The sequence below is a fragment of the Perca flavescens genome, chromosome 7 (assembly GCF_004354835.1).
Source record: "Perca flavescens isolate YP-PL-M2 chromosome 7, PFLA_1.0, whole genome shotgun sequence".
Lineage (NCBI taxonomy): Eukaryota > Metazoa > Chordata > Actinopteri > Perciformes > Percidae > Perca > Perca flavescens.
This window is the reverse complement of record NC_041337.1, coordinates 32,275,344-32,563,701: the sequence shown is the minus strand read 5'-3', so window position 1 is coordinate 32,563,701 and position 288,358 is coordinate 32,275,344. Positions and strand designations below refer to the sequence as shown.

Genomic DNA, 288,358 nt, shown 5'->3' with positions numbered 1-288,358 from the left:
CCAACAACAAATCACAGATTTTGTGGTCTGGGTCGCCCCGACATGTAGTTCATTTTTGGTGAGGTGCATATCAGGCTACCGGCATAGGGTCCGTGTCATTCAATGTAGAACCATAAATCAGGCTTACCCCTCTCTCAACCTCCCCCACATCTTCCTTCAGCCTCCATCACTGACCAGAGCAGAAGTGTAGATAACAGACAGGGGTTAGAAAGATGTAGAAATGTAGTACACGAACAGCAACATGACAAGATGGCTCGAAAGTGTTTACCAGTGGAGATACAGACTGATGGAGATAGGGAAGGGTTGGGTTGATGGAGAGAAGGATTGACAGTTAAAATGACAGAGTAGTAGATGGAGGAGTTATTGGTGTGGGGGGTGGAATGTGGAGTCAGTGATGGAGTGGTGAGATGAGATGGCTGCTGTTGATTTCTGTCAGCGTCTGGAGCGCCGCTGGTGGCCGACATTTGCAAAGAGAGGGGGGGTGGAAACACATGTCATATGGCGACTATAGGCTTCTTCCCAAACACAACATTTATAGAAAGACAGATTTATGACACCATTGTGGCGTTGATGGCCTATTTTGTCATACGTACCTGGAGGAACCGGTATGACTTGGATCATCATGATCTACTACTCTTGAGGAGTTTCCTAAATCCCCAAAGCAAAGTGTAGAAACCTGCAAAATGGATTCATGACACTATTTTTCACACCCATGCTTCCTGGAGTTACATAAGCACATACAGCGCTACGCGGCACTATAGACTCCTGCATCTGTGTTAAATTGGACGGCTAGAGGAGTGGATTGAAAACTGATTCTGCTGTGTGTCTGTAACATCTCCCTCTTATCTCAGACTAATTATCAACTCCTATTTCACTTCATGGACAAAATTAGAAATTTGTTTTTCGATCTTGTCTCGGCCCATCACAGTGTTGTGTTCTTTTGGGTGTTTTTCTGTACCATCAAGGATCCCAATCTCATTTTCTGCTCTGAATTATTGTCTAATGAATGTAAGGTTTTGGATTTGGAGACAGGCAGACTAGCTAATGGGTTTGTTAGTTTGTTGAGTAGCATGCCACACTCATTATTGCTTTCAGTGCTGTGATTAACTTGATTTGCAGGGCAAATCCATCAGAGGGAAGATGATGTGCTCACATATAGAAATCCACGCATGCCCTTAATGTAATAATCCGATTTAATAAGTTATTAATACAGTTTGGTGCTCAGTTGGAAGTAGAAAAGTGGACGGCTGAAAACACTATGGCAACTGATGATCATGTTGTGATTGATTTAATTTCATTTAGTAAGGGAACATGATGTTACGACAGTGACTAACAGGATGCGAAAGTCACTCAGGGGCACCTCTGGTAAAAGACATAGTTACATTATTGCCTCACTCCTCCTTTTTAAAAGCCCCCATACGATTTCCCATTATTTTTTAAAAGATTATTTTTACGGCATTTCTGCTTTACTAGGCTGCTTATAAATGAGGAAGACATGAAATGATGAAGAAAGAATGATTTTGCACAGGATTCCAGCTCACATAGCCTACTGGCCCTCAAGGACAATCGCATACTGCATCATTATTTTACAGTAGGACACTATTTTTTTTTCCAGAGTGCTGAAAGTGAGAGTGACGCATAACAAAACCTCTTGAGAGTCCTTTACTGTAAAGCATGCATCCATAGTAAGTATATTCTGGCATGGTGCTTTTTATGGGAGAAACATCTGAAATAAGGAAGATGTGAGTAAAAGAGAGGATGAAGTCACTGAAGAATGTACTGCCGAGAAAGCGATAGCACAGTGTGACAGTCACATGTGTTAGTCAGTGTCTTGTCGGGAAAAGACAGTGATGCTACTGTAACCGTCCCACTGTCAGTGACCACAATGGAGGCAAGCATCGCAGTGACAGCTAGCTGCCGAGATGAAACGACGATGTGGGTTTTCACTCATCTCTTTCATCTTCAGATATATGTCTGAGGGAGGTCCCCAAATGTCTCCTTAATGGTGTCACCGTGGCGATTATCAAGCGTCCCTGCTTCTTCTTCAAGCTCGAGGCTGTCACTAGAAATGTCAGAAGCTTCCCGTGTTACTAGTCATCAGGAGAGTTACGGCAGAGAGGACAGCTGTAGAGTGCTGTCTTTAAGGTTAGCCATCTGGACACCGAGTCACCGTGCCTGCTCATGCATTAATGTGTGTGTGTGTGTGTGTGTGTGTCTTACCAGCATAACCAGATGAGATCAACTGACAGATGAGCGTCATTCACATGTCAAATACAGTACGCCTAAACTTCCCGCATCTGGATTGTCCATTTGAAAATGTAACTTTACTGTATCTAAGTCTTGTTCATCTACACAAGGGATCCTTAAACATTTTCAGCTGGGAAAGCCAAAGAAAAATAACATCTCTTGGTTTTCACCCTGGGCATTTAAGTTTCTTCCACTGAGTTCTCTTGCCTTGTTTAGCCTGCCAGAAATTCACTGTGACGCATTTTTGGGTCCAAACATTTCTGATATTTCCCCAAAGACCGTGGTTTCTACTATTTTATTAGGAAAGACTAGTAATACATATAGAGGATAGATTGTATAAAACATTAAGATATAGAGACTACTCTGACAGTTTTTTACCTCAAAAAGAGATGACTACATGTAAACTCGGTTGGGCTCCATTGAATTAGTGAACAAAGCACATGGCACATACTACCACTATGTACTAGAAACACAGCCAACGCGGCAACAGCGTGTGTGTGTGCGTGTGTGTGTGTGTGCTGAGTTACCTGCAGCGAACGGAGCAATTTATGACGCCTAGACGTGCTGATAAATAACATCTCCTGTTGGCCACTCAACTCAGCCCCTACAGCCTGAACACCTGCCTGTCCGGAAGTACATGAAGGTCACAGGGAGCGTGTGTGCGTACTGTGCGTACAGTATCTTCCATGTAAGGATTTGGTTGTGATTCAGAAACGCACGCACACACACACACACACACACACACACACACACACACACACACAAACGAACAAACACACAAACACTCCCTAAACATGGAAGTTTCATGGATAATGTCTGGAGCGTGTCTTCTCACCTGTCACCTCTCATTAGACTGCGGCACGGCGACTGACCTTGTTCGTCTTTCCTTGAGCCGCTGTGCTGAGCGATGCTGTGTGTGTGTGTGTGTGTGTGTGTGTGTGTGTGTGTTCATTCAGGGGCCGGGGCCGCCTCACCTTAATGATGTGGCTGTGAAATCGGGCCAGAGCCCAGCGCCGTCTCTCATTACGCCTCTCCAAATTCATTTGCTACGTCGGTTCTGCCTGCTCATGCATGCGCCGCACGCTACTCTGCCCATGTGGCTTTACTTGTACCTGCTGTTAGTCTACATCTAATACATAAGCCAAAATGGTTAATCTGACACAGGAGGAACAGGAAATACTCATGTTAAATCACAATTGGATCTAATAACATTGAGCGTTATTTAAATCTGAAAGATTTTTTGTGTATGTATATTACTTGAACATAGATATTTGGACACCAAAGGCATTGCTTTGGGTATGCACGGTAGGGATACAAATGTAAAGGCCCTAGTGAATTGACCCATTACATACTGTACTGTAGGGTTAACACAGAGTTTCCAGGTCTATTCTATTCTATAAAGACTAACTCTTTGAACCAGACTATTGACCAGTGTGTTAATTAGTGAGCTATAGAGGTGCTGGTAGATGGATTTTGTAGCTTTGGTAGTTGTTTTCACCCAGTGGCGGAAGAAGTATTCAGATCCTTTACTTAAAGGTCCCATGGCATGAAAATGTCACTTTATGAGGTTGTTTAACATTAATATGAGTTCCCCCAGCCTGCCTATGGTCCCCCAGTGGCTAGAAATGGCGAAGGATGTAAACCGAGCCCTGGGTATCCTGCTTTGCCTTTGAGAAAATGAAAGCTCAGATGGGCCGATCTGGAATCTTCCCTTTATGACGTCATAAGGGGAAAGGTTACCTCCCCTTTCTCTGCTTTGCCCGCCGCCCACAGCTGCCCAGAGAATTTGGCCCACCCATGAGGAAATAGAGCTACAACTATGGCCGCAAGATGGTCAAGGCCACACCCCCACTCTCCACCTTGCCCCCCCTCTCTCCTCCTCAATAGCTACAAACACAGAAATGGCACATCCTAAGGAAAGATCATTGTGGGACTGGCTCTAGTGGCTGTAATTCTGCACCAAGGTTGAATTTCGGGAAAGAGACTTTAGATACAGTATTAGGGGACCACTAAGGTCTATATAAAAGAGACTTCAGATACAGTATTAGGGGACCACTAAGGTCTATATAAAAGAGACTTCAGATACAGTATTAGGGGACCACTAAGGTCTATATAAAAGAGACTTCAGATACAGTATTAGGGGACCACTAAGGTCTATATAAAAGAGACTTCAGATACAGTATTAGGGGACCACTAAGGTCTATATAAAAGAGACTTCAGAGACAGTATTAGGGGACCACTAAGGCCTATATAAAATAGACTTAAGATACAGTATTAGGGGACCACTAAGGCCTATATAAAAGAGACTTCAGATACAGTATTAGGGGACCACTAAGGTCTATATAAAAGAGACTTAAGATACAGTATTAGGGGACCACTAAGGTCTATATAAAAGCAACCAAAAAGCAGCATGTCATGGGACCTTTAAGTAAAAGTACTAATACAACACTGTAAAAAAATACTCTGTTACAAGTAAATGTCCTGCATTGACAATGTTACTTAAGTAAAAGTATGTAAGTATCATCACGATCAGGAAAATGTACTTAAAGTATTTAAAGTAAAAGTACTCAATGCAGAAAAATCCTCACATTTTAGAAACTGGAAGCGATCCAAAACGTTCTGTCAATCAACTAAGGGTTTAATCATCTAATTATTTTATCATTTTCATATTTTATAATTGTGTTTTGTGTGCAAAAATCTCAATTTGTGAAAGCCCCTAAAATGTAGACATTTGGAAACACTGCTACCCCCGTTTTGCTTGGAAAACTCCAGGGTGTCTTTGTAGTCTGGACGGGCATTATCGGTTCGGTAGTCTTACAGTACACACCTTTCAGTAACCGTTCCACTTCGCCGTCAGTCCAAGCAAATAAATCCCTGGTCTTACTTTTCGCCATTGTTGTTTTTTCTTCAAATTATTGTCTGTATTTTCAACTTCTACATCCATGATTTTTTTTTTTAACCGCAGAGTAACGTCAGACAATCAGCTTCCTGTTTACACCTGCATGCACATGCCCAATGTATGCGAATGCTAATGTGATATGCATTGTCAGGCGTGTTGATATCGACGGGGATAAGTTCTGCTACTGGAGCCAAAACTCTTGTGTGGACGGAGATCGTTTTTGTCTCAAAATGTGAAAATGTAGCAGTGTGGATGTAGCCTTAGCTGACTGGTTGTAGCCTTCATTCTCCTCTGTCTTATATAAATTGGATCTAGCCCAAGCTGGCCTCAACAGTAAATGACAAAGGTGTAAAAATTGTAGCGTGGGGAGGGGGGGGGAGGGCGGAGGCAGTGTCCTTGTCCAGATGGGGGATGGGATTGACTGACATCCGCATCAGGCATCAGGCATCTCCCCTCATGACCTTGGCGTGGTGTTTTAGTACGGCATACAGCATGGAGTCTTTGGACAGCAAAGGAAACTGCTCTGTCCTCTCACTGCACAGACAGAGACGGCAGGAGTCTGGACTAATTCTCCACTTGGATCTGATATTCCAAAGCTGTCTGTAGTGTGCCAACAGTCACCTTTACTCTTTACAATAAGCCTGTATTAAACATGCAGCAGGAATCTGACGGGTGTATGGCTTATATACAGTGCACTGTGCAAATGTCATAGGTTCTCTCCCTCTACGTTGTATCTGATCCACGGCTATCATGTGCATGTGCGCGTGTGTGCGTGCGTGCATGCGTGTGTGTGTGTGTGTACGTTGCGTCTGCCATTGCAGCAAACAGATGGTATCATAATGACATCATTGCACACTGGGGTTATGTTCTCCAAAGCTCAGAACAGGAGGAAGATATTAGGAGGAGGCATCAGATGAGTGTTTGTCAATTAATCTGAAAGAGACACACGCACACTCACCAAAAAGAAAAAAAAACAGAGAGCTTTTTAGCTCATAACATTTAGCTTCAGTTTGCCCTGCTAAACGCCACCCTGCTTTCCACCTCGCCTGTTCAGCTGTTACGAATATCAGTGCTTCCAGTTAACTGGACTTGAAATGATCTGAATGCCCCCCCCCACACACACACACTCTCTTTCTCTGCCTCTCTCTCTGTCATGTTCTCCTTCATTTGTTAAGGGTGCCCTGAGCACCTGAGTTTCTTTTTAAGAGCATCTCTTTTCCCCTCCTTTTTCCTCTCCTTCCTCTGTTCTCAAGCTCTCTCATGTTACTGAGCTGGGAAAAAACCTGTCACCACACAACATTAGTATGCTCTTTTCATATCTGTGCCTCTTTCCTCTTCTTTTTTTTTCCTTCCTCTTTTTCCTCTCCTTTCCTCCCCCTCCTTCTCTTCCCCTACACACATAAAAATAGTTTATGCCTCTGACAAGAAAAATGCCTCTAATCCTGAGGTTTGTTGGAGAGCAAACAGACGCAATTGGCCACTTATTATTCTGTGTAGAATTTTCTATGTGGGGTGTTTGTGGTATCCATGGCAACAAAGTAGGGTGCACATATCCCCCCCCTGTCACCGAGCAGAATGGGAGGGGAGAGGATGAAAAGAGGCAATGCAATAACACACTTAGTGAAAATGCACGGGGCAAGCTATAACCTGTTAGTTCAGTAGAGGGTGTGCTGAAGTGTGTTTGTGTGTGTGTTTCAGTGTGTGTGTGTGTGTGTGTGTGTGTGTGTGTGTGTGTGTGTGTGTTTCAGTGTGTGTGTGTGTCCAGAATATGATGGTATTTGTGCACCTGCATATAGCTGGTTGCTGTCACACACACATTCAGATTTGCAATTCTCTGATTACATACTTATGTGTGTGTGTGTGTGCGTGCGTGTGTGTGTGTGTGTGTGTGTGTGTGTGTGTGTGTGTGTGTGTGTGATAGGTGGCGCTTGTGAGAGCTGGAAATGATTACAGAAAGAGTGCAAGAAGAAGAGACACAGGTGTACATTTAGTGTCTTAATGCATGTGTATGCACATATGGATCCAGGTGCCGTTCTAGCAGAGGCCTCTCTTCAGCTGGGTTTCGTGGCGTGTGTCCCAGGGAGATAATCTCCGCCGTAACGAGTCTTTCACATGTGCACCTTCTTTTCATTGGCCCACACAGGCCCTGCCACTCCAGCTAACACCATGGAAATCAATGCGAGCCAGTCGGAAGTGGTGTGAAGATTGAGCTGCTGTCAAATTACTTTGCATGCTGAAAACTAAAGTGAGCGGTAGGAGGTGCGCGGGACGGGAAATTGTGATGTTGCTGGGGAGGATTTGCATCGTGATTTCATGTATGTCAATATAGTATGCCACTTTTCTTTCTGTGTGTGTGTGTGTGTGTGTGTGTGTGTGTGTGTGTGTGTGTGTGTGTGTGGGGGTGGGGGTGTGTGTGTGTGTGTGTGGGTGGGTGGGTGGGTGGGTGGGTGCGTGTGCGCGCGCGCAGATGTGAACTCATTCAGATACATATTTAACTGACTTTTTTGTTCCAATTTCCTGCCGCTGTTCTGCGCTTGATTTTTCTCATTTCACTTCTTTGCCTCGTTCTCTTCTTTTTTTCTTCTCTTCACATCTCTTTTCTTCTCTTCCCTTCTTCCTTCTCATCCTCCTCTCCTCTTTTCTCTAACTTTCTTCCATTGTCTTCTTTTTTTCTCTTCTGTTCACTTCTTTTCACTACACTACACATGTTTTCTCTTTTCTGCTCTTTTGTTCTCTTGTCTTGCCTTCTTTTTTCCTCTTCATTTGGCTTGCCTTCTTCTTTTCTCTTCACTTCTCTTTCCTTGTCTTCTTTTCTATTCACTTCTCTTTTCTTCTTTTCTCTTCTCTTAACTTCTCTTCCCTTCTTCTCTTCTCTTCCCTTCTCCTCTTCTCTTCTCTTTGTGGTTGATTTGTTCATTTCCATTTGAACTCAACCGTCCCCTTTGTTTTTTAATCACAGAGATTTGCTGTCAAGGGGAATAAAACAAGCAACAAACAAATACAGTTATTAATTAATTAATACAGTCTATTGTCTTCTCTTCCTCTTAACCTGTCTTTTCGGCACGTGCTTGATCAATAAACTGGTGACTGTTGAAGGGTCGGACCCTGGGGTGAGAGGTCCCAGAGTTCAGAGGTCATGGGGTGTGTGTGTGAGTGCTGAGTGTCCGGGCCGTGACCCCGTCCTGCTGGACGCTGACCTGGACGCACTACCTTCATTTAAAGCGTCCGCACACACACACACACACACACACACACACACACACACACACACTGAGTCTGTGTCAAGGGTTGGACGGTGTGTGTGTGGGTTCACCTAATCTGAGATTATACTACTAAGTAGGAACGAGTCTCAATTTCTGTTGGAATCGTTGTCATACATTTGTTCTCAGTCCAAACAGATAATTCTATAGCAGTGTTGTTTCATTGTATGTGGAATACCATTAGCTGCTTTTTTTTTTTCATGTTCTTTGAGTTGTCACACTTCCATCAAAGCACTTTAAAAAAAACAAAAAAACACGGGACTTTCACCCAGGAGAGCCGGGATCGCGTCCCGTGTGTGCCGTTTATCAACCGTATTTTTTAATTCTTTTTTTAAGCCTTCCCCAATGTTTCTTTCCTAAACCCAACCATTTATTGTTTTCCTAAGCGTGTGACATTGGTCACCGTCGTGTTTTTTTTCGTGTTACTAAAGCCTTTGCCAATGTTCTTTTCCTAAACCCAACCTTTTTTTTTATTATTTATTTATTTTTTAACACGCGCGTTCTCGCAATAAGAAACCACGTCCACATCCGCTGTATACAGCGTAGACATACACATGGATAGCTCAAAATGCGTACAGACAACACGCCATTTGGCTTCAGGAAAGTGGCGTGTATGTTTACGCAAAGTCGTGATGCCATGTTGAACGTGACATTGCACATCCTAAGGAGCAATGAACAAATGGAATTTGTATTTAAAATGCATGTCCAATAAAGTGCATCAAGTTTCAGAATTTCATTTTCAAAAATAAGTGGCACTAAGGATAAACTATTCCTTGTTCTGGTTTGTTTTCCATACGCCTCATGCCAGAAGGGAATAGACTGAAGTCAGTGAGGAGAGGCTGGTTCTTTTTTTGATGGATGTTACTGTAATAACCTAATCTGTTCATTTTAGCAGCAAACCAGCAGCACGCACACTCAGAAAACCTATAGGTAAAGTTGGATCAAATATGAGCCCCATATCAGAGATCTGAGAGCTTTGGCTCCTTTCTGATCTCAGCGCTGCGATTGGAGAACACATCACATAGCCTTTGAATCTGGAGTGCGACATTGGGAAAAAAATCAGAAGACAGTGTCGTGTCGATGTTCCCAGGTGATTTCCCCAGCTGTGACTTTTATCCTGGAGCTGCGCAGCATGTTCCATTCTGTTTCCCGCTCTTCTCTTTTATCTGTAATCCTCTCAGCATTGTAATTGAAGATAAAATACAACTACGATGTCTGCATTGAGTGAATAGTAAATGTAATATTCAGCGCTGACTTTTTGAGTCAAGCGCTTTAGTCCACTGTCCGTGTCAGCACACTGTAACCTGAGGTGAATGCAAAAACCTTAAAGGATACATCTTGTGATATTCTATATTTTTATTAACACTGCTGTATCTTATTCCTCTGTGTCATAGAGCTCAATTATTTCCCACAAACTACTACTACTACTGTAAAAGAAAAATACATCAATTCAGTTCAATTTATTGTTATTTCAAGACACTTTACAGATAGAGTAGGTCTAAACCACACTCTATAGTTTACAAAGACCCAACAATTCCAATAATTCCTCCAAGAGCAAGCATTTAGTGCAACAGTGGTGAGGAAAATTTCCTTCCTTCCTCTTGGTAGGTGGTGTCTGACGCTGCCAGTTGGGGGTACAGTGAACAGTGGCAAATATAGTAACAATAAAGATACTGGAACTATGACTAGAAAGAGTAGTTGTAGTAGTTCATGGCGTAGCAGGGCACTGCAGGGCATAGCAGGGTGTAGCAGGGCACTGCAGGGTGTAGTGGGGCGTAGCAGGGTGCCGAGCAGGACCACGGCGACAGCTGAAACCATGATTTAGGTGCCACCCTAATCCAAGGAAAACTGCGGGGCGAGCAATCAATGATCGATCAATGAGCCACACTGTGAGCATGCTCCTTATTTACCATGAACACACACACACACACTGATTCAATCCCAAATAGTCCTTTTGCCCCAAATACTCACTATTGTGTATTAGTCCGCGGTCAAAAATAGTCCCCAGCTTTCCTCCTGATTGAGAAACATTTGTTAGAAACTACAGTGCCCAGCGGTTTTAGCAAATTACTAAGAATTTACAAAAGAAAATAAACGATGTACAGTATTTGTGACTTTTAACAATATTTTCCTTTATGAGAGCAGCTGAAGAGAGACAGGATATGGCGGAGAAAGGGATTGGATGCAGCAAAGGGCTTGGCTCAGATTCGAACCCTGGCCGGTGTGAAGGACTCAGCTTTATGGGGCGCACGCTCTACGGTGTGAGCTAGATCGGACCCACGTGTGTGACTTTTAACGTTTTAAATCTTAACTACGAATGGGCTTGGAGCAGAGTGCCACAGACACGGTGTTAACAAATTGTCAGTTTTGCTCTCTTCACCTAACACCCACGTATGTCCTTGAACTTTGTTACATCACTTGCACTGAGCTATCCCTTTCCTCTGTGGCAAGTACTGTATGAGAAGAATAACAAGAAACATCTTGCCTTATCTTCTAACACTAAACATTTCTTTTCTGTTTTTCACCCACAAATAATCACTACCTTTACCTCTTGACCTATGTCCAGAGGAGGAAAGAGTACACATTTCTTTTTAAGTAAAAATACTATTACTTTGATGAACTTTTACTTAAGTACAACTAAAATTACAAGTATAACAATTTACTCAGAGTAAAAGTTACTTTTTACTATGTTTTAACAGCAGGGGGGACATATACTTTTTATGTGTATACTTATTTAAAGCTATAGTGCATAGTTTCTGTTGTCCCAATGAGGAATTCTAAGTAATGACAACAAAACTGTCGCCCCCACCCCTCCTCCACGCAGTTGCTAGTAGCCAAGGAGGACACGAAGGATTAAAAAAACATGATGGACTCTTCAGAAGAGGTCACTATCTTCACTCGAGTTTCTGCGCGGGAAAGTCACCGGAGGACACAATCTTGTGAACATAGCCATACTGAGAAATCCAGAGAGAGTTGTGTGGAGCTGATAGTCTTAATTAGCTTTCTAGCAACTCATTTGGCAATGGATTGAACGTAATCGACGTTCATTAACATCAAAAAGCTATGCACTAAAGCTTTAATATCTTATTTATACTTATTTAATTAAATCGCAGTGTTGTGATTTGATAAGGGCACATATCGCGCTTTCAATTTTAGTTGTTGACTGGTATTTTGCCAAAGCAATGGCGCAAAACAACGTTAGAGACCTTTTTTTTATTTACTTTTTATTTTACTCGGTAACGGATGTGATTTCAAATGTAAAAAAGCACAATACCTCAAACAAAACGTACTTAATTCATTTTTTTTGTTTGTGATTTTAAAAACTACTTAAAAATGTACACGTATACAAAAAAAACTACTCAATTACAGCAACGTGAGTAATTGTAATTACTTTCCTCCTCTGCCCATACAATGCACAGCCAGCAGTGTTCACTGTAGCATTTAAAAAACCATAAACAGAAGCGGGTGTAAATATAACACAGGGCTCAAAGACAACAATGCAAACTCATTTTGACCCACCTGCAAACACTGCATCTGGTGACCTCGTACCCTTATTTTCACCCCCCCCCTCCTCAGCCCAAAGCCACCCACTGATTAAAGCTGTGAAGTTTCCTGCAACACAGGACAGGAATCAATAAGTGAATTAGACTCCACTTTCAGCTTCCTCTCCGGCCAGCCGGTCCCCAAAACAGCTGCCTGGGATAATGGGCCTGGACATGGGGGAACGTGGGCGTAAGTGGAGGAGGCTCGGAGACAAAAGAGGCTTTACGGTAGTGTGATATACTGCTGTGACACACTAGTACATCCCACAGTATGTGACACCACGGCACTGTAGTTCATACATGCTTTTTTTTTTTTTAAAGTAGGGAAAGATACTATGGAGACACGCTTACCAGACTCAGCCATGTGCTGAAAACCACTTTGCGTTGATGTGGTCATCATTTTTTTAATCTCTTTACTTTTGTTTATTGTGGTGACACATTTGTCGTAAAGCGCTTAATACTGCAGATCTTCCGAGGAATTGTTCATCAAGCAGCGTCATGTTCACTGTAGTCTACATACAACGTTCCACTTTTGGGATTCATCAGTTGCCGTCGGAAGTTCCGCTGGATGGCCCTCATTTTCGGGCGGATGTTCTTTACCTTCCTCTTTCTTTGTGTTGACATTCTAAACTCTGGTGGATTTGTGAGGACTATGGTTAACTGCTCCTCAGATCTCTGCAGGGTAAATCCAGACAGCTAGCTAGACTATCTGTCCAATCTGAGTTTTCTGTTGCACGACTAAAACAACCTTTGAATGTACACATATTCACCAAAACAAGTTCCTTCCCGAGACTATTTTGCAGAGGCACCGTCATCGTGTCCGGCAGCTTAGTGCCGCCAAGACAATTGTGATTGGTTTACAGGTCCTATGACATGCTGCTTTTTGGATGCTTTTATATAGACCTTAGTGCTCCCCTAATACTGTATCTGAAGTCTCTTTTATATAGACCTTAGTGGTCACCTAATACTGTATCTGAAGTCTCTTTTATATAGACCTTAGTGGTCCCCTAATACTGTATCTGAAGTCTCTTTTATATAGACCTTAGTGGTCCCCTAATACTGTATCTGAAGTCTCTTTTATATAGGCCTTAGTGGTCCCCTAATACTGTATCTGAAGTCTCTTTTATATAGACCTTAGTGGTCCCCTAATACTGTATCTGAAGTCTCTTTCCCGAAATTCAGTCTTGGTGCAGAATTACAGCCACTAGAGCCAGTCCCACAATGAGCTTTCCTTAGTGTGTGCCATTTATGTGTCTGTAGCTTTAAATGCTATTGAGGAGGAGAGAGGGGAGGCAAGATGGAGGGTGGGGGTGTGGCCTTGACCAACTGCCACTTTGCTCGTTTGCAAGCCATGATGTCTCTCTCTCTCTCATGGGTGGGCCAAATTCTCTGGGCGGGCAAAGCAGAGAAAACTCCTTAAGCTCCTTATGACCTCATAAGGACCAAGATTCCAGATTGGCCCATCTGAGCTTTAATTTTCTCAAAGGCAGAACAGGATACCGAGGGCTCGGTTTACACCTATCACCATTTCTAGCCACTGGACCATGGGCAGGCTGGGGGAACTCATATTAATATAAAAAAAACTCATAAAGTGACATTTCCATGCCATGGGACCTTTAAAGAAATGCCAACAAACCAGAGCACACTTTTCTCCCATCCCGGAATGCTGTGTAGACTAGCCAGACCCTTCTTCGCAGCGCCGTGGAGGAAGGTCTGGCAATGCGAGACTGTTTACTGTGACATCACAGACGTTTTGGCTTGTCACAGTAGGAACGGCGCAGGTGTTTCTGTACTAATAACATCAACAATGCCTCCATTTTTAATTCATGTGTCCCAGTAAGCCATGACAGTGAGCCAGCACACACAATACCAGGATCCTGAAACTAAATTATTTTAATATTTACACCTGTGCTTCTCCTACTGGTAACACACTTATGGTGTTTAAAAGAGTTCCTTAAAGTGTTCATCCAGGAGATTCTATACGATTCCCTGCTAAGTTTCAATATCTATGTCGCGTAATGATTAAATAAGATGATACTTGTCTAAAAACGGCGACTTCATTACCATGTCAGATGACTCACTCTGACATGTTAAATAAACAAAACTGAGAAAAAGAAAATGCAAATGATGCAAAACTAGTTTCTATTTTGAATTTTGTATATTAGAGATCTAGTGGGCATCCAGCTAGTTCCTTTGTCTTTCTACTTAATCTCACACTTTTGCACACATTTAAATATCAGGAAATTAAACATTTGTTGAGACAATGACTCGTCTCGACAGAGAGATCCTGAATCCTGCCTTTTCTCGGCCCCTCTCATATCGCCAGGAACACTCATTACTCATTACACTCGTGTGTTTGTGCTGGTGCCATGTTTCTCCCTCTGTTTGGCAACGGACTGGTTGTGTTTGTGCCACACTCTTAGCGGGGGTGTGATGTCATATCACAGTGCCATGTTCTGCCGCCACAACGGTGCATCTGCTGTTGATCTTGGTTTAACTACAGAACGCCACCACCATGGCAGGCCTGAATTAACGGGATCATCACCATCAGTAGTCATGGGAATAGTACATTCGCTTGTTACTGTCTCATATCTCATATGTGTCATATTTGAACTCAACAGTGTGGTTCTGGAAGTAAAAATCCCATTCATTTTATCCATAAGGATTTTTATAATTAGATATAATGTCTGAACCCTCTAAGGTAGACTGACCAGGAGCTACGAGGTTGTGAAATGAAAGTTTCTTCTCCTGTAGAAGCTAGACGTCCGTATGAAATCAACCTACATTACCCACAATCCTAAGCGACGTATCTGATTGATGGAACTTGCTTTCACTAGGGGTGGGAATCACCACAGGCCTCACGATACGATATCATCACAATATGATATTATTGCGATTTTAAACATATTGCAATATTCTGCGATATATTGCAATGTATTACCTTTTTTCCAACTTCCAATTTTTCCCAATTTCAAATTATGTTCCAAAAAGGAAACTTTGTCAACATCTGATTTTTAGATTGTTCATCTCACTTCAGTTGTATTGCTGCAAAATGGGATTGTCAAGCAGACAAACTGACCAACACATGTATAATAATAGATCCATACTTGACGACTGTTTATCGATACAGTATTGCCACGGAAAATATTGCGATACTATGCTGAATTGATTTTTCCCCCACTCCTAGCTGTTACCATGGAAATCTTTACAGAACCCGCGAACAGCTAGAGCGAGCTTCTACCATTGAAGTCTATGATGGTTTCTATACACAGTCTTGTTCCTTTGCCTTTTCGGCCATTTCGTTTTTGCTGAATCAAATGTTTTATGGTCACAACTTATCTCAGAGCTCATTTGCTTGTTCCCAGGCTTAGAACTCTTTTATATAAGCATTTTGTTTTACTGTACACTTTGAATTTCAGAGCGCAGCAGGCTATGGAGAATGCATAGCACACTTTCACTTCTCTTGTCTTTCATCCTGTCAGCTAATTCAGTCAATTCCTCATTCAGTTTCGACTTGACAGTGATGAGATATAAAAGCTTCAGTGGGGCTGACATTTTGCAACATGCGAACGGCTGATGATATTCTTGTGATCTCTCAAGCAACAAATACAAAACGCGAAGCGGAGGCTGGGAAGAATGTCGATCAGCCTGCAGCTAGTAAACAGGTTACTCTGCAGTGTGCTGAGTGTTATATGTATGCAATTATGTATGAAGACTAATTCTTGAAGGTGAACACTCAGTAGAAAATAATCTTACATCTCTCCCATATCAGACGTGTCACACTTCACTTTAAAGTGCCCATATTATGAAATAAATCACTTTTTCTGGGATTTGGGGTGTTCTTTTGTCTCTCTGGTGCTTCCATGTGCATACAAACTTGGGGAAAAAAAACATCCATGCTGTTTTGAGTGAGATACGGGTTTCTGAATGTGTCCTGCCTTCAGTCTCCGGGTGAGCTGGTCAAAATCGGCAGGGCCGCCTACGTCATCGGCCCAAACATTTTAATATTCCCACCCACCGCCGCCTCCCATCAGATCATACATACATGTGTTATTCCTTCGCGCTCCCAAATCACCCACAATCCTATGCGCTGGTTAAAAAACAACAATAATGGTGGACCTAAGCGGAGTTGGAGCGGCATCGCAATAATCATTTAAAATGTAAGTATCTTTAGTGTTTGCCGTACATTTGTTATCACCATTAATGTGTTATATCAATGTAAAGCTTAATGCTTTAATGATTATACAAATTGCTATAATCATTAGGTAGATACCCCTCGAGCTAACGTTAGGTTAACTGTACGGTAAAGTTTAATGTTCGGTGGCATTTTCATCTCTTTTTATAAGCCGTTACTGTACATGCCTAACATTGGCAGAGATTTAGAAATTGGTGTGTTTATCAGTTGTAGCTGCAGGGTGGGAGGTAAATCTGTTAAATGAAAGCTAAAATGTATGAGTAGTTTCCCATGTAAAAAGTATAACATTCCGTTATAGCATTCATAACGGTAAATATCTCTTTCTTGTGTTTGCTGTCTTTTAACAGGGACTAAGGAACAAACGGAGGCTGCACTAAATTTCACCAGAAGCGAGAGATGAGGAGGAGGAGAGGGAAAGCCAAAGACAAGCAGGGAGACAGAGGCCAAAGAGAGATGTTGAATATATTATTTGCTATATTAGAGATTGGCATTAAAAAAAATAAATGCATTAAATTAACTGGTTTGTCTGTGTCTTTTAGTTTTTCAAGCTGACAGCTTGATTCAGTCTAAAATAACATTAACTCAAACTAAACACTGGGAAAAGCAGGCTACAGCTAAATTAAGACTTTACAGTAATAACAATAAAGACAAGTATTGATTGATTGTATTTTAAATCAGCACAAGTAAAGTAGAACTGATGTAACAGCTGTTATATATTTTAACGGTTCTTTTCAGGTTTTATTTTGAGGGTCTTTTAACGTGATTACATGCTGTCTCAGCTAGCGCTTAGCCGAATTAGCTGTTAGCTAAACTAACGTTTTAAAGGAACGGCGTTTGGCTTTCCTCCGTGGCTCCACGGAGCTCCCAGCGGAGGTCTGCCGAGATCCGCCAAATGACACGAAACTACGCGTTTTGCGTCATTCCACCGAGCACCGTTCATTTAAACACACAAAGATGACACAAAGATAAAATCTGCAAAATTTGGCGCTAAAGCTTGCAGCAAATTAGCATCCTCAGTGGTTGTTCAAGTAGACATCAAGCTAGATAGCCCTAGTATTATAGTACAGAATGATAAGGGGAAATTAATATCGGGCTGTTATTTATTTCTTACATAACGCTGAACTTCCAGTGTTTACTATAGAATACATATTTACTTGACAACTCAAAGCTTAGAAATACTTTGTTGCAGGTGGTGCAGTGAATGTGTTCAATATAGTTTGCTAATAACTCTTGGCCCTAAAGGCCACACCTTAACGGAGGGCAGGGCCTTTAAAAACACTTTGATGAGCCACACTGTGACATTGGAAGACATGTTCCTTCATTACCATGAACACACACTGCAGTTATTTTTGTCTCAATCCCACACACACAGTCCCGCTGCCCCAAATACTCAGACGAGCACTAAATGTCTATCATTGCGCCGCGAAAAAAAAAGTCCCGAACAAATGAACTATTTCCTTCTATTTGAGCAACGTTTATAGCTACAGTGACCAGCTGTTTGAGGAAATTACTGAACCTTTTTAAAAGTGAAAATATATACAGTATTTGTCACCAGTCTTTTTTTATTTTTAAGATATAAGTCTTCAGTAAGAATCAATGTGCTTGGGCATGGTAGGTAAGTCAGAAAGTATATAGAGAGGAACTAGTTCATTGTTGACTATAGGAAAAATATATAATATTGACGGTGTAGTGCTATGACAGTAGTAGGATCACGGAAAGCTGTTTGAGAAAACCAGACTGATGTTTACTGTGTTCTCTTTCTAAATGACTCATCGTAGGGAGGCCACAGATCAATTCACAGAGGCATCTATAGTTTGTAATGTACACACACACACACATACACACACACACCTAATTTTCTTGTTAAACTGATTTCCTTCACAAAGCCCTGTTGTGCCCTGCGTGGTTGTATAAATGTTGGCAAGCATTATATGCTTGGTCTTTATGTGTTTGCTTTGGATGCGTGCACACACAAGATTGTGAAAACATGTCAATTTAGTGTGCTCTTAGTACGTAATTATTTCTCAATCATTCTCTCACATATCTGTATTTGTGCATGCTAGTACTGTATGTACATCTGTGTATGCTTTGTGTGTGAAAGCTGTTTCCAGTAACAAGAGCTCCGGGTGTGATATTATTTATTTGGAACTCCCAGGGGTGTGTCAGTTTGTGTGCGTGTGTTTGTTTATGTGCACATTATGTATAAGTGACGGTCTGCATCTGCAATTTGTATCTGTCCATGCAATTGAAATGCATGTGTGCCTGTTATCTCTAAGTCCCCCCCTCTGTGTTCTTGTGATGTGTGTGTGTTTGCATGAATGTGTATGACCTGTACTATATATGTTTTTGTGTTTATATATGCACTGAACTCTTCATGCACACGTGTTCTAAAGAGCTGTGTGTGCGTGCCTAGATCCATATCTGTGTTCTGCGTGGTTATTTATCTTGCCAGTCTTGTTGATGGTTCAGAGGAGGATCCAGTGCAGCTGGCTGTTTCTCTGTCAGATCTTCCACATGCAACCACCATCCCTATTAACACTTCCATTAATACTAGATCACAGATGGAAACCATCCTCTCACCCCGCAGATGCTTTTAGATTTTGATGAGCGTTTTTATTCAGCTCCCAGGGAGCGGAGAGCAGCAGAACAACTCGTTTTATTGATGGCAGAGAGAAAATCGGCTGCTGCTTTCTTTCCAGTATTCCTATTCTCACTTTTTCCTCCGCACATATGTTGCAGTTTGCAGCGACGCTTCACTTTAAAACCTGCTCAGGAGTAGAATAGGGTTGAAGAGAAAGAAAGAGGGCTGAAGAAAAGGAATATGATGATGATTGGGTTGACAATGAAGAAAAGCTGAGGGGGGTTAAGAAGGCGAAAACAAGTACATTTGTCTCGTTTGCACGCAGGCCTTTCAGCTCCTCAAAGTTTCAATCTTTCCAGTTGCGATCCCTATGCGCGTACTTGACAGACAAGAGACAAGCCGCATGGAATACCAAGTGGCTCTGCATGTTCATTTTAGCACACAACGTATAACTGCATCTATGCGCACGCACACACACACACAAAACACTTACGTGCAATCACGCACTTACACGCACATACATCCTGATTCCATTACCCAACTGCTTGTCACTCACAAACACACATATTAACATTCATGCTCACACATACCTTCCCTCTCAGATAATCATTTGAATGCACAAACATACATACATTCACACATAAACAGATGCAAATTCCCCTTCAATCTCGCAAAGGCATACAGATATCACAAACATAAACTATTCAAACATGAGAAAAAAGCATTCTTATAGATACACAGAAATGCACATATTTAAGGGACACACACACACACAGAGCTGCTGACGCGTTACTGTACTGGATGTTCAAACACATCCACACAAACAGAGACACACATTGTGCTAAATGATTTGTTTCCTCTTGCTCTCGGATGCTTATGAATAATACAAGAATCTCAGGGGAACTTTTTGCTTCACATAAATAAGAATTTAGATAGAAATTGCATTATTAATCTGTGGCTTCTGGCTTGGCTTTTCCTGTAAAGAATTCATACAGTGTTGCAAGTTTGCATTCTCGTATAAATGGAGACCTAAAGGGTCAACGCGTTATGAGGCAGTGGATCTCCGTGTTTGGGAGAGGAGCCAGAGGTGGGTTGCATTCACTCATTTTAGAGAAACTGGCCATTTCAGCTACAAAAAATGGTATGGTGTTAACTTCTTGCTTTGACACAAGCTGAGGGGTTTCTGGGTTACACGCAGTAGACTCGGGCTAAAATGCACCGCAATCCGCCCGTCAAGGCGTAAAACTGCCACTGTCTCCCATTTGTAATGAGAACCCATCGATAATTGAGCAAATGTATTTTTTAAACTGTAAAATGTCTTGGTCACAACTCTTCAAAAAAATAATTTTCTTTTATATACTGTAGTATCAGAGGCGATTTCTTTAAGACAGCAAGGGAAGCTCGGCTTCCCCTAAAATGTCAAAAAGATTAATGGTGAAATATGTACTATTGTGTTAACATTTTATTGACTAAAAATGCGTTAGAACACGTTCATCTCCAAGACAAGATTGTTCAGAATCAGCTACATTTAGCAGGTCTACTGACTCGATTTCCTTCTCATACATTCCTGTAGCGTCACAGTGCATTTCCCTGTTGAAGCCTGGTGTCCATGGACTTCAGTGGGGCTGCTTTGATCAGTTTTTCTCAGTGCTTCGAAACTAGACGGTCATTGGATAAATGCTATTCGAGCTCAGTCCCATCGCGGATTTTGCAAGTGTTATCGAAAGACAAACTGCTGCAACCTATTTCTTGGTATTTGCTTGGCGAAATTGCTAGCCAATTTTCATCCTTCATTTCATACAATTATACACCACATTCCTTGTTTGAGTTTAACCTTTAACCAGTTTAATTCAGATCAGGACTTGCAGGGTAACAGGGGAAAGCTGTGTGATTACTTGGCGTTCCTTAAAGACATGGAGTTGGACAGTGCAATGCCTCAGCTTTACAAACTGTACAACAATTGGAGCTACATCTGCAGGTGTAGAAAGGAGCTTCTCCTGTTTAAAGCGGCTCAAGTCCTACACCCGTAACACAATGGGCCAAGGCCGTTTAAGCAGCCTAGCTCTGCTGGCCGTTGAGAGGACACTGGTCAAGTCACTGTCAAAGACGCCTAGTTGGTACGACAGGGTCTCAGAGCATTTTCTTGAAAAGGAACGTAGGACAGAATTTACGTATAAATAAATGGATAATTTTTATGATGTAGGCCGAAAATTATCTTCCCCTCTTTGAAAGACCAGCAGCTGCCACTGTGTAGTATAGTTCAACCAAAGACATTACGGTTATATTATAAAACTGGTAGCTCAAATCAAGGGATCTGATTGGTCCATATACATAGCCATGATCTAATAACCATATACAACGGCTATGGCATCTAATTCCTTTATACAATAAGTATCACTTCACGTCTGAGAAAAAAAGAGACTAACGAACTGATGGCTGGTGCCCGGAGGGAAGCCGTTCATCTGCACACACTGCCATGACACAGAGCTGGTTTAAAATCAGGCAAAGTATCCCTTTAAGTGTACGCTATATTTAGAATATTTTCACTGCTTTACTTTGCTGTCAGACAGCCCTTTCTGACGGGGAACTGAAGCCGTTATCTATCGTCTCTTGAAACCCACCAGACTCCTTTGACAAAAACAGTACTTTTACCTTGCAGAAAACGGGAGTTGCTGGTCTAGTTAGTTTGTGTTAATCTCTGTCTGTGGTGAATCTGAACTAACCCTTTAGTGTTTGCAAAAAAAGTAGCCTATGCTAACTGCTAGCGTAGGCTGACATTACCTACGTTTCATAGCAACCGCCTCAGTATGTGCAGGCAGCCAGCCCAGGACGGCCTATTTTATTGTAAATCTATTTTATTTGGAATGTAACTGACTCTCATATTGCCTGACTTCAGTCTGTTATATGTTGTGACAGCCTTTAGCTGTGATATAATCACAACAATCCACATCCTGTCAAGAGCTATTGCTTAAAGCTATAGTGTGTAGTTTCTGTCACCCCCATGAGGAATTCAAAGTAATGACAACAAAACTGTCTGGGCGTCCACATGGTACAAGCCTTCCGTGATCTCTTTTAGGTTTACCGGTATGTTTAATTACAGGCAGCGTACATATAATGAAACAGCCATTTTAGCCACATTTTAGATTATTTGGATTTTTGACATACAATATGTAGTGCTCCCATTTGGTTTATTTTGTCATTTCAACACTAGTGGCTGTTACAAAGTGTATCATTGAGTGAGGTCAGTGGCTCAGTTCTGTTGCAAATCAGTGTGTTCAATTCTGTTTTATTCACCTCTTTTACGGGACCATTTTAGTTAATTTTCTTTCTTTCTTATTTCCCCACACGCTTTCCTTTACTGTGAATCCCATCTTTTGTTTCACTCTGAATGAGCTCTGATGAAGAGAGCCTTTCCTCGTCTTGCTCCTCTCCAGGTACAGCAAATGTCTGCATGGCCTTGGCCCTCAGGGGCTGCTATAAAGAACTTGTCAGAGAAGGAGACCATCTCCATTTATATGTCTCACGTGTGTGCTGCCACACTTTTACGACTGACAGTCCCATTCAACCATAAAACTACAGTATACTGCCTTCATATCAGTTGAAACACACATACTCAAACACACTGAAAGAGACGCATGCTGGGTACACATATCAACGTGGGACTTCCTATAGCTGCATCTGACATACAATGAATGTAATAAAGTTCACAACACCATGAAGAATGAAAAGGAGCAGCGGAAAAGCATTTTTCTTTCTTTGCTGCATGTTTTGAGCAATTTATACACTTTGAGTTTTTCACCTTCATTTTGATGCGTTTTTGGAAACAAAAGCCTGATTTTGAGGATACGTGACAAACAAGAGTGGTTATCTTTCAGCATGCCATTTTGGTACAAAAGCTGGAATTTAACACTAAAACAAATGCGAGATAAAACTTCATCTGTCTAACTTAGATGGCTGAAGTCTCATATAACAGACTGATCTCATTAAGTGGCGTATGTATGACACGCCAATTCTTATGCCATTTTGTCACGTCCTGCATGTGGCGTTTATCAACCGTTTTTATTATTATGTTTTTTTAAATAAAGCCTTCCCTCAATGTTCTTTTCCTAAACTCAACCGTTTGTTTTCCTAAGCATGTGACGTTGGTCACCGTCGTGTTTTTTATGTTTTTTGTCGTTTTTTTGTGTTACTAAAGCCTTTCCCAATGTTCTTTTCCTAAACCCAACCATTTTCTTTTTTCTTTTTTTTTACACACGTTCTCGCGATAGCACAGCACGTTCTCGCAATACATGTTATATAATTTTACATCCGCTGTATACAGCATAGACATACACGTGGATAGCTCAAAATGCGCCATTCAATATATGAGATTTTGACTATTGATCTTTTTTTTTCTTATTAAACCTTTATTTAAACGTACAATATGTAACTTTCTGCCGCTAGGGGTCTCTCAACCAAAACAATGGACGGTAAAACTGGACTTTTGACAACGTTGTGAAGTTGCGTGGAATTATGGGAGTTTTTAGTGTTAAACACCCTCGCTGCCGGTTAGAATCAGAATGCATCAGTTCACGGACGAGTTTACCCATTCAAGTTTATTCACGTTACGTTTATTCATGTTATTGTAATAAAATAGCTGCAGTTTCCCCAACATAATGACGTTTTTCTTGATTAGATTTTTATTTGTAGCTGACCAGTTAGCTAGTGAGCCAGCAAGCTAACAGTAGCCAGCAGCTAAAACACAAAATATTTCACATATCAATGTCACCTTTTGGATGGTTTCAACACCGGGGCAGACGGGGTTTGTTGTAACGCTAGCTAGCTACTAAACGAGGCTGAGAGACGGGTGTGGGTGGGGATTGTCGGGGAAATCTCCGCGACGGCGATCCAGGACGTTTGATGCCTGTTGTGCAGCAGCAGAACATCTCCCAGCTGCCCGGAATTATCTCCCCTTCACTTTTCAGTAATCTTAACTTTTTGTTTTGGTGCTTAACCCACCTTTTGTCGGGTTAATTTAGCTAACCGTAAAGACAGCTAAGCGCGAAGGGGGGGATAAATTCGGCACATAGCTACACCGGTAGCGCTACGGAGATGTAGCTAGCTACCGCTATGGATGTTGCCACTGTTGTGACTCGGTGCTGGGTCTGATATAGTCTGTTTCCCGACGTTTAATTAAACTGCCGTTAGCGTCGTAAACACCAGGCACTGGAGATAAGTTCTGGCCGGGGGTTGCTGTGATGAAAGTAGCTGGCTGATAGCTGACTGGGGGCTAACGGTAACTAGCTAGCTATATGTCCCGGGGCTGTTGTCAGCTGTCATCCCGACTGAGTCTCTCTGCGCCGGGGGAGTGAGGCAGACAGACCGGGGTGTGCTACTTTGGCTAAATTAGCATTAGATTAATCGTCTATCTATACAGCTAACGTTAACGTTACTAGTGAAGTTATTCGTGGGTTAGCTCAGTCCTGTTAGCTGTGGTCGAACAGTCATATAAAAATAACTTTATTAGCGTGTTGAACGATGTTGTAACCTCATAATGTTACCCACAAAGCGTTAGCATCAACGTTAGCACATTGTAGTAACGTCAAGCCGGTATCGATACTGAACTTTCAAAATAGATAAGGTCTCTGTTGTATTACTGTGATAAAAAGTGGGATGTAATTAATCACAAAATTAGGCTGTATGGCAAAAAAAAGCAGTATTACGGTTACAAGTATTTTTTTTCTGTGACATTGTATGATTTACAATTACTCCTGAACTATCATCTTGGTGCCAGTGTTCTGACGGAAGTTAGAATAACTGGAGGGTGAAAGGTTATATGACGCCACTGACGGGCGACTAAAGGAAACGTGCCGTGTCTGAAAATAAAATAACAGATTTCTCTGGGTTTGACATTTGGTGGAAACATTTGGGATAGTGTAAGAACACAACTCATAAAAATATATAACATATAACATATGGTAATTTTTAGACATTTTAAAGCAGAAATGTTACATATTGTACCTTTAACAAGGAATATACTCTTACAAGAGTGGCCTGGCCAAGACAGGCAGCAGCACAGTTAATAGAGTTTCAGACATAAAATAATTCACAATGAAAATACAGGATCATAAAATACCAAAATATTCATCAGTGTTAGTCAGAAGTAATCTACAGTACATCAGGGATTAAACAGATCAATCAGTCAAAAACATTTACAGCCAGATGTGCCTGCCTCCATGTCCAAAATTACTTTAAAAGCATCTAGTGAAGCCAACTCACGAAGGTTCAGGTAAATTTGCAAATCGCTCCATGAGAAGCATATTTAAACGCACTTTTTTTCCCAATTTAGTGAGGACTTTAGGGACAGATAACAGGAATAATAGTGTGTCCCATTTACCTCGGAACTCGGAAACCGAAGCTGGGAATGACGTCACACCCGAGGTGAACGCGTTCCATTTACAAGTCGGATTTTCATTGTTTTCATTAACTCTAGTCAGGTTAGCCATTGTTATCAATACCAGTTGATAACAACGCATTACGCTGTTTTTGTGTGCATACAGAGTAACAACGTGTCCACGGATAGATTATGGACAGCGCTGCGTGTACAACTGATTTAGCGTGACACAAATCAGACAGAAGTGCTGATAACTGTATGATACTACAACTTTCACAACTGTTGAGCAGCCATGTTGGATTATTAGCTCGGGGTACTTGGTGGTTGTCCGAGTTCTGAGCTCGGAAATCCGAGGTCAGGGGTCGTGTTTTCCAACTTTGACCTTGGAAAATCCGAGTTCCGAGTACAAATGGAACGCACTATAAGCCCTGGGAACAAAGACAATAACTTCCTGTTTTTTCTCATGGATTTAGAGCTGTGGAAGCAGACCGAGAATATCTTTTAAAATAAAAATATGCCAAAGATTAAGTCTACGAGTGGACAGTGCAGACCAGCCAACCCGAGCATACAAGGAGCAGTGGTGAGTTTTAAGATTTTTAACAGACCTCAATGCTCCATGGTGAACAGGATGAAACGCGTGTGGACTTTGCGTGGAGGCATGCATGTGGAGGCATTCTCACACCGCTGTTTTTTTTGTTCTCAGTACTTTGAGTACTGTCCCTTTAACCCTTGTATTGTCTTCCCATCAACCGTGCAACTTTTTGTTTTTCTGGGTCAAAACGTAAAATTAAAACTTTTTTTTTTCAACGTTTTGTTCCTTTTTTTCAATGTTTTTTGTCACCTTTTTCCACGTTATATATGTCACTTTATGCATTTTTCCCGGTACCCGCCGGGCCGGGTTCGGACAGATATTTAGAAATGATGTTCGGGGTTCGGGTCGGGCTCGGTCACATCAGCGCAGATAAGGCATTGAACATTTTAAATTTAAAACAGCTTATTATGTAGGTGCTCATCTGTTTACATTTCCGAATGCCTTCCTACAGTGGCTTAATAAAAGCTTTCCACACAAACAAACGTACACGTGTCATTAGTATGAGAAAAAAAAACGAGATTTTAGCTGCGTCGGGCTTGGGTTTGGCTCGGACATAAATGAATGCCTGTCGGGCTCGGGCCGGGTTCGGTTACTGCTCTGTTGGACACGGGCCGGGCTCGGACAGAAAAATGCGGCCCGATCCGCACTCGCATATATACATGTCTGTATATATGTACTGCATGTTTTTATATATATTTTGTACATACAGTAGATACTTATTGGATACTCCGGTAGGTACATGTATATATGTATGTATGTTGAATATTTATATATATTCAACATACATACATATATTTATTTATATATATATATATATATATATATATATATATATATATATATATATATATATATATATTTATATATGTGTGTGTGTGTGTGTGTGTGTTTAAATATCTTCCTCTCAGTGTGTGTGTGTGTGTGTGTGTGTGTGTGTGTGTGTGTGTGTGTGTGTGTGTGTGGGGGGGGTTGTCTGTGCAATGTGCACTCACAGACAGTAGTGTGCCTTATTAAGAGACACAAAGCCTTTGGCAGGTGCTCCCTCCCTGGCTTTGTCACTCGTGCACTCTGCTGTTTATTTGTTCAACTCATAGAGAAGTCCCCTCTCTCTTAACCCTCGGGGGAAACAAAGAGCTGACGCACAAAGACAAGACTGCCCCTGCATCCTGGCAGCAACAAAGCCACGCTACACATAGCAGGGATGGCATGGCATGGAATGGCAGGTGTTCCATGGACGGGAAAAACTGGAAGCCAACTTTTCTGTCGTTTTTGTCTTCCTCTCTAAGTCGAAGGACCGAGGCAGTAAGCGCAGAGGTGTAACCATTAACTAGAACACCGAAAAGGCAAGAAAATTAAAGTGCAAGCCTGTGCAGATGCGTGCGTACAGCTATGGCTTTTGGCACTTGCCAGAGTGGCAGGAGAAACTTTTTTTATGAACTGGTACCTGCGCTTTCATTGTTAAATTGCTAAAACTGAAATTTTAGAGATAAGTGAAAGATAAAATTAAGATAAACATACTTAAAAAAAAATTTTTACAAACTTAAAGTCGGTGTACTCAACATCAGAACATTAATATAGCAGAAAACAAATTTTTGAGATATAGTGGAGTATAATGGCGTCTTGAGCAGAGAATGAAGTCACAGTCCCTCTGTGTGTGTTGTGATCTGAGCTTCTCTGTTCTTTGTTTTCCATCCGTGCGTGCATGTTAGTGCTTGTTAGTGTATGTTAGTTCATGTTAGTGGATGTTAGTGCATGTAAGTGCCTGTTAGTGTATGTTAGTTCATGTTAGTGGATGTTAGTGCATGTAAGTGCATGTGGTCATAGGCATTTCACATATTGGGGAGGAGTCTGTGAGAGCTGTTTGTTTTTTTTTCTCAGTATTTCGAGTACAGTCCCTTTAAAAATAAAATCTGTTCATCAAATTTCTTATAATTAAAAGTACTTTTAAATTTAAAAGAGCTCCAGAGATGTCTTACGTTGGTGAAGAGTATGGCTGCAGTAGAGAGACAGCAGTTAGTGGTTGTACAAAATATCATTGGTCATGATCAATAAGATAGCATCTTTCTTTCTTTCTTTTTTTCTTTCTTTCTGTCAAGAATAAACCTGGAATTGATTTTTTTCCTTTTTATATGATTTTCTTTTTCTGCCTCAGTTTGGTTTACTTTTGGTTTCAATTCCGTCCGAGTTCCCCCATCGAGTCCCTTGTTTGAGGATGTTTGTGCAGAATAATGTACAGTATGTACAGAGTTTTGACACTAGATACTTTTCCCCCATTCCTCTACCGAAGGGGAAAAGCTCCTCTGTATGTGGACGTACCAGCTGGATTTTTTGATTTCACAAATTATTTTAAATGGACAATATTTGCATATTCATAAATTGTTGATTTTTCATTGAAGGAGAGTAACTAGCTGTCATTTTAGGACTTTTTAGTAAGGTTGTTGAACTTTTTTGTGGAAAAAACAGACACAAATAGTGTCAGATATAGAGTAGTTGTATATACCACACATATGTCTGGAGGGAATATTTAATCTCTAGTCATTCATTATTAATAATTATAAGTATATACAATCTCATAGCTATACTGTATTAGATGATGCCACATGTGAATTGCTACTGGAGTTTAGAATTTCACACAGACAGCATGGCGTTTGTTAAAAATTAAAACTATGTTTAAACTAACTACAGCAAAACAAATTAGGTGTTTTTTTTGTTTTTTAAAGAATGAAAAATGGGGTACATCCTTGTCTCTGACTGGCTCTTGCTGCTCTGAGCAGACATGAGATTAACAATGTGATCATTTGAGATTATTCCTACACTTGTATATCTACATGAGTTTGCTTATTGTTCACTTTGAGCAAATTACTTTTACAATTACTGCAGATTGCAAATCTATTTAATCTTGTAACCATGACATAACCATAAAATATCAGTTTTACTAGGTGACCGGCGCTACTGTGACCTCGTTTGAACTTTAGAATTTGTTTTGTTACGAATACAACTCAGCTAATTAGAGAGTTTAACCGCATGTGGACCAGAATGATATTCCTGGCATTAGTGCCTTGGCAATATGGACCAATACACCCAGGATCAATACTTTGTCAATATTTGTTTTTCTGGCCCTGCATTTGTGTGTGTGTGTGTGTGTGTGTGTGTGTGTGTGTGTGTGTGTGTGTGTGTGTGTGTGTGTGTGTGTGTGTGTGTGTGTGTGCGTGCGTGCGTGTGCGTCTGTTTGTATGTGGAGAGAGGGCTGCTTGCCAGCTGTGCAATCTGTTCAGTAATCTCAGGTCTGGTCTGTACACACACACTCTACAATCTGCTCCGGTAAAACTGGCCCTACCCACCCGCACACACACACACACACACACACACACACACACACACACACACACACATTTGTCACATTTGTTTGTATGAGAACCATTGATTGAATACATTCATCACTGAAGGGTTTCAACCTTTACCTTAAATTCAAGTCTAAGCCTCAAAATGTACTTCTTGAAAAGATGAAGATTGGACCAATTGACCTTCACTTTCCAAAATGTCAGCCCTAGGTTTTGAAAGTAAAATCTTTGTTTTAGATTAGAGGTGAAAGAACATAAAAACACGCGTTTTAAATTTAAGTTCACTGCAACTATGCAGCCTCTTCCCCAAAAACCTGAAATCCATCAACATTATTTCTTTGCGGCCTCTCGTTGTGAGTGCTGTCTCTCTCTAAGTATACCTCAAGAATATTAAAATCACTGCTCGCCACGCACTGCTACTTCCCAGCAGCTAACCCACTCTCTTTCTGATTCACAATAACCCTTATCAGCCCAATTTCCCTTCTCTCTTCCTTTGCCCATTTTAACATGATGCCCTGTTTGTTGTTTAAATGGAAGGGAGAGAAAATTGGCCACTTTTGCCGTTCAGAAACTCCCGCAGCTGTCGGTAATCGCTGTGTGTGTGGATGTGTGTGCGTGTGCCGTGGTAATGTGCAGTTACCACAGTAGGGGTGTGTGGGGCGGGGGCTTGGAGAGAGGGGTCATGGCGTGCGGCGGAGAAAGCGCTATTAAGAGAAAATGATAGGCCTGTCCCTGAAACTCCATTATACACCAAACACTTGAAAGACTGGACCGGCTTCATTACAGGGCATCATGAATCATGCAGCTCTCTCTCTCTCTCTCTCTCTCTCTCTCTCTCTCTCTCTCTCTCTCTCTCTCTCTCTTGCTCTCTGTCTTTATCCCACTCTCTTTCCCAGCAGAGCCTTCTGTTTAAACTGGATGATCGCCAGGAAAGAGGGATGGAGATGGAGAGGGATGCAGAGTAAAGAGGAGCATAAGAGGCTTCAACGTTGCCTAGGGCCAAGCCTGTTTGCCTAAGGTCTGACAAACAGGTGGAGAGGAGAGGAAGTGGAGGGAGGAGAGGAGTAGAGAAGAGAGGAAAAGACAGGAGAGGAGTAAAGAACAGAGGAAATGAGAGGAGTAGAGAAGAGAGGTAAAGAGAGGAGCAGAGAAGAGAGGATAAGAGAGGACAGGAGCGGGGGGAGACAGGACGAGAGGAAGGGAAATAGGAGGAGAGAAAAGAGGAAGGAAATAGGAGAGAGGAGGTAAAGAGAGGGGAGAAGAGAGAAAATCAGGAGGGCAGTGACTTGCCGGGGCATGCTGTAGTCTGTGGAAGTGTGATTTCAAGTGATCTTGAAGTGTGTGTTCGTTTGTGTGTGTGTGTGTGTGTGTGTGTGTGCGTGCGCGCGCCCCAACCTACCCTTACGTCTGATTTTCTGTCTTTGTCCGTCTGTGTTACTGTACACACTTGTGTAAAGACAGCCTGTTAGCATTTGTGTACGTTGGTAATGAGCATTTGTGAAGTGCAAGTGTGTGTGTCTGTGAAGTGTGCATGTGTCCCTACGGGAGCATGTGTTTTTATTTGTGTGTGTGCGTGCGTGTGTTTGCGCACGCTCCAGAGCGTGTCGCAGCATGCTGCCAGAGGGCCGGGGCAGCAAACCAGACCCAGGGCACAGCATGACACTGCAGCCCCGATCTGTGTTGTGAGTGCCTCAATTACCCATCAGCCTGACAAAGAGAGGGAGAGATAGAATGTGTGTGTGTGTGTGTGTGTGTGTATGTGTGGGCGTGCATGCGTGCGTGCGTGCGTGTGTGCGTGCGTGCCTGTGTGTGTATAGCTTTAGACAGGGACAGATGATTCCTTATTTCTAGTGTCTTTTATCACATGCGAACCAATGTTTCCCAAATCTTCAAAACGTTTTTGAGTGTGCACTTGTGTTCTTATCTGCTATTTGACAGACTCTTAAATCCAAACTACCTATTACTGTCCTCCGTAAACCTTCTATCTCCAGTTTTCTTTTCATATTTTCAGTCACACTGAAACAAATCAACAGACATTCTGTTGATTCCTTAAAGCTTTTACACTTATGGGCCGGATCTAAATCTTCAATCTCAAAACAGACCAACCTGCTGTCAGGAAAACCTTTCCTGGGAATTTCCCAGGAGGGATTGAATGTTAATAAAAAAATAAAAACTTGATTTGGAAGAAGCAGGGGAAGAACTGGGTAGTTTGCATGTGCAGTGATCTCCTGTGGCCTGACAGGCAGAAAAAACAGCTACAAAGACACAGGTTTTCCCGAAAATAGAAAATATTTGGTAACACTTTATGGTGCGTTCCAGGCAACCCGTAACTCGTGTTTTCACAACCTTCTGCCCGTGAAAGTGCCCTGGAACGGCAGTCAAACGCGTAACTTACTACTCGTGTACCAGATGGTTCTACTCCCAGTTACAGTTTTTGACATCACACACACACACATAAACAACAATGGCGACCCCTGTTGATGCTGTACAGACACTGTTTATTAACAGTGATAAGTAGAAATGAATAGACATAAATAGGAAACGTAAAGTAACCTAGCTAGCTAACGTCAACGTTAGGTAGCTGCTAGCTAACGCTAGCTAGAGGGGTTTGTGATGACTTTGCCTGGAAAGCTGCCAAGTTGTGAGTTGTGACTTGAAGTCGTAACTTATGGGCTAAAAACTGTATCTGGAATGCAGCATTACTTAAGGTATCTACATAAGAGTGACATGACACTGTCATGAACACATGACACAGTCATGACACAGGAACCCTAACCCTAACCCTAACCCTAACTTGTCATGACAAAAACTGAAGTACACTTACTAAAAGAAGCGTAATGTCATACACATTTATGAATTGTTTATAATGTTTATGACACGTTCATGACAGTGTCATGCCACTCTTATGTACATACCTTCCAGTAAAGTGTAACCACATACTTTGACAATCGAGGAATTGTTTCAGTTGTTTTCAAGCTAAATTAGCAAAAATCCTCTGGTTCTCTGGCATATGTTTTATGAGGGAGGACATTTTCAGCACTTTCATTGGACCTCAAGGATACACACAATGTGTTTTGGTGAGTAACACAACATAACATCTGGTTCCTGCTTCTTAAATGTAAGAATTTGCTGCTTTTTGTTTTTAAATAATGGCCATTTTTCACAATTTTATGAGATTATATAGACAAAGCTATTTATCGATAATGAAAATAATCGTTAGTTGCAGCCCTAGCTGTGGGGTGGGCAATCAGATCTGATCAAACAACACAGTCCACACAGAGCACATTCACTTTTTGAGTCTTCGATTAGTCAAATGTTTAATATATTAGAGAATAATGGAAGTGTGAAGTTAGTATAATTAAAAACTACCTTTCTTACTGTTGAAACAGTGACAAGATTAAACTTGCCTCTAACACTTTTTGTTTGTAAGTTTTAACATCTACTCATACTGTAGATCTCAGTTAGACTTTGCAGAAGGCAGCCACATGTTCCAGTTATTGCTCCAGTTAGCGTGGCTCCTCACAAATCCCAAGACATGAGGCCAGAAAACTGTGACATGTGAAGTTATCGTTGGCTTAATTCGGTCTTACATGTTCCATGGCAAGTCTTCAAACTCTTATCCAAACAGTGCTGAGCTTTTCTCAGTCTAATGGGAAATGTTGTACCATAGTATAGTGAACCACTTTTTGTCCTCTTTTCTTTTTTTTACATTTAATTTTACTGCACATGCGCAGTAATTTACAAATGAACTTTGAAGCTGTGGGAGTAACCAAACATACTTTACACCAAAATACAATTATTTCAAAAAAGATAATAAATTAAATTAATTAGTAAAGTATAGTAATAGTATAGTAATATAGTATAGTCTTATGAATTTGTCATTTTCTGTGTGTGTGTGTGTGTGTGTGTGTGTGTGTATGTGTGACTTTCCATCAACAAGAACAACGCATAGAGAAAACATTTTGAAAGCTCACACAACACAAATAATTAGTCTCAGGTGTATGTGCACACTGTATGGCTTGCTATGTCCACAGTATGTCTGTTGTCTCCATCACTTTATATTCCCTTTTGCCTCTTTTCCTCCCGTCACCATGGACATACGAGGCGCTGCCATTAGGACGTGATGGTTTGAGACTGAAGTGCTACATACATCCATGCCTGCTACATACCACACAGTCACTTAGAAACAACTGAGGAGACGGCCATGCATGCATCATTCACAAGAGTGGAATGAACTACATTTTTTCAGGATGGACACAGCTCGCTGTGCAACACTTGGAGATTTTTCACCTTTTTTCTTCTTCTTTTTTTTAATCTCCCCATGGAACTGAAGTATCTCAATGAAGGATGTGATGTTTTATCACTCTTAAAACAGTCGTGTTTGCGTGTGTGTGAGCGAGTAAAACACGCGCAATGCATGAGGCTGGAGAAAAAGATAAAAGATGACAGCATCGGTGAGCCATCTTTGAGTTGGATTAGTTGGTTTCTATGGGTACCGTCAGCGTGATAACATACAGCTCTTGACACACACACACTCCTTTAGATTCCGACCTTCTTCAGTCCCTCCTTCACTACCATAACATCACTCACCCCCGGCCCTCTGCGAGCCTCCTCCCCAACAGCATAATGACATTTGCATACAGATGTCTCACTTGTGCTGATAATGCATGCAACGCGTGTGTGTGTGTGTGTGCGTGCGTGTGTAGGCTGTGACTGTAATCAGCTGACATCTGAGTACAGGTTAGGGCTTGAAGGCAAACCAGCACGTGCAACCTTGTGAAAAAGAAAATCCTTATTATGATCATTATCACCACCGTGATCCCAAGTACAAAAATTTCTTTGGCCTGGAAAAATAACACACACACACACACACACACACACACACACACACACACACACAGGCAGTATTGTGAGCACTCTGAAAAGTGAGAGAAGAAAGGATGGAATTGAGAAGAAAAAAAAAAAAAAGACTCCTTCTAGTTTGCTGGAACAACTGTGCCTGGCAGACAGAAGTAAAAAGGGGATTGAGTTGAACTCGTCAGGGCCCTGTTCCAAATCTGTGGCCCTGCCCCCACCCCTTCCTCTTTCACTTCTTCTTCTTCTTCTTCTTCTTCTTCTTCTTCTTCTTGTAGCATTTTCTTCTCTTGCCTCACGAAACAAGCCACCTACACTTTAGGACATCTGCTAAGCTGATTTTCTGGAGCTTAGCAGCACCACAGTGGTATCAAAGAGATTAGGTGAAACAACATCCAACTCTGGCTTTGTGCTGTGTTTCAATAATGCAGCGCTGTGCGGCTGTGTGCATGTGTTTGTGCCTCCAGTGCGTGCTTGCCTGGGCACAGGCTTGCTGTGTACGCGCGTGGGTGTGTGTATTATGTTCGGTGTTACAGTGCCATAAGTCATAGAGCCGGTGTAATACAGTTGGATCTGGAGTGTGAGCGCTTCTTTGCGTGCAAGGATTCAGAAAGCGTAACCAAAGAGCTGCTTCTGAGGATCTTTCAGTCGTTGTTTCCTGGCCAAGCCCCGTTATCACTGGAGAAAAATAATTTCCAGTCGTTTGGCGCTGCTGGAAATCCACTTAATGTTGGAGTTAGTTTTGCCATGTGAGGCCTAACAGTCATATATTTGCACTTAATGTGCATTTATTCCACACAAACACGTTTGTTTTTATTCTGCCATACATTTGGTAATGAAAGGGTGCTTTATGAAGCGCAGTGCCTATATCTGACTGCATTATGCATGCATGATGGCTAACGCTTAGTAACTATCCACACACTTAATTAAGTAGTGAAATGTAATAATGTAATTTATCCCTCTGGGTTTAGGGTTTGAATAATTGCTGCAGAGTCAGCCTACTGCGCATTATGTGTGTGTGTGTGTGTGTGTGTGTGTGTGTGTGCGTGACTGTGAATGCATGCTTGCTTTTTTCTGTGAGTGTGAGAAAGAGAGAGATCAAGAGAGGGAGTTCTCATTTAGTTTTTTTTTTCTTTCTTCCAACAGCTTTCACTTTTTTGTGCTCACTAACTAGAGAAAAAGGAGTGGAGAGAGAAGAGGGAGGGGGGGGGGGTTGAAAGAAGAAAAGAGAGCAAGCCAAAGAGCGTCGGGTGCTGTGTCAGTCTGATATTTTCCATAGTGACAGCTGGGCCCAGAAGCTCAGAACCTTTTCTTCTGGCACACAAAGCCCATTAAGTATGCCACTCGCTCAATGGCCCCCGCAGCCTCCAAATTGCTCCAAGCTCCTCCCTAAAGTGTGGCAGCCTTTGTCATTGTAATCAGGCCTTGTATGTGAAGTGCTGTCTGTATTTACCGCTGCTCAGGGTGCATATTTGCCCAGCCTGCTGCTGCCGGGTGAGCGCAGGAGGGAGAGAGACCTACAGAGAGAGGGCTGAAAGACGGGAAAAGATAGAGTTGGAGAACTGAAAAAAAAGAGAGGAGAGGAGATGGGAATAGTTGCCGGCATGAGCAACGAGAGACGATGAAAGGGTGGGTCATGTGTGAAGAGAAGGTGCAGCGACTCAGGATGGGAAAAGGGAAGTGAAGAAATCAGCAGAAGGGGGGGCTCAAAGAATTTGACTCAGTGACTTTAGGGGGTGACGGAGGGTCGGCCAGTCGCCCTCAGCAGGGGAGCAGAGTGTGGGACACGGGGAGGAGTGTGTGGGCGCTGTGATGCTAGTCTGGACCACGGGGGTAGACAAGGAGGGGTGTGACAGGACGGCTAATTTACAACTCCTTCAGATGGTGCATGGCTCGAGGCGTTGCCGAGCACATTTAGAGATTCACGCTTGACGATAAGTTAGAGAAGGGAAAAACAAAAAAAACTCCCACAGTAAGTGGAGATTAGTGTAAGTGACAGGCGAAGTGACAGAGAGGTACAGTGGACAGACAGAGGAGCAGACGACACAGAGGAGTGGAGCGATGTGATGCCTTTTGGCAGAGCTGACCCCATTCCACGTGTGCCCCCCCCCCCTCTTTGGGAGGCCCAAGCTGTGTATCGGGCTGGGTAGAGAGAGAGGTGGGGGGTGTGTCTCTGAGAGATGAGGGTCATCCAAAGTGGCATCCAGACCAAACTTTGTCTGTCTCTTGGCCTTTTCCTTTTACTAAGAAAGTGTGTGTGTGTGTGTGTGTGTGTGTGTGTGTGTGTGTGTGTGTGTGTGTGTGTGTGTGTGTGTGTGTGTGTGTGTGTGTGATTGTGTGCGTGTGCGTGCGTGCGCGCCTGTTACAAATTCTTAACTCCCACAAAAAGAGAGAGGAAGGAGAAGTGGCAGGCTAGAGGCAGGCTGTGTCACGTTAAAGCCACCAAAGTTGATTATGTTAAAGGATAGGTTCACAATTGTTTCAAGTGAAACAATATCAGTGCAAAAACACATACACAAGTTTACCCATAATATTCAATTCAATTCAATTTTATTTATAGTATCAATTCATAACAAGAGTTATCTTGAGACACTTTACAGATAGAGTACGTCTAGACCACACTCTATAATTTACAAAGACCCAACAATTCCAGTAATTCCCCCAAGAGCAAGCATTCAGAGCGACAGTGGCGAGGAAAAACTCCCTCTCAGGAAGAAACCTCGGACAGACCCAGGCTCTTGGTAGGTGGTGTCTGACGGTCCCGGTTGGGGGTGTGAGGCCTCATCAGTCTGAGTTTGCCAGATTAAGTAGAAATCTTCCAATCCTGTCCCTCTTTGTGTTGCTATCCCCCTTAAATAAATGCCAACCATTCGCTGCTTCCAGCTTATCATATGTCTTTGTAAACTACATATCTTTAGGTGTTGGACTTTTGATTTCTTGACAGTATGGACTAAAACTGGGTTATTGTACATTAGAGCGTGTGTTGTTTTAAGACATACTTGAAAGAATTTGAACCGATCCTTTAACAAACATATGTTCAATGGATGTTCAAGTGAACTACAAAGATTGATCTTTAAAAGCTCCCTTCCCCATAGAGTTGTAGGTGGCGTGCTTACTGTAGCTGTGGCTAATAGGAGCTGACAGATATGGGTATGATCATGCTGCATGGATGTTAGAGAGAAAGAGAGAGCGAGGTTGGGGGTGTGAAAGAGGGAGGGAGAGGGAGGGAGGGAGGGCAATAAAGCCATCGTGTTATGAACCTGATTGTTATCATGAGACTGGGAGCAGGACTCTGATGTCAAATGTCCGTCCGTGTTTCAGCCTGGGATGTGTAAGTGTGTGTCCATCTCTTTTTCTTCACACACACACACACACACACATATCCCCAGATCAAGAGTGTCTCCCCAAATTATACACATCCTCCTACTTTTTGTGTTACTTCAAACACAGATCCCGGATAGCTCAGTTGGTAGAGCGGGCGCCCATATATAAAGGTTTACTCCTCAACGCAGCGGGCCCGGGTTGGACTCCGACCTGCGGCCCATTGCTGCATTTCATTCCCCTCTCTCTCCCCTTTCACGTCTTCAGCTGTCCTATCAAACTGAAGGCATAAATGCCCAAAAGAAATTATCTTAACAAAAAATCTGCACATTTATCAAAGGGAAAAACGTTTCCCCTTCCAGCAAGGCGGTGACCCTTTTGTCTCTCTACCAGCTTGGTTGAAAGTTGTTTCTATCCGAGATGCTGAATAATGATAATGAAAGCGTAGGAGTGAACATTTAAGAGGACTTTAGAATAATGATGATGATGAAGACGCATTGAAATTTCCATTAATTAGCTCACATGGGTCATTTTCTCAACAAGGTCCTGTTTACAGCTCTTCAGTGTGTGCGTGCGTGCGCGCGCGTGTGCGTATTTGTTTAAACTTTATTGTCACCATCGTCTCCTGGACAGCTGGAGGCTATGTCAGAGTTCAGCTGCTTGTTATACACAGCAGAGAATAAGAGGAAAGGGGTGGGTGGGGGGGGATGTGTGTATTTGTGCGCACACATTAATTTCTGTGCGTTTGCATATGCCTGTGAACGTTCAGTGTGTGTATGTGTGTGTGGGGGTTGGTGCTTGGTCCTATCAGGGTAGTGGAACAGAAGGGAGGGGGTGAATAGTGAAGTTAATAGGCTAATGAGAGCACCGTGCTCAGTAGGAATACAAGAGGCTGTCTGGCACCCTCAGATAAAATACTCACTGTGGCATTAGTGGAGACCCAGCAGTCCTCCTTAACAGCAACACCTTCTTTCTCCACTAAATTTGGCCGATTTAATAAGCAGTAGATTTATTGTGTGTGTGTGTGTGTATGTGATTCTCTTTTGCTTTTTTTTGTGGTGATGGGTTGTGAAGGGACGTGGAGAGATGTGTTTACTTGGACAACTTGGATATTCATATTCTTAAGCAGTTTTATTTCATCACGGCTTGATTACTGCAACTCCATTTTCACTTGTCTTAGCAAGTCGTCCCAGGACCGTCTGCAACTAGAGCAGAATCCTGCTGCTAGGCTGTTGACCAGGTCCAGCAGAATGTCGCACGTCACTCCTGTCTTATCTGTGTTACACTCGCTTCCAATGAAGTTCAAGATCCGATTCAAAGTTCTTGTTCTTACATATAATGCATTGCATGGACCGGCGCCTGTCCATATCTCTGACCTGCTCCATCCGTACATCACTAACAGGTCCCTCAGGTCTTCTAACCAGGGACTACTGGTGGTCCAGGGACTACTGGTGGTCCCGCGCACTCGTTTAAAGACTAAAGGTGATCGTTCCTTTGAAGTGGTAGCTCCGACTCTGTGGAACGCCCTTCCCTATTAACTTGCGTTCTGCAGTCTCGGTTGACGCTTTTAGAAAGCAACTGAAAACATACTTGTTTCGACTGGCTTTTGTCTAATGTTTATAATTTGGGGTTTTATTCTTTCAATCCTCGTTGGAATTGCATTTGTTGATGCTTGTTTGTTTCCTGTTATGGATCCTATTGTATTTTAATCAAATGTCTTTTGTGTGAAGCACTTTGTGACACTGTCTGTGAAAGGTGCTGTATCAAATAAATTACTTGCTTACTTAAGAGCACTGTTTTAACAGCTTAATGTTCAGAATGAGGTCAGCAGTGTTCACTAGATAATAAGAATAATGTGTAGAAATAGTGGTATACGATATTTTAAATTAAAAAGTTTGTGTCAGTTGGAAGATCAGATCAGTCTTGTATAAAGTACTTGAAAGCAATACTTGAGTAAAAGTACAAGTATCTTACCAGAAAATGACTTTGGTAGAAGTTAAAGTCTCCTTTTAGAATATTACTTGAGTAAAAGTCTTAAAGCATCTGATATTAACAGTACTTAAGTATCCATAGCAATGTTCTGATATTAAATGTACTTACAGTAAGTATTAGAAGTAAAAGTGAAAGTTAAAAAAAAAACTTTGATTATGAAATTTATGGCCAAAGGTGAGTAATGTTATCTTCATCACCACTGTCGTCGGGGTGGTCATCGTCTGTTACCATGGCGGCAGAGCCTGCACCAGGTGCTTCCATGACATTATCAGTCATTATGCTTCCTTCTCTTCTTCTTTAGTTTTTGCCTGTTTGTTTTTGTTTTGTTTTTTGCCGCTTGGCCACAAACCCACACACATCACCAACTGGAATGGAGCGTGCATTATCTTGGCAATTTAGGAGCAATGATTCGCCAAACTTCCTTTTTTTCAGTGTAATAAATTTCTTCTGATTTTATTTTGAAGTATGAGTAACTAAGATGCTTAGGGGAAATGTAGAGGAGTAAAAGTATAAATTTTATTTTGGAAATGTAGTGGCGTAAAAGTAAAAGTTTCCAGAAATATAAATAACAAAGTAAAGTACAGATACGTAAAAATTCTACTTAAGTACAGTAGTGATGTATTTGTACTTTGTTACATTACAACACTGGTGTAGATGCTTAAAGCAGAGAGTCTTCTGGTTCCGTTTAGTTTAGTTTATAGCACACCATTTTTCAGCCATTCAACTTGAGGAAGAAAGTTGTTCCAGAAAGTTTAGTGTATAGCAACAATTTGAACTTATAATAGTGGGTCAATTTTTTTTAAAATGTAGATTAATTGTAACAATCAGGCTTAAATAAGTGGGTTGAGTTGATCTTGTTTATTTCTGTCCATTTAGTTTATTTAGTTCAACAATTTGGGCTCATAGTTACATTTAAGTCTGTTTCATTTAGTTAAGTTTATTAGCACACAGCTATTGGAGCTTATTATAAAGGATCAAGGATGTTGTGTTGAGGCAACTTAAATTGAGTTTAGAGAAATAAAGTGAGTTTAGTTTTGATTGTGACAATTCAGGCATGAATAAGTGGGTTCAGTGGCTTTTGTTTCTTTCAGTTTATTTAATTTCAGTTAAAATAATTTGTGCTTATGGTTTTGGGTCAACTGTTTAGTTTATTTCAGATCAGTTTTATGTTGTCTAGCGAGTGTATAATTTGAGCGTATGAAAGTGGTTTATTTTGTTGTTTCTTTCCTTAGTTTAGTAAAATATGTATTCAAGCTTACAATGAGGAACGAAGTGAGTTTAGTTCGGTTGGACGCAATTATTCCACTATTCATTCATACACAGGGTCAAGGAGGTTGAGTTGTGTTTAGCCTAGTTTAGTAGCTACAATTATGCCTCATAATACAGAGTTTAGTTGAGTTATCTTTATTTTAGTTTATAGTTTGGTTTAGTTTACTGTGACAATTCAGACTTGAAAAGGTAGATTTAAAAGAAAAAAATTGTTTCTTGAATTTAATTTAGTTATGTTTTAGTCATGTTGTAATTTACTTTAGTAGCACACTAATTCATCTTTTCAAGCATAAAATAAAGCATGGGAGAGTTGTGTTTTGTGTAGTTTAGTTCAGTTATATAACTCTAAGTTGAGTTTAGTTTAGTAGCACCCATTTATTCAGCTATGTAGGCCTATAATAATAGATCAGTGAAGTTTAGTTTAGTTAAGTTTAATAGTAACAGTTTGGGCTTATAATATGTCAGTGTGGGTAAAGTGAATTTTGTTTTGTTTATTTCAGTTTATTTTAGTAGCAGACTTTTTTTTTCAAGCTTATAGTGAGGGTTAAGTGATTTTAGTTTCAATTAACTTTGGTTTCCCTTAGTTTAGTTTATTGTTATTTAGTTTAGTTCATTTTAATAGCACACAATTAGTCAGTTATTTAAACGTATAGTAAATGTCAAGAAGGCTGAATTGGTTTGAGTCGAGTTAGTTTAAGTTTTATACCAGGTTTATAAATATACATGTTATAAATACAGCTTTCTTTGGTAATATGCAACTCCCTTGAACAGAGAGTAGAAACGAAATGAAGAAAAGCAGTAGAATGTGTTGAGGTTGCTTTACCCCCCATTAGATGTTGGAGAGATTTTTTGGGGGGGGGGTATTATAAGGGGAGCAAGCAATGGGAGAGCTCATTATCTGACAGACCATCTGCTATTGGGAGGGAGGAACTGTCTGTCTGACACAGACACTGTGAATAGGCCCGGAGTTAAGAGTTCCTCTAACTTACTTAAATTGGCTGTAGGCCTACATCTGCTATGTATTTGCTCACCTGTGTTCAAAACCTACAGCGGAGACACACATGCATCACATGATAAACATGTTGTTAACATCAGCAGAGATTTTAGAAATATTGTATAAATGAGTGTCGGGTGAAGATTAGGTTAGACTGGAAGAATAAAACACCCTAATAACAAAAAGTATTTAAGAAATATTACTATGCAGCGTCTTCATAATGTCCCATGTGGTCTTACATCTGTGAGTTTATGGACTTTGGTTTTGGTTTTGTTGTCATTTCTTTCTCTGCAACCCGTATATGTGTGTATTGTGATATTTGTGTCAATATTGTATACATTGTTCATATTTTCAGTATATCATGTTCAGGTTTGAGATGAATTTGTCCAGATCCCAAAAAATAGTGCACATGTGAATAAGCTGTAGGCCTTTGACGGAGTTGGGTGTTTGTATAGTTGAAATCAGATTGCCGGGGGAGCTTATGTGTGAGAAGTTGCCGGGCGCAGCAGATGCTCTTTGTTGCTGTTCAGGCTATTGTTGTTGAAAACTGCGACTGGGAAGCTGGGATTGGGTCCAGCTCCCGGCAGCAGGAGGACACGGCGCCTTCCTATTGGCTCTCCCGGGGTGTCAGTCAGCTCTGCTCGACCCGCCCAGCAGTCCTCCCCTCCCCAGCCGGGGAAGTTGAACTAAACTTTGAGCAACTTTGTTCGGCAGAAGTAAACTTGCCAGCAGCACTCGGCGGTCGCTGCGGGACTGAAGAAAGACACAGAGAGAAAGAGAGAGAGAGAGAGAGAGAGAGAGAGGAGGACCGCAAACATGAAGCTGTGTCGCACTTTTCTAGGTTCGTATCACTCACTTGTTTGGACTTTACTGCGGCAACTTAAAGAATGAGATCTCTGTTTTGGCATCTGCGCCTCTGTTCAGACTGACATAGTAACACAGTATGTCTAATCGCGCATTAGTCTTAACCTGCCTCTACTATCTAAGTATTTGTAGAATTGCACATCCTGTAGCCTAAATAAACACGACACAGAACTAAGTTATAGGCTACAAAGTGCCGTTTGCGGGACTCGATATTCAACACAAAAAAAGCCTTTTAAAGACATTGTAGCCGTCGCTGTGTGTGGATTAAAAGAGGCTTACAGGTCTGTCTGATCACACCAGCTGTAACTTTGTTAAACTTCTGTGCGATAGACTCCCGAGCACATGCTGCAGGCTTAACTTATCACACACCAACATATCTAAATAAACGTGTGAACCGCTCCCTAGCTTATAACTGCAACTAAACTTCGACCCCCGTGGTAAAAAAAAAAAAAAAAAAAAAAAAAAAGTGGCCAGACAAAGGACAGTTGGTCCCCTAGGGGACCGTGTGGCCCCGGTACCGTGGGGACAATGCCAAGCTGCGGGCTTATTAAAAACTTTTTTTTGTTGTTGTGTTAGTCTGTCGGCTTGTTCCATCTGTCGAGGGACTAGAGGGGCCTCCCCCGTCCCAACCTCAGCGCTCAGTCAGCTGCTGCCCCATGTAATATTTATACCGGCTGCCTGCACCGGCGACACAATATAGCCACCATACAATATAGTCTGGAGTGACGTGAGCATTTAAGTGCTGGAGGCCTCCGTGCCATCTGCATCTGCAGACCCACTTTGTTACAACAGAGGGAAAAAAGTTTTCCCAGCTGATGTACCGGCTGCTGCAACTACTGCGTTTGAGTAGTCCTTCAAAATAAACTTCATAAAAAAAGTATTCAGAAAGTTTTTTTTTCTTTTTGTTTGTTTTTTTTACAAATTCAAATTAGTTGTAAGTTAATTAATCCTACTTACTACAGCTTTTTGTAGTAAGTAAGTTTATTTTTTTTTTATTTAGTGTAGTAACAAACATGTATGCAAGTTTATCATGAGGTTTAGTTTAGATTCTTTTAGTTGGGTTTCAGTGAGTTTAGTTAAATGTTTTTAGTTTATTTAGTTTAATATCTTAACTTAACTCAGTTGTTCAAACTTAGAACAAAGGGTTAAGGGAGCAGGGTGGGTTTGATTGGACTTTAGTACCACAGGAAACACACTTTGTAACAACAGAGGAAAAGAAACTCCCAGCTGATGTACCAGCTTTAAATGAAGTATTTAGTTTCATCCAGTTTAGTTTCATTTAGTTTAGTTAAGTGGCGATTCAAGCCTGTACAAGAACATGTTGTCTTTTTTATTTCAATTTAGTTCAGTAACAGTACTTTAGATGATGTCTTATTCTTAAAAAAACACGCGAGAGTCTTGAAATAAAGTAATGGATTATTCAGATAAGTGGAGAATATAGATAAATACAGGAAGTAAGTAAACTAACTTTTCAAAAAGTTGCGACGAAAGCCTTTGTTTCCTCAACAATAGCTTCTGTGAGGTGTATTGTGCATCGGCCTCTGGAGCTGTCCAGAGTCCTGAACACACACACACACACACACACACACACACACACACGCACACACACACACACACACACACACACACACACACACACACACACACACACACACATTCGCGCGCACACACACACACACACACACACACACACACACACACACACACACACACGCCCTGTACCTAGGAGCTGTCCGTAGTCCTGAAATCTCACCATAGGCGTAATAATAGCGTGTTGGAGTATATTACGGTTTTGTGTCCAAACAGTCACTTTCTATCATCTCTCTAATCTTCAGATATACTGTATGTTTCACGTAGGCCTCCGTGCCCCACTGTGGGGCTCACACCCCCACCGACCTGTAGGCCCCGCTCCCCCCCATGGTCCCCGCTGCTGGACCAGGGCCCGGGATTTTTCATATTTTCTCTCTTTTGTTTATTCGATTGTTGACGCTGTTGTTGAGTGAATCCTCCTCTCCGCACCCACAGTCTGAAATCATACTGATGCGGCGTGCACGGCCGGTGATTGATTTCAGCTCCAATGCATAACAATGGGATTGCACAAAAAGAGCCTGCTGCAAAGAGATAAGAATTTAATAGAATTTCTGAAAGCTGAAGGTTGGGCTTTTTGAATATTCCCTGCGTGCGCGGCGTGGAGACAGCAGATAAAGGATGGCATTTGTGGCGACTATTCTCAAATGGCTTGTAATGAATGGTTGTCATTTCCACTAATGGTTTCAAAACAGCAAAGCAGAACCACGGTGTGAGCAACATTCGGGAGTGACTCCAAGTTGCACTATTAAGACTGACTGTTTGTTGTTTAGAGCGCCACTGACAGTTGGCATTACTCTCAGTGAGCCTAAAAAAAAATCTATCAAAAAAAAAATCTGTAGCTGACAGTGATCACTCTTAAAACTTCTGCAGGCGTCGAAACAATTTCTCTGTAGCATATAGATTTTTTTTAAAGCGATTATCCAAATTGATATCGCACTTCCATCCCCTTACCTCCCCAGAGCATGAATCATTTTTTTTCCTCCTAAAGCTCCCTTGGAGACTTGCCTCTCTGCCTATATGTCGTTAAGACCCGAAGGAGTTATCAGATGCTGTCAGTGCAACGCGCATATATATAACTCTGCATACAACTACTACAGCAATTCCCGGTCCGAGGAAAAAAAAAAAAATAGCCCTTGAATGAATTATTGGACGGTACCATTTTCCAGGATATGTAGGGGGGATGGGATAATGCATTTGTGAAACATGAAGACCTTAAAGAACGGGTGGAATGTATAAAACATGAGCTCGTTCTGGTGTGTAACGTTGTGTTGGCTGCGTCCTGTGTAGCCAAGATGCGCAAAGATGCTTTCTTCTGCTGACTGTATCAGACTGCTCGCGATGTAAGGAATGTTTGGAGAGGGAAGCAGAATGGGGGAACTTTATTGATCATAGAAAATAGAAAATCAAGTGCACTGCATGCGGAGACGATGCTGAAATGTAGTTTCTAGTTTGAAGTTTGTCGGGCTGAGAGAGAGGGAGGGAGGGAGAAAGTCAGAGAAAGTGTGCCTGTGTGTGTGTGTGTGTGTGTGTGTGTGTGTGTTGTGTGTATATACATATGCCCGTTGAGTTAGTGTGTAGTGATGGGGGGACCTCAAGCCCTGCCCATCTGATGCTGGAGGTTTTACTACAGCTTCCGTGATGTCATGGCAAAGGGCGGAGGGAGGAGATGGGGGTGTGGAGAAGGGGATGGATGGGTGGAGGGGGGGTACAACGGCTCATGAGGGAAAGGTAAGTCAATATTACGTTTTTTTTTTCTCGCTGACAAAGGCAAATGAAGCCATGTTTTTGCTTACAAACAAGTAACATCTTAACGCCTTGATCCGGAGCCGTGCGCCGTTGCGCTGTGCAGAGGAGAGGAGAGGAGAGGGCCGCCCCGGAAAAAAAAACAACCCCTCCGCTCGCTCTTATTTATTTATCACATCTGGACATTTGTAACGGGACAGACGATCGTTTTTTAAACCTTTACTCGGGATATCTTTTAAGGCAAACTTGACAGCGACCAAGAACTCTCAAAAACACAGCAAGGACGCAGCACCAAAAGCCCCCAAAGGAAATATTGTTGAATACAGGTAATCAGAAATCATGTTTATGTTTTGATGATAAGGTAGACATAGATATATAGGCTATATCGTTATAGATCTCGACATCCAAAGCGTTCTTCTTTTCTTTTCTTTTTTTGCATAACTTTGATATTTCTTATCACCCTTATAATATTTGATAGCAGCACCGGCACGGTGATTTTGTGGCGATTAGTGTTGTTTTCACGTTTTCGTATTTTACGATTCCTCGAGTAGGAATTAAAACTTACTCAAAGCTGCGGTCTAAAAACAGTTTAGCCTGTTTGTTTGTTTTTTCTTCTTAAAAGTGTATATTTGTATAGGCTACTCGATTTATGGACCTTTTCAAAACGCATCGTTGATGGATAGTACTGTGAGACATACAAGATGCTGTTTTTTTTCTGCCCCTCTCAAATGTTAGTCATTTTATTGATGCCTCGTAATAAGTGGGAACAAACCAAGCATGGCGCTTTCTCAGAACCTTAGTGATGCTTGTTTACCCACTTCTCTGTCACTCCGCGGCTTGGATAGTTCATCGGTGTGTGAGGCTGCGAAAACACACACACACACACACACACACACACACACACACACACACACACACTCTGTCTATACATGGACCGTATTATGTTCCTGTGAATATCTGCTCTCTCAGCGAACTGATTCATGCCTGAAGTGTATTTTCCACTCTGTCCTCTAGTTTCACCTTCCATATCTCCAGGAATATATGAGCCCGTTAATTGTACTCGCCACACCGCTGATTATACGCACACTATGCGAGCCGTTTCTCTGTTTCTGGGTTGTTACTGTAAAGTGTGATATCTATCTTGAGTTCTGCACCAAATTGTGTTATTACGATATGACAGTGGGCGTTGAGCAGGACTCCGTGTGTGTGTGTGTGTGTGTGTGTGTGTGTGTGTGTGTGTGTGTGTGTGTGTGGATGCATGGACAGATGGATGGATGGAAGGATGGAGTGAGTGTGTGTTTGAGAGAGAGAGCGAGAGAGGGAGGGGTTTGCCATTTGATCCTCTGCAGCAAAAAACAGAGATGCTCTCTTCAAATGTCAGCAGCCTTTAGTGTGCGCAGATAAAAAAAAAAAAAAAGAAAAAGTCCTCAGAAGCCGCTAGAAATAAAAAACCGGGCGTCTAGCGGGGAGGCAGGCTCGAAGCGGCGCATTTCGCCGGATTTTGAATCTTGATCTTGTCGGATTCACCCCGAGACTGTGTGCCGAGGTGCAGAATGTGAGCCTTGTGCGTTGTGTTCTTTTTCTTTCATTTCCTACTCTCCCCACCCACCCCCTTGCTTTTGCTTAGATGGCCACGTAATGTGCAGTGTATGTGTGTGTGTGTGTGTGTGTGTGTGTGTGTGTGTGCGCCTCACGGTCTGTCAAAGCACCTGCGTCCTAAGATGGAGGAAAGAGATGAGGGATGATGATACACAGAGTGTTATGTCACCCGCTCTCTAAGTTGCTCTCCATCCCCCGTTGTAGTAGCCTTTAAGTCTGCTCGATGCCTGCAGCGCTGCTCTCATGAGAAACTTCAGCTGTTACTTTAGATGTTAGAACATCTTTCAGGGTTGGAAGCAGGGAGGAGGTTAAGGTTAGAAAGAAGAAAAAACAAACACATAAATAACAGCTAAACTTACTTTACTTCCCCGTGTTGCTATTTGAAAAGCACCCATCTGTGGAAACCCTCTCAAATGATGTCAGTTTGTCTTCTTAAGGGAAATGGCTTTTCATTGATAAATAAACCCTAACCCTGGCTTTTATTAAGGGTAGAATATGTGATGATGTGTCACTGACTTTACCTGCTTTTAAAATGTAAAGGACAGCCTTCTACTAGTGTAAGGCTGTGTGTGCAGCTTCAAAATAGAGGATTTTCTTTAAAGCCTGTGGTTGTAGCTGTGTTTAAAGCTTAGAAGCTATTTAGTAAACAAAGCCCATAAAATGCACAGAAGGAGCCTTTACTCAGAGTATAGCTGCAAGTCTATTGTTAGGCTTACTGTAGAGTGTACACTGAGCTCAAGATTGAATGCATCATAGGCGGAAATGATAAAACACCTATTGTTTTTCTTCTGTTTACTTTTCCTGTGAAATTTAGCCTAGTTTCAGGGGATTACAGAATTAGGTTATTGGTGCCTTATGCTGTGGGTGGAGGCTATAACAGCAGAGTATGGCGCTGCATGCAGCACAGGCCCACGATATGAAGTTGTTTCTGTGTTTTTTTTAGTTACTGTGATAGGAGGAAACCTCTCTATTTATGAAGGGCTGAATAGCCCGTGGTGAGGACAGCAGGTGCCGGAGGAGGGAGCGCAATAAACATGTTGGAGGAGCAGCTGGGACCAAATTGCACCCTCGTCATTCAAAGCCTATCAGAAATCTAAGCAATACAAGCAAAGGTCAGGGTTGGCCAGGCTTTCAATGGAGACGAGGCATTTCAAATGAAAGTCTGGAAATAATGAATTCCATGCCCTGCAAAAAGGGAAATAGATACAAAAAAAAAAGGAGAATAAATGAGCCAAATGTGCGTCAATTCTCTGATGGGCAGAGAGTAATATGTGACATGCTGAAGTGCTGAGAACATCACAGACCTCTGCCTCAGATCCCTACTGTTAGCGTGATGTTTTCTAAGCGGCAGTGATACGGCCGTGTTGTTTCTCAGATGCTGAGGTCAGGGTGGCCCCTGAGGGGAGCTCCTCCAAAAGCTGGTTACCATGGCGACGCCTTCCCTTCCACACCCCCGCCCCTAAACTCCCATCCCATAACTGATAAAAAAAAAAGAAGAAAAAAAAACACCTCACAGAAAGTCTGCTTTGCTTTGGGGCCTTTTGTAGTTAACTCTGCGATGTGAAAATTGAAATGAGGTTTTTTTTTGGACAGAATGACTTACCTGAATTGTGTTTTTTCTATGTTATGTTATCTATGCATAAAAAAAAACAATTTCCACATCCGCCGTGATAATCTGGTTACTCAGTTGTTGTTTTTTAAGTCATGTGACTCAAAGAAACCAACGAGTAATACGAGACCCGTCCCGCTCCACAACTTTTGATTTCTCTGTCTCTTCTGCCCGGCTCGCTGTAATCACACTAAGTTGTCTCTAAATCCTGCTTAACAGGACCAGGGGTGTACAGCTGGCCCCGGCCCCTGTATGTACTCTAATACTGTTACAGACAGTTCACCCTGGTATTTAATCTAACTATGGATTTAGGCCTCTTTGGTCCATTGTCCCGGTACAGTAAGCCACCTGCCTATAATGGTATTACTCAAGCCTAAACTTTGTTTTCTGGTAAAAGGGTTTTTTGTATCAATTTAAAGACTACGTGTGTTGATTTATTATGGGCCTTTTTCTTCAGAAAGTAAGAAAGAATTTCATAACTTTGCCTCGCAGAAAAGCTTGGATCAAAAAACTCCTGGCAGTAAAATATGATATTTAATCCATTCATTCTGTATTCATATCTGAATCTATCACTATTCATACCTTCCCCCCCCTCACTTCTGATTAACCAAACCTCCCCGGTGAACGGCTAATTGTCTCGTACTCCTCCGGTTTTCACTGCAAAATAACGAGCCGCGAGTCTTTTAGGTGGGACTGAGCAGAATCTGATCAAAGCATAAGACAGTACTCATCCTGAGCAGACAAGGCTCAAATTAGTTAGTATGTTGGTGTTGTTTTTTTCATCCGCAAAGGATTCCAGATGTTCACATGCAACAACAGATGAAAGTAGAAAGGTCTATTTAGCCACCTTTTTTTCTGTGATTAATGACCTGATTTTATAAACCTGTGCGATCAAATATCCCACGCAGGTTCAACGTGTCCAGATGTGTTTCCTGTGTCTGTACTGTAGCAGGGACAGCGGCTCAGGACTGAACAAAAGTGAGCAGGGATGCTGACACGTGGCCCGAGGCAATGTGTCCTAATAGAGCGCTGTCGTATTTATTTGGCATTTAGGAAGGGCTCTCAGCTCTCTGGCCCCCAAACGAACAATACAGGACGGATGCTCACTTCCCTTCACTTTCAAAGAAGGAGAGAAAAAAAAAGAAGCAGAAAAGAAGCGAGACTTGTGTGCGGTGGAGACAGAGACAGCCGAGACAGAGAGAGAGAGACAGACGGGCAGTATTGCTGTTGTAATCACTTTTTTTTCCTGAGGGCGGAGTGAAAGTTGATAAACAAGCATTTTGCAAAGAGTGCTGGCGGGGGCTTTGCCGAGGTTTTGCACGTGATGGGCAAAGTAGGGATGGGCGTGGAGGGGTGAGCGGGGCATTTGATGGAGGGGGGTGGTGGGGGTGGGGTGCTGGTCTGCTTCGGGACCCCTCAGATACAGACATGCAGCCTTTTGTTGTCCCACCCACCGTATGCTTTTAGTGTGCACTTTGCATGCACTGTGGGTTCACGAACAGGACAGCATGTGCAGAGAAAAGAACCCTCGCTGTATCTTTAAAAGCAGCAGGAAGACGGATGAAAAGCTAGAGATAATAGGAGAACATGAGATGGACAAATCTCATCTTGCACTCCGTAAAGGCCAGGGATTTATACGCAAATTCAAATGTAAAGAGGTTTATGTTTTGATGCCTCCCAAGAACGCCGAAGGTTATTTCAAAGAGCTATATCACTGCGAGCATTTCAAATTTGAAACCCTTCATTCAGTTTTAGAATTCAAATTAGAGTAGAATATTTAGCCTTGAATTTCCACTTTGTTAATTGTGAGTTGTGAATGAGTGCACTTCCAGTAATATTGCTGCTTCAATTTACATTCAAGTGGATTCAGAGTGCGCTGACCCCTAACCTTGGTCTTTTTGAGTGTTATTTCCTCTGTTGTTGTTGAGCTTGTTGGCTCATACAGAAGAGGAAGTCACTATAAACTCAAGGGCGCTTTCTCTTTCATAACGCCGTGCTGCCTGCTGCAAAGACACACAATCTATATATAGGTGAAAGCTACAGGGTATACGGTAGATGCGTATATACAGTATATGCGAAAAAGAATCAGATTTCATTGTACCAGCTCGGCGGGAGAGCGAGAGACAGGGCGACATCCGCCTGTTTTTGGAGTCTCGCCGCTGAAGTGTCTTGCAGCTACAGTAGTTGAAAAGTTCAGCCTTGGGCATTCATAGAAAAACACTCTGCACTCTGCCTGAACTTAAAACGAGAGGGGGAAAAAACAAGATCGTTAGGACAACTCGGTGGTAACCCCTCCACCAGCAGCAGCTTCTCGGAGAGTAGGAAGAATGGCAAAAGGGATTTGTGATTGATTTAGTATGTTTCTCCTGGCTGCTCAGGAAGATGAAGGGATGAGCTATTACCTTGATGAAAAAAAAGGGGAGAGAGGGGGAGAAAAAAAGGGGGCTTGATTTATGTATGGTTTATTATTTACTGACCATTCTTCACCCCTCTCCCCACACATCGCCCATCCCCCTATTCGCTTATATATGCACCCTGAAAAGCTCGATAAAAATGCGCAAATTTGATTGATTCTAATAGCAGACTGACAGGGACCCCAGCTGGGGCACTTAACCATGCCTGTGCATGTGTGTGTGTGTGTGTGTGTGTGTGTGTGTGTATAAAGCATACACAGTGTTCCTTCAGTTAATAAAGGAGTGTCTGCAGCATGCTCGAGTGCCCCAACCTTCCCTCAAAGTAGCACCCCCATGCTCCCCTCCCTTCCTTTATTCAAACTGCTGCCCCATCCATTGGTGCCGATGCTGTTGATTTCTTATGACAACTCTCTCTCTCTCTCCCCCCCCTTTTCTTCCTTTCTTTTCCCCCAAAATCTTCCACTCCCATCGTCTTCTCCCTTCCCTTCCACCTCCTCGTCTCTTCTCTTTCTAGAAAATGAGTTCCGGGGCGAGCTGGTGAACCAGCGGTGGACACGAGGCGAGAGGACCAGCAGCCGCTGCCAGGCCTCCCAGAGACTGCAGAGCCGTCGACCAATCATGGTGAGTGACAGGGCCCTGCGGCCCCTCCCTCTCACCATCCTTCTTCACCACTCACCACAACCCCACACCCCTTCCAACCTGATTCTGCTTCCTGGGCATTTCCCCAATCCCTAACTCAGCGGGGAAAGTAAAAAAAAAAGGGTGGAAGCCGAGGTAGGGGAGGATGGAGGAAATAAAGGCCTGTGTGTGTGTGTGTTTGGGGGGGGTGATGGGCAAACTGGACAGAAAAAAACATGAATCAAACAGCACATCAAACCTCCCGCTTGGCCCTGCCCATCCTTTGCCTCAGCCCCGCTCAGCTTAGCTCAGTTTAGTTAAGCTCAGCATGGCACAGCTCAGCGTTTTCCCGCTGCTGAGTTCACTTCACAGGATTTTTCTTTTTTGTATTGAAACACAATAAAAAAAAAAAAAAGATCCTCAAAAGGATGTCCTTGAGCTGATCATACTTGTTTTGTCCATTATATTCCTCCATATCAGTAGAGTAGAAAAACGCTCTCTCTCTCTCTCTCTCTCTCTCTCTCTCTCTCTCTCTCTCTCTCTCTCTCTCTCTCTTTAACCCTCTCTGCTATCCTAAACCTATCTCCCCTCTTTCTTTTACTTCCATCTAAAACTTGCCACCATTTCAAGGTTATTTCTCCATTCTGAAAACATCTGGTCCTTTTCTCCCCCCCTGTGCATCACAACTGAGAGTGTGACACTCAACAAAGAGATGGAAGGATTGAGGGGAGATTGAAAGAGAGAGGAGTGGGGGTTGGGGTTGTTTTCCCCTGGGCCCAGTAAAAGTAGTTTTGCTTCCCCGTGATAGCTCGGGTTCATCTGAAGAGATGACTTTTATTGATTAGGTTTGATTCCTGCTGCAGAGAGAGGACTGGCACTTATGGTACCTGTCCCACATATTATCTTCTTAGACTTGCAGCAAACTGAGATGAGTGAAACTGACTTAGGATTATATATATATATATATATATATATATATATATATATATATATATATATAAAAAGATGTTTAGTCTTGAACACTGAAATCACGGTTGTTTTTTTCGCATATGAAGTGAGAAACCATGCGGCCTCCCCTCCTCCCTCCTCCCTCCTCTCCACTCCGCCCTGCCTTGTGTGAATTATTAAAGGTAAACTGTGGAAGGGGCCTCGCCGTGTGGTGATCCAAACACGGGGGCCGCGCCGCGCGGTCCGCCTGTCGAGGGGACGGCTGCGCGGCGCGCCCCTAATTGGCGGCTGCTGTCCGCAGGTAATTTTTTGAGATGTCAGTCTCCGTGGCCAGCGGTGAACGTTTCTCTCCGACTCCTCTCTCTCTCTCCACCTAACCCCCCCCCCCCCTTTCCTCATCTACTCTTGTAAACCTGAAAATGAATAAAAGAGTCATTTATGTGCACCAGGGGACGAAGGGTGACCTTCTCTCTGAAGTCATTGCCCCCAGCTAGCCATTTACATAGAGCTGTCAGAATGCAGAGCAGAGCTGGGGCCCTCCTGCACACAAAAGAAGTACATAATTGATAATGTACAACACAGCCGGTAGGGATTAGCCACGTCTTCCTCCTCCTCTTCCTCCCCCCTTCTTTTTTTCTCCTTCTTCTGCTGCTGCTCCACACAACATTTCACACTAGTTAAACCCCAAGTTAAACACACACACACACGCACGTGCTGCTGTGCGCACACCCGGACATGCCACCTCTTTCTCTTTTCTTTTTTCTCTCTCGGTTCTTTTCTTTCTTCTGTTCTGCATAAGACATCGCTGCCACCGTGTAGGCCCACCGACATACACTGTTCAAGGAGTCTTATTAAAAGACAACAAGGTAAAGGACAAGTTTTGAACTTACATTAAAGGAAGGCCCTTTGAAGGAGATTATGAAAATCAGGTGAACGCCTGCCTGGCTGCATCTAGATTCACTCGCTGGGACTTTGTGTTCATACCGATTTAATGAGCTGGAATTGAGAAAAGGGACAGGAAAGAGAGGGAGAACTCAGATGTGCTTACCTATTTAAATGTGCGTAGCTATGGTTACGCAAACATGAAAGCAATAGGGGCCCCTTTTCAGTCCAGATTTTGATTCATCTGATGACTATCAATACAAGGAGCAGGCGAAGGAAGGAGGGTGGAAAAGTACAGGAGTATAGTAGAGAATGGTATATCATCTTTTCATGAAGGAGGAATGTGTGCTTTAGTCTTGTTCTCACACACACACACACACACACACACACACACACACACACACACACACACATTGTCACCTTCCTAAAATAATGGCTTAAGTCATTTTTTTCAGGTTTTTCAGAAAACACAAAAAACTGAACGGCCTAAGTCACACGCTTGACATAGGCCATTATACTAAAGGAGTAGAATCACATGACCTGTTCAACGAAGGATGTAGGCAATTTTACCAGAGGTGGCCAGCACCATGAGGAGATGATTTAGGCAAAAAAATGACTTGGGCCATTATTTTAGGAAGGTGACAATATATAGATATATATTCATAACTCTCTCCTTTGCTCTCCTTTCCCTACCTAGTTACATTTAGTCATGCAAAGTGGTTCACCAACATATTTTGAATATTTTCTACGAATCCACCTATGTTAGCATTAGGCTTCTAGCCGTTCAATTTAGGCCAGGGTTCAGTTCATGAGCATTCAGCATTGTGACTGCAGTTTGCCACTTTTCAGTTTGTGCTTGAGCCCCAAATTCAAATGTAAAGAGGTTTATGTTTTGTTGCCTCCCAAGAACGCTGCAGGTTATTTCAAAGAGCTAAATCACTGCAATTGTTTTAAATTTGAAACCTTCATTCAGTTTTAAAATTCAAATTAGAGTAGAATATTTTGCCTTGAATTTCCACTACGTTACAGTAATTGTGAGTTGTGAATGAGTACTCTTCCACAATATTGTGTGTAATATGCAGATGAAAAGAGAGCCAACCTCCCCCCCCCCCCTCCACACACCCCACACTCCTTACTAGTGGTCAGAGAAGTAAGCAGATATTTAATAGTTTTTTTTTTTTTTAAATAATAAATTGATTAATCAGAATATTTATTGGGCAGCTATTTTGATAATCTGTTCATCATTTCAGTCCATTTTTAAGAAAAAACTCCAAACATTCCCTGGTACCAGCTTCTCGAAAGGGAGCATTTAGTTTTCTTTGTCAAACATGAAAACTACTAAACTGTAGTAGTAAACTGGGGGCTGAACTGATTAAAGATTAAAAAAAAAAGTCAACTTTGGAAACAGCTTTGGGAAATTGTAACGGGCATTATGCACCACTTTATGACATTTCACAGAGAAAATAATGAATCCAGCAAATAATCGGCAGATTCCGTCCATAATGGAAATAATTGTTAGTTGCAGCTCTAGTAGCAATACCACACAGCCCCTTTATCAACACCGCCATTTATTTCAACCATTTGTCTATTACCTTTAGCTTCAACTGCTTGTTTTCGCACATTTCTCAACACATTGTGTTCAGATGTTACAGCTGACTCAATGTGTGGGCTTTTGTTTATTCAAATTGGGATTTCTGCTTTAGTACGTGGGCTACTCAGCAGTCTCTCCACATACCCCCAGCTACCCCTGGGTTACTTGAGTATTTGTTATGCAGACACACTGGCCTTTTGACTGTTGTGTTATCATATAGCATATTATTTAATTATTATTGCACTAACCATAATGTCTGAGCAGCATTTAAATCAAAGTGAAGCTCATTTGTTGCTATACTTCATATGTTGGGCAGTTTAATCGTGCACGCAAAAAATGCATTATTCTAGAAAACTGATTGTACATTTTGCGTGTCAAATTACAATCTGTAATGTAACTAGAAAGTGTAGCTATGAAATAAATGTAGTTGAGTAAAATGTAGAATATTTCCCTCTGAAATGTAGTAGAGTAGAAGAATAAAGGTGGAAACATGTACACGAATTATGCGCAGGCACCTCAAACATGTACTTCATCACAAATACTGTATATTCCACCACTGCTTCGTTCAGACGTGCATACAAACAAGTACAAGTACAGATAGTGGAGTGTAGGGAAATGGACTTTGAACTATACGCAGGCACTTGAGGAAACACACACACACACACACACACACACACACACACACACACACACACACACACACACACACACACACACACTCTGACAGAAAACCCTTCACTGCACACTTATCTGGTCCTCTTCCCGCATAGCACTGTGAGTGGAGAACGGAAGGAGTCAACTACTCCCTTCAGGCAGGGCACAACGCTGTGGCTTGTTGCACGACTTCTACATTAACAGCGCTTGATTAAAAGAGTTGTGGCAGGAGTGGCTAGAGAGAAAGAGAGAGAGAGAGAGAGAGAGAGAGAGAGAGGAGAGAGGGAGAGAGAGGGAGAGGGGGGAGGGACTTGTGCCTGCACCTGTACCTCCGGCCAAACACTAGACACTAATGAATGAAGCGCACCCTCCTCAGAAAAAAAAGAGAAGCCCTTAACAACAACAACAACAGCGTGCTTCATCTTCCTCTCATCCCTCTTTCCCTCCTTCTTTTCATAAGTAGTCTATTAGCAGGAAAGGGGCATTGCCAAATAGAGAGAGGGAGAGGGAAAAAAAAAGAAAAGAAGGAGAAGAGAAACAGGGCCACTCGTGTTTGAATCCCACTGTGGCGGTGCCAACTTGACTATGAAGAAGCAACAAAGCCGCTAAGTGCCTGGGCAAAGAGAGGGGAGGTGTCGGCAACTGGGAGGATTGGGGGTGTACAGGAGGGAGGAAGTGGGAGACAGAAAGAGAGAAAGAGGGGCGACCTGCGATATAAAAAAACAGTCCAGTAATCAAAGCTAATGGCTCCATTGTGTCTAAAAAGCATCTGATAGCTTTAGAGTGCAGCGCCGAGCGCACAGAGGTAGTGCTGAGGAGGTGTGGCAGAGGGTCAGTGTGTGTGTGTGTGTGTGTGTGTGTGTGTGTGTGTGTGTGTGTGTGTGTGTGTGTGTGTGTTTGGGTGTTCGAGGCAGCGGGGTTAGCACCTGCTCCTTTGTGGCTTAAAAGCAGTGCCAGTAGTAAGCAGAAGGCACGACACACACACACACACACACACACACACACACACGGCTCCTCTTCTTAAAAGGGTTATTACAGTGGCTTTTTAGCAGCCCGTGTGTTTTTGCTGTATTATTATATTCAGCATAGTTAGGATTGTCAGGGCCGTGGCCCCTGTAAACGGAGGCACTGCTTGTTAGCTCTGCACAGTGTACAATCATGTGTACCATTTAGGTGCAGGAAATTACAGGGAGAGTGATGGGAGGTGTGTGTGGAGCGAGGGTAGGGAGGGGATTTGAAAAGTAGCTTGAACAACAGGGTTTGTTATACTTCCTATACCGCAAAGCCTTTATTTCTGTCTCTCTCCTGATGAAGTGAGCCTCAGTGTGTTCCTCTTTTTGGTGGTGAGAGATAACGATGAGTAAGGAGGGCCGAGGGAGCCAAGTTTTGCGAGAATTAAAGATATGATCGTGTCTTTGTGTCAGTGTTACCTTTGGTGTGTTTCAATGGGACCTGTCTGAGTCTGAGGCTTATTATAGCAGTTCTTTTGAAGCAGAGGGAGGACAATTACCTGTGGTTGTGTGCTGGGATATTGTGAGAAATAACCACTGATGGTCTCTTTTCTCTCTTCCCTTCTTTTCTCCTCTACACTTTGTCTTTCTCCGTTTCCTCCTTTGCTCACGTCCTCTCTCGCTTCCTCTCTGTTTCCTCTTCTCTCCATCCCAGATGAGTGTAGAGGGTGACGACAAGCGAACTCGCACTCGGTCCAAGGGAATCAGAGGTGAGTGTTTTCTGCTTTCTCTCGGTCATGTCAGGCCACACGCACGCACACACACACACACACACACACACACACACACACGCACACACACACACACACACACACACACACACACACACACATTAATATGATTATACTGGGGATATATGATAAACAAACACGTTGTTTGAATATGAACAGCTGATGTCGACTCCACAGATGCTGTCACAGGATTGCCACATTTTCCCACAAACATCACACTACTTCCTGTCCGAACTCACAGAAAATCATTGATAAGAAAAAAAAAAACACTCCAGATCTTAGCTCGTAATCATCACATTCAGGCTTTTCCTTCCGTATCAAAGTTATCCAGGTGATTGTTGTCTCTACAGTGTGAACAGAAAACTGCTAGCAGCCACAGCAACATGACTTTCCATGATTCAGGTTTACCCAAACGTTAACAAATAGGCTTCAAACTAGAAACATGGAGGTTTTAATATGCAAACATTATGCAAAGTTCATCCTGGGTAATGTTTTTATTCTTTTTTTTATCCGATTTGTAGGGCAGTGCAACATAAAGCTTCACTAATGCTACCCCTGTTAGCCTGGCAAGTTAGGGACCGTCTTGAAAGTGCACGCTCAATGGCCGAGAGAGCTTTGCATAGTTTTGTCAATAATGTTCAACTTTATTTACATGTGGACCTTTGATGATTATACAATGCGGCACAATGAGTTATTATTAAGAGCTTTTAATCATAGAGTAGACACTTCAACCCAACTTTATTTACTTCTGGACCTACTACAGATATCTTTTTAATGAAATAAACATAGTATGTCTGTTTGTGTCTGTGAGCATGCCATGGTTGTGTACACATGGACATGCATGTGCGTGTGTGCGGTTAAGAAAGTGTCTATCAGTGTGTGTTTATATGAACGTACATGTGTGAATGAATGAAGGAATTTGAGTGTGTTGTCTTCATAATATGTCTTTGTGTATATGTACATATTGAGTGTGTCTTTCTCCATGCGTTCGTATGTGTACAAGAGTGTGTTTGGGTGTTTGGTGTTTTCGAAGTGAGACAGCAGTGAAACAGTTCAGAGCGCAGGAAGGCGTCCAGTCATCCCAACTGCATGATGAAAGATGGAGAAACTGAGATGCCACACGCACACACACACACACACACACACACACACACACACACACACACACACACACACACACACACACACACACACACACACACACACACACACACACACACTTACCAACATTGTGTGTGTGTTAGTGTGTGCATTTTCTATGCTTTTAGTGTATCTTGATACCCGCGGCCATTCTGACATGTGATTAATGCATGTGATATCGGAGCCCAAACAGAATTCTCCAGGATCATATTGTTTTCTCCTTTGCTCCAAATGAAAACAGGATATTTCTCCAAACTCATTCTATCGCTCAACTCCCAATCGATGCCTATAGCCAGCTGAGAGCGATGTGTGTGTGTTGTTTGTGAGCAGAGCTTGATTTATGTTTTGAAGGCAATTACTATAAGTTGCTCCTGAAAGAAGTGCTGTTTTCTACTGATGATAGCAGTTTTCCTTTTAATATCATTTTGCCAATTATGATAACCAAAGTGCAACAATTAATCATGTTTTATTGCTGAAGTATGCATATAATTGTCACTTTTTTTCCTGAACAGCACGATGCAATTCGGCTGATTTAGTTGTTTTTTTTCTCCCTCCGTGTGTATGCTTTTGTGTTGGCCTTTATGAGTTATTCATATACTATGTTTGTGCAGGCCAGAGCTTACACTCCTGTTTGTTTTCTGCTCACCTTTGTGTAACATGTGTTTGTAAGTGTGTATGCTCGCATGTAGGTGTGTGTGTGTGTGTGTGTGTGTGTGTGTGTGTGTGTGTGTGTGCGCGTGTGTTTGTATGTGAGCTCAAGAGTGTGTAGGTGTCTTTTTTCCTCTCGTGATCATGCAGTCAGCAGTGTGTAAGCCTCTATGAGGAAGCCTCATGGGATTCGTATGCATTTGTGATTTATTGATCCGAGTTTCTTTTAGCAGCGCAGCTTTCTGAGCAGTCGTTCACCTTTGTTCTCCCTCCCTGTGTCTTTCTTCTCCTCCCCCCTCTTTTTCTCCTCCTCTCCCTCAGTTCCTATTGAGCTCGTAGGACAAGAGCTGAGGTAAGGAAACACCTTCATCTTTTTGAAAATCCCTTTCATAAAGGTCTTTTATGTGCACCGTAGAGCACCCGCCGGCACTTGTAGACTCACTATCAGTGCTTCTTTAGATGATGTAGTATATATCTATTTATTTATTTTTTATTTCTTATCATCAGCACTTCTCAGCTCTTGGTCATTGCCTCCAACAGGCTGCTATTGATTTCTCAAAGCCGTTTGCTATTTCCTGCTATGAACACACGCAGTAGATGCAATGAAAGGGGGCGTATGATCTTTTTGCAGTCCGATCGAAGGACAGAGGAGAGAGGATGGTGAAAGGCGATGATTTCATTTTTCTCTTGCTCTACCTTCCTAGTTCTTCTCTTCCCCCTTTCCTATTCAGGTGGCAGCTTTCAGGGCCTCACCGGTCATGAAACCCATTGTCCTCCTTCCTCTCCCCCCCTTTTTTAAATGATTTTTTTCATCCTCTCTCTCATTTTGTCACACTTCACCTTCGAGCATTGAACTGAGCTCAGCACTCCAAAAAAAAAAAAAAAAAAAAAAAACAGTAGGGAGGCCAGAGAGCACCTCATTTAGAATGCAAATGCAGCATTTTTTAATAAGTGAAATTAATAATAAGGATAATTGGAGAAAAGGGCAATTGCTGGGGGAAGTTAATGAGAATTGAAATGAGCCGTCCTGAGGGGTCATAGCAACCTGAGAGAGAGAGAGAGAGAGAGAGAGAGAGAGAGAGAGAGAGCTAGACCTGATGATGACTGGCGAGGAGAGCAGAGCAGGGGAAATTACAGCAGGTCTCGGCTGATCCTTATCGCTCATAGTAACAGGATATAGGCCAGGGTTGATGTACGACATACAATATTATGTTCTCCCCGGCTTGATGCCACCTGCATTCATGCATTATGTGTGTCTGCTTGACGGTTTGTGGGGTGAGCGGGTGGGGGATACATATCTTTGTGCATGTGCATTTGTGTGACATGTGTGCTCAGTTTGCATGTCTTTGCTTTGCTTGATTGACTACGTGTATTGCCTGTGGGTATCATTGCTTCTGCATAGGGACTAAAATGCGCCGAGTCTTAAACATATCTCTAACCTCCATCCATCCCATCCAGCTGCCCCACCCCTGGATGCAATGGCTCTGGCCATATCAGTGGGAGATACTCACGACACAGAAGGTAGGGCAGATTAAAACCCCACCCTCTGTCTGTCCTTCTTCTCTGTCTGTCTGTCCTCCTCGTCCTCTCTGCCCCACAGCACCTGTTTTTCAGAAAATACCACGTGATACCTTGATATTTTTAAAGGAATACTTCACCATTATATGAAACACACTTACTTGCTTTCCTGTTGAGCGTTAGATGATAGGATCAAGGCCACTCTCATGTCTGTACGCTAATTATGAAGCTACAGCCGGCAACCAGTTAGCATAGCTTAGCATAAAGACTGCTTTAGGCATGATATCTTTTCCTCCTTACTTTTAGCTTGATTAAATATGAAAATATCACCGCTGCCATGTAAAAAAAACTTGAGTTAGTTGAATCCAAGTCAAGAATGAGACCAAAGTAAAACTGATTTAACAAAAGAGTTATGTTTCCTTTGTTAAACTACCAATTAACTTCCCAAATAAGAGAAACTAATTTTACAAGACATAAAAAAAGGGCAAAGATTGGCGGGAAATCTTAAAATAAGCATAACTTTGTGTAGCGGAAACATTTTTTCTTCTTTTAATCATCTTAAAGTTTATCTTGTGCCCCGACCCCCAGCTTCGGGAATACTGTTTTAAACGAGCGTCACAATCTCTTTATTGACATTCCTTAGTTTCTTGAGCAAGAAAATAAACCAGACATATAAAATCAACATTTTTAGAGCTTTAGACTGTTAGATAATGGTTGTTTTTGAGACCAAAAACTCCCAGAGCCTCTAAATCTAAACCTAAGTGATAAAGTTTTCAGTAGACAGCAGTGAAATGTGATTTCTCCAGCTTGTATTCCGGCCTAATTCTCCTTCCCTCCCTCCCTCCCTCCTCGTCTGTGTCGCTCACCCTCGGGGACCTTGCGACACTCGGGGCAGGTCACTGGCTTGTGACTGCTCTTTATTGAATGGGCAGATATTAGCTATCTGTTTACATGTGTATTCGTTCAGCAGGCAATTTCAGATGCACTTTGTTTATAGATCGTCCCTCAATCTCCCTCGGCATCTCCCAGGTGAGAGTAAGAGGGAGTTTATTGGATTTTACCCTCCACTGCCTTGCCCGCCCGCCCAGCTCCCACCCGCCTCTCGATACAAGTTGTTCATTAAACGTTCCAGTCAATTGGTTGTGATTTCTGAGTGAGCCGGCATGGCGCCCCCCAGGCCACACGCGTTGACTCATACTCTCTGCCTGAAAGGACCACTCCATCCTTCTTCATGTCAAAACACATAAACACCCTCCATCATGCTGCTTAAAGTCACTCACGGTCACGAGGATGAGGTGCATGAAAGTTTATTAGATGTGTTAGAGTGTTTGTGATTCCCGATTACAACCCTGCTTGGTATTCATGGTCCTTTTTTCTCCCTCTCTGTCTTTCTTTCCCTCCATTAGCATTCTGGGTTGCCCCATAGCCAGAAAGCGCCGGCTAGAGGAAGCAGAGGCCGAGCAGGACGCAGAGCATCCTGCCTCCAAGAGGAGGTCCCACCCCCTGAAACTGGCCCTGGACGAGGGCTTCAGCGCGGGAAGCGACAGCGGCAGCGAAGCCGAGGGCGAGAAGGATGGAGAGAAAGCAGTAGAGACCAGGGAGGAGGAGGAGGAGGAGGAGGAAGAGAGGGAGGCAGCTGTAGAGGAGGAGAGACAGGAGATGACAGAAGACCTGACGCAGGATGGACAGACAAATGGACAGGAGGAGGAGACACAGATGGAGGAGGAAGAGGAGAGGGAAGAAGAAGAGACATATCAGAAGGAGGAGAACACATTCGCAGCTGATGAAGGTGAGCTTTTCCTGCTTTAAAACAAACCGGCTAATATTAACCACAGGCGTCTTTGCCTCTTCTTCGCAGGTGAGGAAAAGTCTACTGCAACTTTGTCTCGCATTGCCAGACTTATCTCCACAGCTCTGCGAAAAACGTGCTCTGGTTAATTTGCATATCTTTAAACCAATCACAATCGTCTTAGGCGGTGCAAAGCGCGGGACGGAGTGCCTTTGCAAAATAGCTTCGGGAAGTTTTGTTGGAACCTGTGTACGTTCAAAAGTAGTTTAAGTTGTGCGACGGAAAACTAGGATTTGACAGATAGTCTAGCTAGCTGTCTGGATTTACCCTACAGAGATCTGAGGAGCAGTTACCCATAGTCCTCATAAATCCACCGGAGTTTAGTGCCAACACAAAGTAGAAAATGAGGAACATCCGGCAGAACTTGTGGCGGCAGCGGAACAGTCCCGTAAATGAATCGTCGATATAGACTAACTGCAACTAAACTCTTAATGACTTAGAAATGGGTCGCTAAGAGTGACCCAGAAAGTCCTTGGACCACATCATTTGCGATGCAGATAGCATTTAGTGAGTGTGTAATAACACAGACAAGTGTTTGCTAGATGTATGGGTAGACAATAAATGATCATATGGAGAAGTGCAGCTGTCTATTTTAATCCACCTGACAGATAGACAACAAAACTAAAAAGTTACAAAAAGTCTCTCCGCGTGTCATTAATATTTAGTCTTGCATTGCCTGACTGTAGTATGGTCGGTCTACACCACCTCTCTGTTCTGGGATAGGGGAAAAATGCTCTGGCTTGTTTATTTCTTTAAACCAACCACAACCTTCCTGGGCGGTGCTGACCAGTGTAGTCAAGACCGCCTAAACCGAGATCAAGTCATCACCAAGACCAGAGTGTATCGAGACCAAGTCAAGACCAAGACTTTGAGGGGTTGAGACCGAGTCAAGACCCAGACCAGACCAGTGCCAGACAGCCAGAGCTTCTCCCGTCTCTCACATTCACTTTGTTTGGAGTGCGTGTTAAGGGGGGTGGGGAGAAGGGGTTAACGGTAACAAATTTCAAATTAGAAATGAGTCAAGTTATTGGTTGCATTTGAAGCAGGAACTTTTACATCCAATCCCAGTAATGATGTTAACACATACAAATATCCCTGCTGTTGTGGTCTTGATCCGTCTTGAAATAAAATCCAGAGACCTCTTCATTCAAGAGGAAAAAATTTCAAAAAGACCTTCAAAAAGTGGTCTTGAGATCGGTCTAAAGACCAAGACCGGTCTCGAGTACTACAACACTGGCGCTAACCCCCGACAGCGGACATAGCGAGAGGGAAGGGATGTCTGGTTTTGTCCCAGAAATGTACACCTGTTGAGCCAGACTACTAATATTACAGGAGCTGAGTTTCCATTCCTTCTAATGACCACTAGGGGACTATGTGAGTGAGTTTTTTTTTGCTTCTTCTAGCTTCTTTACATCTAGACACTCTGTCCCAGCCGGTGTTTTTATATCACAGAGAATGACTTAGCAGGCAGGAAGGTGATGCCAGTGGTGATAAAGATATTGCTAACAATAGCTTTTAGCTCACTGCATGACTCACCTTTTTGTCCGTGTCACAGCTCTGACTTCTTCATCTCTGTTCCCACAGAGGAGTGTGTGATCATCGAGCCTGAGCTCGGAGCAGCGCCGCCTGCACCCAAGAAGTGTCAGTCTCACTCCCAGTGCACCGAAGAGGTGGCCAACTCTCTCCTCCACCTCGGCCGAGTCTCCGACAGCAGTGCTCCAACTGTGGCCGTTCAGCAGCCTGTTGCTGTGGAGACGGAGGAGGATGTCGCCGTGGCAGCGGAGCGGGGTGAAGAAGTAAAGGACGAGCAGGAGGGGGACATGAATGAGGGGCAAGAGGAGGAGGAGGAGGAGGAGGAGGTGGCACGCAGAGTTCAAGTACTGGAAGAGTCATCTGTTCTGCAGAAGGAGGCAGCTGAAGTGGAGGAAGAGGAGTTGGAGGAGGAGGAGGAGGAGGAGGAGGAGGTAGAAGATGAAAAAGAGTGCCCAGAAAGGAGCAACCTTGTGATCCAGGAGAACCACCAATATCTGCCCGAAGATGTCCGCCATGAACAGAACAAGGAAGAAGAGGAAGAAGAGGAGGAGGAGGAGGAAGAGATGGCAGCGCCAGCACAGCAAAGGCTGGGCACTCCAGCAGAAGAAGAGGAGGATGAGGACGGAGATGAAGAGGACCACAGGGAGGTGAATCACATTCTGCCCATTTCTGACGCGCCAACTGCCATCCGCACCATCACCAGCACCAGCACCGCCGCAGCTCAGGGAACACACATCATGGCTGGAGACCACAGGGCCAGTCCTCTGGAGGACTACAACTCACACAGGGCCAGTCCCCTCGAGAACTACAACACCAACAGAGCCAGTCCGCTCAACAAATATGACTCTCATAAACCTAGCCCGCTTCAAAACTACAAGGCCAGCCCTCCTTTAAGCTACGGCTCTCACAGGGCCAGTCCGCTGGAGGAATACATAACCAGCCTCCGAGGCGAGAACTATAAAATCCACAAAGCCGCGTCCTCCGCCTCTCCTGACATCATCGAGGTGCGATCAGACAGGTCCGAGGAGAGGGACTTTGACGACGTGGACGGGGACGACGAGCGCGACGACGAAGACAGCCTGTCGCAGCGCTCCACGGTGACGGACGAGTCCGAGATGTTTGACATTACCCGAGGGAACCTGGGCCTGCTGGAGCAAGCCATCGCCCTGAAGGCAGAGCAGGTGAAGCCGGCCGGGCCCAGAGAGCTGCTCCGCGCCCCAGATATCCACCACCAGCGATACTTCACCATGGATGACAGGCCCAAGCACCTGGACGTCATCCGCAAGAGCTACTTCAGCAAAGGTAGGGCAGAGTGGAGCAACTAAAGAAAGGGGGTTAGTGCTACAACATGTACTGACTGAGACACGAAAGTTGCTTATGTAGGCAATACATCAGGAACATTTAGTCCTTTTATTTATGTCTTTTTTTTCAAGCTACGTTTGCATCATTTGATAGTGCTCTGCAAATTCAGGAGGACAAACCAGGAAGCAATACAAAAAAGAGTGAATTGGCTTTTTCATGCATCAAAGGCAGAAAATCTTCTTTATTTTGGGAAATATGCTTATTTGCTTTTATTTTTTTATTTATTTTTTAACCAAGAATTAGATGAGAGGATTGGTACCCGTCTCGTGTGCTAAATGTGAAGCTAGAGCTGTAAGACAATTAGCTTAGCTTAGCATAAAGACTGGAAGCAGAGGCAAACGGAGAAAGTTTCAATGTCATAGCAATGAGTGAGAGCATAGAGTATATTCACCTCTTTCCCTGCTCATTACTGCATTAGCATGTGATCACGACGTTGCACTGACACATTTAAAGTGTGATGGAGTACCTATCTCAAGAAGGTTTCACAATTTTGGAAAGTTTATTTTTGTTCCATAATGACATGGATGGAAAACAATGGTTTCCTCGAAAGAAAACCCACACAAAAGTGTATTGTAAACTTTGAACAAATGGCGATTCGTAAACTCGCATTTGTAACCAATCGGCCAAAAACACATGAAACCACCTGTATGGTTCGCCAAACTGATTGAGCCATGCATTTGAGTGAGCACCAAATGATGTTCTGAAATTAATTCTGGGAGCAGAGCGAACAAACAAACACAGTGTACCAAATAAAGAGCGATGAGTCACAGAGCTCTGTTTCGATCCGCCCTTCTCCATTGTGATATGAATGAACTGGTTCCAGCTGAATAGACTTGAAGAGTAGAGAGGAAGTGCTCGAAGAGAGGGTGAAAAGGGACAACAGTGAGAGAGAGAGAGAGAGAGAGAGAGAGAGAGAGAGAGAGAGATGACAACATGTTAGAGAGAAAGAGAAAGGAGGAGTGCAGGTTGTTCCCCAGTCAGCGGTGGAGTGTTTGTTTACATGCTGCATGTGTTCGGGCCTTGCATTTCACAGTTGGCACGGTGCCCGCAGTATTGCAGTAGTGTGATTACATGCCTGGCAGTGCTGCCCTCTCCTTGGCCTCCACTCCCTCCCGTGGTGGCGTTCCTGTTCTGCTCAACACTAATTAGGAGATGCATGTCGCGTTAACATTCAATTTGAAGGCCAATAGAGCATCGCGCCGTCCTCTTGCTCCGTTTTTCTCTCTCCAGTGCCACCGATACTGGCTCGCCTAACTCTAGTAGCAGCAGGGAGGAGTAGGCATCTTTAATTATGTCTACATTGTAATGGCCTGTAGGGCTGGGCAATATATCAATATTATATCGACATATGAGGCTAGGTATCGTCTTAAATTTTGGATATCATACTATGACACAGAGTTGGGTTTTTGTTTTAAAAGCTGCATTACAGTAAAGTGATGTCATTTTCTGAACTTACCAGACTGTTCTAGCTGTCTATTATTTGTCTTTAACCACTCATTGTGTAAATATTTTGTGAAAGCACCAATAGCCAACCTTACAATATTGCCCCAATATCGATGAATTGGGTAAAAAATGTTGTGATATGCGATTGTCTTCAAATCTCCCAGCTCTAGTGGCGTGATTTTGTCCTGATGTATTTCCAGGTGTTGTTTTGTCCGAGATCATCCTTGAAAATGTCTGACAAATGTAGCGGTGGGGGGGCATCACAGGATAACTAGGTCAACCCTATTTGGGTTGACTTTCTTTTATTGGATTTCTGCCTAGGAAGCATTTAGAAAAAACACATAAATCACATTTAAACTAATGCACGAAACAACTTTTGCATTTAAAGAGATACATGAGACATTTGGAGCAGATACAGATGGTGTCGCTTTTGTACAGTTGTCTGAAATATGTCTAGATTTCACGCTCAGCCAAGCAGACTGTCTGATGGCATTATCCACTTGCTTTTGTCCTCCTCCTTCAACCCACCTTCCCCTATCATCTTATCTCTCCTTCGCCTCTCCTTCTTTCATTCTCTCCTCTCCTCTCCTCTCCTCTCCTCTCCTCTCCTCTCCTCTCCTCTCCTCTCCTCTCCTCTCCTCATCCTATCTTACTCTATCCAGAGAGCAGTAGGCCAGAGAAGAGGGAGATCAAGTGTCCCACCCCTGGGTGTGATGGGACGGGTCACGTCACTGGTCTTTACCCCCACCACCGCAGCCTGTCAGGCTGTCCGCACAAGGACAGGATCCCCCCGGAGAGTGAGTGTTCTTCAGCTGTTTAAAAGAAAAAAAAGCAGGGAGAGAAGAAAAGTGACAGCTAAGGGCATTCTGACAGTGATAGAAACCCACCAGCTCTCCTTACTGTGGAGTTGGACATCAAGTACTGTAATACCAGTTTAATCGTGATGAGTTCATGTTCTGATCAGAACTCAGTCGCTGTTAAATATCATTCACTCTTCACCATTTGACATACTGCTGCTAGAGAATACAAACAACCAAAATAGAAAATTGACAGCTAAAAACAGGTGCTTTCTGTGAACTCTACTCCAGCACAGTAAAACAAAAATGGGTTTCAAGATGAGTAATGCTGTTTACGCCAAATTCCTACCCTACCTATGTTATTTAACTTAGAAATAGTAACATCAGACAATTCTTGCCTCTTTTTAGGTGGCAGGAGTGAAAATTCATCCTCATCATTTGTTGGGTTTGCTGGTTTCAGAATGATGAAGACAGTTGGAGAACAATTAGATACAAACAGAGGATGTAGGCTCTACAGGATCATGTCTTTCCCAATGATTATTAGGCATTCTATTATCAAACAGCTTGAAAAATAGTGCATATATCTGCTGTACATGGTAAAACAAGCATGCCCCCAGACCCCCTGTAGGTTTGGGCTGAGCCCCGAATGTCTACAACATCTGGATCCGCTTCTGGGTAAATAGGGTTAACAGTCTACCGAAATTCTACAGAGATGATTGGATTTGGTTCACTGACTTGGTTCTCTAAAACTATGCAGATAGGGATCAAAGTAATAGTGTGTTTTCTGCTTGGCCCCATCTCTCCATGTGATTGTAAAGAGTCTGTAGCCATGACTACAGGTCCATTAAATGCCCAGTTCCCTGCTTTTCTCTGATTAAGGTTTATCTCATATTGCTGTATTTATGGTTTTGAAAGAGTTTTTTAAAAAGTATGGATTTTTTTTAATGACCCTGTGATTGTGTTTGTGTGTGTGTATGTTGTCTTCTCCTCAGTTCTGGCCATGCATGAGAATGTGCTGAAGTGTCCAACCCCCGGCTGTACCGGTCAGGGCCATGTTAACAGCAACCGTAACACACATCGCAGGTATTCATACACACATTGCATTATAGTATCTGTGTCAATCTGTATTTGTGTTTTGAGTGTGTTTGTGTTTCTGCAGATGAGAGTGTTCTGCGCAGGGCACGCAGTTCCCTTTGTGCATTTGCAAGCTCACATATTCATATATGCAGGACAGCGAATGTGTCAGTCCACATCAGTGTGATGCAGATTTACACGGTCAGCAGCACGCTCTCCTTTTGATATTCATCTTTTTGTCTTCTCCGCCATCCCTCCAGTCTTTCTGGATGCCCCATTGCTGCTGCAGAGAAGCTGTCCAAGGGCCACGATAAGCAGCTTCTCTCTCAGCCAGGCGGCGAGCACCTCAAAGGAAGTCCCAACGACAGAGTGTTAAGGTGGGTGATCACAGAAGTATCCAATCACACACTTAAGTCATTTCACATAGCTCTTTTTACATTTCTGCCTTGTTATTAGATAAGTATGGAGCCCAAATGCCGGCAAAAAACAGCAAAGCTTATCAGACGTATCAAAAATATAACAGAATACATGAAGTAATAATACTGTTAATTACATCATTAAAATGGAAAGAGAAATATAAAGCTTTATACTTGCCCTTTATTCCTTCCCCCCATCAAAATGTCCTGTACCTCCTTCTGTGCTAATTATCTATTTGCAAACAACATATGCCTATCTCCATAAGATGATCTACCATTACTGTACCTGCAGTGTTAGCTGTTAACTGGAGTTGAGTATATTCATGGTAACGGACTCAGTGCCAGTTTATCAATTAACATGTACCAATTTCAGGGCTGCAACCGTTATGATAAAACGTTGAGTGGGACCATTTGAACAATAGAAGGTAGAAGGTATTTCTCTTCAGTAAGAACCACAATGGAAATAAGTCTTGAGCCCACGGGACTAGTATTACCTGGGGCCTTCTAGTAATTATAGGAATAATTGCGGAGGTCGTCTGTGATCTTAATCCTGTGCGAATCTGCCATGTCTGTAATTTCTCAAGTCAAAATTCCCCCGCAAAATGACCTACCGTATTTCGCGTGATTCGGGATGGTATTGACAATTATGAATGAAAGTTTTGACAGACCCTTGATGTCATATGCGGGGGACTATGTCAGTACATTCGAGTACAATTCCACCATTCCAACATTCCACCACTGGTTTTTGAGGCTCCATAGATCAGAGATCTTCACCTGTCTATGCAAAAAAAGTATTGTGTAAAGGCTTCAGGCCGCCCACACGTTATTGTAGGCCCAGTTTAATATGCAACTTAATTTTATACAATAAATGTAGTATGGGATCCCTGCTCCATCTCTCTTTCAGTTAGGGGGTCCTTGGTTTAAAAAACCTTGAAGACCCCTGCCATAGATGAATGTAGATGAAGGTGAAGGACAAGATCTATCGTGTCAAAGCCCAGACCGGGCATAGTGAACCTTTCACAAACTTGAAAGCTGTCTCCTCCAGTCCAAGCTCGGCACAGTTGAGTCCCTCTCAAGGTTAGCTACTTTACTACTGAGAGGCACAGAGAAAGACCTTGGTTGGTGTTAGTGCCCCTTGCGAGAGGTGAAGCTGGTTTGTGAATGGCTCAGTATAGCGAGAGGCGTTGAGTGCGGTTCAATCATTACTGTCACCTCAAACACTGAGCTCTCTCTATCCCCATTCATCTCCCTGAACCGGTCAGACACCGCGATCACGGCCAGAAGAATGATAATTAACACAAACCAGACACTGGTATTATGCTAAGTCCGCGCTCTTCCTCGTTGGTATTTTAATTAATAATGCAGCCGATAAGCTAATTATGCAAGTTACAGGGGCCATGCGGGGGGATAGGGAAAAAATAATTGCTTTCCTTGAGGAAAACCTCATCAGTGGTTGGACAAAGCATTGAGGATTAAAACATAATAAGGCTTGCTTTGTTTTTCCTCCTCAGATTGTTATTAAAATGAGCTTGGTTGTCTGTTATGTACAGGGCTGAAGAATTTCCTCATGCAATCCATGTTCTAATGGAATCCATGTTGCATAGATAAAAAGGGGGGAAAAATCCCCTGTGATCAGTGGTAGAAAGTTTTCTTTTGTTTTTTTTTTGCTGTCATGAAAATACTGCTTTGGATTGCCTAAGATTTTTTATTTATGTATTTATATGCACATTAAAATCAAGACAACAGAAACACAAAAAGAAAAGAAAAATACAAGAAAGGTTGTGTAGGTGAGATCAAGAACCCCCCCTGGGGCTCTATAGAAGGAATCTCATCTAAGGAAGAGAAGAATAAAATAGTATGAGTAATTACAAATGTCCGTAAATCTACAAATTAAACATTTAAAGTAAGCATGGAATTAGTGTATATCGACGACGTTTCATTGCCAGGGTTGTTCAGGTGCCGCCGGAGATTCCGCAGGATGTCCCTTATTTACGGCCAAATGTCCGTCACTTTCCGCTTTCTTTGTGTTGACATTCTAAACTCCGGTGGATTTCTGAGGACTATGGGTAACTGCTCCTCAGATCTCTGCAGGGTAAATCCAGACAGCTAGCTAGACTATCTGTCCAATCTGAGTTTTCTCTCACACGACTAAAACAACTTTTGAACATACACGTGTTCCACCAAAACAAGTTCCTTCCTGAGGCTATTTTGCAGAGTCACCATCATTGTGTCTGGCCCTTAGCGCCGCCCAAGACGATTGGGATTGGTTTAAAGAAATGCCAATAAACCAGAGCATGTTCCACTCCCATCCCAGAATGCGCTGTGGAGGAAGGTCTGGCAATGCGAGACTAGCACGGAATTAGTTAAACACAAGTATTATATATTATATTATATATTATATTTGCCATTTATTTATTGCGGAGGAATAACCCCTTGAGATGAACCATCTCGTTTTCGAGGGGGTCCTCGAGTCCGGGTACAGAAATAGACACTGACCTTCCAGTAGCAGTCAAACACAAGAAAAAACAAACAAACAAAACAACAACAATAAAAAAACAACTTACTTTACGAAAATGGTAAGAGCAAAAGCAAAAATATATAATATATAACTCATACAAACAAGACATACACACACACAAGACTCTTCAAAGGTTGCTCACTCATCCCTCAACAAAGTAAACACGTGAAATATATATATGTACCGAAACACACATCTAGACACCAGTAACCACGTATGCACACATAAATGTAAGGAGTTAATGCATCATGCTTAAAATAGATTTCATTGGAAAGGAAGTCAAAGAGCGAATTGAAATTGGAAGGTTATTCCACTCATAAGGTGCTTTATGTTGAAATGCATATTTTCCTATTTCTTTATTAATTCGAGGAATGAGAAAATAAATTTGGTTATTGTGTCGCAAGTTATAAAATGAGCTAAATAAGATTAGATATTGTTTTAAATAAGAAGGATAGTCCATATAAGTACATTTAAAAATAAATTGTAACCAATGAAAACGCCTTCTATCTGGTAGGGTCAGCCAGGACAGTTGAGGGTACATTTCACAATGGTGTGTTCTGTAGGGGCAGCGGAGAATAAATCTATAGACTATTGTAGGCAGTGTTAAGGGACTGAAGTAAGCATGGAATTAAGATGCAAGCATGTATTATTGGTGTGCCACAGCGTGGAGGCCACCCCGACAGCAGTGTGACTACAGGCCAGGTCATGTACTGGAGCTTATTAATGGGCATATGGTCGGAGACCAGAGACTGTGATACATCAGTGGTACAGAAGGCAGAAGTGAGAGAAGAAAAACGTGCTGGGCCAAAGGGGGTGGAGGGCTTTGGAGCCTCCCTCTTTCACCACTCCTTCTTCTTTCTTTCCTCCTCCTCCTCTCTTCTTTTTCTCGTCTGCCGCCCTTCTGCCTTCTAACCCCGGTCTATCAGTGGATTTACGCCAACAGGTCTGACAAAAGCCCAGGCTCTCCAGGAAAACGAGAGGGCTTAAAGCTCATAAATTCCATGCTGTACAACATGCAAATGTGCCCTCTGCTGATAAGAGAGCTTTTAATCCTGCTGCACTCCTGCTAAGTACACTGTTGCCCCTATCTTTACTCTCTCTCTATGTCACTCTACCTTCCTCTCTCATTCTCTTTTTTCCCCCTCTCTTTAATTGTTTTTTGTGTGTCGATCGTGCAACTCTTTACTGCGTCAATCCTCTTTTATATCCCATCTCTCCTTGTCTTATTCTATTCTACTTTCTCTTTTATTTTGTCTTATTCCCCATCCCCTGCCTCCCTGTTAACACCCCCCCCATGCCCCAAACCCAGCCCTACTCTGACATCCTCTAACTCTCCCTTTCCTCCTCACAGGCCCATGTGCTTTGTGAAGCAGCTGGAGGTGCCCCAGTATGGCAGCTACCGGCCCAACATGGCGCCCGCCACGCCTCGCGCCAACCTGGCCAAGGAGCTGGAGAAGTACTCCAAGGTGTCCTTCGATTATGCGGCCTTCGACGCTCAAGTGTTCGGGAAGCGCATGCTCGCTCCAAAGATGCCCACCAGCGAAACGTCACCCAAAGCCTTCAAAAGTAAGAGAGGACCGCTAGCTGCTTTTTATACGAATGACAAAGGCGCGCTGTTTCTTTATGCTAAGCTAATCAGCTGCCGGCTCTAGCTTCATATGCAGCGTACAGACATGAGAGGGTTCTCAATCTTCTCCCTCAGCAAGAAAGAAAATAACATTTCTTAACTGTCTTTCTTAACTCTCTAAACTGTTCCTTTAAAGCCCCGCTAAGATTTGTGTAATGCAGATGCTCTCTCCCAACAAAAAAAAAAAATCAGATTTTTCCCCCCTTTTCTTTTATTATGTCTTACTTTTTTGTCTTTTTCTTTTTTTATTATTTTATTAGTTTTAATTACCACACCCAGCATTTAAAGCGGTGATCCACGCAAGGACATATGTGTACAGTACGCCTTTTTGTGTCTATGTATCCTACTTTTATGATCATCTGATCTGAAGTTGACTTTGCGTCCACCTACAGCTAAGCCCTCGTTCCCCAAGTCCCCGTCACCCAGCCTCAGTCTCCATGGTTACGGGAAGAGCTCCTCCCTGGCCTACGACTACTCCCATGATGCCGAGGCCGCTCACATGGCTGCCACTGCCATCCTGAACCTGTCTACACGCTGCTGGGAGAAACCTGAGAACCTCAGCACCAAACCCCCAAACAAGGTAAGCAGACCATAATTATCCACATATATGTCTTCATTCCATGTTAATTAGCACTGATTAAGGATTGCAATTAAAAAAAAAAAAGACAGTATGGGGAAAAAATGCCCTTCATCGCCTAATTAGATATATACAAAGGACATACACACATACTCACTCCCACACATACAGAAAAAAAACAAGAAATAACAAATAAGATAAACAATAAGATAAAATAAAATAAGATAGCAAAAGATAGATGAAGTAACTAGTGTGCAAGTAGCATAATGGTGCAACATTGTAATGTGTGAGGTAATGAGAGAGTTATCTCACACACAGCTGTGAATTGTTGTACACTTTTTGATGGAATGGGTCTTAGGGGGATCCAAAGATAAAATTACAAATATGCGATGAATAAGTTGTTTATGGGTGATGTCATTGTTACAAAAGTGTTACCCCGTTCTTCTCTTCTTAGCACAGTAGTGGGTAGCAAATGGGTTTTCCTCTCCTCTCCTCTGCTGTCTTTTGCTCATTTTTTTGTCTCCCCCCCCCCCCCTTCCCCATCAACTCTGCATGAATATATCATCAGGAGGCATTGGCTTACAGGATGGTGTTGAGATGAAGTTGCATCACCTCTTCGTCCTCTTTTATGCTTTCATCCCTCCATCCCACACACTTTTCAAGTTGTTATTGAATTTGGCTGACTGCCAGTTCCCTGGATTACTTTGCCACCAGGTAGCCTTTTTTCATTATCTGCCGGACGGATCTTCCACCCTTTCTAAACCCCCGCCACTCTTTTCTCCTTTTTTACTCTCTTCTCTCTTCCTCTCTTCCTCCCTATGCAAGTCTCTGTGTTTCTCTGTCTGTCTATTCGCCCTATCTCTTACTCACTCCCTCGTTCCCCACCCTGTGCACAGGAGGTGTAATTGGAGCACCACTTCCCCCATATTGTGATTTTTAAAAGCCTTTTTGCCTCACAGAGGAGAGAAAGTGACTGCTTCATCATTTTTTCGATTTCCTGACATGGTTTTATAAAGATAAAAAGAAGATTAACATCTCTGGCAGCACAGCAGAGGGAGGTGTTGTTCGTGCGAGGCGCCGATCCAAGAGCAGGCCTTAGCCTGCGCAGTGTTAACGGCGCAGATCAACCTGGGACTGATCTGGAATCAGAGTCGGAGCCAGTTGAAATCCAATATTGAAACACTGGAACAGTGAGCTCATCAACCAGGGATATTTCTGGGAACTGTTCCCGTTTTTCTCTCTTCTCCTAACCCCTTTGATTTTTCTGGCCCTTGACCAGCCCGTACGAGCGCCATTTTAGATGAATAGTGAAAACACGGCTCATCTCACCCCTCTGTTTCTGTTCACCTGCCAGCACTATAATAGAGCATGGAGAGATGAACTGGGGTTGGTGCTGTTGGCAAAGTATTACCCGACTACATTAGATATCATTACTAGCATGCTTAAGCGATCAAGCACTCAAACATGTAGCGCTCTGAAAAAGTGCATCACAATTATGGCTGAACGATTTGGGGAAACAATGTAATTGCGATTTTTCCCACCAAATATTGCGATTACGATCCAATTTGCGTTTTTTTTTTTTCTTCAATATTCACTGTGTAACAGATAAAACATGTCATGGATCATTATAACATGAGACACCATCAAAACCGTTCTCTATTCTTATGCAAGGATGAGAACATAGATATGAATTGCCAGCAATACGTGTTTTTCACATTGAACAGTCAAACACAGAACATTTATCACAAAAGCTAAAGTTATAATAATAAAAAAAACAATTCCAATAAATAAATAATCTAGTAAATATCAGTACTTTCCTGTAAACTGAAAGGTCTGATATGTCTCAGTTTAATAGCAGCATCTACACGCTGCACCTCCTCCGATCATGTTAAATAAAGTAGTTTGAAATGAAAATAGGACATTTCTGTAAACAATCTGTGATATGTAACATTATTCCATCATTTATTTATGACTTATGAAAAAAAATGTAAATATAATAATAAAAAGAGGAATAGAAAATGGTAAACCAAATGTTACACCCAAACATCCAACTAGACATTGCACATTAATTAATCGCGGTCTTCACCATTAGCTAATTTCATTCTTTCAAATCGCGATATTGATTTGAAAACGATTAATCGTTCAGCCCTAATCCCACAGCTGTATGGCTGTATTAATGCTTGTTTGGTACAAGGTTGAGTGCAATTTTACAAGCAAATGAAGGTGGATGGGCGAAAACAGGAACAAATCAATCATTTCACCACATGGAAGTTTAGTTTAAGCTGACTCTATATCCCTCCCTGAATGCAAGTTTGGATTATATGACGGTATGTCAATGAATGTGTACCGCTGCGACTGAATCCGCTCAAGAGGGTAATTCAATAATCACAGTCATCATTATGCAGTACTGCCTCTCATATACACCAAGTGCACCAGAGGAGACTGCATTACTCATTTGTATTTGAGAATACTTATGTATTAGTTAGCACATTTTCTCTATTCATTTTCTCCCAGTTACCAGCTACATTTGGAGCACCATGGTTTTCAGTGTTAAATAAAAGAAAAGTAAATACAGTGTACAGACCCAATGAGTCTTTATCTTTGGGACTCCTAGCCAATAGAAGTGAGCTACCTAGCTAGCTAGCTGTTGCCATAATGAACCGAAAACCGATTTCCTCTCCATAATATATATAATTTAAGATTTTTTTATGAAATTATTTGAAATAAAGTATTGGTTCATTTATATATTTTACTTTATGTGTTCATATGATTATTTATTTCATATTGTCTTATTTTTTTTAAAAGAAAAAAGTGGCAGGAGCGCTTCAGGTATCCTTTTAACCACCATTATGGAAGGGAATAAAGTACACGGAAAGGAGTAAGAATTACTATTAAAAAAAGTCATATGTCCAGGCACTCAAGGTTGGTTCTAAATAGTGATAAAAGGCCTTTAATTAACAGGGCAAGACACTCTTTGTGTCACCACACCCTGAGGAAGTATCAAGCCGATATGCGTCTTGCCCTGTTAACTAAAGGCCTTTTATCACTTTTATTTTTTTTAAGACTATTTTTTGAGCATTTTAGGCCTTTATTATATAGGACAGCTGAAGATGTGAAAGGGGAGAGAGAGGGGGAATGACATGCAGCAAAGGGCCGCAGGTCGAAGTTGAACCTGCGGCCGCTATGACAAGGACTAAGCCTTTGTAAATGGGGCGCTACTCGCTCCGAAGCTAATCACCGTCACTCTCTCACTCACTCTACCACACCCCCCCACCCACTCACACACACATGCCGGCCCTGCTATTCTCTTAAAGAGATCAACGCACACACCAACGCACAAGTGTAAACTTCAGGCTACTTACGCAGGCCACGGCGACAGCTCTGCGTGGAGCCTCCGCAGAACCATAAATCACGCTTAACTATGGAGTTATTTGATCATTGGTTGTATGGAAAGCTGCTGCTGATGTTGTGATGCGGCCTCAGTCCCGAGTGTCTCCTGTGTTCTCCAGGAAATAAACATTGAGGTGGACGAGAACGGCACCCTGGACCTGAGTATGAAGAAGCCCATTAAACGAGAGGGCAGTCTGTCCGGCACCAGCCCCGGGGTTCGGTCCCCGGACCCTTCCTCCTCCTCTTCCTCACTCCATCACGGTGGAAGCAGCGGGATGACGTCACCGAACCTAAACGCCTACAAGCAGGAGGAGTGGGAGGGACCTCTGGATTACACCAAACCCAACCGCCAAAGGGAGGAGGAAATGGACGAGGTCGGTACAATTAGACGGAGCAAACAAAGTACATACCTCCAAACACGCAGTGTTTCCTGTGATAATAGTCACAGAGGAAGCATTGCAACATAAATAACAACAGACTAAAATCCCCCCTAAGCTTTTTGAATGAGAAACTCTTACTTGTTTACATCACTTTGTCTCTTTTCCTGTCCCCTTTTTCCGCTTTCTATTATTCATTTATTTCACTGAAATGCGAGAGTTACCGTACAGTTAAAACATTGCACTGTGTAACAGAGGTGGTGTGTCAGGTGCATTGCACCATCCTGACTTTGGCATATGCAAATTTTTTTTACTCCTTTGAACTTTTTCAAAAGAAATATTAAGGGCTTTGAGTGTGAATTTTTTATGAGGACACTGCATTTGGAAACATCATTTGTTAAAAAAAAAAAAAAAAAATAACAGAAAAGGGATCAGAGTGAGCGACTTGTGTGCACATGGTGGTTTCCGAAGTTTCGTTGCGTGTATACAAACGATGTGTAAACTATTACAAGAAAGCCATCACTCAAAAATGGTAAAAAATAAAAATAAAAAGTCAATACAATCCACACAACAACACAATTTAAAGAATAAAAAAGAATCACAGAGGAATTACCAAGGCGTTTTTTTGTGCTCATCTGTTTTTATTGTCCTTTCAGATGGAGCACACAGGCCAGTCGTTTGTCTCGTCGGACGCAGAGGACTGTGACATGATGCAGGACTGTCTGGAAGACAGGAAGTACCCGGGAGAGGTTACGACTCCAAGCTTCAAAGTCAAGTTCCAGCCCAAGGATAGCAAGAAAGACCTGCTCTCGTAAGTCACAAAGAGACTCTGTGAGGCTGTTGCGCTTTGAGCTAAATGCTAACATGCTGATATTTGCAGGTATAACCTCTAACATGTTCATCAACTTAGTTTAGTGTGTTTATCATGCATACATTTTCTAATCAGCACTAAACACAAAGTACTGAGGATGAGGCTACATCCACACTACTCCGGTTTCTTTTTTTAAGCAGCGTTTTGAGACAGAAACGAACTCCGTCCACACAAGAGTTTTAGCTCCAGTAGCAGAACTTATCCCGTTCCATATTAACAAGTCTGACAATGCAAATCACATGAATATTCCCAATACCCTGGGCATTCGCATGCCAGTGTCAACGAGAATAGGATAGGACTGATTGACGTGCGTCATCGTTTCCAAAGGTCTCCTTTTCTGCCCGTCCAGACTACAACGCAACCCCAGAGTTTTCAATCCAAAACTGGGGCAGCGGTTTTTCCAAATCTCTCCGTTTTAGGGGCTCGGAAACGCCGCAGTAGAGTGGAGGAGAGGCGTAAACACAGCAAGATATTTGTTTTTTTTTAGTGTAGATGTAGCCTGAGGCTGATGGGAGTGTCAATAGTTTTGCAGGTTTTTGGTCATCAACCAACCCTGATGATGGCGCTAGATTAACAGTAAAAGGAGTCAGGTGGCCGGGTTAGCTCGGTTGGTAGAGCAGGCGCACATATATCGACGCAGCGTCCACGGATCTGCGGCCCTTTGCTGCATGTCATTCCCCCCCTCTCTCCCCTTTCATGTCTTTGTTTGTCCTGTGGAAATAAAGGCCTAAAAATGCCCAAAAAATTATCTTTAAAAAAAATAGTGAAGGGATCAGCAACAGTATTACAATTGATCCTAAATGGTACGTCTGTATCAAATTTTATGGCAGGCCATCCAATAGCTGTCGAGATATCTGAATGTCTGATTTTACATAGAATTGCTTGGTGTTTCCCAATACTAATAATCATGATATATAGCCTATTTTGGTATATATACCAGCCTATTAATAATACTGATAATAACAATAACAAGTAAGGGTACTCATGTGGACAAAAATCCGAGGTGTCGGTACTCAGTACTGGTGAGTACTGGCCCGTTTCAGGTGTTACTAACATCTCTGTTTCTCTCTGTTTCTCGTCCTCTCCAGCTGCCCTACACCAGGTTGTGATGGCAGTGGTCACATCACCGGAAACTATGCGTCCCATCGCAGGTATGCACCATTGCGGACTTATTTTGGGCGATATATATACAGTATATAAAGTCTTATATGCAGTGGTGGAATGTGACTAAGTACATTTACTCAAGTACTGTACTTGAGTACAAATTTGAGGTAATTGCACTTTACTTGAGTCTTTTCTTTTCTTTTCATGCCACTTTCTACTTCTACTCCGCCACATTAGTCTGGCAGCTAAAGATTTTTGCACACAAAACACATGTATTTTATAAAATACAATGTTTTATTATAAATTAAACTACCCAACAATATAACGGCCTACAAGTCCAGCTGAAATGATAAGACAATTAAACACACAACTGTTTGGATCGTTTCCACTTTCTAAAATTGTGAGGATTTTTCTGCATTGAGTACTTTTACTTTCAATACTTTAAGTACATTTTCCTGGTGATACTTACATACTTTTACTCAAGTAACATTTTCAATGCAGGACCTTCACTTGTAGTTTTACAGTGTGGTATTAGTACTTTCGCTGAAGTAAAGGATCTGAATACTTCTTCCACCACTGCTTATATGAAATGTTAGCTCTGTTGAGACTCATCTGCCGCCCACTCTGCACCCCCCAGTCCAAAGCGGGTTGCACCACGACTAATTCAAATATTTTATTTGATCCTGACATGCCAGAGGCAATAATGTAGCGTGAGCCCGGGAAAGCAAAGACGGTCATTGACTTTGATATGCATCAGTAATTTACTTCTTGCCGTCTGTCCTCTTCTTCCTAAATGACCTTGGTATGCCTTGCATTCTTGATTTCCCCTTCGCTCACGTCCTTCTCCCTCTCTCCCTTTTCAATCCTCCCACACTGGCTTTTCTCCGCTTTCTTTCCGTCCTTCTCTTCTTCTGCCTGTCCTTCGCTCTTTCTCCTTTCTCTCTCAGTCTGTCTGGGTGTCCTCTCGCTGATAAGAGCCTTCGGTCCCTCATGGCGGCCCACACCCCTGAACTCAAGTATGTCTGCTCTACACCTTCACTGCCTTTTCACTGCCACTTCAATGCACTGCTACTGACACCGTCCAACGCCACAATGCTTCATTCTGCTGACGTTAACTTATCTTTTGTTGCTGGCTGCTGCCTCCGCTGCCTCTGCTGCATCTGGCATGGCAGGGTTTTTTTTTTCTTTTTTTTTACTGGCTTGGACTATGCTCGCTTTCACTTCAATCACTTCATGTAAATTTGAAATGAAATTGTCATAGCTCTTTACTAGAAAGTAGGCTTTTTCACAGCCCCGATACAAGAAGTATTTAAATGGCAAAGAAGGCTCAAAAGAATGACTTTAAAACAGACATCGCTCGCAAGAGGGAATAAGAAATCGAGCAAAACGAATAAGCGAGAACCATTTCTCTCATCTGCATAATGCCGTTGTCTTGAAGACACTTCACTCCGAAACATCGATGCTGTTTTTTTTTTTTTTTTTCTTCTCTGCTGACCTTGTATTAAGTGTGAAACATTGCTCTGCCCTTTCCTAGATGCCCCACACTAGGATGTGACGGCTCGGGTCACATCACGGGAAACTACTCCTCCCACAGAAGGTAACAAACGAAAAACACAAATGCACACACAAAAACGCATACGCACACATGGACACACAGACACACAGACACAGACACACAGACACAGACACACACACACACACACACACACACACACACACACACACACACACACACACACACACACACACACACACACACACACACAGTCAGTCAGAGAGGCCTAGTGACAGTTCATGGTAGAAATAGACAAGGATCACATACTCACACATTTCCACACCTTTCAATGGTCCCATTTTCGGCCATATTAGGCGCTTTGAGTTGATTTGGTTTGTAATTTGGTTGAACAACCTCTGTAAAATTATTCTTCCTGATAATGTGCTCTCCCTTTACTAAGCAATCACTTCACCAGACCTTTTTTCAAGCCTATGTTATCAACTCCATACTTTCTGTTTTCAGTCTCTCTGGGTGCCCGCGTGCCAAGAAAAGTGGAATTAAAACTCCTACCAAGGACAACCAGGAGGACTCCGAGCTTTTAAAGTTCGTACCGCTCAGAAAGCCATAATGTCTTCTTTTAGCGAGACTGACGGTAAAAGTAAAATGCAATAAAAAAAGAAAGACAGAGAGAGAGAGAGAAAGAGAGAGAGAGAGAAAGAGGAAAGTCACTGTGAATCACATGCAGAGGTAGTGACCTGCCCCCTAAATTGAATCAAACAATCAGGCCCTCACTGATGGGAAAATACACTTACTGCAGATACTGATTCTGAATGTAGTTCATGGTAGAGTGTCGTAGATAGTCAATAGATTGTCAATACATGAGAAATACATAAGGCTTCATATTGCATTTGCACACAAAACTGTTAATTTAACGGCATGTTGATAGCAGCATGTGCTGAACATTAATAGCTCATGCATCAATAATATTATCCATTGCATAAAAAACAGATGTATGAAATTAAATTTAGCCCAGTAGAGAAAGTATATAACATAAATATCTATTATAATATTCTCAACATTCTCTACAGTTTAGATGTTTGGATTCTCCTTGTCTAACCGTTGTGCCTTCTCACTCTCTTCATTTCTTTCCCTGCTGCCTGGCTTCAACACTTCTTCTTCTTCTTCCTCTTCTCCTCCTCTTGCTTGCAAAACTCTCCTCCTTTTTCTTCTTCTTGTTTTCCTCCTTTCCTCTGCTCCCTGCAGATGCCCAGTGCCGGGCTGCGACAGTTTGGGTCACATCAGTGGGAAGTACGCCACACACCGTAGCGCCTACGGGTGTCCGCTGGCGGCGCGCAGACAGAAGGAGGGTCACCTGAACGGCACACCCTTCAACTGGAAGGCCTTCAAGACAGAGGGGCCTACCTGTCCCACCCCAGGCTGTGACGGCTCGGGACATGCGAACGGAAGCTTCCTCACACACCGCAGGTAAGAAGCACAAAGTTGTTTATTTTTTCTTCTTTTTTTTTTAACAAAATACAAAACATACATCTCGCAACATGAACATGTTTATTTGGTTTATTGTCTATTTTGTTATTATTTTGTTGTATGGCAATACAAAAAAATAATTGTGTATTGAATATTGTGTCATCTTTTCTGGATTTTTGTTAGGGTGGGAGGGGATGACAAAGGGAAGGGGGGATGCGGGGTGATATGTTCATTTTGCCAGTTGTATGTTTTGTATGCTGGTTAAAAAGAAATGTTAGTCACAAAAAAAAAATAGTGCAGACCCCCCCTTTGTGTGTCTCCAGCCTCTCAGGGTGCCCCAGAGCCTTGTTCCCAAAGAAGAAGGCCAAGTACCCCTCAGAGGACTACCTGAGCACCAAGTTCAGGGCCAGTGATGGTAAGATGTGGTGAAGAAAAAAAAAAATCTATAAATACATTTGTGTGCGGGCCTGTTTGTGACAAAGGCACAAATCCTTTTGTTAAAGCAGAGAATGTTGAGTCGGTTACAGAACCAATTCCAGCCACACACGGAGGGTTAGGAAACTTAATACCAGTGGTGGGAGAAGTATTCAGATCCTTTACTTAAGCAAAAGTAAAAGCCCTGCATTGAAAATATTACTTAAGGAAAAGTATGTAAGTATCATCAGGAAAATGTACCTTAAGTATTAAAAGTAAAAGTACTCAATGAAGAAAAATCCTCACATTTTAGAAACGGGAAACTAACCAAGTGTTTAATCGGCCATTCATTTCAGCTGGACTTGTAGGCCTATATGTTGTTGGGTAGTTTAATTTATAATAAAACATTGTATTTTATAAACTACATGTAAAGTAACTAAACTGTCAGATTAATGTAGTGGAGTAAAAAGTAGAATATTTCTCTCTGAAATGTAGTGGAGTAGAAGTAGAAAGTGGCACGAAAAGAATAGACTCAAGTAAAGTACAAGTACCTCACATTCATACTTAAGTACAGTACTTGAGTAAATGTACTTAGTTACATTTCACCACTGCATTATACAACATGATTTAGCCTAAACTGATATACTCTTTATACCAAAATAGAAAAGATATCAAATAAAAAATGCTTTGGGCAACTGAAACATGACCAGACCAGACACCATTCTTTTCTATTCTAATGTATCTATGTCTCTTCCTTTAGTTTTGGACAACGATGAGGACATCAAGCAGCTCAACAAAGAGATTAACGACCTCAATGAATCCAACAATGAAATGGAGGCTGACATGGTCAACCTGCAGACTCAGGTGTGTGTTTCTACTTTTGTTTTATTTTAGGCTATAAATCACCGAACGTGTAGTCTATATCGACGACAGCAGCTCATTTACAGCGTAGTTCTTAGTTAATATTGTATCTGGCGTTTTCTTTTATCGGGGTGCAAATGTTTCACAAAAAACAAGTTCCTTTCTGAGACTATTTTGCAGAGGCACCATTGCTGTGTCCGGAGCTTAGCACCGCCCAAGACGATTGTGATTGGTTTAAAGAAATGCAAACCATCCCTGACTTGTTCTATAGAGAGCTGAAGTCACGCCCTTCTACTTCTGGCCAATGGGACCTATCTTTCGAAAAAATATGAACGAGGGTCAAATGGAGAGATAATACTTATTTTTTGATCCCATTTGAATTGAGCCATGGATTACAAATATGATGTTCGTCAATTTAAAAGATAATTTTTCAACCGAAGAAAGTGTCAGTTTATTGTTAAACTGTTGAAGTATAAGACTGTGAAAATACGTAATTAGAAAGACTACACACACATGGATGACGTCTCGCTGAAGCTACGATGTCTCTGTGTATCGTACCGGGGATGTAACGTTACTCTAATGAGCAGAGGATCTCGCTTGTTCTTTTACTTATCTGATGAAAACACTTCACTGGATAAAACACAGCAGTTAAGATAACGTTACATGTGTTGTTTAACAGAGCTAAGCTAGCTAGTTAGCGAGCAAGCCGATCATCAAGCTAGGTGAGGTAGATTCATAGACTTAACAGTCTATGGGTAGATTGTGTGAGACGGGAGATGTAGTTCACTGAACGGTTTCACACAAAACTAAGTGGTACTATGACAAACCTACGGCTAACTGAGACTTTCTTCGGTTGAAAACTTATCTTTTAAATGGACGAACATCATATTTGTAATCCATGGCTCAATTCAAACGGGATCAAAAAATAATTTGCCTCTCCCCGTTCGCAAAATTACGAATCCCACTATGGCCACGCCAAGACCCGCCCTACGAAGCAGCTCGATTGGTTGGGGTTAGGCATTTCACCTCGAGTGGTTAAGGTTAGGGTTAGGGGATTGGTCAGGGATTCGTAATATCGCTCCCCGTTCACTACCATTCATATTTTTTTTGAGTTTAGGTCCCATGAGGTCCACCGGAAGGGGCGTGTCACTTCGGCTCTCTATCCAGGGGTGTATGCTCCTGTTGCCAGACCTTCCTTTGCAGCGCTGTGGAGATAGGTCTGGCAATGCAAGACTACTGAACATGTGACAGGACAGAAGTACTGAGTCATATGTGAGACTCAGAGTAGTTGATTCAGTCATTTGAGCCTGTTGAGGAACATTTGACATTTGGTATATTGTTGACATATTACAAATACAAAGCGGTAAAACTTATTTATGTTATGTTAAAGTCATTCAGACCAGTTATGAAGCCTTTAAAGGAAGAAATAACAACCTTTCTATTACCAATGACAAGTTTAATACATAAGCAATAGAACCCAAACCTTGATTGATTTCACAAACTCAAGTTTTTTGCTGGTATGAACAGTAGTTTACAGTGGCTAATTTTGGTAAGCCTAAGGTAAATACCGTTTTTTAACTGAAGTTATACAGGCAATTAGCTGATAATTCTATAAATCTATTTATGCTACTGTCACTGCTACAATTTAACATTTACCATTATCCTGTTATAATAACCATTTGTGGCAACAGTGGCCGCTGTTTAGCAAAAGTTAGATAAGCTCACTTTAAAGCAGAAGGCAGGTGATATTGTATATTTTGTTATTGCCAACAGTGACTGCAACCTCAATATGTTTTAATATATTTATACCACAGCTTTTCTGTTGATCTCAGCCCGCCCTAAAGATGTAAATCTATAAAGAAAACGGCTCACAAATATACTTCATTTTGAAGAAAAAAGGCAAAATGATATCCCTGTATAACAGCTGTCCACTGTAGGTTTTAGCAAACATTACTCAAACAGGAGGAAATTATTGTGCTTTTGCCAAGGACTATTTTCTGTGGCGGATGAATCCACATTTAGTGCTCTAGTTAGTTTTCGCAGCAGCACGACGGTGTATGTGGGATTGAGTCCAAATAAACTAGTGTGTGTGTTCAAGGTAATGAAGGAACATGTCAGCCAGGGCAACAGTGTGGCTCATTGATGTGTTTTTAACAACAATGGAGCTCTGTGACACAGGGGGAGAAGACACACCTGGCTGTAAAACACACACACAACACTTAGAATCAGAAAGGAATTTATTGCCATAGTAGTTACCCTACGTGGAATTAACCTTGGTGATTGGTGCATACATACCAGAGAAGTGGACTTGAGACTTGGTGACTTGGACTCGAGTAGACTCGAGTCACCATTTTGATGACTTGGCTTGCCAAAAAATAAATGACTTGAGACTCGACTTGTACGTTAATGACTCAAGACTTGACTTGAGGCATGATGACTCGCATGTATTCATAAGTTTGAATGTTAGCTGTTAAATATAAAATAATCTAATTTAATGTTGTCAGGTTGTTGTCTAACCAACAAGTATGTTTTGCAGCAGCGCAATCTGTGAATCATGATTGGATAACTGGCTGTCAGTCAAACTCTTTGCTATGGCAACATGTGATTGATGGGATGACTTGACTTGACCTGCCCCCAAAAAATAACTCGAGACTTGGACCAAATGACTTGAGACTAACTTAGGACTTGAGCAAAGATGACTTAAGTTATAACACTGGGACATACACAAACAAACATATTAAACATGAATAAGAATAAGAATCCCGCTTAGTTTGATCAATAGATTGTTGGTTTGGGGATTTCTATAGAAGTAGTTAACAATAGAATTACTTCAAATGTTATTTTCCAGTCGCAGATAAAAGACCACCTTGTGCCTACAGTGGTACCATTGTAGACATTGTGTTGCTGTGTGTTCCAGATCTCCTCCATGGAGATGAACCTGAAGAGCATTGAGCACGAGAACAAGCTGATCGAGGAGCAGAACGAGGCTCTGTTCATGGAGCTGTCTGGTCTCAGCCGCGCTCTGATCCGCAGCCTGGCTAATGTACGCCTGCCACACATGGTGAGTTGTTGTACGCACGCACGCACGCACGCACGCACGCACGCACGCACGTATGCACATACAAACACACACACACACACACACACACACACACACACACACAGGTGTTCTTCTTAAATTTACCTTTTTAAGGTATTTGCATATAACCGAGCCCCACGTGTTTCATATCAAAATGTTCACAACTCAGCAAACTCAGCTTTCCGTACAGTGATGCCCAATTTTTTTCTAGAGCAATGTATAAAGAGAGAATTTGGCACTAATGCGAAAACTGTGATTGGCTTTTTGAAATTCCTCAAATCTCTTTTTAAAAACAAACCTAACTTATGACGTGTTTTACGAATTGTTTCCGTGCTTGAAGTGAGTTTACAAAAGTATTAGGTTATATATGATTAAAATAGTAAATAAATGTCTAAAATGAAATTTTGTAATATCGCTTTTTGGGTAGGAGTTTTGTCCACCACGTTTGGACGCGCCGGTGCGTCTTTCGTCCTCAGAGTGTTAATGCAGGGGGTGTCAAACTCAACTTCACTAAGGGCCGCACCTGGAAAATGAGAATAACATCAAGGGCCAGACACGTAGAGTTTATTGACATGCTTTCATTTAATCGAAAAAGTCAAATATCTTTGACTGTATCGTTGCTCGTATCATATAACCTTCTCACTTACAGTTTGGTCGACATAAAGCCCCCAAAAAGTCAGCAAAAAAAGTTCATTAGCCATCATAGAGTTCAGCAAATCAAGCTAAACTGTTTCACAGGCCTGAATATGCAAACTGACCGCTTGTGTGGGAATCTCAAAATGTAAATGTCGGCAAATCTGCTAAGATTCTGCTTTGAGTGTCACATACTGTAATTACAGTTTTAGTTTGGCGGGCATCCAGGCAGGCTAAAATATATTGTGAACTTATATTGATATGCAGGACGGATCAACATTTGCAAGGGGCTGGAGTTGGCCCGTGGGCCTTGAGTTTGACACATGTGATTCAGGGCCCTATCTGCACCCGGCGCAGCGCAGCGCGGCGCAGCGCAAAGCCCGACGCAAGTGTCTTTGGTAGTTTAAGACCGACGCAGTTGAAGAAAAACCAATAGCGCAGCATTTCATGTTATTTTAGCAGCGCATTAGTAAAATGCGCCTAGACTTATGCAGAGCGCGCATACACAGGGAAGCGCAGCAGCACACAAACATGCAAAAGATAACAAATGAAAATATTACGATGCAAATCATAATAGCAATGCGCCAAGATACAAACACGCCTGGCGTTTAAAGTAGAGGTGTTGAAATGAATCAAATAATCGATGCATCGAATTGTGGACATGGACGATGCTGCATCGATAATCGGCAGGCTCATAATCGATTATTTCTGTTTACATATTCTGGTATGTTTTGCACATTCAGGAAGTGCCATGTGCTCAGTGCTGTATAGTTTTATGCATCCAATTGATTTAGTATTAGAGCACGGCAGAATGTTTGGTTTTTGATGCTTGAAAAGCTACAAATTAAATATCCTACATGGCTTTAATAGAAAAATGTATTTGACGCATCGTGATGCATCGAGATATCGAATGGAATCGCTGACATGATAATCGTAATCAAATCGGGAGATTGGTAAAGATTCACACCTCTAGTTTAAAGGGAATGACTCTCTGATTGGTTTATTGCATGTTGAAATATTGAAGAAGCTAAGTACAACCCTTTTGAACCATGCGCCCGGCACACAGACCCTATTTTCCACCGTCAAACTAGCAAAAGTGGATTTGGAACCGCCCTAAACGCACCTGCTCCATGCGCTTCATGCCGTGCGCTTAGATCGTTAAAATAGGGCCCGTAATGTATTTTGTTTGGAGGTGGGTTGAATCTCGTGTGTTGACTGGCACATGGCCGTTGGTTTCCCCTTCTTTTTCTTAGCTGAGATTGGTTGTTGTTTGTACCACAGCAGGGGCCAATCACGGAGCAGAACTTCGACAGCTACGTGAGCACCCTGACCGACATGTACACCAACAAGGACTGCTTCCAGAGCCCCGAGAACAAAGCTCTGCTGGAGAGCATCAACAAAGCTGTGAAAGGCATCAAAGTCTGAGGCTCGACACACACTTAACACACAGAATGCAAACTGTCCCGAAGCGCTGGCTGGAGCGTGACGGAGGTGGATACGGAGGGACGGGGGGAGATGAAGGGGGAGAGATGTTGAAGTACTCTACAATATTTTGAAGTACGATTCAAAACTATGGATGGATTCAAAAACATAAAAAAAAGGGAATTCAGGTTATTCAAATAAACGGCAACTTTAAAAAACAAAAAAAAAAAAAAAAAAAAAAGATCAACCCAGGGAGCACTCTGTTTGAAGAAAAAGTGACGCGGACCAAAATCCACACCATGCTGCTGCTGGGATTAGGAGGAGGAAACCAGATCCTTCAGTCAGAATGGATGGAAAAGAAGAATAATGTTACTAGAAACAGTATCTGGGTTTTTTTTTTTTTTTTTTTTTTTAATATGCTGTATTGTTTACCTGTTGTCTCTCTTTTGTGTCCTTAACTGTTTTTGGAGAGGGGTTTCACGCTTCATATAAACTGAAACACGGAAGGAACGCAAACGCGGGATTGCACAGGACAGTCTGTGTGTGTGTCCTGTGTGTGTGTGTTGTGTGTGTGTGTGTGTTTGTGTGTGTGTGTGTGTGCGTTCACCGACTCCAGAAGCTCTCTGATTCACGGCCACACACACACACACACACACCTCGGCATTATGACGCAAGCGCTACACTGAATTTGTGTTTGCTTTGTGGTATTACTGCGGCAAAAGATGTCAACAGCGCAATGTTGACTCAGTTTGGGGGGGGGGGGAATTCTCTTCAAGCAAGTTCACGAGACAGATCCAGGAACAGTGTAGGTTGTTTATTTTTCATGGGACAGCTGATATCATGATTTAAAAAGAAGCAAATGAATCCTTTTATTACTTTTTTTTTTAACTGAAATGATAATAGTAATAGTGTGCACACATTTCAAATTCAGTTAGTCATATGAATAGTATTTATCAACATAGGAATTGCACTTCATTTCAATGAATAGTTTTGTGGTACAATAATGATTGTTATATATGAATTATTTAAACTTGTGAACTTTTAAATTGTAACTTATTGCCATTTATGTTATTGAGGTTTATTTATTTGAAGCAATCTATTTATTAACTTTGTTTTGTAAGACACACACACACACACAAGAAAGCATCCTTATTGATTATCGTGGTCAAAGCGATTTGCAGATGTCGTATGTCAATATTTTAAGAATCTATATAGATAACTGACGAGGCATATTTTGTTTTGAGTACTTTTTAAAAAACCTTTTTAAGTGCAGATGTTTTATAAGTGACAAAATCTTTTGATAATTTTACACAAAAAAAATCTTATCTTTTGGGGTTGTTCTTGTTTTTCTCCTCTTTGTTTATGTTCTTTCTGTTAACTGCTACATTCAGAAACAACTGCTGGGGGGTGGGAGGGAAGGAAAGTATGTATTTATTATTTATTTAATATGAAAGAAATTGACTGATATGGCTGTATATTTATTTTGTTATTTATTTGCGTGATGTGACGGTTGAGTCTGAGTAGTCTCAAAGATCCACTGCTAATATTTAAATAAAGAAACAAAATCCATACAAATACTGTTTGATTTTACCTAGACGTACCAGCAGCTGATTGTAAAGACAAACAGTAACCCAACAAAAGCAATCACTGTTCTGTTGCTATCTGGTCTCTGTGCGTTTGCTTTTGTCAGGTAAAAGAAAACCAGTTAAAAAGTTAAAAAATCGTACCTCTCCCGAGCGCTTTGTAGCAGCCAGCACTGGCTCACCCAAAACCTCTGTAATGTACCATAGGTGCTTAAGTCTTATTTATTATTTTCATCAGCACAATGGTACATATATAGAGCTCTATTGCAGCAGTGGTTCAGGCTGGGATGTATCGGTCAAAACACACACACACACACACACACACACACACAGGATATAGGATGGCCTCCTTTGACAAACGTCTATCAGATAAACATACACACCCTTGTAGCCTTACTCTAGATTTTAATTTTTTGATGCACAAAGTGCCACTAAAAAAAAAAATAAAATAAAAAAGAACTCGCTTTCTTTCCTGATTCTTCGCATTTCTGCAATGTAACAATGTCTGGTCCCGGGAAGACCACGGCATCGAGAGAGTGGTGATTGTTTCAGATGCCTTTATTTCTCCGCCAAGATGGCCATTAGTACACTAAATATACATTCTGTATAAATAGATTTTAAAGATGCTATATATATGAATATAAACATACATATATTTTTCCAGTGTAATTGTTGACTTGCTCTTCTTCTTCTCTTGTATTACCTTAACAAAGGATCACTAGCTGTCTAGAAGAGATGTGAGGGGTGTTATCAATAGGAGGCAGTTACACCTTATTTAATATCACTAAGACCTGCTCAACTGTGGCTTTATTAAACATACCATTCACTCAAACTGAAGGCAAAGTAGGCATTATTGATGATATGGTACAATACTTTGGAAGTGTTTTCATTGTAGGTTTCTTTTTTTTTTTTTATCCAAATTTCTTGTATTTGTCTGTCCTTAATCCAGAAATGTCAAAAACTGTATGTTGTGCTACTGAATCTGAGAAATAACTGTCAATTTGAAACTAGATGGTTGGCTCTTTGTTCCTAAGTGTCATGTGAGTTCATGTATAGGAAAAAAAAAAAAAAAAGAAAAAAGTAGAAATGATGATGCCTCTGAATAATGTTCTGCACATAGTGTTTGGCAACATTGTGCAGTTATTGTATTGTTACTAGTAAAGCCTGCTTGCTATGAGCCCATTCTCTCTAATGTTGAGTCGAGCAAGTAGGAGACTTTAGTGTAACCTGCCTTTGAGTGACTTGTTGCAGCTACTGTGGTGTACAGTATGAAACCCTTGTGTAACTCTGATGTCAAAGGCATGTTGTAAATGTGCTCTTAGCCAATGTAGAATGAAACTCCTTTTGTGCACTTTTCGGAATAACCGTTGAAAATGCCAGCATTTGAGTCTCGACTTGTAAGAACCCCAATAGATCACGAGCAATAGCAATACTCCCCTCCGCTGGAGGGCGCGTTGCAAAGCATCGTCACACCCGTTTGTTGCTGTTCCCGTAGACAACAACCTGTACATTATGTCACATTCGGCTCGGAAATGTAGAAAAAGGTGAAGCGGTGCTTTCTTTTCCAAACAAAAAAAAACAAAAGAGATTGACAGGAAGCAGAGTTTGGTGGGAGTGGAAAAATTGATTTGGTGATTGGGGGAGCGTTTGTTGCATAAATATGTGTCCATCACTCAAAAGGAACGTCAAAGCTTTTTATGACTTTTAACCCCCAGACCCCCCCCTTTCCTCATGTCTTGTGTAACCTTTCCTCAGGAAAGATCATGTTGATGCATTTGGTTAACAAAGTAGTATGTTCCTCCTCTCTTGAAAATGCACGAGAATACTACCCGAGAGTGTTAAGACTGTGAATATTCTCCTAACTTATTTATTATGTCATGATCCCTTTTAAACTGCTTGATGAAATTGTCTGCCGAGGTATGTAAATGAATAACACTGAGGCCATGAAAGTATAGCATTTTCAACAAAAAAAATGTCAGCTGAGAAAGCAAATGCATTTTACTGTTGGTTCTGCGCCCACACACTGTTCTCCTTTTTACAGTAAAGTACTGAGTGATGGAGTGGGGAGTTGTATTATTCTAAATAGCAAAGACATTGGAAAACAAACTGATGGGGGCCCAGTTTCCCCTAGAGCACCTGGAATGAAATCGAATTTAACGTGATGACACTTTTCAGGAAAAAAAAAAACAGCCCAGACCAAAATCCAGCTGTGTGTTTAAGAGGGTGAAGGAGTGGGGGGGTCACACCTTTGCATCCTGGTTTCATGTTAGGTACAGATGTTTGCTTGCCAAGAGCAGAATGGTCACACTTTGACGCACACACCATGTAGAAAACAAATCATAATAAGATAGAACTGTCTGGTCGAGTGGCACTTTTCACCAAGCTGAGCAAAACCAAAAGCCCCAAACCCCCCCTGCCCCCCATCCCCGACTACCCCCCCCAAACGCCCCCTGCTGTAGTTACAAGCCGTGTGGTCTTATCATGTGTGCCTTTCTCACTTCACCCATTTCAAGATATGGTATGTTTACACTTGGCAAACCTGGTTCAAATAGTGTTGACAACATTTGGTCTGTTTCTCTAACCCAATACTGTCGGGAAACCTGGGGGGGGCTTTACTATGTATAGGGAAATAAAAAATAAATGTGTCTTTTTACATGCAAGTAGAGGCCATTTTGTGACAGAGATACAAAACAACAAGCTTCTGTTAGGATTACAAAGAAACTGTGATCTCATTCTGTCGATTCAGGTACCAAACTGCATGGCCAGTTTCTGTGAAGGAAATCTGAAGAGCATCCTCATCATCATCATCATCATCATCATCATCATCATCATCATCATCATCATCATCATCCCTAGATAATGCATCAGTGTGCAAGGCGTTATTTTGAAACATGTGGAAGTCTCTGTACATATTTGTATTAAGAAGAAACAGTGTTATTGTTGTTGTATTGAAGACAAGTTTAAAATGGCAAAAAAAAAAAAAAAAAGAGAAAAGTTTGTGACAAAGAAAAAAAAGAATTTCCACAGCCAAGGGTTGTCCTGCTAGCACATTTTTACAGAGATGAGCTATTTTTACTGGTGATTTTCTAGGCATTGATATTGATATCCTTTTAAAAAAGTACAAAACTTCCAAAATTACAAGCACTTCCACAAGGATAGATTGTATGGTAATTTTTGTTACTTTTGTAGATGTGGCCGTTCCTTTACTACTGCACCGTTTTGTAAAGTGGGACAGGCCTTGGCTGTGTGTCCTCGGGGTCTCATGATGTTTTTGTTGGGTTTTTGTTTTTTTCGATTGGGAAGTAAAACACTGTAGATGGGCCGAATTTGTGACTGTGTGTTTGTGTACTTGTGTACATGTTCCCCTGTTCCTGTGTCAGTGTTATAAACCAGAGAAGTGATGTCAGTTATTGTGGGGGTATGAACCATTTTAAATGTTCTCTATGAAAAACACAAATAAAGAATCATAGACAAGTATGACTCCGTCCAATCCCTCTGTGTTTGTGTGCTCTTGTAAGTCTTTCTTTGTGAGGACCTATTTGAGTTTTAGTTTTGGCCTTGGGAGTGAGGACATTTTTGCAAAGTGAGCACGTTTTGGCCAAGGGCTTACTTTGGGAGTGCTGTTTGAGTATTACGACTTGGTTTTAGGGTTAAGGTTAGAGTTAGGGTTAAGTTAAGGCAAGTGGTTCCCAAACCTTTTCATGTGAAGGACTCCTAAACTGACACAAATTTGATAATATTTCGTCCCAGGGTTCCTCATCTGATAGGGTTTTTGCTTTTAAACGTTTTATTACAGCAAGTGTATAAAAAACACGATCAAATAGCCAATTTGTTACTTATGGGTTGGAATTATACTGAACAATTTAGTGAAAAAAAGATTCCCCTTTTTGCTGGGGGACCCCTGAAACACACTCATGGACCTCATTTTGTGAGCCACTGGGTAAAGGGATTATGAAATGCAATGTCATTATGAAGGTCCTCCCAAGTATAACAAAATGTCTGTTTTTGTGTAAGCGAGAAACTATCAATCTTGCATTGCATTAACATCAGGGCTTGTGCATGTGTAAACTGAAGTAAACTGTGTATTATTCTTATTATTTTTTAGATTATTTTTGGGGACTTTTTCCCTTTATTAGGGAATTGATGTCATTAGACAGTGAAAGACAGACAGGAAAGGGGGAGAGAGATGGGGGATGACACGCAGCAAAGGGCAGCAGGTCGGATTCGAACCCACAGCGCTGTAAAGGACTCAGCTTACATGGGGCGCACACTCTTACTGGGTGAGCTAGAGGCCGCCCGTAAACTGTGTATTATGTATAGACACACAGCATGCATGGCCAAGCAGTCTCTCTCTCTCTCTCACACACACACACAAACACACACACACACACACACACAGCCTTCATGATAAGTGAACAAAATGGGGGCCTTCAGTGTGCAGTTAATATGCAGTTACATGTAGTCTGTATGTTGAACAGCGCTGACATCTGCTGGTATGATTAGTAAATCAACATGTTGTGCAGTGAGTATGTAGAACTTCATGTCTCTCTCTCCATTTGTAAATGGTTATTGTGTTGAGCCATTTCTTTTAACTGTACTTGAATGTTCTTTATTTGTATTACATTACAGACTAATGTCTTGCAGAAGGACAAGGTTGTCAGTAAATAAAACAATACAAATGATAGAGACAGTGCGAGCCTGTGGCCCTGGCTTTGGTACTGAGTGGTATTATCACATCATAACAATGATTATAGAAATATACCATTTATGTGCAATAATCTGAGGACAGGAATGCTTGTGATACATTTACGAGTGACCAGGAAACCATATACATTGTAATATACAGCATGTAATGTGCACCTCATCTACAGAGCATATGGAGGAGCACATATTATAAGAAACACTTACAATATGCAATCCAACACGACCCTACAAACAGCCTCAAATTACCATATAGCTGAATCAACACCTTACTGTATTTATTACAGGTGTTTCTATATTTCTAGCAACCTATTCAATAGGTCCTTTTTTACTGCAGTTTTGAACAGCTCAAGTGTTATTAATAACAATAACTATCTCTCTATTCTAATCAAGTGTCCCAGTAAGCCATGAGTGTGACGGTGAGCCAGCAGGAGCCTTTAACTAAAGCAACTAAATGGAATTCATCATTCATTTTATGACTTACGTTTCCTACTGTGAAATGTTAAAATGTCTGCTATAAAGAAGGCCATTGACTTAGGTCACTAGCCGAAGGCCCATTAGAACCACACAGTGACAACCAAAGCTTATTTAATTAAAATTGTTCATTAAAGTCCAATGCTACAGTTAGTTTCTCAATCTATTACAGCCTAATACATCCATGATTACCGTACAGATAGGGGCTGATCTTAAAAACAAACAGACTAAGTTGTGATTGGCTGAGTCACGTGGTAAAAAAACTCATAAAGGCCCTATCACAAGAGGCACAAAAACATAACGAAAGACTAATATTGTGTTGCAAATACTCATTTGTTAATTGACTTTTTTTATTTCTATTTTAATCGTTCATATTTACTTCCTCTTGTTGGTTTTTTAATCCCGTCTGAACTTTTCCAGTCACAGGTTCCAGTTCCACAGCTGAGAGAGAGAGCAGAATGTAGGCCACGCTCCTCTGGCCGTTATTTTGCGTATGTTACGTCTGACGTCAGATCGTCTGCTGGCCGAATGTTTACATCCAGCAGTGCTTCTGTTCTTCTGACTGGATCTTCACAACAACAAAAGGCTGAACACGAGGAAACCCGCTAAGACAGAGAATATCAGTCGGCATTTTCACAAGGTATTAGCTGTACCGGGCTTCGGTATGGAGGCGCAGTGGGAGCCCGCGGTTTGTTTAACGTTAGCTGTTGTCATTCTTGTCTCGATGTGTCTTCTCTCCCAGCGAAGACGAGAATGCGGTTATTTCTGTTTGTGTTGACCTTGCCACTGCATGGCAGTCTGTTACATGTGTAGTATTTCCTTTTTGTTGTGTATACCAGACGATTGTTAGACTAAGAGGGCTTGAATCTGACTGTTTATTCGAATTCGGATCACATGAGTGGCGCTAACAGCAACCGCAACAGCGTGCACGGGCTGTGGATGTATGCGCCGCGGTGCAATGAAACCTGCTGCAGTTGCGTTGTCTGGGCGTGACTTTTGACTCTCCTTATACACGATGTGAATAAAAGAGTGGCCGTGGTAGCTAATTTATTGAACCAGGGAATGAATTTCGAAGCTCAAATGGCATTGTTTTTATAGGAAGTGTGTACCCTACTAGCCTACTAAACCTCTTAAGTTTGTTACAGAATGGGCTACAGCGCCCTCTTGTGGCCATGTGTGCTAACCTGAAGAAGAACCATGATTTCCCCTTCCATTATAAGGTTTAGGCGCTACAGCCAAGCTGTTCTGGGCACCACCTAAGCTAAATTAATGAAAAATCAAAGGGATCATCAGAACTAACAAAATGTGTCGACTTGAACTTTTTGAGTTATCTGAGGCAATGCGTTTCTTTTATTGCAAAAAGTAGCATTTTCTTAAAGTAGGACCCCACACACACACACACCAAACATGTGCACCCAAGTCTTCCACAAACCTAGGGAAAGCACTGATATTCACAGGGGCAACATCTCATTGTGGATTCGCTTCCCTGAAAATGGTATTCATTTTGTGGTAGGACCCCACACACACACCAAAAATGTGCACCCAAGTCTTCCACAAACCAAGGGAAAGCACTGATATTCACAGGGGCAACATCTCATTGTGGATTCGCTTCCCTGAAAATGGTATTCATTTTGATGCATTTTGATTTTACTGCTGTTTGTTCCTTTTTATTGATTCTGTGCCTGAAAAACATCCTCTTCATCTCAACTCAACTCAAGTGGCATCAAAGGCAGGAAGGCCAGTAATATGTAAATGCACACGGCCCTTTGTTCTTTTATAGCCTCATCATGGCTATGGCCAGCATTTGGCAGCCAGTGTGCACCCTGTGATCTCCTGTCCTTTGGCATTGCCCTCTGGTGTTGTTTTTAACACCACCCTGAACCACTGCTGCAGTAGCCACAGTATTCACACCTACAGCTGTATCCTGCTGCCAAAAGCTTCATTTAGGCCTCTACATTTGGTTGGGTCAGGCTTATTTGTGCGCAACGTCTACAGAGCTTAATGGTGGATGCCACTGCACCACTACTTTGTACTTTGTGTTTCGACAGGTTGCGATTGTCTTGGGAGTTTATCTAAGTTGTGCAGACTTTTGAAGGGATCCTTTCCATAATGTTGTCAGACAAGTAGAATATTAATCTGAGCCTGTCCGTGGTAAAACAAGCACTTTTGTGAAGGTAAATATAGGCTGGACAATTGTCAAAGATTGTTGTTCCCATCAGTCCCTTAGACACAAAACATAGAAAAATAGGGTCCAGGTTGAGGAAAAAAACAGTAGTTACCATTTAAGTTCCCACCAAAGGACTTAAACGGGAGTTTTAGTATTTGCAACCTGGATCCAATTTCCCCATGTTTTTGTATCTAAGTGAAAAATGGGAACTTTTTTTAAATTGGTCCAGTATTGAGCGAGAGGCCTGTAAATGGAAACCATTAAACAGGCTGCAATGTAATCCTATAGGGCAATTATGCAACGTGAATGTACCATGTGCTGTTGTTGCTACTGACAGGCTCAGATTTTTTTTTTTCTGTTTGACTGCATTAGGGAAAGATGGAGAAGTTGTTGTAATCCTGCCATGCTCTTGTGTGTAACTTTCTGATGCCAAATCAACACAGTAACTTAAATAAAATGAAAGAACATATAGAGAAAGATTTACAGACTCCATTTTAAGTGTTGTAAAGAGTAAACAAGTGTAGAAGTTTGAAAAGAATGGATTTGTTTCTGTCTCTAATCCAGATGAAAGGGTTTGCAAATGTGTGCAGCAATGCTTGCTTACTGTAGACTTTTTCTAAGACAGTAATTCTTGTCATATTGTTATTGTAAATCACCAGTTGTTCTTTGCCTTCAGTCAACATGGGGGGAGCTGTAAGTGCTGGTGAGGACAATGACGACTTGATTGACAACCTGAAGGAGGCTTACTACATCCGCTCAGACCTAGTGGAGCGGGCTTTCCGAGCTATCGACCGGGCTGACTATTACCTGGATGAATACCGTGACAATGCTTACAAGGTGAGCAAAATAATAAGTCTGTGAAAACACCCAACCAGGGTCCAGAGAAATCCACAGCATACAGTACAGGCCAAAGGTTTGGACACACCTTCTCATTCAATGCGTTTCCTTTTTATTTTCATGACTATTTACATTGTAGATTCTCACTGAAGGCATCAAAACTATGAATGAACACATATGGAATTATGTACTTAACAAAAAAGTGTGAAATAACTGAAAACATGTCTTATATTTTAGATTCTTCAAAGTAGCCACCCTTTGCTTTTTTATTAATAAGGGAAAAAATTCCACTAATTAACCCTGACAAAGCACACCGGTGAAGTGAAAACCATTTCAGGTGACTACCTCATGAAGCTCATTGAGAGAACACCAAGAAAAAAAAGCAAAGGGTGGCTACTTTGAAGAATCTAAAATATAAGACATGTTTTCAGTTATTTCACACTTTTTTGTTAAGTACATAATTCCATATGTGTTCATTCATAGTTTTGATGCCTTCAGTGAGAATCTACGATGCAAATAGTCATGAAAATAAAGGAAACGCATTGAATGAGAAGGTGTGTCCAAACTTTTGGCCTGTACTGTACATAATATACAGTACATATATACTAGAGCTGGGAAATATATCGATATTATATTGATATCGTTATATGAGACTAGATATTGTCTTTACTGCATTACAGTAAAGTGATGTCATTTTTGGAACTTACCAGCCCTAACAGTTCTATTATTTGCCTTTAACCCTTTAGTCATTGTATCCACATTACTGATGATTATTTATCAAAACTCTAATTGTGTAAATATTTTGTGAAAGCACCAACAGTCAACACTACAATATTGTTGCGGTATTGATATCGAGGTATTTGGTCGGGATATTTGATTTTCTCCATATCGCCCAGCCCTAGTGTATACACATTTTGGATGAAAACACTGGTGGATGAAAATATTTTTGTTTTGTTTTTAAGGGCACATTTGTATGATAGCCGGAAATATTTGTGGGTATAACAAAAGCTGGTTACGGTATACTATTGTTGTTAGGACTTGGCATGGCGGCATGGAAACATCCACCTATCTGCACCGTGTATCTACTCTGAGGTGATGGAGGCTTTGGATCTCCACCCTTGCCTCTCCTTCCTCAACCTCGGAAGTGGGACTGGCTACCTCAGCACCATGGTCGGCCTCATATTGGGTATGTGGTTAACTGCAGCAATTCAGCATGTAGTGTCTATATTGTTGTTCTGGTAAACATGTGGCTGTGTGAAGGTTGCAGGCACACGTGTGTGGACTGGAGAATATGGGTTAAATTTCTTCATGCTCTATTAACTTGCCTGGATACATATTATGCTTTTCTTTAAGAGAAAAAAGTTTTAAAAAAAAACACAGTAAAGCAGTGTTTCCACCAAGCAATTTCATATAGTACCTGTAGTAACCTGTACAGTACATGTACCTTAACCGTAAACACTAGATCTGTTTTACATTTCCATTGCAGACAGTACTCTTAAATCTAGGTGGGGTTGTTACTCGATGGTAATAGCCGTGGACAGCCATTCACTGAGAAAAAACGTTTCATTTCTCATGGCTTCAGTTCTCGTTGTTAACGTCTGCACCTTCTTGATCATTCATAGCACGGTGTTGCACGCTGACATTTTAGAAAATAATAACTTTGTCTTCTTTTTATTTTAAATTGAGCTCTGGGAACATCCAGTAGATGTTTGTTATCAGACCTGAAATACTTTAAGTTGCAATATGGACAAATTTCTCAAATGTACCCAAGGGCTTCACCGTGCCTGACAATTAATAACTAAAATGTTATATTTCATTCTGAACTCTGAACACTGGCAGAGAGGCGCTTTGTCCATGTTAGAAAACAGGCTGAGCTTCATTTTAAGAGTAGAATGAATTGTAATATTGAAGCTGTGAAAGCACAACAGCATAGGGTTTTTTCTAGAACTTTTAAGAAGTGAAATATTTCTGAAAACTAAGACATTTCTTAAAGCCCTGGTAGGCAATTTTTTTGACATTGTTGGCCAAGAATTCTATAACAAGCTTTAATCATATTGTAATTCAAGTTTGCTGAGAGAAAACTAGAGTTCTGCACCTCCTCTTTGGCTCTTTAGAAAATCTAGCCTGTGACAGGAGACTTTGGCCAATCACAGGTCATTTCAAAAAGACAGTGTTCCTATCATTGGCTGTTATGGGCACGCATAACATGCGACAGAGAGGGGAGAGCGAGAACTGCAGAATGACGTCTCACTACAGTACTTCAAATCCTGATGTTTAGCTTTCTACCCATTGCAGCTTTAATAGGGAAAAGCAAAATTACATGTTTCTAAATATAAATAGCTAAATCAAGAGGGTGTATAATTACGCATGTAATTGTGGGTAATTTTAAAGTGTGAACTGTGGTGTGCTCCCTGTTCCAGGACCATTTGGAGTGAATCATGGAATAGAGTTACATGCAGATGTGATTGAGTATGCCTATCAGAAGCTTGACTCCTTCATCAAAACCAGCGACAGCTTTGACAAGTAGGTGGCCAAATGTGTCAGTGACATTTTATTGTGTGAATGCACAGTATTGTTATCCAATTCTTCTGTACGATTTTCAGTTACCTACTACTTTTGCATACTTTTAGCTACAAAAACGATTCAAATATCAAAATGTTCAGCTCTTTAAGGACATTTGTGCTTGTATTCAACTTCTCTCCACCATTACATTTTTTTTTTTTAAATATTAAGCTTTTTATTTTTTATGTTGAAAGTCAATGGAGCAATCTTTAAATCCTCTTCATTCTTCTTACACTTCTAAATGCTACTCCTCCCATGTACTTTCACCTAGGGACATCATTTAAACCTTAAACTATTCACAAAACCTTCAGCTATTACAAATGTATTCAGCTTTTTGATATCTTTTACATTTTTTGTGTTATCACTGTTTATGTTTAGTGCTTCTTTAGGCTTTTTCTGTGTTTTTTAAGGGCTGCTGAGTGTGGGTAAATGTCAAAACTACAGTGTAGACGAGAGAAAACATCTTGGAACTTTCTCTTTAACTTGCTCTCACAGCCACAATTCTTACTTCTCGAATGCACACACTATTTATACGTCAACACGAAGATATACATGTATACTTTCAGCCACTGTGTGTATTTAAGCAATATGACTTATATATTTAGCTTAATGAGCCTCCAAATGATGAGCATTCCTTCATTGACAGCTCTTTAACATCCTCGACATTTCTGGACGAAAGCACAGAGTACCAGTTTTTCAAATTGCTGATATTCCCACATTTTTTAATTTTATATATAAATTATATATCAATATGTTTGCAAATACATTCTGGTGCTCATGATGAGGTCATTATATTGATTTTTTTTTTTCAGGCTTCTTCAATGGGAAGTTTACCAAGATTCTTTCATTTAATCTCATTTAATCTATGATTTTTTTTTTTTTTTTTTTTTTTTTTTAGCACTTTTTTCGACAAACTATACTATGACTTTTTAATCACTTTCTTTTTCGACGTACTATACTATGACTTTTTTTATTACTTTTTTCGACATACTATACAATGACTTTTTTCTTTAAAATAATTTTTTGGGGCATTTTAGGCCTTTTTATATAGGACAGCTGAAGACATGAAAGGGGAGAGAGTGGGGGAATGACATGCAGCAAAGGGCAGCAAGGCTTGTCTTCTCTAATTGGAAGACAGAAGGTTGAGTGGTTGAATCTTATATAGAGGGACCTCAAAACTTTTAATATTCATCCTTATGTCTTCCAATTAGACATAAAACTGAAAAAGAAAGAAGAGATAAAGTCAGAAAGAAGAGATAAAGTCAAACTACAGTTCATTACTTTTTTCTTCATCTATTTGAATTCCTCATTCATGTAAAGTATGTGTTACAGTTTTTCTCAATTGCTAAGACACATTTCTTGAAACCCTCACCCATTTTCTCAAAACTGTAAACACAAAACCAAATTCTCAAACTATATTCACAAAACACCAGACACTGCTGGCAAAATCAAACAATGCTTCCAGATCACATACACAGCCAGTCAATAACCAAACACTACAGAGCATTCATTAGACATTACCTCAGAAATTTGAGAACACCGTGTCCAGGGCAAGTAGTTACAGATACAAATGTGTATTTTATATAGTAAGCACATTTAACAATGAAAACAAAAAGTAAACAACTTATTCAGTGAATATCTTGTATGCCGCAAAATCAAAGTCAATGAAAGATTTATTCTGCTTCAGAATGGAAGATGGAAGGTTGAGTGTTCAAATCTTTAGATTTAATCCTTACATCCAGTTTAGCTTTAACAATTTGGATTTTCAGCATTGACAAGCTTTTTCTGTAGTAAATGCATTTTCTAGTTGTTTCTCATTTATTAATTTTTTTTTACTCTTGTTTATACCGTTTTCCATTGCTCCCGTGTTTCTGTTCAGATTTGAATTCTGTGAGCCATCCTTTGTTGTGGGTAACTGCCTGGAGATTCCTCCAGAGAGCCGTCAGTATGACAGGGTGTACTGCGGGGCCGGGGTGCAGAAGGAGCATGAGGATTACATGAAGAACCTGCTCAAGGTGGGGGGCATCCTGGTGATGCCTCTTGAGGAAAAGGTTGGTGTTTTCCAGAGAAACTCAGGATAGCACAGATCTGCATATTAGGCAAAACTAACTTAAAGTCCCCCTATTTAGCATTTAAAGAACGGAACTGAAATGTGAATTTTTAAGCAGATATAAATGTTTATTATTTGTTAACAACTATAATTCCTAAGTTGTGGCCTCTCTATAAACACACACACACACACACACACACACACACACACACACACACACACCTTGTAGGAGAGGTTATACTTGTTATGTAAACACCTTATCTTTATATCTACGTATAACTATATTATAGCATTTAACAACCATTTATTAAATGTTGATATACTGCTAAAAGGGGGCATATTCTTTTAGATCACTGTCATCTCCCTGTCCATATTTATTCATGTGTTTGTCTGTATTTTTATTTAGTGTCCTGAAATGTTTAGCTTTTCCAATGTTGAATATCTTCTTTTGAAACAAAAAGTACACTGAAAAGAAAAGAATGTGATTTCATCCTGTTGTATTTTCTGCAGTTGACCAAGATCACGCGCACAGGGCTGAACAGCTGGGAGACCAAAAAGATCATTTCTGTGTCCTTCGCTCCTCTGGTGCTGCCTAAACACATCACAAATGGCAAACCCAAGGCTGTCCCACTACGTGAGTCTCATTTTGACCTTTTTATTTAAATAAAAAAACAAAAATGCAACTTAATATGAACAGTGATCAGAGGTGGAAAGTAACGAATTACAATTACTCACGTTATTGTAATTGAGTAGTTTTTTTTGTGTACTTTTACTTCTTTAAAGTAGTTTTTAAAATCTTTACTTTGACTAAAGTATGTTTTGTTTGAAGTATTGTTCTTTGCTACATCACATCCATTCCTGAGAAAAAAAGTCTCTAACGTCGTTTTTGTACCTGTCAACAAACTCAAATCAATAAGCGTCTTCGTGCCCTCATCAAATCACAAAAGACTGTGATTTAATTAAATAAGTATAAGTATGTAAAAATGTATATTCTCCCGGTTGTTAAAAAGTAACTAAGTATCTTTTACCCTGAGTACATTTCAAATGAGCTACTTTTTAGTAGATTTTTATACCTGTAATTTTACCTGTACTTGAGTAAAAGTTCATTAAAGTAATAGTACTTTTGGGCGCCTGGGTAGCTCACCTGGTAGAGCGCGCGCCCATATATAGAGGTTTACTCCTCGGCGCAGTGGCCACGGGTTTGACTCCGCCCTGCGGTCCTTTGCTGTATGTCATCCCCCCCTCCTCTCCCCTTTTGTGTCTTCAGCCGTCCTATCAAAATAAAGGTCTAAAATGCCCAAAAAATAATCTAAAAGAAATAAAATAAGTAAGTAATAGTACTTTTACTTCAGTAGAATATGTTTCTACTCTTTCCACCTCTGATAGTGATACATATAGTATGTGTCTAATTCTCACTTTTCTTCTTACTATTTTCCTTTCCATTCTGTTTCTCTCGTGGTTCTCTCGCTTTTTGCAGCCAAGTATGAGGTACGGACGCTACAGGAGCTGGCCCGCATCTGCATCCGCCACACCCTCCGAGTGACCACCGACGGAGGAGACAGCCAATCGCGCGGCCGCGGTTCCTCGTTCAGCGTCGGCCGGGGTCTGGCGGTGGCCGGCCTCCACAAGTACGGCCCTCGCTTCAAGCGCAGACGCGTCCACCGGCGCCACTGCAACGCCCTGGTCCTGGCCACGCGTCAGGTGGTGGCCAGCAGTGGCTTCGGCCCCGCTCCCCTGGACAGCAACAACAACCAGGGAGGAAGAGCGGAGGACGAGGAGGAGGACGCGGCGGCGGCGGGAGAGAGGGAGGCGAGGCGGCAGATGAGAGGGAGCAGGAGGGCGGGGAGAGGAGCAGGAGGGCCAGCGGCGGCAGCGGTGGTGGAGGAGGACGAGACGGTGGAGGAAGAAGACGAAGAGGAAGAGCACGAGGAGGAAGAGGAGAAGGAGACGGGGGAGCTGCTCCGACCCCAGCCGGCCATCAACGTCCTCCGAGAGAGGATACTGGGCCTGCCGCTGCCCGAGCCACTGAAGATGTACCTGCTGTACTACAGAGAGAAATGAGCCACGGCCGTGTTGGGAGTCAGAGCTCGGAGTGGAGCGCGACGACCGCGCAGAGGCTCAAGTCTCTGTTACGACCCCCCACCACCACCACCACCTGTACAAGGCAGGACCAGGACTAGGGCTGGGTACCGAATTCAATACTTTTTAGCCACTGTACCGAATTCCCTCCGTAGTATCGAAAAAAATGCCTCGTGATTCAATACCAAATTTCAATACCTAGAGGAATAAATCTCATCAGCATCAGTGAGCCAATAAGCACGCGGCATGCTTCCACCAAGATCTAATAATGCTGCTGATTGGCCGTCTAGAGGCAGGCAGGAAAAACTCTACGTTACGCACAGAGACGGGGCTCACGTGGTAGGAGCTGAAAAAGAAATAAAAAGATTTGTGCTGTAATGGTTGTAATTTTATTTTTGTTAAAAAGGATTTTTATAAAATTGGTGTCGGAAAAAAAAAAGTTTCGCTCGGGAACCGGTATCGAAGTCACGGTATTGGTATTGGTACCGATATCGAAGATTTTTGAACGATACCCAGCCCTAGGCAGGACAACATGCCACCTACCTTACTGGGGGGGGTGGGTGGGTGGGTGATCTCTTTCTCTCTCACCTGCTCTCGTCTTCTCCATCATGCATTCTCTTTCCAACCCCCTTCTTTTTGCCCGGCTCCCACTGTTCTTTTACTGACTAATTTCCTGACACTATAAAAGCGTCAGTTCAATTCATCCAGTGGAGGTGGAGGGGGAAGTGGGGGTCAATGTTTTGGACAACCGAATCACTGATGCAAGCTCTGTGTCTCCATTGAGGTGCAAAAAATATAAATAGATTTAAGTACGTAAAGTAAACACAGTTTTATCTATTCGCTCTTGCACCTCTGTATGTCCAACATGCCAATCAAGCCTTGCCTGACAACAGCTTAACAGTGGCCTGAGTATCTACAGCGTGTAAAAGGCGATTTAGTGGTGCTGAGAAAAGAGAACCGTCATTGTTTAGGCTACGGCGGCAGAGCAGACGTGGCACGTCGAGTTCAGACGCTGTAGCAGCAGGCAGAGAGAGCAGCTCACCCAGAGACCAGAAGGCACAGGACTGTCCCAGCTCCTTCCTGTCCACTACTTGCAGCTGTGCCCCGAGTTAGAGATTATACACTGATTGTATAAGTCACGTGGAACTCGTTTTGTCCACAAATGTTGGTGTGTATTCTCATCTAATGGGGATGGTCTGCTTCTAGAAAGGAAGACAGAGTGGGCCCACAGGTCAACTTTGTGAGGGAAGAAAATGTGCATTCAAAGAGAGATTTCTTTCTTTCGCTATATTCTATTCAATTATATTATAGCTAGAGTTAGTGACCAAGATGGTGTGATGGTTGCGATTATTTCCACTGATTTCCAAATAAAAGGGGTAGGTTTGTCTTGAAGCCTCAGTCCATTAAATAATGTAACTTTTCCAAGGCCAAGGGTTGCTCATCATTTCACGCCTTGTTAGGAGACTAGTTGATTGAATAGAAGGTTGATTTTTCTTTTCTATGCATATATTTCATTGTATGATTTTAAAGTTTATCTTTGTTTCCTGACTTTGTCATATGGAGATGAAACTGTCCTAAATCCTTACATGTGTATCCAAAGGGCAGTCTCAGTGTTTTCTCTACATCCCATCATATTCTCCTAACAAAAAGATACATACTTACTATTATTCCAATTTACATAAATAAACCAGCATGATAAAACACATAACCAATGTTTTAGATGAATGACAGTGTGCAGGTTTTTCTTTCACTGTCCTGTCATTGGTTTTTTTTTTTGGGGGAGGGGGTTCTTTTGAATTTTATGAGACTTGAAGTGGTGTGTACATATGAAATTGTATGTTTTGTGAATCATAAACATGAAGATACTTTGAAAAGTAAAAGGAGTATCTTTTCTCACATCTTCTGTTGTAGTTTCTAGTTAGATGGAGCATTATTCCTTTGTACTTTTTGCTTTTGTACCAACCTTTCTGCTCCGCTCTGTGCCAAACTTCCGTTGCATGGAGTAAATTCTCGAGAGGAAACGGCAAATCAACTGCAAGTCATTCATCCGAAGAAATTATTTGTTTTTGTTTTTTTTTCCTTTCAAAAACTGCTCCACTACCACTGAAATGACACTTATGGTTATTTATGTATTATTTATCATGAAAAGCTTTGGATTTCTCCCAAAAGTTAGCATTTGCTACATACATTTTGGATGTGATCACAATAATTCGAGGAATTTGACTATGAGCTTATATTTGTAATATATCCTACACTGAATGGGAGTTTTGTGTTAAAAAAGCAGGTCCTTATCAGGCCAGGTGAATATGCGTTTTATTTTTTTCTTCCCATGAGTGTTTTACCTAGCCCTATTGTGCTGTGATTGGCTAGTACATTGCCTTGTGATTGGATGCTGTATTAAATTATGAGTGACAACTTGCTTTGTTCGGCTCATTTCAGCTTAGTTAGCCTTAAGGCTGATTAATGCTTCTGCGTCGAATCAACGGCGTACCCCCGCAGACCCCTCTGCGTCGACGCGAACCCCTCTCTGAGCCCTCCGCCGTAGCTCGACGCGCACCTCCAAAATATTTTAACTTTGCGTCGAGGCGACGCAGACCTCAAGGACTATGATTGGTCATCTCGTCCTGTGTGTTGATCGTCGGTGTTTCAAGCAGCCTACTGTGGGGAGTAGCAACATGCTAGTTCACTGACATCAGCTTAGCAAATAAACTCAGACATATTTTGGTTACAATGACGGGGTTATCTGTTTGTAAAGTGTCTGTGTCAGTAACGTTTTGAAATTAGCACTTCGCTAGCAAGCAGTACTTTGTGGGCAGTTGTGCTAAAGTGTGCTTGCTAACGTAACATAAACGCTCTCTCTTTCTTCGGAAATGGCAGAGTTTCGCGATCAACCCTCCGGAATCCACACACCCCCTAGCGTTCTGCCGGTGAAATGCCCCGCTTTCAAAGAAACGCGTTCAACCCCGATGCAGAACACCAAAAGGGCCACGACGCCGTAGGATAATACATACATGAAGTTAGCTAACTAGCTTCCATGTTTTCATGCTACGCTGGTTAAACGAAATGAGCCGAACAAAGTTGTCACTCATCTGGCGATAGCAATGTGATTTCCTATGCTGTGACAAGCCTGGCTGAATAAAACATTAAAGTTGTTAGATTTTACTCATTTAGATGCTAGTTAGCTAGCTTGCTGACCATACATTAACGACAATGCATTAGCACGCTGTTCGGCTCATTTTCTGTAACCAATGTAGACTTAAAGGTGCCGTAAGTAGGATTGCGAAGATCCAAGACTTAGTCAAAAAATTTGAACATCGACAATTTCTCTGTCCTTCCCCCCCTTTCCGCTAAAGCCCAAAATGGTACCCTAAGCCCCTCCCCCTACAAGGGAGAAACCTATCTGCAGCTTGTGTGTGGGGCAGGGGGAGGGGAAGGGAGGACGCTATGAAATGCTGTGCATGAGCAGTGATTGACACTAGTTCAGGCCATTGCCAAATGAGTTGATACAAAGCTAATTTAGCTATAAGCTCCACAAAACTCTGTATTGCTCAGTATGGCTATGTTTACAAAAGGGTGCCGTCCAGCGAATTTCGCGCGCAGAAGCTCGAGTGATGCGTTTTACGTCAACGCTGAGAAAGGACAACGGCAGCATTCAGCTTTGGAGATGAAGAGGGCATAAAAATTACAAGATATTACCTCAAGAGTCCATTGGGTTTTTTAAACCTCCGTGTCCATGATTTGATGGGATAAACGCTAATAGCCACTGCTTGGAGGCGGGGTGGGGGTGGTGCTCAATCACTGAAGGCTTGCCTCATCTGCATGCGCTGACAGTGTTATTGCCATTACTTAGAATTCCTCATGGGGGAGACAGAAACTACGCACTATAGCTTTAATGCTTCATCCACCAACTTTGTGAAGGCATAGGAAAGCATAGATCATAGATGTATTATATTTATATATATATTTATATATATATATATATATATATATATATACACATGTTAGGAAGGATGATAATCTGATGATCAGTCGCCAGATTATCAGTCAATAACAGGACTCGTAAAAGCAACAAGTACCAGCCAATCACAGCACAGTAGGGCGGGACTAGGTGGAACACTAGGGGGAAAAAATAAAGCAACTCACATCCAAAATAAAACATCCATCCCTTCTGAGTGTAATGTCATGCTTCACTGCCATTTTACAATTTCTACTGCTGCCGAATCTGCCTTTGAGTACTTAATGTAGGCTACACCATTCCTTTATTCAACATGAGTACCATTCATTTTGGTTGTTGTGCATTTGTGATTCTCTGCTGAATGTATATGATCATGATGGATTTTTTTTTTTTTTGGGGGATTCTTTTGCACTTAATATTAAGGTTGGGTGAGAATGAATAGCTTGATTTTAAAACTGAGTTGTATTATTGACTGCTGTTAATAAAGTCCATTATAAAGAGTCCAGTTGCAAATGAGAGCGGCTGCTGTTCACAGTAGTGCCTCAAGAGGAAAAGGTCAACCAATCTGATCTCATTGCAGGCTTTATCTAATTATTTTATTTTATTGGCAAATTATCGGTCATGAGTTTTTGTTGCACAATGGTTGGGGTCAGTTCACTTTGAAATTCCGTATTTAAACACCTGTATGGTGAGGCAAAAACATATCCGATAATTACTCACTTAAAAGTAGTCTGGACCAAAGTGGCCCGGCTGTTTGAACTGGATCCATATCTAAATGCCAAAGTTATGTATTGGTAAAGGAAATTGTCACACTGGGGGATTTGTATCTCGGTGGCATATTGCAATCCTTCGAGGATGTGGTACAGCAATTTGGAATCCCTAGGTCAAATCTTATTTGAGATATTTGCAACTTTGCCATGTGTTATTGTTACCATTCGGCCCAAGATTATTTGTTCTGGGAGATGGGTCAATTTTAAGAGGGATGGATAAGCACAAAAGAAGTTGGAGCCAAACCACTTTGGCTAATGATAGCCAGACAGATCCTTCTGAGAGTAGGGGAAACAAAGGGGTACCTTCAATCCAAGAATGGGCTTGTGAGATAGCGAAAGTGGCAGTGTTTAAGAAAAGTACCTGAGATCCAGGATGCCATGTACTGGGGTTAGATGTATGCATACGAGTTGTTTATTTTGTGGTTGCTTGATGTATTGAATATTATGGCTGTTATTTCATTTTGTCTTGACTTTTGTATAGGGAGGGGGTGATGGCGAGTGGAGGGTTCAGATGGGGAGATGATGTGTCAATGTTGTGAGGTGTGTGTTTTGTTTTGTGTTAAAAAAAATGTTAATCATACATATATATATATATATATATACATATACATATATATATATATATATATATATATATATATATATATATATATATGCTCAGGCTTTATCCCAGCAATTTACATCCGTTGAGCCAGACTAATAAAATATATTATCCCCTATAAAAATGTCATCATACACAGGCCACATGTCATGGGCCAGTTTTCTAACTAACATCCTAGAAGAATACGACCTGAAAAGATCTGGCTCTGAAATCTGCAGTGCACCCTGGGAATTCTTCTGGGGCTATCATACTTCAACAAAGTACTAAAAGATGGCTCAGTCTTAGTAAGGTAATTAAGTTCACTTATTTCTATAAAACATGCTCTACCAAATTGAGAGATTAGTTGAGGATTGCTGTATTTAATTGCTTCAACAAGAGACAGGCAAAAGGAAGACGCTGGCTTAGTGTGGATGGTAGGCCTAAACCGAGTTCTCAAAATAGCGAGTGTAACACACTTTACCGACACACTGACGTGCGTTGTCACCATAACTAACAAGCGCCATTTTTTCTTTAACGGCAAACATCCATGTCCATTCTATTTCTATTGGTGAATCATTACATACCATACTTAAATACCCCCAAAGAGACATGACATACTACCATGTTGTTATCATTGAATTGTCTTTATTCATTAAAAGAAACTAAACAAGTTGAAGACATGGCCAGCCACAGACAGAAGTGCATCTGCATCGTTATTTGGCTTTTAAAAAAACACCAGCACATAAAGGTTGGTCACGAAAGTCTTAGATATGGAGTTTGGATCCAGTGACGTAGCTATGGGCTACAGATGCAAAAGGTATTCACATTTTCACCAAATTCCTATGAATGATGAATACTCACACCACCACAGGTATTACTGAAGCCTGCTAAAATCATGCATCAGGTATACAGCATTGCAATGTTAGTTACAACAATTAGGCCTTATTCTAAAGATTGTTTATTTATGAAGTTAAATGTACAGTGAACATGTAAATACTCAGCTGTGACGTGAATCTATGCTTTCTATAAGCAGTCTCCACACTTCCCCAAATCAACAATGTGCAACAGTTGACCCACGCTTTTATCTTCCATATGGAAAACCTATCGACTAAAGCATTTTAAAGTGTATGCGCAAACATCTAAAGCCTGTTCCTTGATGAATGCAAACAAAGACACACAGTACATGTATGACGCAAAAAATAAAATTTCAACATTAAATTACAAAGATCAAAAAATAAAACAATCTATTTTAAAGAAGAAACAAAATTAATAGAAAAATTATATCTACATCTGTGTATAAAAATGAAAGATTATAAGTTAAGATTTTTTTCAATATGGAAACCCATTTTTGTATTTTTTTTGTATATATCTGCAAAAGTGACTGAGGATTGCCTATCAACAGGTCTATATTCATTATTACATAAGGTATGCAGACATGGGTCAAACAGCAAGAGAGATTCTTTAGTTTGAAGTCCTTCCAATTGTTAGCAACTGAAACGAGCTTGATGGTTGATGCTAGACACAATCAACTGCACACATACTTGACAGGATTTCATTTGCCATTTGACCCAGGCCTGTTGAAATGTCACAGTGGGTTGTAAGACCCTACACAGTAGCAGCGAGCGGACAGCACACCCATCACAGTATATTGAGCATGGGGAACAGAGAGCAGCAGAGAGGCCGGCTGAACCACGGAGGTTAAAACTGCATATTGTTCATCTGTAGGCATAAGAGAATGATTTGTGTATTCAGATAAAGACGTCTGTAGTGTTTTCGACTGAGTTTTGTAGCACCACTACTGTCAAGAGCTCAGCACTCCCCTGGGGGTTTTAGTGTTCTGTTAGGCCAACCAGTTCTACACAACGGTAAATGAGGTATAAAAAAAAAAAAAACAGAGGGGAGGGGAATACATCACCCTCTGCGTGCCTTGACTTCCTGTGGCCCTTACCAAGAAACCTGGTGTTGTTGAATGCTGTGTCCAAATGCTCTGCCTGTCCATATAACGAGTGCACCCCATTCCGACACAAATATCTGGACCGTAGTAACAATTCCCTGATGCTGGAACGAATGAGCAGATGAAGTGACGAAAAAAAACACAAGCCGAGAAGAATGTGTGCGCACACTTCAAATAAAAAGGGAGCAGAGATTAAGGACACAGGTTAAGGCACCTTGGAACCCTGATGAATCAAGAGGCACATCCCCAGGACAGTAACTTTGAAGTGACCCAGGTAATGCTTGGCATTGGTCTGCTAGGATGTCTGGTGGCCAACTGCAATGTCCTGCAACCTAGAATGTGTCCATAGTGGGTGTGGAAATGTGTTGAGCTCTCTCCCGTCGTTCCCCACCTCCATCTCGTGTGCCCCCGGAAGAACAGCATCTACCGATTACAGCAACTTATGACACGACACGTCTGTAGTGTGCTTCAATTTCTGGCTTGTGCATTTCAGTCTAAAAGGAATAGTTCGGCATTTTAGGAACTACACTTATTTGTGACGAGCTTAGCATGAAGACTGGAAGCAGAGGGCTGGCAGTCAGCTCTGTCCATCCACCTACCAATTAACACACTGTATCTCATTTGTTTCATCTAATAAACAGAAATGGGAAACAGACGTGGTTTTTTTGGCTGGCCACATTGACTTCCTGGTGTCTTAAGCTAATTACCTCTAGCTTCATATAAGGCAAAACCACACAAGTTGTATTTATGTTCTCGTCTTACTAGCAAAAAAAATATCAAATAAGCTAATTTCCCAAAATTTTGAAGTATTCCTTTGAGACACAACACAAACACATACGCAAGACTTAAAGCTCCATGCTAACATTATCAGAGCTCCAACAATGGAAATGAACTGCGCTGTTTGACATAAACTGAAATGTTTGACGTAAAGACACACATAGATATGTGGCCAGACATACAAAAACACTGACAAACACACACACACACACACACACACACACACACACACACACACACACACACACACACACACACACACACACACACACACACACACACACACACACACACACACACACACACACACACACACACACACACACACACACACACACACACACACACACACACACACACACACACACACACACACACACACACAGCCCGTTAGTGACAGGCAGACGTAACTGCAAAGCTGCCATTCCATGTGTCTTCACATCAACCCCACCACCCCTCCCACTGAGGTCCACACTTGCAGTAAGAGAGGACTACACCCAACACAGATCTGGGAAGATAGGAAGAAGAAGTGCATTGGGGATACTGCAGTCCATCATTTCTTTCTATACATTAAGAACATTGTGACATACTGTATAATATATAAGACATCGGTGGCATTAAGCCGAATGTAGGGAAAGATAACAGCGTAGTGATATTAGGCTTCATGCGTGGCTGCTGTCCTAGTGTCGTACTGACTCAGGAGGAAGGGTTTCAAATCTCCAAAATCAAAAAGCTTATGACAGCAGTTATAAGTGGTGTGGTTACAGCAGCATTAGTCTTAATCCGATATTCTGTCATCTTGACATAAAACGACATAAAACCCTTTCTCTTAAAGTTGAGTCCCAAAGTGGAAAGGTGCAAAAGAGAGGTTGCCGGAGGGATTAGTCGTAGAAGCTGTCACTTGGGCACCAGGCCGCGGGATTGTGGGTAAAGCGTGGAACCTGGACTTGAGGGGCTGAATGGAGAGGTCGGGGTGCTCGACTTCTTGCCTGTTCTTGGTCGACTGAGTGACAGAGAGCAAACACCGAGGGTTCAACAGTTAGTGGGAATAACAGAAAAAGGTTAGGAGACTGCACATGTTGAGGTTTTACGTACACGTCTTTGCTTCTCAACCAAATGCACATAAAGCCAGCACCAGCCTAACCACAGTATATGCCACTTGGAAATGGATTTTACTCGTGGCCTTGACAGCTGAAGGTGACAGTTTGCCTTACCCAGACTTTGGTTTCTTGAGGCTGGCGCTGGCGGGCGGGGTTGATCCCAAGCTGCTGTGAAAGCCTGAGGCATCTACCTGGATCTCATCCTCATCCCTAAGAGCGTCCTCCAGAGCCGCCGCCACCTTTGGGGCGATAACCGGCTCCTGATACTCTTTAGTGGTCCGAGCGGGCAGATCCATGTCCAGCATCATGATGTTTTCAGCCTGGGAGGAACAGAGCACACTCGTCTGAGACAAACAAGTCAATCGAGGCACATTTTTATGTGCTGGCAATGAAGATGAGCATATACTGTCTACTGTTAATTTCGTCAGACGAGACGAGACTGAATATGTTCGTCAACGACCTTTTTTTCCATGACTAAGACGAGACGATGACGAGACTGCGACAATGTCCAAAAACGCTGACTAAGACTAAATTAACATTCATTATTGTTGACGAAAAAAAGACGAGACTAAAATGTTTTGCATAAAATAAAAACCAAGATAAAATCTCTCTTCATTTTCGACTACAATCGTCTCTACTTTTCCATCATGAGATAGAATATTCAGCTGTTACTAGGGTTGGGTACCGAGACCCGGTGCTAATACGGCACCGACCGGTGCCTTAACAACCGTTATCTACCGGACCGAATAGCAACGTGGATTTTGGTGCCACTTAAATGCCTCCGCTTCTCTCGGATGCTCCTAAACGGACGTTAGAGGCAACCGAAACATCGCTGCACAGGACGCTAGTTAACACTACACTTGGCAGACTAAAATGACGAGACTTTTAGTCGACGAAAACTTGACTAACAAAAAAAAGATATGTGAATGACTAAATATGACTAAAACTAACAAGGACATTTGGCACAAGACTAAGACTAAATTAAAAATAGGTGCCAAAATGAACACTAATAAAGTGTCAAAAGGCTGAAGAAGAGCATATACAAAATCCATATATTGCATTTAAGAATTGCATTCATATTGGCACATTTAGGAAAATTTTTAAAATACCTACAGTACATTCTGGATTCCTGTTCATTTTAAAAATCCTTAATATCCATTTACTGAATGGTTGTGTTTGATTCACTTCTACCTACACTGTTGATGCTGCATTGCAGTGTTTGGTTTCTCAACCCATCTGGTGTAATCAGTGAAACAGGATGAGGAAATGCAAGACCACTGTGTCTGTGGTGTATTATGTGCACAGACTTTTCATCTGGAGGTTTTTGTGTGAAGACATTCATCAATGCAAAAAAAGGAGTGGAGGATGTGCAGCTTACTTTGTATCTCATTTCAGGCCTCATCATCATGGCCATTCGAGCATGCTGACTCAGAGGCCTCCTGTAGCCAACCGCTGACAAAGGCCTGGTCATCATCTGATGGTCACTGAAGCAGACACGCAGGGAATGAGACAGTGTATACAGGATTGTCTGGAAAACTAGATATTAATGTGTCACACAATGGAGCAATCAACTGTTCTGTCATTCTAGAGGAAATAACACTGTACTGAGTATTCTACAAATGCTACTTAAATATGTAAATATCGCTTTATATAAACTTGACCTTTATACTCAAATCACATTCCTTCTTGGGGTTTGGAAATGTAACCGCTGCAACAAAACACAGCCCACCCAGACAAAATAACAAGAAAATTCAAGGTTTGTTTGTCTGACAGCAGGATTATAGAAAAACTATTTGCCCGTTTTTTTGTTTTTAGGAAACTTGGGTGAAGCATGGACCAAGGAAGAACACTTTTACATGTTGGAGTGGATCCGAATCACTGGGCAGATACACAAATTATTTTTCTTTACTTTAATCAACATTGCGAGATAGGGCATTTGTACTGCATTCATGTGGTGTCGGAATAATCAGATAAATGATTTCCTGATCGTATTTCATGGCTCACTTGCTCCGTTTCCTTTGCTCTTGTCGGGGCCGGGCAAATACTGGAAACAGCCATCAACGTGTTTGGACGCTCTGAGCAATAAATCCACGTTGTTTCCACATTACGACTTATAGCTCATGAGTCCTCATTTCCTAAGCTGTTCTCCTTTATCAGGCTTTAATCAACGATTCATTCTTAGGATTTTATGTTAAGCCAAGTAATAAGATCAATATCTGGGTCAATAATAGGCAAACATCGGGGCATCTCTACAAAAATGTGTATGTAATGTGCAGTGTCCCCCTATCGATACCTACACACAACTTTGCCCACCTCCTTCCCTGTCCAATGGTGACCTTTTTAAACGGATGAAGCAATGAACAAATGGTGCAGGTTTGACTCCCCTGTTGGCCCTCCTCTATTATGTGTGATTTATGGTTCTAAGTTAAATCTACGCCGTGGCTACATGCGTAGGTACGTGGAGATACCGACCCTATGCCGTAGCCTGATGTGCATTTTTCGAAAAATGGAACTACACGTCGTGGCTCGATAGCGTAGCATTCCTCCCCCGACTTATTTCCTGGTTCTCCTTCTCCATAAACAACATGAAAACAAGCAGAGGGTTAACTTTTCCTGCTACAGATTTCCCACCGTGGTCAGAAAGCACAGGGGAGACACTTTGTTTCTCCCACTATGACTCTAGAGTGGCTACTCGCTCCAAAGCTAATCACCGTCACTCGCTCTACCACACACACACCGGCCCTGCTATTCTCTTTAAGAGACCGACGCGCACATCAACGCACAAGTATAAACTTCAGGCCACTTACGTAGGCTACGGCAAAAGCTCTGTGTGGAGCCTCCGCAGAACCATATATCACGCTTAAAACTTAACATCTTTGACAATACTGCTACAAATCATACTACATTCCACCTGTAAACAATTGATATAAACACAGTCATATTTAATTGATAATACAAGCTGTTCATTCTCTTTTTAAAAGCTTTTATGCAACACATATGCTCAAGTTGGAGCACCTCTAACCAGATGAAGAATGTACAAAAAAGTATGATGATTATTGGGATTATTCTGTATCTTACTCCTCTATACGTGTGATGGGCTTCGTTTTCCAGTATTCATCCTCGTCATCAAAGTAAGCCCTGTGGACTATTTTGTTCTTCTCCTCTAAGGGAATGAAGTTCTCGATGATCAGATGCCTGAAAGACCAACAAACAAGAAATTAGACAGAGGCAGTAACAGAGAGACAGACAGGTAGACAAACAGGCAGGACATGCAGGCAGGCAGGCAGGCAGAAAGATGAGACTGAACATATATACACAAAATGTGTGTTATTTATTACATTTAAGCATGAAAACTGTTTCACATTTATTAACACTTAAATATATTTAATAGGTAATAGGCTGAATAGAACTAAGGTCTGACTAGAAAGTAATGCTGTGTTCACACAAAGAAAAGCGGCTTTTTTGCCTTGCAGTTTGACTGCGGGATCATATTAAGATCGTTAACATGAACGTTTTTGTTTATTCACGATACATGCCCAAGACACGCCAGTGTCGATACCAACAGCCTGGCCTGGAACTTCATTATTATAGGGGCAAGGCCAAATGCCGATGGCAGCAAGGCCATCAAATAAAATAATGACTTTAATAATACATTTTAACTTCGCAGTCTTCTTGCAGTTTTCCCAGCGTTCTGCAATATGCAAATGGCCTTTAAGAGCATTTCTACGGCTAACTGTGGGAGTGGAAATTAAGCTCATGCTTGTGCGTCCAGATCCACAATGATTAAGATATATAAAACAGAACTAGGTGTACGTGTGGCTTTATAAATCTGACAAAAAGAATGCATATTTCTTTCTTTGTGTGTAGCCCACACAGGTTTAGTCGCTTTTGCATGGACTCTAATCACACCGTTTAAAAAGGTTTGCTTTGCGTTTGGTGTGAACGCACCATTAAATCGCAACATTACAACTTGAAAACCATTTTCTCCTTCATCTGCTTTATTAAGCATTATGTTCGCATGGAAAATCTGTAAGTGAAGAGCACATAGATCATTTTCATTGCCAATCCCTTTGCAAAAAGAATCGGCAAAGATCTTAATTATGACAGTGTTTAAGTCTGACAGCATGAAATCAGATGACGGTTGGACATCGTTACAGTTTATGTTCCCTTCTCTGGCAGAGCAGATGGTGTTCATAATAGATATAATATTGATTAATGTCTTTCTGCCAGGCCAACAGTATGATATGCAGGCTCCATACTTGAGTTTGAGGTCCCTGGTGAGCTCGTTCTGGGTCTGTTCCAGCTCCTGGCGCTCGTTGATGTGTGCCTCCTGGATGTCATGGATTTCTGCCTTCACTGCCTGCAGCTTGGCAAACAGCTAGAGGACAGAGGAGGAGAGAGGAAACCAGAGTTACCATAATGGAAATGACTTTCTGAAAATTGAGCCTTAGAATTTGGCTTAGACACCTGCCTGACTGTCATGAGGAATGATGGACTATTCTAATTCACAAAGACAATGACTTGAAATAGGCATGAGCTGGTTACCGGTTTCAAGGTATAACAGGGTTTGAAAAAGTCACAGTTTGAAAACCACTAAAATTTTCCATTATACCGTTTCTGTGATAGGAGGACAGTGTGTGTTAATAAAAAACATTGTATTTGTATAGTGTATGTATACATTCAATAATTATAAATGTTAAAGCTGTAATTGAGATACCACAATACTGTCAAACTATGGTATTTTTGCTGAAGGTTATCATACCGTCACAATCTTATACTGGCCCATGCCTAATTTGAAATATTATCTGACCTACTTACTTGCAAGGCATTTCATCAGCAGATAACCTCAGAAAACCTCACAAGTACTGAACATCAGGCTTTCAAAATTAAAAACTCTAAATTAAAAACAGGACTGCAAGCGCATGCAGAAATCAGCGTCTTGTGCCAGTGTGGATGGAGGACAGGAGAGTCAGCCATTAGATAGACTGCCTGAAGTTGCGGCTGCTACCTTTTTCAGCTTCTTGGTTTTGATGTCAACCTCCTGCTGCAGAGAACTGTAGGTCTCCTTCAGCTCCAGAGTCTCCTCGTCACGACTCTCCATCTGCTGCTGCATCTCTCGCTCTCGCCGTTTCTGGAAACACAGAAGCGCACAGTCTCAGATTTAAACCTCGGTTTTAATTTAAAGCTGTAATTCAAAGGAAGGTTGTCATGTGGTACACAGTTAAGATAGAAAACATGACGGTCACGGAAGGCTTGTATCATGTGGACGCGCCGACAGTGTTGTTGTAATTACTGAGAATAAAAAGGATGAGAAATAAAAGGATTATTTATTTGAGCTTGATAACAGCATGTTAGTCTAGAATGGTTTAACCCTGTTTGAAGAACAGGACCCAGGTGTACTGGTTACAAGCTTATTCCAGTTGGAGAAATCCACAACTGGAGGAAACGGATGTGATATCAACAATCTTGAAGGGTGGGGCACATAGAACAACCTACTCAACGTCAGCAAAACCAAGGAGGCAAAGACACACACTCACGTCCATGGTTCAAAATCTTTTTCATCCACCAGCCAAATGGCCAGTAAATGTTCAAATTTTACCAGCCACTCAATAGAGTACCATTGCTTTTTTGTGGCTGGTGAGTGAAGCAAATCTGCCAGCCACTTGCATATTTTTCCAGCATTTGGCTGGTGGATGGTGTTCATTTTGAATCCTGGAGCAAGTGGATAGTTTAAAATTCATGGGAATTGGGCCCGCGGATAGCTCAGTTGGTAGAGCGGTCACCCATATATAGAGGTTTACTCCTCGACGTAGTGGGCCCGGGTTTGACTCCGACCTGCGGCCCTTTGCTGCATGTCATTCCCCCTCTCTCTCCCCTTTCATGTCTTCAGCTGTCCTGTCAATAAAGGCCTAAAAATGCCCCAAAAATAATCTAAAAAAAAAAAGTTCATGGGAATCGGGGTAGGATCCAAACTGTGACTTGTGTGTACGATTACACCCCTATTTAAAAACTACTATCCTGTAACCACTGATCACATATTTGTGACCTCTAATTGAGAGTAAAGTACATTTTTCAGATGTTTGGTATACCTGTTCAGCGATTTCCTGCCTCTTCAGCTCCAGCATTTTCTGTTGCTCATTGGTGTGGTCCACAATGTTCTTCCCCCCTACTAGGAGCTTACTCTCCATCGCCTGGATTGAGAAGGGGAAAAAAAAGAAAGATGATGAAACCACTTCAAGTCGCATTGTGGAGAAAAACATTTGCAACTGAGTCGAATACAATACAATAAAAAATGTGATCTATTGACTTATGAAAAGATCTACTGACTTGTGAGTGCATTTGTTGAATCCAATGAAACAACATCTGAAATCAAATCAACCGGATATATACTGGATGTACAGGAACACACCAAGTGTGGCAAAATGTGCTTACTTTCACTTTGGCTGCAAGCATCTCTCCGGCGTCCTTCTCCCTCTTCAAATCTTCCATTTTCTTCTCTTTTTCTTTAAGCAGCCGAGCTTTCTCCTCAGCCACCAGACTATGATCCTCCATGATGGCCTTTCTCTCCCTCTCCAGCTTCTCCTGCTGCTCCCGCCAGTAATCCCCTTTGTCGTCCCCCTCTTCATCGTCGTCCTCCGTCTCTCCTTCCTCCAGATCCTCACCGTCGCTCCCTTCCCCGGCCCTCCTCCTCTGCCTCCTCCTTTTCTTCTTTCCCGAGCGCTTTTGCAGCTGTTCCTTCAGCCGCGCAATCTCCTCCTGAAACTCCCTGAGCAGGGCATCCTTGGGGTCCTCGTTGATACGTGGTTTGTTCTTGATGTTCTTCGCCCTGTTGGAATAGCGCAGCGTTGTCAAGGTCTCCTCCACGTTGTAGGATGCCGGGCCAATGTTGGCGACCATGACAGTGCGGGCGTTGCCCCCCAGAGAATCCTGCAGCAGACGGGTGAGTTTTGAATCTCGGTAGGGGATGTGGCTGCTCCTGCCGTCCACCAGAGCTGATATGACGTTCCCCAGAGCCGAAAGCGACAGATTGATCTTTGTGGCTTCTTTAAGCCTCTCCCCCTGAGCGCCGGTCTTGGTCTGCCTTTCACTGCCGGCTAAATCCACCAGGTTCAGTTTGCCGACTCTGATATGGTTCTCCCCGTCGACACCCAACTCACTGCACTCGACGGTGATGACAAAGATGGCGTGAGAACGGGAGCTGTGTTCATTCATGTTTGTGGCGCCCACTGAACGATTCTGGTTCCCCACATTCATGACGTGTTCGATCTCCCGCACACTCTTGGTGACGAATGACGAAAGGTCTTTAACGTACACACCCGTGTCAGGCCTCTCCCTGAGCTCCAGACGACGCGACTGGTCTTTGGAGAGCAAGTCTTTGATCTCCTCTTGGTAAATTTCTAGATATGATGCTCTCACCAGGTACTGTTGATTCTGTGACCGTGAAATGTGAGTGAAGACATGCTCAAAGGAGTTAGGGATCACCCCTCTCCTCTCTGGATCGTTTCTCACCCCCTCCATCGTGTATGTCTTCCCTGTACCGGTCTGCCCATAGGCAAAAATGGTCCCGTTGAACCCAAGTAGAACTGAATCCACCAGGGGCCTGAAGGTTTCATCATACAAATCTATTTGTTTGGAGTTCGAGTCGTAGACTGAATCATAAGTAAAGATTTTGGGAAGTTCGCTGGCTGAAGCCTCCCTGGGGTTCCTGACAATAATTTGGCCCAATTTGACATCAACAGAGACCACCCTTTCAAACTTGGCTGCCCGCTCTTTTTCATTCATAGGGCGACAACGGACCACCACCTTGACCGACTCCGAGCTCTTGCTCTTGGACATGTTGCAGAGGGAACGCCAACCCACACGGCTTGGCACTTTGTAGGCTCTGTCTTCCAAGTGCAGCTTCAGGAACAGTTAACCAATACAAGTGCCCACATCCGAAACTGTTGGAGAAGACACATTCAATGATCAGTACCAACCTTGATGACCTAATGACAACCTAATGACAGTCTTTGGCAATGATATAACGTTAGCTAGCTAACCTGACACTGACACCTGTACTGCAGTTCTATGTTCCGTGGACATGACAACTTCTTGTACGTGGAAACACTAACGTTAGTTAGTTAGCTAGTTAGCTACGTTAGCGAAATAAGATTTTTCCAGATGTCACAAAACACAACACGCCCCGAACGGTATAATTGGTCCAAATGAATAACCTCTTAATTATGTTACTTGCCAAAGATGAAGAGCAGAATGTAACGTTACACAGTAACTTACTTTTCTGTTAGCTACCAGTGCCACTACACCTATTTAGCTAACATTAACTTAGCTAGCTAACGTTACGTTAGGTAACCGGCAACTATAAAGTTCTAGCTAGGTTAACTACGATGGTCAACGTTGGAATTCCAGGTTATCAAGGGACAGCCGTTGTGAGCACTCTGCCAGCCATAGCATGTTGATAGACTGTGGTTTTATAGCTGCTTAGCTAGTTGATTAATCAGCTAACCAACGTTAGCTTATGTAAAATGCAGCCCATAACGAGAACTCAAGACCGGCCTAGCAACGACAAACACACTGGTAACCTAAGCTACAAGTCTGGTAACGTTAGCATTACCTGTCTAACGCTAGCAGCAACGGCAGATATCAATGAAACATATCGCCGTACAGAAATAAAAACATAACATACATTCACCCCATGCAATAAAAACACAGTTTCCCACCGGGAACAAATACATATCGTTAAAGATTTACCAGTTGGCCAACGTTAGCTAGCTAATCCAGAACTCCCACTCAGCCATTAGCCTTTGCTCATCCCCACACGGTCCCGGTTACGAAGTTGCCAGATTCAAGCACTATCCCCCAAAAAGGGACGTGGCGAAAACATTCACCCAATATAAATGGTGTAATTTTGAGCGAGAATATGTAACGTTTTAACTATTAAGTATATAGTCGCAAAAAACTTTAACTATGAATAACTAAGTGGCAAGCCAAATACATGCATTATGATTTAAGAATACAAATGCAACATACCCTAGCATATCTGGCAACCAACTCTCAACAAGCTTGACCAACATAGCTTAGTATATCAGCTGATTCAACTGTACTCACAGCTAAGCTTCCAGTCAGGGAGGGAAACACACTGAGGCTGCTGGTTTTAAAACATTAGTGTGCATCACTTTATTGGTGAAAAACATTATAGAAAACATTAGTCTTCAAAAACATTGCTTTCACACAGAGGGACACAATTAGCTTGCCACACACCCCCACTTGCATTTAATCAATTCAACCAGTGCAAATCAACTCTTTTGTCTCCCAAAAACATCCCTGAAACCTTAGTTCACATTCACTGAATAACAATACTGTCCCCACAACATTCACTACAGGGTTGCACACATTACAACATTTTTTGGTCATGGTAAATTGAGAGGTGGAAAGACTGTCTCTTTTTTCCTCCCTATAATTAGTATGTACAGGAGGATCAGTTACTGTGCTATCCTTGGAATGGAGGGCAGAGAGGAAAGGAAAGAGCAAGCTGGAAAAGACATGGAGGGATGGAAAGGTGGACAGAGAAAGAGAGAGAGAGAACATGATCACTGGCACTGCAGCCTTTCCCAGGGTTCACTAAGGTCACCAGGGGTCCTGCTTACATGTCTGGATTGTAAAACATGGTAGCAGCTACAGACTATGGCAGGAGTTAAGGAAATGTTTCCCTGATAGAAAGGAATACTGGCTTCAGTATAGTAAGCACAAGCGGCTAGAAGCCAAATCTTGAGCAGACAAACATACAAAAATAGTGTTTCTTGGTAGTAGTAGCTGCTGCATCATCATATTTTAAAAGCCCTTCCTCCTTTCTCACAGATTAAAACCCATTCTAAAAGAACCTGCCTTTACAAACCATCACGTCATATATAAATATTCACTGCCTTCCACATGCTCCCTCGCCTCTTCATGACCGTCCTCCAGCATCGACATCCAGGACACGACCGCGTGACTCTTGTGCTCAGAGTTCTTCTTTGTGATTTAATTTCCCAGGCTTGTCCATGCCAAAAAAGGAGGATGAAAGGCCATGGACGTCCCGCTCTCTCTTCACAAAGGCGGAAAAGGAGGAGACACAGTTGCCGATAAAGTGGTCAGCTCGGCCTAAGATGTACAGGTCCATTTGGGCCGAGTCTGGCTGGAGACTCACCACTTTCACCTGAAAAGCCGGAATGAAATACACAAATAAACAACCAGGTGGGGAAATACTATATTGCAACCAAGTGAGAGTATAAGTGTGAAAAACACTTTCCTGGCTAGTAAAATTTCCACTTCAAACAAATTACATATCGTTTACAGGAAGAGTTCTGGCTACTTCTGACTTCAGCTTATATGGGTTAAAGTGCATCTGTGAAGAATTAGCTAATTGTGCCAAAACCAAATTGTGCTACAGGCAAGCCAGTCAAAATGTAGCGAGTCAGTTGGGGTTACATTTAAGGTCCCACGTGACAGACACAAAAAGGTGCAGAATGTAAAGACCAAGTGAGTCATGACATACAGTACTTGTGAAGGCATCACAGAGGCTTTACAAACCCACCTTGCCCTTGAGGAGCTTTTCAATTTCCGTACTGTGGGATTCTGAGTCAGTGGCGATGTAGACAGAGCGGGCAAAGGTCTTCTTCACCCACAGCTTGACAGCCCTGCCGATCTCTGCCAGGTCAGGAAGGCACATGGTCATGGTGAGAGGCAAGGCTGTCTGGCGGTTGTAGCCGACACACTGAGGGGAGGCCATGAAGTGAGGCCCTGCATCGCCAGTCTTCAGCATTTTGCAGGCATTTTGCTGTAAGGGTGGATTAACAAAAAGATTTAGATGGGACTAGATGATGAATAGGAATAAAGACGGTGGCTGGCAGCCTCAGTGTTGTGCTCTCTAGCACTTTTTTCTGATTTTTTCTTTGTTCAGTTTTCAGCTTTCTCTCTCCACAGCATGACATCATGACTTCGCGTAAACATACATGCCCACTTTCTTAAGCCAAGTGGCGTGTTATCTGTACGCATTTTGAGCTATCCGAGTGTATGTCTACGCTGTATACAGCGGATGTAAACAGACTAGCCACTTGGCGTGTTATCGCGAGAAGAAAGCTACGGTTGGGTTTAGAAAATGTGACACGCAGGTTGGGTTTAGGAAAAGAAGAACCGGCTGGGTTTAGTAAAAGCAGAATGCGACGGTTGACTTTAGGAGACGTGGCATGCGGGACATGAAAGGAAACGTGACACGCGGGACACAATCCCCGGTCTCCTGGGTGAAAGTCCTGTGTTTGACCCATCCACCCCCCCGACCAATCTCCCTACGCGGATTTTTGCACTTTCATGCTACTCGCTACGGCGTATATTCACACGCAATCGCAAGGTAATGTAAGTCAATGGAGGCCAAACGGCAGTGATAAACACACTAAAAAGCGAGTTTGCGTCTTGATAACACGCCAATAATGGCATACGAATTGCCGTGTCAAACATACGCCACTTCATGAGATCAGTCCGCTCTCCAAATACATTTACCAGGGAGGAACTTTAACACAAAGTTCTACGGAGCTTTTAGTTACAGGAGCAGCAGCTCTCTATGGGATTTGCCGCAGACCACGATGGGGCAAGCGAGCCGGGCATTTCAAACTGCGCTCCTTTGTCATTTTTCCAGATCCGCTGACCTGTACTTCACCAAAACCTGGCTTGGTGAGCACATCCTGCATAGTAAACTACATCTGCCGGGCTCCCAACTCATCCGAGTGGATCACGCAACTACTGCTTCTACATAAACAAAGGCTGGTGTACAGATGTCGCGGTGCTGATATGGTTATGCAGTCATTTTCATTGACTGTAAACCTGTCTATTCACTGCTGGAGTTTTCTTCCTTTATTCTGGTCGGTGTTTAAATCCCACCTCAGGCCTGTCATTATATCCACATTACTGATGATTATTTGTCAAAAATCTCATTGTGTGGGCACCCGGATAGCTCAGTTGGTAGAGCGGGCGCCCATATATAGAGGTTTACTCCTCAACGCAGCGGGCCCGGGTTCAGCTCCGACCTGCGGCCCTTTGCTGCATGTCATTCCCTCTCTCTCCCCCCTTTAATTTCGTCAGCTGTCCTATCAATAAAGGCCTAAAATTGCCCAAAAAATAATCTTAAAAAAAAAAAAAAAAAAAAATACCCTGTGTACGCGTGGACTAGGCCAGAGTGATTGTGCTGATTTTGTTCCTTGGCGAAAACAGAAATGTGATGTCTGAGATATCTGTGTGTGAACAGATGCGCGATTGCCTGTATGCGAGTATACAAGTAAATGTGAAAAACCCAAGCTCTTAAGTTGTGAAGAATGTCTCACCCAGTCACTGCCAATCCTCAAGTGAATGGCAACGTACGGCCTGGTCAGCAGGGTAGCAATGTGCTCCTCTCCCTCCTTTACCATCTTGTCTGACCACAACACGTAGCGCTGCAGGCCCACGTGCTCCTCTATCACTGGGAACTGGGCCGGAGCCCCCGGCAGTGCCAGCACAGGGTGCTCAGAGGGAGGAAACCTTTTCAAAACAGGGGAAGCATGAGGAGAAGCTACCTGTTAACCACAAAAACTTAAGAAAATGCATCAAAGATTTTCAAAAAAGTACAAAAAAAAAATTTGGAAGCGGGAATGGAAAGCAGAGACATATACAGCGACGTTAATGTTCTTAGAAGGTTGGTCAGTTGAACCAACTTCAGAACTAGAACTAGGTTTGCGCTGGTGGAAAGGGGGTATCAGTCAATTATAATGTTAAGGCTAGCAATGTTGCTTATGAAGATGTGGTTTTCTTTATGTTTTGTCTCATCTCTAATAATCCTAAATGTGTCTACATTAGAGTGGGGCTACTGAACATGTACTCACTTCTTCATCCACTGAGGTTGGTGGTAGGAACTAAAAGAAATACCACCAAACAAGACAGACTTGTCAAACTCCACACCGACGTAGTCCCAGAACGGACCAAATGGGTTCCCATCCTAAAAAATAAATCAGAACCATCTGTCCATATCAGAGCCATTAAACTGTAACAGTTGTGTCATAGTTATGAATGTAGGTCTATGGGCCACCAGAGGGCAGCATTTCACCCTCACCTGTTTCAATTGCAATCACCATCATTTATTGACGAAGAGGCTGAGGGCCCTATTTTAACGATCTAAGTGCACGGCGTGAAGCGCCTGGCGCAGGTGCGTTTAGGGCGTGTCCAAATTCATTTTTGATAGTTTGAGGGCGGAAAAAAGGGTCTGTGCGCTGGGCGCATGGTTCAAAAGGGTTGTACTCTTAATTAATCACAGGTGTGTTTTGGGTGTAACAAGGGTTCATACACATTTTAACCAATACCTTTCCATGACTTTTTGGCAAATTTCCATGACTATGTATTCCTGAAAATGTCAGTCGACATTATACAATAAGAATAAAAATCTGTGTTAAAGTTTACCCTCAGAGGTTTAACAATAAAACGAATGACAATTTATGCGGTTCATAGTGGGATTCGTAATATCGCTCCCTGAATAGAACATTGAGGTTAGGACGACGTGAAATACATTTATTAATCACATATTATTATGCTGTGTTAAAACAACAATTCCATGACTTTTCCAAAACTTTCTGGGTCTTTTTAGGTTTCCAAAACCTTTCCAGGCCTGGAATTTGCATTTTTAAATTCCATAACTTTTACAGTTTTTTTCAAAACGTATGAACCCTGTGTAACATCCAATAAACCAGAGTGTCATCTCCCATTCCCTTTAAAAGCCAGGCGCCTTTGTAAGTTGTCGCATTGCTATTATGATGGCAGATTTGCGTCGTAATATTTTTATTTGTATTCTTTTGCATGTTTGTGTGCTGCTGCGCGTCCCTGTGTGTGTAACAAGCATAGTGTGCACGCGCTGTGCGCGAGCCTAGGCGCATTTTACTAATGTGCTGTTAAAATAACAATGACTTTGGACCCGTTTTTGTTGGTCAATGGCGTGATCACTTCCCGCTGCCTCAAGATAGCAATACACCTGAATGCACCTGAACACACCTCCCTGGAAGACCAGCACGCCCATGGGCGCACAGATGCATTTGTTATTTAAACGACGGGGGCGCTGGACAGGGAATTGACTACTGCGTCGGTCTTAAACTAGCAAAGACACTTGCGTCGGGCTTTGCGCGATAGGGCCTGGAGTCTCTATCTGCTTTCAAAGAAAGCTCACTTATGCTTCGTTGAAAATAACAAACCATACAGGGTTTCTGCAGGTTTCCCCAAGTCAAATTTAAGACTTTTTAAGACCTTTTTGAGACCATTATGAATGAAATTTAAGACCTATATCACACAAAAAAAAAAAAAAACATTCTAAAGTGCCGCGGGAGCATTTCAATGAGCATTAGAGGCAGCGTTGAAAAACCGGTTTGAAATCATTTAAGACCTACAACACAATACTTCAGCGAATTAAAGACATTAATGTTGACTTTTTAAGAACCCGCAGAAACCCTGTTACTATTTCAAATCTTGTAGAAGAGAGAATTTATACATAAGTAGACAATCTGAAAGCAGCAACCAATATCATCAGATAATCCTACTTCATTGTAGCTACCTGACACTAATCACTTAAATAATCTACTCCACTGGACTCGCACCTTCATGGGGCAGGACTTCTTGTCTGCACTCCGCTGTGCAGCAGTCTCGAAGCAGTAGGCTGTCCTTTGTTTGGAAGGCCAGTATTTGGGAGCCAGCTTCTCCATGAAGTCCTCCAAACTGACCACTCGGTGGTAGGCAGACAAGGCCTCCAGTTGGAATAACTCACTGTAGGGAACGTGGACCTGAATAGAACCAAAAAGAACGGAAAAAACAGCACGGTCCACTTCAGGTTTAAAGGATAAGACTGGTGATAAGATTCAATTTTTTGTTATTGTCAACATATCCCAAATAGGGCTGAGCAATATATTGATAATATATCGATATATGTGGCTAGATATCGTCTTATATTTTGTATATTGTAATAAGTGTTGTCTTTTCCTCGTTTTTAAGGCTATATTACAGTAAAGTGATGTCTTTTTCTGAACTTACCAGACTGTTCTAGCAGTTTTATTATTTGCCTTTACCCATTTAGTCATTATATCCACATTACTGATGATTATTTATCACAAATGTAAATATTTTGTGAAAGCACCAATAGTCATCCCTACAATATAGCAGCTATATCGACATCGACTTTTGGGCAAAAATATTGTGATATTCAATTTTCTCCATGTAATAAAGGAGCAGCTCTAATCCCAAAACAACACTGAATGGAAAGCGCCTCTTGTATGTTGGGAGAGAGGGCTCCCATGTTCACCTGGACGCATATGCTCCTTTATTACGTTCACTCATGACATCTATTATCATAATCTTTCCAAAACAGTCTGTTCTTCATTTGCACTTTTCAGTAAGGCTGCCCCGATCCGATACAGATATCATGCCGATATGTACAATGGGGCGGTCTATTCAATACAATTCTTTATTTATATACTATAAACATTATATATTGGAATTCAATTCCTGTTTGAGTTTTGACCAATCTGTTGCTGCATTTAAAAGGTTTACGCTTGAATTGTAATTCCCGTTAATGTCAAAGATTTTTACCAAGTTGCTGGTGCACGATTTATTATAAACAGTAAATGTGTATAATACTGCATCTTACTATATCAACTTTATATATATATATATATATATACAGTGGGGGAAATAAGTATTTGACCCCTTGCTGATTTTGCAGGTTTGCCCACTTACAAAGAATGCAAAAATCTACAATTTTAATCATATGTACATTCTAACAGTGAAAGACAGAATCCCAAAGAAAATTCCAGAAAATCACATCATATGAATTTATTAAAATTGATAACCATCTGATGAGGAAGTATTCTGGCTCCTACAAGCCAGTTAGTCTTTCTTTAAGACACAGCCCCAATCCGAACCAATTATCTACATCAAATACACCTGCCTCACCTCGTTACCTGTATAAAAGACACCTGTCAACACCCAAACAACCAGCATCCAACATCACCACCATGGGTAAGACCAAAGAGCTTTCTACGGACATCAGGGACAAGATTGTTGATCTGCACAAGGCTGGGATGGGCTACAAGAGAATCGGAAAGCAACTTGGAGAGAAAAGATCAACTGTCGGTGCAGTTATCAGGAAATGGAAGAAGCACCACACCACCGCCAACCTCCCTCGGTCTGGGCCTCCACACAAGATCTTGCCTCGTGGGGTGTCCCTGATCATGCGAACGGTGAGGAATCATCCCAAAACCACAAGGGGGAACTGATGAATCAACTGAAGGCAGCTGGGACCACAGTTACAAAAAAGCGGTTGGTAACACACTACGCCGTCATGGATTGAAATCCTGCAGCGCACGCAAGGTCCCCCTGCTCAAGAAGAAACATGTACAGGCCCGCATGAAGTTCGCCATTCACCACCTGGACGACTCAGAAGAGGCCTGGAAGAAGGTGATGTGGTCAGATGAGACCAAAATAGAACTTTTGGCCTCAACTCAACTCGTCGTGTTTGGAGGGCAAAGAACACCGAGTACAACCCAAAGAACACCATCCCCACCGTCAAGCATGGTGGTGCCAACATCATGCTTTGGGGTGCTTTTCAGAACAAGGGGACGGGACAACTCCATCATTGCGGGGAGGATGGGACGGGCCATGTATCGTGGAATTCTGGACCGACATCTCCTTCCCTCAGTGAGAGAGCTGAAGATGGTCGGGGATGGGTGTTTCAGCACGACAACGACCCTAAGCACACCGCCAAAGCAACAAAAGAGTGGCTGAAGAAGAAGCACATCAAGGTTCTGGAGTGGCCTAGCCAGTCTTCAGACCTGAATCCGATTGAAAATCTTTGGAGGGAGCTTAAAATTCGAGTTGCAGGGCGACAACCTCGGAACCTGAATGATTTGGAGGCTGTCTGCAGGGGAGGTGGGCCAACATCCCTGCCGAAATGTGCACAAACCTTGTCACCAACTACAAAAACCGTTTGACATCTGTGCTGGCCAATAATGGCTTTTCTACAAAATATTAACATGCTGTTTGTCCAGGGGGTCAAATACTTGTTTTTCCTCATCAGATGGTTATCAATTTTAATAAATTCATATGATGTGATTTTCTGGAATTTTCTTTGGGATTCTGTCTTTCACTGTTAGAATGTACATATGATTAAAATTGTAGATTTTTGCATTCTTTGTAAGTGGGCAAACCTGCAAAATCAGCAAGGGGTCAAAAACTTATTTCCCCCACTGTATATATATATATATATATATATATATATATATATATATATATATGCCCATGCACAGTACATTAGTGGACACTATCATTGGACTGTGTTTATTCAATACATATTAGAGTTGATGTTATGGTTTTACCTTTAGTCTCTATTCTCAGTCTTTGTTATTCTAATTCATATTACTTCTGATTTTGTTTCTTACCTACCTCACTTCTTTCTGATTTATTTGACTTGGCTGCTGCAACACTGATATTTCCCTTATTATTTAATTAAGTACTAAGAATTAATCACGTACATCTGTGTGGTTGCAGTCGGGGACAGGTTGTCAGTGTCTGTTGCTCAGAGTTCACTGGCTGTACTCACATTGGTGTAAGGGTGTGTGTGGTGTCGGTACACTATCCAGGGAGGGACTGCCAGGGTTCGGTTCAACATCTTTGCAAAGGCCAGAGATCCCAGGAAGTGATCTGCCTGGTTTCCAAAGCGACCTGAACAATAACATTGGGCCCTTTATAATCTCATGTTCAACAGCAAACTTAATAATGCTTCTCATGACAAGAAAATGGAAACTTAAAAGAGACTGGAGGGGATGTTTACCTCCAAATACCATGCGCTATATGATCTCTAATATAATATAGAATATGAAGCAGATGCTAAGAAGGGTTGAATCTATCCTGTCAGATAATACTCATCCCTTACAGGCTGAATTTCAGATGTTGCCATCTGGATCACGCTTTAAACTCCCAAAACTCAGAACCAACAGATATAAACACTCTTTTGTACCTGTAGCCATTCTATTTCTTAATTCCATAAAGAACCATAGATAACTTACTGACCTACTATTTATTGATTGTTTCCGGTTTTTAACTATGCCTGCAAGGTAGGCAATCTCTGTATTGTGTGTGGTTTGTAATATACTATCAGCTGCACAACAAATTGCCCCATTGGGGGACAATAAAGTAACTTGAACTTGAATATATCTTCGGAGTGATTTGCTAACAGAACAGCAACCGCTGCAGTCATTATCGTTACACCTCCAGTTGTCAAAAGCTCCACTCCGTTAGCTGCTAACTAGCCATTGGTGCATCTTCTCTTGCGGTTAAGTAACATAAAACTAGCAGAGTTTGACATAGGTTTGGGTTCATATTTAGGCGATATGTGCTTTAGCCGATATAACACACCGCCCTCATCTTAGGAATGAGTGAAAGTTTTGGACTCGCTAGCTTTGCTCTTCTCAAACTACGGAATGCAAAACATCCACGTATCAGCTACAAAGAATTAATTACCCATGCACGGGCAGTACAGAATGTAGCCATTCTGATCCCACTTCAGTTCTTCGGCAAAAGTCCAACAAGTTTGGAGTAGAAGTGACAAAAACCAACACGTCAATGTAAGAGCATAACATGCTTTTTGTTTAGCCGCCATTGTGGTTCATTTTATATCCCAGAATGCACCGGTTTTTAAGTCGGCTTCTTCTTTGGCTTTATTGAGAAATTCAAACGCGCATCAAACACGTCTGCTGCCACCTAGTGAACCGGAGGTGGTAGCGCGACATTGCATCTATGGTTAAAACTAGTGCCCTTTATATAGAGAGTGTGGCGAACTAGGCTGTATATAAAGTGCGCTAGTTAAAACAACCCTGAACACAAAAAATGTGTTATTATTACCTCAGCTCGTGTTATTATTATTTATTCACACTGTTTGTTCAGCTATCTGCTGCTTTACACTCCCTCTTTATGTCACAGGTTTTACAGAGTTTGTCATTCAGAACATACAAACAGCGCAACTACAACTCAACTTTATTCATATAGCACTTGTCATACACACATGCAGCCCAAAGTGCTTCGCATAGCAATATTAAAAACAACAAAGACAAACATAAAACATTAAAACAAAACAAAGAACAATAAATACAATTTTTGCAAGACTAAAAATGACAAAAATAAAGCTAAAGAACAGAGTAATTAAAAGAATAATTTCCAGAATGACCAGAATTGCCAAGTTTTTTTTTTTTTTACATTTGCATAAGCTCTAGTTGAAACAGAACGGTATTTTAAAGTCTCTCAAAACCTGGTTTCAAGTCTTAGATATTTGTCACCAAATATGCAACAATGAAAGTTAAAATTATTGGGTATTATTTATTAGGCGTTCTCAAAAACGGAACTGTGGTAAGCACGGCCTGGTAATCAGACTGCATTGGCATTTTCTTTCACTTCATGTTATTAACTTGTTGTTGATCTCATTCACTGAACCACTGAAATCTGAGATGTGGGCGGCGACTCACGTCTGTCATCTAATTTTGATTCAAATATTGTTAAATTCTGATTTGTACAAATAAAGAAATGTGTGACATCTACTATTTCTTACTGAGTCATGCCCACTTTAAACCAGTGAAAGACACTATCGATTACTAAAGACAACCTTGTACAATTTGTGAAGTTTCAATCCAAACTGAGACGTGAACCATTGTTAACCTGACACAGTTCTTGCAAAATGAGGATGTGAGATCACAAGTCATTTTTTTCCTCCCTGACATAAGGTGTTCATTTATTTTCTGCAACCTGACAGAAATAAATCCCGACACTTTACCTTTCCAGTCGTTAGCATTCCTGACAATTGAGACATGTGAAAGCATTTACAGTAATTAAGGCATTGAAAGCATTGTATATACATTAAAGTGATCATATTATGCTCATTTTCAGGTTCATAGTTGTATTTAGAGGTTATATCAGAATAGGTTTACGTGGTTTAATTTTCAAAAAACACCATATTTTTGTTGTACTGCACATTGAAGCTGCTCCTCTTTTCACCCTGTGTGTTGAGCTATCTGTTTTAGCTACAGAGTGAAGCATCACACTTCTGTTTCAATCTTTGTTGGGAGTCGCACATGCGCAGTAAATAGGTAAGGACTACTAGCCAGTCAGAAGCAGAGTATGAGGGCGTGCCACCCTAGCAGCATTATAACGTGTGTTACAAAGTGACGCACGTTTGTCTCTGAAGTAAAGGCTGGACTACAACAGAGCTGTTTGGAGCAGTTTGAGAACAGTGTTTTCTGTTGGAGATGGTAAGTCCCTTTGGGGTGGACTTTTGGACTTTTTCACTATAACCTGCACAAAAAAGATATACAACACAATAAAGGAAATGGAAAAAGCCAAAAAGCATAATATGAGCACTTTACTCATTCAGTGGACTTGACAGCTCAAAGCTTAACATTTTTTTGCCAATGCCACCTAAACATCAGTTGAAACGAACAGTTGAATGTGATGTTCCAGGGCGTAGTTTATGTTTCAACGTTTGGGGGGTGGGCACTAATAACTAATAACCACGGGTGCTGGGTTTCCTGCATTCTGGTGGATTTTTTATGCAACAATTTACGTGCATATGTCTTTATTTATGTGAAGGAAATGATTATTCTCCTGTATTGTTCAAAACGTTTTGCATATTCAAAACATCACATGTGTTTCTGGATGTTTTTTTTTTTTTTAGGAATCACGTACTGTACATCTAAACAGTCTACAAGAGATCTATAAGAGAATGAGACATTGTTAAAGCCATAAGCTCCTATAAGGTTCCATCTACTGTACATAAAAGACACTTAAAATCACAAGAAATCACGTCTTTACTTTTCACGCTCCTGTTGTGTTCTTTAACGCCCCAATGAAGCATAAGTAGACACACTTCTTGTTTTCCGTGCATGTTTTAAGCCCCTGGGCCCTGAAGGGTTATTTTTTTTTCGTGTTTTCGGGAGTGGGTTGTCTTTCATATTGTTTTAGGTCGACAAATCCATCTATTCTCTGATGTCAGAGCAACAACATTCCCTTTAAACTCTTCAGAAATGAGTAATGATGGGTGTCAGCATATTTGGAAGAGAAGAAAAGAAGCACAAAAACTGATTCATCGTGTGCTTATTCTCTTCTCATCAGTCCTGCAGATTGGCAAACAAAGCGGCCACGCAAAGTTCACATTGCAGAAAAAAACAGAAAAATAATTGCATTTAGACCGTCCTGCTTTGCCTCTGTTTTCCCTGGTTGGAAATCAGATGGAGCCAATCAGTGCTATGTCCAGTGATAAAGAAACAGCCTTCCCAGAGCTCTGTCTTTACAGGCTCTTCATCAGATGTTCACATGTGTGCTCAACATGCCCAAAGCCAGTGTGCCGCATGGCAACATGTGGCCTGGGTGCGGTCTCAAAACTTTTGTTAAATCTGTGGACTCTCTGCCAGCCTGCCTTGTTTGACTGAATCAGCTGATAATTGCTTAAACATGTCACATTAAAGAGATCATTGTGTCCTGTTGAGAGGCTGAGTGATACAGCTGATACAATCTGCATACAATTTGTTGTTCATTATTACTCCAAGGACAACTGAATGTATGCAATTCAATAGTGATAATATACTATTACAATATGACAAATAACACATGTGGCCAAAAACACCAAACAATGTTCTTAATAAGAGCTTAAGAGTTTTAAAACCAACTTTTTGTTTTGCGTGCCATTTCTTCACAATGAGCCGTTTGAGATGTTTTCTACTTGGGCCTTTGCTTTGAAGGGTACTTAATCCCTCCACATCCTCCAGTTCAGCCAACCCGGTCCAACGTATTCTCTCTTTGTGTTCAATCACTCTCGTTTTTTTCTTTTCTCTGATGCTCGACAGCTGGCTGTTCTTTCCCTCTTTTCCTGTGTCGTTCTCTGTGTCTGCTCCTCCCCCCATCGCCTTGAACACACACTGTTTTTCATTGTTAGAGATGACAGCAATGATAACAATGCAAAGAACCACAACTCACAGCCTGGGTGTAGAGAGAAGAGAGACAGAGAGAAGAGAGACTTCCTTCAGGTGAACAACTGGCATGGATCCCAACAACGTAACGAAACACAAAGATGCACACCTTACTTTTACGCCATTTCTTCCCGTTGTTATCGGTTATCAGAATCAGAAAGGAGTTTATTGCCGCACTAGTGACCCTAGGTGCTAAGTGCCAATTGTGCATACACAAAACAGTCCAGGCACACAGGAATTATTGTGCAAGCTCTTTGAGTCAAGTAAAAAAGAGTTAAGGGCAAAGAAAAGCACACCGACTAAAATAGAAAAAAATATTATACAAGGTAAATGAAATTAAATAAAATAAGACAAAAAAAAACTTAGATACTATACAAAAGAGTGCAAAAAATGTAATAAATTATGAATACTGAAACTGGAATATGAGTACTACTGTGAGCCAGTAGCTTGTAAACATAGAGTAGAAGTAATAGATATGTATAAACACTAAGGGTAATGGGTCTATGACAACTATGGGGGATATTGCGTTTGCCACGAGAGTAAATATTGCAAATATTGCACCGTAGAGTGAAGTAGTGAGGATTGTTGCATTATTATCACAGTGAATTGTTCTGTGTTTGATATTGTTTTTGCCATCAGTCTGAATGTGGCAGGGAAACAACTGTTATAGAACAGTGATAGGTGCATACAGACACAAACAAACATATTAAACATATAATAACAAATAAACAATAAATACAGACACAAACAACATATATATATATATATATATATATATATATATATATATATATATATATATATATATATATATATATAAGCATGCATGGAGTCTGATCTGGTAAATGATCAAATTTATTTAATTTAATATTTATTTGATAGGGACAGTGCATATTAAAAAACATTTCTATAAGTACGCCAGAATCAGCCAAGAGGCTATAGTTTTCATCCCTGGCTAGATGTTACAACAGGCTCCCTGAAAAGCAATGATAGGCATCCTAACACGAGCATAACATTAAATACAAACATAAATACATGTGCACTAGATAAAATCACATGACATTCTTGTCTTGTATACAACAACTAAAATCACATTTCATTGTGACTTTCATTGCAACTTAATCAATATATATGGTACGTTTTGTTAATATACAGGATGAGATTGTACATTTTGTTTTTATGTATCGCTGACTCTGAATCTGTGTTCTAACAGTTAAATTTTTTTTGGAGACTACACGTTCCTCAGACACGTAACACTTTACTCTAGGAAGCTGCAGAGGAAGTAGGTGACGTTTGCATGTCATTATACCATCGACAGATGAGTATATGTCACTCACGTTTCCCCTTTCTCGCTCTCTGTGTCTCAACCTCTGCCTCTTTCTTACTTGCCGCTGGTGCAGAATAACAGGCCTGTATTCTTGCCTGTGGCCTTTCGGAAGAGGGAAATAAGGTAGTCAACCTCAAACAGCCCGCCTCCTGTTGACCTTTCTGTTGTTACCCACAACCTGGCTTTCAATTTAGCTGAAGGCTGGAACTATAGCATGGGTGGTGTAATTTCCCAGGTTCAGCACGATATGTAATAGTTAATCCACTTAAGCTGCAGTTTCTTCACCAAATAGGCCTATGAAAGACAAAATAAAGGTCACTCTTTCCGGCTCTTTTAAATTATTCAAATGTATTTGAGGTGTTGAGAAAACTGCATACATTCTGTAGATTCTGTTTAGTTTTTTCGACTGAATCTGACATGAAACTAACAGAAAAGTAACAAAACTCTGTTGACAAAAATGCCTGTTTTAAGCTTTTCAGCAACGATTCCCCTGTAAGGGAATATTCTAATAGTAATATTCTAAAAGGTGACTTTAAAGCTTTAGTGCGTAACTTTTTGATATTAATGAACGTCCGTTACATCCAAGCCGTTGCCAAATGAGTTGCTACAAAGCTAATTAAGACTATCAGCTCCACACAACTCTCTCTGGATTTCTCAGTATGGCTACGTTCCGAAGATTGTTTCCTCCGGTGACTATCCCGCGCAGAAACTCGAGTGAAGATAATTACCTCTTCCGAAGAGTCCATCATGTTTTTTTAATCCTCCGTGTCCTCCTTGGCTACTAGCAACTGTGTGGAGGAGGGGGTGCGCGATCACGGAAGGCTTGTATCATGTGGACGCGCCGACAGTGTTGTTGTCATTACTTAGAATTTCTCATGGGGGCGACAGAAACTACGCACTATAGGTGCCTAAGCGACGAGGAAAATAAATAATGTAATATAAAAGTAACACAAAAGTTACAGAACTCATTCATGCTCTAAAGATTTATTCAGATTCAGGGGTGTGAAAAATTAGTCAAAATTACCAAAACTCTGTTGACAAAATGCCTATTTTTAGTTTTAGTCTAGCTATAGGATCCCACTGTGGAAGCAGCATCAGTTAGTGATTGAATAAAACATCAAACTAACAAATGGGTAACAACATTTAGCTGTGAAGATTGACTTTGATTACTCTTTTGATTACTTATTTGTAGCTTCCCTTTCAGCAAGGATCACCTTTGGAAGCGGTGTGCCCTAGTGATGTAGATAAAACCTGAACGTAAAAAAAGGAACCATACCTAATTTGGCTCTAAATATTTATTTAGGCTACATTTAGAGGTGTTCACAAAATAGCCCAAACTAAAAAAAGTCTGTTGACCTAATGCCTATTTATATTTTTCCTGTTTGGCTGCTGTGTACCTGAGTGACATGGGTACAAACTGGATTGGACAATTTTTTTTTAAATCTAACATTAAAGTGACAAAAAAAAACTAATTTTAGTTCTAAAAATGTCAGTGTTTTCCTTAGGTTTGTGGAAGACATAGGTGCACTTATTTGGTGAGAGGGTTTAGGGGGCCTCCATCAAGCTAAATGTTACACTTTTTAATAAAAAAAAAAGCTATCTCACATCATTTTGGACCATTATTATTACCATATGTGTGTCTAAAATGTTGGAAAAGCTAAAGAAGTTGATCTCGCCCCCAACCGGCACCGTCAAGAGCCTGGTCTGTCCGAGGTTTTTCCCTAAAAGGAAGTTTTCCTCACCACTGTCGCACTATATGCTTGCTCTTGGGGGAATTACTTGAATTGTTGGGTCTTTGTAAATTGTAGAGTGTGGTCTGGACCTACTCTTTCTGTAAAGTGTCTTGAGATAACTCTTGTTATGATTTGATACTATAAATAAAATCGAATTGAATTGAGTGTTTAGTGTATGCACAAATGGCAAAAAAAAAATCTTTAAGTATTTGATAACATTTATACAGCTTATACACCTAAGCCTTATAATGAAAGGGAAAACCCTGGATGTAATTAGATGCGTTAACAAAACTATAGCCAAAACTCTTGTTTTGAACTTGGATCCCCCGTTACTGCAGAGTGATGTGATGATGTGACGTGGATGAGTCCTGCAACGGGACACTTAGTGTTCCACCCATCCACCTTATCAACCTGCTGCAGACCACTGGGGGTCGGCTGTCTGGGACCTGATACGCCATCGCATCACAGAAAAGTCACTCTCAGCTGAGATAGACTTCGCCGTGCACCTTCTATCACACACCAGATGCTCAATGGTTAAATCATATGTATACACGAGGGGATCATGAGCTATCTTTCAGTGTAACACTGCCAGTGGTGGAAGAAGTATTCAGATGCTTTGTAAAAGTACTAACATCACACTGTAAAAATACTCTGTTACGCCAAACAACAACACAACAGCACTATTAAGTGAAAGTCCTGCATTGAAAATGTTACTTAAGTAAAAGTATGGAAGTATCATCAGGAAAATGTACTTAAGGCTACATTGTGTAAGAATTTCTCCCATCTAGCGCTGAAACTGGATATGACAAGCAACTGAATATTACTTTCTATCCCTTCCTCCTACGGTGGCCGAACCCAAAATTATGTCTCTCCATCGTTTACACGCAGCTGTTCTAGCCACTCCAATATTAACTTTGGTCTTGTTGCTTTGCCTGTCGCGTTGTCATTTTAATTTTTCTTTTTCGCTTCCCTGGGCGAGTAATCTCCCCCTGGCATTCTTCACGGTGCCAATAGGTGTTAGAGGGCGAAATGCGGAGGTACGTCCCTCTTTGGCTAATGTATTTTAAAGATGGAGGCGCCACATGGCGGCCGTCATTCAAGCAAGTCGCTCTTATGTATTCTGAATAATTCTGAATGGCAGATTCTATGCGTACAAGAATACTTTGATTAGTTGGTGGAAGTAATTACACATGAATGAGATATTTGTGAAAGAACACATTTTTTTGTTGTTGCTAAGAATCAACTCAAAACATTACAGAACGTAGGTTTAAAGTATTAAAAGTAAAAGTGAAATGTTTCTCACTGAAATGTAGCAGAGTAGAAGTACAAAGTAGCACGAAAAGAAAAGAATCAAGTAAAGTACAAGTACCTCAAATTTGTAAGTACAGTACAGTACTTGAGTAAATGTACTTACCAGTAATTACATTCCACCACCGAACACTGCTCTGTGTTCGACACCATCTTAGCAGGTATTCACATGTTGTGTTTTGATACCAGTGTCAGAAAAGCCTATGATACTGCCTATCGCTGTGCAGGGATAGTATAGTAGTCTATACAGCTGTTAAAAAAATTGCAACATGTGGCTGGGTTAGCTCAGTTGGTAGAGCAGGCGCACATATATAGAGGTTCACTCCTTGACACAGTGGCCGAGGGTTTGACTCCGACCTGAGGACCTTTGTTGCATGTCATTCCCACTCTCTCTCCCCCTTTGTGTCTTCATTTGTCCTGAGGAAATAAAGGCCTAAAATGCCCCCAAAAAATAATCTTTAAAAAATATAACATGTATGTGTTTTTTTACACACTGGTAACGGATTGGTACTCGGTATCGGACGATACACAAGTTCAGCTATCGGCATCGGTATCAGGAAGCAAAAAATGGTTTTGGACCATCTCTAGTTTTGAGCAATAATCATATTTTGTTTTTGGTGTGAGAGGTGGATTTTAATAAAACCTATAAATGTACTTGCGCTTCTAGACAGTTGTGGTTGAATTATGCCCAAATATTAGGGGTGTAAATCACACATTCTGTCACAATACGATATTATGTTGATTCTTTGGACAAAGATACACTATTGACTGATATCCCAAAGTCTGCAATACAATTTTGATTTGATTTAATTCAGGGGCCTGTGATCAAAATGAGATGATACATAAGCCTGTTTAACAATCAGTTACATTTACTGTATTTACAAAAAGCAACAAAATTAAAATTTGATGACTTTTTTTAATTTATTTTTTAAGATAACTTTTTGGGCATTTTAGGCCTTTATTTGTATAGGACAGCTTAGACTTGAAATAGGAGAGAGAGGGGGGAACGACATGCAGCAAAGGGCCGCACTACGTTGAGGAGTAAACCTCTATATATGGGCGCCCGCTCTGTACCAGGTGAGCTACCCAGGCGCCTGACAAGTTCATCACTAAGCTTTTCCAGACTTCTGAATTAAAAACAAACAACTGTCCTTAGTAAAAAGCATAAACATAAAGTGGGAATTTCAAAATAAAGGCGCATGTTAAAGACGACGACGCGTATCGACATTTTCACTTTGTATCGATGAGTTTGGATCGTTGGAGGATTGAATCGATACATTGTGTCGTTGCACCAAATAGGACCAAAAATCGCAAGAGTGGAAAACAATTACACCCCCCAAATATTGGCAATATCTAGGATTTTTAAGCTTTTTCAGCCCATGAACCAACTCAGGATCAATGTTGTCCCACCCCGAGACCCAGGCTCATTAACACAGATTAGAATAACATATAACAACTATAATTAAACTTTCCACAACGGGCCTCAGTGCCATGTCTGTGCAACTGGAAGAGATGGCTGAGTCTCTCTCTTTGTGTCCCGGAGGTTCACACCCCGTCCTTTCTAAGCTGTTTATCGGCCATCTCTGCTAATGTAAACCGCCCATCTGTTTTAAACAAAGCACATAAAAACACACACATAGTCATTTCTCACCACACTAGACCATGAAAGAAGGGATTGCTGGGTATTCTGGTGGCAAGGAAATACACTCCAGATGTGAACAAATTGTCCCCCTTACTAATTGCAATTGTGTTCATACACTGATGCTGTTTTTGGGATCTCTTAGGTTTTTGTATAGATGAGGCTGAGGCTGTTTGCCAGAATTCACATTCATTATGTGTGTGTGTGTGTGTGTGTGTGTGTGTGTTTGATGGGAAGCTTGCGTGTGCGTGATTATAAAGCTGATGGTGTTAAGCAGTGGTGGAAGAAGTATTCATATCCTTTACTTAAGTAAAAGTACTAATACCAAACTATAAAAACACTCTGTTACAAGTGAAAGTCCTGCATTAAAAACGTTACGTTAAGTAAAAGTATGTAAGTAACATCAGGAAAATATACTTAAAGTATTAAAAGTAAAATACTCGATGCAGAAAAATCCTCCCATTTTAGAAACTGAAAACGATCCAAACAGTTCTGTCAATCGACTGAGTGTTTAAATCGACTAATCATTTGTGCTGGACTTGTAAGCCGTTATTGGGTAGTTTCATTGATAATAAAAACATGGTATTTTATAAACTACATGTCTTTGGTGTGCAAAACTCTTAATGTGTAAAGGAACTAGTAACTAAAGCTGTCAGACTAATGTAGTGGAGTAAAACGTACAACATCTCTCTCTGAAATGTAGCGGGGGGTGGGTAGAAGTAGAAATTGGCACGAGAAGGAAAAGACTCAAGTAAAGCACAAGTACCTCAAATGCGTACTTGAGTACAGTACTTGGGTAAACGTACTTAGTTACATTCCACCACTGGCGTTAGGAAAGCGCTGGGCGTTAAAGGAAAGAGACGTCAATTGGGATGACACTGTGAGGAACAGTTGGAGATCTGACTACTGTTACACAGCCACCATAAACAGACCCAGATGTTTGTGCTCAGTGCCTGCGTGATGAAGGCTTTATTTAAGGGGAGCCCATCCTTTTCCCCGGTCCTGTCATCATAACTTCTGAGAGGGCTGGCTCGCTCGTCCCGTACAGTTCATCCAATCAGGGCTGATTAGGTGTGTGGTAGCCAGAGACATGCAGGGGAGTGGCTGCTCTGCCCATGCTGCTGTGTTTACAGAGGACTTCTCCGCATGTGAAGAGGTTTCCTAGACTGTCTGCAGAGATGAGAGAGACAGACAGAGAGGGAAATCAGTGCGCGGCATGATGTGGCGTTTCATAAGATAGTTAAAAATCACTCCACAACTCCAAATAACAAAACCACCACGCAAACTGCAATCAACCTGACTGCGGTCGCAGCAACCACACCGTAATCCAAATAAACATACAATGGCATAATGAAAGAAGTGTCTCCCCCCCCCCTTCTTTATATGCTGGGAAATGGCTTCACCTCATGCATCATCTTCAACCCTACTGTTTCTCTATAATCTCTTCTTGTACAGTTTCTGTTTGTTTCCTGCTCAAATGAAAAGCTGCAGGAGAAAGAAATAACCCCAAAACAACTACAGACGAACTAAAGAGTGAGGATCGTCACATATAGAATAAAAAAAAAACATCCTGATAACCACAGATCATGTGTATAATGGCTATACAACTCTGGCAATGCCACTGTAATAATGCAGACCAAGCCTCAATGCAAACTTACTGCACTGAACACAGTCGTTGCGGTTTTATACTCACAGTAATACCATTATTAGGCTGATATAAAATTGCATGGGCAACTTTTATGTGATGTTCCCTCCATTTCTGCGAAGAAAAAAATAACAAGAAAACGAAGTGTGTCAGACAGCTGCCTTCATCTCGACATACTCTGCATTTCTAAATTCCTTACAGGCTAACTATGAACCGGTGGTCTTCACTTTTGTAAGATTCAGACTCTTTAAATGTGTTCGTTTACTTGCCTTTATAACTAGTTTATAATGTCAGAGTTTAAACTAGTTCTCAGAGATCATTGGATTTAAAAAAAGAAACAAGTATGCGTCATATGTGTATAAAAGACTAATGATAATTGTATTACAAAATGCAATGAAATAATTCTTGATTTAAAACTTGATTTGACTCGAGTCTTTCCTGTTTTAAGTGTCTGTTGCTGTGATGCATAAAGTCATGTATGTGGATGCTATTTAGGCTATTTACATGTGTAATGATGGGTTCTTTTTATTTCAAAACAGCATCATATTGAAATATTTTTTTTAGACATTTCAACCTAAGCTTATTATTTAACATGAACTTTCTCAGTTTAAACATTTCATTCATATTCACAACCATATTAAAATGTCTTAATAACAAATGAATAATGATTGATACATAACCTTAAGATTTTTGCCTTTAAAGTTAACTATACGTGTGCCAATCTGATTTTGTAGAATAAGCCATTATGTATTATTAATTACACTTTTATGAAATAAGTATTTGTAAGGAAAAAAACCTGCCAACATTGCTTATTTTTTTCCCCTCTCGGTTCAACGCTCAGTTATTATCATTTAATTCATACATTACTTAGCCTACATTAGTATACTCACTTATTAGAAGTGAAAGTAAAAGTGAAGAGAAACTTTCAATATGAAGTTGATTGTGGCTTCCTTATAGTAAAACATATATAATATTCAGGGTTTCCACACCTTCTTAAACAGCGTATTCAAAGTCTGACATCTACAAAGAGAAGAACAGAAACAGAGTTTTCATTTTATTTTGTGGGAGGAAGAATCTTTCACTCCATGTACCAAAACAAGTAAGGAGTAAGGCAGACGCTCAGGGGGAACTGTAGTGATGTAAAATCTAGTATACATTTTCTTTAGGAAAAGTAGTAGAGTAAAAATGAGAGTTTCCAGAAATATAAATAACGAAATAAAGTAAAGATAGGCGAAATTCTACTTAAACACAATAACCAAGTATTTGTACTTTGTAACATTACAACACTCTTTTGGATCCAGTTTTTTCTTCCCAGGTTTTTTTTTATTATTTTTTTTTTTTTTTTTTGCATTTTAACGGAACTGAGACGTCACAGTAGCTCTCACATTTAAAAAAAGCCAGACCACTGGAGGATCAAAATATGACCTGTCCTCACACTTACATCTCTATTTTCGCTTATAATATATATATATATATATATATATATATATATATATATATGTTCTCCACGCTGCAGCAACATGTAAAAGCCTATTGTTGTTTTGGAGGCATCCCCCCCTCTACAACTGGCATTTTCTATCCCGCTCCTCTGTACTGAACACGCCAAAAGTCTTTTGATGCTTTCACGTTCGGTCGGAAATGTCGCAATTACGACGGAGCGCTTGATTACTAAACAAAAAGCATGAACCTGTAAAAAAAAAAAAAAAAAAAAAAAAAAACATAACTGAAGTTCTCTATGATGCTGTAGTTTATTTTTTCATGTAGTGGTCGGACAGCAGCTAAATAAGTCACTTTTTTTTAAACACGTTTATTTAGGCTAAAAAAATTTAAAAAATCAGCCCTGGTGCTCTAACATTATGGACATATAGCCTAACATATTATGTAGGCCTAGATGCATTTGTAAAATAAATGAACAGGCATACAAATATGTCTATTTTGTCATCATATTTAGCCCATTACACTGTTATCTGAATAAATAGACAGACAAAAGTGGGCTATCTTTTTCTAGAGATATAGGCTAACATATGAGCAGACGGGCAGCACTTGAAAGCCACATTATTGAAGACTCTTTCTCCACCACCCCCCCTCTCTCTCTCTCTCTCTCCCTCTCGACCCCCCCCCCTCTCTCTCTCTCTGCACAAACACATACACCCCGCGGGCTTGCGGGGGCTGTTGGGAGCCTGTGGAAGGGCTAGGGTTAGAGTGATGAGGAAACGAGTTGATGTGCCCTGGAAGTAATTCTTTCACCCCCCACCCTCCCACCCCAAAAAACACACACACAAGGTGGAAGAAACGGGACCAGCAGCAGCAGCAGCAGCACCGCTGGCAGCCTTCAACACGTGGGGACCCGGGGCCACATTCCTGCCGCAGGCTGGAAACCAGGCTGCTCGCTTTCTTCCTCCGGGCTGTCACTTGTTGCCGCTTCAGAATCAGAAAAAAATAAGTTTTATTGCCACAATAAGCTACACTTCGGCTATGTGGATATTTGCCTTAGTGAAAGGTGAATACATAGACAAACAAACAAACATTGGCTATAAAACATCAATATGAAATAAACACTAAATAGGCCTACAGAAAAACAAATATAGACTTACAAAATAACTGTTACATAAGGGGAAAAGAGGCTGAATGGGTTGAGTGCAGAATTTAGAATATATGGATGAATATCGAGGATGAAGGTTAATGCAAAGTGTAGCAGAAATAAAAACACAGAAAATAAAAACAGAGAATGATTCAAGTGCGTGTTCTATGTTATGTGATTAAAACATGTTTTTTTCTTTTTTTTGGTAAGAGGGCTATTTAACGAGATGTTAACGTTTTGTAAAACATTTTTTATTGCGCTCAAAACTGATATTAAGGTGACCCACATATGTAAGAACATCTCACTATTCAATCACAGTCATAAAAGATTTCTGTTCCGTTAATGGGAGAGTTTTTCTCCCACTTTTTTCGTTCTTAAAAAGTCTGTAAAGTCCGTTCATTTGAACGCATCGATTCCGGTGTTTTTGTACGATTTCAAAATGGGCTGCTAGAAACTATAACAAAAAAGAAACAAATCAACTTGAATTTAACGTCGAGAAAATGAAGTGCTTATGCAGGAGCTGATGTGGGACCACGATGAGCACATGAATGCATTTTCACTTTCATTTGGGTTTCAGAGGCGAGCGATGACGTCACAAAGCTTATAAAACAAATAAAGTTTAGCAAAAGTTTTTGAAATATTATTTTTTCTATTTTTAACAACTGCAATAAGCCTCAAAGTAGGCTATGCACATTAAGATATAATCAAATTGTAGACAATGCCATAGTAAACTTTGAATATAAGGCAACAATACGAAATTCATTTAAAAAAAAAAACCTATGGAATGCTATTATGTCATATGCATATGTAAACATTGGCGCCGTTTGGCAATTATGATTTTAGGCTAAAGAAAATAGAAAAAATTTATAGTTTTTTTTTCATAAGCCGAATCTAAAAAAATGTCTGATGTGGACTGCAGGTGTATTAACTGGATCAAATGCTTGGGACTGGGAGGACTGGCTGCCCGAAAACCAGTAAGCTGTCCCTGCTTGTTAAAAAAAAAAAAAAAAAAAAAAAAAAAGAAAAAAGTTTGTGAAAGTGGCCTGACGTCACACTCCCACAATGCTTACCGCCCCATAACTCCGCTGCAGCCTGAGGGGAGCCAGACACACTCTCAGGCCCCGAATATAGAAAAATTATCGGAAAAAAATCGGGAAAAATCATAAAAGAACAGATCGCGAGGAGAAAAGGACGCGGAGCGGTGGCGTGGGCTCTCCCACGGCGGGTGTCTGGTCCGGTCCGGTCCGAGATGGAAGGTTACCGGCAGGGCTCCATGTGAAACTGACTAATGCGGTGCTGGAAACTTTTTGGTGGGTAAACTGCTCCTTTTTTTTTCTCTACTAAGACCTCATCGTGCGGCTGCACGTCCTGATGTGTGCATGTGTGCCCCTTTTTGAAAACAACTTTTCCAACTTTCTATCTAACTCTCGCTGACTGACACATCGACGTGCGCGACGCTGGAATTGTTATATGAATGTGTTTTTAGTATCGCGTAATCGGACCTTGCGTGATTTCGCTTTTTTTTTGGTGTGGCAGCATGGACGGATCCGGGCTATTTAATTTTTAATCACTCGGTCGTCTCGATTTTTTTGTTTATTTTTTATTTTCATTTTTATTTTTTATTTTTTTTTTTTTTTTTTTTTGGGGGGGTGGGGTGTCGATAGGCTTAAATATGCTATGCTGCAAAATGCGAATCAGTGAAGTTGTTTAACACGGTTGCACTTTGTCCAGCGGCCCAGAGCTGTTGACGTTTGATGTTCCTCCTCTGCGTGTTTTCGCCGATCTGGTGAGTTTTTTTAAAAGCAATTTCCGAACATTTATCAAGTGTGGCATGCCACTGCAGAGGAGAGATAGTGCGAACGTACCGTGGCGTGTGTTGTAGCCTATAGTTTGCGAGAGGAGGAAAAAAAAAAAAAGGTCTGATAAAAAGTTGCAGAAATGTGGAAGCTGTTTTCTATATGTGTGTGTGTGTGTGTGTGAGTGCGCGCGCATCATGATGTTATACATTCCATAAATGAGGACTTTAGTGTCTGATATTCCGGCGTCCCTTAAACACTTTAACGCCATTGTTGCTGACTGAATGTAGGTCTGGCCCCTCCACGAGGTTATCTACATGGCTTGTGTCATGTTTGTGGCTGATCGGATGTTGTGTGTGTGTGTGTGTGTGTGTGTGTGTGCGCGAGAGTGTGCTTTTCCTTGGAAGCGAGTAAATAACAACCAAGACCCCCAACCAACCCAAAAGAGGGGGTTTTGGGGGTCACAATGTGGGGGTTCCATTTATGCACTTGTTATTGATAGCTGACTTTTCTGCAGGCTTCTACTCTTCTCTTTTTTTCTTCTTTTTCTTACACGTTTATTGTCAGTCAGAAGTGTGGAAATAAGCAAACGCTGTTGTATTTTTAGTATTTAGTATTTATTGGTATGGATAACCCCTTGAGACGAATCATCTCATTTTCAAGGGGGTCCTCAAAACAATTGAACAGTAAATACAAAACACAAAATACATTCACACATACATACATAACTCCCAAGCCTGACTGCTCCAACAACAACTGATCCCCCCATATACAAAGAAGTGAAGTGGCGAAGTAACACAAAGTAACTAATATCCTGCACCAGACAATAAGTTCCACTAGTTTTTAGAGCGAGTGCATTGCATTGGGCCGTTGTTGCATCCTCTTAGTCCTGCGATATTAAGGCGTTATTGTCACTTCAGTAACAATATGTCATTTATTTCAAGATATCTGTTGTTTCTTTTCCCGTTGAGCATGGAGATGCCCTTTGTGGTATTTAGATGTTTTTTTTTCATTACATCTGCTCTAAGCTTATAAGCAGACGGCCTGTGGTTGTGCAGGAGTTACTGTTACTTACATACTACTGTACTATATGTATATAGATCTTCGCAGCCAAACAGGAGAGACTCCACTAGAGCTAATGATTATTTTCATTGTCGATTAAACTGCCAATTATTTCCTCGATTTATCGTTTAGTCCTGTAAAATGAAGAATACCTGTTTCATTTTCCTTAAGCCCAAGTTGAGGCCTTCACATAACTTGTTCTGTCCACTGGACAGACCAAAAACCCCCAACATTATTGATTTAGTATCACCTAAGACAAAGAAAAACAAGCTAGAACTATAGGGGTTGTTTGGTACTTTGGCCTGAAAAGTGACTGAAAGAAATATTTGCTTTTCAAATGAGTTGCCGATTTCATTTCCTGTGGTTTGGCTGACTGATTAATCGAATGATTGCTTCGGCTCTATAGATTCTACCTGCACTGGCCTTCTCGTGGCTCAAATATACTCTTCCGACATCAACATTAACAGTCATTTTAGATAATAATAGAAGATTTGAAGTACAGAATGTAAAGAAAATCAACTTCTCTGCTGGGTTTGAATGACGCTCTGAAAAGACAATGATTTACTGTAATCACCCTGAATTGTTTAGAAGATTTAAGATTAAAAAAAAAGATGTCAGTGATTTAGTGTTATACATACAGTAAAAAGGCAGATTATTATATGGCTGCAACATGCAATGAAATACATGAATATTAGAGCTGCAAAGATGAATCGATTAGTTGTCAACTATTGATATAATCGCCAACTATTTTGATAATCGATTAATCGTTTTGGGTAAATAAAAACAAAAAGTTAAAATGATCTGATTCCAGCTTCTTAAATGTGAGTATTACTCCTCTGTGACAGTAAACTGAATATCTTTGAGTTGTGGAAAAATACAAGATATTTGAGGACATCATCTTGGGATCGACATTTTTCACCATTTTCTGACATTTTATCGACCAAACAACTAATCGATTAATCAAGAACATAATCGACAGATCGTCGACAATCTACCCTCCTGTTGTCCTTCGAAAAGTGTCTATATCAGAAATTTGGGTTTCTTTTTGAACCAAATTATCAAAGGAAATAACACGGATGATTCCACGCGATGCTCTTCACAAGTAAAATAAATGATCGGTTCACAACTTTCATTGAATTTGGATTTTTTTGGGGGATAAAAACAACAAAAACATTAAAAAAAACCGCAGAAAAAATCAACTAAAACGTGGGAAAAAGTGACAAAAAAAGGCTTCATAAACGTCGGGAAAAGTGACAAAAGTGTCGAAAATTGCTGTCCTGTGTAATAAAGGCCTAAAATGCCCAAAAAGTAATCTTAAAAAAATACAAAACACAGCTTATTTTGATTAGCTTACACTAAAATCACAGCAGTATCACATGAGCAGCAGTTACTTTTTAAAGCAGAAAGTAACTAAACGGGATGACATTGTTGTAAGATCTTTTTTTTCAAAAGACAACACAAGGGTTAGAAAATTAATTATATACAGTGCCAAAAGTTCCTCAATAACTCAGAAAAGCTAAATGTCAAAGTCGCAGATCGATAAAGACTGATGAGTGGCTCGAGGTGGGTCCCCCCCCACACTTCAAGAGACGAGCATGTTCCATCAAGGCCTCCAGCTACATAATAAGGAAATGGAAGTGAGTTTGTCACGAGACAATGTCTTTGTTGCTGCCAGTTCTCTGTGCAAGTTGAGACCCATGTGTTGATGTTTGCTACCCCTCTCACTATAACAACCCTGTTACCGATGGATCCGCTCCACGGTAATGGCTTAAAAGCCATTACTTGCAACTTTTTTTGGTCAAATGGTAATTAACCCTCCTGTTGTCCTCGGGTCAAATTTGATCCGTTTTCAAAACGTCTGTATCAAAAACATGGGTTTCTTTTTGACCAAATTACCCCCCAAAAATAACATGGAAGGTTCCTTACACAATGCTCTTTGCCAGTCCAATTAATGGTCCCTACTTTCATAGAGTTTTGAGTGTTTTAGTCATTTGACAAAAATTTAAACTATTGAAAGTATTCTGGCTAAACTTTGACATATCTGTGATTATCTATCAACATACGTTCCTCTAATATTAGCCAAAATAATTCAAAATGTCTGTTTTTTTGACTCCAAAAAATTTGTAGAATTTCCTATAAGCGAGGTTTATTGACCATGAATTCCAAAAAATACATGTAAAAGGAGTGGTAATAAGTTGGTGTTAGTGGCGTGTATACTGGTGGTAGTGGGGAAAAAAGCGTCAACAGTCCAACAGTCCGAATAATGCGTAGTACATTATTATAATACATGTATTGTCTATTTTCTAGGGCTGTCAAACGATTAATTTTTTAAATCGCGATTAATCGGAAAATTTCTATAGTTAATCACGATTAATCGCATGTTTTATCACATGAATAACATTGTATTATTTTGCATTTCAGAAGTTTTTTTAAGTACATTTTAACAATGGAAAGCAATTCTTACCAGTGTATCTTGATTGGGAATCAAAAGAATGCAAAGAAAGAACTTGACTTTAAGATATGTAATTGTTTATTATTTATTTACTGTAAACAAAAGGAAAATGTGTGAATCAGTCATTATTGCCCAATTCCTCCAAGTACCTAACCTAACTGAGATGTAACACTAACACTTCTCCTGGACAGAAAAGGGGGTGGACAATGTCCCAAATGACAAAAACAGTCAAAAAAAACACGATACAAACAACACAGTCCTAAAACCGTATGCTGATATACATAGTCAAAATAGTGTGCAGTAACTTCTAAATAATTTGGATTACTCACTGATGTCAGGTGATCACCGGTTGATGAGACAGCGTTTACACTTTGCAGCAGTTCCAGTTGGGCTGCTGTAGTACAGGCTGTACAGGCTGTGTATGCGTCAAACTACTGTCCCCCCTCAACCACTTTTTAAAAGTAAACTTTCAATCTTATTGGCATCCATTTCGGCGTCTCGCTTTCGCCATCCACTCAAAACGTAACATCAGCCTACTATTCTTTGGCCAGCTCGCGAGCCCAAACAAGTTTCTGCGTGTTTCCGGTCTAGCTAGATCCGGTGTGGTGTTGTAGTTTTTCTAATGTTACTAGTTGTGGCAACAGCATGTGAAAAAAACTACAAAGTTTGCTAGACCAAAAAGAACGTTAATCTCGCGATAAATAAATTGATGCCGTTAAAATGGGTTTGCATTAACGCCGTTACTAAGACGTTTAACTTACAGCGCTACTATTTTCATTCATTATTACCTTTATTTTTCCCCCCACTTATGGCAACACACAGGTATGAATTCATTCTCTAACCGTTCGCAAATTCCCCTCCGAGCTTTTGAAAGCTTGACCGTGTATGTACGGTGGGTCGTCTAAAAACAGGTGCACCAGAATGCCAACAACCTTAATAGTTCCAAATCTCTGGCGGAAATGAAATCTGTTAACCCTTGTGTTGTTTTTCCTGTCTACCATGTACTTGTTGCCCATCCGGGTAAAAATTAAAAAAAAATTTTACCCTTTTTTCCCCAATGTTTTTTGCCGCTTTTTATCCATGCTTTTGACGCTTTTTTAAATGTTGTGTCACTTTTTCAACGCTTCTTTTTATTCATGGTCAATAAACCTCATCAGAAATTATGATTTTTATTTTATTTTTTTTAACTTTTTTACTAATAGTTAAGATCAGATGATCTTGTTGAATGTATCACAGACTGGTCAGCGTTTAGTCAGGATACTCCTTTGAAACCATTTAAAACCATTTGAAACCATATATATATATATATATATATATATATATATATATATATATACTGTATATATAGCTATATTTCTTTTTTTTTAAATGAGTCAAACACAAGGGTTAACTCTTGTGTTGTCTTTGGGTCAAATTTGACCCGCTTTCAAAATGTCTATATCAGAAATATGGGTTTCTTTTTTTTAACTACCTAATTGTAATTACCCCAAAAATTACACAGATGATTCCGTACAACGCACTTCGCAAGTACAACAAAAGATCGGATCTCTGCTTTCATTGAATTTGGGCTGTTTTATTTATTTTTTATTTAATTTTGGAAACAGTTATCCTGACTGACCGTTGACATAGTCTGGGATCATCCTTCCGTTAACCCTCTGATGTTTAAGGGCATGTTGACATATCTTCTTAAATGTACCTTTTTAAGGTATTTGCATAAAACTGATCCTGTGTGTTTAACATTGAAATGTTCAGAACAATCTGTCCCAGAGCAACGTGTGAAGACATAATTTGGCGCTAAAGCTGAAACGTTGATGTTGGCTTTTTGAAAGTCTTCAAATCTCTTTTAGAAAACAAACCTTAACTCATGATGTGTTGTGCGAATTGTTTTGGGTCTTTAGGTTCACAAAGTAGTGTTAATATATGATAAAATATGGTAGATAAATGTCAGAAATTTTGTAGAAACGCTTTTTGAGTAAAAGTTTTGTCAAACATCATTTGGACGCGCCAGTGCGTCTTTTGTTCTTGGAGTGTTAATATTAGTCTAAATAATTCATAATTTTTAGTGTTTTTCACTCAAGGATTAGGTATAATTTCCTATAAGTGAGGTTTATTGACCATGAATTTCAAAAATAAGTGTAAAACTAGTGGTAATAAGTTGGTGTTAGTGATTTTATACATGGTAGTGAAAAGAAGCATTAAATGTAAAAAAAAAAGCTCCAAAAACATTGAAAAAAAAGCCAAAAGTGTCGAAAAAAAAGAGACAAAAATGTCACAGAAAGTGTCGATTTTATTTTTTGCCCGGGTAGGACGACAAGTGCATAGTCAAATGGAAGACAACTCAAGGGTTAACAGTTTGCAAACTTACATTTACATTCTTTTTTTCTTTTCGTTAGTAATTATGTCCAGAATTCAAACAAAAAGAGTCCGTCCTATTTTTAGATCTTTTTTTTTTTTTTTTTTCACAGTCACAGACTCCTGATTATTGGTGCATTCTTAGCTGCTCTGCCCTCGAAAATATTTTCTGTCGGGCCCATTGAGCCAGCTTCTTCTCATTAACTCCCATGCATTGCCTTGCATTACTTCCATGCCCCTGCGGTTGGAGGCAGCACGGTTCATGTTTGCCTTTGTGATTGAGTGAATGTGTTTGCCTGTGCGAGCTCGCTCACATGCCCCTGTTTGTGAGACGCTGGATGGTAGGTGTGCGCGTGCACGTGTGCCTGATCTCATGGCGTTAGCTTGTGTGTGTTTGCGAGAGAGAGAGAGAGAGAGAGAGAGAGAGAGAGAGAGAGAGAGAGAGAGAGAGAGAGAGAGAGAGAGAGAGAGAGAGAGAGAGAGAGAGAGAGAGAGAGCTGTTTTCGAGCTGGAGGGAGGTCTTCTACTATGAAACCGCCCCCCCCCCCACAATTCCTTGCGCCTCTGCGGGCAGTTGTGGTAGTGGCAGCAGCAGAGATGGTGACGGTGGTGGCCGTAGCGGCGGCAACAACAGCAGGCTGATTTCCATGAGAAAAGAGCATCAGTTGGGTTAATGGGAGGGAAAGCCCTCTGAGGGGGCAAATGGTAGTTAATAACCAGAGATGAATCGGAAAAGCTCTGATCCCTTTCTTTGTACTTCTTCACCTTCTAGAGGCAGGGATGGGGTGGGTGGGGGTGTGGGTGCAGAGGAGATGGGGGACACCGGGTTCATGCTATAATGGATGTTGTTCACTGAGGGGGCTGCAATAAGATTGTACTATTTGTTATTTTTGCCAAAAAAGCCGGAGAAACAAAACAGGAGCCTGAGAACTGGAAGAAGTGTGTGTGTGTGTGTGTGTGTGTGTGTGTGTGTGTGTGTGTGTGTGTGTGTGTGTGTGTACGTGCGCGCGGTGTGCATATGTGAGCCGTGCAGTTTGTGTATTTGTACTCGCATGTACACGTGTTTGCATGCACATGTGTCCAGCGTCGTTGGACGAGCAGGGAAAGATTTATTTATTTGTGATATTTGAGTTTCACGCAGTAGCTGCTGGTCATTCAGGGCACTTTGAGAGGGGGGATGGCTGGAGAGGAGGAGAGGCAAACTGTGTGTGTGTGTGTGTGTGTGTGTGTGTGTGTGTGTGTGTGTGTGTGTGTGTGTGTGTGTGTGTGTGTGTGTGTGTGTGTGTGTGTGTGTGTGTATCGGGTGTGGAAAGAACGGAAGAGTAAGCCCTAGTCTAGAGTTTACTCATTATTTTATCAGATATGGACTGACTTTAATCATCATTTTGCCGGTTTAAGACTGTATATTATTCAAGAAAAGTTGTAGATATAGGCATTATTTTCTTCAGTGAAAAAAAAAAAGGGGTTTTGTAGAAAAAAGTTGAAATGCCTCAGGGATAAGGAAAGCAAAGTATTAAAAATGTATTGTTTTGGTATCTTTACTGCAACTCGGTGTTGAATATCAAAACGTGTACCCAGCTCTTCCATACAATGCTCTGTTCTATCGTAGCTTGGTGTGTTAAATTGTGTTTTTCTCCCATGGTGGAGTTCCCTTAGTTTCTGTGGATGTCTGTCACCCCTGCAGCGTAGACTTTTTTTTATTTCAAGCTATATGCAACAAATGCAAAGTTAGAGGTTGTATATAAGTGCTGAAAATGGATTGATGATTTGTAATTGAAGTAGTGACAAATCTCCCTACGGTGCCAAAAGGTTAGTTGGACTCAAAGCGAGACTATGGAACGACATAGTAAACTATGGCGAACAAAATGAAAAAATTCTTCCTCTTACAAATGGAAAGTCAAATTCATCCTCAATTCCGTACGCTTGAGTTTTGCTCTTACAGACTTACTTATGCCTCATTTCCACTGTATGATTCTGCTCGACTCAACTTACTTTTGGTACTTTTGCGGCCTGCCATTTTTTAAAAATCTGGGCCGACTGAACAATTCTTGTCACTATTGACTAGGGATCGAACAATACTGTTTTTTTTAGGGCCGATACCGATTATAAGTAGTTATTGAAACCGATAACCGATATTTGGAACCGATATGCATTTACAGTGAAAATGAAAATCTTTAAGTCAAAATTAAGACTTTGGAATGTTACAAACTTTGTTTCAATGCTTTAAGCAATTATTTAATAAATTGGAAACTTCCAATGTTATACCCAGTATCTAAAAAAGGCCAATAATTGTTTTATCCCTACTATTGACGGTAGCTTGGCTATTTAAAAATGGCGGGTTTGTGCAGGATGTCCCGTGTCATGCTAGTTATGATTCTCTCTGACCAATCAGTGGTCTTCAACGTTTTAACTTTACACCTTTTATAGTATCGGCTCCGTTTGCTTGGAACCATGAGTTGGTACCAAAAACAAAGTACCAGACTATCCACAACTTTTGCTAAGGGAAAACCTGAAGAAGAGCGGGTCAAGACCTCCATGCAAGGGAAATTATTAATTTTTCTGGTTGCTTACGGTGGCTTGTTTTACATACTGCTGTGTAACTGACAGTACTGAATCATGGATGTATTTTAGGGCTGCATGATATTGACAAAATGTGATATTGTGATATCGATATTAATTTAGCTACATAGGGGTTGTCACGTAGTGGACCTGGGCGCTGACGTGTAACAGCATGTGCAAGCGGCATGGTAACTGGCCAATGAAATGATGATCATTATAGCGTTTCAAGCGGCCTCTAAATGGAACACAACTAAGCTACACAGCCAACGGACGGGACGCAGCGCTCCACAAAATAAACAAAATATTGCAAAGCAATATTGTATTTCGATATAATATTGCGCGACGTGATATTGCGATAACAATATTGAGTCGATATATCATGCACCCCTATACCGGATCCCAAAATGCTCTTCAGTTCAACTGAGTTGCTCATATGGCGCAGATGCCAACATTTTTTTTAAGTTTCAGGGTTTACTCACATCATATGCGGCGGCCCTCTGAATATGAGTGATTGTGTTTCTCCCGCTGGCCTCGCCCCCCCAGTTCCTGCTCGGCCTGGAGACTTTACATTGTGGTGACGTCACTAGATGGAAGTAGTCATAATGTAAAGAGTCCATGGATTACAAATTCAGAACAGACCAAAAAGACTCCTAAACCGACCTTGTTTGTAGTGCCTTGACATCTCTTTTACAACGGTGGCCTATGGGGAAAAATCCTTTTTGGGCCGCAGAGGGGATTTTTTTGTTGCACTACCACGAGTGCCACTGGAAAAAATAAATTGTCTGGAAGGCCGAAGGCTCTTCCTGGTGGGCCTGTTGTGAATCGCTTTGCTGACGTGCATTTACCATTATCCCAATATTGTATATTGTATTGTCATTGTATAGTCGGATATCGGTCTGATATCGCCAGTATGCTTTGCCATTGTTGGCGAAGGTCAGCAATTGTTAACACATATTGCTCTGTAACTGACATAACTGTCAGTTTTCTGATTTAATGAATATTGAGAGTGAAAGTTCATTAACTCAAGATCCACTTACGGTACTTTGGTTTTTGAACCGCATCTCATGGTCTTCATCAGCAGTTGGATTTTGATGGATTTTTCTCAGTTGTCAGTTGCAGTTAAAGGCTCATGGGAAATCTAGTATAATAGCATTGAGTTTTTTGTCAGTTAATGACTCTTCTCTACTTGTGATACTGATATATATTTAAAAAATAAATAAATCGTCAGCTCGTATTTGCCGCTTACGGCCACAGTGTTAAACAAAAGTTAGTTAGGCCTCCTTATAGGACTCAAATTGTACAGAGGAAGACGCGCAATTAAAGGCAACAGTTATAAAAAATTATTTCTTAATCAACAAAAACAGGACTTATGTAACCAAAAATATCAAGGAACAAACCCAACATCTAAGTCACACCGAAACTGAGCAAAACACAAAATCAAACTGATACATCCTAATAAACACAAGCACACAATGTATATCATCACAAGATGGTCTAACAACCTAAATAACATGAAAGGATAGGAAAAACATTCATCTGTTAAAAAAATGACTTCTTAGCAGACTTCAGTTTCAATTATAGTGTCCCACCTTATGAAATGCTTTTTAATGTCATCGTTTGTATTCAAAATTGATTGATATTCAAGGAATTCACACCAGCCGCTTTAAAACTAAGTCTTTCCCAAACAACATAATCAGATTGATAAAAAAAATTCAAAATTCAAAATTTCTGGCTGAAAGCACAGCTTCGTTGCATTACACATCTTTTGAACCTCCCTCCCAAAAGGCAGAAACAACATGACAATACCAGAAAAGATGTAACGCTGACTCAGATTCCATAGAACAAAAACGACACTCATCTGACTCAGCGATAGCCCAAATCTTTAATACCCCCAAAGGCAACAGTTTGTACGGTTACATAAAATACACTATCACATTTTCACATCACATTGATTCAATCATGCACAAAACATCACTCTTTACCTCCTCTATATAGTAAATGCAGCAGCGCATATTTACTACATTTAGCTGGCAGCCGTGTCAGGGAGAAGAATGATGCTTTGCTGTGTAATAGACTGATTGAAAACAGACGAATGCGCAACACACACACACACACACACACACACACACACACACACACACACACACACACACACACACACACACACACACACACACACTTACAAGCATAATTAGGTTAAAAGATAAAAGAAACTTCACATTTTCATTTTATTATGCATAGGCAGAAAGTAAATAAAACATACACACACACACACACACACACACACACACACACACACACACACACACACACACACACACACACACACACACACACAAACAAACACACACATGCTCTCCTTTACTCACACTCTCGCAGAGGCTTTTTGGACCAGCGCACATTCTGACGGGTCCTGCAGTATGCCGGTCAGAAATAGTAAGAGGATGCTAGATGCTTGAACCACATACTGCCACTTTTCCTTGTGGATCCTTTTCTAGGAAGAGCGGGGCAGCTGTGGCTTTTCAGAACCTAGATCCATCCATCAACCAGCACCCATGGTTTACAACACACACACACACACACACACACACACACACACACACACACACACACACACACACACACACACACACACACACACACACACACACACACCCTCCCCTTCTCCCTCTTGGCTCCATTTCCATGTATCTTAATTTCTTTCCGTCCTCTTTTTTTTTTTTTTTTTTCTCTCTTTCTTCATCCCCTTTTCCTCTCTCCTGCACTCTGTCTATCCATCCCTCTCTGTTTTGCCCTTCATCCATCCTTCTTTCTCCCAGACTGAGTTTACTGCCCCCAGGCCACTTCCGCCAGGCTGTCTGCGACAGATTTATTAATAGGCTTTTCTGTCTCTGCAGTAAACACAGCGTTGGTTAAGGGGTCGTCTCTCAGACACTGATAGACTTGTACTTAACCTTAGGCACCGACTGACTTGGGAATAGAGGGAAGTCTGTTGGTCTCAAAGATGATCCGCTGCCTGATGAAATCATTGAGGGACCGCTGGAAATAAACACAAGTAGGACAGAAATGTTGTGATATTTTACAGCTATTTTTGATTTTCCAAAAGTTGAGTTTGGTGAGGAGACAGGGCGGCAGAAGGGATGTCTTGTCACAAATGTGATTAGGTGGATTTAATTACATATGTTGCAAACATGCAACCTGCTGGTTCACTGTGATACACTTCTTAGGTGATAAAACAGTCCCATAGCAAGGTCCGTTCAGTAGCTGTTTTGGAGCTTTCCTTGATTTCACTTGATCCTCATCAACAGATGGGGTTTGTTCAGTTGGATGGAATGGAATTGTAGATGTTGAATACTTTTTTCCGAGCAAGACTTCTGGTCCGTCCTGCGTGATTTTGCACAGACTGAATACATTGTTTTTACGGCCCTGTCCGTTGGGGAGCGTGTCTATGTTCCCCGGGTCCTATGTTCCCCGGGTCCTATGTTCCCTGGGTCCTATGTTCCCTGGGTCCTATGTGGAACCCTTTTTCAAAAAAAGGGTCCTATGTTCCCCGGTCTGTTACTTTTTCCACCATTACTGCCAAATTCCATGGCAAATAGGCCTATGTAGGTCTACGGGCTGTTTGAAGTGCATATGCAAATAGGCCTAGACGAGGAAAGATTAGGTCAGGGGTGGCAAACCTGCAGGTCTCGAGCTGCTCTTTGGCTGCTCTGTTAATTATGTCACTTTATCTAACTCTAACACTAACCCTTTTTTTTGGGAAAAACAGTGGACACATAGGTCTTTTTTTTGGACTATTCAACAGTTTAAATCTAGAGCTGTCCACTTGTTATTGGATCACGCATACCGTGTCTGAACAGGGCCTGAGCCCGGACCCCCCTTCTTCTTCTTCTTCTGCTCAGCTGTAGCTAGCTAGCTAATTAAACTAACAGCTCCATGAGGTGGTGATGTTTTAATGCTTCAATATTCACTTGATGGCCACTTAATTGTGCCAATGCACTGAGGCTACAGCAGCATGTCCCAGTCAAAAAGTCAGCATCACCACAGGTTGATGATCCATGAAGAAGACATGGAAATAAATATGCATATTATATTACCGTATTGTTGTTTTATTGTGGTGCAGAGCTACACTGTAAAGCTTTGATGTAAATTTACAACTAAAATCTTGCAGTATCTTACTGTTTGAATGTTATACAGGATCATACTGTAAATGGCAATGCATTCTGGGAGAAAATAATATTACAGCACTATCTGGGATTGTTACAGTTTACAGGTATTTACTGTTAATACCAATGCATCTTGGGAAAGTAAAGGAAAAGGCGGGAATTACACTGCAGCATATTACTGTAAATTTTAAATAATACTGTAAGAAACTGTACGTCTATTTACGGTAAAATAACTTCAACTTTAAAAACAATATGCATAGTGTAAATACAAAACCGTAATTTACTTAAGTGTATACAAGTATGATAAGGGATTTCAGTGCTTATCTTAAATACTTGGAAAAGAAGACAGAAGTTAGATTTTGACTTTAAACGCTACAAGAGAAAAGGCTCTTAGAATGAAGATAACCAGTGTGTCTGACAAATGTAACCTTAGCTTGGGTAATGAGTTTAGCGGGGGTTGCTGAGTGAAAAAAAATCCCCAAAACCTAATAAAGAGCAGGACAGAGCTGGTAACTTTACCCTAACTCTGATATAGTGGCATCCTTGACACAATGGGGAAATATTAGCTCTCACACACTAGCTGTTTTTTTTTTATATTTAACCTTTAACCCCACAAAATAATTACCTCCGCCAAGGATGTTGTGTTGTGTGTCTGTCAACCGGATTACGTAAAAAACTACCGGCCCGATTCTCCTGAAACTTGGTGGTATGGTATAGCGTGGGAAGAACAGTTACATTTTTGAGTGGATCGGAATCACGGAGCAGATACACAAATAAAAGACTCCACATCTCACTGCATGTGTTGCTTGCATGATGGATCTGTCCAGAGAAAGGGGCGTGGTAGTAGATGTTCCCCATCCGTGATTGCTCCGGTGCCGCCGGAAATTCCGCCGCATGTCCGTTAACTTCCGCTTTCCGGTGGATTTGTGAGGACTATGGTTAACTGCTCCTCAGATCTCTGCAGGGTAAATCCAGACAACCAGCTAGACTATCTGTCCAATCTGAGTTTTCTCTCGCACGACTAAAGCTACTTTTGAACGTACACATGTTCCACCAAAACAAGTTCCTTTCCGATGCTATTTTGCAGAGGTGCCGTTGCTCCGTCCGGCGCTTAGTGCCGCTCAAGACAATTGGGATTGGTTTAAAGAAATACCAATAAACCAGAGCACGTTTCTCTCCCATCCCGGAATGCTGTGTGGAGTAGCCAGACCCTCCTCCCCAGCACTGTGGAGGAAGGTCTGGCAAAGTGAGACTAGGGGCATATAGACGGATGTTTCAGCTTTTTTTTGTACTACTGTGGTTTGATGTTCATTTCATAACTATGATAGGCACCAACACCTTGCAATGGTAAAGCTGAAACCAGCTAAATATTTGTCATTTTTGCTTTGATAAATGACTTAAAAGATTACTTACTAAAACCGTTGATTTATTTTCTCTCAATTGACTATCCGAATGATTGTTTCAGCTCTAGTGTTTTTTGATATTCATATTTATTCCACTAATTCCACTCATATGCTAGTTTTTGAGGGTTATCCTTTGATTTTTTTTTTTAGCTTTGTGATTTTGTTCACATTTTTCTCTAATTCTAATTATTGTGAGTGTATTTATTGATCTGGGTATCATGCTGCTGCATACAATTGTACAGTGATAAAGTAACTAAAGAATGATGTATCTTATGTGACGAAAACGTTTTGTAATTCATCATAAACTGTAACCGTAGTCCTTTTTTTGGATAGATAATTTTTTTGGGCATTTTCACTTTTAATAGACAGGACAGGTCAGATATGAAAGGGGGGAGAGAAGGGAAGACATGCAGGAAATTGTCACAAGTAGGTCTCGAAACCTGGACCCTCTACGTCAAGGAATGAACCTCCGCATACGTGCACCGGCTCTACCAACTGAGCTAACCGGCCACCCGTAGTTCTTTTTTTAAAAGAGCATTTGTAAGCGAGGTAGATAATTGGATGCCGCTGGTTTTTGTAAGAGCCAGCATCACAGGCACAGGGTACCTGCTGGGTCTTCAAAGTCTTAAAAATGATTATGTATTGAAAATAATCCTAAATTATTTTTAGGATTTTATATTTTTTTAAAAAAAAAAAATATATATATATATATTTATTTAGGAATTATATTGTTTTTAAACGGTTGCCTGACAGGATGCTAGCTGAATCTTACTGGCGTTTGGAGCTTAGGAGTAGACACGTTTTGGACTAAAGGACTAAACGCAGAACCATTTTGAAAAAATCTAACTGTTATAACTATTCAGTAGGGCTACACGATGTGAGGAAAATATGCGATATGCAACGTTGAATATCACGATAACGATATTAGTTGCGATAAATAAACAGCTATTTAAGTGTTCTCAGTTCTGCATTTCTGCTGCTTTCAGTATTCTGCTAATATACAACAAAATGACTTGTTGAATTTCAAACAAATGAAAGGAAACCATTTCCAACATTCGTTTATTGAACAAATGGAACATTGAGTTGAATGTAAAAGGCACCACAAAAAAAGAATGACAGACATGTCAGTGTAGTTTTCTGTTGATATTTTCTTTCTACTAACAAAAGTTAGTGAGTGTCTTTCGCGATGTGTCGCAGCCTTTCACGATGTCTTTATTGCGCCAGTTGATAAAACAACGATAAATTGTGCAGCCCTAGTATTCAATATCAGCAGCATTCTTGTTATTATTATCTCTTCACAGGGTAAAGCTGCCATCGGAGCCAGAGTGGAAGTGTTGTGGCGCACCGCATGATGCGCTCTAACCAACGGCCTAGTATGCACATGCAGAGAGACAGTCTTGTATAAAGTACTTGGAAGCAATACTTGAGTAAAAGTACAAGTATCTTACCAGAAAAAATACTTTGGTAGAAGTTAAAGCTATAGTGCGTAGTTTCTGTCGCCCCATGAGGAATTCTAAGTAATGACAACAACGCTGTTGGCGCGCGTCCACATGATACAAGCCTTCCGTGATTGCGGAATTCTTTCTGTGAGTTTGCGCCAACTAAACTACTTCTGCTGCAGTCATTCTTCTTTTGGTTATGACAAGAGTGCCCAGGCGTCAGTGTGAATTGGACGCAGCGCCATCTATGGGAATGGCGAGCTAAACTCATTTCAGGACAATAGTATACACGCCATTACAAAACGAAAAAAATTAAAATAAATATGAATCGCAAGTAACGAGTAACGAAGTTAGGTTCTTTAAGGTTCAACATTGGGGAAGGGGGTGGGGGGGTTGAGATCTCCACTTTTGAGCAAATATTGAAATTTTGAGCATATCAAACACTTCCTTCCCTGTATTCTGCTGAATTTTCCTGCAACAATTTGTGCCTTTTCAGCATCAGTTTATGGTGTTTTTGCATGGATATGGATATAAGCATTTGTTGACTGAAGCTTTATTTTAGATCTCACCCTACTCTCTAAGGCCTCCTACACACTGGCTGTGTGGCGTGAGCGTGTCAGCTGCGTGGCGTGTCCGTTTTTATTTCGGCTCCCATGTTAACAGGTTAGAGCTCACTGCCTGCGTGACACGCGCGTCTCAGGGGCGGCTTGAGCCGCGCCGAAAACGCGTGCATGCTAGAAATAGGACCAACGCCTATTTTTCACACGACACGCAAGCGTGTTGAAAGCGTTTCCAGGCAAAATAGAATACAAAAAGATGTTTATATGTCATTTTGACACAAATACATTTAATAAATGACATTTTGATGTTTGAAAGTCTCTAGGTTTTGACATAAATGTAATTTAAAAAAATAATAATAATCGATTTTCAAACATTGCACCTGTCAATACAGAACAAAGTATTCTGTAGCCTACTGTATTTTGCCGTCAATACTGCCGATATTGTCTTTGCTGTAATCAAATCAGTATATATATTTTGACATGAAGTATACTACTGCTTATTATCATTTTTTATTTTATTCATTTTATACACGTGTACAGACAAGGCTAGCAGCCGCAGCGCCGTGTCCGACATGTTTCTGGTGTGCAAAGACAGACAATGCCACGCCACGCTCACGCCACGCTCACGCCACGCTCACGCCACGCTCCCTCGCTCTCTCTCTTGCTCTCCGTGTGTGTGTGCGCGTGTCACTCTCTGTCCGTCCGTCAGTCTGTGTATCTACAGTAAAACTTATTTACAACTCTCTCATACAAAGCAGCTCAGTTAGTAAACTTCTGGAATTAAATCAGTTCTTTAATTAATCTAAAGCTGTTTTTTTTCACTTTGACCCTATGCCGCTTTTATAAACGCTTTTAAACACTTTTTTTGGGCACTTTTGACTCATGCTTTTCTGGTTAATAATTAACGATAATGCCGTTGTGAATAGCTACAAAAACTATACGTTAATAACTACTTTAGTTGTCAGGGCACAGATAAATGTCCCATAATGCAATTGGAAATGCAAATAAACAGAGATACAACTGTGTATGCAATGTGAATATCACATTCCATGGACAATTTCAATTAAATGATACAGACCTACAACTGTTAATACACCGACCTTTCTTAGAGCGTATGTATCAGAAGCAGGGTGAAAGTGGGAGAAAGCCGAATGTAGCCACAGAGTCTGATGACACATCCCCTCTTCCTTCCTCTGAAGTGATTTTTAATAACACCTCCAGCACCCCGCCCTGCTCAACAATCCCTTACTCACTGAGAAATGCCAAGCAAAACTTCCAGACTCCCTCGGTAGAGACTAAAGAAATCAGTGTTCACTCACTGAGATGCCTCTGGAAAGATGGGAAGTGAAAGTTAGAGTTGCTCATAATTAGGGCTGGGTTAAAATAATTGATTCTCCAATTACAATCAAGCTTTGTTGAGTGATTTTATGTTTCATAAAATCCAGAAATCAGTCTTTTTATATATATATATATATATATATATGTATGTATATATATGTATGTATATATATGTATGTGTGTGTGTATATATATATATATATATATATATATATATATGTGTATATGTGTGTGTGTGTGTATATATATATATATATATATATATATATATATATATATATATATATATATATATATGTATATATATATATATATATATATATATATATATATGTATATATATATATATATATATATATATATATATATGTATATATATATATATATATATGTATTTTTTTTTTTCTGATGGATGTATACAGTCAGTAAAAGTACTGTAAATGGGCGCCTGGGTAGCTCACCTGGTAGAGCAAGCAGCACCCATATATAGAGGTTCCCTTGACGCAGCGGCCGCGGGTTCAACTCCGCCCTGCGGCCCTTTGCTGCATGTCGTTACCCCCCCCTCTCCCTCTCCCTTCATGTCTTCAGCTGTCCTTTACAAATAAAGGCAAAAAAAAGTAATCTTAAAACAAACAAACTTTTTGGAGGTCAATACTTAATGTACACATTAATGTTGTGTGTTATAAAGAAAAACATTTGACAACAACAACATTTTGCTTTTTGCTTGTACAATTTACAACAAAAGCTCTCTGAGAATGTCTTTTTATAGCCAAGCAAAATTGGTATTGGAACCGAGGGCGTAACTTTGGGTTCAACAAAAAGCGACAAAGACAGTGAAATAATTGGCAAAAAAAATAAAAAGCACTAACTCGAAAGCGTTAAAAGAAGCGTCAAAAATGTTGGAAAACCACTTGAAAAAAGCAGCAAAAACATCAAAAGGCGACAAATGTCGCACAAAAACTTGGTAAAGAACCAAATATCGTCCAAGAAAACCTCGAAAAAGGCGACAAAACGGTGAAAAAATCCCACAGTTTTGATTATTGGGTGAGGGGGGGTAAATTACACCTATGATTGTGTGATATGTATGTTATATCAGTGCTAAATAGGAAGGTTACATGTGGGTGTCAGCAGTTTTAACCCAGTGGTTTATTTTCTTATCTGATTCCAGGCGGGTTTGAAAGCATCACTGCAGCAACGACCTCGTTAACACCAGGATGCTCACACTCTTCTTTCATCCGTCATCACTTGTTAGCTTCTCTTCTCTTTTTCCTCCCGCTCTAATTTGTTCATCAACCTGCGTACTGCGGTCCTCCGCGCCCCCCCCACCCGGTTCTCACTCTTAACGTTGCCGTGTTTTGATCAGTGGCTGAGCTCCCTCTCCTCTCCCCCCTCACGGCGCATTTCCCCGTCTCCCCTCTTTTCTCAAGCATACTTCTCCTTCTCATTATTTCCTTCAAGTATACTCCTGTGTGCCATTCTCTTCTCAGAGCTTTGAATTTTCTCCTTGCTCTCTCTCTCTCTCTCCCTCCCTGCGACCACTTACCAAATTAAGCCCCTCACCCACTCAGATGCATTCCATTAGCTTCATAAACAGACACACACACACACACACACACACACACACACACACACACACACACACACACACACACACGTTGTACCATACATGTAATGGTACTCAGAGGGACTTCCTCGTCTTTCCTCACATCTCTCTATTGCGATCTATTCTCTCCCCCCCTCTCTCTCTCTCTCTCTCTCTCTCTCTCTCTCCCCTCTCTTTCCGCTCAAAGTCTCGGGCGGCCAACAACAAGTTGGAAAAATGAAAGTGGGGTGACAACTGCGAGTCCCCTCTCTGCGTCCCCTCCAGGGCCAGTGTGAAGTTTTCAGTTTGATTGAAGGCCTCTTTTCTGTGGTGTGCGGTGTGAAAGCTGTCCTAATTGAATGATAAAGTGGCCCGAGATGGAGTCCAGTGAATAGCCAACAATGGCCAGCCTGTGTGTGGTAGAGGGATTTTGGTTCACATCCAGCCTCTGCCTCTCTACTCCGAGAGGGGGCCTATTATAACACTCTCTGCTGGACTCGGTCACGTGACGCTGCCTCGCTCCCCTCCCGTCCCCTCCCCTCCCTATTCGCCCCCCTCCCCTCTCCCATCTCCCCCGCCCCACTGTGGCCTGGCCAATCCGGTCACATCATCGGCCTCTTATTCACTCTGCCGCTTTGGTTGGATGGTCTCATTTTGCCAGCGAGTGACTTTCAGTAGCAGCTATCTCTCTCTGTGTGTGTGTGTGTGTGTGTGTGTGTGTGTGTGTGTGTGTGTGTGTGTGTGTGTGTGTGTGTGTGTGTGTGTGTGTGTACATATCTATTAAGTCAAAGTGCCCTCAGCTCTGTCAGTCCATCCACTGCTTCCAGGAAGGTGACCTGTGCATTTAAATAAAGTTTTCTGAAGTTTCAGAAATGAATATGATATCATCAGTTTCCAAATAAAAATTTCCGGCTTGTGAACCATTGAAACAAAGCCATATCTACTTGCCTATTTTCGTGAAAAATTAGCTCTGAGCAGTCCACCCAAAGAGTGTTTTCAGTTCTCAGAGATTGAGCAGTTTTTAGGGGTATGAAGAAGGTAAAGTATATTAAAAAAAATGGCAAAATGAGAAAAAGTTCTGAAAATAAAACATGAGTGGCTATAAGGACTTTTTATAGGCGTTCAACAGTTAAGTCCTTGTTTTTTAAAAGGATTGCACAGAGGTTTTGAGCAGGTAAAATGGAAGAAAAGTGAGTTTGGTGTGGCGCAATATGTATTGTGAGGCATTTCTGTTTAAAAGGTGCAAAATATGGAAGGAAGGAATCAAAATTCATACACATACCCTCTGCATCTGATTTATCAGCGCAGACCGACGACTGCAGCAGGAAACTGAGTCTGAAATGTAAAGCAGTTAATTAAAATCTGCTGCACCGCTTTATCAGACACACACACACACACACACACACACACACACACACACACACACACACACACACACACACACACACACACACACACACACACAGAGGGACAGACTACAGCAGAGAGACACACAAATGAAATCATAAAGTTCCTTTACACTCGCTCCCAGTTGAGCACCACAAGACAAAAGAGCAACAACTCTACTGCCATGACTTTCTGTTTCTGTCTCTAGTCCAGTGATCACTGATTAAACAGGCCATTATTATATATATATATATATATATATATATATATATATATATATATATATATATATATATATATATATATATATATATATTAGGGCTGTCAATCGATTAAAAAAAATTAACTAATTCATTGCACAATTTGCTGTAATTATTCGCTTTTTTAAATTGAGACTGAAGCTTATAATAATGGATATTTAAATGCTAAGTCATTTAACTTTGCAAATATGAAGAAAAAAAACAAACAAGGAAAGGTTCTGCTAAGTTCAGAATGTTTAATATCTTTCAGAACAACAGCAGCAACAATTTGGCTTATTTAGTCCTGCTGAAGGCTGCTGAAACTGCTAGAAACTGTCCGACTTGAGAGCAGATTTTTGTCACCGTCCCCGGCTGCTGTCGCCTGCTCTCGTCTACTTTACAGGCGAGGCGCAGTTCATCTCCAACGAGCCGAGAGTTCAGTTCATCTCCAACGAGCCGAGAGTTCAGTCGCCGGCAGTCGGGACTCACCCGGAAATAGCGAGCGGAGTGAGGTAACGCGTTTATTTTGACAGCCCTATATATATATATATATATATATATATATAAAAACACATTTTGAAGAGTTTTTAAGTGTTACCAGAAATCTCCCAAAAGGTTTTTTTCTAACTCCTTCAATCATAGGGCTGGGAACCAAATTCACAACATGGCATCATGACTTTGCGTAAACATACAGGCCACTTTCCATGCCAAATGGCGTGTTATCTGTAATCATTTTGAGCTATCCGCGTGTATGTCTACGCTGTATACAGCGGATGTAAACATACACACCACGTACCGTACTATCGCGAGAAAAATGTCACGCGTGTAAAAAAAGAAACATTGGGGAAGACGCGATCCCGGCTCTCCTGGGTGAAAGTCCTGTGTTGTACCCATCCACCACCCTCCGCGGACTTACGTCCTTTCATACTACTCACTACGGCGAAAATTCACACGTAATGTAGGTCAATGGCGGCCGAATGGCGTTGATAAGCACGCTAAAAAGCGATTATGCGTCTTGATAACACGCAAAAACGGCATACGAATTGGCTCGTCATACATTCGCCACTTTATGAGATCAGTCTGAAATTCAATACTTTAGAGTCAATGTCACCAGCGCCGATAAGCATGCAGCATGCTTCGCCAAGATCTAATAATGTTTGTGATTGGCTGTCTAACATTACACGTCGCAGAGACACGCAGGATAACCTCTCCGTTACACAGAGACGGGGCTCACGTAGTAGGAGCTGAAAAATAAATTAAAAGATTTGTGCCGTAATGTGCAATGTTGTCATTTCTTTTAGTTTTATAAAATTGGTATCGGAGAAAGGGGGGGAGAGGGGGGTTGTCCCGCAGGGAGTGGTGTCAGTAGGCACGGAGCGGCCAAGGATGGCTGTGCAGTAAGGAGTTGTGGAGTTGTGGTTACGGATGCTGGGCAATCTGTTAACTATTTTACCCTCCAACTGAAACCTAAACCTTCCTTACAGAGCTCCTTACACCCCCCCCCCCCCCCCCCACTCTCACATTTAAAGTGTTGGAGAGGTAGTGAGGTGGAAGACCACCCTCTGGCATCCCAGTCATTCAAAAGAGTGTGTGTTTTTATCTCTGGGGGCTGCACGAAAGGAGAAGGAAAGTGCTGTGTTAAAATGGGTTAATAAATAACTCCTGAGCTCAACACTCTCTCTGCACAGACTCCCTGTCAATTCCTTACTCCATTTCGTTTTCTTTCTTTCTTACACCTTTCTCTCTCTTTGTTTGCGTTGTATATTGAGATGTTTCGATACCAGTAACGGAAAAGCCTCCAATATCGCCTAAAATCTCTGTATCGGTATCAGAAATGACTGGACTATATGCACCGATCTGATACCACGTAATTTAGCCCCAAAGAAAATCGACTTTAAAGTAGATTATTTATGTTCTTTTTCCGTTATGACTGACTGTCAAACTGCATAATAAAAGAAAGTTCTGTGGCGTTCATTGTTTGTTTGTTCATGGTTCACAAAGAGTTTAACCTGAGCCAGACCGATAACAAAGATAGAAATCATATCACATCCATACAGGGATAGTATAGTATACAGCTGTTAAAACATAATCAAATATATGACATGCTGGTATCGGATCGGTACTCGGTATCGGCCGATACGCAAGTTAAAGTATCGGAATTGGAAGCAAAAAAAACAATAAATGGTATCGGACCATCTCTAGTTGTATATCCATATTGAACTGAAGAATAGTGTCAGATTGATAATATCGGAGAATACACAGGGCCCTATCTTGCACCCGGCGCAACGCAAAGCCCGACACAAGTGTCTTTGCTAGTTTTAGACCGACGTTGTCAATTTCTCGTTTAAATAGCAAATGCACCTGCGCCCATCTGTGCGCCCATGGGCGTGCTGGTCTTACAGGGTGGTGTGTTCAGGTGAATTCTTGGCGTATTGCTATCTTGAGGTAACTAGACGTGATTGCGCCACTGACCAACAAAAACCTGGTCTAAAGTCAATAACGCAGCATTTCAGTTATTTTTACAGCTCATTAGTAAAATGTGCCTAGGCTAGGATTATGATATGATCTGCTCGTGCAGACTCTAAGTACAACCCTTATGAACCTGACGTTTAATGTTTAATGTTGACATCTTAGTTTAGCAGCTTAGCATTGCAGGTATTTGGTCATGAACCAAAGTTGTGCACACAGGCTACATCCGCACTAATATGTTTTGTTTCAAAACATATTACGCCTCTTGTTCACACTACTACGGCGTTTCCGAGCCCCTAAAACGAAGACATCTTGAAACGCTGCTGACCCCGTTTTTGGTTTGAAAAATTCAGGGTAGCGTTGTAGTCTGCAGGGGCACAAACGGAGACCTTTTGGAATCAGAAATTAAGTGGCATTTATTTGGAAAGGTTTACAACTCATTAATCTACTGTATATCCACGACGTTCCACTTCCGGGATTGTTCAGGTGCCGCCGGAAATTCTGCCTATGTGCTTCTTTTTTGGCCGGATATCCGTTACCTTCCGCTTTTTTGTGTTGCCATTATTCTAAACTCTTTTTATGATTTCTGAGAACTATGGTTAACTGCTCCTCAGATCTCTGCAGGGTAAATCCAGACAGCTAGCTAGACTATCTGTCCAATCAGAGTTTTCTGTTGCACGACTTAAACAACTTTTAAATGTACACGTTCCACCAAAACAAGTTCCTTCCTAGCGCCGCCCAAGACGATTGGGATTGGTTTAAAGAAATGCCAGTAAACCAGAGCACGTTTTTCTCCCTTCCTAAAATGCTGTATGGACTAGACAGACCCTCCTCCACAGCGCTGTCTTGCAATGCAAGACTAATTTGGAAAGGGTCTACAACTCATTAATAGATACTAGAGCTGAAACTAGATTCTACTATTTCGATACCTTAACTATGAGCAGCTTCAGATACAAATTCCTGACACTGTCTGGAACTCATTTGGATCATTTTTTATGTAAGGTAACATGAGGCCAGGGCTGCTGTGGCACGGCTGCCTGCTGACACTTACTGTAATGAATGAAGCAGAAAGCGGAAACACAAAATTACATTGACATAGAAAGGTGATTTAATGTGGATCGGACCGAATAAGGTCAGTAAAGTAGCATTTGATTGGTGCCGAAGCTGAAACAATGAGTTGATGATTATTATTATTATTATTATTATTATTATTATTATTATTAACCAGCATTATTTTGTAAAATTTCCGTCTTTTTTTAAGCAAAACTTAGCTGGTTGTGTGGATTTGCTGCTTTACTCTGTCATATATATATATATATATATATATATAATAATAAACTCAAAAATCTAAAAAACAACAACAAGCAATTTGAATTTGTAGCTCTGGGAAATTACAGTAGTTTTTTTTCGTACTATTTTAGTTTTTTTTATGATCCTTTTATTATTGATATACGCATAAATCATATAAGGTGAGGTTACACATTGAGGGATCGTTAATAAAGTGTTCACACTGATGTTCACAAATGTACATGCATATAAAACTAGCAAGGCAAGGCAAGGCAGCTTTATTTATATAGCACATTTCAGCAACAGGGCAATTCAAAGTGCTTTACATAAAACATTAAAGAGCAGTTAGAAAACAATTAAAAAACAATAATAAATAACTTAAAAACATTAAAAGACAAGAATAAAATTGATAGTGCAGTATAATAATAAAAGTTACAGTGCAGTATAAGAAATTAAAGTTAATAAAATAGATTATTTAAAGAAAAGCAACATCAAAAAGATAGGTCTTTAGCTTAGATTTAAAAGAACTGAGAGTTGCAGCGGACCTACAGGTTTCTGGGAGTTTGTTCCAGATATGTGGAGCATAAAAACTGAATGCTGCTTCCCCCTGTTTAGTTCTGACTCTGGGGACAACAAGTAGACCTGTCCCAGACCACCTGAGAGGTCTGGGTGGGTCATAGTGTAGTAGCAGATCAGAAATGTATTTTGGCCCTAAACAGTTTAGTGATTTATAAACCAGTAAAAGTATTTTGAAATCAATTCTTTGAGGCACTGGAAGCCAGTGTAGAGACTTCAGTACTGGAGTGATGTGATCCACTTTCTTGGTTTTAGTGAGGACTCGAGCAGCAGCGTTTTGAATCAGCTGCAGCTGTCTGATTGATTTTTTAGGGAGACCTGTAAAGACACCGTTACAGTAGTCAAGTCTACTGAAGATAAAAGCATGGACAAGTTTTTCCAGATCCTGCTGAGACATAAGGCCTTTAACCCTTGATATATTTTTAAGGTGATAATAGGCAGATTTTTTAATTATGTTAATGTGGCTTTTAAAATTTAGGTCTGAGTCCATGACTACACCAAGATTTCTTGCTTTGTCTGTTGTTTTTAACATTGTCGTTTGAAGCTGAGCACTGACTTTCAATCGTTCCTCTTTTGCTCCAAAAACAACCACCTCCGTTTTTTCTTCATTTAATTTAAGAAAGTTCTGGCACATCCGATCAACTACGTGAGAAAACAATAAAACAAAACACATAACAATGAATTTGAAGAAAAGAATAAAATAGATGATTAAATACGTTCTGTGTATGAATAAATTGATAATATTTTCTGACATTGTTTATAAGAAATTATTAATCAAGAAAATAATGGACAGGTTAATTGATGATGAAAATAATCATTAGTAGGTACCTTTAGGTAGGGCTGCTAGATTATGGGGGAAAAAAAATGTGGTCAATATTGAAATTGCGTTAATTAAGTTAAGTTTATTACTGTTTTTATTACTTTACTTTTGGAAAGATGTTGCATATATTGAAATTAAAAAAATTGCGAAACAGTGAAACAAATCAACAGTAAAAAACAAGCAAACGATGACATTTCCCCTGAATACTTCTCCCTATTGATTTTTTTTTTTGACAAAATAAGAATCTACTTGCAAAAACGTAATGTGCAAAATAATCGTGCTCTGTTTTTGTGACCATTCGATTAATTACACAGCCCTGCCTGTAAGCTTGCTTCCCCAGTTTGTATAGCACACCTACTTTAGGCCCTAGTTTTGTAGCTTCCCCTTCTCCTGTGTCCCAGATGGAGCGGCCCACCTCTGATCTGTTTCCCAATAGGTAGTCTATATCCACGGTGTTCCACTTCTGGGATTGCTCCGAATGCCGCCAGAAATTCCGCCGTATGTCCTTCTTTTTCGGCCGAATGTCCGTTACCTTCCGCTTTCTTTTTGTAGTAATTCTAAACTTAACAGTGGACTCGGGAAGATGTCAATCACTCAGTCTAACCACACCCACACAGTCCTGGAAAAGGTCCAATCAGCTACATTAATAATAATAATACATTTTATTTATGGGCGCCCTTCATAGCACTCAAGGACGCCTCATAGTTAGGCAAATATAATTAAATCAAAACAAACGCATTTAAAAGATTAACATAGAAAGTTACAAGAAAGCAATCTATCCGTGATTTAGATGGAGAGTGGAGTCATGCGGGGTAGGCCTTTCGGAATAAATGGGTTTTGAGGGAGGTTTTAAAGGTGGGGAGAGACTCTATGGTACGGATGGATAGAGGGAGGGAGTTCCAAAGACGAGGGGCAGAATGGCTGAAGGCTCTAAACCCCATTGTGGACAGGCGGGCAGATGAGTGGAAAGCAGTGAGGAAGAGGAGGATCGGAGAGTTTCGGGATGGAATGTAGGGCTGAAGGAGTTCAGAGAGGTATGGAGGAGCGAGATTGAGGAGGGCTTTGAAGGTGAGAAGAAGAATCTTAAAGTCGACAGGGTAATGGACAGGGGGCCAGTGCAGTTGTTTGAGGAGTGGAGCAACGTGTACAGTTGCTGGGGTTCTGGTGGTAATACGGGCAGCAGAGTTTTGGACATTAACTCTAAACACCTGTGTGGGTGTTTGGGCTTTTAAAGAAATGTCATTAAACCAGAGCACGTTGTTCGCCCATCCCAAAATGTTGTGTGGGCTAGCCAGACCCTCCTCCGTAGCGCTGTGGAGGAAGGTTCTGGCAATGCGAGACTAGTGATCATTAGAAGCCAAAATCGTAATCGGGATTCAGATTTCAATTAATTACACAGCCCTACGTGTACGCTTGCTTCCCCAATTTGTATAGCACACCTAGCGTGGGCCCTAGTTTAGCTTCCCCTTCTCCTGTGTCCCAGACGGGGCGGCCCACCTCTGATCTGTTACCCAATAGGTAAACTGTTCTGCTTCAATACAAAGACTCATCTGTGAGCTCTGGCACTGGAGACTCGCCCCATAACATTGCAGAGCAACAAAAGTGTGAAGGTGAAGCTGTGCTTGTTTTAATACGATCAGTCAGTGGCTTTTTTTTTTTTTTTTTTTTTTTGTGCGAAAAGTTGATTTTTCTCTCCGATGCACAGACGGTCTTTTTTGAACTTGAATGCCCCCGCATGTTCATCAGCTGCTGCTGTTTTGAACATCTGTGTTATCAGGCCTTCTCAGTCTTTTTTTTTTTTCTTTCCTCTGTCAGCTGGTTGCTTTCTCTTCTCTTTTCATCTCGTTCTTGTTATGTTCCCTCGCTCTCCATCTCCCTCCCTCCCTCCCTCCCTCTCTCTCTCTCTCTCTCTCCTCTCTCCTTTCCCTCCTGCCTGTTTGTCGCACGGCTGTCATCTGCCTGACGCTGCCGGCAGCCTCCCGATTCTCAGAACGTGATCAAGTTTCAAAAAAAAAATCCAAGGAATGCAAACTGCCCACTGCCCATTTTTCAAGGTCCTGTTAATGCAAGAATGTTATTTTTACAAGTCTCTACCTTACCCCCCCCCCCCCCCCCCCCCCCTTCCTGCAAAACACACACACACACACACACACACACACACTCTGCTTTCCTCCTTTCCCCTTCCATTACCCTGGACATTGTTTAAAAATACACATGGAGAACGGATAACGAGGGAGTGGGGTTGTGTGTGTGTGTGTGTGTGTGTGTGTGTGTGTGTGTGTGTGTGTGTGTGTGTGTGTGTGTGTGTGTGTGTGTGTGTGTGTGTGTGTGTGTGTGTGTGTGTGTGTGTGTGTGGCAATCGGCAAACAAGAAACAAAACCGAGGGAAATTAGCAGTAGAAAGAGAGGGGTAAGGTAAGAGGGAACATGGGAAAGGCTGTGGGATCTATTGAAACCTGTAGATTTCTGTAAACAAAAGCCCGTTTTAACAATGCCTGTTGTTTTAAGCTGAGCTGACGTTGCCAAACTTAGAGATTGTTTGTTGCTGACCCCATCTGAATCAGAGAGAGCCAGTGGCAGCCCAGGGAAACAAAAGTGTCCCAGCGGCTGGGTGGACCGGCTCAGACCACGGGCCGCATGCGTTTCAATCAGAGCAACTAAATGATCACTGTGCGTTTGTGTGTCTGTATGCGTGTCAGTCTTTCATCGAATTATTGTTGTGATATAGCTGTAAAATGTAGAGCCGCAACGATTCATCGATTAGTTGTCAACTATTAAATTAATCGCCGGTTTGAGTCATTTTTTATGAAAAAAAAAAAGTAAAAAATTCTCTGATTCCAGCTTCTTAAATGTGAATATGTTCTAGTTTCTTCACTCCTCTGTGACAGTAAACGGAGTATCTTTGAGTTGTGAAAAAACGAGACATTTAAGGATGTCGGCGTGGGATTTGGTAAACACTGATCAACACTTTTAACCATTTTTTGACATTTTATGGACCAAACAAGTAATCGATTAATCAAGAAAAGCATTGACAATGAAAGTAATCGTTAGTTGCAGCCCTATTTGTATGCATTCACTAGATCCAATCTACCTGTCATTCTTTTTCTTTTTTTTTAGTGCTGCCTTTAATATTTAATTCAATGTTCAACTTGTTCAGTTACAGAATGTTGGAAATTAATACAGAAAGCAGCAGAAAGACATCAATGAGTCCACTTTATGTGTTTATGTATCGCAAGTAATATGGTTATCGCAAAGGCGTAACTTTGGGTTCAACATTAGGGGGGTTGAGCTCTCCCAACTATCTAGGGAGGTCCCAGGACATGTATGCTTGTATTTGAAAAGAACGCCAAAAACATCGAAAAAATTGTTGGAAAAAACTGGAGAACTCAAAAAAGAGACAAAAACGTCAAAAGGCAAAATGTTTCGGAAAAAGCGACAAAAATGTCTGAAAAATTGTCCAAAACGACTTCAAAAACACGAAAATTGTTCAAAAATAGCTCGAAAAGGAGACAAAAACTCAAAAAAAAAATTGCCAAAAAAAAAAAAAAAAGAATTGTCCAAAAAATCATCAAAAAAGGCAACAACAACTAGGAACACCCCCCTTGGGATGGGTTATCGGGATATATCAACAACGCTATCGCATAATTTCCTCATATCGTTCCTCCCTGGTTATGGTTGTATGTAAGGGAGGAGGCCAGTGGTTGTAAAAGTGTGCATGTTTGTTGTGTTTCGCAAAGGCTCTGCTCTTTAAACATGTTGGAGAGTGGGAGGGTGGAGGGGGGGGCGTGGGGAGGGAGTGGGCGGGGGCGATTGGCGTGACGCCCACTGGCACTGTGCCCACATCTCCGGCTGCTGTGGAGCTCCGTGTCATAGCCAGGACTCCCTGCCAGAAGGGCTTTCCCCAGAATCACCTCTGCACGCACACACACACACACACACACACACACACACACACACACACACACACACACACACACACACACACACACACACACACACACACACACACACACACACAACACACAAGCTAATGCTCTGACTTTGCAGTTTTTTTTGTTTTTTTTTACTACCAGTAAAGAGAATGAAGTGTGCTTTAAGTGGTGTTAATGTAAACATCGTAAATATCATCTGTTGTGTGCATGGAAATACATAAGTACAGTACTTACTGTAAGTACAATGTTGAGGTACTCAAGTATTTCTATTTTATACTTCTATTTCAGTGAGAACTATTGTACTTTTTACTACATTTATCTGACAGTTAAATCTAATCTTGAATTTTACATCGTAAACATAAGATCATTGTTAGCGTTTAAACAGTGAGATCAAGTTGATCTCATCTTACAGTAAACAGGTGCTGCCGATAAGACTTCTATAAGACTTGTATTCCTACTTTTTTTTTTAAACGTTTTGAAAATGTAATAAAAAAAAAACAACATTTTCAGCTTTACACTATCCAAGTTCACAAAAACTGTGTCCGATACCTGCCAGCCTAGTTTAGATTTGTGTCGATTAATAAATGCAAACTGTATGCGACGGACAGAAAATGGATCAATGTCTGTTGTAGGGCTGGGCAATATATCAATATTATATCTACATCGATATATGAGGCTAGGTATCGTCTGACATTTTGGATATCGTAACATTGTAATATGACACAAGTGTTGTCTGTTCCTGGTTTTAAAGGCTGCATTACAGTAGAGTGATGTCATTTTCTGAACTTACCAGATTTTTTATCTGTTTTATTATTTTGCATTTATCCCCTTAGTCATTGTAGCCACATTATTGGTGATTATATATCAAAAATCTCATTGTGTAATTTTTTTCTGAACGCACCAATAGTCAACCCTACAATATCATCATCGATGTATTTGGTCAAAAGTATCGTGATATTAGATTTTCTCCGTATCTAATCTGTAGAGGTGGGAATCACCACAGGCCTCACGATATGATAGTATCGTGATACTTATGTCACGATATGATATTATTGTAACACCCACCAACTTCCCTCTGCTTTACCGACTCATTCTCTCCTAAACATCTTGCATTTGTTTTGACCTCCTCTTTCCTGTGGTCCTCCCATCCTCCTCTTCCTCCCTGCCAGTGCTTCTGCTCCTCCATCTCTTCAACCCTCCATCCCTCACTCCTTCCCTTCGGTCGGTCCCACATGCCAATTCAAACACCCAGAAATCAGCCTGCACTCATTAGGAGCCTCCTTTTCTCCTCTTCTCCCTAGTCGTTTCCCTCCTAATTGCTTCTACTGCACGTGTCAAACTCAAGGCCCGTGGGCCAAAATCCGGCCCCTCGCAGATTTTGATACGGCCTGAATATCCGTGTAGATTCACAATAATATATAATAATAATTTTGGCCCGCCTTGTTTTTTTTGTTTTTTTTCAAACATCGATGCATTTTTGGTCTCTTTTCCAGCTCTTGTCCCATTTTCTGAAGTTTTGCCACTTGTAGTCACGTTTTATAGCAAGTTTTTTTCAGATATTTCGGTCACTTTATCAGGTCTTTTTGACGCTTTTTTCTATGATTTTCTATGATTCTTTTTGAGGACTTTATGTTGATCAAACTGTACATATTTTAGTTTAAAGGTGCAATATTTAATACTGACTAACCAACTCGGGTACCCTAGCTATATAATTCAATGTGAGTAAACAAATGTTGAAATGACATAAAATGCCCGTCCCTTGTAGCCGTGATAAATTAGCCTGAAGCTAGTGCTTACCTGTTCAGGAGGAAATTAGCCAACTCTGCGTCCTTTTGGGCTCTAAGCTGCCTTCAACTTTCAAATACATCTCCAATATTTACCCGGGGTTTGTTATGTCTCTGGTCACGCAACTGTTAGAAACGGTTACATGCTGCCAGTCCGACATGCAACCACTCTGACATGCTTCTATTCCCTAACCCAAACCCCTAACCCTAATGGAAACAAAAATTGTCGGAGTGGTGGGACATTTGAAAACAATGGAAGTGCCGCCACTCTGACAATTAGACGTCAATGTTGGAGTGGGGGTATGTCGGAATGGATGGCGGAACCCGTCAGAAACATGCCGTTATATTTAGGTTGGGTAGAATCTTTCTCCGTTGATCCTGTTTGTTTGTTTGCTGCTTTCATGACTGTACTAACGTTACAGCGGTAGCGCGCTGGGTTTACGTTTTTACAGGTATATCTGGCAACCCGGCCTGGCTGTCAAACTGGGCAGTTGATAACAACACACAGGCCAAAACATAAACATAAATTCCGTCACGGAACGGAAATTTCAAAAGGAGAAAATACTGGCATTAGCATTGTGGTCAGAAAAGATAGTATTTCAACTTAGCATGTTTCTTTAATATCTGATGACCCATTGGGGTCATTTCTGGATTTATTACAGTAAATATATTACATATTAGACCTTTTAATGAAAAAACCCATTAAGGGTCACAAACCCCTTGTTGAAGATCTCTGTTCTATGGGATTCTTGCTGGTCTGAGTTTATACCTTCATGGTTGAATGCACTTATTGGATGTTGCTTTGGATAAAAATGTCAGCAAAGTGAAATGTAATGTCGTTGTTTCCTCTCTGAAAACTTTATCCTCTCTGGGGGCCTAACTGAGTTTTTGTGTAAAACTACGGAAGCCCTAAACGGCCCTGGAGTTGACTGATATTTAAGAGTTGAATCTCTTATTAGTTAGCTAGCATCTGTTCCACAAGCTTCTATAACTCCATTCAATCTCTCATCTAGCATTTCTTTCATCTCGCTTTCTGAAAAAATGAATTGTATGACAAATTGGCATTCCACTACAGCACTTATGCAATTAGACGTTAAAATCTTTGTGATTTTAACACACTAAACTTTGTTAAAACTACAGCTCCCATGAATATTTACCGTTAGTTATGTATGCTGTTCCATGCGTGCATGTTGTTAAATGTTCAATTAGATTGTGATTTGACGGCTTGTGCATTCTTGTGGGAAGCATAAGAAAATGACGTGTGTGTGTGTGTGTGTGTGTGTGTGTGTGTGTGTGTGTGTATGTATGTGTGTGTGCCCAGCGGTCTAACAAACACATTCCCAGTGTCAAAAAGGCAGCGTGCACTCAGTGTCACCCCAACAACCTGGCTGACACCTGCAGCCTCCTCACCAGCTCAACACAGCGCACACACACACACACACACACACACACACACACACACACACACACACACACACACACACACACACACACACACACACACACACACACACACACACACACACACACTGGATGGATATATTAAGTAATGCTAGTTAATGTGTATCTAATAAAGCTGTAGTGTTAGGCTGTGTCCACATAGACTTCAGCAAGTCTTCCCATTAGGGCTGTCCTCGACTAAAGAAATTCTTAGTCGACTAACACTTATAGGATTTTGTCGACTAATCGATTAGTTGATTTAATTAAAAGCTGTGGGCTTTGAGAGGTGGTTAAGACTAGAAAAGCACTATATAAATGTAGTTAATTAACCATCATCTCGCATTTTTGTGCATGCGTTGTTTTAGTCTGGTGCAACACCGGCATAACAGCAGACTGTTATGTCCCGCTGTTGGAATCCTCTACAGTGAAATACAGTCACAGTTTACACTGTTTAACGTTAGCTGTCAGCATTTTAACCGTGTTTAATCCAGCTGCTAGCTAAAGGTAGGCTAACGTTACCTGCTGTCAGGTGTAGTGTAAAGTCAGGCACCGAAATGAGGCACCGACATTTCTTATTCAGTCTCGTTACTACCGTTTAGGTCAGCACGTTTTGGTACCCAACCTTACTTACCAGAGTCAATATAGTGTGCAGTAACTTCTAAATAATTTTGATTACTCACTGACGTCCACTGATTACCGGTTGATGAGAAAGCGTTTGCACTTTGCACTTTAGTTTCAATAACAGGTTGGTGAGTAGCTCTCCAAAATAGTGCTTTGCCTGAGCCCACTAGCATCAACCTGAGTCACGTTAACTGTACTATGCTTAGCTCGTAGCTGGTAGCTCAAGCGTGATATTTTAATTCGGCTTTACACAATGTGCCAATGGCTTTCGACTTGTCTACGAGCCGTCTGGGAATTTTGGAAAATAAAAAGCGCCATTCAGAATTGTGTTACTGCTGCATTTCTCCATCATGCCTGCAGCCAGCAGCAGGAGGATGTGTTAGGAGGAAGTATGACAGCTTGATGATAAGTAAAGGTGCGGCAAAGGGTCAAAATAGTAGCCTGTTAGGCACGACGTGAAGCCAAGTGAAGTGAAAATAAATTAATAAATGGCAGCATGCGATTAATGCAATTAAAAGTTAACACGTTATGCTCGGCCCTTAATCGCAACGCGATTAACGCGTTAATGCTGAAAGCCCTATAAAAAATCCTCACCGTTTACTGGGGGTGTTGAAATGAATCATTGCCTCGATGCGTTGCGATGCAGTGACGGACCATAATTGATTATTGCCTACTGATGTTACTTTTTGATTTTCCGGTTGCCGCGGTTTTAGTTTTTATGCCTTTTGTCTGTTGTGTTCAGACTCTAACCCTAACCCTAACCCCTAACCCTTTTTTTTAGGAGCAGATACAATAAAAAGGGGAGTTCATATAAATCTGACTGCTTGAATTTGTTGATGAAAACCATGTGTAGTAATATATATAATAAAAATTGAGGAGGTTACGCATCAGGATTGAATCGATTTGAATCGTTGACAGGATAATCGTAATCGAATTGAACCGTGAGAGCAGTGAAGATTCACACCCCTACCGTTTACGAACCCCAGTCTCCTGGGTGAAAGTCCTGTGTCTGTTTTGTTTGAGCGTTTTTCGCGGGAGGGACAGTCTCCAACTTAAAATGTAGCCTTTAAAGGAGTGCAAAAACAGTATCAGTTAAAGGGAAACTTACATCTTTTTCAGGCAGCAGTAGTGAAGGTGTTTCTTGGTGACAGTTAGATGAGCCCTGCCTTCCTCCGCCCTCCCCCCCACCCCGCCGCCCCCAGCCAGACCACAGCCTGAGCTATCTTTAGCCAGGACACCGGGGCAGCGATGCTGGTTTTATGGCCACATAACTGTCGGGATGGGTGAGGGTTTGGCATGGCAGAGCGAAGTTCTGGTTGGTGTGGGGTGTGGGGAGGGGAAGGGGGACTCTTCCTCTCACCCTCCACCCCTCTATTGCTCCTTCCTCCATATGTAGAGCTTCACCCTGGGTCACAAGCAGGAGAGGAACTGAAACCTGGGGGGAGGAGGGTTGTTGAGAGAGAAAGAGAGAAGGAACAGTGTTGAAATGGATGAGGGGTTAGAGCCGCTACAGACCTCTCACTCTGCCTTCATGTCTGCTGCCTCTCCAGGTTTAATGATAATTCCCTGCCAAGTCATTTTAGAATGTAAAATCACTATGTATGGGCTATGTAGGCCTGGGTAGCCAATTCAATACTACTTAGGAACCGACGGAATAGCCTCTGAAGTATCAAGTATCGAAAAATGCCTCGTCATTCAATACCCAATTTCAATACCTAGGGAGTAAATCTCATTAGCGTCAGTGAGCTAATAAGCATGCTGCATACTTCTACCAAGATCTAATAATGTTTGTGATTGGCTGTCCAATCGTCGCAGAGGCAGGCAGGAAAAACTCTACGTTACATACAGAGACTGGGCTCACGTAATAGCAAGGGCGTAAATTTGGGTTTGTCAATGACAGTGCAGTTTAGAAATCCCTCTCCCTGGGCACCTGGGTAGCTTCACCTGGTAGAGCAGGTGCCCACATATAGTGGGCACCTGCGTCAAAGTTTACTCTTTGACGCAGTGGCCGCAGGTTCGACTCCACCCTGCGGCCCTTTGCTGCATGTCATTCCCCCTCTCTCTCCCCTTTCAAGTCCTATATAAAAAAATAAAGGCTGAAAATGCCCAAAAAATAATCTTTAAAGTGTGCAGTGTGTTTTAAATTAAATACATTGTGTTCAATGTTGTTGTTTTTTAGCCAGACATTTGAAAATAATACATTTTAAAGCTCAACATGCGCAAAATTCAGTTGCATCCTGTACTGTGAAACCGTGATGTTATTGCTGAAGGTTATCGTAGCGTCAGAATCTCATACCGGCCCATGACTAGTGAGCTGATGGCGGCCATGCGGCCTTCATCCTCTTTGGCTTCCAGTTCTGGTCAAAGAAGTTAGTAAAGCATGACCGGCCCCCGCCTCCCCCACCCCAACCACCACCACCACCCGCCCGCCCGCCCTCTTCTCTCTCCGGAGTCACTTGACTGTTGCAAAGACCCCTGACTCCACTGTTGCAAGTGACTCCAGTTTTTCCCTCCCTTTTTTGTCATCCTTTATCCCTCTCTCTTTCACTTCGCTTCTGCCCCGCACTAATCTTCCCCCACCCACCCTCCACTCTCCATCTCTCTCAGGCTAACTCTGCTCGTTCTTTATCTTTGACTTGGTTTGCTGAAGCTTTCTCCCACACTCTCTCAGTCCTTATCTAGCTGCTTCTACCACTCCGTATTTACTTTTGAGAACTCCCTGCATTGCCACAGTCCGTCTCCAGGTCCATCTGTATTGTTCACATGTTGTTAAAGTTTAACATGCTTGTAATGGGGGTCTTTTAATGTTGTGTTTAGAAACTTTTTTTTCTTTTCTTTTTTTAAATAACCCTAACCGTAACCACTAAACCTTTTCACGTAATTTCAAAAGGTCGAAAAATGAGATAATTCTGTTACATTTCGTACTGACAATTGATTCATTATTATCATGCATGTTTGTTTTTTAAATTAAAAATCTCTTTTTCAAGTCTGTTATACTGGAGATAGGCAGAAACAGTAGCAATGGCAGAAAAACAACCCATAGTGTGACTATAAAATCCTGAATAACATTTATAATAAAAAAGGTTGCCCCTAAAAACAAGATAAATGTCACCTAAAAATACCCGAGCGCTGTCTGAAACTATAAAATAACAATACACCGCCGCTAAAAAAAGATTTTAGTGTGCTTGATATAAAAAAAATTTTAAATTTAAGAAACAATCACCACGCTTGGAAGCACCGGCCATTTTGCTTGATAACAACACGTGCAGTTAAATGTGCACTTTTCATGTAATGTCACAACCTAAAACACCGTTTTATGAGTCTACTTTTTGTATTTAGCGTTTAGAGGCATTTAGTCACATATCAATGAAACACCTTCTACAACTTTCCTGTTTTTCGTACAGCACGTGACATTCCTAAGTTGTGTCAATTATCTTTTCTTATGTTTTAGAGCAAAAGTTTGTGCAAACCCCTCCCCCCTCCCACATACACACACACACACCAACCATCTGCGGCTGTTGGTGAACTCACTTTCTATATATAGTTTGTTTGTACTGTATAATTAGGTCAACCAGTTCTGTAGCCATGTGGATCACGGTTCTGCACAGGCTGGCCTGGTTTGGCCCGGCAACAACAACAACACCACCACCAAAAAGAATGTGACAAACCCTGAAACCTTTCCCACATGTTACTCAGTATGGCTGCGGCAGGCAGTGAGAGGGTTAATACCAGTCACTCAGCATGCGGGAGCCGTGGCAGGCGGGCAGGCAGGCAGTGCAGAGGCTGACCTCTGACCCCTCAGGAAAGGAATGTGGAAGCTCTTTCATCCAGGACAGAAACCAAAGACACCCGGGCGGTTTGGAAAGTGGCGGTTCCATTCTGCCTTCAACGTTTTTGATTAGGAGAAGTAAGCAGAGGTTCCATGTGAATGTGCTGTGGGGGTGTTTGTTGTAGCGGCATCTGCCATTTTAGAATGAAGTTCCGTCCTGCGGCCAGTGTGTTTCTTTCCTCTGTGATCACTGCGGTGACGGGCGAAGTGTGATAAGTGGGTGGAAATGGCTGCAGTTGGGCTGTTTGTGTGCTGGTGGAAAGCCCTGGTTAGGAAGCACTGTGTGCTCTGACCTATAACCTGTGTAGTATGTTTGTAGTGGGGCTGAACGATTTGGGGAAAGCATCTAATTGCGATTTGGATTTGCGTTTTTTTCTTAAACGTTTAAGCTAAAGTTCAATATGTCACTGTGTAACAGATAAAACATGTCATGGAGCATTAAAACATGAGACACCATCAAAACCGCTCTATATTCTTATGCAAGGATGAGAACATGGATATGAATTGCCAGCAATAAGTGTTTTTCTTTTAATAAGCGTGGCCATTGAACAGTCACACACAGAACATGTATCACAAAAGCTAAAGTTATAATAATAATTAAACAAATTCCATATATCCAATAGAAAAATATCAATACTTTCCTGTAAACTGAAATGTCTGATATGCCTCAGTTTAATCGCAGCATCTACACGCTGCACCTTCTACGATCATGTTAAATGAAGTAATTTAAAAATCAATGAAAAATCCACTAAAAATAGGACATTTCTGTAAACAATATCTGATATGTAACAGTATTCCAGCATTTGAACAGTAAATGTAATAATAATAAAAAGAGGAATAAAAAATGTTAACCCAAATGTTACGCCAAACATTCAACTAAACATTGCACATTAGATTAATCGCGGTCTTCAAAATTAGCTAACTGCATTCTTTCAAATCTTGATTTCGATTTTTTAAAATGATTACTCATTCAGCTCTAGTTTGTATTTGCTTTTCATTACCCATTACTGACATCTACACACTTAAAAATGATGGGTTAAAAATAACCCAACTTGGGTTGTTTTATAACCCAACCGCTGGATCACTATTGCACCGGACCAACAGTAGTTAATTTGACCCAGCAAGATGGGTTGGTGATTTTTAACCCAACAGATGAGTTAAATATTCTACCCAAATGCTGGGTCAAATTAATTATAATTCTGGGTTGATTCAACTACATACATTTGTTATATAGTGTACCCAAATGCTGGGTCAAATTAATTACAATTCTGGGTTGATTCAACTACATATTTGTTATATAGTGTACCCGAATGCTGGGCAAAATTAACCTATATGCCAGATTAATTCTAACACATTACAGTACAATTTAAGAAAATAAATTGCAATAAAACTGTTAAACTACAAACCTAGAACAGAATACATGCTAGATGTATGAATATATTATTTAATAAACACTTAAACAATACAAAAACAAAACAACATAATGGAATCTTTGAAAAAAATGTATTATATCAACAATATAGTGGAACTGGTGCAGTTCATATCACTCAGGTAGGAAAACATTCAGAGCAAAACAACAATTACGAATGAACTGGCTGAACATTCAACAGGTCTATACTGAACAAATTCAAATTCCTATTAAAAAGCTGCTATTAAAAGCCATTAGCTCTACTTGCAAGCAAGTATTCTACTTTGAATAAACTTTACCATTTTAGACTCCCCTCCTGGCATTTCACGTGACCAAGTTTCAAACAACTTTGATGCAGCATCCCCATGCAGGACAAGCCTGTGCAATCTATAAAATGGAAAACACATTTTTAAAACCAATTCAATGTGGCACACTAATAAAACATTATAAACAATGCATCCTTATATGTAAGATCATATTTCCCTATACCTACCATGCCTTTGGTCATTAGGTGAGGGAACTCTTCGAGGATCTGATCGATGGTCCAATTGTTGTCCCTAATCCACTTGGCCCTGTAGACTGCTGTGTTCGGCATGTAGGTCTCTATCTGGCTGAGGGGCTGAGAATTATTTCTCAACCATTCTTTAAGCTGTGACCCACGTTCGTCTGATATGGTACAGTCTGTAAAAAAGAACATGAAAGTTGTCATTCACTGAAATATGGATGTTTTGCTTCATCAAATAATTTTTCAGTTTAATAATTACCTGGTATGAGAGCCCTTGCTAGAGCGCCATCATCTGGCGTTTGTGGTGGTGTCTGTGCCGTGCTCTGCGACCTGCTGGTTGATCTCAGCCGCTTCCTGACGTTCCGCAGCTTTTCCTCCAGGAATCCAGTGGCCGGCTCTATTCATCTATTGGAGTCACTTTGACATATTACGTGGAAGCTATTGAAAAAAAGAGGAAATTATATTTCATAAGAATTCATGTCTGAAAAGGGCTTTAGTAGCAATGCAGACTTGATATGCTGTGGATGGGAAAACATATTTCTTACCTTTTAAATCTTTCGACAAGGTCTGGCACTCTGTCATAGTGTTAATGACAAAGTTATCCATTGATCTGAAACAAACACAAAAAGAGCTTAAGCAAAGATACAATTGCTATTGTATTAACTATTCAGATATCACCATGTAAAAGCAATGCAGACTAACAGCAGAATGTAATCCAATGTGAAGATAACAGCCATTTTATTTAGCATCACAATCCTCCCTCTCTACCTATACAATTCATATGACAAATTGCATGCATGTAAATTGTTTTTACCTTTTTACAAGAATATTTGTGGCTGCTCAAAGCATAGCCTTCAGGGCACGAGTGTCAGTACAACAGTACAGCAGTGGTTCCCAAACTTTTTATTATATATTTCTTAACCCTTAACTCAAGTGGCCCTTGTCGTTTGCCAGGCCGCCATTTTAAATAAGCATTTGTTCTTATCTATTGTGGGTCACCACATTACTTAAATAAATGCACATAAATGCATTTAGTCAGACATATCAGGTTATCTCACTGTTTTTACATACTTTAATCAGTCATACACTGTTATGCCTTCACATTTCACATTAAAAGCTTCAAGGAAAAACAAGCGCGTTCATTTACAGCCAGTTAAAATAATATAGCTAGCAAAGCAACTAACTGACAGCCAGTTGGCTAGTAAACTATCTAGCTAGCTAGCTAGCTAGATAGTTTGTTAACTGCCGAATTACCTGGCTAGCTTGAAACTAGCTGGCAAATTAGCCTGGTGAACTCAATAAACATGACCATATGCCCATGGGCATTATGAACTTGTTTCATTAATTCATTAATATAATTCAGACCAAACGGATAAGCTGTAGGCTATACATGCTTCCATGATAACGGCTAAATGGCTATCGTTAGCTAGCTACGTTGTTAGCCAAACTAACCAACTAGCCTCACAATATAAAGATAGTACTTTAATAGGTAACGCAACACAGACAATGTGAATTAGACATGTAGCTAGTGTACACAAACCTTTTATTATGTATTTGCCTCGTTGGATGACCAGACTGGTTCTCTGCTGTGACAAGCGCTCGGTGTGTGGACTCTGGTGATGATCTGATGCAACCCAATGACGTTCGAAGCACAAACAACCCAAGTGCTGGGTCAACCGATGTATGTTGGGTTGATGGATTTTGACTCAACACATGAGTTGCACAAAATAACCCAACTTCCATATAAATAACCCATAATGGGTAAAACATTTCATAACCCAGCGGTTGGGTAGATGAAATAACCCAGCATTTTTTAGGGTGTAGGGCTGCAACTATTGATTTTTTCTTTTGTCAATTGACAAATCATTTGAACTCTATTGACATTACATTTTTCAGTGTTAGATGATATTTAACATGATTTCACTATCACTTATGTTAACTTCAAATGAAAAATGTTTGACCAAATAATTATGTTCATTTATTTTATTGACACTTAGACACAAAAACATAGGAAAATAGGGTTGCAAAAACAGTAGTTACCCTATAACTGTGAAATTTCCCTTAATACTTTTGCCATTTGAAAATGTTCTTCTCATTCAGAACACAAGACAAAATAAAAGTTTAGTTGGAAAACGTAATGTGCTAAATAATTTTTTTTTTTTTTGATTAATCTGTTTTTGTGATCGGAGCTGAAATCCTAATCGCGAATAGAATTTCAATTAATTGCACTAGAAATGTACTAGAAATGCTACTTTATTGCACTCTAATTCTACAGGTCTATACTGGGTTATACAACACCAATCGTTGCAGTCAGATCGCTGCAGTCAGCAGCGGCGAAACAAGCTACAAGCTACAATATAAGTTAATAGGGCAATTTTCCAGCTTGTATTTACCTTCACAAAAGTGCTTGTTTTGCTGCTGACAGGCTCAGATTAATATTCTAAGTGTCTGACAACATTATGAAAAGGATCCCTTCAGAGATAGAACTTTAAAACCTCTTTAAGACTTCTGTTTTACCAGCTCTGAAGTCGCTAGCGCTAAACCCACCAGACTCCATTTAAAAAAGCAATACTTTTAGCGTCTAAAGAGCCAACAAATTTTCACATGTAAATCGGTAAACTACTCACGAGTTGTGATGGTTGGAAAAGTGGAGAGAAGACCCAAAACGGCTTTTCATAGTTTTATTTTGTTTCTGTCGACTGTGAATAAAGTGTATTTTATGATGTAAAAATTACTGTTAGCGAACACAATTTCGCTTTCTGTTTGAATTAAAAGGATCTTACTCTTTAACAGAAAGGTCGACCTCCTTAGAAATCCTTAGAGGAATCTAAACCTCACTGAAACAAATAGCAAGTATTTGTCATGGATCACCTGATTTCGACAGAAAGATTCTAAGTGTGTTGTTAGCATCCAATCTCTCTTTGGTGAAGAGAAGTACGCGCCTATGCTGACTACTAGAAAACACTTGATATAGTAGAAAAATAGAGTTCATTTTCACTTTCTAAGTGATTGAACATAAGTGCTATTGAGTGCACCAAATTGCGATATACAGTATAAAAGTTTAGGAAAAAGTTTGAGGTACAAAGATTATGGTCCATTCTTCTGGTATATGTACAGTACATTATTAAAGAAAGGCAACAATGGTCATTGAATTCCAAATTTCAAGATTAATGTGCAATAAACAACTGATTTAAAAGAAAAATAACAAAGCTGACAACAGTTTTCTAGATAAAACTGGTGAAAGTTGTGAAACTACAAATGGCCTTTGAAACAAAAACAGATCACTGTATGAGAATACAAAAAATAAATCAATACATGTACAATATATATTGGTTACAGTTGGTTCATATTTCCACTTAAATGTTGCTTGTTTGTCATGTGCAGACACGAGTGTTGAGTGTGTGAGACCAGTGTTTGAACATGAGTGCATCTGGAGCTCGTACCATCACAGTTGATTGTAGCTGCAGACGGATTTACTGTACAAACATAACAGTGGGGGGGGGGGAACAGTGAGCAACCGAAGGGGTTTAAACATGTGGAGTGGGAACACATGAGAGAAACCTCAGCCGGGTTTTCATTAGTTGATTGATACATAATGGGGAACATGAGTGTGAAGTGCTGCAGAGAGACATGCGAGAAACCTACTAATGCACACGCTGGTCGCTCTTTACATTAAAGGATAACTTCAGTTTTTTTCAACCTGGACCCTATTTTCCTATGTTTTTGTGTCCGATATGAACAACAAACCTTCAAAATTGGTCCATTATTAAGCAAGACCGCTGCTGTCGGCGATAGCCTACAAGCTACAATGTAAGTTATGTGGCAATTGTGCACATTTCTATGGAGGATGACCTTTCTGTTAAAGAGTAAGATCCTTTTTTTAAACATAAAAACATACCGTGAAATTGGGTTCGCTAAAGCCACCAAACGCCATGTAAATGAAAAGTGGACTAATGAAGTGAAATACACTTCATTAGTCCACTTTTAGCGGACGAAATTGACGATGCACATTTGCCCCATAGGGTTACATTGCAGCCCGGTCTGCGGCTGCTGCTCACAGCGTTCTCGCTTAATAGACCTTTTTCACGGCAGACATGTTAACATGTCATAGTAGGAAAAGCACAGGTGTATATTAAACCATTAATGATGGCTGCATTCCACTTAGGAGAGGCCCTGGTATTAAACCATTACGGATGGCTGCATTCCACTTAGGAGAGGTCCTGGTATTGTGCATGCTGACTCACTGAAATAGCTTACTGGGACACTTGATGGAACTGAGCCATCGTTAAGGTTATCAATTTCAGCTTTGCTTTTCCTACTGTGACAAGTCCAAATGTCTGCTGTGAAAAAGGTCCATACTGGACCAATTTCAAAGATTGTTGTTCCCATCAGTCACATAGACACAAAAACATAGGAAAAAAGGGTCCATGTTGATTGAAGACCTTATTGAGTTGTAGAAACATGAGAGAGGTTGTTGATTAGTTTTTTTTTCGATTGCTAAACGACAGTAGGCACAACTGAAGCGACATGTGCAAAACTCTAACTACAGTCTGCACAGCAGCAGTTCATGTGGACCAAACTCTAGTTCGTTTTTCATTGCTTGAACACAATTTTCAAAACTCTACACACTTATCTCATGACTTTAACCACAACGTGCACAATACTGTGGATTTACAGCACTTTGTTAAAATGCTAACACACCGCTGTCAAAACCACACATTCAAAACAGAATAGATTTCAGTCTGGCGCCTATCAAACACTGCTAAATGCAAAAAGCATATACCAACATGTCCAGGTAAGATGTCTGAGGTTACGTACACAGCTATAAAAAAAAATAATTGAAAACCACTACTTTTACTATAATAAAACTGTGGACTTCCTGTTTTTCAGAAAGCAATGGAGGTGAAAGCAATGGAAACACCACATTCGTTTTTATTTAGAGATGATGCAGACATCCAATGTGATGAAGAAAACTTGCCGCATGATGCTGGAGATAGGCAGGATTAGTCACGCTATTCTTTGTTACTGTTATGCACCTTTTGATTTCATTTCATTTGATTTATTTAATTGTATTAAGAATGCCTTACACATGAAAAAAAGACATCAAATACAATTGTATTGTGGTCCTCAACACATAACATCAGGACAAGACAAGACACCTACAGAGTGTGTCATAATCAGTGACATAACATAAAAACATTTTTCTTAAATAAATAAAAATAAAAATGGTGACTTGCCCTTTGATCTATTCGGCAACCTTTAATTTTTTTCCAGTAATTTCTTAAATTACTAGACAAAATACTATATTGAAGCAAACTGCTGATTTTCATTCATTCTTGTTTACCTTACATAAAAATTGGTATATTGTAAAATCTATATATTTTCTTTAAAGAAACTATTATGTAGTGTGAGTCACTCATATTGTTCAAACTGTAAAGATGAGAAAGTTTGTAATTTCTGTATTGGTGTTTGATGCTAGTGTTTTTACTCTGTGTGTTCTGAGTGACAGTGTGTGTTATCTCAGTGAGGGTTGTTCATAGTGTCTGGCTGCACTGAGCCTGTTTTGAGACGTGTGTGAAGAGTTGTGTTGCTTGGAATGAGTTGTGCAGGTGATGTGAACTGTTTAGCTCAGGTGACTGTTGGTAGTGCAGACTGTACTTAGAGTTTTACACATGTGACTTCAGTTGTGACCACTGTCGTTTCGCAATTGAAAAAGAACTGTGATAGGCTGATAGAAAATGAATAATGACACTGGTTGACTGAGAAAAAGATTAAGAATGTACTTGGTGATGTACAATTTTCAGGGAAGTGTAGAGATTTGTTGCTTCATGATGGTAGAGCACATGCTTCAATTGTAACTGAGTGCTAACTTACTAATCATACTAATGTAGGCCTGTTCTTCCATACAAAGGCACAGAACAGTAAATACACCAAGGGTGAAGTTGTGAAAAAGGTTAAAAGTTTTCAGGCTGGTTAGCAAACTGCAGGTTAGCAAACAGAAAGTTTTTTGTGTGTCTATCAGTTGTTAGAATTTCTACTTAATGTCAATACAGAAATTAATCTACAATTTAATGCCAGGTTATATATGATTTAAAAGTGATTTAACTACACCAAATTCTGAATTTCAGTGGAGTCAAAAGCTGAGTGGGTTGTTTTTGCTACTCGGCTGAGCTAAGCTAACGCTAGTTAACATTTAGCAGGACTAGTTTAGCTGTATTTTTCTACATCGTGATTGGATTTGGCTACTGCCTCATTTAGTTCTGTTGGATAATAAACTGAATTACCAAGATGCTAGTTGATCAAAATTAGTAGTTACAGCGAGAACTAGGGAGGAAAAAAAGCAAGTACATATTGCTTTAGCTAAGGCTAGCCTTGGCTATCTCATAGCTCTCACTTGGTATAGCTTTCCTACATTAGCTGTCCGTTATAGTTACTGCTTTTACGCCAGTTCTTGCACTATATTGTAGCATTGATAAATGTAAGACTTCCGGAGAGGAAATAGCAGTTTAACGCCAACAAAAAAATGTCAAATTGATGCCTATTGCACTGAAGTGTACAGGCGCTTCCCACAACAGACATTTTGACACATCACAGTAGTAAAAGCACAGGTGTAAATAGTAAAATAAATGATGGCGGAATTCCATTCAGCTGCTTCTGTATCAGGCTCCTGGTATTGTGTGTGCTGGCTCACTGTCACACTGTCATGATGACTTACTGGGACACTTGAAAAGAATGGAACCATTGTTAATGTTATGCATGTAATTGTTAAGGAACACCTGAGCTGTTGTTATTGTGTCAAGTCAAAATATCTTCTTTGGACAAAAGGTCACACTGGGGAATAAAAACTTTTTCTGATTAAAATAAGCACAGAATTCTACCATGAAATATCTAAATATATAGTATTTCATTACAATGAAATTTAAATGTCCTGCTTTGGAATATGTCAGTGAAATATGGAGAGAAGGCATACAAACACATTAAAAAGACTTGGGGCCTGATGTACGTACATTTGCAGATGTAGCGTTACTAGCACCATGGCCAACCTGCAGAAAGCGCACGCTGTGATACTTCACTTTACGTCGTATTTACCAAACCTGCAGTTCATCGGGTAATCGCCGCCTTTCTCCGCCCACTATACCGTAAATTGCGCTGTAGCAAAGCTTCAAGTACTTGTACAATATTTGTAATGTAGCGAAGAGTTTAACAACTGCCGGAATGGAATGTGAACGCTGAGTCGGAGATTCAATGTCATCTTTGATTTCTTCAAGTAACTGTAATATTGCATGGCTGCTTAATCTGTAAAGCATAATGATTTTGTGTTCAGTCAACTGAAAAAGTGTGATCCTTGTGGCAAAAATCCTTTCAGCCCGTCTCCTTGGCCTATGTCTTCGTCTTGCTCGGATTACTGCTGTCATTTCACCAGGAGGCGAGAGAACCCGCTTGTGGCTGGTTTACACCTGCTTTTAAGGAGGCGGAGAATTTTCACCGCAAAATAGAGGCGCGCTTTCACGGGCATTTTTTGTACATACCACGGAATACATAATTAGGTGCACTTAACGTTTCCCCCCATCTCTTTATGGGAAACTCCAACTTTCCCCTTGACCCTCCCTTGAATGCATATGCATGACACGGAAAAGCGCAATTTGCCATTTTTAGTTCCCGCGACAGGCAGTCTGCGCTTTAACCTCAGTGCGGCCTGTTTGTACATACCTCGCCATGCTTTTACGCTCACGTTGTGAAACAAATACGCCTGAAGTGGACGCAAAAGCGTCAGTACATCTGGCCCTCGGTGTATAAAGCCAAGCATCACTGCTTAAGGTGGTACTGGTTAACGATCAGTGATGTGGTAACAAAACAGTGAGATATGTAGGGCAACTAAAACACTTTCATTGAAAAAAGAGTTTTAATGTTATGTATACATAATGCATAAAGCATGATACTATTGCATAGGTCAGTCATTTGGGCTCGTTCAGGCCTGAGGGCATCCGTGCGTGAAGTCACCGCTCCACATGGTCTGTCATGGTGTGCCCTTTGTGTTCAAGCTCTATTTGGTTTATTTCTGTAACATTGATGGTGTGGATTCGCTTCATTGTACTGTATCTGGCTGTCTGTGTGTGCGCCTTTGTGAGTGCGTTTGAGCATACCGGCTTGGGGGGGTTTGTGTGTGTGTGTGTGGGGGGGGGGTTTACATGATGTTGCATTCGGTGTGACCAGAACTATGTGTGTTGTATGTGCTGTTGTGTGCGGAGGAGAGAGACAGGGAGACACGGCATGGTTCAGGCCAGGAATGTGCGATGTGGGTAGGCTGCACAATAGAGCCAGGCTCCCTGAGGGTGGTCAATGGGACGGGTGTCACCCCCCTGCACCCTCCCTGCTGGGTGATGACCACCACACAACGCTACAGCTGTCAGGTCCTCTTAACCACCGCTGTAAACACACATACATTACGAGAACAAACACACGTGTATGCACACGTACACACCGAGACATGCGTGAGCACACAGGCACGCATGTGCTAATGTGCATCTTTTGTCGTAAAAAGAAAATGACATGAACACACAGACACAAAAACTCTCATATGCACGTTTTAGCCACCTGTGGATACGCGGTTGTGCATTTCTATGTAAACATGTAAATATGAGCATCTGCAAAAGCACTCAGAGCAGATTCCAAGATATTTGCTGTCTTTCTCAACTCATTGACCGCTCACACAGAAAGGATGCCATTACATCTGGAGTTGTGTATGTATGTATGTGCAGACATGGCGCATGGGTGTGCATTCTGTCACATATTCCCACGTGTTTACGGGACTTGCATGCTCTCTCGGTTCACGTGACTGGCGCTCGGAGCGCGGCTAACATTGTGCTCAGCGCTGTGTCCGCTCAACCTTGGACTTAGCTGGTGTGTTAGCAAGCAGGAGTCACACAGGTCACTGAGGGTAAATAAGGGAATGCAGAGATGACAGGGAGAGAGAGAGAGAGAGTTCAGCGCTCTCTTTTGGAACATGAGTTAATATAGTTTGTGGTTTATTTTAAATAAACAACTGCAGCTGTTTGAGTGCAGTTTTCAGTCATTCTGTCCACTTTTTCCACCGCAAAGTGTGCGACTGTTTTCGCTTCTGTAAAGAATTTGTTGAATTCAGGTTAACAGGTAGTGCTGGTTCTAGAAAGCCTGAGTTTGTGACACAAACAGCTCTCCACCCCTTCCTCCCCACACACCCTCCACCCCTTCCTCCCCACAACCTTCTCTCCACCCTGAGGGGTTGTGTGTTTTCCCCCTAAGGATTACAGGAGCCTTAACCCGTTTCATAACAAGTACGCACATGTACATAAACACACACAAAGCTGGCTTTGTGCACTATGCTGTCATCTGCAGACACACATGATGAGGCTGTGTAATTGCATTCCATCGTCACACGTTTGGCTATACAAGTACGGGTGTGTTATGCTGTGACTGTGATTGAGAGTCATCATGGACAAAACAGTTTTTTGCTAAACCTTTGCAGCTCGTGTCAGGTCAGTCAGACTTGTCGTTCAGCTCCCCCTAGTGATCTCAGAGGAAACTTGCTTTTGAAGTGTAATTTGCAGATGACATGCTCAGATTCTGGGGTTTTGAGTTGTTGTCTACATCAGTGCATTTTGTTAAAAAACGTTGTCAAAGTTTTTAGAATAAAAGGATGCATGCAGTCACATTTTTGTTAACTTACCTTTTCTGTTTGTCATGTTTGCTCTCTCCTTGCAGGACGGTAAAAATGCAGAGCAGTGTTTCCCACTCACCGCCAACCATAGCTGTTGGGACCGGGTGAGGAGGAGAGAACAAGAGAGCGAAGGAGAGGAGCGACTGAAGCAGAGAGCGAGAGAGAGAGAGGGAGAGAAGAAAAGTGCAGAGACGAAAGAAGGACAAGAAGTATTTCAACAGGTAAACAGTTGGCTTTATGTGAAAAATATGTCTAATGTAATCTAACTTAGCAGTTAGCTTCAAAGCATGCACTTTCTATCTCACCGCAGATTTTGGCTTACCTGGATCATTGGCCCTTCCTGTGAGCTGTTGAGCGTCTTCTTTTTTCGATAACCCCCTCCCCCCCTCCCCTCCCCTCCACAACTTCCCAAGTTGAGCCTGCAAGGCAGGGGAGCCACAAGTATATTTTCATGGCAGCGGCACTCTAGGGCTGCCATGGCAGCTGCTGCCGCCGATGCCTCACACCGTATTACCGCACTGACGCCGGAGGAAGAGGGACGACGGACTGCCGCCAAGCTGTTTGGGAGCGCCGCCCCGCTGCCACGGATAGAGCGAGAGAGAGAGAGGGGGAGAGAGAGAGAGAGGGAGAGGGAAGGAGAAAGGGTAGGGAAAGCGAGTGGGAACGAGTGTTTGGCGTGCGGGGCCCTGTTCGCCTCACAGGAGAAGCTCCGGCTGCACGCCTTGAGTCACACAGGAGAGAAACCCTTCCACTGCTCACAGCCACACTGTCCCAAGGCCTTCAGCTCCAAATACAAACTCTTCAGGTACTGAGAATTAATCATATCGCTCAATTCACATCCTTTTAAATACAGCCTGAGGCATGGTTTCTTTAGCTTTCTTAAAGTCCTCATTGAGCAACTTTAGAAAGGCTATACTTTTGACTTTTATTCAACATGTGTGAGACTGAAAAAGTAGTGACTTAAGTAGTGTGACCGCAATGTTTTTATTCACTTGACCCAGATTTAAAAAAAATGGCAGCCTGCAAAACTACACGGTACACTACGCGGTACACTATGCGGTACGCTACGCGGTACACTACCGCGTACACAATGCCGTACAATTGACAAAGCGCAGGCATTCCTCTGTTTTGGTTGCCGATGAAAGGATTCAGCGAGCGTTGCGTTGAAGATGATATGTTGCGTCACTATGGTGATCATCTGAGAATCAGGCCTACACTGAGGGGGTACCTTCTTCAGTGGAAAACAAAAAGAAAAGTACTGGTAGCAAAAGAGTGAGTGAAGCAGAGCTTTACCATACATTAGTGGAGTATTTAAGAGCTCAACAGCCAGACATTTCCCTCACATGGTGGAGACCAAAGTCAGAGCTAAAAAGAAAGTAAATGTTGGACTTACATTCATCAGTTGGCCGAGAACAGGACTCTAAATTAATGAAAATGTTGCTAATTCTGTAAGTAATTTCTGGACGTGTAAATGAGCAACTGTTAAATATCAATGATATGTTTACAATCAATGCAGGTTTAAGGGACTAATCTCAAACTCATCAACATACTAGGATGTTTGGAATACTGTGAATCCCAGGAAGTGGTTCCAAAACCTATTTTGGGTCCTGGCTGCAAACCACTGTGACTCATTTATGTGGACAAGTGGTTTGACTAAGAGGAAGTCATGCCTCACATTAGCATGCACACTACTGACAGACTGCATAACCAATGTGACATTAAAGGAACATGCCAACTTATTGGGACTTTAGCTTATTCAACGTATCCCCCAGAGTTAGATAAGTCCATACATACCCTTCTCATCTCCGTGCGTGTCATAACTCTGTCTGACGCACACCACCGCTAGCCTAGCTTAGCTCAGATCCTGGAGGTCCATCCTCCATCTAGCCTACTGCTCCCAATAAGTGATAAAATAACGCCAACATTTTCCTATTTACATGTTGTGATTTGTATAGTCACAGCGTGTACACATAACAAGGTCACATGAGACACAGCCATCTTCTTACCGTAGACATACTGGGAACTATATTCTCAGGAGGCAAAGCACTGCTACTCTCTGCTACTTGGGCGGAGTGATTTGCTCGCAGCACGTGAGGAGCAGAGAGTTCGCCTGGAGTTCGCTCAGAGTTGGAGTAATCACAACATGTAAATAGGAAAATGTTGGCGTTATTTTGTCACTTACTGGGAGCAGTAGGCTAGTTGGAGCCGGTTACCTCCAGCATCTGTGCTAAGCTAGGCTAGCGGTGAGTGCGTCAGACAGAGTTGCGACACGCACGGAGATGAGAAGGGTGTGTATGGACTGGGTGTATATCTAACTCTGGGGGATACGGTGAATAAGCTAAAGTCCCAAAAAGTTGGCGTGTTCCTTTAAGACAAGGAATGTGTAACACCCCTACCATTTACAATCTCTCTTTTTTTTCTTGTGTTTCCCAGGCATATGGCCACACACTCTCCACAGAAGACCCATCAGTGTTCGTTCTGTGAGAAAATGTTCCACCGCAAAGACCACCTGAAGAACCACCTGCAGACCCATGACCCCAACAAGGAGGCCTTCAAGTGTGAAGAGTGTGGGAAGCACTACAACACCAAGCTGGGATATAAGCGCCATGTGGCCATGCACTCTGCCACGGCCGGGGATCTCACCTGTAAAGTGTGCATGCAGAGCTACGAGAGCACGCCCGTGCTCTTGGAGCACCTCAAGAGCCACTCCGGGAAGTCTTCGGGCGGCACCAAGGAGAAAAAACACCCGTGCGACCACTGTGACCGCCGTTTCTACACGCGGAAGGATGTGCGACGGCACATGGTGGTCCACACGGGCCGAAAGGACTTCCTATGCCAGTACTGTGCCCAGCGCTTTGGCAGGAAGGACCATCTGACGCGCCACGTGAAGAAGAGCCACTCGCAGGAGCTGCTGAAGATCAAGCCGGAGCCTCCCGACATGCTAGGTCTTTTGGCTTCTGGGTCGCCCCCTTGCTCTGTGAAGGAGGAGCTCAGCCCCATGATGTGCGGCATGGGTCCCAACAAAGACCCTATGATGGGCAAACCGTTCCCCAGCGGGGCCCCTTTTCCGATGGGCATGTACAACCCCCACCATCTCCAGGCCATGTCTAATTCTGGGGTGGGTCACCCGCACCCGTCTCTGATGCCCAGTCCCTTGTCTGCAGCTATGGGCATGGGCTGTCACATGGAATCCCCTGGTCCTCTTCACCCACACTCCCACCACCACCACCACCACCACCATCACCACCACCACCACCATTCCCCTCCGCTGCCCCAGCACCACCAGCCCCAGGCTCCCCAGCAGCAGCACCAGCCCCAGCCAGCCCCCAAATACCAGCTGGGATCTACCTCATACCTGCTGGACAAGCCCTTGAAAGTGGAGATGGAGAGCTTCCTCATGGATCTGCAGAGTGGCTCTCCAGGCCCGGTTCCCTCTGCAGAGCCACACGCTGCTGCCTCACCCCACAAGGACGGACTGGAGTCCACCTCGGGCCTGGTGGACGAGCTTTGCGGGGATCACCTCCTGTCCAAGAGCCCTGCGGTGATCGCCGAGTCTCTGTGCGCTGCTAACATGGACTTCTCCCACCTGCTGGGCTTCCTGCCCCTCAACCTGCCTCCCTACAGTGCCCCCATGAGCACGGGAGGGCTGGTGATGGGCTACACCTCATCCGCGACCCCCTCCTCTTCCTCCTCCTCTTCCTCATCTCTGCACGCTGCCGAGCCCCACGCCGCAGCACCTCTTACCTCTTTGCAACCGCAACCTCAGGAGCAGCAGAGCTCCAGCGGGGGTCTGGGCCTCGGACCCCTGCACCCCCTCCCACCAGTGTTCAGCTCCAGCCTTAGTACCACCACGCTGCCTCGCTTCCACCAGGCCTTCCAGTGAGAGAGCCAGCCCTTGGCCCAGCCAAGATGGCCTCCGTACCAGCCTCAGCTCAGTATGGATATTTCGGGTTGTGGTTCTTTTACAGTGCCTGTTGAAGAAGTTGGAGAACTAGAATAAATAAATTCACACATGAACACTTAGAAGCCTTACCTGAAAGTGCACAAAAGCTTTTAATTGAGCCTTAAAAGGAAGTTAGACCCCTTTGAGCAAAAAAAGGAAAGGTGAGAAAAGAAGTTGAAGGAGCTTTTATTTGGGCTTTTTGCCTTTCCCCCCCCCATCCTATAGTTATAACAATGTATTAACCCATCCTTTTTTATTTCCATTTACTTCCCCTTTTATCCCCCTTCCATCCCCCTATTTAGTAGTATAGAGGGCAGGATCAGTAGGCCAAAAGGCATGGTACTGCATACTTAAAGTAATAATATAAAAAAAAAAATCTAAGATAATTTTTTAGTGAAGATTATCTGTCTTGTTGTGACCCAGAAAAAAATATATAGTTTGAAGTGGATATTTTGTTTTACTTTATTTTTCTTTTCCAAATGTAAGAACATGTCACATCTTGAGTTTTGAACCACCCACTCTAATTACCTAAATGTAACAATCCGTACAGAGAGCCTCTCTTCTCTCTCTCTCTCTCCCTCCCAGTGAAGGAATGAAGAGATATAGACATTCACACACAGCCAACGATCAAACCTTAACTCTAAAACCCCCCCTCTGCCTCTAAAGAAGTGCTCTTTAAAAAAGATTTTTTTTTTTAAACGAGATAGATGTCCCTTTTTATTTTCATTTAACTGTAACCGATGTGCTCCTAGAGTCAGTTCAGTTGTATTGAAAAGCTCACTAAATGAAAAACGGACTCTTATGATAATGAATGATGAGAGACCCGTTTGCTGCCAAACTCCGAGACCAGTCGCACACGTGGCCACAGTTTTAAGCAAAAGAAGAAAAGAAAATAAGAGCGAAACGTGAGTGAAAGTGTGTGAGTTGGTTGAAAATGATGTAATATCACGCTGGCTTTTTTTTTTTTTTTTTTTACTTGTTCCTTAAGAGAAGCACTTTAAAAAAATAAATAAAAAAAAGGCAGAAGAAGAAGGCACTTAAACCTTTAGGAATCTCCTTTCTCGTGACTCCCAGAGGTTTTCACTGCCTGAGACAGAGACGTTCTCCTCACTCTCCTTCCGTCACCCGTCTCCCTTCCGAACAGTTATCTTTACAAAATTCCCCTGAGAATTGAATAATGATAATTGCAGCAGTTACGTGGCTGCCCAACATACCTAAAATATATATATATATATGGAACAAACACATCTTTAGGCAGTCTTTCAAAAAGATGCATCATCAAGGTAATGATGAACCCTGACATATGTGAATGGCAAAAGAAAACAAAAGAATTTCAGTGACAGATGAGTAAAAAAGAAAATGTGTTAAAGAATGTTATTGCAGTGTACGAAATATCTCAAAAATGAATATTATTATTATTGCTTTTATCTCAGTAAGGTGTATTTCTAGGTAGACGTATTCAAACTAAGTGATGATGTATTTTTGATGTCTGGCAGTTTTACATTTGTGTGTATCTTGCATTTTTGATCAAACAAAATGGATGAAGTATTAGCTTTTTCCCTTAAGCTTTCTCTGTCCTATCCGATCTTTACCTTTACATGTACTTGAGTTATAGTATAGCGGAATCAGAACTGTGGATGGGAAATATCTATAGAAGGCTGTTAGAATTAGGATTTGAACTAGATAGATTGTTGGGATGCTGACAATGGATGGCCGACGAAATCTCTTTTTAGCCAGTGGAATATGTAACCCCTGCGCTGTGGTGAAATCTCAGCCGATTTCACTACAAGCTCAGTGGCAAGTGGAAGTCTTGGAGTTTAGATCCTTTCTAACCATTCACCAACAGCCTAGTTAAAAAAAAAAAAAAAAAAACCTGAGCCCAAAGTTAACCCGAAGCTTCAAAGTGAAATCGGTGCTCTTCATCGAACGTTCGGTCTATGGCATGACCAACAGCAACTGGCGTATCCATGGCCACACGCGGAGCTGAACTCCTTCATCACGTGGGATAGTTCATCTTGTACGGAAAATGTTGTTCCGGTCATAGATCACAAGTCCTCGTTCACTTTTGCCTATAGCTCCAATCGCAATTTAAATGCTGAGTAAAAAAACAACAAAGAAAGGACAGAAACCAGGAAAAACATAGTTCATGAAAAAATGAAAAATAAAACACATGTTGCTGCTTTTAGCTACGGTTGGTGATGGACGACAACTGTAGACCACTAGAACATTTACATTTTATTTTTTTTAATTTCTTTTTGCAAGATGGACAGTGAGCTAAAAACATGCACAAACGGAACCGACAAAGTGTTCATCATCCCCAGGCCCCATCCCCTCTGTACTCTTTCCCCCCCCTCCTCATCCTCTCTCAGCTGCTTTGTAGAGTCCAAGGTAAAGGGTCTGAAAAATACGGCGATATCTTGAAGAAAAAAAAAAAAAAACACCTCTTCACTGAATTCCCAGGCTTTGACATTCAAAGCACAGGGGGACACTGACTGACTGCATAACTTGGGGGAGATTGCTCATAGTCATATATTTGTTTTGTTTGTTGTCATATGATATATTATTTTCTGTTTGTATAAAACAGGACCTCGAAAAAACAACACAACACATCACCTCATTTTTATTTGTTTTTATTTTTCTTACCAAAACCTGGGGAGAAGAAACTCCATTTTTGCACAATTGCTTGATACAAAATGCTACGAGTGTTTATCGGATTATGTTTTTAAAAAATACTGTAGGATATGAAACCCCCCCGACGATGAGCGTGTTAAGACAGGCGAGTATGTCTAACGTCGGGAGGCAGGAGCAGCTAAAAATTCTGAATCAGCAAGCACTGATGTAAGAAACCCCCCTCCACAGTCTGACTGTTTATCACAACTTTATCTCAAAAATGGTAGATTTTATAATCCAAGTTCGGAACTAATTTGAAACATGTATAAGTCTCCCCCCCCCCTGGAAAGTCATTATTTTGATAATTTGATTATTTTGAATGACTCTCGCAAAAATGATCAAACCTTTTATTGATCCTAAATAAATTAGCTGTCGGCACCTTTGTGAGACTTTAAACATTTTATATATATATATATATATATATATATATATATATATATATATATATATATATATATATAAAAGGCAAGATTTAAATTTGATCTTTATAATGATCTTAAAAAAAAAGATTGTTTTTAAGAAAAAAACCTCTTGGCTTAAGCCAAATTTGTAGCAATCAAATTGAGCATTTATACTTTTGTAACAAATATTCATTTAGCCCTAAAAAAAGACAAAAACAAACAACAAAAAAATAAATGAAAGAAAAGCTTTTGGCATGTATTAAGTTTGTCCTCCCTGGGTTTCTGTGAGCTAATCTGAATTCTAGCACTTTCAACCTTGAAAAAAAGAAAAGAGAGAAAAAAAAAAAAAGAGTATTTTTTTCTTTTAAATTTCAGCTAATATGTTCATATGTTTTTAATTTTGTATTGATCCTGTATATGTACGTGCCATTAGTTTGATGTGTAGACTTTATCAAGCTTTGTGTATTTCTCTTCTCCAAAAGAATAACAGTATTTTTGATAGACTTTTCACTAATATCCTTCTAAATAAGAGCCGCCCCACCCCCCCTGTCCCTTCTCCTCTGTAACCTTTTTTTTTCCTTCTTCGCTTTTGGGTAAACCAGCTTTGCCTTCTCTCTCTCTCTCTCTCTCTTTCTCTCTCTCTCATAAATGTATCTAATCAAACTCTATAGCCAAGTGCTGGAAGAGAACAGCAACAACGTATCTGTTATTCTGAGGCGGTGAGAAACGAGACGGTTGTCAGTAGAGTGACAAAAAAAGCCACAACCAGACCAGACCACAACCTGCCATTAAAAAAAACCCGCTGTTGCGACAGAGACCCATCTGCACGCCATTTTTAGACCGTGTAACTGAAGAAAGAAAAAAAAAAAAAAGAAAATGACATGAAGTCAGTGACCCCAAAACTTAGCACTTAAAGCCTACAGCCATGGTCACTACACTGGTTGTTCCTGCCAAGAGGAACAACATGCTGGTAATGATGCTGCGTTCCAGGCAACCCGTAACTCGTGTTTTCACAACCTTCTACCTGTGAAAGTGCCCTGGAACGGCAGTCAAACCCGTAACTTACTACCCGTGAACTCGTACCAGATCGTTGTACTCCCGCTTACAGTTTTTGACGTCACACACACACAAACAACAATGGCGACCCCTGTTGATGCTGTACAGACGCCGGTGATTATCGGTGAGAAATAGAAAGAAATAGACATAAATGACGTAAAGTAATTCCGCACATTGTAATCAAAACAATACACATACGATTGTGTACCACTACAGGTTATGTTTATTAAATGAAGCCCAAAATATGTCGCCGACTAGAAATCACTAGTATCAGCTAGCGCCAGCTAACGTCAACGTTAGGTAGCCGCTAGCTAACGCTAGCTAGAAGGGTTTGTGGTGACTTTGTCTGGAACGCTACCATGACTCTTATGTGTGAATAGTGTTCTAAAAATGACTTGTTTTCCCATTGCAAAGTGGCTGCAGATGTGGCTAAATGAATGTTACTAAAGATAAACTCATCACGTAGTCGAAAAGGAGTATTATCTTTAGATAATTGAAGACAGAAGTGAAAAAACGTGGCCGTATACGTAGCTGTGAAACACTATCGGACCACCTGCGCTCATATTGGTGACGTTTTTTTATTTTTTTTTATAGAGGTGATTCACCCAGGACTGGGTCAGTTGTTCTTCATAGTGGGATCATTCTGGGGATAATGGGCCCCGTCTCTGGGCTCATTTACGCCAATCTCTATGGAAGCACATTTCTGCTAAGAAAAGAATTAAAAGAGAAAAAAAAATAACACAAAAAGATAGGCAAGATAAAAAATAAAAATACCCTTGATAAATCACACATTTGACTTAAGAAGTCAAAATTATTCAGCGCTAAATCAAAAGGATGACTTACTAAGTAAAAATTTGACTACATTTACATTGCTACGTTTTGGTTTAAAAACAAATATCTTTTGCTGTGTTTGCACTTTGCATTCCCCCTGATCTGGCGTTTCCGAGCCCTTAAACCTGGAGACGTTTGGAAACCGTTCTGAGCGCGTTTTGGTTTGGACTCTCCGGGGTTGTGTCGCAGTCTCAACGGCCGCAAACGGCGACCTTTCGCAACACTGTTTCGCCGCGTGATTGGGTCACGACGTCTCGTTCTTCTGAGACTAAGCTACTAACGTTACCATGGCGGAGTCTCCATTCTGCCTCCTGTTTATGCCCAGTGTACGAGAACGTTGATGAGATATTTTGGTCGTATACTAGTTCTTCTACTGGAGCTTAAAACGCTTGTGTACACGGAGATCGCTTTCGGCTCAAAACTCCTAAAAAACCAAAAACGTAGCAATGTAAATGTAGCCTTACTCTCTAGTAATTCTGATGTCTGACAAAGTCCAAATTTAGCCTCTTCAATTTTGAATAATTATCACAATTTAGACTAAGTGAACATTTTTAATATCTTCATAATTTTGAGTTTCAGCTAATACATACAAAATTATTACAAACTTACTTAAGACTTAATTAAGACATACTATATGATAATAAAAAAAACACAATTTTAACTTACCATTAGTATTTTTGCATAGGTTTTTCTATCTTTTTTTTCTTTCTCTGGCAGAGATGTGTGTGTAAGCAGACACAAAAAGGCGATTCCAAAATGAGAGCGACTCTGAAGCGCTTACTATAAAAAATTTCCTCCGCTGACATTGATGTTATTCTGTTCCTTGGCTTGGCTGTGTAGCTCCATTACCTCGACCTGCACCTACTAGGGATGCACTTATCCTCACCCTTTCCTGTTTTTGCTACTAGGTGCAGAACACAAACATTGTAAGGGAATTTGTTCATCAGTTTAACTGATTGGATTTTAATAATGCTCTTTTCTTTCTCTCCCTCTCTTTTTTGTTTTGCTTTTAGTACGAAACTGGGTACTGTCTGATGCAGGCAGCATCCACATGTAGTTTTATATATTTCTAGCTTAATGTAAGTCTTGCATTCCAACCTCTTTTGTGTATCTTGTTTTAGTGCCATTTTTATTTTTTTTATCACTTGCTATAACAGCCACCTCTGGAATTAAAAAGGGTGAAAAAAAAAAGGCGAACGAAAATAGAATATTTGCATTCACTTACACTATTTTATATAGCATGGAGTTTATCAACTACAGGGAGAATTATATAAATGATGTGCTTCGGAGAAAAGAAAAAAAATGAGAAGTCTTGCTTTTTTGTTACATATCTCACATGCAATCAGTTGCTGCAATGTAGAAGTGACAGATTTGTATATTGGTTGATCCAAAGAGATGATGAACACAACAACAGAACTATTGACTTATTGTACAGTACAGTGTATCTTGGAGTTGTCATGTGTTATGTTGAAATGATTAAAAAGACAAACCAGCGGTTTCATACCCTCTTTGCATTCTATTTCTTCATTCTTCTTATTTCTTCCTCTGGGTTCATTTGTAAAAAGTGAAAATCCATTCCAAAACAACAGTATCTGAAGTCCTCATTTAAAAACATTGTTTTCTGCCTAAGGCAGGGGTCTCCAACGTGTTTTAGGCCAAGGACCCTTTAGCTGAAAGAGAAACGGTGCAGATGGATGGATGAAAATGAATGGATATTAATATATTATTTATACATCATGTTTTAATGTTGAACATATATGTGGAAAGCACAGTGACTCCTTAAGTTGAATTGTATGACTACTATAGTGGCTACTTATCGATAGCTTTTCTTCAATTTTCAAATTAAAGGTTTCTTTTTCACATATATCTATATCTATATATATATAGATATATATATATATTTTTTTTAAATCCAAAACTGGTGGAGAGACTTTTGGGGGGGGGATATCTGAGCTGGTAGGAGCAGTAATTTTCTTCCATCCATCACATTCAGTTTAGGACATTTCTATTTTTCTGAGGACTCTGGCCAACTGCTTAAAAAGCAGAGTGGGGCCAGAATGGTTTGAGCAGACTACACAGATGAAGTCAGTGTTTTCTCATGTATTTGGCGGGGGCTGGGGGGGGGGTTAATGGGTCCCCCCTTACGTTTTTCAATACAAAAAATATGCAATTTCACATCTTTTTGGACCATTATTATCGCCATATTTGTGTCTAAAAGGCTGAAAAAGCTAGAACAGATCATAAATAAATAACACTCAAAAAGCCTAAAGACAAAACTTTCTAAAAAAAATCCAGTGGCGACCAATCATTAAATCTGACAAAAAAAGTAATTTAGTTAGTGTTGATGCTCACATTGATTTTACATTTATTCGGCTTAGGTGCTGACCAAAATTGCTTGGGTGCTGCACTTAAGCTTTATAATGGTAGGGAAAACCCTGGAAGTATTATTCTCATTCTCCCTCTATAGGCATTCACCACATGACAGGAAACATGCTCAGAATGTGACTGAGTAGTTAAATGTGTACTATACTTTATGTCAGCTATGGAAGGGGTATATTATCACGAGTAAATTGCCGAATCTATAATTCGCATATTTTGATTTTTTTATTTAAACGAAGAAATGTAGAAAGTAATGAAATTTCAAGTGAAGCGCCCTACTAAAATAGAGTTTACAATGCCATCCCAGAATATCTCAGGATAATCTGACTATTGGCTTGAGTCCCAGTGTGTGTGTGTGTGTGTGTGTGTGTAACACTCATATTGGACCAGGGTCTGGATTATGTCTCAGAGCTCTGCACCAGTATGCCATGCATGCATAGCTGAGTGTCAAGATGACCCTAATTATAGTACGATGGAGCTAACCTATACTTACATCAACTGAGCTGACTCTCACACATACACTTACGGGATGCCAACTGTGCCATAACTCAGGAATAGAAACTCTTTTGGTTTTTGTATAATTTCCTGAGGAGGAACCTGGAGAGCTCGTCAAAAAGGATTTCAGAGGACCGAGACACCACAACACGGGTTTTGTGATTTGATCATAGCCTCCTAGAACGCTTTGGAAACACAGAGGGACAAACCAGGAATTAACACCTTGACAGGCACACGCACACGCACACACACACTAACATACTAATGTTGCATGTTATACCGATACTAGAAATACATCGCAATACCCTTGGAATCCCGCTGGAGGGAGAATTTTGTCTTTCTTAAGATAATTTTTTTTGGGGCTTTTATGGCCTATAATTGATAGGATAGTTTCAAGACAGGAAAGGGGAGAGAGAGGGGGGACAACATGCAGCAAAGGGCCGCGGGCCCACTACTGGGTGAGCTAGAGTTCCTCCCGGAGCGAGCGGTCAAAAAATAAACTGCAGGTCCTGGGATTTAGCTAAGACTAACCAGAAGGCTGGCGTCAACAGAAAAGCAGGTCATGAACTGCTAGCCGGCTGCCCAGTCGGGTTCTGCTGCGAGCTGGTGTATATCAGCAGAACTCCGCTCAAAGACTACAGACTAAATGTACTGTTACAAAGCTAAGCTAACCTGGGCTCGTGGGTGGGGTGGGAAATCTGGAGCAGGAGAAGTTAACCTTCTCCTTGATTTCACGTTGTTTATGGAGAAGGAGAACCAGGAAATGAGTCGGGGGAAATGCAACGCTACCAAGCCACGGCCGGGCGACGCGTAGTTACATTTTTTTCGAGAGGAGCGCGTCATGCTGCGGCGCAGGGTCCGGCGTAGTCGCAGAGGGCTATGTGGGGGTACGCCGTCGATTCGACACACAACCATAAAGAGGCCATTACCGCCCTCACCGGGCCAGCCCCGCTCTTCTTTGTTGTTGTAGTTCAGGCTTTTAAAGGGTGTATTTACAAAAGTTGTACTGTGGGAAAGCAAGAATAGTCCCTTCAGCGTCTTGGTCTTCAATAGTGTTCTCGGCGTGGTAGCGTCTGGTATGCAGCTGTCCGCCTACAGCGTGCTGTCCCCGTGACGAAACAACCTCCTGATTGAACCTATTCCACCACTCCCACGTGAGGTGCAGCACCGGCCCTATCAGCTTACTGCTCGTTACATCGACCTCTCAGAACAGTCCTGAGAAGTTAAGATTGGCAATCGTTTCGGAATCTTTTCAAGAATATTCCGTAATTCGGTTAACACGTAATCCACCAAAAAGCATGCGGTGAAGTGTTAGGTTAATCCTTGCCGCGTTTCTGTGAAATAAGACAGAAAGGAAAAGCGACATGGTGAGCGACATTCTCTTCACAAACGCCACTTTGATACACCACAGCGATTAGTGTTAGCAGTGAGCTGCTACAGGGGGCGCCGTTTTAACAAAAAAAGAAGTCTCGCTCGGGGGTCGGCCTCTAGCTCACCAGGTAAGAGCGTTCGCCCCATGTTGGCCGAGTCCTGCAGCGGCGCAGGGTTCGAATCCGACCTGCTGCGTGTCATACCCCATATCTCTGCACTTTCAGATAAAGGGAAAAGCCCCCAAAAATAATCTTAAACACACACACCTAGTACAGCACGTCCATGAAGTCGCAGGCAAGCGACATCAAAAAAAGAATGGTGGTTATTATAACCATCTATACAATTTAATTATAAGTACTCCAGTCCATCCTGAGACTGAACAGTCCGCATGCGTGAAATTGAAGAATATTACATCATTTTCATACTCAACTTGTCATCACTTTATTGTTTTGTCATTGTACATTTCGTAAATTGGACATTCTGTAAAAGAAACCAAGAGAAAAGTAGCAGGACCAAGTTTCTTTTGAGTCATCATGAGCGTCATGCTTTTTTGGCTAAAACGATGACAGGATCATTACAGAGAGCGCCACAAAACAGCGAAACGCAACAATTACAAAGCAGTTTTCTTTTTATGTACATTGTAAACCCCTCTCGATCATAGGCCTACATACGTGCGCGTGACCCGGGGCCTTTATTTTTTTTAAAGTCTATTTGTAAAAAAAATCTCCTCTGGCATATGCACTTCCAACAGCAGGAGAGGGTCTGTCTGCCTTTACATAAGACAGCAGCCGAGTGTCAGTATCCCTCTGACTGTAATACAGAGGGTGGTCCAGTAAATGTGGTAGGCCAGTGGAAATAAATCAAAGAGTAATGGTCAATACACTCATTTGAATTGAGGAAACCTCTGGGGCTTTACTGAGCAGTCACGTCCCGTAGCAAGTGGCAGATGTAACTTCATTTTGGCTTGTCTCGCTGTCTTCAAACAGCGCTTTCGTACTTTAGCAAGTGTTGGGTTGGCTTGATTATGAAGGCAGACGAGGAAGATGTTGTTTTGCCCCTTGGACAATCCGGGTCGATCTTAACTAAAACCAGTTTGGATGGTAACCTTAAAGACTGGGATAGAATACAATGCAATATTCACCCAAAGGGCTCAGAGTGCAGCGTGGTGGTTAAGTTTAATCTTTGAAGACTTATTTGTTTAGGAGCTGGTAGTCTATATATCGACAACATCTCATTTCCGGGATTGTTCAGGTGCCGCCGGAAATTCGGCCCGGATGTCCGCCACCGTTCGCTTTCTTTGTGTTGCCGTTCTAAACTCCGGTGGAGTACTTATGAGGTTAACAGCTCCTCAGATCTCTGCAGGGTAAATCCAGACAGCTAGCTAGACTATCTGTCCAATCTGAGTTTTCTGTTGTACAACCAAAACAACTTTTGAACATACACAAGTTCCACCAAAACAAGTTCCCTCCCGAGGCTATTTTGCAGCGGCACCGTGGCTCCGCCCGGCGCTCAGCGCCCCCCCAAGACGATTGTGATTGGTTTAAAGAAATGGCAACATACCAGATCACGGATTCTCCTATCCCACAATGCCAATCTGACAAGCCAGAGCCCCCTCCGCAGCGCCGTGGAGGAAGGTCTGGCAACGCGAGACTAAGTAGCTTGTGATGCTTGATGACAATGCATCTTCTCTGCTTGTTGGAATTCTTTAGAATATTCTCGTAGGACTAAAATCTGGCCCTGAACATCCACCATGAACTCTACTGCAATTATATACACCGGTGTTTTGCTGAACTTGTGTTATCTGATCTGTCAGAAAACAATAACTATAATATATATATATATATATATATAAATAATAGGATTAGAATGACTGCACGTGTTGTCTTTAAAGGAACGCTCATTCCCTTTCTTGCCGTTAGACGTACACTAAATATGAATCTACCTCCAGCAGTTGGTTAGTTTAGCTTAGCATCAAGAAGTGAAACAGTAAAAAAAAAAAAAAAAAAAAAAAAAAAAAAAAAGATAGCCTGGCTAGATTTTTTTATGCCTTTTGATAGGCCCAGTGTAGCTGTTTCCGTACTCTGTGTTAAGCTCGGCTGCTGGTTGTAGATTCATATTTTAACTCCTGGCAAGAACGCCAATAAGTGTATTTCATAAAATGTCAAACGATTCCTTTAACAGCAGGCTTACAATGCGATTTGATTAATATAATTTATATTGTGTAATTTAGCCAAAGTAAAATACATGGGTTGTCCATGGGAAGCCCTTAGCTCGAGATGCTTGTCAAACTAGATTTTTTAAAAATCAGGTTCCACCCATGCTGTAAATGCAATTTTAAGGTTTCCAGCTGAAAAATCTGATTTAGAAAAGTAAGACCACATTTTCGTCGCCCCCAAAAAATGGGAAAGTGAAGGGGGGGGGGTGGGGGACAAAACACGAGCTGTAATTCAACAATACATTATAACTATACAGATCTATTAAGAACACTGCATTACATTTCAATGCTCTGCAACCCATCGACACCCAAGCACTGTCAAAATGATATCCCTCACTATCGGTAGAAGAAACATACAGAGGTGATCCTGCTGGCATTCAAAGTGTTTTCATATTTTACATAAAAAAAAAAAAAAAAAAAAAAGTATCATACAGCAGATTCAAACTTGAAGAAATGAGCCATCATTTCTCAACGTAACTGGTCCTTTGAAATAACCATCACAAAACAGTGATTTTTGCCCTCTCTCCATTACTGCATAGTTCAGCAGGCACCCTGCACTGCTAAGGCTACACCGACGGCATTAATGAGCAGAAACATTTATACTTTTTTTTGTAAGTCTCTACTGGAAAAGAGTCTAACACGAGTGTGTGTTGCAGACTTCCAAATACAAAAGGTTAACTCCTCCTTGTCATTTTAGTGTCGACTATAGCTTTTCTTTTTCTCCAACTCCAGCGGCTCCAGCCAACAGCCCACTGCTTCAGGGCATCGGGTTCACAGTCCCATTCAGAGAGGTTCTGCATCATTAGGAGCAAATGGACCAATAGTTTGACATTTATAAAAGACTCATTGTTTTTGGAAGGAGAAGCGAAATATCTTGATTACAGTTGTGGTTAACATGGTCACACCAGGACATGGAAACTAGAGTAAAAATAACACATTTAATTTATCCTTTCTTGAGTTACAATGTAGAACTGCCCAGCATGATTTCCATCCTTATCAGTTCAACACAACAAAGTCAACACCATAACCACAGTTGAGACTCCCCCCAATCCTTCCCTGATCTCAAAAAGTCTCTGAAATTAAGTGACATTTGAAAAAAAACAGACGTTGGAAAGAGGAAAGACAAAACTTATGTAAGAAAATCAGATGAAGTAGCTTCGCAGAAGATAATCGAAAGAAATTAGGTCAGACAAAATGAAAATAAAAACCTGGATAAGTTAGACTCATAATAAATGAGAAGACAAAAACAAAAATGTGCAGAAACATTGGACAAGCTTTGGCCCACTGTGTTGTGTGCAAGATGAAAACAGCAGGAGACATTCACCGTCCCATCAGATAATTCCCTCTGAGTCTCTGTCCTGGAAAAAGGAGGGAGGATAGAAGAGAGACACAGAGAGAGAGAGAGAGAGAGAGAGAGAGAGAGAGAGAGAGAGAGAGAGAGACACACACACACACACACACACACACACACACACACACACACACACACACACAGCGGGTTTAGCTCTGCCATCCTGCTGTTCTTAACCATGAGGCCAGTGGGTGGGGCTGTTGCACCATAAAAAGAACCCCTCTTGATCCCCCCTACACACAAGTCAGTGCTTGTTTGACATCAAGAATTAAAAAATATATACATTAAAAAAAAAAACTGAATGGGACAAAAAATAAAGTAACAACCAACCAAAAAAAAATAAGAAAAGACAACAGCAGCAACAGTGACGACTCAGTCGATCTTGACTGCAGCATAGATTTTCCTGATGAACATGTAGGCCGCGTAGAAGCCGATCGTGCCCGTGAGCAGCCAGAACGACAGGACCATCAGGGCCGTGTAGCCGAAATACAAGAGGGAGGGGATGAACTCCACAATGTCCAACTGGGGAGAAATGAAGAGAAGAGGAATCCATTTCAATGCGCTGTGCATTTGCCATCTTATTTAGTTTTTTTTTTTGGTATTCACTTTTCTATTAAGTTGGCGGACTTGCAAGAGATTTAAAAAAAAAAACAAATCAGCAGAGGACGAGATATTCTGACTTTAAGGACACGGAATACATTACATTGCAGACGTCATCTAGCTAGCTAGCTATCATTCAGACAGAGGTCTCTATTATGTTAATGTTTGTTTCGGGTTGGGTACCGAAATCTGTACTTTTTTGGGACACACACACACACACACACACACACACACACACACACGTTTGTTGACGTCACGGCAATGCCAGTGTTCGCCGCAATATAATATTAATGTCGAGCCTAGGGCGGCCGCGGTGCAGTTACACCTCCTCTGGGCCACGCAGGCACACCAGTCTTCTCTTTGCCCTGGTGATAGACTGACAGGCTTATTAGATTTAATGGGTTGTAGGAATGGGTTTGGGTGGGGAGAGGGAGGTGTTTTACTTTGTGTGGTGTGTAAAATCTTCTAAATAAATAATTAAATGTTGTAAGTAAATGTTATTACAGAGGGAAAAGGTACCGTTGGGTACCAGAAGCAAATTTCAGGTACCGGAAAAAATGTGAACGGTACCCAGCCCTATTTCGGTTTTATTCAGACATAAGAGAACAGTTACAGAAAATGAAAAGACGGAGCGGTGTCACCGCTGAGAACAGCCATTAGTTGCCAAGTAATGGCATGAGGAGAGAGGAGTGTTTCTCCTCTTTAACAAGTAGGGTCGGGGTATCGTTTGTATTTTTACGATTCCGATGCTGAACCGGTACTTTTAAAACGATTCCGATTCCTAAACAGATTCTTGAAAAACTGAAAAATGACATCAAAGATGTAATATGTTTACTAGCGATCACGTGCAGTGAATGGTTAATATGCCTTTACGTCCATTTTGGTGGGTGTTTGGTGTTTTTTGCCCCCAAAGTCACCTTCCAGGCAGCGCGGCAACGGTTATGTTTAGGGTTAAGGTTCGGGTTAGCTGCCTGGAAGGCAACGTTGGAGGCAAAAAACACCATTGAGCGTTTTGGTGAGCCCAGAGGGAAAATATGGCATTTTAAAAGTAGCCTACCTTTACGGTAGTTAGCTGTAGGTAGACTACAGAGAAAGTGAGATATTTTTACGTAGGTTTCGAGTAAGTCACAGAGAGAAAATATTTCAGTCGACACATTAAGTGGAACCGAAATGAGGAACCGAAATTTGGCGTTCTAATCCGGTCCGATTCCTACCGGTTGCGTAGGAACCGGTTCCATAGTGGAACCGGGTTTTAGTACCCAACCCTATTAACAAGCTGCATCCCTGACGGCTTTCACATCTCGCGTTGCCATTGAAGCAAGACCCCCCCACCACTCAAAAATGGGGTTTTCTATGTGTTACTTCAGTTGGATGTTTGAGCTTCACTGTGCAGCATGATGTGTGTGCAGAGTTTGACACTAGAAGGCTGTTTTCACATCTGTCTCACCTTAAAACTCAACACATGCACTTACAACTGGATTTTGTGGAATTGCAACTAACAGTATGCAACTTAAAGTGTGATGTGCAGACGTCAAGCCTCCAGTGCACTTTTTAGTCAAGCAGGAGACATCCTTCAGTGAAATATTCATAGATTCAGGAGTTTTTGAATAACGGAAAACAAATAGACTGAGATTTCCAACAAGGTGATAAACCGTTATCACTCATGAAATGTATTTAGGGGATCTTAAATCCCCATCATGAGCACTAGTCACGCTTAACCCTACTTCTCACAGTGAATCCATGAATATATATTTGCAACTTAATATCACACTCTGTTAAATGCCCTCCTCTTTCAAAATCAATGCATCTAGTATATACTGAAGGTTTTCTATCAAATATTTGAAGTCTCTGGCCTAACTCAGAATAACCCTGATGATGTATCAGAGATACTAATTATTTCATTCAATGAGTGCCATTAAGACAAACTCACGGGACAACATGTGCCATCAATTCAATGATTACTACAAGTAATAATAGTAGGTCCAATTAAAACCCAATGATTTCTTCAGCTGCCATCTTCTTGGCTGCAGTGGAAACAAAGAAGATCCTGTTGACTGAAATGTCTCAAACAGCCTCAGGGCCTTTACCTTGTTGACAAAGTAGAAGACGGCGTAAATGAGGACGTAGAACGCCGAGCCTCCTGAAACCAGAAAGGTTCTCCACCACCACCGGTAATCCTGGTTGAAGGGAGAAACGGAAAAAACAGATGATGGAGATATGGTTCTGGCAGAAGCAGTAGGTATGTTTACTGCTGGACACACAAACAGGCACAGGCACACACACACAAGAAACTTTTATAAAGCACACGACATTACGTATGTTAGCTTAATTTACAGACATATAGTTAGGCAAAACCATTTGGCCATTTGGATATTTGACTTTGTAACAAAATGCTTGCTTGCAAACGTAATGTCGGAGATAACGTTAGCGTAGTGTCAGGCTCCCGCGGTCTTCCCATTCTCTCGGATTTTTCCTCCTGTCGGTGTTCACTTTTGTCTTCATAAAAGCTGTTTTTCAGATCAGCAGCGTATTACCTAACTAAACTTTAAAACTTAAGTCATGTGTTATTTTCCTTGTTGGTAGTGAATATAGCCACACAGCAGCTTTTAGGCATTTTTTTCTGTTGCTGCTAGCAGATGAAATTAACGAGGAGGCACCTTCAATACAAGTAAAGGGAGAGCGGCTTTCATGCTTTGTAAAGTAGTGGAATGCAGCACTTATGTGTATTCACACCTAGCCTAAATGAACTTACCTCCGCACAGAGCTGGAAATAAACCATAACAATGCTGATCTGAGAGCAGGAGACCACCAAGATGATGAAGACCAGAAACAGGAAGCCAAAGAGGTAATAGAACTGATTCTCCCAGATGGCCTGTAGAGAGAGAGACACACAGACACACACACACACACACACACACACACACACACACACACACACACACACACACACACACACACACACACACAGACACAGACACACAGACACACACACCTTGTGTGAGGACATTGAAAGAAGAGGTGATCTGGCTTTTGAATCGATCACTACACATTTAGAGCAGAGCAGTTGTACTCACGCTGAAGATGAAGAAGAGCTCGATGAACATGGCACCGAATGGCAGGATCCCGGCCATCAGGATTCTAGTGGAGAGAAAATCTAACTTTTTGATCTCAAGAAAGCATGCCTTAACTCGACATTTTAAAGCCTACACTACAGACCGTCGGCCATCCCAGTCAATGGCCACAGATTAAAAGCAGATTGTTGGATTGGTTAAACACTCACCCTACAAACTTGTTCATGTACCAGCGCTGCTCTGGGACCTGCCGAGGGATCTGGTTGGTGCGTACTGGGTTATCATACGGCTGTTTGCGGAAGCCAAAGTAGTAGCCCAGGTAGACCAAGGGCATGGAGATACCGAACCACATACACAGCAGGGCCAGCATGGTGGTGAAAGGAACCTAGAGTGGTGAGAGAAGACAGCAGGGACACAAGAAATAAAAGGAAGATGTTTAACAATCCATGTGACTGTATTTGTAAGTGGAATATCTTTTTTATATTTCTTTTCTCAAACGTTACATAGTCTCACTTTACTATGTTAAAAGTGATTCAGGGTCTTTCCTTTAAACAAAGTTTTACAAGTGATCTGTTACAACTGGTATATTAAGGTCACTATTACAATAATGTAATTATCCTTCTTGCTGGCTTGTTCCCTAATTTGCTGTGAATGTTCGCTGAATGCATGCATTTTAAACAAGGTGTTTCTGTGTTAGGATACTCACTGCCCCGGAGGAGTGTTCTCCCCAGATGAAACAGTTGAGGATGAAGCAGATTCCAAAAACAACGGCAGGATACAACGTTGCTGTCTACAGGGGGAGACACAACCAACAACCTGAGCCTCTCTGTTCACAGCAACACTTCTTTCATTTCAAACCTTTATTTTAAACTCGGGGCCCACTGAGGGAGAACCTGACTCCCACTTCAACAACTACACAATAACATTTCAATGACAACAGATAAAACGTTTAAACAATCAAAAGAGCAGACAAGAGTCATAGAAGTCATTTATCAAGGCCTAACATTGAAAGATGGGGGAGAGACCAATTTTCTCAATTCAATCTCAGATTCAATCTTCAATCGCAGAACTCCAAACATTGGGTATGTATCATTTAAAAATAAGCAGATGTACGAACGCAGGAGTGATGAGAGCTTTAGTTGATTATTGACTTACACAAAATGCTCCTTTCCTCCACCGATGGCCCTTGAGTGTACGGTACAGTCTGCCAGCAAAGTAGCCACCAAATACACTGGAAAGAATTTGAAAATAGCTTAATTCCGGAGTCTTTGGGATTCTCTAAATGAGGATTAGAAGGATGAATATGGCTCTTACCCCATGAACATGAAGAGGAAGCAGGCAGTGGTCATCAAGGCTCCTCTACTGGATGGAGACAGCATGCCCAACATGGCAACAACTAGGACATACACACAGGAGCATGGAGGAGCAGGTGGTTAGAACATTTCATAGATTGCAATGACAATCGCGCATTGTGTTACACAAAGTCATCTGTATATTTCCAGTTTTCCGCAGTAACCTAATTTTGGAGATCCTATGTAAATAAGAAACACTGCTGGAACGCTTTCTTGGCTGGGCCTGTGAATTCTTGGGAGTCTCCTCTGGTTGCCTGGCAACCTCACTGTGCTGACAAGATTCCAGGAAGTCACTGCGCATTCGTCTGGACAATAACTCATAACATCTAATGTCAAACACCACATGAGGTAACTGGAGTAGTCTGGTGAATATGAAGCATAGAACGTCTCAATCATTAAAACACATTGACCTAATTTTGGTTTGAAATGTATTTGTGTGCATGTTAACGTTAAGACCGTTGTACTCCTTCAGACAAAGCCCGTCGAGCGGTTGTCCATGGGCTGCAGACGCATTTCATTTTTGTTTCTGCATATTTTGGCCTTTCATATACTTATCTTGGCTGCATCATATCTGTAGGTTAACGTGAATGTGAGCCCTAGCACCATGGGAACATTCCTTTGACCCAATTTTACCTCATGATTTAGCCTGTGAATGCATGATGGGAAAAGAACCTTGTGGTCTAAGGCCGAGTGACCACATAGTGTTTTATTCTGAGTGCAGGGTCTTTTTTACAGAGGGCTCCTTCTTTTTTGCAAACTCTTTGCATCGACTGTTTGGCACGTATGATTAATACGGTCACACGACGCTTACAGGCTGTGTACAGATGACAAGTAGATGGAGTGGATTGCAAAACAGAGGAAGAAAGCGCAAAAGGGCAAAGAGAACAGACAGGCCAGAGAAAACGACAGAAAGTGTATCAAGTTTGGGATCCTTTCAAGCTGTAACAAAACAAAAGCCTCTGTTGACGTAGCGTTAAGTTAACCTAGGTAACGTTAATGTCGTCGTCATAGAAACAAATTCCACAGGATGAAGCACTTGCCAGCGCCAGAGAAAAAAGAAAACAAACTCACAGATGACGATGAGGATCATGCAAAAGAGCTGGATCCCGGAGCCCAGCAGAGAGCTGAGGATCATGGGATATTGAGGCGGCCTGAAGACATCACCGTGGACATTCTTCCATCCTGACTCCTCCATGGTGTCCTCCTGGTTAGATAGAGAAAAGTGTGGTCAAGTGCCTGGAATATACTGATTTATTAAACGTCAAGAGCCCAAGTTGATTTCAGTTACACTTGAATCAAATCATTCTATACAATTTCTCAAAGACATATGCGTTCTTTCCCCCAAGGACTTGTCGGTGTGTATTTTCTTACGATGTCATCCTCTCTGTTGTAGTTAGCAATGTCCTTTCTCAAGGTCCTGATAATGATCATACTCAGAATACCTGAAAGGGAAAAGGCGGGAAACGAGAAGGATGTCAGTCAACTTCGAAAGACAGACATGTCAACATTTTCCATGCTGTGATAAAACTATAGATTTTGTAAATATGACATAATATATAGAGTTTAAGGGTGTCACGATTTTGATTTTAATTTGAAATTGACCGAAATTAAGTCACAATCTTGAACTACAAATAAAAAAAAATGGAATCGCTGATGCTGCCACGCCCCCATGTCACGTCCGGTCGGCTTGTCAAGCGAGAAAAAAAAAAAACGCGTGTTGTAGTGCTGCGAGTTAAACTCCTTTAACTTAGCTACAGCCAGTCAAAAGATAGCATGGCAACCGCAGATGCAGGAGACCCATCGACAGAACTTGAACCCCCTCCTCTATTAGTATTTTGGATTTCCAGTGAGTGACAACACCGTTTAGTATCAATGCCATTAGCATCGTGGCTAACAATATTGTTACTTTATTTTTTGTCAAATCGTTTCGGCTCTGCTTTCTAACATGATGTCATTGTGCTAATAACCGAGCACCGTTAGCCTTTACAAACGACCTGCTTCACTACACTTGTTAGATAATGTTTCATTACAGAGTTCTCTGTTGATTTGGGTTTGTCGCCGTGTGCTCATGGTGGGAAATGAATGTAAACCAAGAGCGGCATGTCGGAAATGCAATGCGCTGTGACGTAGGTCTCCTTCAAGGCCAGACTAATGTTGGAAGTCCCTCTAGTGGACAGAATATGTAACAACAACCACATGCTTATATAAGCATTGACAATGCATAAGCCTGAGTAGTGTAGTACATATTAATAACTCGCTGTATTTGAGCATTAAATCTTCGAATAATGGCATAGAAACCTTTGCTTAAAAAAAATAAAAATCGAGAATTGAATCAAACTATGACCCTAGAATCGAAAATGTAATCGCATCGAGGATTTGGAGAATCGTGACACCCCAATTAGATATACATCACATTTACAAGCTTTAAAAGTTTCAAGAGTTTCCAGGGAAGCGTAAACAAAGCACAAGGCCGATGCTATGGGTTACACTTTCTTCAATTGAAGGCCATGTTTGACATTAAATCTGTATTCACTCATTTTCTGCCATGGGCCTAATGACCTACAGTACTTTCTTGTGTTGACATGGACATTCAAGAGGTGACAGTTGCGCTGAGCAGGATTTGTCAAAGATTTAACATACCAGACAGGAAGAAGACGACCACCACAGAGTTGACAATGGAGAACCAGTGAATTTGGACATCGCTCATGGTCAGGTACGTGTCCCATCGAGACGCCCATTTCACCTCGCTCTCCTGCACAGAGGAGAGAAGAAGCTCAGCAGCCCTTCCTCTACATGTATCTAGCTTTTATTCAACCCCTCAACCTAGAAAACTGACTGAATTTTATCACCTGACCTTGTTTGCTTTGAAATTAATAAACCTGAACATTTCCAACTGCAATCTGTAAGTATTTGGACCGTCACGCATTTTCCTGACATCACATGATCACAAAGATAAAAATGAATTAACATGTTTTAATTTCAAACTAATCCTTAAATCCTGCATGTTAAATACAACAATTTGGTAGCCTGGAAATCCAGACCCAAACCTGAAAGATTAAGGGTCTGGCACTGAGTAATGAAAATGGCCCAACTCGAGGGGCGGCTCCAAGCATGCATTTGAAAATCTCACTGCACAAAATTGGATAATACTACGATCAATCACAACAATACACAGGGTGACGTATCCAGAGCCCCATACGCTACCAGCGGAGCTAACTGCTAGATTAAACTCTTGCCGTATCCGGTCGGCAAAACAGCAAAAAACTTCCTTCTTGCAAAAGAACGATTCGAGCGCCGTCTTCTGTTCCTCTTTTAGATAAATAGCCAGGTCTAACTCGTTCATCTGTAGCCATCTTGCAATGTTTACTAATGACTTTGACGTCGCAGCGCGGTCTTCATCCGTTTAGCTCGCCTCTGGCCCGCCTATATCAGATACACCGATGTGATTGGTGCAGCTCGGCTACAAGGGCATAGTTAATGAGCATCATTACTGAATGCCAGAGTGACTTGCTGAGCAAATTCAAATTGTGCTCTCGCAAGAACTCCGGATTTCCAGGGTAGCAATTTGGGTGGTTTTACGAAGTTATTCACGGCTGTGGATCAGGTGGGAGAGCTGTCGCCTAATAATCACCTCTAACAGTTGCCTCGTGTATTAATGTGTGTGAATGGTGAATGCCGCGTGTAATATATAAAAGCACTTGAGAATCCATGCAGCAATCACTGACCTCCCAGTGGACAGAGTAGGTGAAGAGGACCTCATTCTCCTTGGTCGGGTCAATCTCCTGTGGCGAAGAGCCACTGGCCTCGGGCAAGGTGCAAGTCCTCTTACTTTCCTCAGCCTTCAGATCTGAGAATAAATACAGAGGAAGCATTACAAGAAGTGAGGGACTTTACAGTCCACTACACCACAGTTTTATAAATCGTTTGTCATTTCCAAGCATTTGTCACACAAATATGGTTGTTTTTCTAGCACACACCCTGAACTTCAAGGATTAAGGCTGGTTTGGTAAAAAGCACAACACCACAAGCACAATACGAGCCTAAACAGGTTAATAAAAGAAAAACTGAAGTATTAAATGACCTTTGAATACTACATGGGGAAATATGCTGGTCAAAGGTCCTTGCACACTGAGTCCGAAAATTTTGTTACAAAATAAGTAAGACCTCACGCTGTGTCAGTCATGTTTACACACTGCCATCAGGAGGAGGATGATGATGATGATGATGATGAGGGGAATGGAAGAAGGGAATATGAGACACACACAGAAAAAGAAGAGCAACAGTGTAGAGATGGAGACAGAGAGCAAGGGCAGCGCAACTCTTTCAGGTAGCCGAGCACTGGAACACGCAGGCAGAGAGGACAGAGAGAGAGAGGTGTAACTATCAACGGAGAGAAGCGAGGGATGAAAGGAGGGAGAAGGAGAGAGAGGCAGAGTGACAACAACGTCACATTCTGTATTGTTTTTGAGAAATTTTTTGTAAAATAGATTCATTTTTATTTTTTATTTAACCTTAATTTAACCAGGTAGGCCATTGAGAACCGGTTCTCATTTGCAACAGCGACCTGGCTAAGAAAAGCATAAGCCGTAAGACAACATACAGTTTCACATTGAATACAATAAAAGAATACAGAATACAATAGGCTACATAAAGTGCAGATTAAGTTGGCATTACAAAGCCGGCACAAAGTGAGGTGTAGTAAGTCGATGGATATGCGAAAGTGATACAGTAATAACACAATATACATGAATATATAACACTGCTGAGATGTAGTAAAGAGTGAAAAAACAAAACAGAACAAAAATTTGTGATCTAGTTGGTGATGAAGATCAGTTATAATGCAATATATATGAATAGACAGTCTATATAAATGCTGAAATGTAGTGAAGAGTAGATATAGTATACAGTTAGTGCAAGTTGTGGTCTAGTTAGTGATGTAGATCAGTAATAACACAGTAAACATGACTAGAATCTATGTCTATGTAAATGCTGAATGTAGTAAAGAGTCAATGTACATACATTGATATGCATCGGATTCAGTGTGCAAGGTTTCTGTGCGTGACACATTTTTAGGAAGACAGATACGAAAAAAACGCACACGAAAATGTTTGACTCAGTGAGCAAGGACCTTAAGAGTGAATATAAAAGTCCCCTTCTTAGTCAACAATTTTATCTTTACTGGCCACTCGGGGCGTTGAAATTAATCACTGCATAGTGATGCAGACTTTGACGATTCTGCATCGATGTAGTGACAGACCATAATCGATTTGCCTACTGCTTGTAGATTTTCCGCTCGGTGCTTTTTCTTTTGTTTCTGCCTTTTGTCTGTGTTCAGACGCTCAATGGCGTTTTAAGCCCCCACCGTTGACTTCAAGGCAGCGCTGCGACCGTCGACTTCAAGGCACCTAACCCTTACCCTTGCCTAACCCTAGTGCCTTCCATGCAGCACTGCCTGGAAGAAAATGTTGGGGGCTTCAAACACCTGTTCAGACTCTGCTACATTCAGGAAGTGTCTTTTTCAAGAGCAGATACAATAAAAAAGGTCAATAAAATGTGTTGAATGTGCTTGAATTTGTCGATGAAAACCATGCATAGCAATATATAATAATATTGAGATGACGCATTGTGATATCGAAATGATTCCAATCGTTGAAAGGATGACCGTAATCAAATTGAATCGTGAGACCAGTGAAGATTCACACCCCGACTGGCCACTTTGGAGGCAACACTTGTGTTTCTTCCTTCTATTCAAATAGTTTTAATCAACGTGGGTCAGAAACATTACATAACATCAAGCTATTCAAAATGAGTGCGTTTAAACCTACCATCTACTTTTACACTTTGGGGCACAACCTCAAATCGCACCACCCTGTAATTGTGAACTTCCACTTCCTCCAGCTTCTCTCTGTGGTAGTACAGGATGAAGGACAGGTGGTTGTGCAGATAAAACTGTGAGGGAGAAGGGGAAAGACACAAAATGAGTATCCTTAAAAAAAAAAATAGCAGGACAGGTACAGATACTGTATAATATCTACCTTGTTGTCGTTGACAAAGCCCAGTCTGTAGCCATGTTCAAACTGGATATCTTTCACCACGTCCTTCTTCTGCTCCTCCTCCCCTGGTGCCTCTCTGTTGGGGTAAAACTCTAACCTGGTGGCAACTGGCAGGTTATCTGCAATACTGAAAAGCACAGGGAGGTGTTCAATCAGTTTTGGTTTGCATATTTAAGTGCTAGAAGGTCAGTGTAACGCTTATCAGTTCAATTTTCTAAGCACAAATGGACATAACCCTAACCCTTGGAAAAACAGAAAAATGGGTTCAAATATCCAATTTTTATCCGCCTTGACAAATTAAAAAATTGGATCTTGAAACTGTTTTTCCAATTTTCTGTTTTTTATTCAGAGAATCAGAAATTGAAAAAGTTGCGTCTGGGCTCCAATTATTCAATACTGCAATGATATTCTCTCCCTCGTTCCACCTATCTAGTCTATCAGTTTTTTTTTTTTTGTCCATATGCAGTTAATGACCAACATATTCCACAAACTAGAGGGAGAGAATACCATTGCAGTATTGATTAATTGGAGCTCAGACGCAATTTTGTAATTTTCTAAATTTCTGATATAATGAATAAAAACAGAAAATTGGAAAAACTGTTTAAAGATCCAATTTTTTAATTTGTTAAGGCGGAAAAAAAAATTTGATATTGGAACCCATTTTTCTGTTTTTCCAAATGTCCGTTTGTGCCTAGAAAATTGAACTGATAAGCGTCACACTGACCCTAGAAAACCAGTTTATCGTAGAGATATAATTGAGAAAAAAAAAAAAAACCTTCCAACTACATTATGCTATGCAAAATACTCACAGAAGAATTGCTTCAATCATTTCTTTACAAATCTGTTTAGCTTTAGACTTATAGAGTCTGGAGTCACTAAACTTTAAAAACTAAAAATATTGTTAAGTATATATTCCTCTTGGCAATAGTTCAATATTAGCATATGGAGGGGGGGGAGGGGTTGTAACAACAGAGAGGAAGGGATGCTCACAGGTGAACATAATACTCCTCCTGGATCCGCTCAGCAACCAGCTTGCTCTCTTCTATGCTGAGCTTTTTCTTGTTGCATACCATCTCACATTTCTTATCCTTGTTCATCTCTACATTGTAGAGTGTATTCACAATACGGTCCCCACGCAATACCTCACCTACAAAAAAGAAAAATTATCAATATATATATTATATATAACACATTGAAGAGTTGGAAGTTAATATTGCTTTTCCTGAATAGGATGAAGTCAAATTAAGTGAGAAATTTCAGGAAACTTTTCCAGACCTCACTCCATCGTGTGAGCAGCAGTCCACTTACCCAGGTTCTCTCCCTTGTAGAAAACGGACTCCGGCTTACAGAAAGGCAGGGAGTAGTATTCATAAGGAAGCTGGGTGCGGGAGCTGGTCAGCTTCACTGCCTGAAAAACAAATGATATGACTTACTGACTGGGTCCCAGATATAGTGATATGCAAAACTATGCTCACAACGACCTGGTCTGACAATGGAAACTGTACTTTGGGTGTGGGCTTTCTAACCAGTACCAATGTTTTTATAAAAAGGGGAACTTCCGGCCAGTTAAACACCTTAAACAAAAATTAGAACTTCCTAATTATGGTGTTGACTGTTGGACACCTGGAAAGGGAAATATTTGTGTTGATAGGTGAATGTCTTTGTGAACATATATCTATTATAATTCTATCTTTTAAATGTGTAAACCAATAGGGTTTAATCATTCACATCCAAATGATTTCCCATTTCCCAAGTAATACAATAACGGGAAAAACTAGTTACATTCCAGGCACAAACCAAATAGGCCCACACGTACAGCATATGTGTGTCACTACAGCAATACGCAAGTCTTTTGTGTAAGCCCTTTACGTCCTCCCACCTGGATGCAATTCCCTGAGTCAGCAGGGATGTAAAAGTCAGAAGCACAAGGTAACTTTCTATTGGCCCATCTATTGAAGGCTCTACCATTTAAACTAGGCTAACACATATGAAATCTCAACATGACAAAATTCCAAATGAAAGCCCACTAAAAAAGTACCCTAATACCAGCAAATACTACACTAATGCGGTCAGGTTGGGAACCTACAGCTTAATGCATATTAGGGATGGGCATTCAATTACATTTTCTTAGTCGATCGTCGGGAGAATTAACAATCAACTATCGATTAATCATTCATATTTTTTTATATTAAAATTCATTATTTATTTAACTTTTTAAGAGTTAAAAATGCAATGAAAATACAGCATGTTTCTTAATTACAAGAAGAAGAACTTGTGGCAGTTAAACTGGAGGTTATAGATATAGATTATAGATATATGCGCTGCGGTGCTCTGAAGCAGCAGAACCTGCAGCTGCGAGCCGGCGTTCTTAAACAGAGACCCTTGTTTGTTCCAAAATAATAAATAAAAAGAATCATGTTAAATAATAACTTAACCAAAAACATAATACTAGATCTGACAGGTTTTGTCAAAATGTAACACAAAACTATCCAAGGCACGGACAAAGCCTAATAACAAAATAACCAGTAGGCTAACTCACATACAACTTCTGCACCAGTCTACTGATTTTTGTTGAGAAAGATAAGCATGTTGACATGATCTGGGGTCTGGCGCGACCGCTATCTGGTGACCGTCAGTCCAGCCGCCCAAAATACCCGCGTCGCCGGGATGCACAGGTCGCCTACCTCCGTGCTAACTTGGCCAGCCCGGGAACCTTATTCCGTTCTCGTAGTGAGTTTCTACCAGTCTGGTGATGGTACGTCGTGACGGAATCAGATATGGTGGTTCCAATATCCATCTCAATGAACTTGCAGGTCCCTTGGGTAATTTTCTCTGCTCGGTGTGCATCGCAGCTCCTCCGTGCTAACGCCGAGTTTATGCTAGGTTGAGACTGAGAGCAGGCTGCACCGCGGCCGCCACCGAAATTAACCAGGGCCGGGTGCACTTTGTTTAGTGGTAGGCTACATCATGTGAGTCGTGGCCGTTTTGTACTTATACACGGCATCTCAGTGTTTGCAGTGAACTAAGTCGTTTTTTTTTTAACTCAAAATGGTCCCACGCCACACTTCGCTGTGTCCTCTTCATGATTACTTTTGAAATCAAAATGGAAGCTCGCAGCCAGGTAACTGAGTATGGAGTCAAATATTGCCCCCGGGTGGTAAAATGTTTAATTGCTGCCATACTGTGAAATTAATTTCATTGCTTCCATTCTCACACTACACAACGCAACCAGCATTAGTTTAATCGATAACAAATTAACGCGACGAAATTCTTAATACTCAATTATCGATCGTCGAGTAATCATGCCCATCCCTAATGCATATTTCTCCTTGTTGCATTTAGTGTTGCTTAAAATATGACCAGTGTTTTTTAAATGTAGATAATAGATAGAAGTCATTTCAAGTGTGAAAGCTGACAGTCAAACCGATCCATGTAGCACTGCTGATGATGCAAGATGAGAGTCACCTGTCCATGAGTTTCCTTTTAGTTCGTACATTTTAATGCATACAGTTCTTGGCTTTTTGGTAAAGGGGGTTCTAAAGACATGCTCCAGAGGGCATTATAAATGTAGAACCCCCTTTTTTTTTTTTTTTTTTTTGTCGTGTATGTGGGACCTGTCTTGAATGAGGACCAGCAATGTGCGGGTAAATAGGGGCGAGGGTGGGAGAGGTGAGCTGATGGTAGGGTGGATTGGGGGGAAGGCAGGTTGGTCAGTATGATCAATAATAAGTATTGAGGGAAGCATAGTATGTAAAAGTAGAGCTGAAATATTGATGAAACTGAGATTCTGAAATGTTTTTGTTTTTTTTACATTGTTGTGGTTTTGCCCTTATTTGAGGTCTTCCTGGTAACCAATCATGATGACCCACAGAAATTAATATTAAAAACAAATTAAAAAAAAAAGAAAGAAAAAAAAAAAGTTCTTGGCTTTTCGGTAATAAGTGAATGGGAAAATTAAAACGCAGCGATCCATTTAATTTCCTGGTCTCGACCAAATGGACCAAAACTACGGACGTGAAAGCAACCTAAAATCCATGTTCTTGGTGTGGGGAGGTGGACACTCACAATATGGTAAGATCAGAAAAAACTCCACAAAGAAAGGCCACAGTTAGGTTAAAACCACGGACCTTCATGGTCAAGGTAATGGTGCTAAACACTGAACGCACATAATAAAACGTTCCTGCTAATAATGAAATGTTGATTAAATTAATTTGACTCTTACCTTAAGATCTACTGTGTCACCTTCGTGGAAGTCCCGGGGAGCAACCCCGGGAACGTAGAAGGGCCGGACAAGAGGCAACGAGGACAACAGCAGCAAGGCCCACCACGTCTCCTGCAACACAGACACAACCAAATATTTCATCACGCAGACAAACACTACATAATATGTTTATATTATGAGATTTCACGGACAGAAGTTTTTGTGTGAGTGTATGCAAGACAAAAACATTTTAAATATAAAGTATTTCATCATGCCATATAAAAAAAGAAAAGTTCTTTAGCCCAGTGGCAAGTGTGTATTTGTTTTTACTAGGGCCCGACGGGGGCCAGTCACAGACTGATGGCAGCATCACTATACAGCCCAATTTTCACAGTTTCTGTGATAACAGAATTATGGACGGAATCGCAAAATTGTGAATTTAAAAAAGCTGTAAGACAGATTCCATAGGGCCGTACATTAAGTTACATGAAGCTAACTGGATATTTGAAAATACAGTAGGACTACGTCTATGTTTCCCACTGTAACTGTAGTAGGGCTGAAAAATGTATCTTTTCAAATCGAAATTTTAATGAATGTGATTAGCTAATCATGAAGACCGCAATTAATCGAATTATCATAATTTATTTAACATGATCGTAGAAGGTGCAACATGTAGATGCTGCTATTGAACTGAGGCATATCAGACATTCCGTGACAGTAAACTGAATATCTTTGAGTTGTGGACAAAACAAGACATCTGTGGACATCATCTTGGGATTTTGGGAAACACTAATCAACATTTTTCGCCATTTTCTGACATTTTAGAGACCAAACAACTAATCGAGAAAAAAAATCCACAGATTAATCGACAATGACAATAATCGTTAGTTGTAGCCCTACTTAAGTAATAAATGTTCTGTGTTTGACTGTTCAATGTTCCACGCTTAGCAAAAGAAAAAAAAACACTTATTGCTGACAATTCATATCTATGTTCTCATCCTTGCATAAGAATATAGAATGGTTTGATGGTGTCTCATGTTATAATGCTCCACTTTTGCTAAACTCTTAAGAAGGAAAACAAAAACAACTGCAAATTGTAATCTTAATATCTGGCAGAAAAATCGCAATTACATTTTTTTTCCCCCAAATCGTGCAGCCCTAAACTGTAGTTTAAAAAACATCTTAAAAATACTTAAAAAAAAAATATTCCCAGCGGCTAAGGCCTGGTGAGGGAAAACCAGGCTTGCACACTGACTTTGTTATAGAGGTGCAGACCATGCCAAGTTATAAGACAAAGAGGATGGATAGTTGCTGTGCACTCATAGCAGAGGGTGCCTCAAGTCTCTTTCAAGAAATCTTCACTGTAACACACCCGAAACTACTTCCTTCCAATTCCTTTGCATGATGTTACTGTACAAACAAATGTGTCAAAGCTTATCTGTCCCAGGTTAATCCCTCACCTGTAAAAGTGTTGTTTTTGTGGGTAAGACAATGTCACATCAAAATGCCTTGCAAAGTCTGGCAGTTAAGGATGCCTGGCTTTCCTCTAAAGGCGCTGACACACCGAGCCGATAATCGGCCGTTGGACAGTCTGGCGAGGTCAGTGACTCGAGTCTGTTCGGTGTGTTCCACACCGTCTGCGTTCATTTTGGCTGATTTGACATGTATAATCGGCGGGGCGGGCACTCCTGGCAGTCAGACTCAATTGACCCATCTGATTGGTGGAGTGCTAACCCGGAAACGGGGAGCAGAATGAGCGTGACTAGAGTCTCTCAAAATCTGACGAAAATCTTTTAAACTGACCTTCGTCGATCTGAAATGAAGACAGATTCAGCAATCGCACGGCCTATTTCTCTCCTAAAATGTTTTCAGAAACACGTTTCGGTGAACTATTTTAGAAAAATCTGAGATCGTATTCTGAACGAGCCGCCATGACAGTCTGGCTTTGAATTGCCGTAGAAACCCGACCGACGTGACGAGTTCGTCCAATCAGCTGCCGGTTTAAATTTTTGGGCAACAATACAGATTAGCGCAGCCTGCTGTTATGGAGACGTATTACGTCTCGGCTCTTTGGTGTGTTCCGAGGCACTTTTTGGACCAACTCAGGGAGACTGATCAGTCCAACTGCCTTTTCTGCCGAGGGTCGGCCGTCTGGTCAGTGTGTCTGCAGCTTTACATTAAACCAAAACTAACATTTCAGTGACTCGCCAAGTTTACCCAGAAACACAATGAGGGCTTTCACATATTGGGATGGGAGAAAATCTTGTTTCCCCCAAAGACATCAATACCAAACACAAAGCCATAGAAACAGAAAAAATAGCTTTACAACAACAATGTTTATGTGGAGTGGGCACACACTTAAACCACAGTTAAATCCAATAAAAAATGTAAATGGACTGCATCTATATACCACTTTAATCCAAATCGCTTTACAATTTACTTCCCATTCGCTCACAAACACCATTGGCAGTAAGCTACCATGCAAAGCACTAGCCTAACCAGAGAGAAAAACTAGGGGCTCAGTGTTTTAATCAATGACATACTTCGAGCCGGGTATCGAAATTTCCCCTTTTACCTGCTGAGCCACAGCCGCCCAAAACTGTGGCATAACGCATGCAACTTGACAGAGCTTAAGCAGCTGTGCCAAGACGAATGGTGGGGAGGAATCTGGGGTGTCCTAATGTGCCAAGCTACAGACAGCCACTCCAGTCAAGAATGTAACGTACTGTGACGTTAGTTGCTACCAAGTGTGTGCCTACATTCTAACTTGAGAGAGGAAGGGGGTACCGTAATTATTGTCTTGGAGACAAAGTTTTTCATTTTGACATCACAGAGTTATTTTCTACCGTTCAAAAAGTATAATAAATGATTAAGAAGTCCACGGGGAGCACATTAATTCCATAGGCATTGGGAGTAATGAATGGTAGCGAAGGAAAGTAGCAAGCGTGGCTTCTGTTATCAGACAGTACCCGAAACAGTTAAATAACATTGACTGTTGTCTTAGTTCACGTTATACGTGTCTTGCTGCTGCTGTCTTCTTGACATCTTTCAGCACTATTAACTAACGTTACACCGACAACAACCTCAAACTGAGCTGTGTGGCAGAGCTGCTAACAGCTAACGTTGAGCCAAAGTTCGGCTAGCTGATTACTCTCGGCTGTACAGCAAATGACAGTCTTTACAACCGAGTGCGTGGCCATTTATACTCTGTCAGCACAGTTACATTTCCTAGAGAAATTATATAAATCAGTTTTTTTTAACCACAGCTCACTGGCAGTCAAGCTAGGTAACGTTAATGATAGCTAGCTAGCTAACTCCAGCAATCAGTTAGCAAATTCGCAAACAGCAGCAAACTCCAGTAAATCCGTAACTAGTTAACCTTAAAAATGTTGATATCGACCAAGGTAGAAATATACTTTGCCACAATTACAACATTGTGTCGGACTTCGTTTGGGAAGACAGTATGAGCGACGTGTAGTTTGAAGAAAAATAGTTCGCTTTTCCACTTACCATAGCCGCGGCCGCCATTTTGAATACGTGTCATTAGTGACGTTGCGGAAGTACTGTGGTTTTTCCTTCGAGCTCGCGGATCAGGGCTTTTTGCCAGAAAGGGTTTTATTTTATGATTTTAATCCAAACCATTATCTTTTCCTAAACTTTACCAAGTAGTTTTGTTGCCTAAACCTACGAAGATTTCTGTCAGAAATTGCTTTTAGGCAGAAAACCCTGAATGCCAACTTTTCCCGTGCGTTTTTTTGATTAGCTTAATTAATAGGCTACATTTTTTTATTAGACACAACCAGATCTAGTAGCCTAGGCTAACAACAGCCTTATGGAAATAATTACTAAAATGACTACTAATACGAATAAATAGTCATTTGTTTAAAAAAAAAAGTGAAACAGGCCTAGTTGTTTGTTAAAGGTCCCATGGCATGAAAGTTTCACTTTATGAGTGTTTTTTTTTAACATTAATATGAGTTACCCAGCCTGCCTATGGTCCCTCAGTGGCTAGAAATAGTGATAGGTGTAAACTGAGCTCTGGGTATCCTTCTCTGCCTTTGAGAAAATGAAAGCTCAGATGGGCCAATCTGGAATCTTCTCCTTATGAGGTCATAAGGAGCAAGGTTACCTCCCCTTTCTCTGCTTTGACTGCCCAGAGAATTTGGCCCACCCGTGAGAGAGAGAGAGACATCATGGCTTTCAAACGAGCAAAGTGGCAGTTGGTCAAGGCCGCACCCCCACCCTCCACTTTGCCCCCCCCTCTCTCCTCCTCAATAACATTTAAAGCTACAGACACAGAAATGGCACATCCTAAGGAAAGCTCATTGTGGGACAGGCTCTAGTGGCTGTAATTCTGCACCAAGGCTGAATTTCGGGAAAGAGACTTCAGATACAGTATTAGGGGACCACTAAGGTCTATATAAAAGAGACTTTAGCTACAGCATTAGGGGACCACTAAGGTCTATATAAAAGAGACTTCAGATACAGTATTAGGGGACCACTAAGGCCTATATAAAAGAGACTTCAGATACAGTATTAGGGGACCACTAAGGTCTATATAAAAGAGACTTCAGATACAGTATTAGGGGACCACTAAGGCCTATATAAAAGAGACTTCAGATACAGTATTAGGGGACCACTAAGGTCTATATAAAAGAGACTTCAGATACAGTATTAGGGGACCACTAAGGTCTATATAAAAGAGACTTCAGATACAGTATTAGGGGACCACTAAGGTCTATATAAAAGAGACTTTAGCTACAGTATTAGGGGACCACTAAGGTCTATATAAAAGAGACTTCAGATACAGTATTAGGGGACCACTAAGGTCTATATAAAAGAAACTTCAGATACAGTATTAGGGGACCACTAAGGTCTATATAAAAGAGACTTTAGCTACAGTATTAGGGGACCACTAAGGTATATAAACGCATCCAAAGAGCACCATGTCATTGGACCTTTAAAGGTAGCCTATAGGATTTTACAAAAAACAATGTAGCCAGTAAGGCAGAGCCAACTTTGAACACTGTGTTTACAGTAGCAATACTCACTACATATTATGTCTAACTATCATGAGTAGCCTATCAATTCAAATAATTACCAGCAGCGACAGCAATAAAAATGCACATTTGAGTAGATTATAGTTTATTAACAGTGTATTTGAAAATTTTCACCACAGTTTCATTGAACGAAGCATCTAACAAAATATGCAAAGAGTTTTATAGTGATAAAGAAAAAAACAAAAACATTGAATAACTCTATGAATACATATACAGTGTTGGGCATTCCATAGAAAACTTCTCTCAGATATTATTGCTCACAGTTCTGTGGAAATACCAAATCATACAATGGCAAAATCTTAAATACTTAAAAATATTCCCTTTAAAATTCTTTGGATTTTGGTCCACAAAGCAGACTGCTGTTTCCAACAATACAATAATCACATTATCCAAACAGCATAGAAAAAATAGAGTAATGAGTCCTTCACTAAAAAAATGATAGACAAGGCATTTACTTTTGGAAAGATTATTGCATTCAATACACTAATATCAGTACCATTTGCACAAATAGATTATTTTTTCACACAGAAAAAGATGTGAAAATCTGTATGCACTACTTTTTAATTTAGTTTCCCAATGCAGAACAAAAGGATCAAAAAGCATTATCAGTTAAAATGGCTTCACATTAAATACCCTATTCCTAAATAATTATATGTATTTGTGTGTACACCTGTTTATATATACAGAGCGTATGGAATGTATTATAATGTTAGACTGAAAGAAAAGAAACCACTTTAAAAAAAAAAGGCACAATGAAGAAGTTATACTAAAACAAGCCATATCATACTGGAAAAAAATATATGTCTATGGAATATAAATAGAAGATGTAATCATATTTCAGCCATACAGTATATCTTGCTCTTTGTAAAGTCCACAATACCCACTCTTCTTTCACAGGAGGGGAGGGGACAAAGACAGCTTTGCCTGCTGAATTGTTGACATCAACATAGTATTATCAGCGCTGAGCACTGCACCTATTTCACTATTAAACATCTGTGCTGTGGTTATGCCTTCCTTTGATGGATGCACATTGTGTGCTGGAGCATAACAACTCACTACAGTCTTTTCCATGTGACTGCTTCCAGGTGGCCTTGTTTGTTGATGAATATGGCCATGTATCTTTACACGGCTTCCTGCAGACTCTGCATGTTGTGTAAATCACTTTAAAAGATGCTTGAATGTTAGGGACTGTACGAACATTATAAGAGGGGTGAGGGCAGAAAAGTAGGATGGCTATTTATCTTTTCTTATTGAGTCAAAAAAAGTAGTCAGAATGTTTTTTTACAGCACAGTGGAGGGCCTGTTTCCCCTCAGCCTTCTCTTGCAAATTTGTTAGAAGTGCCCTGTGCATCAGCAAGGCCTATCCAAGCCAAGACATGCTATTTTCACTTGGACATGTAGAGAAGAGTCTTGCATGGGTCCAGTTTTGCAGCCCACACCTTACCTCCAAAGCTAGGTAATGAAAATGACCCGTCACCAGTAATCATCCCTAGAGTGATATGCATTAGATCTCAGGTCACATTAGGTTTTCTGTGCAAAATGATTTGCAGGTTTTTCCCGAAATATAGTGATCCACATGACATGTAGCTGCAGATAAAACTAACACATACAGTATATATGTCAGCACATATTATGCACTGGTGACTACTGTATATGTCAATGTTGATTTACAAGACTGCTAGTGTGCATCCAGATGATTTGTGGGCAGTTTTGCGAAGATGAATATCCAGTTGATGCAGCTGTGGTTATGTGCTATGTTGTGCTGTGTCCCTGACCTAAGTATGAGGTAGGATTGAGTTGTCATAATATTTTAATAGAAATAATAACAATTACTCTTTATATTGCTTTTATATGTTGCGTCTCTCATCTGTGGTGATTTTACTTTATAATGTTCTTATTCAAAGGACGGAGGGCCCAATAAAAATTCTAATTTTTTTTAGAAAGAGTGATGCATAGCTTCCTTAAAAAAATAGTTAATAAAGTATCAACGCTCCCCAATAATTTTTGTACAGTCCCTTGTTGCAATACATTATGTGTGGATGAATGAGAAAGAGAAAGAGAGACAGACGGAGAGAGAATGGTAAAGAGAGAGCATGTGTGTGGATGTGTGTGTGTGTATGTGTGTGTGTGTGTGTGTGTGTGTGTATGTGTATGTGTGGGCTCTGAATTGCACTGCTGCACATATAAACTTGACTTGTTGTTACGTATGAATGGAACAGTACTATAAGAGAAAACCCGTCTGTGGATGTTAAGTCTCATGGCTGCTGCTGATACTGGCTCTCTGTGGCTGTGTAGAAATCCTCCAGGACACTCTGCAGGTAATCAAAGGTGGGACGGTCCTCAGGCTTGTTCTTCCAGCACTCCAGCATGATTTCATAGAGTTCGGTGGGACAGCTGTCCAGGCGCTGCATTCGGTAGCCCTTCTCCAGGGAACGGATCACTTCTGGGTTAGTCATCCCTGGAAATAAGAGCACACGATTGGTCAACACAGTCTACAAGCTTAAGAAAAAAAGCCTGGAGCGCTCAGAAGTTCAAAATAAATCATGAAGGTGCTCTTTGGAAAGGGAACACAAAACTTCAAAAGAGAAAAAAGGTCCAAGGCACTCTTCTTGTGAAAAAAATAAAACGCCTTCGTTATAACATTTCACAAGAAGAGTGCATTGGAGCTTTTTTCTCTTTTACAGTCTACAATCTATTTGATACATTTTCTATTTTCGTTTATTTGGTAGGAAATAATTATATAATGTCTTTAAATCAATTTACAGATGACTAATTCATAAATTCTATTTGTGTAAAATTGTATAAATTGAATATTCAAAGCAACATATTTTTATGGACTTAACACACGTGTGGGCTAATTCATTCCATTGTCATTGTGTCATACTGCACGTGTGTGTTAAAGGATACACAAATGACACTGAATGTGTCACAGTGCCTTTGACACAGCATAATGTGCTGGGGAAATTATACATTAGTTCTAAGAGTGGGTTAAAAGAGACTGCAAAACCACATCCTCCTAAACATAAATGAGCAATAGCTCATGGGCTGCATGGCATTCAATGACTATGGGCTGGGACGCTAGCGTCGTGTCTCTATGGATGGCAATGTTGGTCGGTTTGCCAGTTGACTGAAATATCTCAAAAACTACTGGATGGACTGCCAATAAACCTTATGTGGACATTCATGGTCCCCAGAGGACAAAGCCCTCTGACTTGGGTGATAGCCTCACTTTTTCTCTACAATAACATTAACATTTGTGGTTTTGAGTTAAATATCCAGACAACTATTAGATGAATTGCCATGCAATTTGGTTCATGTCGCCCTCAGGAGGAATTTGGTGATCCTCTGACTTTTTCTCAGGTCAACATTGTAATGTGTCCAATACTTGGTATACAATACTGGTTTATGACCAAAATACCTGCAAAACTAACGACATCCCATCAGCCTCAGCCAAGCTTTGTGTTTATTGCTAGCAAATGTTAGCCTGCTAAAACGCTAAATTAAGATGGTAAATATGGTAAACATTATACCTGCTAAACATCAGCATGTTAGCCATGACATTGTGAGCATGTTAACATGCTGTTAGCATTTAGCTCACTGTGCATGCCTATGAACAGCTTCATAGAGCTACTAACATAGCGGTAGCCTTGTTACAGCTGCACCTGGCATCAAGGGATAACTGAAATGATACTAAATGATATTCTATCAAGGACTAAGGTAACAAAAAGGATACTACGAGTGGCCCTTAACTCTCAACAAAGTAGCTCTTAGAAAAGATTTTCCATTCTGCCTCTATCTCTAAAAAAAAAATCCAAATTCACAACTGGCAACCTCTTTCAACATGGCATTATCTTCCCACCTATGGAAGGCCACTTTATACCAAGGCCAAGATAAATAATGGGCTGAATTCAGGTGTAAAAATGGGACACAACTTTTATGTGCTAACTGCAAGTGCAAGGTCTGCTCTGTAGAGGCATTCTGGCAAATACTATATCAAAGTTGAAATCAGTGATCCACTTACCTGGGTATGGTGTGCGTCCATAGCTGATAATTTCAGTCAGCAAGATGCCAAAGGACCAGACGTCAGATTTGATGGTGAAAGAGCCATAGTTGATGGCCTCAGGGGCTGTCCATTTGATGGGGAATTTGGCTCCTGGTTATAAAGGAAAATTGAAAAAGAAATGAAGTAATGTTGACTTTGTTATTGATACTGTACATTAGCTGGCTCCTAATAACACTGCTGAGGAGATACACATCCTCTGCTCATTCAGTAAGCCATATATAGCAAGGCACTCTCTATTCTTCACCCATTACTATTTAGCCACTTATGTTGTAGTCTATATCTACGACGTTCCACTTCCGTGATTGCTACGGTCGGGCCGGAAATTCCACCGGTCGATTTCTGAGGACTATGGTTAACTGCTCCTCAGATCTCTGCAAGTTAAATCCAAACAGCTAGCTAGACTATCTGTCCAATCTGAGTTTTCTGTTGCACGACTAAAACAACTTTTGAACGTACACGTTCCACCAAAACAAGTTCCTTCCCGAGGCTATCTTGCTGCGGCACCGTGGCACCGTCTGTCCGGCGCATAGCATCGCCCAAGACGATTGTGATTGGTTTAAAGAAATGCCAATAAACCAGAGCACGTTTTTCTCCCAACCTGGAATGTTGTGTGGACTAGCCAGACCCTCCTCCGCAGCACCGTGGAGGAAGGTCTGGCAATGCAAGACTACTTATGTTGTAATCCGACAGCTCGCTGAAACAAAGTAATTTCCCCTGAACTGATGAAACCGTGACTGCAAACATTTAATCTGTTCTGGGGAATCAGTTCCCTATTTCTCAGTCACTTCTGCTGATGACACGTAGCTACCGAACATTTGACAGTGAATATTGCGTCGTACCTTCCCTGGCTGTGTACTCGTTGTCTTCAATGATGCGAGCGAGGCCAAAGTCAGCAATTTTGCACACTAAAGCCTTATTGACCAGGATGTTGGCAGCTCTTAGGTCTCTGTGGATGTAGTTCCTCTGCTCAATGTAGGCCATGCCCTCTGCGATCTAGAGACAAAGTTTAAAAGCATTACAGGTGCACAAGAATTTTTGTGCGTTGCCCTTAGAGTCATTTTTCCAAAAAAATATAAGCAATACAATGAAAATACAAAGCTATTTAAATATAACAATATAAATAAATAAATACATATAAAGTAGAACAATTTAAAGACAAATATAAAGGCAAAAAAGTTGTAAGATAAAGTTGAAATTGTACATACACTGTATAAAAACTTCTAGTGAATACAGATATTATTGATATTTTTGGTCCGGAGATTTTTCACGTTGTTGCACACAGAAAAACATAATTTTGCACTGGCAATGGAATTGTATAAAACAGCCTGAAACAGCATATGTCCACACTAGCAGCATTTCCTTATTGAAACACTTTAATGCAATTGCAGAATCAGACAAATCTGAACTTAAATAAGCAGATATTGAATAATATAATGCACTTTTAACAAAGTCCCGAGAGAGCAATAGATTACTGAATTCAAAAAGGATTTGTTGATCTAAAACACCAAACAACCAAACAACTAGAGGATTGGTCTTGCGAGCTGTAATAGTAGATGGAGGACTGATGGTAATTGTGACTGATTGAATCTCACCTGGGCCGAAAAGTCAATGAGTTTGGGGAGCTGGACACGGTTGCCCTCATCACTCTTTAAGAAGTCTAATAAACTACCTGTAGGAACACAAAAACACACACACACATGTGCGTGTTAACGCATGCTTCATGTATAGCTCAATGTGTTGGACACATCTTCAATATAAGCAAATATCTGTGACCTGGTGGTGCAAAAAATGGATATCCTTTACAGACATTTATTGACAAAGGTTCAACCAATATTTTTTTAATATTAAATATAAAGCCGGGACTTCAACGCGTTAAGGTTAATTAATTACAGACTTTAATGCGTTAATTAATTACACAAAAAATAACACGTTAAACATTTTTTACGCATTTTAATCACACTTATTTTTGCACCGCGGGACGTTTCTCACTGGATGAGTTTTGGCGGACCAATTATACTGGAGCACCAACTAGCGTTCATGACTTCAGACCTTTTATATATCTCAATGCTTCAGACAACAACAAACCACAGTGAACATGAACGAAGAAGCTGACGAGACTGCTTTGGTTGGCTCCGTGGATGGGAAATTTTGTTATAAAAAACGAACGGATGGAAGCGTCGATTAGAGCATGGTTGTGTGCATGCTATGCAACAAGGAATTCGCATATCACCGCAGCACATCGAGCCTCAAGTATCACCTCAACGCAAAACATTTAGCAGCTAGCGTGGACGTTAGCCCGACTCCGAGTTCAAGGACCCACACCCAACCTACACTCCACCAGATGACTGGTTTAAGGACCGGGGTAACTAAGTCTGAATGTACTTGAAAGTATTGTGTTTTCCTTAAAAAAACATAGTTTACAGAAGGTCTACCTACCTATAGGCTACCTGAATTTCTGAAATGTACTATATTTCTAAATATGCTATTGCTACACTTAATGGCAAAAATTGCACTGGTCTGCTGGACTTGGTTGAACAAAAATAAACAATATTGTGTTGCTTAAGCTTATGTATTAAGTCATTATTCAATGGTATACTAAAAATCCATGTGAAAAAAATTACTTCTCACTGTTCTCAGGTCAAATATTTATGGAATTAAAATGCGATTAATTTCGATTAATTAATTACAAAGCCTGTAATTAATTAGATTGTTTTTTAATCAAGTCCCGGCCCTAGTTAAATACATTTCGCTTCCACTGCTAATACCAGGGAGCTCTAACTATTGCAACCGTTAATCCATTTCTTTGAACAAACTATTTGAATAGGTTATTCATAACATTTAGCTTTCTATTTAAACCATTTAGCCATTACTTTAAGACTTCTCTGCTTGCTTGCTACCAAGTTTCCAAGTGCCACACGTATAGTGTTCGGATGTGCATCTGACTCAATATGCAGATTAAGAAAGAAAAATTAAAAGAAATGCAAAAGTACCCTCAGGGGTACACAGTGATTTGCCATTCAGTTATATTGGGTTTTAGCATAATATGTTATAGAGCACACACACACACACACACACACACACACACACACACACACACACACACACACCTTTCTTCAGTTAAATTGTTGTAGAGTTTTTATAAGCTGTCTATACAAAAAAAACTAATATTTGTTGGTATAAATTAATACATTTGAAGCACCACGAACACGTGCACACACACGCATGCACGCACACGCACACGCACACACACACACACACACACACACACACACTCACACTCACAAACACACACCTTTCTTCAGTTAAATTGTTGTAGAAAAAAAACTATTATTTGTTGGTATAAATGGATAAATTTGAAGCACCACGCACACGCACACATGCATGCACGCACACATGCACGCACAAACCTTTCTCCATGAACTCTGTGATGATATAGATAGGCTCCTCCTTGCTGACCACGGCATTGAGTCGGACCAGTTTGTCGTGCTGTAGACTTTTCATCAGGTTGGCCTCGCCCATGAAGGCTTCCACTGACATGCTGCCAGGCTTCATGGTCTTCACTGCTACTTTGGTGTGCTTATTGTATGTAGCTTAAAGCAAAAACAAGATTTGGAATTAGAAAATGAATGTTTTATCTTCCCATCTCCATCAATAACTGGCTTTTATAATATTGATATATCTCACCCATCCAGACTTCTCCAAACTGGCCAGCACCAAGCTTCCTTTCCAGTTTGAGGGATGATCTCGGGATTTCCCAGGCATCTTTCTCCCACGGTTTCTCAGGTTTGGGGCTCAGGCACGGGTTGGTCAGTGTTTGGCAGAGGCCATCTCCCTGCTCTGGAATTAACACAAAACACAAGTCGTGATTGGATTTTGTAATGTGTTTATGTCTAGTGTAAAGAGTCATTGCAGTGGTGTAGTCTACGTGATACGCAGGTATATGCAGTATACCCACTTAAAAAATGCCCAATGACACGCAACAACAGACTTTCCATTATATTTTTGATATATTTTGAATTGTCATGTGGCCAATATATAAATATGCAGTTTGAGTATACCCACTACAATACATTAAACTACAACACTGAGTCATTGTGTAGAGTTTTATTTTTCTCCATTTTACACAATGTTTTTATACAATAGAAATAAGCACGGTGTTGTTCTTATTTGTGAGGAAAATTATTTAATAATTTCACAAAACAGTTCGGCAAAAATAAAAACCCCTTCATGCTGATGCTAGTAATGATGACGAGCAATAAAATGTATCACTTTAATAATGACACTGATCATTTTCACATAGGCTGAGGTATTAAAGTCGGCCAGTAGAGTGTACAATGCATTACTATAAGCACACAGACTAAACTGAAGTTACACTTTTCCACCATTACACAGAAACATTTGGAGCCCCCCCCCCCTCCCCCTATTATTACTAAGGATCCCCCCTTTTCTCCTTAAATCATCATTTTGATGACAAACAATTAGTCAACAAGCCAACTTAAACACTCGGCTGTGAGGAACTAAAATCATTCAGTGACAAACTATCTGGAAACAAGTCTAAAATCTGACAGTACAGTGGACTCACTCTTGTAATGGCTGACCAGCTCCTGCAGGGTGCTGAAGGTGTTGCGGGGAGAGATGTAGAACCCTCCGTTGTCCAGCGTACGGATCTTATAATGTTTAACAGTGTCACCGGACTGAGCATCAAGGTCCCTGACAGACAGGGAGTAGCTGCCTGTAGTAAAAGAGAAAGAAATACTTGTTACCAGTTACCATGTCACCCATAGGGGGATTTGTTTTTTAAATGCTGATACCAATATTTTTTCACTGACATTTTAAAATCTATATTTGTATGTCAGTAGATTCCAAAGATGTGCATTCTTGTGAGTAGCTTCTGGGACTGCCTGCACACTTAAACGTGGGAATTTAGAATGGCACTAACATCCATTTGAAGGACTCGCAAAATACAGATTCAAAAGAGAATAATCAAAATCAGAAATACAGAGGCCAAGATATCCTGACTTTTACTTTATTATGGGTTAAGCTCCAAAATTGCTGGATCCTACATTCCCCATAATGCAACTCAATAGCATGTTTCATTCCTCCTAAATGCCCTCTTCTTTTGAATCTCTCACCTCCAGTTAGCAATGTAGTCTTTCTGTTAAAAATGTTGAAGTTGCAAGCGTAAAAAGCGATATAACCCTGAGGACATGTTGTGTTTTCCAGCTTTAGAGGGCTCCCTCCAGAGCCACAGAAGACTTTAAACAACTGTTTGCTCAAGTTGGATAGTAATATTCATTATTAAAGAAATAATTAAAATCATGTTGGCCACATGGGGGCAGCGGAAACAAGCTGTGAACACAACATTGGCATACCATCACTGTTTCAAATTGATATGACTAACATGTTAGCAAACAATAGCCTATATAAACATCCAGTAGACACTGAGCTAGATTAGCATTCATTTGGCCTTATGTGTATTGCAAGCTGACAAACATAAGTCATTAGAATATTAATTCACTCTCATTTTAACTCTGGTTTGGTCTCTAACAACTCCTGAGTTGTAGGGGTTTATCAGAAAGCTGTTATGATGAAAATAGCAGCGTCTGAAAGCAACACCAATAAGATTTGTCAGTACGAGTATTATAGTAATATAGACCATATTAACATTACACACAGTCATCCCGTCCATTGTTAATATAAAAATCTGAATAATAGCAGCTTTAATGGCCAAATTTTAACAAAGTCATGCTAACCTACGTATCTAGTACTCTTTGTAAGAAAGGTGTGCTACAAAATGTTTGTATCGTACACCGAATGTATTTACAGTGACTTAAAACGAGCAAAGTACAAGAAATTAAAATTAAATTCATTTGTGCCTCTCTGTTAAAAACACAACTTCTGCAGCGACCGGCAAGATAACATTGTAACATTTGTCAGTTGAGAATTTTTTTTTTGTCTGTCAATAATGTCTCATTATGACTACTAAGACTGCTCCATTAAAGGAAAAATGAGCTGTGTTTTTAATGTCTTTTACTCACCCTGGGTGGTCTCACTGTCTCGGATCATGTAGGATCCCAATTTGTTGCCAGGGGCCAGCAGCTGCCTCTCAGCATCTTTCCTGCTCACGCCCTTAAAGAACCACCTTAAAAACAAAACAGGAAACAGATGAGTTAGTACAGAAACCTCCCAACGGCTCTTCCTGTGCGAGCCTTTATGCTCCCTTCATATTGTGTGCTTTGTTTCCTTGTTCATTTCCACTGTGAGAGAAAATAAAAAACGTTCCATCTAAATGTGTTACATGATACTAGGACATTTAGTTTTTTTAAAGGCATGCTATATTATCATAGTTAGTTTATCATTAATAATCAATAATGCAAAAATGTCATAGTCATATTATAGCTTCAGTGTCGCACTGCCTGCTCTAAGTCATTCCTACCACAGGCAATACAACTTTTTAAGCCTTCATCACTGAGTGTTAGATAAGACTCATATACATCACAAGACTGCACTTAGTGTAATAACAACTACTTAAAAGTGTAACTATTTAAGTAGTATTCCCAACTTGTAAATACATTTGTACATTCTTTCCTTTATTTTTGAATAGCTGTTCTTGTACTCTATCCTATTTAGTATGTCTTGTATAGTCTGTATGTGTGCTGTGTGTCTGATATTTGTTTATCGGTGTTTTTCCTGTTATAGCACTGAAATTACCCAATTTGGGATCAATAAAAGTCTATCTATCTATCTATCTTTCTATCTATCTATCTATCTATCTATCTATCTATCTATCTATCTATCTATCTTATTAAAAAACAACAGCAGTTTTCACTAGTGAGATACTGATAATGCATATAAATGTGTTTTCAATGTGAGAACACTTACTCTTCTGCCTCCAGAGTATCTTTGGCCACATAATTACTGGGGATGTAGCCTTCCTGACCTGAACTGATTAACATAGCTCTCCACCACTCCCCCGATCTGCAGAGAGAGAGAGAGAGAGAGAGAGAGAGAGAGAGAGAAAGACAAACAAACGTGCATCGTTGTTTCCAAAGGTCTCCATTTGTGCCCTTCGAGACTACAACGCAACCCCGGAGTTTTCAAACCAAAATGGAGGCAGCTGTGTGTCCAGAAGTCTCAGTTTTAGGGGCTCTGAAACTCCGGAGTAGTGTTAACGCGAGGCAAAAGATATTTGTTTCTAAACCAAAGCGTAGTAGCGTAGATGTAGCCTAAGTGCTGCTACAATTGTGTCAGTGGTTCGTCATCACAGCTGACCTAAGCATCTTAACAAATGTACTAAGCAAAAAAAACAAAGTAGTAAGCTGCACAATGGCCAGCCTTCTTCATCATTTATTGATTTCTTGCAACCAAAACATAGTAGTTTAAATGTGACCAAAGACACAAGTGTGACTATCTCGTGCTGACAAAGACATGACAAACCATGTTTTACAAGTCCATAAACTGTCAAAAAATGTTGGACCCACAATTAACTTATTATTTCTTGTATACTTATTCTTATATCTGAAGCAACAAAGAATAAATGCTATCCTTCACTGATACTTACTCCTCTAAGATTTTGAGTTTATCTCCCTTCTTGAAGCCAAGGTCACCTTCATGAATGGCTTCATAGTCGAACAGGGCCATGGCAATACTCTCTCCTACAGCAGCATTGCCCGGAAAATAAGAAAAGCAGAAGGCTTCATGTTGGAACATTGTGCTCTTGATATGCAGAAAAAAAAAAAAATGTCCCTTTTGCATTGTCATTCACTTTCTGAAGAATTGCATGCTCAGATATTTTGGCCTGAGAGAACATCTGTGTGCTTGTAAAACAGACAAAACAATCACTGTATACACTTAAAAAATGACTATGGAGCTGAACCCAAGCCTGCTTATCTTGGCTTGTGAAAAGTCAAAAATGAGGTTTTAACCCAACATCCCTGATATGTGACAGTGTGTACATGAGAGTGCACAATGACTCAGCGTCAGTGAATGTTTTTTTTTTTTCAGTAGACACCGACTCACATCTTTCTTCGGGTTCACCGTACTTTGGCTATGTAACTGACTTCCTTGATAATAATAGCAGTGCTGGTCTGTTTTGGAGGCCTGTGTGGTGAGTCGCTCTGTGTCGACTCACACCTCACTCTCTTTCCACTCGCTCACATGTTGTGCTGAGCTTCGGACAGACCTAGATGATGCTGTTAAAAAATCTCTAAAGTCTCGATGGCAGACTCTATGGTGGTGTTGACAATACAAGGGGGGAGGTTTGAAATAAACCTGCCATCGAATGACCTCATGGTTCCTTAGTGATTGACTTTTGATACACAAGATACAGAGACACATACAGCTGCTTAAGGGATTGCAATACATACTGTGGAGCTGCAGCAGTAAAAAGATTGAAACTCACCATCTGAAGAGATTGCATTGGATGGCATTTTGCTCTGTAGAGAGAAAGACACAGATATATTCTGTTTAAGGCTCAAGAGAAGAGGTCAAGTTCTGTCAAGTATTAATTCCCAAATTTGTAGTTGATTCAAAGTGAGAGAAAAAAAACTTTATTAAAGCTGCAATAATTAATTTGTCAAATCACATTTGTTAAGGCAAATGTAGTCTATATCCACGATGTTCCACTTCCGGGATTGCTCCATTGCCGCTGGAAAATTCCGCTGGATTTCACTCTTTTTGGTCGGATGTCCGTTACCTTCTGCTTTCTTTGTGTTGGAATTTTAAACTCCGATCGTTTTCTGAGGACTCTGGTTAACGGCTCCTCAGATCTCTGCAGGGTAAATCCAGACAGCTAGCTAGACTATCTGTCCAATCTGAGTTTTCTGTTGTACGACTAAAACTACTTTGAACGTACACAAGTTCCACCAAAACAAGTTCCTTCCTGAGGCTATTTTGCAGAGGCGCCAGTGCTTAACGCTGCCCATGATGATTGTGATTGGTTTGAAGCAATACCAATAAAACCAGATTGGGGAGTGGGTGATAGAGCGAGGGAGAAAGTCAGAGAGTGACGGCAGAGAGTGATTAGCTTCAGAGCGAGTAGTAACTCTAGAGTCCTAGTGAGAGAAACAAAGTGTCTCCCCTGTGCTTTCTGACCACGGTGGGAAATCTGTAGCAAGAAAAGTTAACCCTCTCCTCGATTTCGCAACCAAGCCACGGCCGAGCAACGTGTGTTGCCGCGACGTGTAGGGCTACGGCGTAGGGTCCGGTGTAGGTTTGTGCCTCCACGCACCTACGTACGTAGCAACGGCGTAGATTTTACGCAGAAGTATAAATCAAACTGTTGAAACTACACTTAGTAGTTGGTAAAGTCTGTGCTACTTGTCTGTCTGTTGTTGCTGGTGCTAAGCAAGTAGCTTACGGTGGACTTTTAGAGCGTTTTCACTTCAAACACCTGACAGCTGGGAAATGACAATGATGAGAGCCGTGAGAGCGAACCAACACATTTCAGTTGCGGGCCTTGAAAACTAAAAACAATTAGCTGGAAGATGCTAAAAAACGCTTTGTGAAGCTGCAGAGTTGGCCGACAATGTTCTGTTGGTTCGTCACTCGGAGCGATCCCTATTCACATCAAACGTATATTGATTAGTGCAGTGTTAAACAACATACTGTGTATCTGACATAATGTGTATCAGTTGATTGAACACTTTGTATATGACGTGCCCAGTATAAACTTAAAGGAGACCTATACTGTTTTCACGTTCATACTTGTATTTTGTTTATCTACTAGAACATGTTTACGTGCATTAAAGCTGTGGTGGGTAGAAAGCAAAAAAAAAAAATTTGAAGTAGAGTAGGACCTCTCCCTATCCCCTATTTGTTACATGAGCATATGCATGTGCCCATGGCTGCTACACCTGTATTATTCACTGTCTGGCTGAGACGCTCTGTTGGAGTGCCTGTCCCTCCCGAAAAAGCCCAGTGGGCTCTGATTGGTCAGCGTTTCTGGGTCGCCTCGCATCTGTGCTCTGCTTTCGCTCTGTACTTGCAGCTTCAGACCAATAAAGGCTTGTAAACCAAAAGCTACACATCCAGACATTGGGAAGAAATAAACAACATCTGCAACCAAGATAACAAGTTTTCCTGACGTTGACACTAGCGTGCCTGCCTGGAGCAGATGACCATATATACTGTAACCGTCCCAGTATATCGTGACGGAGAGAAAGAAATCTGAGTTTTTTTTGCTGACAGGGATATGTTAACATCATTATTTAAAGTTTTGGCCACAATTAATATGTACATTTGACATTGTCACATTATAGCTATGACAGAAAATAGGGAAAAGCATAATAGGTCTCCTTTAAAATCTATTCTGGCATTGCAGTGGGAAAGATTATCCAAAGCATTATTGTCATTCGTTGTCACGAAATATTACTTGCCACATTAAAGCAAATCAAGCTTATATTTCAATAACATAATTGATCAAATTTCCATTCATCTAGTTGAGACCCAAATGCATCTAGAATAAAGCCACTGCCCAGAAAACAAACACTTTAAAGGAAGGGAGGAAGGAAGGACTTTGTCTTATCAACTTGCAAAATCAGCACGTTGACGGCAGTTATCTTTACTTAGGTTTGGGTGTTTGTAGTGGGTTTCTTAGATGGTTTTTAACAACATTAACAAGGGTATAATGAGCTGAGCTGTCTAAGGACCAGACAGTACGACAGACTATCTTTAAATGTAGACATCTTAGAGCTACAGTTTATAATACAATACGGTGGTTTATGTCTGAGTTGAGGGAGGTCCTATGTGTTGCTAAATACTGAAGTTTATACGTCTCCTGCCTGAGTGCTCTGGTTCTGCTTCTGTCACTTCCTCTTTCTTCACTGAGGGTGCAAGAGTTGTTACAGTCAGCTGACAGGAAACAGTAGCCAGAGGAACCACACTTTCACACCGCAGCACTGCTACGTACGCATGGCTCAGATCAAAGTCTGGCCAGTATGCAAACTAGCCACGGGAACATGTTCGGAGTGTACGTTGGCGCATATCTATTCTCTCTGAAAACTCTCTCATATCACTACCAGTAACCAACGACTTTTCTCTATTGTCTACCACGTCTACTTTCACTGCTTCTGCAACTGACACCATTGATCTTCCCCATTCTTTATTTAAAGCCAGGGCACCGCTGCATGTGTGTGTGCGTGCCCATTTTTATTGGCAAAAAAGTTCACAAACACTATATGGTCAGATATATATATATATATGCGGAGTGGTGATGGTGCAGTGGATATGACACATACCTTTGGTGTGGGAGACCTGGGTTCGATTCCCACTGCGATACATCAACCAATGTGTCCCTGAGCAAGACGCTTAACCCCTAGTTGCTCCAGAGGCGTGCGACCTCTGACATATATAGCAAATGTATGTCGCTTTAGATAAAAGTGTCAGCTAAATGACATGTAATGTAATATAATGTGGCTAGTAAACATCTGAATTCATATTCAATGGTGGGAAGTAACTAAGTATATTTACTCAAGTACTGTATCTAAGCACAATATTTCCATTTGATGCTATTTTACTCCACAACATTTATCAGTTAGTTATAGTTACAGATCAACCTTTTCAACTTGTGGTCCCCTGAAAAAAGAAAAAAAAAAGAAGTCTAGCGGAGGCCCTTGGGGGTGAATTTGAGACAGAAAAAGGTAAAGTTATCCAGTAGTTCCTTCCCCAAAAAGAAAAGATTAGAGAAACAGTAGCAGAAATTTCCTGCGCCATTAGTCATCTCACAACCTCTCAGATTTATCCTGTGACCCTTTGGAGGGGATTGGACCCCAAGGTTGTTAATCACTGAATTAAAGTACCCAACAACTTTTTTTTGTCTTTCTCATTTTTTTTGTTGTCATTTTGTGCTTTTAGAGCTGACCCATCAGATTGGACAGATCAGCTAGCTAGCTATCTGGATTTACCCTGCAGAGATCTGAGGAGCAGTTACCCATAGTCCTCAGAAATCCACCAGAGTTTAGAATAATGCCAACACAAAGAAAGAGGAAGGTGACGGACATCTGGCCGAAATGAGGGCCATCCGGCAGAATTTCCAGCGGAACCTGAACAATCCTGGAAATGAAACGTCGTCGATATATACTACTTGCCATGTGATGAACAGCAACGTGTTACTTTTCTCACAACATTACTGCTTACAGCTTTGCTCATGGAGTTCCCTGCGGTGGGGTCTTTGACATAGTGGGCTGTGTGCGCACGGTTCTGCAGATCGTCGTTACCCGTCCCTTTGCTGAGAGCCTCCTGCTCCTTCTTTGAGCCCACGCAGCCCATGGTGCCTTCTGCAGGAGGACAACAGAGAAGAAACAGCAAGACATTAAAGCTGTGGACACCAGCAGAAAAACGCATTGAGATGTCACATGTAATAGTCAGGCCTAGTCAGGGCTGCACGATATGAGGAAAATGGCCAACTGATGTTTGACTGACATTACGATTGCGATATGACTCACGATATTGGAGGGAATGATCATTTTTGTATCATTATTCTCATTTTCATTGAAAAGTATAACATAAAAAAAAAATCTAATGATTATAGTGGGATCTTCGCAAGGATCTGTACCAAAGAAAAAATCTGTAGAATATGATTTGTAGGGTGGGATGTTTCTGCAGCACCACAATACAGTACTTAATTTAGAATGGTTTGACACATATTTTGTCTTTACACATACACTGTTGTTTTTTTAGCACTAACTAAAATGTAGGTTAACACTGAATGAGTGTTGTGTATCCTTGTGTTTATGTTATATGTGTATCCTTGGTCTTTTGCAGAACCAAACCTATACAGGGTTGGAGGTATGTACTACTTGTGCTTAATATGAATGGTTTATTTCAAACAACATAAAAATAAAAAATAAAAATATTTAAAATAAAAGACACAGTATTTCACTTTAAGAAAAAGAAAAAATAAGCAAAAATAAATGAATACTCTTAAATAATTAGTGTACTCTTGTCTGAAAAGGAGTAGTAAAAAGCAAAATGCTTTTCTGGTCGTATACCCTTTTTGAATTGTCCATAACCTTGTCAAAGTGTTTTTAATCTATTGTTTTTAAAATAAACAACCATACAACCCTTTAACTGAAAATCAATTCAAAAAACATTTGCAGATCAGTTAATCGATCAAGTTACTATTCCATTGGGGTGGTAGTACGTAGTAGGGTCGCAGGTTAAAGTCCCCGTACGGACCAAAATACGAAGGGTGGATTGGTAGCTGGAGAGGTGCTAGTTCACCTCCTGGGCACTACCGAGGTGCTCTTGAGCAAGGCACCGAAACCCCCAAATGCTTGGGGCACTCCATTAGTGTGTATAGCATGTATAGGTCCTGAGCATGTGTGTAATTCAGGCCTGTGTTTAATGTGTGTGCGACTGTAACTAACTAAATTGTTGTTTTGTAAATTGTAAATTGTGAATTTCACAAAATGAGATGAAAAAGACAAAAAATAAGAAAATCATTTTCTTAATGAAATAATTGGTTCATGTACCATCCTTATACTGTCCATCCATTCTATTTATCAAGCACAATAAGCTTCTAAATAGAACAAACTGAAATAAGTTTACACCAAATACATTTGGTACCCCTAAAATCCCATGTGGCCCCAGCCAGGCCCCTCCTGGGCCTCTGGCCCCTCCTCCGCGGTCGGGTTGGATGGACTGATGGGTTAAACAAACACAGGAGTTTCACACAGGACACTGCTGTTTATGTCCTGCGTGAAATCTGTGTGAAAGTGAAACAGTATCTTTAAAACACAGATGCTCTGTAATGCAAGTCTGGTTGACGGAGGTATTTTGGAATCTGAACAGGTTTCCTGTGGCTGTGCAGCTCAGTCCATGGCTATACTGTAACTACAGAGAGCATCGACGGCTTACTTTTGTTACGCAACCAAAGCATTCTCATGAACGGATCCGTACGATATTGTATGACATTACGTGTCGACCCGTCACATGACGGTTAATTGTAACGGCCTATATAGTTCCATTTAGCTGAGAAAGGGTGACTGTGATCCGGGTACAGGGCACCGGTCAATTCAGCGACCTTTACAGTTGGGTTTAGCCGACATAAAGGAGATTGTCCTGCCGCGACGGCAGTTAAGTTTAGGCGTTAAAAGATTAGAAGAAAGTTTTTGGTGTGGGTTAAAAAAAACTGATCCCCTTAACCCTTGTGTTTCCTTCCTGTCGACCATAAACTTGTTGTCCTTTCGGGTCTAAATTTGAAAATGTTTTATTAAAACTTTTTTGTCGCTTCTTTCCCCGACGTTTTTGTCGCTTCATTCAACGCTTTGGACTCTCTTTTTAAACTTTTGTCACTTTATTCAACTTCAAAGAACCAGGAAATGAGTAGGGGGAAATGAGTAGGGGGAAATGAGTAGGGGGAAATGCAACGCTTCCAAGCCCCGGCCGAGCGACGTACGTCGCCGCGACATGCAGTTACGTTTTTGAGAGGTGCACGTCAGGCTACGGCGTAGGGCCCGGCGTCGGTTCGTGTCTCCACGTATCTTCGTACGTAGCAATGGCGTAGATTTTACGCAGAAGTATAAATCAAGATTTATAGCTGACACAGTCAGTCAGCTTACTGGATGACCATGGCTGTATGGTTTTAGGGATGCTGTATGCTCCTGCAATCCACATAAAAACAATTTTAAGATTATTTTTAGGCCTCTATTGACAGGACAGCTGAACAAATGAAAGTGGAGAGAGAGGAATGACATGCAGCGTAGAGCCGCAGATCGGAGATATATGGGCGCCCGCTCTACCAACTGAGCTATCCGGGCGGCCCTACAATCCACATTATTGCAGTTTATTCTGACTTAATACTTTTTACAGATGTTGGCCTCCTGCGATACTGTTTTAATTCGTATGTATATATCAATTGAGATCTTCCAAGAATTAACACTGCAAGGTCTTTCTATCTACCTTGGCAATACAAATATTTCCACACAAGCCTCCTTATTCAACTGCAACATCTAGGGAATACTTTGTTTTCTCTACATATCACACCGTATCTGATTGTGTGCATGTAAATGTGACTGCAGTTATCTGGAACAAGGCTTAACAGGAGCGAGAACAAAGAGGGAGTCTGTGATGGGAGATAGAAGCTGTGTTTTATAGCACATGTTGGCTCACATTCACAGATGGAGAGGACAGATGAGAGAGTTGTTATGTGTAACCCAGCTCTCTTCAGCTCAAGGAAGAAGATTATCGCACAAATCCTCCCATTTCAGAGACTGGAAACCAGCGGTGGAATGTAACTGAGTACATTTACTCAAGTACTGTACTTTAGGAGTCTTTTCTTTTCGTGCCACTTTCTACTTCTACTCCGCTACATTTCAGAGAGAAATATTGTACTTTTTACTCCACTACATTCATCTGACATTAAGATTTTTGCACACAAAACATGTGTAGTTTATAAAATATGATGTTTTATTATAAATTAAACTACCCAACAATATAACGGCCTACAAGTGCAGCTGACATGATTAGACCATTAAACACACAACTGTTTGGATCGTTTCCAGTTTCTAAAATGGGAGGATTTTTCTGCATTAAGAACTTTTACTTTTAATACTTTAAGTACATTTTCCAGATGATACTTACATACTTTTATTTAAGTAACATTTTCAATGCAGGACTTTTACTTGCAACGTAGTATATTTTACAGTGTGGTATTGGTACTTTTACTTAAGTAAAGGATCTGAATACAAACAGTTCTGTGTTTAATGGTCTAATCATGTCAGCTGGACTTGTAGGCCGTTATATCGTTGGGTAGTTTAATTTATAATAAAACATCATATCTTATAAACTACATGTGCTTTGTGTGCAAAAAAATCTTAATTTGTAAAGTAAACTAAGGCTGCCAGATGTAGTGGAGTACAATATTTCTCTCTGAGATGTAGCGGAGTAGAAGTAGAATGAGGAATGAAAAGACTCAAGTAAAAGTACAAGTAGCTCAAATTTGTACTTAAGTACTGTCCATTGAATGCACTTAGTTACATCCCACCGCCACTAAGCAGCAGAGCCCTGTGACCATGCAGACAGATCTCCTATGATTGTAGAAGTCACATGTCGCGACGCCGATATCCCCAAACACCAAAGGAAGGAAACACCAAACACTGACAAAACTTTAAACGTTTCTGCAAGCAATCTCTCGATCTGTTCTTCAACAAATATCTGCAGTCTTACATAACCAAGACCATTCTGCCCTGCTGCAACTCACCACTGTACTGTGGTATGCAATGGAAAATGTTTCATTTGAATATTCAGACACAGGAAGTTCCGTTTTACTTCAGGTCAGAATTAGTGATGTTACCGTAGATGCTTCCTTTTTTTTTCTGTCTGTGTTCCAAACCTGGTTCCTCTTTAGATGTCTAATCGCAGGAAGCTCAGCCTAACAAGTATTGAACATTCGGGGCTTCGTGTGTTTTTTTTTTTTGCTGATACAAAATGGAGGTCAGCATTAGGCTGGTGGTAACACATTGCCCTAGTTTGGCTCTGTAAAAAACGCAGCAGTCATTGATTCATCTCAGTCCACGAGTAAAGCAGCAACAATTCATGTGATTCAGGAAACCCCCACGTCGCCTGAACACAAACCGGGGCGAGGCCAGAAGGGGACACAGGCCCCCCGCTGAAATATGATTGGCCCCCCCTGATGCCCCCCCCACACACCCCCCCGCCTGCCATCCATTGGGCTAGAGTGCTGTCAATCTGACAATTGTGATTTCCATTGGGCCTGTCACTTGGCTGCCTGTTCTGCCAATCTTCCCAGCCCTTGTCACATGACCAATTCATGTCTCCATGGTGACTATCCAAAATTCTGATATCATAGCACTGGAATTGTGTTTTTTTTTTTTTTCTTTCAATGGCAGACTGAGCCTATAGAAAATATGTATTGTATTCTGATATACAATTTGTTTAAAATGAAAACAATTGAAATGAATAATGAATGGGATTTGTTTTATTTAGCTTTCTACTCAAAGTGACATAAAATATTATGAACATGAAAATTAGCAACTTATATTTTTCAATAGCTCCATACATGGCAAGACACATAAAACATTTTCCTTACCATTTAGAATCCAAAACCTATGTTTATTAATATTTACATACTATAATTTAATTCTATGATTAGAGGATCAAGTTATTGCAGATATATTGGTATCAGTGTATATGTTGGCACAAAAGTAACAAGAAATTACAGTGCAGAAATACTAAACTAGGCTTGTGTTGTAGTCACGACCTCCTAAAGACCAAGACTTTGACGGGTTGAGACCGAGTCAAGACCAAGACCAGGGCCACGTTCAACCCCAACAAAACGTGAAACGTTGTGTGCACAAGCGCTCTGCCTTTTCATTACAGTTTACAGACATGTCTCTGCTGATTGGGTATCACCTGTGACACAGCCAATAAACGAGAGACACACCCACCAAATGAGAGAAAACATGCAGTATCTCAAAGCCGTTTCACACCGTTGCACACCGTTCTGAGGAAACATGTCGTTCAACACGGAAACCGTAGCAACACGGCGCACACCGTTGTGAGATTGAACCAAGGGGGTAAGCTTCACTTCAGAACTTGAACCTCCTATGGCGCCATTTTGTTGCTACCTGGCCATCACCTCCCGTTAGCATTCCACTGACTAGCATTCATTTTGGCGCCACTTGTCAGTGAATAACTTTACATCTGAAGCGTTTAAAGACTCTATTTGTCCATAGTTCATTTCTAAAGAAACACGGCAATGTATAAAAGGCTCAATTACCTTGTACCTCACGTTATGGCTCCGTAGCAAACGTTTTTGTAAAAATAGGCTAACGATTGTGTCACATAGTAGAGGAATTACCGTATAGTACAGGATAAGCTTGCAGGCAGTTTTGACTTACATGAGCTGTTTAGGATTAATTACTAATGTTAACTAGCATTTTAGTTAGCAATAATTAGCCTGTGCCCATGTTATCTCCTTACATATACCTACGCTCTCCGTCTCTGCAAGATTGGGAATGATTGAGATTTCTCTTGTCACAGCTACCAGAAGACTTACAACTTTCAGACAGGTTGCTCACGTCACATTTACGTCGGAAAAGTGCTTCTACTATCCTTCACTGGTCTCCGTCCAGAGCAACGGGGTCTGTTGGTCCATTATATACTGTCTATGGATTGAACGTGCACAAAGGCAGGGCGAGACCCACACTGCATTACACGATAAAACATGGAAATTGCTAACCATAGGCACTCATCAAACTGATCGGAAAGCTGTGGTCTTGAAATGAAATCCTGAGTCCTCTTTATCTTTGACCGAGACAAGGCCGAGTAAAAATGTGGTCGATTTCGAGATGAGACTTTCAAAAAGTGGTCCCGAGACCAAGACAGATCTCGAGGACTACACACTTTTTTGACATTTTTGTAGCTTTGTTTTGATGTTTTTGTAGCTTTCTTTAGACTTTTTTTTGCTTTCTTGACAGCAAAGAACAGTTTTGGGTGATTAAAGAAGTCCATGTTGCCAGTTTGTTGCTTTTTACTACATTATTTAAATTTTTTCAAAGCTTTTTTCGACATTTTGGGTGATTTTGTTTTCAATTTTTTTTCCAGTGTTTATGTTCTTTTTTTTTTAAAACCTTTTGGAAGTTATTTCAGAAGTTTACTTACTGAGAGAATTTATATAAAAGTCCTAACAGAAAATATTCTGTTTTTGTAACTGTAGCTACATACAGTTTTTAATTAAGCGGCAAAGTCTGGGTAATGAGCCGCCAAAATGACTTCTGTTATTTTACAGATTTATTTCTTGGTGGACATTTTATTAGAATACAGAAAATCCGCTTTGAAATGTAGGAAATATTGGATAGGATAGAACAACACAATGTTGTTACCCCGTGCCCCCCCTCTAGCCCCGCCCCTGCATTTAACTCTCAGGAGGAAGGTGAATAAGTGTAGCAACTTTTTCAACCCTCCTTTGTTTGAGATATGAAAGATTAATCTATGAGAAATGCTGTGCTTTGACGACACTGACAGTTTCACTTCTGTGCTTCTGTTTCTCCTTACAGTGACGCATTTACTGTCCAGACCGCATGGATCCCTAAAAATAGATCTTTCATGTCAGCGGAACCCACAAAATTAATAAAAGAATTTATGAATCAGTTACTTTCAATATGATGATTTGTTTTGCTCCGTACCTTCAGTCTGTGGAATCAGGTCTGTGTTAGTTTGAAGAGAACGTCGAGAGAAAGATGATGTCTAAAGGTGGAAATCCCAAATTTATATTATCAACAACTCAGTTGTACCTTAGTAAAAAAAAAAAAGTCAGAAAAATTTTGAATTCTATCAACACTATCCAAACTATCCAACATGACGTGTTAAAAGACAGAATCTCTGGGAGGTCAAAAGGAATGCAGTTGTGAGCAGGAACGGAGCATTGTTTTTTTTTATTCACTTTCACTTGTCACACAACAACATGAGCTACATGGCCACAGAAGTCAGATTTGGAAATATGACACTTAAGAGAAGAAAAAAAAAAAAAACATGTTGGAAAAGACTCTTATTCATGTTCTTGCAGGGAGTTAGATTTGAAGATGTAAACCACTGTCATGTCTGTAATCTAAATATATGCTACAGCCTGTTACTTTGGCTTAGCACAAAGGCTGGTTACAGGGGGAAACTTAAAGCCGAGCTGTGTGCAAATGTAACAAAATCCACTCACCAGCGCCTCTACAACTCACATATCTTGTTTGTTAAATCTGTAGAAAAAAAATTAAAAATCCAGTTTTATGGGGGGATTATGTGCCAGACTATCTCAGCCAGTAGCAGTAACTTTGCTGGAGTCTCTGACGGTGACAACAAGATATGACACTGGGGAAGAAAGTGAATAAGCTTATGTCCCATCACAAGACAATGTGACATTGAATTTGCCTTAATTTCCCAAGATTCTCTTAAAAGACACCATTGTGTTTATCTGTCAGAATGTAATATAACAGGAGCAAGTAGAGAAGGAGTGATAAGCTGTGTTAGTGTGTTCGCCATTTTGTAGTGGTGTTAGAATTCTCCGTGGTTAACCGTCACAGGACACCGGCGAGTCCAAACAATGTTTGACAACACTCCTACTCAAAAAGCGATATTACAAAATTTCATTTGAGACATTTATTTACCATTTTATTCATATATTACGCTTTTGTGAACCCAAGACTTTTGTAAACTCATTTAAAGCACCAAAACGACTGAGTGTAGGTATGTTTTCACAAGAGATTTGAAAAGTATTTCCACTTTAGGGCCAAATTATCTCTTTATACATTGCTCTGGAACAATTTTGGGCGTCTATACAGAAAGCTGAGTTTGTTCTGAACATTTTGATATGAAACACACGGGGATCAGGTTATATGCAAAACACTTTAAAAGGAGAATTCAAGAAGATATCTAAAAATGCCCTCAAAGGGTTCATTTCATTCACTATGTAGTCCACTATATAAAATAACCCACAATGCACCGCTAGTTTGAGTGTTGTTTTATCTTGTATTTGTCTGCCTTTTGCTATGTTTTGTATTGTGTGTGACCATTTTTGTGTGTGTCCTGAATAAAGAATATGATGATGATGTACATACGTTGTACCCTACATTGTATTCCCTTATACCACAGTCTCGCATTGCCAGACCCTTCTTCACAGCGCTGTGGAGGAGGGTCTGGCGAGTCCACGCAGCATTCTGGGGTGGGAGAAAAACGTGCTCTGGTTTATTGGCATTTCTTTAAACCAATCACAATGGTCTAGGGCGGTGCTGCTGCAAAATAGCCTCGGGAAGGAACTTGTTTTGGTGGAACGTGTACGTTCAAAGGTTGTTTAAGTCGTGCAACAGAAAACTCAGATTGGATCAGATCTTAAAATTCCAACACAAAGAAAGCGAAAGGTAACCGGACATTTTCGGGCATCCGAAAAGAGTGACATCCAGCGGAATTACCGGCAGAGCAAGAGCAATCCCGGAAGTGGAACGTCGTGGAAATAGACTAACCACAATGCCACGCTGTCGTGTTTTCCCCCGGAGGAGAAGAAGAAGAAGAAGCAGAAGCACCCGAGAAAACTGAAAAAGGAAAAATGGGACGGGCTTTCGTTTTTTTAACAGTAGAAATGTAACATGCAACATGTAAACAACCTTTTACTATTCTCATGAGTGCTCGGCTTGTTTCAGGAACATGTCAGAAGTATTTTTGTTTGGGTTTGTTTACATGATGCTTGGCGCGCCCGCCTCCAACACACAAAAAAAACGGCGCATGTAGTGTCCAAAATCTCATTTAGTCGTTCCCTATATAGTTCACTATTTAATAAACACTATATAGGGAATAGTGAGTGAGTGAATGAGGGACCGGTTTCGAACACTGCTACAGAGTCAGCAAATGTACTCAGCAATGTCAGTTACTTAGGTCTGCTAATACTAGCAAACACGAGATGACTTTTCATTTTAAAGAGGAAGGAGGACGTGTTATTTCTTCTTTCAAAAGTACATGTATTTAAAATAAGCAGTGTACTAATCAAGAGCACGGGTTAAACTGTCTAAAAGAGGACAGCAGCTGTAGTCAGCTACACTGAAAAGAGGGTATAACCCCACAGCGACTTTTTAAAAGAGCATTCTCAGCCCAGGTCTCTATTTCTGATCAAAGTGATAGTTAACCCTCTGAGGTCTAAGGGCATTTTTTTACATATCTTCTTAAATTTACCTTTTTAAACCTCTGGGGACGAAAGACGTAGCCGGCTCGTCCAAACGATGTTTGACTAAACTCCAACTCAAAAAGGGATTTTACAAAATTTCATTTCAGCCATTTATTTACTATTTTAGTCATATATAACCTAAAGACTTTGGTAAACTCATTTCAAGTACTCAAACAATTCGTACAACACATCATAAGTTAAGGTTTGTTTTCTAAAAGAGATTTGAGGACTTTCAAAAAGCCAATATCAACGTTTCAGCTTTAGCGCCAAATTATCTAAAGCTGAGTTTGTTCTGAACATTTTGATAAGAAACACATGGGGATCAGTTATGTGCAAATACCTTAACCTATATAACTAATTTATTTTGATTATATTGCAAATTTGAGGAGGAATAACAGGAGGAAGAGTTTTATTTTCTGAACTGTAGTGGAAAGTTCCTGGATTCATGTATTTATCACAAGATGAGATTGCAACCAATCACATTATAAGAAGTACGCAGACATTCAATTTCAATTGAAGAACAGAATTTAAATGATATCACGATAATTTTCGTCCAAAAGAGTACAACTTACAACACATATAATATAAAACGTTGCTGTCCCTTCTACCATACTGTAACTCTAAGGTTAGTGTTCGTATAAAGGCCTAGTTCATAATTATCAAATGATATCATAACATGCAAATACGTTCCCCTGCAAACATCACCCTCTCTCAGGAAGAAGTGCGCTTTGATACTTTGTTGATTAGGGCATAACAAACGTGCCCTTCAACATTACACACTTGCATGTGTGATTTTTTTTTTAAATAAAAATTGCACACTATGTTTATCTGCACCCTGTAGCTGTCCAAGCAGTAAGCAGGTACTCAGTCGGTTCTTTACTGACACTTCAACTGAATGCCATGATTACATGAATATTTCTGAAGGATTCCAGCTGTTATCCTACCAACAAACTATTTTAGTTTAACACATACGAGCCAACACTCTCTCAACAGACAAAATACAGGAATAATTCATGAGTGTTCTCTTATGAGGAGTGATTGATTTTTTTTTTTTTACACAGATGTAAATGTTGTGGGCTGTGAAAGACTGCCAGGCTGTGTGTTTGGGACTGCCTCAGGCCATAACAACATCACCTGGCTGCCTGGCACGCAACCAACAGGACATTAGGCAGATATAACTCACAAAAGAAAGAAAGAAAGTAGGAACGAAAATCATCACGGAAATTGATTAGAGTGTGGTCTAGACCTACTCTATCTTTAATGTGTCCTGAGATAACTCTTGTTGTGATTTTACCCTACAAATAAAATTTAATTGAATTGAATATCCGGTTTACTTGACAAATAGCTCATATATAAAAGCCAGTGTTTGTAGTACTTGAGATCAGTCTTAAGACCACTTTTTGAAGGTCTCAGTCTCATTTCGGTATCAAACGCATTTTTCTGTCTCGGTCTCAGATGAAGAAGACCCGGGTCTGTTTTTTAAGACCGGTCAAGGCCACAACTCCCTTTTGATTATTTTATAAAGGCCTTTCTCATAAAACACTTATGGCTATTAAAGAGGTGAATGAAGAAGAATCTTAAAGGGTAACTACCGTTGGACCTTATTTTCCTATGGTTTTGTGTGTAAGTGACTCATAGGAACAACAATCTTTGAAAAAGGTCCAGCATTAAGCGTGAACTCTGTAACCGGCAGCCATAGACCGGGCTGCAATGTAACCCTATGGGGCAAATGTTCAGCGTCAGTTTGGTCCACTAAAAGTGCTTTTTTTGCCACTAAAAGGATCTGATTATTATTCTAAGTGTCTGACAACATTATGGAAAGGATCCCTTCAGAGATAGACCTTTAAAACCTCTTTGAGACCTTTCTGTTTAACCAGAAACAACTCTGAAGTCGCCAGCGCTAAACCCACCAGACTCCATTTAGTAAAACCATGCTTTTAGCGTCTATAGAGCCAACAAACCTTCACATTTAAAGTGGTAAACTGTGTTAATTTCAACCAAAACTAGAGTTGTGATGGTTGGAAAAGTGGAAAGACGACCCAAAACGGCTTTTTATAGTTGTATTTTGTTTCTGTCGACTTTGAATGAAGTGTATTTTACGCTGCTAAAATAATTTTTTATTTATATGAAGTCTGGTAGGTTTAGCGAAAGCAATTCACGGATGTTTTTATGTTTAAAAAAAGGATCTTACTCTTTAACAGAAAGGTCGACCTCCTTAGAAATCCTTTCCATAATGTTGTCAGACACTTAGAATATTAATCTGAGCCTGTCAGTGGCAAAATGAGCACTTTTGTGAATGTAAATACAAGCTGGACAATTGCCCTACTAACTTACATTGTAGCTTGTTTCCCTGCTGCCGACTGCAGTGATCTCGCTTAATACTGGACCAATGTCAAAGATTGTTGTTCCCATCAGTCACTTAGACACAAAAACATAGGAAAATAGGGTTGAAAAAAAATCGTAGTTATCCTTTAATTGATTTTCTGTGGGTATTTTTGATGGGAATGTGGATCTTTCACATCAATTTGAGAAATGCCTATGGTTAACATGTTCCACATGTTATTGTGTGGGTCTCGCCCTGCCTTGGTCTTGGTCTTGACTTGGTCTCGATACACTCTGGTCTTGGTGATGACTTCGATTTAGGTGGTCGTGACTAAAACAACGATAAAAGCTTTTAAAATTCTTTGTTTACTTTTTACTTAACATAATTATAGCTATTGCATTTATTATCTGCACGATTACAGTATATTTACTACTCTACAGTATATATACAGTAGTTTAGCGTGGTATCTTATGTATACAACAAGTCCTCCAAACTATAAGACCACATAGGTTGTTTGTTCCAACCCTCTAATATGATCCATAGGAGAGTCTGATAAATTAGCTCCGTAGAAAAATCTAAATACGACCCACAGGAGCATTTTCCGTCCTCATTTCTGAATTTAAATTGCGTTACTTCAGTTCTGTGCGTACGTACATTCATCTGCAACTGTTTTGATTATTGATTTGTCATCAATTATCAAGCAAAAATGGCAAAAGCTTCTCAAAGTGTGAGTATTTGCTATTTTTTTTTATTCTATTGTAAATGTAATATCTTTGAGTGTTGGAGTCTTTGTTGGATAAAAAAACTAGACATTTAAAAATGTCAGAAATTGTCGGTTTTCACTCTTTTCTGACATTTTGCAGACCAAACAATTCATTGAGAAACTACTCAACAGATGAATCCATAATGAAAAAGATCATTAGTTTCAGCCCTAGGCAAGATACATTACTTTACAGTATGTTCATACATATTGTTACTGTAAATAATGGACCATACATTAATATTATTCATATAGAGGATTGCTTTTCACAAAGGAAGTTGGTTGTGTCTCTTAAAGCAACACCAACACACTTTTCCTCTTCGGTCCCCCTCAGCTTGGAAGTGGAATTGTCTGTCATATGTCTTATTGTAACTACAGATCCGCTACCCGATCTGGCAAACTTGCATAGTGCGGTTATAAAGCAAATGCAGAAGTGCCGGTCACCCTGTTACGAGTTGATGAACCACTAAAACGATTTTGGAAACATTATTTTAAGGTTCAAAATAATGTTTGGTATTTCTTTAAAATGTAAATTCTGCTTATCCATCAACGCAAGACACACTCAAGCCACCAACCATGAATATTGTGTCATTTTTCTTTACTTTTCGGTTTACAAAATTTTTTTTTTTTTTGGGGGAGTTGCTTCTGCAGTAAGGTAGACGCTAGATGGGGAATTTAACAATGGCCACCAGTATGATATAATACTGCCATTTTTGCAATATGTTTAATGCACAAAGAGAGTCTCTGTAAGATTCCCCTGGGATTAAAGCAATAATCTTAAAGGGATTTAAAAAAAAAATTATAAACACATTATTTAACATTTCTGTAAATGTGCCAGTGTTAGCCAGCCATTTACAAACAGAAGGCACCAATACAGCATCAAACCATCAATGCAGTACTATTAGCACACACAAGCCTACACTATATTTACAGTATATCTGTTGTATCATTTTTGGGTGCTGTTTAAAATGTTTTAGACCATTGAACATCTAAAATGAAAGTTAATGTACAAATACTGGAAGTAACAAAAAGCTGAACAGAAACTGGTTTCTGCTTTAGTCTAGATGGACAGTCTAAAAATAACTCTCTGTATCACACACACACACACACACACACACACACACACACACACACACACACACACACACACACACACACAGAATATAAGAAAGTGTAATAAACTGTAGTTAAACTGTGTTTATCAATTAGTTTACGTCACTTTTGACCACTTTCACGTTCCTCTACATACTGTAATATTCTGTAGGCGATTGGCGTTTCAACTCAAACTGAAGTTCCTCTTTTTGGAACTGAGCATCCTTGTTGTAAAACTACAAGTCTTCATTTGTCAATCATCAAAGCATAACGTTCTTATTTTATCCAAAATTTGTTCGACATTAACTTCACGGCCGATCATCCCCCATCACCCCTTTACAGTCATCTTTCGGACAGTTTGGCTACTCCCTTTCCACACAAGCAAAAACAGATCAAGAGGACACCTACCGCGCTTCAGCCACTCACTTCGACTATTGTTTCTGCGTGTTGTCTATGTGCTCTTCTATAGCTTCAGATGACCGAAAAAATAATAATCCTCATTTCTTTTCCGTAGGTTCCATTCCTTAACAGTACTAACAGTACGGGTTAGGCTGCTGAAGATGCGGACGGGGCGACGGAGCGCAGCGCACTGGGCTTGGACAAGGAAGTTTGCGTGCTGTGCGCATCTGACTGAGTTGGTGAAAAAGAGGAACAAGCTCTCACAGATCGTACTCTCGGTTTAACTGGCTGAATAAGCCGGCAGTCGTTTTTTTCATTTGCTTCTTCAGTGGCATTTCGATGGAACGGTGAGAAGAGACGCGGCATTGTGTGTCAAAGCGCAGAATGCAATATTAGCCTATTAGATGTAGATATTAGATTATATTAGATATATAGATTCTTTTCTATTGAACATATATTATCTATTTACTTTTTCATAGATTAAGATCCCTGTCTGGAGGTCGTAGTTTACCCATTTTTTTTTTTTTTTTTTTTTTGCAAATATGTCTGTTATTAAATCATTGGATATTATAAATACGTACAGGCAGGGGCATAGGGTTTGTTTTAACATGGGACGGGAACACACATTATAACGTGGGTGCTGGGGGCAGGGGCGAGTCAGGTGGCAGAAGGTGGGGGGTGGAGGGGGGTGAGGGGGTGTAGGGGGCATTTTATCAGAATAGCCTACAACCTAGAAAATCTGCTTAGAAATATAAGTGATATTGAATAGGGTAGAACAACACAATGTAATTCTGCTAAATAAAACATTCATTATTAATTTCCCTTGTTTTCATTTAAAACAAATTGTATATCGGAATACAATACACATTTTTCAAAGGCTCAGTAAGCCACTTTTAAAAAAACTAAAACTAAAATTCCAGTGCTGGTTCCATGGTATCAGAATTTTGCATAGTCACCATCGAAACATGAATTGGTCATGTGACAAGGGCTGGGTAGATTGGGAGAACAGGCAGCCAAGTGATAGTACTCTGATCCAATGGAAATCCCAACTGTCAGATTGACAGTGGGGAGTGCAATCATATTTTACTTGCCGTTGAGGATGCATAACCATGGTAACCCCTGCTGACCTCGTCGCGGCATAGCCAGATAATGCTGAAATTACTGAAAGAGGTGAATAACTAGACCAACAGTTGTTTTAATATGTAGACATGTAAATTAGAGCGTTATTGATGTGCAACCCAGTCTCAAGGCAGTTCGTGAAATGGTCACGTCATTTAATCTATTGATCCGTGTACACCACGTGTCAAACTCAAGGCCCGCGGGCCAAATCTGGCCCCTTGCAGATTTAGATCCGGCCCATATATCAATTTGGGTTCACCATACATTTTGGGCCGCCTAGTTGGGCGCCAAACTAAAAACACAGGTAACTGTTTTTTAAACTGTACGACCGGGTTTAGGAAACGTGACACGCGGGACACGATCCATGGCCTCCTGTGTGAAAGTCCAGTGCTGTTTGACCCATCCGCCACCCCAACCACCCTCCCTACGCGGATTTTCGGGCTTTCATACTACTCGCTACCATAGTCACTCTTAATGCTACGTCATCTTCTCATTGACTTTACATTGCCATGGTTTTCCAAAGAATTGTGCTGTGATCACGAAAGATGCTTCCCATTGAAATACATTAGTATTGAAATACATTAGTATTGCTGACCATCACGAAAAAAAAATAAATAAATGAGATAAACATGTCCGTGTACACGAATCAATAGATTAAATTACGTGAACATTTCACGAACTGACGTGAGACTGGGCTGTGATGTGACAGAGCTCCTTGGTTTCTGTTCGTTTTCTGTTATGAATGTTTTCGTTACTACCGCATTGCATTGTGAGTCCAGTTTAGAGTCCAATATTGCATACTGTAATATTTTGCTATAATAATAATAATAAAAAATTTAATAATAATAATAATAATAATAATAATAATAATAATAATAATAATCTAATTATTATAATATTATAATATAATAATAATGCTAAGGTTTCAGACATACTTAACAATCTCACCTACTGTTTTAGCTACTAAATAGCATGTTGGTATGGAATTACGGACCCAGCCTGTCCAGTCTTGATTGCGAGTCTTTTGAGTGGTGGAGTTGTAACGGGTCATGTGCTTATTTCCCAGATAAGAGGAAGATTTTATTTTATCAGTTTTTCTGGGCTTTTTTTTTTTTAAACCTATGATTGAATTTGAAACCACATTTTCCAAAATATTCCAATAAAAAAACGATTCCATTGGAATCGTAATTTTTGAAACGGTTCCAAGTTGGAACCAGTTCTCGATGCCCAATCCTGCTCTTTATGCTGTTCAAAAATCTGTTGATTATTTTAAAAAGCAGTTGAAGACTTTGTTAATCACACAGGGCTTTAGTTAGATGAGGGATTTCATGGCTGTCTGGTTTTATGTACCAACTACGGATGCACCGAATCCAGATTTTTGGGGTTCCGCCGAATACTGAATCCACTGGTTAAGATTTTGCCAAATCCAAAACCGAATACCGAATCCTACTCCCATCCTCAGTTCATTAACACAGTAAACACATTAATGAAGTAAACAATGTCCACAGCAGTGTATTTTTCATGTTATTTTATTGTAGGGCTAGCAAAGCTGGTAATGGTTGTCTGGTTAACACCAGTTTTTAGCTGTGACTGTCCTTCCTTTGCCGTACCTGAAGTTTCTGCATTCTGGCTGCTGTCTGGAGATTCCTTCATGCACAACTCGTATTCTTTCGGATGTTTCATATGCAAATGTTTTAACAGCGGCGTTGTTGTGTATTGTTTAGGGTCCTTGCCACCACGAGACAAATCGCCATTGCAAATTGAACATGTAGCTCGACTTCAATCGCCTTCTTTTGACTGAAAGTACTGCCAAACAACCCATTTTCTGCTCACAAATTCCTTTTTCACTTTCTCACAGCCTACAGCACTGAACGCTCCACCTACGTAAACACCTTCCAGTAATCAACAGCAAAGCGCGCGTAGTGCAAGTGTAGGGTTCGGTTCGGTGGAAAAAAGTTCTAAGTTTCGTCAGAAACCGAACCTCGTCAAAAAGCCCAATATTTGGCCGAATCCAAAAATCCTGGATTCGGTGCATCCCTAGTACCTACGTTTTCCTTTGTACTTCTATGTCTTTTATTCATTGCCTTTTATTTTATTTTGAAGCACTTTGCGATTTCTATCTGCAAAAGGGCCATTTAAATAAACTTTGTTATGGAAGTTTCCTTTGCAGCAGGGGGGGAAATTTCAGAGTTTAGTAAATTGAAACAAATAAGACAGACTGAGACTAAAACCAAGTTGGGTTTTTGTATTTTATTAAAAAAGATATATTTGCAAATATAGGATCAACATGATTTCACAAAAGGCCGCAGCCCAGTGTGGAGTCAGTTTCTCAAATGAGTGCACAAGAACACCAGGCTTATATGTATCTTCAGAGTGACAACACACACGCACTTAGATTATTATGACGCTACAATTTTGAGAGGCAATCTGATACAGATGAAGACAATCAGATGAATACAAGAGACATCTCGGAGCCATCTCACCTCCTCCTCCCTGTACGACTGTCACCCCCCCAGTTACAGCTAAACTGGCATGAGAAAACTAGAGATAGTTTTAGGGTGACCTTGTACCTTTATCGGTTCAGGCTCACATAATGTTCCAGACTGGATGTCTCACAAAGTTAGAATCAAAATCTACATGTGGAAAATGAGATAAACTCTTTCAGCATTTGTGATAGAAGTAAAGTAGAAATAAAACATAAAAATATAAGGAATTGTGCTTAAATGTAATTTTGCCATTACAACTTCTACTTACTTACTTACTTACATGTTCGATGGAGGAGGAGAGGATGGACAGAGGGAAGAATGGATAAATGGATGGAGGCGTTGGACAGATGTGAGGGACACATTTGCATGGTGCGCAGAACAGCTCCAATGCATTCAAATGAGTTTGACAGCTAACATGCTCAGGGCATCCTCTGGGTGGAGGCAGGCAGCAGAGAGGAGGCGTGGGCGGTTTAGCCTCAGGGCAACAACAGCAGCTAACACGTCAGAGAAAGCTCCCAGGTCTTTGGCTGTAATCCTTAATCAAGAGTCAGGATTAGAAACCGAGTTCCCCTCTGAATCCCAGGCTGCAGTGACGGAGACAGGGAGGGAGGGAGGGAGGATAAGAATGAAATGAATGAGATCAGAAAAAAGGTAGAATGAGTTTAAAATTGCTGAAGGATAAAAGAAGATAAAAAAAATCCCAGCATGAGGGATAAAGAGAAAGAATTGGTGTTTAGCAGCTGCTCACAGCTGCAGATGGCGTGGGTGAAGCCACAACGAGCCCTCCGACATACAGTAGTACAGGCCACCGTTTGTATTCAAAATGCAGGGGGAAATGAGTTCCTCATTTACTAGGTTGAAGATCCGCAGATAGTTTAATTATCACACAGGAAATTGCAGCGTACATGGTTGACAGACTGCATACAAAGTGCACAGGCGGGGTGGGCGATTTATGGGCTTTGTTGTTGCTTTTTTTGAACGTTTTTGTTGCGTTTACAATGTTTTGGATGCTCTTTCTGGCATTTTTTCTGCTTTTTTCAACGGTTTTGTTGCTTTTTTCTGAGGTTTTTGTCATTTTTTTTTTTTTTTTTTTTTTAGATGTTTTTGTCGCCTTTCTGGAGTTTTATTTTTTGTTGCTTCTTCTTGAGTTTTTGTTGCCTTTGTTTTCGACATGTTTTTTGAGGTTTTTGTCTCTTTTGTCAAGTTTTTTTTCTACTATTTTTTTTTATGTTTTTGCCGCTTTTCTCAATACATGCAGACATGTCCCGGGACCTCGTTAGATAGTTGGAGATCTCAACCCCCCTCCCCCATGTTGAACCCAGAGTTACGCTCTTGGACAGGTGTATTTTTTATTTTTGTTTAAAAAAAATGTATCCAGGTAAGTCGATTGAGAACAATTTCTCATTTGCAACGACGACCTGTCACATTCACACCGTTCCACAATCATACCTGGAAGCTGCCCAGTACAACCACAGTCTGATCTGCTGGCCACTGAACAGCTCCACTGGAGTGGTTGGGGTTAAGGGCCTTGCTCAAGGGCACCTCAGTGGTGGTAATGAGGGAGGGAAAAGCGCTTTTCATTCACTTTCCCACCCTGATTTTATCTTGCCGGGCCCAAGCTCGCTTCCTTAACCCCTAGGCCACCACTGCCCCAAACAACGTTGGGATATGATGTTTGACCTGCTCAGTTTGTGATGCATTCTTAAAAAAATAAAAACAGACAAAGATGCTGTAGGTCAGTTTCTTTGGCATTTAGAATGACAAAGAGAGACACTTGGCTTGGCCGTTGTGATGTTCTTGAATAGTAATATTTGTACAAATAATACAATTTTAGTGCTTAATGGTTAATTGTAAAACAAAATATGATTTACAAACTGGATTAAAAATATCTTTACTGGTCGTCCACACAGGTGAAAACGAGCAAAAGTCAGTTTCTTACAAAAAGTTTAATTTTCCATCCGTCACTTCCTGCAGGGCGGAGATGTGACAGTTCAACCAAATTTCATCTAAATAAGCAGAACCAAGTGGATTTCCTGTGAGAGTAAAGTTGTATCACACTAGCCTAGAAATCTATATGCACCACAGCAGCAGCAAATGTAATTCGCAGCCAGGGGGTCTCGCAACTCTCCTTTGGCTTGCGAGCTGGTGTATAGAGTCGGTGGGCGGGCTTAACATAAATACGGCAGAGTTACGACGGTTCCGCGTGAATTCCCTGCTACTTGAAAACAAAGAAGATGGCTGTGGCTGTTGGCGAACAACTTCTTTGAGAAAAGAACAAAGAACGGCACTGAAGTCATTCTTAAAAAAGGAAGATGTGTTTGGAGTTTTGCCGACCGGATACGACAAAAGTTTAATCTATCAACTAGCTCTGCTATCTTCTTCGTTGCTCTGCCTGGTTGCAGCGCTATCCTATTGCGTGCACAGGGAATTTGAAAGACAACCGTTTATCCCGCCCCTCGGATTGAGTCAGGCTAGTATCACACCCCACAACTCTGACAAACTCTTGATGGTTTCCATGATTTTTACTAGGGCTGAACAATTAATCGTGTTCAAATCGAAATCAAGATTTGAAAGAATGCAATTAGCTAATCGTGAAGACCACGAATGCGAAATATTTAGTTGAATGTTTGGTGTAACATTTGATTCAACATTTTTCAGCCTACAACCTCCCTTAGTATAGCTCTCCTTGGGTTTCATGAAAGGCGCTATATAAATAAAAGTTATTATTATTATTTTCATTATTATATTTATTATTATTATTATTTTCATTATTATATTTATTGTTTTTTTCATAAGATAAATGCTGGAATAATGTTACATATCACAGATTGTTTACAGAAATATCCACATTTAAGAGTAAACTTAAAACTCTCCTCTTTGATAAAGCTTATAGTTAGGGAGTGAGGAGTTGCAGCGTTCACCTATACCAGCGGGGGAGGGTGTATAGCTAAATACACAGCACCTATCTTCTTCTCTGCTTCTCTTCATAGTCATCCGATTGATCTACCAACCCTTGTAGGGCTGGCTCAGGTTTGCCTTGGACCAGCTCATAGTTATGCTGTTATAGTTTTAGACTGTACTGATCTCCTCTGTCTTTCCATCTTTGTGCATTCATGTTTTTGAAATGCTTGTAACTAACTTATCTCCGGGGAGCTTATTCCCGGAGTCCTTATGTTTTCTCGGCTCACAGTTTTCCTTGGATTTGGGGGGCACCTAAATCATGGTTGCAGGTGCTGTGGTCTTGCTCGACGCCCTGCTATGCCCTGCTACGCTCCGCAACACCCCGCTACGCCCTGCTATACTCTATATGCCTTACTCTATCTGTAAAGTATTCTGAGATAACTCTTGTTATGATTTGACACTATAAATACAATTGAATTTTAAAATTGAAATGTCCTATTTTCAGTGGATATTTCATTTATTTATTACTTTATCACGTATTTAAAAATAATAATCCCAATTCGTATCGTAATATCAAGCAGGAAAATCGCAATTAGATTTTTTTCCCAAATTGTTCAGCCCTAGTTTCTACATGGCTTTTCATCACACTGCAATGGTTTTGCATAATGTCCTGAACAAAACGTCATGACACGATGCTTCTTGTGTTTCCCAGAACTCGTCATTATTCACTGACTAGGTGAGTGAGACACACAAGAGGCTGTGTGGTAAATGGTACGAACTATAAGAGTTGAATCATATACTGTCGCAATAGCCACTGCTAATGCTTGCTACTGAAATTGTTGGGGTTTTGGAATTTATAGAGTGTGGTCTAGACCTACTCTATCTGTAAAGTGTCTCGAGATAACTTTTGTTATGATTTGATACTATAAATAAAATTGAATTGAAAAATTGAATATAGTGGAAGCAACATTCAAGAACAGACATTTATTTCAATGTGAATAGTAGTGCATTCAGACAACAGTTTCTAAGAGTGTACATTGTATCATTCTAAAAAACAAAAGATCCGTTAAGACCACACAACAACACAGCATTTAGCTTGACAGATTAGCATACTATAAAAGTGAAAGCACAATAGTACAGTAGCAAAGTCAATCACGTTTTAATCAACAGAGAGATGCGAATGGCAGGGCGTGGCTATTTTTTCCACTGACCAAGAATTGTACTTAATGGACTCTAATGGCATTTAAGAGGCATGATAAAAACAGTAGAAATCAATAAAACAGCATACATTTTCACACACAGGATAAAAAAAGTGCACACTTTTGAAAAAAAGAAAAGAAGGACAAATAACAAGCTCTTATTTTGAGTAAAAATCGGCTGATTTTGCCTATTGATTAGGGCATCTCCATTAAAAACTATATTTTATATATTTACACGGAATGGACACATTGACTTTCCAGTGCTGTATCACAAAAATAAAAGTTATTCAACTGACTCTTTCACTGTGTTTTATCGCTTCCATCCACCCAGCTTACCGCAAGCTGTCACAGCTGTGAATGGAAAGTTTATACTTGCAAAATGTGTGCATTCTGAAAATGAAAAAGAGGAAGAGGAACATGTTTCTGTCTTCTTTTTTTCTTCTTTGTTGGTCACTTAAGAGGAGGTTAGGCTCTGGTGCAAAAATAACCAGACTGTGGCAGTGATGCCAGGAAAGTGAAATAATTATAAACACCTTACATAAAATGAGTATAGTGTGAGATGAGCAATGGAGAGGAGCAATACGGGTTTAGGCATTAGCAGGTGATACCCAAACACAGATTTGTTTGGCTGTAAGATAACAAAAAAGACAATTCTGCAAATTGTTAATTAGATGGAATTTTTTTTTTGTTAACAAAATAGTGGATTTTAATTAGAAATGTAAGATCAAAGGTCAAAAGTTAGTTTGGGATTGGATGACACAGCAATAGTTGCATTGATCAATTTTGATCAACAGCTTATAGAAGACCAAAGAGAGGTTCAACTTATTTTTAGGGTTAGGGTTACTTTTATTTCATTTAAAACGGGCCATTTATTTGTTATGTTTCTACAAGAAAACCTTCAGTTTGCTGTTTGAGTTGTACCTTGTGAAAATGGGCTGGTCTGTGTTGCAAAATGTATGACTTTCTAAGCCTGACTGTGTCTCATTTCTCCACCAAACAACTATAAGCTGCTAAAGAGGATGTAAATTCATATTTACCAACAGATGGGGAGATTCTAATGTCAGATAGTTTTCTCCATAATTACCAACCCTAATAATCAATAGAATATTTTGTTCACATAATACACTGGTTGATATTGGAATGTCCCAGTTAGCATATTCAGATTTATGTTTGCACAATCTGGACATACACCAGTTATATCAAACACAATATACTGGGATGTCACAATTTCCAGCTCAGAAAATGACAGAATATTAATGTTCATGTAAAAGCACTTACTGAGAACTTTGTTCACAGAGAAAATGCTCAACCCCAGTGATAGAACCACTAGAGCTGAACTAAGAGTGATATTTCATTTAATCAATAACGTGTTATAATGTGAAATGAGTTGCTGTGCTTGCTTCAACTTCTCTGATCAGCGTCATTTACAGCCAGAGGAGGCAGCCAGCCACCACAACAAGTCCTCCAAACCAGCATACGAAGATATATTGTTTATTCCTACCCTCTGATACGACACACAGGACCATTTCATAAATTAGCAGGAAATACGACCCACGGGAGCGTTTTCCGTATTCATATCTAAACCACAGGACGTAATGGTCACGGTTTTAAACACTTTGTTAACGTTGTCATACGGTCGCAAGTTGGTTAGGTCTAGGCCAGTCTCGCATTGCCAGACCTTCCTCCACAGCGCTGTGGAGGAGGGTCTGGCTAGTCCGCACAGAATTCCGGGATGGGAGAAAAATGTGCTCTGGTTTATTGGCATTTCTTTAAACCAATCACAATCGTCTTGGGCGATGCTCAGGGCTGGACGGAGACACGGTGCTGCTGCAAAATAGCCTCGGGAAGGAACTTGTTTTGGTGCAATGTGCTCTTTCAAAAGTTGTTTTAGTCGTGCAACAGAAAACTCAGATTGGACAGATAGTCTAGCTAGCTGTCTGGATTTACTCTGCAGAGATTTGAGAAGCAGTTAACCATAGTCAGAGTTTAAAATTACAACACAAAGAAAGCGGAAGGAAATGGACATCCGGCCGAAAAAAGTGACCTCCGGCCGAAAAAAGTGACATCCGGCCGAAAAGAGTGACATCCGGCAGAATTTCCGGCGGCAACGGAGCAATCCGGTAGGTGGAACGTTGTGGATATAGACTAGGTGGACACAAACACAACTCCAAATCAATGCTAATGTTGCTCTGTGTCTGCTGAATGTGTAAAGAGACAACTGATCGCGAACATGTTTGCCACATCAACAATATACTGGTGTAAATACATCATTGTTCTGTTTACAAGTTGTTTCTGCTGCCAAGGCCCAGTTATTGCAAGGTTAGAGCTATTTCATGTATCGGAAATAATTTACAGTTTGAATGTTGACTACCCAAGTAGTTTCCTAAAGAAATAAAGCTGCAGCTTGGTTTCTAGCGTCCTCTAAGTCTGTGTTTTTCAAATGGGACGTAAGATTATTTGATATATATTAATTAAATAAACATCAGTCATGCATAAAATAAGTTTTCTATAATAATGAAATATATAATATTTGAAATGTAGCATTTAAGTGTTTACAGTTACAATGTACAGTGCAGTTCTGTATGTACTGTATATGTATGCTTCTTTACATAGGCAGGTTTTTTATTTTTACCAAAAATATTTTTGCGCTGGGCAGGGGTAAAAAATATTTCAAAGGGGGTACGCTATTTTAAAAAAAGTTTGAGAACCACTGTTTTAAGTCATTGTTTTAATTTTATGGATCCAGAACTTTACTTTTTCGGCTCACCACTCTTATCAGTTAAATTTTCAGCCACAGCAGGCAGCTGTTTTCAGAAAAAAAGATCTTAAACCCCACATTACCTTACATTCATCAGGTTGCCAGATACACGACTCCTAATGAATGCAAATTAATGAAATTTGCTCCATGTTAGCTGGTGTAAATACGCCAATGTTTGCTAACCAACTTAAAGATAAAACACAAAGTAATATGTAAGTCAGTTGTTGCAGGTTTACGTGAGATCACAATGTGATATCATGCTCTTTAGCTGGGGCTCTTCGCCTCAGTTCTCAAAGTGATCTTGATCTTCCTCTCTTGCAGGATGTCTGTGAGGGAAAAAAGAAAACACTTCCTTTTGGTGAGGGAGAAACCGTGGGAGAGATATTTTTCATGATGGTTACATTTTTACATGTATAAATAAAGACCGAACTGAAGAAAAGTTGTAAGATGGACAATGATTGAGACCATCAGCTGAGCAGATGTCAAAAAACCCTGTTTACACTTGATTTTAAAATGCGTCTTGGGCCATCGGATCACAAATGGACAGCGATAAATGACCAAGACGCATTGTGATCCGATCACTCAAACCCCTTGCCGCGTTGGTCTGGGCCTCATTTCCTCACACATCTTATGTAACGTGAACACCAATGTGTCCTAATGCATCCTTCAAAAGGACTATAACTATTTTAGGAAAATACCTCATCAATGAAGGATGTGGTGGTTTTAGTGGCTTCATTTTACGAAGAGTTACACAAAGTGTTGCGTGACCATCTATCGTTTTGCCCTATGGAAGGAGATGTGTTGGATTCTGCTGACAGCGATATCTCCAGCTGTACTAGGAAAACTGTTTGTTTCAGGAAACAACCTTTGAGCTAGCAACGCTGAAAATGGCAAGTTTTGAAGAAACTTTGGATCGTGCAATAGGGCAGGCCTGCTTAGTTCTTTCGGGGAATGATTTTAAAGATTTACAAAGAATATGTTTACAGCATTTGCTATCTAACTGGGAGATTTTGAGACCTATTGGCGGCGATTTTCTATGGAGAAAATACACACGTCAATACTCTGGTAAGAGCAAATGAGGTTTAACGATGTCTCTAGCTAATTTCAATAGCTCACGTTACTGTATTGTGTAGGCAGTAATGAAATCTTGACACAATGGGTTAGCTGGAGAGGCATAAGAGAAACAGGTGTGCTTCGGCTGTCCACTTGTGTTCGGATCACTAAAACACTTTTTAAAACCAAGAGTAAACAGGGTCAAAGTGTTGAGATCAAGTAATTATATCGTTCAAAATTCATCTGATTTACACAATTTTGGCTTCAGTTTAAGCAATCTAAAAGAACAATTAAAAGAACAGACATTTTGGGAAATGCGGTTCTTTTAGAGTTAGTCAAGAAGATTGTTAACCCTTTGTTTACATTAAATATAAATGCCGCGTTTTATTTATATGGTATGGTAGAGATGTGACTTGCAAGTGTGCACATCATCAAGACATTGTGCGATTATAGAGTTGGTTGTGTGGATTAAAATACTCGCCATTGATAATATTAGATTCAGGTTGAACAACAGACTTTGGATGATGAGAGGCATCTTGTCATGGTTTTCAGGCACCTCCCTATTATTAAGTGGATTATATACTGTATGTATGGTATTTAAGGGATGTTGAACAATCCCTTAAATATGGAAGTACAATATTTACGTAAGTGAAATGAATATGGACCAAGTGGGGAAAAAACATTTTGTTCCATAAATCTTTCAAAATGTGATATGACTGGAAGACCACACCCAAGAGGGACAGAAAGAAAGGAAGAAAGACACAAAAGGACTTGAAATGTGAGCTGATGCCTACGGTCTGTTTCCGAGTCTCTGTCCGTTTCTGTCTCCACAGATGCCCTCTTTCTCTTGCAGCCCTGGCCGTTTTCTTGTCCGGACACACTCTTGTCCTCGTCCTGCTCATCTGAGGTGCTTCTCGGCTCAGCTGCTGGCGACGATGACTGCGATGAAGCAGAGGAAGCAAGTGAAAATAAACTAGAAACAACTCATATTTACACATGCTTACAAAGCCTCAACTGTATCTGCTTTAGTGGCTTGAAATACCGTACCTTGCCACTTGATAGTAAGGATTTCTGCAGAGCAGAATTCAGAGTCTCCAGCGCCACTACTGTTACAGAAACATGACACCAGTAAGTATTATTCACCTGTGCACAGTAGGTATATATGGATGCACACACACAGACACCTATGAATCTGAGCTCTTCACCTGGGTGTAATGATATAGTGAGGACAGGAACCTTCTTCTCGTTCCCGCTTTGGTCTGTCTTCCCATTCGCCTCCTCTTTCTGCTCCTGCTCTTTGATTACCTGCTGTGACAGGACCATCACACCGTTAGTCTGGATCAACAACGGTTCATTTACCGGATGGTTCCGGCGCCGCCGGTTCCACCGGATGTCCCGTCAGTTGTCCCTCACCTTCCAAATTCTTTGTGTTTACGTTAAACCCCGGTCGCATCGAGGAACAACAACAACCTCTGAGCTAATGTTACACGCTGAAAATGGCAAGTTTTGAAGAAAATTTGGATTGTGCAACAAGGCAGGCCTGCTTGGTTCTTTTGGGGGAATGATTGTAAAGATTTACAAAGAATATGTTTTTACTGTCTACCTGGGACGTTTGGGGACCAATATGAGAGGATTGGTTTGGACAAAGTACATACGGTGATACACTGGTAAGAGGAAATGACGTTTATCCATGTGTCCTGCATTTACTCTCTAACTGGGATGTTTTCGGACCGATGAGGGGGATTGCGGTGGACAAAATTTTGCAGACCATTTTGCAGAGCCACCGTTGCTGCGTCCGGAGCTTAGCGCTGCCCAAGACGATTGTCAATTGGTTTAACAAAATGCAAACAACCCCTGACCAATTTTTCTCCTATCCAGACCTTCCTCTGCAGCGCTGTGGAGATATGTCTAGTAATGCGAGGCTATCATACCATGAACCCTGTTTGTCCCCTCTTTACCATCACCCCCATGTCTTTTAAAAAAAGTTACCTTGTGGTTATGGTCGCTGGCAGACTCTTCCTCTTGTTGATTGACTGGTGGGATAGAGGGGCATGAGGGAGGGACGACAGGAGACGGTGATGATACCGGGCTGTGTGGATTTGCCTTCCCATCCTTGTCAGGGCACCTCTGTACTCTCTCTCCAGTTTGTAAGGCTAAGGGTGAATCATCTGTTGGCATTTGGCTGGATTTGGACTTTCCATGATCCGATAGGTCCAGAGGCCCATCAAACGCCTCTCTAAGCTCTCCAGAGTCCCTCTCGGTCTTCAAAGGTGGGATGTCCTTTTTCTCCTGGGTCTTACTTTGACACTCTACATCTCTGACATCTTGCTCTGACAGATTTCTCAACCTGAATACCACAGTTGGCTCTTTGGCAGGGGGTTGAGGGGTACTCTGCTTGTGCCAGGGAGGCCCAGAAACCTGACTTCTAGAGCTGGTATGTTGGCTAGTTGGGATCAGGTTGGGAAAGCGTAGCAGGTTTGTTTTGGAAGAAGGTTGCGCCACCAGACTAGTCGCTGAAGCAGCTGCAGTAACCAAGTCAGAGGATTCAGAAAAGGGCCAATGGACAGTAGCAGGGCTGCTCTTGGTTGGTTGAGGACGGCAGGGGACAGGAGCATGGAGCACATGTCTGCTGGGGGTCACTTCTCCACCGGTTGAGAAAGAATAGTTCTTAAGGGGAGCTTGAGGAGGGATAGAGGATCGCTGGTCCAGTTCCTCAACACTCTGAGCTCTAAGTTATGTGAAACAGAAGCCAGGCAGAAAAGTAGAAGTTAAAATGTCTGTGCAGGTCATTAGGGCCACAGTGTTGGGCAGTAATGTATTACTTTGGAACAATAATAGAATTACTTTTTTCAGTAACAAGCGTTGAAAGGGAATACAAAAAGATTTGTAAATGTTTAATATGAGCGATTGAAGCTGAGTAGTGGCTTCTGATCATTCTTCTTTTAGTTCCCAAAACAATTAGTTTTATTTAATCCTTTTTAATTTTCAATTCACTATCCCACACTTCCATACTCTCATATAGTCCTATGTCCCTTTGTCTCACCTTCTCTCCACAACATGGGTTACATTATGTTCCGTCTTCCAGGAAAGAGGCTTGAATGATTCCTTTGAGAGTGGAGAAGGGACAAAGAAACAAAAAGAAAATGACCATATGTGGCTATACACTATCATACAAATTAAAGTAATAGTTTGACATTTTGGAAACAGCTGAAAAGCTGAAAAGCTTAGCGTAAAGACCAGTGCCTGGTTTCATGAACTACCTCAAGTTTGTCCCTTATGCTAAATAGTTACCTATGCTAAGGGGATAATTTCTGAGCGTTTGTAAAGCCTCTTAGGTAGTTTTTTCACTCTGCGCAATAAAGACAATAGTAGTATTTCCCAAAATGTTACATTATTTCGTTGACATGCGCATGCAACAGAGAAATGGTTAAAAATTGCATTTTAATGGGTATGCTTTTGAAAGGGAGTTGATTTAGAAACTTACGAATTGGCTTCCGTTCATCCCTATCAATTGTCTGTGTACACTTTCTGTTGGATCAGAAACACAGACATGAACTTATGTAAGAAGGGTAGAATGATAATTAACAAACAAACAAACAAACAAACAAACCCTTCCTCCTCCCAGCTCTTCCTCATTCTCACCTTCAGTTCTTTGGTTGGCCTCAGTTTTCAATGCAACATTTCCACCTGCTGGCTGGTTACTGGCCCTGCTGGTTGCCATAGCGAGGAGGGCGTCAGGTCCAGAGGAGGGGGAATAGCCAGGGGGGGTGGTTGGTTTGATGTCTGGGGTGGTGTTCCTATTGGAGGAGTGGTCACTGTGAGCTCTGCTACACAAACAGAATTTCATAGTCGCTGTGTGAGAAATCGCTCTCAGGCAGATCACGATCAACTCCTAAGAGTTGTCACGGAGCTCCTCTTTGAATGCTTGTTATGATGTTTGTCATACGGGCCAAATGTGTTGATATATATGCAAAATACTTTGAGTAATAACAGGCATGTACTCAAAATTAAGAATAACTTGTTTAGAGCCTCCTCTAGATAGAAGCCTGATTCTTTTAACTTAAAAGTTAACCCTAATCCCCAACTCCTAACCCTAACCCTTGCAAGTTGTAAGCACTGCTGGGAGGGGGCATCCACACTTCTGTTGAATTCATTGTAATATAATGACAATATAGGTTTCTTATCATATCATATAATATGAAGTTGACTCATGCTAAAACTTTCTAATAAAACACCATATACTCACTCGAGTGCTGCTCTTAAATTCCTGAGCTCATCTCTAAGTCTTGTGTTCTCCTTTTTCATGTTGGTCATCTCCCCCGCTACAACACAGACCACAAGTCATGATCAGAGCACCGCACAACACAGTCGCCTCTAAAATGTATTTTAAGGGGAAAATAAGCACATGGATAGAAGGGAGCCAGAAAGCAAAGAAGAGTTGATTGGAGAAAGAAAATGGTACCAATGCAAGACTTATGACACATAAGAGACAAGTTATGGATGAGCAATGGATGACGAATGGACAGAAGGTTGGTTTACTGATTTGACAGACAGACATAAACAGAATACCCAGTAGAGAGATGTGCTGGAGGCTTTGTATCTGCGAGGCTTCAAACTCCATCTGCCTTCTCTTGGCTACCTCCTGAGTTACTGTACATCTGTCACACAGCCCCGCCCTCAGCCTACACAACATCAGACACATGATTTAAAAATGATAATGTTCACATTGAACAAACATTTAACAATGAGAGAAAAATAACCCATTCTGCAGTACTTTTGACAAATGAAACGGTGTACGGGTTATTTAATTGCACCATTGCTTAACCCTTGTGTTGTCTTCCCATCGATCATGCAACATTTTGTTTTTCTGGGTCAAAATTAAAAATTTACGGTTTTGTTTTTTCGACGTTTTTAAAGCTTTTTCTGACATTTTTGTCACTTTTTTCAACGTTCTTCTATTCATTTTTTTTCAAATGCTATATATATTGAATAAAACACCCAAATTCAATGAAAGTAATGAACTGATCATTTATTTTACTTGTGAAGAGTGTTGTATGGAACCATCCATGTATTTTCTTTTACAATTTGGTTGAAAGAAACTCTTTCAAACTTTTGAAAATGGGTCAAATTTGACCCGTGGAACACAGGAGGGAAAACCAAAACACTCACTTTATGCCACACATGCCTTACTTGCTCCAGTATGACTAGTAGTTTTTGGTAGCTATCTTAGCAAACTTTAAATAGATATTGCTTTGTTACTGACATTATACTGTGTGTGCTCTTCTCTACTCGTGCTACCATTCCAATATGTGTTAGTGTTTGTTTCACCATTATTACCATCAAATTAAAAGTTGAAGTTCATTCGCAGCCACACCCATTTCTAAGTTCAGTACACTCAGGGGCTTTGCAGCTACTTGGTCTGGTATGATCACTAGTTTACAAGTTGTAAACCAAATGCAAGAAAAAAGCAGAATGTAACATCAGTACCTGTTTTCCAGTGTCTTGATGTTCTCGATGAGTAATCTCTGCTGTTCTTTCATCTGCTGGTTTTTGGTGAACAGTTCCTCCATGCGCTTTGTATCACTATTTACATGCATGTATAGACACATGCGCGCGCACACACACACACACACACACACACACACACACACACACAAATATTTGTCTGCTGTCAGAATGAATGCCAAACAGATAGCATGTCTTTTTATGATCAGTGAGAAACAGAATTATACGTCTTCTCTGGAACATAAAGATAAGACTATAATTAGCCTTGCACCTCCGTATATAAAAAAAAAAACATACTCATTACACACAAACCATCAAGAACCCTCAGGGGTATCAAAGTCATTTTAGTTCATGGGCTACATCCCCCTAATTTGATCTCAAGTGGGCCAGACCAGTGAACCACTCCAGAAAGATCAGAAACTTTATCTGCCACAGAGTTTCAAACGCAAGTTGCTTCTGCAACGACAGCGTTCTTAAGGCCGCTGCAGGGAAAATAATAATTTTACGGACCTGGGAAAGAAGGGTAATATTCTGAGAAAAAGCTCAGAATTTCTAAGATTAATGTTGTAAATTAACGAAAAATAAATTGAAATGGGATGAATTACTTCTCATCTAGTGGGACTGATTGGACCCTTTGGCGGGCCGTATGACACTGAACACAAACATTTCTCTTTAAAACAGTTAGTCTACGGCTAACTTCTTGGCGCGAGCGATTATTTTCCTGATTAGTTTAAAATGGTGAAAAATGTCAATCAGTGTTTACCAAAGCCCAACATGATGACGTACTCCAAGTGTTGTTTTGTCCAAAGCTCAAAGATAATCAGTTTACTGTCACAGAGGAGTTAAGAAACTAAGAAATATTCCCATTTAAGTAGCTGGAATCAAATAAATTACTCAAACCAATTAATCACTTATGAAAATAATTAGTTAATTGATTTGATAGTTGATAACTAATCTGCAGCTCTATTATTATTATTAATATTATTATTATGTCATTTGTATGTAAAACACGTGTTGCATTTTATTAAAGTGTGTATGAAATGTGCTATATAAATAAAGTTGTCTTGACTTAAAGAACATGCAGTGCGTCTGAAGAATCAGGGTTCCAATACTATATTTAATTTCCTCCTAGTTTCAAAGATGTTACTGCATTTTCATGTTCCAGCTCCCACTATTACACTCCTCTTTTCCAGCGGTGAACGAGGACATCAGATCATTAATATTAGTAAAATGATCAAGAAAACGCTATAAAAAGTGGGACTACATTCAAAATGTTACTTATATAAGTACAGAAGTACAGGAGTGTCATTACCAAAATGTACTTTAAGTTGATGGATGGACTTTAGGAGGAGCCCCCCCTTCCCAACACTGAACTCAACATCAGTCGCCATGCTCAACAACACTGTGTTTGTGAGCCAGTTGAGGGAATTCAACCTGCCTCAACCTGCCTCAGGAGCTGCAGATCCAGTTCATCACTGATTTGTTCTCTGCACGACCATCACTGTTTGATTTGGATAGGCCACCAAATCGCACAGGAACAGTTACACTCAGCTTTCACACTTGAATGGTTTCAACTTTTTAAGTGAACTCTGGGTGATTTATTGGCATCATTTAAGCCAGGGATCTTCGACAGGGTCTCCTCAGAGTCAATACAGGGGGGCCTGCAAATTATTGTTAATTTATAAAAAAAAAAAAACTCAACATGAATCCAACATATTATTAGGAAATATACAGTACAGGCCGAAAGTTTGGACACACCTTCTCATTCAATGTGTTTCTTTATTTTCATGACTATTTACATTGTAGATTCTCACTGAAAGCATCAAAACTATGAATGAACACATATGGAATTATGTACATAACAAAAAAGTGTAAAATAACTGAAAACATGTCTTATATTTTAGATTCTTCAAAGTAGACACCCTTTGCTTTTTTTTTGATAGCGCTGCAAACCCTTGGTGTTCTCTCAATGAGCTTCATGAGCTAGTCACCTGAAATGGTTTTCACTTCACAGGTGTGCTTTGTCAGGGTTAATTAGTGGAATTTTTTCCCTTATTAATAAAAAAGCAAAGGGTGGCTACTTTGAAGAATCTAAAATATAAGACATGTTTTCAGTTATTTCACACTTTTTTGTTAAGTAAATAATTCCAGATGTGTTCATTCATAGTTTTGATGCCTTCAGTGAGAATCTACAATGTAAATAGTCATGCAAATAAAAGGAAACGCATTGAATGAGAAGGTGTGTCCAAAACTTTTGGCCTGTACTGTATATCCCCACTGCTTACTGGCCTATAGTCAAGGTAGTCCCTAAGGCCATCCACAGATGTGTGCCACATTAATTGTTGGCATGATTTTATAAAAATGAATAGCTTAATATTCTATGCAAAAAAAGGTACAGTCTTTAGGCTGCCCTACATGTTATTGTAGGCCCAGTTTAACATGCAACTTCATGTAGTAGGGGGGTCTCTGCTCCGTCTCTCTTTCAGTTAAGGGGTCCTTGGCCTGAAAAATGTTTAAGACCCCTGATTCAAGCTATGATGTCTGGAAGTTGCCAAGTATGCTAATCAGCCATACACCGCGAAAAAACAAAATCGTCCCTAGTATATTCATCGAATTTCTAGTCAAAATATCTAATAATAATTTAATTTAAGACACAATCATCTAACAAGTAATATTTCTGTGAGATATAGGTTTGTTTTTAGACGTTTTTAAACGAGTTTATTTTTTTTTGACATTGTAAGGTTTTTAAGCCACTGTGTTATTTGTAAAAGATGAATCATGTTGTTTCAAGATTATATCTTATTTCAAAAACTCTTACCAAGTGAATTTTTCCTTGTTGCATTGGCATTGGCATTGATTTCTTTTTTTTACTTATTACAAGCAAAAACACAATGCATTCATTGTTTTTTTTGTTATTTTACTTACTTATCGTGCGACAAGGCAGGCCTGCTTGGTTCGTTCAGGGAATGATTGTAAAGATTTTCAAAGAATATGGTTTTACTATCTAACTGGGTCGTTTGGGGACCAGTGTGATAGGATTGGTTTGGACGAAGTACATGCGGCGATTCACTGGAAAGAGCAAATGACCTTTAACCATGCATACAACTAATTTATATAGCTCACATTACTGTCTTGTGTGTAAAATTTTCTTTTCGTCCGGAGCTTAGCGCTGCCCAACGCGATTGTGATTAGTTTAAAAAAATGCAAACAACCCAGAGCGTTGTATTTTTTCACCTATCCAAGAGTGTATGTGTATGCAGGAAGCTAGATCTGGTAACGCAAGACTAGGGATGGCATGACATTGAGGTAGATCAGTTGATAAGATTTTGACAAGTATGACAAAACCTAGATATTATCTAATTGACAACTGTGCATCTTTACGTTAGTTAATCAGGCATTGAGACAGATTAAAAGGAACAAAGTTTTGATGGGGATGACGAGATTTCACTTGTTTCCACTACATTGAAAATGAACTCAAAGACTTTCTTGAATCAACTTCATTGTATCAATAATCAAAAAATATTCCCACCCCCTTTGCCAATTCTTCTTTTTCACCAGTTCTAAGGAAAAACGAAACAAAGATTTTTTGACTCAGTATCAGACTGAATGACTTGTTGCAACATGAGCTTCCTTGCGAGCTAAACACGACAACGGGGAAAAGAGGGCCAGGTGCAGGACCAGCACGTCTGCCTGGTCCACAAAGACGTTGCACGGCTCCCACGGTGGCTGAACTTGTGCGTAGCTAAACTTGAATACATAGTCGTAATTTACAGTAAGTACAATAATCAAAACTGGCTAGTGTTCAAGTGTTTGATGACCAAAATTTCAATTTTTGCTCAAAAGTCGAGATCCCGAACCCCCTCCAATGTTGAGCCCAAAGATACGCCCTTGCTTGAATATCTTGTCAGCGTTGTCTAAACATGATCATGGAGAGACATCAGGTAAATAATCCACTCACCAGCCCTTTTTGTTGGACAGCTCTTGGATTTTCCCCTGCCAACCTGGGAGTGAAAAAAAAACACAGCACACCTGGTTCTAATTCTTGCAGATGATATGAGATACTGCTTTCCTGTATTACAGCTGCATTGCAACATATCTCTCTTTTTTGTTTCTGTTAGCAGTGACTGTTGTTTTCATGATTTCCACTCACCCTCCACTTCTCGCTCGTGGATCTCCCGCAGTTTGAGGAGTACGTTGTTGAAGCACTCCATTGCTTTGGTGATCTCCTTTTACCTCAGTCTGATTGTACAACAAAAGACATACAAAAAATGGTTTTCCATATTTTTTTGAAAGAAATTGCATAGAATGCTTTTAAACTGAAATGTCCTTTTTCGATGTATAAAGACGACTTGACCTGACATGAGATTACAACCATTCACATACCCTAAATCTGCTTAAAGGACAATTCCAGCGCAAAATGAACCTAGGGGTTTATAACACCTGGGTACCGAGTCGACCGTTCGCTGGGATATGTTTTCATGCTAATCGAATGTGACCAGTTTTAGCGCAAACCGCTAATTAGCTTATAACGCTAGTCGTCGGGGCATGCAAAAGTAAAAAAAAATCTCTATTTCGATACCACTTACAAGGCTCAAAATACCACCACACTTCCACGGTAGTATAATGAGGGTGCCTACATGTAAACCGAAGCATTGAGAACTTTGGAAGTGTACAGACAGTTAATTAAAAAGATAGTTTATAAAGACCGTTCGGTTTACAGGCATGTGCCATTTTGGGAAAACAGTCATGACCAGTCAAACAACGAACGCTGTACTTGAGCTATGTTACTGGTTACTGGTTACATGGTTGGTAACCATGTGTTATTAACCCCTAGGTTCATTTTTCACCGGAATTGTCTGCATTTTAATTCGTAATTCGTAATAATTCAAATAATGAATGAAACATGTTTTCATCATAGCTCTAAAGAACATACTGTAGTCCTAAATGAGGTGATGAAAGAACTTGCGAATATCAGAACTATTACAGAATTCCTTTTTTTCCTGTCAATGGGTTTCCTTAAAAGCTACCTAGCAGATCAGCCACCTCGGTCTAGGTGGCGGCATTGCACCTTGACACTGGCCACCTGCCATACAACAAAAAACAAAGGAAGCAACCTCAATGAACTCAGTAAATCAGACAGCACAGATGGGACAGGTTTAAAAACTGATATTCTGCTTAAACTATGTTTTGCTTGTACAACATGGATATAACTGTAATGCAAGAAAGTTTGTGGCAGGTTGCCTCCAATGTTGCCTCCCCCCAAACACAAACACACACACGCACACACACGCAGGCACGCACACATCTAACACCTGCCTAAAGTCAACACTCTTATTAAGTATTAAAACTTCAAACTACTTATGGAGTGTGAAAATAATATTAAATCAGTGAGTCATCAAGCGCTTGGGCGTTATAGCCTGAGGACTGCGTTGTGCTGAGGAAGTGCAGCAGCATGTGGTGCTGCACACATAAGCCGTCCCTGGTACACAAATGTGGGCGCACATTTTTTGTTATATCGAGGATGATTTAAAACTAGCTGGACTGGTCCTGCAAGATCTGGGACGCAAGTCAGCAGTTTGCATAAAACAAAGCTTTTACAGTGTGTGCATGTGTCAATGTAAAAACCTGTATCACTTCTTACACAGTGGCATATTAAGATCATGTGTTGAATGAAGGTCTCAATGCAAACAGGTTAATGTCTTGTTGCACTCACTCACTCACTCACTCACTCACTCACTCACTCACTCACTCACTCACTCACTCACTCACTCCTCACTCACTCACTCACTCACTCACTCACTCACTCACTCACTCACTCACTCACTCACATGATCACCCTTTAGCACAAATACAAGCATTGAATGATATTTAGAATTTTGATCAGTGTGAATGCGGCTCTCTCGACATGTCAGGATATGTCAGGCAAGTGGCTGTTCGGATCACCTCAGCAGGGCAAGAAAAGACCTGTCTTTTACACACACACACACACACACACACACACACACACACACACACACACACACACACACACACACACACACACACAGGTTTGTGGCACTATCTTTGTGGGGACCCGTC

At 40.9% G+C, this 288,358-nt stretch overlaps 8 protein-coding genes and 1 long non-coding RNA gene across 25 annotated transcripts in view; 3 read left to right on the top strand and 6 right to left on the bottom strand.

Moving 5' to 3' along the window:
* The window catches only part of myt1b (myelin transcription factor 1b), a 129,287-nt gene extending 39,230 nt beyond the window's left edge, over positions 1-90,057 (top strand). For 5 of the 8 annotated variants that reach the window (XM_028582828.1, XM_028582827.1, XM_028582829.1 and 2 more), the window contains 22 exons: positions 51,794-51,900; positions 57,638-57,692; positions 59,823-59,853; positions 60,960-61,022; positions 62,426-62,808; positions 64,453-65,703; positions 67,869-68,003; positions 68,996-69,086; positions 69,338-69,454; positions 73,363-73,577; positions 74,031-74,218; positions 77,725-77,979; positions 78,639-78,793; positions 79,942-80,004; positions 80,905-80,973; positions 81,492-81,554; positions 81,975-82,055; positions 82,716-82,937; positions 83,261-83,352; positions 84,112-84,215; positions 87,130-87,273; positions 89,206-90,057. In XM_028582828.1, coding sequence (XP_028438629.1) covers positions 51,794-51,900; positions 57,638-57,692; positions 59,823-59,853; positions 60,960-61,022; positions 62,426-62,808; positions 64,453-65,703; positions 67,869-68,003; positions 68,996-69,086; positions 69,338-69,454; positions 73,363-73,577; positions 74,031-74,218; positions 77,725-77,979; positions 78,639-78,793; positions 79,942-80,004; positions 80,905-80,973; positions 81,492-81,554; positions 81,975-82,055; positions 82,716-82,937; positions 83,261-83,352; positions 84,112-84,215; positions 87,130-87,273; positions 89,206-89,349 — 4,028 coding nt within the window. In that variant the 3' untranslated portion in view covers positions 89,350-90,057. Of the gene's footprint in view, positions 1-42,257; positions 42,302-51,793; positions 51,901-57,637; positions 57,693-59,822; positions 59,854-60,959; positions 61,023-62,425; positions 62,809-64,452; positions 65,704-67,868; positions 68,004-68,995; positions 69,087-69,337; positions 69,455-73,362; positions 73,578-74,030; positions 74,219-77,724; positions 77,980-78,638; positions 78,794-79,941; positions 80,005-80,904; positions 80,974-81,491; positions 81,555-81,974; positions 82,056-82,715; positions 82,938-83,260; positions 83,353-84,111; positions 84,216-87,129; positions 87,274-89,205 lie in introns of those variants that run through there. The other 3 variants (XM_028582834.1, XM_028582832.1, XM_028582833.1) reach the window with 3 other exon arrangements.
* Positions 90,058-96,530: 6,473 nt separating this feature from the next.
* On the top strand, positions 96,531-106,034 carry pcmtd2b (protein-L-isoaspartate (D-aspartate) O-methyltransferase domain containing 2b). Its single transcript, XM_028583466.1, has 7 exons — positions 96,531-96,744; positions 98,948-99,108; positions 100,144-100,294; positions 101,529-101,631; positions 103,550-103,721; positions 104,231-104,354; positions 105,198-106,034. The coding sequence occupies exons 2-7, from the start codon at positions 98,953-98,955 to the stop codon at positions 105,779-105,781; spliced, it is 1,290 nt and encodes a 429-aa protein (XP_028439267.1). The 5' UTR covers positions 96,531-96,744; positions 98,948-98,952; the 3' UTR covers positions 105,782-106,034.
* An 8,126-nt stretch (positions 106,035-114,160) lies between these two features.
* Positions 114,161-124,082, bottom strand: kif3b (kinesin family member 3B). 7 transcript variants are annotated; one of them, XM_028582878.1, is made up of 9 exons: positions 124,041-124,082; positions 121,368-122,875; positions 121,025-121,126; positions 119,944-120,066; positions 119,195-119,313; positions 118,014-118,130; positions 116,314-116,419; positions 115,050-115,255; positions 114,161-114,838 (listed from the first exon to the last, which is right to left on the bottom strand). In XM_028582878.1, the coding sequence occupies exons 2-9, from the start codon at positions 122,769-122,771 to the stop codon at positions 114,733-114,735; spliced, it is 2,283 nt and encodes a 760-aa protein (XP_028438679.1). In that variant the 5' UTR covers positions 122,772-122,875; positions 124,041-124,082; the 3' UTR covers positions 114,161-114,732. The 7 variants fall into 7 exon arrangements, with proteins under 7 accessions (XP_028438679.1, XP_028438680.1, XP_028438675.1 ...); XM_028582879.1 differs by lacking the exon at positions 124,041-124,082 and adding an exon at positions 123,963-124,033; XM_028582874.1 differs by lacking the exon at positions 124,041-124,082 and adding an exon at positions 123,684-123,914.
* On the bottom strand, positions 124,082-133,682 carry pofut1 (protein O-fucosyltransferase 1). Its single transcript, XM_028582882.1, has 7 exons — positions 133,485-133,682; positions 132,565-132,686; positions 129,572-129,754; positions 127,820-127,932; positions 127,286-127,478; positions 125,506-125,748; positions 124,082-125,127 (listed from the first exon to the last, which is right to left on the bottom strand). The coding sequence occupies exons 1-7, from the start codon at positions 133,621-133,623 to the stop codon at positions 124,933-124,935; spliced, it is 1,188 nt and encodes a 395-aa protein (XP_028438683.1). The 5' UTR covers positions 133,624-133,682; the 3' UTR covers positions 124,082-124,932.
* A 14,597-nt stretch (positions 133,683-148,279) lies between these two features.
* Positions 148,280-202,088, top strand: plagl2 (pleiomorphic adenoma gene-like 2). Of its 2 annotated transcripts, none has more exons than XM_028583635.1 (4): positions 148,280-148,518; positions 197,954-198,130; positions 198,220-198,714; positions 200,343-202,088. In XM_028583635.1, exons 3-4 carry the CDS (start codon positions 198,386-198,388, stop codon positions 201,790-201,792), a joined length of 1,779 nt encoding a protein of 592 aa, XP_028439436.1. In that variant the 5' UTR covers positions 148,280-148,518; positions 197,954-198,130; positions 198,220-198,385; the 3' UTR covers positions 201,793-202,088. The 2 variants fall into 2 exon arrangements, with proteins under 2 accessions (XP_028439436.1, XP_028439437.1); XM_028583636.1 differs by lacking the exon at positions 148,280-148,518 and adding an exon at positions 148,947-148,994.
* Positions 187,860-190,021, bottom strand: LOC114559150 (uncharacterized). Its single transcript, XR_003693019.1, has 5 exons — positions 189,753-190,021; positions 188,758-188,822; positions 188,472-188,650; positions 188,201-188,388; positions 187,860-188,094 (listed from the first exon to the last, which is right to left on the bottom strand). It is a non-coding gene; the product is annotated as an uncharacterized LOC114559150 (long non-coding RNA).
* Positions 202,089-214,752: 12,664 nt separating the features above from the next.
* Positions 214,753-233,499, bottom strand: tm9sf4 (transmembrane 9 superfamily protein member 4). 2 transcript variants are annotated; one of them, XM_028583756.1, is made up of 18 exons: positions 233,409-233,499; positions 229,920-230,030; positions 227,006-227,105; positions 226,688-226,844; positions 225,680-225,824; positions 225,470-225,593; positions 223,370-223,491; positions 222,285-222,396; positions 221,016-221,086; positions 220,716-220,848; positions 219,607-219,688; positions 219,448-219,523; positions 218,999-219,082; positions 218,502-218,677; positions 218,296-218,359; positions 217,974-218,093; positions 217,309-217,398; positions 214,753-215,143 (listed from the first exon to the last, which is right to left on the bottom strand). In XM_028583756.1, exons 1-18 carry the CDS (start codon positions 233,424-233,426, stop codon positions 214,994-214,996), a joined length of 1,935 nt encoding a protein of 644 aa, XP_028439557.1. In that variant the 5' UTR covers positions 233,427-233,499; the 3' UTR covers positions 214,753-214,993. The 2 variants fall into 2 exon arrangements, with proteins under 2 accessions (XP_028439557.1, XP_028439556.1); XM_028583755.1 differs by lacking the exon at positions 233,409-233,499 and adding an exon at positions 232,474-232,521.
* A 1,527-nt stretch (positions 233,500-235,026) lies between these two features.
* hck (HCK proto-oncogene, Src family tyrosine kinase) lies at positions 235,027-265,502 on the bottom strand. 2 transcript variants are annotated; one of them, XM_028582494.1, is made up of 13 exons: positions 265,269-265,502; positions 251,157-251,296; positions 247,423-247,456; positions 246,583-246,676; positions 245,904-245,999; positions 245,060-245,163; positions 243,604-243,753; positions 242,706-242,858; positions 242,429-242,611; positions 240,614-240,690; positions 239,861-240,014; positions 238,980-239,111; positions 235,027-237,416 (listed from the first exon to the last, which is right to left on the bottom strand). In XM_028582494.1, exons 2-13 carry the CDS (start codon positions 251,286-251,288, stop codon positions 237,214-237,216), a joined length of 1,512 nt encoding a protein of 503 aa, XP_028438295.1. In that variant the 5' UTR covers positions 251,289-251,296; positions 265,269-265,502; the 3' UTR covers positions 235,027-237,213. The 2 variants fall into 2 exon arrangements, with proteins under 2 accessions (XP_028438295.1, XP_028438296.1); XM_028582495.1 differs by having other exon boundaries at positions 265,287-265,502.
* Positions 265,503-275,986: 10,484 nt separating this feature from the next.
* rbbp8l (retinoblastoma binding protein 8-like) lies at positions 275,987-282,345 on the bottom strand. Its single transcript, XM_028582640.1, has 11 exons — positions 282,263-282,345; positions 281,345-281,457; positions 281,022-281,097; positions 280,418-280,599; positions 280,260-280,303; positions 279,819-279,880; positions 278,765-279,503; positions 277,981-278,080; positions 277,823-277,881; positions 277,570-277,714; positions 275,987-276,048 (listed from the first exon to the last, which is right to left on the bottom strand). Exons 1-11 carry the CDS (start codon positions 282,343-282,345, stop codon positions 275,987-275,989), a joined length of 1,665 nt encoding a protein of 554 aa, XP_028438441.1.
* Positions 282,346-288,358: the final 6,013 nt, after the last annotated feature.

What these genes read in the sequence shown, in the direction of transcription:
- plagl2 (XM_028583635.1), top strand. Translation starts at nt 198,386, where the DNA reads ATGGCAGCTGCTGCCGCCGATGCCTCACACCGTATTACCGCACTGACG. An exon ending in TCCAAATACAAACTCTTCAG is followed by an intron (nt 198,715 to 200,342) that starts GTACTGAGAATT and finishes TGTGTTTCCCAG; the next exon opens with GCATATGGCCACACACTCTC.
- rbbp8l (XM_028582640.1), bottom strand. Translation starts at nt 282,345, where the DNA reads ATGGAGGAACTGTTCACCAAAAACCAGCAGATGAAAGAACAGCAGAGA. An exon ending in CCAGCACATCTCTCTACTGG is followed by an intron (nt 281,098 to 281,344) that starts GTATTCTGTTTA and finishes TCTGTGTTGTAG; the next exon opens with CGGGGGAGATGACCAACATG. An exon ending in GGCCAACCAAAGAACTGAAG is followed by an intron (nt 280,304 to 280,417) that starts GTGAGAATGAGG and finishes CTGATCCAACAG; the next exon opens with AAAGTGTACACAGACAATTG.
- pcmtd2b (XM_028583466.1), top strand. Translation starts at nt 98,953, where the DNA reads ATGGGGGGAGCTGTAAGTGCTGGTGAGGACAATGACGACTTGATTGAC. An exon ending in ACCAGCGACAGCTTTGACAA is followed by an intron (nt 101,632 to 103,549) that starts GTAGGTGGCCAA and finishes GTTTCTGTTCAG; the next exon opens with ATTTGAATTCTGTGAGCCAT. An exon ending in ACCCAAGGCTGTCCCACTAC is followed by an intron (nt 104,355 to 105,197) that starts GTGAGTCTCATT and finishes CGCTTTTTGCAG; the next exon opens with CCAAGTATGAGGTACGGACG.
- hck (XM_028582494.1), bottom strand. Translation starts at nt 251,288, where the DNA reads ATGGGCTGCGTGGGCTCAAAGAAGGAGCAGGAGGCTCTCAGCAAAGGG. An exon ending in AAACTCAAAATCTTAGAGGA is followed by an intron (nt 246,000 to 246,582) that starts GTAAGTATCAGT and finishes CTCTCTCTGCAG; the next exon opens with ATCGGGGGAGTGGTGGAGAG. An exon ending in GATACTCTGGAGGCAGAAGA is followed by an intron (nt 245,164 to 245,903) that starts GTAAGTGTTCTC and finishes TTTGTTTTTAAG; the next exon opens with GTGGTTCTTTAAGGGCGTGA.
- pofut1 (XM_028582882.1), bottom strand. Translation starts at nt 133,623, where the DNA reads ATGGCGGCTAAACAAAAAGCATGTTATGCTCTTACATTGACGTGTTGG. An exon ending in CAACCTCAGTGGATGAAGAA is followed by an intron (nt 127,479 to 127,819) that starts GTGAGTACATGT and finishes TGTTTTGAAAAG; the next exon opens with GTTTCCTCCCTCTGAGCACC. An exon ending in AAAAGCTCCTCAAGGGCAAG is followed by an intron (nt 125,128 to 125,505) that starts GTGGGTTTGTAA and finishes CCGGCTTTTCAG; the next exon opens with GTGAAAGTGGTGAGTCTCCA.
- kif3b (XM_028582878.1), bottom strand. Translation starts at nt 122,771, where the DNA reads ATGTCCAAGAGCAAGAGCTCGGAGTCGGTCAAGGTGGTGGTCCGTTGT. An exon ending in AAACCAAGAAGCTGAAAAAG is followed by an intron (nt 119,314 to 119,943) that starts GTAGCAGCCGCA and finishes TCTGTCCTCTAG; the next exon opens with CTGTTTGCCAAGCTGCAGGC. An exon ending in CTCAAGAAACCAAAGTCTGG is followed by an intron (nt 114,839 to 115,049) that starts GTAAGGCAAACT and finishes TCTGTCACTCAG; the next exon opens with TCGACCAAGAACAGGCAAGA.
- tm9sf4 (XM_028583755.1), bottom strand. Translation starts at nt 232,506, where the DNA reads ATGCCACAGTTTTGGGCGGCTGTGGCTCAGCAG. An exon ending in CCAAAGTGTAAAAGTAGATG is followed by an intron (nt 223,492 to 225,469) that starts GTAGGTTTAAAC and finishes ATTTATTCTCAG; the next exon opens with ATCTGAAGGCTGAGGAAAGT. An exon ending in TTCCTCTTCATGTTCATGGG is followed by an intron (nt 219,524 to 219,606) that starts GTAAGAGCCATA and finishes AATTCTTTCCAG; the next exon opens with TGTATTTGGTGGCTACTTTG.